At 42.3% G+C, this 288,358-nt stretch overlaps 2 protein-coding genes and 1 pseudogene across 2 annotated transcripts in view; all 3 read left to right on the top strand.

Annotated features, from left to right (window-relative positions):
• LOC145415399 (UDP-glucosyltransferase 2-like) overlaps positions 1-21,439 on the top strand; it is a 212,483-nt gene extending 191,044 nt beyond the window's left edge. The window contains exons 4-6 of the mRNA XM_080284683.1: positions 6,252-6,375; positions 7,028-7,247; positions 21,148-21,439. Of these exons, the coding sequence (XP_080140809.1) occupies positions 6,252-6,375; positions 7,028-7,247; positions 21,148-21,439 (636 nt within the window). The remainder of the gene's footprint in view (positions 1-6,251; positions 6,376-7,027; positions 7,248-21,147) is intronic.
• A 127,236-nt stretch (positions 21,440-148,675) lies between these two features.
• On the top strand, positions 148,676-285,696 carry LOC145415398 (UDP-glucosyltransferase 2-like). The gene is made up of 6 exons (XM_080284682.1): positions 148,676-148,695; positions 200,373-200,994; positions 204,073-204,171; positions 264,639-264,762; positions 265,421-265,640; positions 285,405-285,696. Exons 1-6 carry the CDS (start codon positions 148,691-148,693, stop codon positions 285,694-285,696), a joined length of 1,362 nt encoding a protein of 453 aa, XP_080140808.1. The 5' UTR covers positions 148,676-148,690.
• On the top strand, positions 185,996-186,114 carry LOC145415527 (5S ribosomal RNA; annotated as a pseudogene).
• Positions 285,697-288,358: the final 2,662 nt, after the last annotated feature.

Here is a 288,358-nt window from a genome sequence, read left to right as displayed (position 1 = left end):
TACTCCCCACACCTGTTTTATCTCCCCACACCTACATACACACCTGTTTTTATGGCTGGTATGACAAATCCCATTGAAATGGAGGGTTTCTACAAGAGAATTTGGTTGTTGCCAAAATTTTTCTCCTCAAATACCACCAAGGCCTTGTAGACCTACTCCCCACACTAATTATCCCCCCACACCTACATACACACCTGTTTTCATGGTAGATGTTACAGACCACAATCAAGTGCTTTCTTTTCATGCGAAAAGCTGGTTATTTCTAACCCCCGTATCTATAGGTCTACTCTCCACAGCCTACTCTATCTCCCCAAAGTCTAGTAATCTCCCATACCTACATACACCTGTTTTCATGGTTGGTGTGACAAAACACTTTAAATAGACCTGTTTCAATAAGAAAAATAGGTGGTTATCAAAATTTTCATGGTTTCGATTGTTTTCGAGGGGTAACTATCATAAACTTCTTTTGAACTTTGATGTGCGATTGTCCGGTAACCATTAGGCCTACGGGGGTACGGATTGCGTTGTCAGGTGTGTAAATTCTTTCTCGTTAGCCAGAACACAGTCAATTTGCCCTTGGTGTAAGTTGCCAAAACACCCCCAAATTCCAGTTGTGGGAGGTACCCTGCCTGAAACAATTGTGGTCTTAAGTAGTTATGATGCTTGCTTTTGAAGAATGTTTGATTTAGCTAGATTTATTACAGTTTTTGCATGATTTCTGGCAATTCTAAATTGAGAGAGTGATTCAGATGTTCTTGATTTTAACCTACCGCGTCCCGACGACGTATGGATACGTCACCACATTTTGTCACAGCGACACCTGACTACGTATCCATATCTTATGCAATTACGAAGACCGTCATTTGCACATTTTTCAAGTTTCAAGGGTGATTTTTGGTAGGCATATGTGGGAGACCTTCCTCTACCCATCGCCAGGTGGGGATAATGCCTGGCCCCACTTGACCCCCCCTCCCCCCAGCACGCTATTTTCTCGGCAACTCACCTGTTAGCAGTGACCTGGCCAGTGTAGACATGTCACACCAAGGTCTCTCCAATGCCGAAATTCAAGGCGAAAGTGATTCCTGAGGTAGAGTACAAAGGAAGAAATAAGCCAGAGGATGATGCAAGCAGAAGTGATGAGGTGGTATGTCATAAAAGAAGGTGCCATTTGTTGATGTTTTTGGTGACTGAACAATGCTAATATTGCCTATATTACTGTCTGAAAACCAATATACTCTTGTACTACATATAAATTCGTACCAAGTAAATAAATATCTAACCAATTATGAATGGTTTGAAATAGCTACCCCTCTCATAGAAAATATTTTCTCTTGAGCCTGGCATGTGAGAACACGGTAACAAGGTAAAGGTACTCTTACTTCTACTGTATTTCTAAACTCAACTGAGCACTTTCTCTCTGAATTTTCGATGTTTCTTACAAAAAGTGGAGGCTTTAGCCAAAAAAAAAAAAAAAATCCAAAATCTGCCAGGATTGAGGGGGTTCACTGGTGAAAAATTTGCTGGGATGCAGCGGGTTAAGTAAGAGTTGTAAGCTAATGACTTATGGTCTGTTGCTCTGGCACAATTGCCATCAAACTATTTTGGAGAGTTCTATCTTTTAGTGAACTGTTGACTTGGTATGAATAAATTCATACCAGCTAGTATAAATCGCAAATGTGGGACTGGGTAGCACTGGGATCACTAGAGAAGAATGACTGCCATGAAATGTCAGCAAAGATAATTTCTGAATCCATCCCAGTTTGCCCTAGCAAAGTGCCATCGGGTCACCCTGACAGGTTCAGAACGAGGAGGTGTAGGGGGGGTTAACTAATGAGGCTTTGATGAGATTGTGGTCAGAGGATCCAAGTGGTGACAGTACCTCTATCCTGTATTGATCTGGATTAATTGTCAAGAATAAATCCAAGAGATGGGTATTATGGTCAGGATTATCAGGTATTCTGGCTGGTTGCTTTACCAGCTGGGTGAGATTAAACGATTCTGCAAAAAGCTCACACTCTAGACCAGCATCATCAGTCCTGGCAGAATGTAATAACCATTCAACGTTATGAATATTAAAATCACTCAGAATGGTAATTTTGGTGCTAAGGGCAAGGTTAAGGTTACGCAACTGTGTGGATATAGAATCAAATACACTGGGTTCTGAAGAGGCACTGGGGGAGCGATAAACTAACAAATATATTTGGTAATATTTAGTTTATACAATAAGTAATCAAAACTGGATAAAGTAAAGTTTAAAATAGTGTCAACTGTCTATTGGGATTTTATATAACAACAGGTGCCACCCTTGTTACGGAAGTTTGTAAGGAGATGGTAACCACAAAAACAAAATGGGGATATATCAGTAGAGGGTGAGATTTGTGGTTTTGTGAGGAAAAGAGCCAAAGGGGATATGGATTGAAGGAAAAAATGAATTGAGTTTAAATTTGTGGTAAGGCTGTGGATGTTGGTGAAGAATAAGGCCGCACTTTCATTTCTTCACAGATGAGCATTACTGGAAATAGCAACAGTCGCTGCTGGCACAGTCGCTCAATGGTGACTGGGAGGACCCTGTGCCACCAGCCCTACCCCGTCGGTGGTGGCAATCTGAGGTACCACTTCATTTGACAGTACATTACAGCGGCCATTACTAAAGAGAGTGAATAGTAGGTGTGATATGTTATGCGCATGTACTGTGATGTAGACAGTTAAAGGTAGAGGTATTAACCTGAGGCGTCCCATCGATGTATGAGTATACATCACAACATTTTGTCACAGCTAGACCCATCGATGGACCAGTACGTCGCGCAATTGCAAGGTTCATAATTTGCACAATTTTCGATTTTTGCACGTGATTTTGGGTATGTAACACGGGACACCTTCCTCTACAAGATGCCAGGCAGGGACAATGCCTTACCCCGCATGACCCCCCCCCCACACGACAATGTCTCGGCAATTCACCTGTTACCAGTGACCTGGCCAATAAAGACATTCAAGACCAGAGTGATTCCCCAATCAATGACAATGTGGAGGACAAAGTGTACGTAGCATTAAAGGAAGAAACAGTCAGAATTGATGATCAGGTAATGTCGCCAAAAAAGTTCAGGTATGTTGATGAGTTAGTGAATGAAACAATGCTTATAATGCCTATATTACTGTTTGAAAACCAATATACTCAAGTACTACATATAAATTCGTACTAAATTAATAAATAAATACCGCTTATGAGTGGTTTGGAATAGTTACCCTCCCATAGAACTCGTTTTCTTTGGAGCCAGCCTGATAGAAAACCCAGTAAGGTAAGGAGTACTACTACCTGTATCGAGTATTTTAAACCTCAGGTGAGCGATTTCTCTGTGAATTTTCAATGTTTCTCACCAAATGCAGAGGCTTGAGCCAAAAAATGTTTTTTCCAAAATTGGTCTCGGATTGGGGGGAGTCAGTGGTGGAAAATCGGTCGGGATGTGGTGGGTTAAGGGAGCATGCTGGCCTACTCTCTGTGTATGTGAATGCACTGAAAATGTTCAGCAAAGGGGGATGGTCAGGATCAAGTCCTGAGGGTTGGTGAAACGGAAGCTCCAGCTCTCCCTATCTCCAGCTTGCCATCCACCTCGGGAGTAATGCCCTGTTCGACTGGTTCTACAGTCCACTCCTTAGTAGAAATGTAATAGAATCTTGCATAATTTCTGGCACATATGAAAGGAATGGAAACATGAGCTATGGTCATTTTAAGTTTGATGAATTGTTAACTGAATTAATTTTAAAGCAGTATCACCCAGACTAAGGGCCGTTTTCACAGTCATCCCCAATGCAGTCCCCAACAGCCTACTCACCTCCGAACACACGTTTTCGTTTTCACAGTTGCCCCCATCCAGCCTTCCGAGGCCTCCGTTGGGGACAGCATTCGGGTCGTCCCAAACAAATTATTGGAACATTACTGGGGGGCCTAGAGCCTCCCCAACAGATGGCCCCGAAAGTAATAAAGTAAAGGATAGTTATATGTAACGTATATTCATTATTATTTTAATATTAGATACCTAATGTAATAATAATGAGATAAATAACACACCCGGTATTGAGACGAAAAATATGTTTGTGTACTTTTAGGAGACTTTCTGCTGTGTATTTGAATATTAGCCTTTCGCAGACTGGTGGAGGCTCCACAACAGACGGACCCGAAAGAAATACTAGAATCGTTGTCTAATGCATATTTTCATAAAAATTCTAATATCTGATGCCCGATTTAGCTAACACCCCGTTTAGAAGAAAAAACATGTTCATGTACTAACTCTATACCTGTTAATAAACCACACCATCACTCATTATTATACATGTTACTTCTTCATGGTTATTTTTACTTAATGCTTTTTTACAATGCTCAGCATTCATCACGATTCAGCTTACTTCCGATTTTCTTAGTAGGAGTATGGTGAGGTTGCCGTTAGTTAGCTCTTCATTCCGATGACGTTTCCTATTCATTATTTTTGCTGCCTTCTTACGAATATCTTCACTCCTGAATATATTAGTAAGAACTGTGTGAAGTGGATTTTCCAGCTAAGTTATTCATCACATTAATTACATTCCAATTTCTAAATATTCTCAACATATGGAAAGTGCTGGGCTAGGTGTCTTTTTCATGCTTTCACCACCCAGAACTACCAACCCTACCTCATCAACACAGGCACACGTCCCCACGTTAGTAAGCTCCTGAAAGCCATTCGGAGTGACTGTGAAATCCATAGATGCATTTGGTTCGGGCCCGACACACGTTCGGGCCCGAAAGGTTAAGGAAGACTGTGAAAACGGTCCTAACAATTGACTGTTCATTGTCGTCTCCTGGTAGTGTAGTCACACCTGTGTGGGACACACCTAGCATTAATCCTCTAGGTCTTAAGTTAAGCTGCAGTATTTATCCCCTCCTCCTCCCTCCTCCCTTTCCCCTTCCCCCTTACCCCTCTCTCCCCCTCCCCCTTCCTCCCCTCCTCCTCTCCCTCCCTTTTGTCAGGTGCATCCCAAAGGAAGAAAAAAATAAGAAAGAAAGGTACCTATTTTTCTGTGCATTGCCCATTTTTACATTCAGGTCATCCTTTGTTCTGTGTGCCACTCCCTGCTGCGGGTGTGCATGAAAGATGTCTACCCTTTACGTTTCTGTCTTACTCTGTCTGAAGATGTAATATACGAAAGTACTCACTGTCGCTCCTTTCATTTCTCCTGTGGTTATTTTGTGTACATATGTTCACGGTGAAGTGAAGTTTCACGGTGAAGTGAAGTTTCTGCATATATATATATATATATATATATATATATATATATATATATATATATATATATATATATCACAGCAGGTATGTGCTCGTGCATTATAAGCTGGCAGCTCTACTGAAATCACGGAATAAGTAATATAATGCTGCATTTGGCGTTTACAAAACTTTAAAGTTCTTGTAAGTCTTTCTAAACCAGTGGATTTCTTAAACTGAATCACCAAAAGGCAGCATTAGTCATATATAAAATGACGCCATCGCAGGCAATGGTGAAATGTGCAAGAAACAAGCTGAGTGCAAAGCTCACATTGAGAATGAGGGATACTGTTAAGGGCAACATATGTTAGTTGTTTCGCAGTGGCTGTAACTAGTATCGTATCTAGCCTGCGCTCGGCAACAGCTTAAACTTCCTCTTCAAGACATTCTCTACGATGGGCTGTAAGATAACTTCGATCGGGCTATTAAGTCATAGAACTCATTCCGGAAATATTGAACCTTTTGCGGTTATATTGGAATGACATTCAGCCTGAAACCATACATTATATTATATCAGGTTTGAAGTATGGTGTTCAGGTGTGTGTGTGTGTGTGTGTGTGTGTGTGTGTGTGTGTGTGTGTGTGTGTGTGTGTGTGTGACTTGGCAGTTGGGGATAAAGTTATATTGCCGGCTGAATATCATGCCTAAAGAGAGTTGTGGTTTATTGTATTTGTCCTGTGTAATTATGAATAAAAAATGATCAGTTTAGACAACTAATAAAGAGGTACAGTTAATTTGTGTATGACAGACAGTATGCAACATGCAGCTACTGCCAGGCCGTTCTGTCATCCCATATGTTAGTTTCCTCCATAAAGAATAACTTGTTTACAGTGGCGAGCTTTTGTTAGGATGGCCATACGATGCTAATGTCAACATGCGTCTGTATTAATTGATGAAGTCTCTGGATCTGATCCATCTTATATCGGTGACGTGTTGTCGTTGCTGTTTCTGGTATAGGCGGCACTGGTGGAAGCGTTCAGACGGGTTCCGCAGCGAGTGGTGTGGAAGTATGAGGGTGACGACCTGGATCTCCCACCTAATGTCATCACTAGGAAATGGCTGCCACAACAGGACATTCTTGGTAACTATCAATCATTTTTTCTTTTCAAGTGTTTCAAATGTTTTCTTCATTGTGCCAGAATGGGAAGATTATTTTTAAATATGACCTTCTACATTAATTTTCTTACAAATTCACCTGCCATTTGGGTAGTCGAAATACTGGTTATACTTGATAAAACTAAAGATATCCGTTTGTTTGTGCCTTTTACGTACTAAAATAAAAGCGAATATTCCAAGTCATTCATATATTAATTTCCAACAAAGGTGAAAATTATGCGGATGACTTCTCTTCAGTTTAATAAAAATAAAGCTGATGCTTAATGCTGTTTTTTTTTCTTTTACGAAGTCACAGGGTCTTTCGACACTGAAACCAGGATTTTGGATCGAACACAAATGAATACACATTAATTCAGTTAGGTTATGCAGAAAGAAAAAATAATGAAAGAAATATCAGTTTTACTAGAAAGTACAGGACAAGTTGTTTCACGCTTAATTTTATTATGTTTGAGTGGGAGAAACAGCTTCTCCAGAACATGAATCATTGAACCGGGTTGTAGATCTTTCATTTATTATCTCAATCTGCATGATCAGACAATGTGTTAGATAATGTCTGATTAACTTGTCAATGTTCGGTGGCTCTGAGATAGGTAACGTAATATAAGCTGTTACTTCAGGTCACAACCAGACACGGGTGTTCATGTCACACTGCGGTAACCTGGGCATGCAGGAGGCACAGTACCACGGGGTTCCTGTGCTGGCGGTCCCCGTTGCCTTCGATCAGTTCCGTAACGCCGCACGTATGGCCCGGAAAGGTTTCGGTGTGGTCCTCAACTGGCGAGACCTCACCTCGGACTCCCTGGTGGCCGCCATCACCACTCTCACAACAGACCCAGGGTAGGTGTTCTTTTTCCCCTCGCCAAAGTACTCGGTTAGTAATTGACAAAACATGGTGAGCATGTGGTTTTTCTCTTTCCTTCGAGGTGGTAACTTTAATAGAAATTTACAAATGGAATATAAGCTGCAACTGTGTATGGAAGCACCCATATTGTTTTGAGACTTGCCACTACAACGGAAGAAGGGATTGCAGGCAAAGAGATGCATTAGACTGTATGAATTTCCCTTTCAAGAGGCATAAGTGTTGGTGTTTAACCCTAAATACATTGGTGTTAATTTTGTGCCTATAGTAAAATTACAAACATACCCAGTGTAATTGACATGGAAAATAAATATTACTCCAGAAAAATACACACTACTATCTACAAACCTGTCCTTACTTCATATGGATGTAAACTGAAAGACGTACAAAAATCTATATCAGCTCCATGACAGAGGGATTTCTCTTCTAATACTTGCTGACATCAATTTTGCTTGAGTTCTCGAACTTAAATGTTAGATGCCTCTCATAAAGATGTGTGCATTTACAGTTGCTTCTGTCCATCAGTCCGAATATAGCATTTTTTTTTCCTGTTTATGCTGTGCAGTGCTACATGGATGTATAACAATTGTTTACTCATATTCTTGATTACATTAGACTAGCCGCAGGCTGTGAGGACTGCAAGAGGTAAGATGTGACATAATGTTTTTTTTTTTTCTTAATGAAAGTGTTTTTCCTAGGTTCCACACCAGAGATATAAAATGAGACGCATCTCTCAGAGAATGCAACGCCCACGCCTTACACTCGGTCAAAAACTAAACCCGTGTCCGTGCCCTGTGACTATGACCTTTGATTCATTGCTCTTGAAATCGAATTGCTTCACCCATATCTTACCCAAAGCCTGTCCCCAAGTTTGGTCCAAATCCTATCAAAATTGTGTGATTTAACCTTACCCTGTGATCTTAACCTTTAATATAATGTTCTGAAAAAAAGAATTACTTCACCTGGGGGTAAATAAACCCTTCCACTAAGTTTGGTCTAAGTCGAATCTAAGTGAATTGAAAAACCGAGCCTTTGATTTTGACTGGTGATCCTACCTCAGACCATTTGTTCTTAATATGCCAATACCTTATCTGTTCTTGTCCCACAACCCTTCTGCCAAATTTGATCAAAATGGAATCACACCCGCATGAGCTGGCTTTGTCTTTCAGCTATGACATTTTAGCCCAAAATTTAATCAATAGTTCAGCAGGTTGTATTTATTCATTATACAATATTTGGTGAAGTTTTATCCAATATTTTCTCATAATCATGCGAGCGAAGAGACAAAACTATAAATAAACTTAGTAAAAGCATGACCAGGATGAGTTTTCGTGCCCAGGTGTAATTCATATAATAATTTGTATCATATTCCAGCTTTAGTTGTAGAGTAATACATTTCTCATTTCTTTTCACCCGCATAATCATGACATTCAACTCAACTTACTTGAAGCATAACTCTACCACGACAGTCAAATAGCTGTCTACTTCCATTGTCCCTCACCACCTTTGTACCGGTAATGCTTCTCCTCTTTCCTCTTTACTAACCACACAAACAATCACTTTCTTTCTTCCTCTTTGCTTCATCTACCTCTGGACACATGCAACTGCGTCATCTGCCTAGGGACAGTATTCTTTTCACACATAAATAGGAAGTACAGGGAGTCCTGCCAAATCTTACACATCACATCTAGAGATTATAATCTTTCCACTTTGTGTAAAATTGTCAGTTTCCAGTCTGAATACTGAGGTGTAGCTAACTTGGCCTAAGACTCATTTCCCTTTTCTAAATGCTGAGATGTACCACGAAATTGCAACAAATATATGATACCAGCCATGAAGTGCTGTGGAAAAGATCTAGAGTCGTTTTCATTAACAGAACGCCGAGAAATAAACTACAATTGGTCCAAAATCTCCGGCAGGTTAAAATGGACAAATCATAACATTCACCAAACCTATTGGTATATACGAGGGAGAACTTATTCAAAATGTAACAGTAATGAATTGATGGGGTCTTATGGGATTGCAGTAAAATTCGTTTTTTGAAACACTATATACGGTACATTTCCCAAGTCCGATGTTACAGGTAGGTGCCAGTTTCTACTAACACAAACACATTCGTCCGATTACACATACATTACTGTTTCTGTTGCATCAGGCAAAAACCTGAATCACTCTCAGATCGTCACGTTCGATAGAAATATTATCAACGTTGTCCTGTGTTCTTTTATAATTTTTGTAGTTCCTCAATACCAGTTAAACTAAGTACTAATTTCGCCATCACACACACACACACACACACACACACACACACCTGAACACCATACTTCAAACCTGATATAATATAATGTATGGTTGCTGGTGCAGTGGTAACGTTCCCGCTTGCCAACTGGTGGACGGGAGTTCGCGCCTCGCTCAGGTTGCGAAAAGTTTCACTGACGAAGTGGGTGGTTACTGTCCCCCTTGTGCAAGGGGACGGGTGTGTGCGTGTGTGAAGGTCACAGCCTTGCCCTTAGATCGGACTATATGAGCTCTCAGCTCCCTTCCGGGAGGGTAAAAGCTGACCATCACGACCATCAAGTGATCCTGACCAACCCGGTGAATTACATACAGGAAATTCACAAAACTCTACTGGATGGAGTTACTGCTATTCACAAAAAGCCAATCCATCTTAAAACAAGTGCATTCAGTATTGCCATGATATACAAAGACTCTCACCGGATGATATCCATACATATTTAATTGACCTAGAGAGAAGATGAACTGTTGATCTGCATGACACACCTTCATGGTATGGGGGACAATTGTGTGAAGGTAATCAAAATCTGTCCATGCATGTGGAAGTTAAAGTGCAGACACGAAATTACAGACGACCTTGTTTGAGCCCCAAGTGTGACCTTAACCTTGGGAATAGATGGCTGGTTGTTGCACGCGACACACAATGATGGCATGGGAAACAGTTGTCTGAAGTTATAACAAAATCCGTCAATGCATGTGGAAGTTACAGAGCAGACACGAATATGCAGATGCACTGAGGTACAAATGTACAGGCGTACTGAAGTGGTGATGGAACCGTGCAGATCTATAGTCCCCGACTGGTTTCACTGGTAGGGGACTAATAATAGATATATATCTTAAACAGCATCGGAAGCCAACGCCACCAGGTGTATGTCTTTCCCCACGCTGAGTTACCTCTGTACCTCAAATTTCAGCCTCCTGGGTGCTCTGGTATGGACGGCTATAAAATTTACACAACCTACAACGAACAAGAATTTTAGCAGGATATATATATATGGAGTCTCTATGGTACAGTGGTAAAGTGTGCGTTTTCATACACAGAAGAACGAGGGTTCGTGCCCTGCCAGGTTAATAAACTTTGGGAGCATTCTTCAGGCCAAGTACTACATTGGCAGACATAAGGGGTGCTGTGCTTGAACCAGTGTCGCATACTGTAAAGTATGCTTGCACCCAGTTGGCTTATGTGGGCCGATTACACTTGGTTCACAGACTACACACACATCGAAAGCCACTCCAACACTACAATTACACTTACAAGCACTTCTCACCCTAATACAATCTCTACTAGACAGCCTAAGCCACTTGGTAGAGATACATTGGCTGTATCGCCCCCACTTCAGTCAGGATAGGCCGGTCCTACACTGGACACTCAAACGGCTGATGAGATGAGTGATGATATATATATATATATATATGGAGCCTCTGTGGTACAGTGGTAGAGTATGCATTTTCGTACACGGGTGAGCCAGGGTTCATGCTCTGCCAGGGTTATAAACTTTGGGATTGTTCATCCAGCCACGAACTGCATTGGCAGACACAAGGGGTGCTGTGGTTGAACCAGTGCCTCTTACTATATAGTATGCTTGCACCCAGTCGGCTTGCGTGGGCCGATTACACTTGGTTCACAGACTACACACACATCCAGAGCCACTCCAAGACTACAATTACACTTACAAGCACTTACCCTACATACAATCTCTACTAGACAGCCAAAGCCACTTGGTAGAGATACATTGGCTGTATCATGCTGACTTCGGTCGGGATAGGCCGGTCCTGCGGTAGATACTCAAACGGCTGATGATGATGATGTAATCCTCGTACTATCCGGACGCCCACTTTCCAGACATCTCCACTTACCGGATATTTTGGTCCCGGGATCCAATATTCCCAAAATGGGCCAAAAATCACACACAAAAAAATCGAAACAAAATCCTACTTTTTTTCGTCCGTAATTTGAACTCGGCGTGCGCGGCACGGACCAGCTGTGTTTTGGTGCGTAGTTCCACCGCCGTCCGCTAGAGCGCCCCTGCATCCTCCCCACTTAGTGCCCGTCTCTTGTTGTGAGTGCACGCTTGTGATCATGGCCGCCCACATGCTCGCTTTTGTGGTGGTGCCTTACCTGCTGCAGGCTCTGCTGCTGCTCCCATGCCTCTTGTTAATGTGTGTGATGATGGCCCCACCGCCTGAGAAGAGGAAGAGAGTGGTTTTGACTCTGTAGAAGAAGAGGGAGATATTGGACTAGGTGGATGTGGGATGGTCAACCTCATGCATCCTTTGTGAATTCAGCCTGGTCCGATCTACCTTGTTTGATATCAAGAGATCCCGCGACAAACTCATACAGTACACGGCTGACTTCTTGTCGAAAAGCAAACGCAACATGGAGAGGAAGATGAAGTTTACTCCCCGGTATGCAGAAGTCGACCGCTCCACGTTGATTTGGTATCGACAGCAATGTGCTGCTGGTGTGCTGGTGCATGGCACGGAGCTGAAGGCTGCTGCTGAGAAGTTTGCAAGGCTTCACGATGCCCTAGACTTCAAGGCATCTGAGGGTTGGCTCTTCATGTTCAAGTTATGACATGGCCTTACTACAGTATCTGTAAGGTTCATGGCGAAGCTTTGGACGCCAACGAGGATGGATTAGAGGAGTTGCGGCACAAGGTGAAGCATTTGATCGACAGGGAGGGCCACACACTCGGTCAAGTCTACAATGCTGACGAAAACGGTTTATTCTATCTCTCTTTGCCAACGAATACTCTAGCCAAGGAGATGGAGAAGCGTGTACCTGGCCGCAAGCTCCCCAAGCAATGGATATCTGGTTTGTGTTGTGCCAATGATAACGGCATGCACCGGCTTAAGCCCGTTATTGTTGGCCATGCAAAGCTGCCTCGGTGTCTTCTTGGGGTGATGGATGTCCTTCCTGTTGTTTGGTACCATTCTTTGAAGGCATGGTTCACTGCCCAGATCTTCAGAGACTGATTCCACCGCCATATCATCAAGGAGGTCATCCTTTACCAGACGGAGAAACTGGGAATCCCACACGACCAGGTAAAGGCCCTCCTTCTCGACAATGCACCTGCTCACCCGTGCGACAAGGACTTGGTGGCTGAGAATGGGCACATTAGGTGCATGTTTCTGCCACCTAATACGACTGCTCTCATCCAACCAATGGACCAAGGAGTGATCGTGGCAATGCAGAGGCTGTACTGATGGAAGTTCCTGGATGAGGTGATGGTTGTTCTCGAGGACGAGGACGAGCACAGGGAGGGATGGGATATGCGAAGTGTCACAGGGTTTTTAAAATATCACGGTAATTTTGAAATAAATGGTTAAATATTATTTAATTTGATAATAATATTCAATAATATTGAAGAGCAAAGACAATGATTGTCTTGCTACATCAAGCAACGATTACTTTACGCTGACTTGCTAAGATTCTCAAGAACGAGAATTTATAAACTTTCTCAACAGTACACAGCAGAGACTAATTACTCACAATTGCTGAATTACTGTACTGTTAGCCTCTGGAGAAAGTTACATCACCCCTGACAATAAATAACTAATACTAACATCAGGTTCTTGCCGATGCTTAACTCCCAGATGGCACAACGGATATTAAGTTAAAACAACAAGACTGGTCTAAGTACCAGTTATGAAAGCAAACGTTTATGCAAGCTAGGAACTATATGGAAAATAAGCTTAATTATGGAAAAATGAAACAAGATTTTTACTTTACATTAAGCTCGAGAAAGGAACTGTTAAATTTATTAATTACAAAAAAATAAATTTAACGTTACATTTCAAATCAATGAGACGCACTCACTCACTCTCACACGAGCTAAATACTTACGTCTAAAAAAAAAACACCTTAATTAAACTCTTATAACTAGAAAATACACAAAAGAAATACTATAGTCGATGAATGCTGCGTATCACCAGATGGGTGGGAAGACTGGACTAACTGTGAAGTGGAGTTTGGGTACTAGCTGACCTCTCACACTGCGGCACAGGACCTTCCTCCGTCACAACAAACACAAGACTGCCTAAGTCGTGGGAATGCGGAGCACTCGGCCGCATTTTTTTTAACGGTCAGAGGCAAGCAGAGGCGAACAATAAAAAACAATAGTATCGCTCAGTACAGCACTTAGTGACGTGCATTAAAATCGGTCACTCTTTGAAAACGGTGACGAATGATTTGAAAAGTATACTCCGATAATGGAGGGAGAAACGGTTAGCTGAGCGATACACAGTGAGTTTTCCACTAATAGTTCGTGGTTTCTCACAAAAAGGAAATGTCGCGAATTGATTCGTGACATTACGCCCCTTGAAAATTAAATCTTTCTTCCTTCAGAAGAAAGATTTCAATATACATACATATACATCCTAACTCAGTCACACAAGATTCACACTGTGGTGTGTGTGCTATCCTGCTACAGGAGTATGTCGCAGTCGCCAGTGAGCGAAAAAACCTCGTATTTACGTTAATAGAAACAAGCTTGAGGGAAAAACTCCGTGACGACTGTGAAAATCCTGTACTCAGGTCAAACTGAGCGAAAGTTCGCTACATTTACATTAACAACTAATTGTTATGTGGCGTAGTGTGTGTAATACACGGTGTAGGTGTGACAGTTGTAGTGTAACTGTACCTACGTGTAAAATGACACAGTAATACAAATTTATAGTAAAATAATGATGACGAGGCAGAAGAGAAGGGGCGGCAGCATGCAACAGGAACGGCCAGCTGATCTGTACGGCAATGCTGCACCCACCAGCTACACCTGCGAAAGGAATTAAGGTGGAGCATCAAAACTGTTATTTCTGTCTCTCTCTCTCTCTCTCTCTCTGCCTAGCAATCAGTACTTGTCATTATTAACCAGGAAACGTAATTCTTGAATTCACAAATTGCTTAGAACCCTTATAGCTTACTGGTTAACGCTTTCATTATTAACCAGGAAACGTGCCAGTTCTTGAATTCACAAATTGCTTAGAACGGGCAGTTTACTGGTTAACCTAACATTATTAACCAGGAAACGTGCCAGTTCTTGAATTCACAAATTGCTTAGAACGGGCAGTTTACTGGTTAACCTAACTCTACACTTACGAGTAATACAGGAAGCTGAAAATCGCTACGCAATCTCGGGCAGGTCACGTTTTAACACCCACCGTGGGTGTGAACACTCATGTGGGTAATGTGCATTCTCCGGGAATCCTCAGAGAGGCCCACAGCTCGAGACATTCCACAAGGTAATTCATACACAGCCTCGGACTGTCTCTGCAAGGTTCTCAAACTTCCCCCTTAACTTATGGTATACATGCATGTACAAGCCCTGGATATACTGTGTCCTGTAGGGCCAACGAGTGAGACGTCTGGTCTACACTTTTAACTGGGAACCAGGCTGGTCCTTGGATTACTCAAATCGCTTAGGATGCCTATTACGGAACCCAACATACAACAGTTGCTAGTTAGTAAGCAGCTAGTAGGTGAGACATCAGGTCTACACCCACATTACCACTACCCTGTCTCTCAACTGACTCAGAGATTACAGGTGTGGTTTCAAATGGCACAGGAAGGACATGTCCCTGATTAGTGGTGTTACTTTGACACACACTGCAGGAACGGACAAAACTATCTATGTCTCGTCCCATCCCTGGCCAGAAAAAGTCAGCTCGGATACGGCCCTGGGTCTTCCTTTTGCCCATGTGACCTCCTGAGGCAGAACAATGACCCCATTGTAACACTGCTAGGCGGTACTTGGCGGGAACGACAAACTGCAATCGAACCTCGCCCTCGGGTGTTCGTGACTCACGGTAGAGCCGTCCTTGTTTGCGAAGGAACTTGGCTCGACCTCCCCGTGAATACTTAATCACTCGACCCTTTTGTTTGTTCCGCACGGTAGCAAGTGTCGGGTCAGAATGTTGTTCTTGCACAACAAGTTGACTACACATCAGATCTTGCGGCGATTCAATGATCACTGGGGTGACACAGTCTGGAGCCTCAGTCATGGCTCGTGTTACCGCAGCAGCCGAAGTCTGAGTAGCGTCATCGGAGCAACTATCCTTGACTCCATTAATATTGCCTACTATAAAGTCAAATAGAGGCTCTGGCATGACAACTGCAAGTGTCGTACCAGTATAAAATGGAGATGCCACCTGGATACATGCCTCAGGGAACAATCTCACTGATCCATCAATAAGGTTTGCATGGATCTGTCGACCTGTGTACTGCTCAGGACGAACTAAACTCTGCTTAACAGAGCAACCTGAGGAACCATTGTCTCTCAGGACCTTCACAGGAATGTCTCCCACAAACCCTGGCTGTACAAGGAAGGTACTGTCACCTGTGGGAGGGCCTGTGGAGGAAGCAGCTAGCCACTCATGAGGCTGCTGAATTGATGTGGCAAACATTGTGCCTTGTGAGTTATAAGATGGAACATTGGCCATCTGTGGAGGGGGGTTCACTGTCACTGTGGGACTAGTGAACTGTGGGGAAGTACCCACACTGGTAGGGACGTGACCACCAGGCTGCTGCTGAGGAATGAAGGCTGCATTCGCTTCCTGCCTCTTTTGAGCCGGTGGTGAAAAAGTTTGTCCCGAAGGTAGATTGCGTGGCTGATACTGCTGCTGGTTAGGGTACTTGTTGTACCGCTTCCAAGCAGGCTGCTGTGTATTCTGCCCCTGGTCCTTCTGTGGTTTGCTTGGACCTTGACCATTACTCTGAGAACGGCCTTGGTGCTGGGATTCAGTCTGAGACGGCTTCCCAGACTTGGAAGTATCTTTTCTGCTCCAGGTGTTTTGCTTACGAGCTTGATACCCGTATGCAGTAAAGAATGCGTCAGCCTTCTCTACCATTTGGCTGGCATCTTTCACCTGGCAGATCTTAAGCTGTGCTATGAGCTCAGCAGGCCACGACCTCTCTAGCTGTGTACGCAGCATAAGGTCAATTATCCCCTCACGCGTGGAAGGAGTTTCATCTTTTTCCATCCACTCACCTAGGTAAGCAGTGAGACGGTCGAGGAACTGAACAGCTGTCTCCTTGTCTTGGAGACGAGCTCGCATGAACTGAGCTTTGGCGTCGTCTACTGTGAGACCATACGCCTTAATGATTGCAGCTTTCATCACTTCATACGTGAGATTGTCTCCACGAATTCTGTGGAGAATATCGAGGGCAGAGCCCTCAAACAGGCTAAGAAACTGAAGCCGCTTAGCTGCATCATCGAGCTGGTAAAGCTGAGCCATGTCTTCAAATCGAGCTATATATGGCTCGATTCGCTCGCCATCTTTGTATGGGGGAAGCTTGATGTGTGGGGTCGCCATAACATGTGCAGGGAGAGCGCTCGTGGAGCTTGAACCAACTGCACCAGATGTGTCTGAAGCCAAGGAATCTCGCTTGAGCTTCAGCACTTCAAGTTCATGTTTTTCTCGTGCTTCTCGCTCGGCACGTTCGTGTTCTCGTTCTCTGTCTCGTTGTTCACGCTCGTATTCGCGCTCTTTCTCACGCTGCTCTTGTTCATATGCACGCTCTCTTTCACGCTGTTCGCGCTGTTCTCGCTCGTGTTCCAAGTCGAGTTCGCGCTGTTTTTGCTCGTGTTCACGCTGTTCTCGCTCGTATTCGCGCTGAATTCTACGCTCTTCACGAGCATCTTTCTCACGTTCTTGCTCGTAATTGAACCGTGAGAGTATGTATTCTTTGATTTCAGTTGGGTCCGTAAGGCCCATATCTTTGGCTTCCTGTAAAAATATGGTGGTAGCCATGTCGCTAACTCAATCTAAATAACTAGCGACTCAGTACTGATTGCTGCTTCGCAAACGAATGCTAATAAACAAATAAAGAATACAGACACAAGCTAGTGGTGACCAGTCTTATCTAGTTAACTGGCAAAAATTAAAGCAAAAATGCAAATGACTGGGAAGACTCAATAATATACACAATGGGTACACTGACTTCCCGGAAGCGAATAAAATCGTCTGGCGTTTCCAAGAATAAACTAGAGTTAAGTACTCTATTGATTAATAAAGCAAAACTCACTTGCTAAATTAACGGTAAACACCAGTAAACTTGTGTCTATAAACTTTAATGATAAATACCTATATATGAATGAGTGAGCACTATCTCGTGAATAGCTTTAGAGCTAGGAGTTAATATCCTGGAATGAGGTCGCCAATTGTCACGGGGTTTTTATAATATCACGGTAATTTTGAAATAAATGGTTAAATATTATTTAATTTGATAATAATATTCAATAATATTGAAGAGCAAAGACAATGATTGTCTTGCTACATCAAGCAACGATTACTTTACGCTGACTTGCTAAGATTCTCAAGAACGAGAATTTATAAACTTTCTCAACAGTACACAGCAGAGACTAATTACTCACAATTGCTGAATTACTGTACTGTCAGCCTCTGGAGAAAGTTACATCACCCCTGACAATAAATAACTAATACTAACATCAGGTTCTTGCCGATGCTTAACTCCCAGATGGCACAACGGATATTAAGTTAAAACAACAAGACTGGTCTAAGTACCAGTTATGAAAGCAAACGTTTATGCAAGCTAGGAACTATATGGAAAATAAGCTTAATTATGGAAAAAATGAAACAAGATTTTTACTTTACATTAAGCTCGAGAAAGGAACTGTTAAATTTATTAATTACAAAAAAATAAATTTAACGTTACATTTCAAATCAATGAGACGCACTCACTCACTCTCACACGAGCTAAATACTTACGTCTAAAAAAAAAACACCTTAATTAAACTCTTATAACTAGAAAATACACAAAAGAAATACTATAGTCGATGAATGCTGCGTATCACCAGATGGGTGGGAAGACTGGACTAACTGTGAAGTGGAGTTTGGGTACTAGCTGACCTCTCACACTGCGGCACAGGACCTTCCTCCGTCACAACAAACACAAGACTGCCTAAGTCGTGGGAATGCGGAGCACTCGGCCGCATTTTTTTAACGGTCAGAGGCAAGCAGAGGCGAACAATAAAAAACAATAGTATCGCTCAGTACAGCACTTAGTGACGTGCATTAAAATCGGTCACTCTTTGAAAACGGTGACGAATGATTTGAAAAGTATACTCCGATAATGGAGGGAGAAACGGTTAGCTGAGCGATACACAGTGAGTTTTCCACTAATAGTTCGTGGTTTCTCACAAAAAGGAAATGTCGCGAATTGATTCGTGACACGAAGCCAGCAGATTTTGGAAAACCTTCGCCACTACATCAAGTCTGCCATTTACAACTGGGCCAGTGCATGGAAGGAAGTCCCTGCCAAGACTCTAGAAAATGATTGGTCTCATCTGCTTCTCGGAATGGATGTGGAGCACGATTTCCTAGGTTTTGACATGGATGACTTCCATGCACGTCTACGTGCGCATGGGGACGATGTTGATGTGGACGAAGTGCGTGAGTGGTTGGATGATGATGAGGGTGATCCTGGGTATCAGACCATGTCTGATATTGAGATCGCATCTTCAGTTGCAGATGTCAGTACCCAGCTTGAAGATTCCGACGAGGACGGTGACAATGATGCGGATTCCTCTCAGTGTGACACTACTCCAGCTATCCCCAAGCTGAGTGCACTCTGGGAACACGTAGAGTTCGTTCTCGACTACCTGGAACACCCAGACTGCGACAGGGAAATGGGGCTCTTGGGACTTGTGGAGGAAGTGCGCGCTTTCTGGCAGCGCATCATTAATCGCCAAAATCTTCGTTCCTTGTGTCAATCAACCATTGACAGCTTTTTCAGACCCATGACCCCCGCTATGCCCAGCCCTGGCTCCACTCCATTACCTCCCCAAGACAGGCCCTCATCCTCCGAGCCACAGCCGGGCACATCAGGCACAGTGGAGTCACCACTTGACGTGAGTTTGTGCTCTGTCTTCAGAGTCATCCGCAGTGGGTACTCCATCACCACGACCCAGCGACGCACCCCTAGGCCACCTGCATCAGCTACTCTCAGACTCTGACAGTGATTAAACGGCAAGAACTTCTCCACTAGACCATACAGGAATTTACAGTGTTGTGCAGTGAAAAAAAAAAAAAAAACAGTGCATAGTGTTAAGAAATTAGAATTCTGAGTGCAATGACTAAAGTACAGAGTGCAACACTGATTTTATTGACTTTCAGTGGAGCACAAATTAACTACTGTAGAGTGTGTTAGGTTTAGAAAATGGATTTATGAGTGCAAAGACTTTAAGTGCAGATTAAGTGCAGAGGGCAACACTTATTTCATTAAAGTACAATGGAGCGCAAGTAAGACTAGAGTGCGCAGTGCTAAGAGAACGGAATTCTGAGTGCAAATGACTAAGTTCAGTGCAAGACTTCATGTACAGCGTGCTTCAGGTGCTTCAGGTACTCCTTTTTATTGTCAGAGTCTGAGAGGAGGCGGGTTATTCATCGAGATGGTCAGGGACTTATTGTAAGTACCCAGAATGTTTCATATTGTACTGTATTTTCCATACTTACCTCTCAAACCTCATTTCACTCTTTTATGTCCTTTATTGGTGTGAAAAGGGTCTAAGGTGCTATGCATGTGCAGTAGGGAGGTGTTTTTCTGAGTTAGGGTAGGTTAGGGTCCATGACGACAAGTCCAGGAGCCAGGGACTTATAAGTACCCAGAATGTTTATTATTGTATAAACTCACCTCTAAAACCACATTCTCTGGTTATTTTGCATTTATTTCGGTCTTTTATGTCCCTTCTTGGTGTGATTTGGGTCTTAAATAAGTGCTATGCATGTCCAGAGTGAGTTGTATAGGTGTTTTTCTGAGTTAGGGTCCATAAGTACAAGTCCAGGAGGCTGGGGAACACTTTCCGGACATGCCTTTGGCTCTATTACATCGGATAGTGGAGGGATTACTTATATATATATATATATATAGATATATATAGATATATATATATATATATATATATATATATATATATATATATATATATATATATATATATATATATATATATATATATATACAGTATATATATATATATATATATATATATATATATATATATAGACAGATATATAGATAGATATAGATTATAGATAGATAGATAGATAGATTGACAGAGACAGATAAAGATATATATATATATATATAGAGGAGAGGGGGGTACCTCATACGCCAAAAGGTTGCTCGCAACTACTGCTTCTAGAGTATTTTGTAAATATATCTCTCAGCGTTAATGATGCTGCACACAATATTCGCACTACAGGCATAATGACTAACTGACAAAGACGAATTATTCAGCAAAATATATGACTGACCTATTTGGACTGTATAATCCAAATAAAGTCTTGGAAACACTGATCTACAAAGGCAACAAAATTATTAATTATAAGTGGTAAGAAAGAAAATATAACCTAATCCCTTCTTCTTCCTTGGCAATAAACAGCAGAGAAATTCAAGTGCAAAATTGATCACAGTTAATGCATCACGTGGCAGGAAATGCCTGTTAGAGTAATTGCTGGGAGATGTTAGACGAACATTAATTATTCCACATTTTAAGGTCGAGTCTTGAAATGAAAGGACTAACAAGGGGTTTGACTGTTGCTAATGATTACTGTCACATACAGATATCAAGAGAGACTGAATCATGTGTCAGCGGCAGTGAAGGACCAGCCAGAGACTCCTGAACAGCGGGCGGTATGGTGGGTGGAATATACAGTTCGTCACCACAAGTCTCCTCACATCGTGTATGCTGGCAAGCGACTCCACCTCCTTCAGTACATCATGCTTGATGTTCTTCTTTTCTGGCTCTCCATCTTGGCTATCCCTATAATTCTTACTCTCTTCTGTCTCAGAAAGTGGCTCAATACACATTACTCAAAGAAACAGAAAACTGAGATTCGGGTAAAAAGAGACTGAGTTTGCATCATAGAACCAGATACGCACTGTTCAGAAGAGTGAAACATTAACTTAACCCGTTGGTTGTAGCATAGAAGAGTCGCGAAAATTATCCCAGTGCAGCAATTAAGCCAGAGGAGAAACTACTGAATAATAGCTTCACATGCACATTAATATCTTAAAAGAATATGATAAATCCACCCATGAAATATTTATGTAAAACTTACCAGCGTTATGGGCTTTTAGTGGTCAAAAGTTTCCCAGATGATGGAGTACTGGCAGCTGCCTGAGCCCAAAATAGCACTGAGTGAGGATGAGTGAAGTGACAGTTAGCACGTTGTACCATAATTTGTATGTTCTGTGCCAGTTTCAAGACTTTGATTTTCATACCTTGTGTTCCCTAAGCCCTTGTCGGCCTGAGAGTAGATTTACTGAGAGTCAATTTCAGCATCAAATGCCGTTTTTTTTTTTTTTTTTCCGTAACAGATTGATCCTTACTTAACTATTAACAATGTGGTAAGCGGATTAGGAAGTGCCAGAATTTATCTCGTGGTGACCACTGTTCCTTTAACTCTAGGCTTAACCTTGGTGGTGGGGATTAGAGAAGGTATTTAGCTTAATAAGCCATATTAACATGATGCTGATCATTTCAGAAACGTTGTGGTACTAGTTTGATCATTTCAGAAACGTTGTGGTACTAGTTTGATCATTTCAGAAACGTTGTGGTACTAGTTTGAAAATCTCAATCATAAAACGTATATTGCAGCCCTCTAGACCCAACTCTTGAGTGGGAAGTCGCAGCCCACGGGTTAAATATTTGTCTATCTATCTATCTATTGCCAGACGGCATAATCCCGTAAGGGGTGGCCATAGACTTTGAGTTATTTGTTTTACGGGGAGGGGCACTAACCCTCCACCAACCCACTTGTTGACACGTAGGGAACACGTATGGTTTGGTTATATGGTTATCACTCAGCGTTGTAAATGCTATAACACGATTCTTCATAATGTGCAAATATTCTTTTTTTTTTTTTTTTTACAATCAGTCAGGAGGCTCGATTTAATTTTAAATTGGTTCTACTGCAGATAAAACAGAACATTCGAAGTTTCTCGCTTGTTTCGGTGATCCTCAGATCATTATTTCAAACTAACTGTTCTTAAACACCTCAGATGCCAGTTCTCTTTACGTGCCAATATATTTAATGTTATATGTTTCCTAAATGTGATTTTTTCACTCTCAGAAATGTCTTCTGATTTCCGGAAATAATTGGGGGTGTTTCCTAATCAAATTTGGGTACATTTGTTGAAGTTGCATATTTCGCAATTTCGACCAAAAATACGTTTATACAGCAATCACTCCAGCAAAATAGTTTTGAACTACCCCTGAAGCGGATGTTATTAGCCGTAACTAGTTCACAATACCCTGCTAAACACGGCCTTCATCACCGAACATAAGTTGTTTCCATTATTCTCTCCGTAACATTTAAGGAAACATAGGGCCACCTTATTTTGGATTTTTCTTCTGTTTTTGTGTTCCTTTACCTTTGTTCTTGATGGAATTCTTTATGTATTTTGCGTGTGCATTATCATGTATCGATTTTTTTATAATTATTTTAAAGGTGGTGAAATGCTTTTAAAAAGGCATAATTGTTGAAAATCTCTATCGGATGTCATTTCGTGGTGGTGAAGGAAGACAGATGGGTGATTTCTCAGAAAACTATAAAAGAAAAAAAAAATCCCTTAACAGTGCCCTTTTATCCAAACCTAATGTAAATTTTCGCAGTTAAACACTACCTTATTTGTCCTAACCTACCCTAACCTGTTTTATGCTAACCAAACCAAACATTCTAACTTATTTTTTATGGAATCATATTTCCATGTGTATAAACGGATCCTCTTCATACTCGAAAATGCATATCTATACACATTTGCAAAATCACTAAATCAGTGCAAAGGATTATATATTTTTTAAAGGTGGTTCTGTCTCCTTAGATATTACATGTTTGTTTTTTTCTGTGTTTAAGGTGTGAGATATAAAAAAAAAAAATTGTTTTAATAGTTAGCAATGAGGTCTCAGGAGAGTACAAGAGACTAACTTTGCAAACCACTGGAACAAATATAATTTGTAAAAAAATCGAAATAGAAATAGAAAAGACGATGAACTTTGACGAATTTTCGTTACCAAAGGCAGAATTAAACTCACTCAAAATTCGCATTTATTGTCAAGTACTAATGTGTAAGAAAAATACAATTACAGTACAGCCATTAGAGTAGTTTATCATGCCAATTATATTGTAGTAGGAGACAATAGTTTACTTCAACTGAAGAAGCGCTTATGTAAATGCTTGTAATTCAAGATTAAGACCGTATGTTTGACAGATATCGATTGATAAAGCATTTTAAAAATGGATATCCATGAGTCCCTTCATATTAATTTGCTGATGTTAGCAAAGTGCTAGAATTTGGATTCATAAATGTGACATGATTAAGTTTTGTTTTTTTTCTGATAAGTAACACTCTCTCTCTCTCTCTCTCTCTCTCTCTCTCTCTCTCTCTCTCTCTCTCTCTCTCTCTCTCTCTCTCTCTCTCCTGCTGATTCTCCATCTTATTTCAAAATTATGAGCCGTCGGTTATTAAAAAAAGGATATACATTGGTACACAAGCTGTAAGACTGTATAAATCCGAATTTATAATTACATAGGTAAAATATTAAAAGATGACGAGAGTTTATTTCTGTTTAATCGTCAGTGTCTCTCTGCTAGTAGATTCCTTCTGTCCATCAGGTGATGGCGCCAATTACAATCCTAGACGTCACTCTTCTGGGAAAGTATAGTAATCCATTCTCAGATATGAAATGGATCAGACTTTAATTGATGATATATAGCTTATATAAAAATAACAATTAGTACAGGATGAAATACATAAATCAGTCGGTGGAATGGTACACTGTCATCTTGTTTTATTGGAAATATAAGTGCCAGTGTTATTTATGATAGTAGAAATAAACCCCATTGTAATTGTGCATGTAAATGATCATTTGGATGGACAGGGGTAGTTCAAAGTCGCAAATATCTGTACTTTCCTTTTATTTTATTTGTGCCACTGATAAAATCCTATTGGTTCATATTTTTTTCTTCAACAAACTGGCTGGGTCTCCAAAGATGCCACGTTTCACCACCTCTCCCGCAGTAATGCAGAAGCTGTTAAAAGGGGATAATGTGTGTATGGGGTTGTTGCAGTGTGGACAGTGAAGTATGAAATACATAAGAGATGAGTAATTCTGTAACTGTTTTAGGTTGGTTTGGAGGCAGAGTTATAGCATAAAAGTATGTACTGAATTGTAGTGAGGATAAGATTGATGATATACCTACATAATTCATGAAAGTATATTTGTTTCACTTCCACAACAGGCATTTGAAAATATTCAAAAAAAGAGATCTGTGGTGATTAGATGGGGAATGCACAGTTATTTTACACTCATATTTTATTAGATAACGTAATTACAGTGGTCTCCTCACAAACGAGTTTCAGTTATTATACAATTTTTGTGTTAAACCACCAGGCGCCTGGTGGTTTAGTGGGTAATTAAGGTGCTCCAGTCGGATTGAACCGGTGAAGGTTTATATCCAAAAGGTGGTTAGGGTTTATTGCTCACATAATGCCACTCAGAGATGAGTGAGGCTGGTCATTCTCATCTTAAATGTCAGGACCAACTGCCTAGCGCCGGGCTCCTACGCTCCTCATGGGGCAACGTAGGATTGGATGATGGATGGATGGATGAAGTGTTAAACGTGCCTTAAACATCAGAAAAGATTCTAACATCCTAACCTATCTCTTATGGAATAATATTTTCCATGTGTACTGATGGAGTGAAGTGCTTGAAAGGGTACAGCAGGGAAGAAAGGTTGCTGGTTCCTTGAAAGCAGTGATAAGAAACAGGGAAGTGAGCATGGAAGTAAAAAAGTTACTACATGACAGTATTGTGATACCAACTCTAACGTACGGAAGTGAAGCTTGGACGTTGTTGGAAGGACACAAGTCAAGAGTGAGAGCAGTGGAAATGAGTTATTTAAGAGGAGCCTGTGGAGTCACGTGGAGAGACAGGCTGACGAATGAGGATATAAAGGAGCGTTGTGGTGTGGATGTGGATGTGATAGGAAGCGTTGTGAGGAACACACTGAGGTGGTTTGGCCATGTGGAGAGGATGGAGGGTGAAAGACTGACGAAGAGAGTGTATATGAGTAAGGTGGAGGGTGGAAGAGGGAGGGGGAGACCGAGGATGAGATGGAGGGATGGGGTGGAGAGGTATATGAGAGAGGGGTGTGTGAGTTGGGAGCAGGGCAGTGAAATGGCGGGGGACAGGGCGACTTGGAGGCGATTTGTTTGTGGCCACCCCAAACGGGATTGAGGCGTCTGGCAATAGATAGATAGATAGACTGATGGATCCTCTTCATACTCGAAAATGCGTTTTTGTACACATTTACAAAACCACTGACTCAATGCAAAGGGCCTTTTTTTTTGGGGGGGGGGTGATTCTGTTTCCTTAAACATTACTTGTTTTGTTCTGTGTTTAGGTGTGAGATGTCAGTTAAAAAAAAAAAATAGTTTTAATATGTTAGCAATGTAGTCTCAGGAGAGTACAAGACCAACCTTGCAAACCACTGAAACAAATATAATTTGCAAAAAGCAGAAATCGAAAAGGGGATAAACTTCAATGAGTTTTCATTACCACAGGCATAATTAAACTCACTCAGAATCCAAATATATTATCAAGTACTGATGAGTAAGAAAAATACAATTACAGCACAACCATTAGAGTAGTTTATCAGGCCAATTATATTGTAGTACAAGACAATAGTTTACTTCAACTGAAAAAGCGCCTATGTTAATGCTTGTAATTCAAGATTAAGACCGTATGTTTGACAGATATCCATTTGTAAAACTGGATATCCATTTTTAAAAATGGATATCCATGAGTTCCTTCATATGCATTTGCTGATGTTCGCAAAGTGCTAGAATTCGGGTTCATAAAATTAATGAGACATGAGAGATTATAAGTTTGATGAAATTTTGTTTTTTTCTGAAAAGTAACATCTCTCTCTCTCTCTCTCTCTCTGGGGGCACGGTGGCTCAGTGGTAGAGCATCAAGCTCGTAATCGGGGGATTGCAAGTTCGAGCCTCGCCCGGGACTGCCGTGCCGGGAATGGTAGCGCGCTCCTGTACAGTAACCTAACAGGGTTACATGTTCCAATACAGGGTCTAGCTCTGGGAAACGCCATCTCTCTCTCTCTCTCCTGCTGATTCTTCACCTTATTTCAAAATTGTATGTACTCTTCGGTTAAATAAAAAACTAAGTTTATTCATTCGTACACAAACTGTAAGATTGTATAAATCCGAATTTATAATTACATAGAATATGAAAAGATGACGAGTGTTTATTTCTACTTAATCGGGGTCTCTCTACTAGGAGATTCCTTCTGTCCATCAGGTGATGACGCCAGTTAAAATTCCAGCCGTCACTCTTCTGGGAATGTACTGTATAGTAATTCATTCTCTGATATGAAACGGATCAGACTTTAATTGATGAGACATAGCTTATATAAGAACAGCAATTTGTACAGGATGAAATACATAAATCAGTCGGTGGAATGGTACACTGTCATCTCCTTTTATTGGAAATATAAGTACAGTATTATTTATGATAGTCGAAATAAACTCCACTGTAACTGTGCATGTAAGTGATCATTTGAATGGACAGGGGCAGTTTACAGGGCAAATATGTGTACTTTTATATTTGATTTGTGTCACTGATAAAATCCCTTTGGTTCATTTTTGTTTTCTACAAATTAGCTGGGTTTCCAAAGTTGCCACGTTTCGCCACCTTTCCCGCAGTGACGCTGAAGCTGTTACAAAGGGATAATATGTGTATAGGATTGTTGCAGTGTGCACAGTGAAGTATGAAATACATAAGGGATGAGTTAAGTGAAATTCTTAACTGAACTTGATGATTCTGTAAGTGTTTTAGGTTGGTTTGGAGGGAGATTTATAACAAAAATATGTACAGTACTGTAATGAGGATAAGTTTGACGATATACCTACACAATTCAAGAAAGTATATTTACAGGTTTCACTTCCAGTCCTAGCATTTGAAAATATTCAAAGAAGAGGTCTGTGGTGATTAATTGAGAAATACACAGTTATTTTACACTCGTATTTATTAGATAACGAAATTACTGGGGGGGGGGGTTCTTTACAAACCAGTTTCAGCTATTATACAATTAACTGTTAAACGTGCCATAAACATCAGTAAACACTGTTGCTTGATAAGTAAGTATATGTGTGTGTGTGTGTGTGATTTTTCTACTATTTGATAAGACTAAATGTGCAGTTTGGTAGAATGGAAAAAAAAATTCCTGTGAGGGGGGCACCCATTCACCAGAGTCCCCTTAGCCTAAGAGTTAATATTTCCTTTACATCTACATGCATTCTGCAAAAAGATGGAATGAGTGAGTCAAGCGAATGAGATGAAGGTGTGACATAAGGTCAGCTGAGAGTACTTGTGGACGGGGTAGAACGAGGACGGATTTATTGAAAAATGATGAATGGAGACAAATATTGTAATTATGCCAGCTTCCATAAGTGGGATACGAGTAAGCAACAACAGTATTCTGTACACAGTAAAACTGTGTTTGAAGAGGCATGAATGCAAACTGATTCAACCAGAAAAATATCACCAATTAGTCAGCGTAATGACACGACCACACATGTCGTATGCGCACAGATGAAGTTCAGTTTCTAAAATGTTGCAGTGAAAATTTATGCAGATTCTGCTCCTTTCTCGTCATAGCATTTCTGAGTGAGGGAGTCTGTGTATGTCACTGATGCAATATCATCAGAGTGTAAGTATGTGAGAGCCATTGTAATGACATTCTAAAACACCTTCTCTGATGTAGAACCGTAAGTAGTATCAAACCCAGATTTAGATATTAGCAGAAATACACGTTGTTAACCCAACCAATGGAGGTTTCAGAAAAGATGGGGTCCGTTGCAGGAAAAGACAGCCAGAATCATTACATCCTCATGCTAGCCAAGTACGCGAGAGAAAAGATGTTTGTAGTGAAAATAATGCATCTGAAAATAAACTACTTATAAAAACTAGTTTTATGTATGTCAGAATCAGTGTTTGTCAACGGTATAGGCCAACAAAATGAATCATTTTGACATATCCAGGAAATATCCTCAGTTACTCTGATAAATTCCCATCAAGCACTGGGGGCTTAATTACTAAACCTGGGACAGAGGAACAGTGGGAAGAAAACACTCTACCAGAACGCAACTGTGGCTTCACACATGTATTGCTGTGGTCACCAAAAAATATCATTTCTCCTCATCTCTCGACACCGGACACATACCTTTCTAACAACTTGCAGTGAGGTGGAAGGAAGTTGGGAGGGCTTAATGAATAATGGGGAAGAAGTGAATGGGTATCGTCTTGTGTTGGGGGTTGGGATTGGTGGTGGGAAAGAGTACAGATGTTTGGCTCGATATGCGATGTAAAGTGGAGAATGTGAAATAAGATTTGGATTTTGTTTAATGGATGAGACTCAGGAAACTACAATTGTGATGACTCAGAACCAGGTATGTGGCCCATGAAGGCATCTGGACTGAATTAAAATATTTTAATTGACTCATCGACGTTACCTATTAAAATACGCAGAACTTAGCAAGCTGCTTACAAGTCTTAACGGTGTGTGTGTGTGTGTGTGTGTGTGTGTGTGCGTGCGTGCGTGTGCGTGCGCGCGCGCGCGCGCGCGCGCTCTTGGTGAATGTTATTACTGTGTACGATTGTCTGTTTTTCTTCCTCGCTTCTCTTGGTATCCAGATAATTCGAGGAAGAATACACTGCCGCATTCGGGTTATTTAATTATGTTCTACATCGAATATGTACTCTCCTATTTGGTTATTCACACTGACTTTGGCTTTAGTTCTTTTATTTTTGTGCCAGACTCTGGACATACGTCTGGTGATAGTGCTTCCACTGAGGCTCAACAGTTTTACTCAACGTGCCACACATCTTCACATTCACCACTTCTGTAGCAGCAATTGTCGCTCACATGGAATACATTTTGTCTCATTCAGAAATTATGTACCGTAATGGTATTAACGACGGCGTTATTATGACATGTTGCTGGATCTTATGGAAGACCAGAAAAGATTCTTTAAACAAAATTAAAATAATCAAACTGTTTCTTCCTCAACCTGGATCAAACTACTGGACAATTACTTATGGAAAGTTGACGACCTGTCTTCTGTGACAGCACTGTATTGTTTCATTTGTGCATGATAATGTAATACGAGTATATACTTAGGTAGGATCCGGTCTGCCAGCATGTGCAGTTCTCTCGAACCACCACACACGTCGAATCGCAAATACCCTATATATACTCATCCTCGGTAGAATAGTGGTTAGTATCCCCGCCTGTCACGCGGGTGACCGGGGTTCGATTCCCCGCCGGAGAAAACAGTGATTTTTTTTTTTTTTCCCTGGGGGTAGGGTTTTTTTTCAAGAATACTCCCCCAGTATCCCTGTTTGTCGTAAAAGGCGACTAAAAGGGTTGGCGGAGGGTTAGTGCCCCTCCCCGGGAAACAACTAACTAAAAAAACAATAAGCCTCGGACAAGGACTGACCAAACGATGACGACCAAGGACCGGACAAAGGACATGGTTATCGGAACGTGGAATGTAAGGGGAGCGAATGATGAGGTGAAAGAGAAAGAGATTGTCCAGGTGCTTGAGGGTGCGAAAGTGGATGTATGTGGAATAACTGAAACAAAATGGAGAGGAGAAAGTGTGAGAGAATGGGAGTATGGATGGGGTATATGTGCAGGAGTAGGTGAGAATGAGAGGGCAAAGGAAGGAGTATGTATAGTTGTGAGTAAAAGATGGAAGAGGAGCATAACACAGTTTGGATCAGTTGGGTCAAGGATTGTGTGGGTAAAGTTGAAAGTTGGAATACAAATGTGGGCGATTGTGTGTGTGTATGCGCCAACGTAAGATCGTGCTAGAAGAGTGAGAGAAGAGTTCTGGACAAATGTAGAAGTGTGCATGGAAAAGTTTGGAAGGAATGAGAGAGTGTTTTTGATTGGTGATATGAATGGTAAAGTTGGGAATGTGAAGGTGGATGAAATAGTTGGTGAGTGGGGTGTGCGTGCTGAGATAGATGAGAATGGGAGTGCATTAGTGGACATTTGTGCTGGAAGGGGGTTGGTGACAGCCAATACCCTCTTCAGGCATAAAATGATCCACAGGTATACATGGCGAGTGATGAGAAGGGTGGGTGGTGAACTGAATGAAAGGAAGGCAATGATTGATTATGTGTGTGTGGATGAAAGGATGCGAAGATGTGTAATGAATGCAAGAGTTTATAGAGGATGGAAGAGTGGACTTTCTGACCACTACTTGGTGGTGGCCAGAATTAGAATTCAAGTAAGATGGAGGAATAGAAGAAGGGAAAGACGAGAGGAAGGAGTAGTTGCAAGGAGAGTGGACAGGTTACAAGAGGATGAGAAAAAGGCAGAGTATAAGAGAGAAGTGGAGGAACGATTGGGCAAATATGAATTGGAGCAGATGGGAGATGTGGAAGGTGTGTGTAGGATATTTACAGAAGAAATATGTGCAGCATGTGATGTGGTGTGTGGAAGGAAAAGAAGACGGAGGGGGGTGCAAGGAACAGCATGGTGGACTGAAGAGGTGAAACAGGCTGTGGCACAAAAGAAGAAAGCATATAATGAATGGATGAGAAATAGGGGCGTGGAAGAAGTTGAGAGGCAGAAGAGAGAGTTATATGTAGAAAGAAAGAGAGAGGTGAAAAGATTAGTAAGAGAGAGTAAGAAGAGAGTGGATGAGGAATTTGGAAGGAATTTGAGTGTAAAGTGGAGGGACTGTAAGAAAATGTTCTGGAAAGAGGTGAAAAGAGTAAGACAGGGTGGAAGTGAAGTTAGCAGGGGAGTGAAAGATAAAAATGGTAGATGACTAGTGGAGAAGGGAGAAAAAGTGAGCAGATGGAGAGAACACTTTAAGGAATTGTTGAACATAGAGGATGGAAGTAATGCGAGTATAAGTGGCTGGGGAATGGCTGGGAGAAGAAGGGAGGTGAGAAGACAGGAAGAAATCAGTAGGATAGAAGTTGTGGAAGCAATGAAGAAAGTTAAATCGGGGAAAGCCCCAGGAATTTATGGAGTGTGTGGTGAAATGCTGAAGCATGGGGGAGAAATAGTAGTAGAATGGATGTGGAAGACGTGCAGATTGGCCTGGGAGGAAGGTAGAGTCCCGGAGGATTGGAAGTCAGGTATAATTATTCCCTTGTACAAAGGAAAAGGGGAAAAAGAAGTGTGTGGTAATCATAGGGGTATTTGTCTTCTTAGTATAATAGGAAAAGTGTATGGTAGGATACTTATTGACAGAGTTAGAGAAAGAACAGAGAAATTAGTTGGAGCAGAACAGGGAGGCTTTAGGAAGGGAAGAGGTTGTGTAGATCAGATATTCATTCTTAGATCTTTAGTGGAAAAGTTTCTAGAGAAGGGAAAGAAGTTGTATGCGGCTTTCATGGATTTGGAGAAAGCATATGACAGGGTGGATAGACAAGGATTGTGGAAAGTGTTAAGAATATATGGAGTAGATGGGAAGTTGTTGAATGCTGTGAAGAGTACATACGATGGTGCGAAGGCTGCAGTGCATGTGGATGGTGAACTAAGTGAATTTTTCTCTTTGAAAGTTGGGTTGAAACAGGGATGTGTCATGTCTCCATGGTTGTTTAATCTGTACATGGATGGGGTAATACAAGAGGTACAAGGTAGGGTAGTGGATGTTGGAGTGGCCCTAGTGAGAGAGGATAGTGTTTGGAAACTCCCTGTACTGTTGTTTGCAGATGATACTGTGTTGTTGAGTGAAGACGAAGGGGAGCTGCAAGGCTTGGTGGATGAGTTTGGGAGTGTGTGTGAGAAACGGAATCTAAAGGTGAATGTAGGGAAGAGTAAAGTGATTGTTTTTGAGAGAGGTGAAGTCAGTGAATGTACAGCGAGGTTGGATGGTGAGGAATTGGAAAATGTAAGTACGTTTAAGTACTTGGGTAGTGTGATGAGTAAGGATGGAGGTTTGGAGGGTGAAGTGCTTGAAAGGGTACAGCAGGGAAGAAAGGTTGCTGGTTCTTTGAAAGCAGTGATAAGAAACAGGGAAGTGAGCATGGAAGTGAAAAAGTTACTACATGACAGTATTGTGATACCAACTCTAACGTACGGAAGTGAAGCTTGGACGTTGTTGGAAGGACACAAGTCAAGAGTGAGAGCAGTGGAAATGAGTTATTTAAGAGGAGCCTGTGGAGTCACATGGAGAGACAGGCTGACGAATGAGGATATAAAGGAGCGTTGTGGTGTTGATGTGGATGTGATAGGAAGCGTTATGAGGAACACACTGAGGTGGTTTAGCCATGTGGAGAGGATGGAGGGTGAAAGACTGACGAAGAGAGTGTATGTGAGTGAGGTGGAGGGGGGAAGAGGGAGGGGGAGGCCGAGGATGAGATGGAGGGATGGGGTGGAGAGGTATATGAGAGAGGGGGCTGTGAGTTGGGAGCAGGACAGTGAAATGGAGGGGGACAGGGCGACTTGGAGGCGATTTGTTTGTGGCCACCCCAAACGGGATTGAGGCGTCTGGCAATAGATAGATAGATAGATATTCAACTTGTTAAAAATGGATTTCGGTAGGTCTACAGAGTTGTATTAGATATCTATTTACAATCTTACAGACTGGCTTTGTTAGGTTACAGTCTATAGCATTATTGGATTTGTATGAACTGGAGTAACTTTTCAAGTTGAACAAAGATTAATTCATTGTCTTTTACAAAGAACCTAGTGGGCAACACTGGTGGACGGCAGATAAATAGTTGGATTAATTGCACGGGAAGCATTGCTATTTAGACATGGGTACGGAAGTTCCCCTCTCTCCCCTCAGTTCCACGAGGCTTACCTGTTTGTCCAAAAAAAAAAAAAAAAGGCTGCATAACCACAAATTTTTCGTCTCAAGTAAAAATTTAATAAAAAGTATTCAAAACCTTGGTTTGCGGCAGAAAATACAAAAATGCTCGCATGTATGTGATAAGCCAAAGATGGGTGTTTGTAGTGTTTCGAAAGGTAAAGCACTAACTAATTTTAATGTATCAACACTTTTGGCAATTTATATGCACATATTGGACATACATACATGCACTCATAGTATATATATATATATATATATATATATATATATATATATATATATATATATATATATATATATGCGAGAAAGAAGGAACCAAAGGCTGCGAGCTCGCAATTCTTGTTCATTCCAAGAGAAAAACAAAATAAAAGACAAAGCCAAATTCTAGATCCAATCATTTCGAGATGCTTGGACACAATGCGTTTGAAAGACTGGAGATCATAGGAAGCAGGAAATACAGACAGAGGGAGGCAGTTCCAGAATTGACCTGTTGCATAAATGAAGGACTGGGAGTAACGGTTAACTCTTGCCTTAGAGAGTTGGACAGAAAAGGGATGAGCGTTTGCTGCTAGACGGGTGCTACGCGCCCGTCGTAGAGGTGGAGGAATGCATGCAAACAGTTCAGAAGAGCAGTGACCATTGAAGTAGCGATAAAAAAGAGATAAAGATGCAACAGTGCGACGAAGAGACAGAGGTTGAAGGGAGTCAGTAAAAGGAGGAGAGTTAATGAGATGAAAAGCCTTTGACTCCACCCTATTGAGAAGAGCTGTACGTGGGGAGCCTCCCCACACATGAGAATTGTACTCCACACAGGGGCAGATAAAACCCCTGTATAGAGTCAACAATTGTGCAGGGGCAAAGAAGGAACGGAGTTGGCTTAGCACACCTAATCTCTTGGAAGCAGATTTTACAAGAGATGTGATATAATCTTTCCAAGATAAGTCGCGAGTAAATGAAACCCCAAGCAAGGTCAAGGATGATGCAGGATTAAGCTGAATATTATTAAACATAAGTGGGTATACCTGTGGAAGATTATGTCGGGTTGGTAGGTGTAAAAACTGAGTCTTTGATGCATTAACCCATTGACTGCGGCTGTATCATATATGATATCTGAGTCCAAATTGCTCTCACTGTGACTGTATCATATATGATTTCCTGCTTTCAAAAATTCCGCCGTCAAAAATGACACGAAATAAATCAACTAGCAACTCATGACACCCTATAGAATATTGCCATACATATATTATGCATTTTTATGAGGTGCAAAGCTCAGCTGAGTTACCTACAAAATGCCGAAGGAAAAGGTACGAAATCTTCTCTATGCCGCCGCTAGCAGTAGCCCAAGCAAGTATTGGATGAAATCTCTGGATGAGTGTAGTTATGATAGTGATTTGTTGTTAGATGATGATAAGGATGGTTCAGATGCTGTTTTACACCTTATCTGATAGCAAGATTGGCACAAGATTGACTCTGACAACACAGTGCAACCATAACACATCGTTTGCCTGATGCCACTGCACAGGGAATATTTATTACTTCACGAACCTGTCTCACAGGTTATTTTTTTGTTTGTTGTATTGTGTTATATACCATTGAACTCGGGATTTTTTTCTCTATCTTTTTATAATATCTTTTTTTCTAATATTTATTCTAAATATTTGAAAACTGTCGCACACGGGATGTACATGTAAACAAACATTGACGCAGTGAATGGGTTAAAAACAACCAGATAATTTTTACCTCAATCAGAGATACGACCCAAGTCATACATGAGGTGTGCCATAGCCTCATCCCTTTTTTGTTGAAGTAACTGTTGAGTTGGACGTTGCGGGAACCGAATGGAAAGGTGAAGGGTGGAATCATCAGCATAAGAGTGGATAGGGTTAGATGTACAGCTTAGAAGGTCATTGATGAATAAAAGGAAGAGAGTTGGTGATAGGACAGAGCCCTGAGGAACACCACGGTTGATAGACCTATGAGAAGAACGATGGCCGTCTACAACTGCGGCTATAGAACGACCAGAAAGGAAGCTAGAGATGAAGGCACAGATAGAAGGATAGAAACTGTAAGAGGGCAGTTTGGAAATTAAAGCTTTATGCCAGACTCGATAGAAAGCTTTAGAGATGTCAAGTGCAATGGCAAAGCTTTCGCCAAAGTCCTGAAAGAAGGATGACCAGGAGTCTGAAAGGTAGGTGAGAAGATCGCCAGTGGAGTGTCCCTGACAGAACCCATACTGACGATCAGAAAGAAGGTTGTGACAGGAATGATGCTTTAAATTTTTCTATTAAAAATTGACTCGAAAACTTTTGAGATACAGGATGTTAAAGCAATTGGACGATAGTTAGAGGATTGGGAATGGTAACCTTCTTTGAGACTGGCTGAATGAGAGCAAACCTCCAGCAAGAAGGAAAGATACAAGTTGATAGACAAAGGCGAAAGAGCTTGCCTAGGCAGGGTGTAAGCAGAGAAGCACAGTTCTTGAGAACAACAGGAGGGACTCCATCAGGCCCATATGTCTTATTAGTATTGAGACCAGCAATGGCAGAAAATACATCAGCTGAAGAAATTTTAATGTCAGCCATGAAGAAGTCAGACGGGGGAAGTGATGGAGGAACAGCACCAGAATCGTCTTAGGTGGAATTGGAAGAGAAAGTCTGAGCGAAGACATCTGCTTTATCAGTAGAAGAAATAGCTACAGAGCCATCAGAGTAGAAAGGAGGGATGGATGATGAGGTAAAGTTGTTAGAAAGGTCTTTCGCAAGGTGTCAGAAGGAGAGAGAAGAATTCGATCAGGAGAGTTTAGAGCATTTAGTATGGATGAAATCATATTTAGAAGAGTGAAGAACAGACTTAGCACGATTCCAGGCAGAAACATAAAAAAGATGTGATTCAGGGGGGGTAGGGGGGTTGGCTCCGGTACCTTTTATAGGCCCTCTCCTTGCTATGGACAGCATTAGAACAAGCGTGATTAAATGAAGGCTTTTTTGCATTAGTCACAGGATAAGAGAAAAGAATGTATGCTTCCATGCCTGACAGAAAAACCTCCATAATGTGCAAGGTACACTCAGATGGCTTCCGGCCATGGAAGTAATAATCACTCCAGGGAAAATCAAAGAACTGCTGCCTGAAAGCCTCTCAATCAACAGCTCCAAAGTGCCACAACCGACGTCTCTTTGGAGGGTCTACAGGTCTTTCTGGAGCAATAGGACAGATTAAGGTAATAAAGTTGTTGATTGGAGGAGCCCAACGGAAAGGAAAGATGAACAGCATAAGCAGAAGGATTAATTGTAAGGAAGCAATCAAGTATGTTGGAATTCTCTCCAAGACAGGCAGGGATATGGGTAGAGTGCTATACAAGCTGCACTAGGTCATTAAGGATAGGAAAGATGTAGGCTTGTTCACCAGGTGGATCAGTGAAAGCAGTGGAAAGCCAAAGGTAGTGGTGAATATTGAAATCTCCTAGAATGGACATTTCACAGAAAGAAGAATCGCATAGGATGTGTTCCATCATAAAATTAAGATAGTGAAAGAATTTTTCATAGCCATTAGAATTAGGGGATAAGTAAACAGCACAGATATATTTAGTCAGAGAATGACATGAAAGCCGAAACCAGAGAGTAGAGAATTCAGAAGAGTCAAGTTCAGGAACTTGAGAGCAAGATAAGTCATTGCATACATATACACAACAGCCACCTTTGGCGTTGAAATGAGTATTGAGAAAGTAAGAGGATACAGAGAAGGGTTTGCTATCAGTTTCCTCTGACAGCTGAGTCTCAGTTAAGAAGAGTAGGTGATGTTTAGTGGAGGAGAGGTGGTGTTCAACAGAGAGAACGCTAGAGGAAAGGCCACGAATGTTGCAGAAATGAAGAAGTGAGTCAGACAGCGGTTCCAGGCAACCTTTTTAGTCGTCACTGGGAAAGAGGTGGATGTTGGACGCTATATATATATAATGTATGTGTGTGTGTGTGTGTGTGTGTGTGTGTGTGTGTGTGTGTGTGTGTGTGTGTGTGTGTGTGTATTTATTTATTTATTATATATTTTATTTATAATACGTATATATGCAATATACATTAATTAACCTTGGTTAAGAAGACTCCGAATCTGATGAAAAAGCACTTCTTCTCTCACATGTGGACGTAGTAAGTGTCCAGTGGTGAGTGCAAGCAGTATTATGGATATCCAACAGATTACCAGAGCCCTAACCAGTGAGGCCCAAACTGATGGCGCCAGAACCAGCAGAAAACTCAATGGGTCAGTCTCGGAAGCTTCTTTACCTGCCACCAAGCACCGGGCATCATATCTCAGTTTGGGTGTGAAGTCCACTACTTCATCCCTTTTAATATTCTGATCGAAGTGACCTAGAGCAAAATCCGCTTCCTGGAAAATGAAAATAATGCTATTATAGATGGATATGTTTGTACAAAGCCACTCATGTACCTACCATCGAATATGGCTAAGTAATCAAATACTTATACTTAACAAACAAATCAAGTGTTAGGTAATGATTTCAATGTACTATTTGGAAAATTACAGTACAAATCATAGGAATCACTGAATTTTAAACTATAAGAACTATACATAGACAGCATCTATGCCATATGCTAGTCATACGCTTATGTGTGATTATCTTCATTACTGTCTATCCCTGCTAGCACCTGGGGCCACCCTACATTCAGTTTTATCTCTGAATCACTTAAATTGCTGTGTTCAACAAGAAATTATTACTATGTCCCACAGAGTGGCATCACCAATCCCCTCTATATCTTCTGGGATGCTAGCCATTGTTACTTGATCATATCTTTAAGGTTCGTCTGAGGACTTATTTAGGCCATTTTAGATCCTATTTATGTACAGTATCATGCACTAGCCAGCCACAGCCATTTAGTAAAAGCAAATGAACAATTGGGGTTTCCTTGTAAGCAAATGGTTGTTTGTTGCTTATGCCCCATGGGTCAGACAGAGCTATTCCTGAAGAAGTTAGCTGGCCTCTGCCGACTTATGAAGATCCTGTTTGTCTGACCCACGGTGCACGAGCAACAAACATCCGCCCCACAAAAACTTAAAAGTGGTACAAAGATTGGAGATTTCCTGGTTTACCTACTGGCTTATTTGTAAAGGTGTGCCAGGACACTACCATTCTCTGTAACTGCTAAGGATGATGATGATGATAATTTACCTGGTGTCCGTATACTGAAAACTCTACAGATTCTGCCACGACTCCTTCAGCTGATCTCATCTCTCAAGTTAATTCCGGGTAACTTCCCTCAGTATGAAGAACAATTAATTAATCTCTTGCAGACCTATATAGATGTTATGACCTCATCTGGTGAATCTATGGGGAAGAGAAATATGATTAATCCCTAAAGTGCTAACAGGATTAATCGATCTTTTTTCAGGATTACTCAAGATACCAAATGTGATCGATTGAGGGGCCCAGGGAAAAACTGGGGAAAACATGCTTCACTCTGATTGTGATGTATATCCCTTCCAACAAATCAGAACGAAGTGCTGAATAGGCAGGAAGGAGGGGAGGAATGAGGGAGGAATGTGGTGGGAGAGCATAGGAAGCAGGAGTTGCACCGCCTGGAAGGGTAATTTTTTTCGACTTTGATGGGCTATAGCTCATGAACCAGTTGATCTAAAATGCTCAGGTTTTGGCATAAGGTATGTAAAATGAAGCTCCAAAACTTGGGCATAACATTTTTTTACTTCTCCAAAAGTCGAAAAATCGGCTCCATATACTGTACTGTACAGATTTTCACGCTGGTTCAGTCAATCGAATTTCGTATCCTAGGGTTAATACGCCACTAATAGATTCCCGGTACCAAACCAGTTTCTGTCCTGGAGTATAGATAACCCGATGACTAACAAAAAGAAACTGATAAGACAGTAAAGGATATGCTAAATCAGGACAACGTTAGAGACTCTGTCAGTCAGTGGAACAGTCCGCTTTTCCTAGTCCCCAAGAAAGGCGGTGAATTTAGACCTATAATTGACTGTCGTAAATTGTCACTACAACTGATCGATTCCATTACCACTCTTAACATTTACGGAAACCACTTGGTGAGAATAACGCTGTGTTCACTTCCTTTGACTTACCTAGTTTCTACTGGCAAGAAGAAATGGAAGAGTCATCTTACCTCACAACTGTATTCAATACACCTTTTGGTTACAACCATATCAAAAGGTGTCCCTTTGGTCTTAGAATTGTTCCACCAGTTTTTACGAGACTTATCCAGTCTGTATTCAGTGGCATGATCAATCATTCTCTTTCTGCTTATCTAGATGACATCACTGTAGTGAGTAAATCATTCCCAGAACATTTTGTCAAGCTACAGCAAGTTTTTATTCCTCCAAATGGCAGGTCCAAAGGTTACACTCAGTAAATACAACTTTCTACACAAGAGAAATAACAATCTTGGACATGTGGTTGATGATGAAGGAATTCATACCTCAGATGAGAAAATTAAGACAGCTTCTAACTTCCCAGAACCTTCCAGTACCGATGACGTAAGAAGTTTCCTTGGCCTGAACAGCTACTATCGGTGATTTATTCAAAGTTATGCTCAGACCACTTCTCCTCTGACTAAATTACTTAAGAAAAATGAACCTTTTGTTTGGACTAATAACCGGCCTCATTCCTCTGAAACACTAAAAACAGCACTTATTAACCCCTAGATGCCGGGCTATTTATACCTCGGTCATCCTTTCAGTAAAGGCAATTTTCCCAAAATTGCTTGTTTTCAAACCTTAATATCTCGGAAAATATACCAGTTAGGAAAACAAATGAAAGACCTTATTACTCAGCAATTCTTCTTGCTAATAAAACCATCCTCAGGTCTGCGGTTGGTCACGTCGATGAGTAAGGACGTGAAGAAAATCAATGTTCGGCGATTGAAGTGGGATGTATTCGTGTGTGTGTGTGTGAGGCCCCTACTTTGGCTTCACTCTCAGCGAGATAACTTCTCCACTACTAGATAAACTAGACACAGTAGCATTCAAGGCATGCCCCATGGCACTATCAGTGAACCCTTTCCTAGTATCTTTTGGCAGAGGCTTGGCAGGGGTGGATGAGGCAAGGAGTGTGAATGATGTGTGAATGGAATCAGATGAGGAGGAACCTGAAGACATCGTTCTACACCTGGCAAAGTCACAGGACAGGCTGAAGCATGCTTGTTTGCACTGGTGGGAGTCTCTCCCTACCCTTTCATGGCGAGATCAAACATGAATCGGTTCAAACAATGGCAGGAATGCACTTGCGGCATATTCCATCACCAGGCAGCCTCTGTCCACCTAAATTGTGAATGCATGTCACGTTCCCCGGTAGTTGGAGGTTAATGCTCAAGTCCTGGTATTCTCTGATTATAAGAAACCTTTTATTCTTTGTACAGGCGCATCTGGGGTGGATCTAGGTGCAGTGTTGGTGCAAATTGATCATGCAAAGAGAAAATGTGTAATAACATATGCCAGCCATGCCCCTTAATGCAGCTGAAAGTAACTACAATGTTACTGATTTGGACACTATCAGTTGTTTGGTGTCTAAAACATTTGAGAGACATAATCTAAGACTATATTTAATGCATATCCAAACAGATCATCACTCACTTTGTGATGTATTCAGATGACGAAATCTTACCAGACGTTTAACACGATGGACGTCTTATTATCCAAGACTTCAACCCAACATTTGGGTACATGCCTTGTAAATCAAATGTAGTTGCAGATGCTCTTTCACCTCATATAATCGTGGCAGTCTCACCATATCAACCAATGAAGTTTCTTACACCACTCTAACCTCTTATGTTGTTTATAATTGTCAGCGCACAGACCCTTTGTGGTCCAGGGTTATTAATTTCCTGGAGGTGGGAGACGATTTGACCTTACTTACTTTGCCAGTGTCAGTAGATGATCTCATGTGAGACAATGATATTTTGTATTGGAATACATCCCTTTCAAGTAGGGGCATGCCTAATAGGGGGGTACATGATCTTGTTCCCACTGATTTAACATCTGCAGTACTCCACCTCATCCATAATGCGCCTCAAGCATCCCATCTGGGAAAAGATTGGTGTTTGAGACAAGCATGTCTTTCAGTTTATTGGCCTACTATGCATAACAGCATCAATAGTCACTGTGGTTCATGTATTCCCTGTAATCGTCATAAAGGGTCAACCACATTAACTGCTCCACTTTAGCAATATCCAATTCCATCACGTCCATGGGAAACAGTTTCCTTTGACCTCCTTAAATTGCCTTTTACGAAGGCTGGTGCAGAGTATTTGTTTTTGGCAGCTGATCATTTCTCATGTTACTGTGTTCTCGTCGCTCTCCAAGACTAGACTGCTGAGATTGTTGCACCTGCTTTCATTGATGACCTAATTTGTCCATTCACTACACCATTCACTGTTATTACCAATAATGACTCAAAGTTTAACAATAGTCTTCTTGTTGAGACTTGTAGGCAGTATAACATAAGAAAATGTACTGTCATACCCAACCATCCAGTATCCGAAGGCCTCGTCAAAAGTCAAAATCGAATGGTGCTGGAGTGCTTGAGGTACTTAAGTTCTCACAGCACCTGTTGGGATGAGTGGATACCCGAAGTTGCGGGCTCAATCAATAGTTTCATCAATAAATCGATTGGCGAAACTCCATCCTTTGTCTGATATGGATTCGATTAAAAAAAAAAATGCCCTATTCAATGATATTATCGAAACCTAGTCCACTAATCATTTGGAGGATTAGGTGAGGGTGAAAATGACGGACTTCCATGAAATTCACCAATATGTAAATGCTAGCCTAGTCCTATCTAAAGAGGATATGATACATCGCCAGCATAAGTCTGCATCGCCTATCATCACTGATGTTGGGGACTTGCTGTTTCTTCGTTTATATACATGTAGTAATTAGGTGATAAATTTACAAGACCACACCGCATGATATCTCGTAACAGTAACAAATTTGAGATTAAAGACTTGTTGTCATCTGAGAGCAAGAGGGCTCATGCAGACGATCTTTAGGGAACTCCCAGGTACTTAGAGTGGAAGGAAAATCAGGAAAATGACGCATCATTTCTCCTCCTCCTCCTCCTCCTTCTTCCATTGCTATCCCTCATCACCTTCTACTCTACCTGTTAATTAGTACAGGCAAAAGCTTTGCTCAGCAACTCGCCCCACTGTTGTGTGTGTCTTTTCCTCCACCTGTCATGACCGCTTAACTGATCAGAACAGTAATCAGGATTCCTTTTTATGAGTCAGATGTTGCGATGAGAGTAGACAACCTTGCTGACATTTGCTGTCCTTGGTTCTTCTCTGTGTGATATACGTATATTGTTACATCTCTGTTACTAGGTGGTTAGCTCTACTACTAGGTAGTCTTATTAAATATATTGTTACATCACTGTTACTAGGTAGTATTCTTACATATACAGTTACATCTTTGTTACTAGGTAGTATTATCACAAAGTGCGGTAGCCACTCACAGGGACGTCATTTCACTTTTCCTTGGGGGGGGGAGCATAGGCTATTTAGGAGGCCCCCCCTACTAAAACCTAGCCAAATGGGTGGGGTGGTGGGCAAGCATTTTGATGCCACATACAAAGCTATTTTGAGGGAATTAAATCTATCTATCTATCTATCTATCTATCTATATCCCGACGCCCTAATCCCGCAAAGGGTGGCCGCAGACAAAACGCCTCCAAGTCGCTCTGTCACCCACCATTTGACGACCCTCCCCCAACTCACTCCCCCCTCCCTCATATACCTCTCAACTCCATCCCTCCACCTCATCCTCGGTCTACCCCTCCCTCTCCCTCCCTCCACCTCACCTACATACACTCTCTTAGTCAGTCGTTCATTCTCCATTCTCTCCACATGCCCAAACCAACTCAGTGTATTTCTCCTAATCTTCTCAACCACATTAAAACAGTAAACAAATATATATACTGTATATAGTTATTTATTAAACCAATTACTTCCTGACACACACATTTGGATATTCCAGCAGTGGCAGTGTTTCTGTGTGAAGATGAATATGTATTTTAAGGTGAATGGTAAAGTACATATCATTGCATTGTATGCTAATGACCTTGGATAATAGACCAATCAGCAATTAAAATATCTGTATTGGTGAAAGCTTAAACTGACTTCATTCTTGTAGCCTCATGAAAAGATAATGAATGTAAAATTGAGGATGAAAAGTTGTAAACCTGTAAGTGAACTAAGAATGGAAAACTTTTAGTTTACTAGCCCCCAAAATACCATGAACCATATAAGTTAATGTGATAAAGTAAGCTCTACACTAAGAGGTGGGAGAAATAAAATAATGGTTTTTAAATTTGGAAGAGGCTCAGGTAAGAACAATATATTAATTTCAGAATTCATTAGGGGAAATTGAAAACTAAACTACGTATATTTATTGCACTGAAAAATGAATAAACTACTGCAACACTGGATATCTCCATGATCTCTGCTTTGCAAAATTATCAACCAGCAGAGGCCACAAGTAGTAAGTCACTTCAGTGATCATTTCTCATCGAGGTTCTTAGATATGTCTTGACTAAGCTAAGAACTGTAAAAAGTCGTTCACTGCCTGCAATAGTTACTGAAAAGGGTGGTAAGAATTTTGAAAATTTTCACTGTTTCTGAATAAGCACAGTCTAATGGTTTGAGTTCATCATATATTCAAACAGATGCTTTGGCTTGTCACTCTTACTTAGAAAATGTCTTTTTGCAACAGATATTGGGAAACTAGAAGAATTTTATCTATGTATATATCTTTGTAAGGCTGTACTATAATAGAAGGCTTCTCATATTTTAGAAAGTCTTCGGAATTGCAATCAAGCATTCATTGCTTCTAATAGGGGTATGTTTTGTGTGATGCGAGTATCAAGCTCCGAGAGAAATATGTCTAATATATCAAAATAGGTTCTATTGATTTCAGTCTTTGGAGCAATACAAATATTCACCGCACTTCTCCCTAGAGCTGAATCAATTAAGAAGCTCTTTAGTCTTGATGATATCTTCTGAATTCTCTTAGGCCTGCCCAACTGATCTGAATTTTCCAAGTTGGTATCAATCTCATATATTGAAGAAAAATCTTTAGCTTTGTCAAAAATATCAGAGAAAGCCTCGTCAGTTCTCAAGACCTGCAGTTCTTTGACAGTTGACTGTATGAGAGAGCAAGCTTCAGGTAGTAAGGCTTCCTTTGCTTGAAGCTGATCTGACAAACTATTGATAACTCTAAGGACTTGTTCAGTAATATGTAGATCCATTACACACCTGAAAGACTCTAACCTTATGTACGGTCCAATTGCTTCTGCTGCAGCTTCTGAATCAGAACCCTCTGAAACTGTATGAATCACTGATAGCAAACTTCCATAGCGAAGCCTAACCGTTGATATTGACTATAATAGTAAGACCATCTAATTATAGTAGGTCTTTCTAATGTCAATACCTGAAGATCTTCTGCTTTCCTGTGTTACTGTTAGTAATAAATGTGTGGAGTGCGTTAATAACTGAAAAAAATGAAGAGAGGCCACTGGTATTCTTTATGCAGTCGCCCAGTACTAAATTCAGCCAGTGTGCATGGCAATGTATGTATACTGCTTGGGGAATTTTATCCTGCAGTCTTGCTTGAACCCTGCTAAAGCATCCATTCATTACACTAGCATCATCATAACACTGAGCCACACAGTTAGACCAAATTAAACCAGATTGTTCTATCTCCTTATATATAAAATCAGCTAAACTTGCAGCATCAACCTTTTCCATATGACACGTTCCTTCAGAATACCCTCACTGAAGTTCCGCACAAGAATATCCATCTGTTCTTTTTTTGACAAGTCATTCGTTTCATCAACCATAATGAAAAGTACTTGGCTTCTTGTGCTTCAGCACAATTGTGTCCTTGATATGTCTTCCAACAACTGATATCAACTCATTCTGGTACTGAGGACTTGTGCAATGGCCATATCGTCGGTCTTAATTTTGTTTTAGAGAGGGATTTGATTCAGCAATTAGGTGAAGAATTTCTACAAAATTTCCTGAATTCAGTGTCTCACCACCCTCATTATGTCCACGAAAAGACAGGTACGTACTTCCTAAGATGAATAAAAGCTTTTATTGATAGCCGGAATACAATCAAAAGGCACCTCAACACTGAAGTTAGCTGAACAGCAGGCTAGGAACATATTTACATTGACATCCTTTAATATACCTAGTAAATTATTGTGATTATTACACACACACACACACACACACACACACACACACACACACACACACAAGATATATTTCACCCAAAAGGTACTGAGGAGAAATACAAATTATTTTTAATTTCACGGCATTAACCTTATATTCTTTTTTTTTACATTAATTGTAGTTGATTTGGAGGCCCCCTCAGAAAGCTTGGGGGGGGGCGAGCGCCCCTCGCTGCCCACCCCAAATGACGCCCCTGGCCACTCAGTAATTAAGAATGACGCAGGTTCAAAATGGCGTCCTGTACATAGGGAACGGTCGCAAAGCCCAATTCTAAGCTTCTGAACTAAACGTCCTTCGCTATTCAAGTGCAAAACTACTCGCACTGTCTTGCTTGCCTTCGTAGGAGTCACAAAATCGAACCGCAATAATACCGATTTTGTTCTTTCTTTCTTTTTCATTATCAGGCTTAATTCCAAAACAAAATGGCGTACCCGACCGTATTACACACCAAAATGCTTCTTGTCAAGTGTAGATGTTTCTTTTCATATTTAGAAAAGCACTCAACTACGGTTCGCGACTTACGGCCTGAAAACCGCATCGCAGTCACCCGTAAGTACGCCATTTTGCGCAACATTGGTTAGCTACAGCTCGACTACATTTCTTCTGTGGCAAGGGCAGTGGACCAGATTAATATTCCAACTTGTAAGCCGTACCTCCTGTTGTTCTCAAGAACTGTGCTTCTGTGCTTACACCCTGCCTAGGCAAACTCTTTCGCCTTTGTCTGTCAACTTGTACCTTTCCTTCTTGCTGGAAGTTTGCTCTCATTCAGCCAGTCCCAAAGAAGGGTGACCATTCCCAACCCTCTAACTATCGCCCAATTGCTTTAACATCCTGTATCTCGAAAGTTTTTGAGTCAATTCTTAATAGAAAAATTTTTAAGCATCTTTCCTATCACAACCTTCTTTCTGATCGTCAGTATGGGTTCCGTCAGGGACGCTCCACAGGCGATCTTCTCACCTACCTTTCAGACTCCTGGTCATCCTCCTTTCGGGACTTTGGCGAAAGCTTTGCCATTGCACTTGACATCTCAAAGGCTTTCGATCGAGTCTGGCATAAATCCTTAATTTCCAAACTGCCCTCTTACGGTTTCTATCCTTCTTTCTGTTCCTTCATCTCTAGCTTCCTTTCTGGTCGTTCTATAGCCGCTGTTGTAGACGGCTATCGTTCTTCTCCTAGATCTATTAACAGTGGTGTTCCTCAGGGCTCTGTCCTATCACCAACTCTCTTCCTTTTATTCATCAATGACCTTCTAAGCTGTACATCTAATCCTATCCACTCATACGCTGATGACTCCACCCTTCACCTTTCCATTCGATTCCCACAACGTCCATCTCAGCGGTTACTTCAGCAGGCAAGGGATGAGGCTATGGCACACCTAATGTCTGACTTGGCTCGTATCTCTGACTGGGGTAAAAATAATCTGGTTGTTTTTAATGCATCAAAGACTCAGTTTTTGCACCTATCAACCCGACAAAATCTTCCACAGGTATACCCACTTATGTTTAATAATACTCAACTTAATCCTGCATCATCCTTGAACATGCTTGGGGTTTCATTTGCTCGGGACTTGTCTTGGAAAAATCATATTACATCTCTTGTAAAATCTGCTTCCAAGCGATTGGGTGTGCTAAGCCGACTCCGTTCCTTCTTTACCCCTGCACAATTGTTGACTCTATACAGGGGTTTTATCCGCCCCTGTGTGGAGTACAACTCTCATGTGTGGGGAGGCTCCCCACATACAGCTCTTCTCAATAGGGTGTAGTCAAAGGCTTTTCATCTCATTAACTCTCCCCCTCTTACTGACTCCCTTCAACCTCTGTCTCTTCGCTGCAATGTTGCATCTTTATCTCTTTTCTATCGCTACTTCAATGGTCACTGTTCCTCTGAACTGTCTGCATGCATTCCTCCACTTCTAGGACGGGCGCGTAGCACCCGTCTAGCAGCAAACTCTCACCCTTTTTCTGTCCAACTCTCTAATGTAAGAGTTAACCGTTACTCCCAGTCCTTCATTTATGCAACAGGTCAACTCTGGAAATGTCTCCCTCTGTCTGTATTTCCTGCTTCCTATGATCTCCAGTCTTTCAAACGCAGTGTGTCCAGGCATCTCGAAATGAATGGATCTTGAATTTGGCTCTCTCTTGTATTTTGTTTTTCTCTTGGAAGGAACAGTTTTGCGGGCTCATGGCCTTTGGTTCCTTCTTCCTCACATAAAAAAAAAAAAAAAAAAAACTTGACTGGGACACAGCCAACTGTCCCAGTCGTCTTGAGGAAAAAGCGTTGGCGCGATTACGGCTTAATGCCACTAGATTAACGCACATGAAACCGTATATGGAAAGACGATTCCCACCGCACTGTGACATCTGTGATGCGGCGTTATCTATCAGTCATATCGTTCTGCGCTGTAGGCGATTTATTCATGAACGCGCTTCACTTATAAATTACTGGGGCGCAACAGACGTCCCCTTCACCCTCTCCACCATCCTGGGTGATGGGGACATTGTTATGACTGATAAATTGATGGCTTTCTTGAGAGAGACCGAACTGATCAGAGTGATGTGACTTTTTTACTGTGTGGTTATGGTTTTTATCAACTGTAAATATGTATATATTGTACTGTTAATTAGGGTTGACTGTTGAAGTATTTGAAATAGTTCCTCCTCCCACTGACCTATTTCTAATATTGATGTCCAACATTAAACCCCGTTCCTCGACTGACAGTCACCAGCTGATGAGTGCAAGTGTGCAATATAGAAAGGTATTGGGCACTTGCAGTCGATGGTGGTCTGCTGGGCGAGTTCTTCACTTTTTGTACAAATTACCGGTATGTAAATACATTATACCATCTTGCTTAAGTTATTCTAATTAGAGCCGACAGCTGACGTATATGGAAATGTTCCTGACTCGTCTGGTTCCCTTTCATATATTGATGTCCCCTATATTAGGTTGTACCTCGACTGACAGTCACCAGGTGATGAGTGCAGGTATGTAATGTAGAAAGGCATTTCATATCTGCAGTCGATGGTGTTCTCTTGGTCGAGGCTTTTATACCATTAGTTTAGGTCTAGTTATTTGTCTCTTAGGATTTAGTATAGGTTAGCGATTTGTCTGTTAGGTGATTAGTTTTAGGGTCTTTAGATTAGGCATTTTAGTTTATAAGTAATATAAGGTTAAAAATATAAAGAATTAAAAAAATAAATAAAAATAAAAATTAAAAAAAATAATAAAATAAAAATTATTATATATATATATATATATATATATATATATATATATATATATATATATATATATATATATATATATATATATATATGTACGTGTGCATGAAAGTGTGTATGTTCATATGCATGGATGTGTGTATGTATGTATGTATGTATATATATATATGTTCGTATATATATATGTATATATGTATCAATGTATATACATATATATATTTTTGCCTTAATGACCAGGGGCTCCGGCTCCAATGGTCGATAGGAAAAAAAAAAAAAGACTACATTTAACGAATGTACCAAAACACTTCTTTTCACGGGAGGGCACCCTTGTTTTAGGCTTTCAGTCCCAATCTAACACTTCCTTTATGCATAATTATATACTTCCACAAAAAGATCATAAACTAGAAAACAAATATATATATATATATATATATATATATATATATATATATATATATATATATATATATATATATATATATATATATATATATATATATATATATATATATATATATATATATATATATATATATATATATATATATATATATATATATATATATATATATATATAGCCTACATATTCTAAAATGATTGTTAAGAAGTACGAATGGCAAAAGTTCAGACACAAGAGATGAAAAAAAGGCACAGAAACAAGAGAACATTCAGGATGTGAGGAGACTTTGAGACCTATACCCATTATTACATTCCACCAGCTACAAGTCTGCGGCTAAAGTGTGGGATGTAATAATGGGTAGGCTATAGGTCCCCGGATGTCCTCCCGTCCTGAGTGCTTTCTTGTTTCTGTGCTTTTTTTTTCTCTTATCTGTGCACTTTTGACATTCTCACTTCTTAACAATCATTTTAGAAGAAAATTTTTGTTTTTCTAATTACATATATTTATCTTTGTCACTCGATTGTACATGTAATGTGTGAATGAAATAGGTATACAACTGTACAAAGTTTCGAATGCCTTAGTGAAATGATACTATTAATGTTATTACAGAAATACTGTATACCACCTTCCAATAATTTTTGCTGCAAGTAGAGACTGTCAATTGTCATGTTACCATAGACCTTCTGTTCTTAATTCTGATTTTTTCTTTCTCAAGTCTAGAACTGTACCATCCTGTACTAGAAGCTACCCTCTTTTCCATGACTATCATATTCCTGTTCGTTCTGCAGCCATCTTTGATCTCTTCCAACTACTTCCCTTCCCTCTGTCTTACAGCGAAGTGTGTACTCCGAATCCTTTCTCCTGTCTCAAGGCCATATGTCTCATTAAATATCTTACAATATTTTTCGTCCGCAGTTCAAACCCTTCGCCTTTGTCCCGTATTTTCCTCTATCTTCCTTATCGCAGCTGTTCCTTATGAGAATGCTACAGCCCAAATATCTCATTTCCTTCAACACTTTTTTTTTTAAACCCTCACTTTATATATATATATTCTCTTATTGCATTCACCATAGTAGGATTTTTGTTTGTACTCACAGTGATTTTTTGTCCATTGATGTGTTAAACAAAAGGGGGAAAAAAAAAAAAAGACTACATGAGATTAGGTTACAACATGGAACAAGGAAAACTGAAATTGATTAAATGTGAGCGTGACGAGAAGAATTTGCACCCTGACACTGAAGTGGGAGAAATTTTATTGGGACTATAATGAAATAGGTTAACCCGTTGCCCATTCCACCTCTTTTATACAATGCTGATTTGTATGAAGACGCGTAGACACCTAACTAATGATGTGAACAATATTTAGTTATTACGAGATCTTATTCTCTCGCAACACTATCGTCATTCCTCTATAACCAGCTGTTTTGTAATTTTACTATTCATCACTGTAACATAATGTCAATATTGCATCTTTCCTTTACGTATGCACACTAATTTAGGTATATTACCTGTTAACCAGTATACTCTTATTATTAGCATAATATGGTCATATAATCTTATCATTCAGTTATAATATTAGTGTTATTTTACATTTTTAATTGTCTTCTGTTAATCCCTGTATCAGAAAAAATGTCGGGAGATATCTTATATACCCCGGGGGGAGAGATGTGTAAGCCAGTAGATATTTGTTGCTTTTGCACCATGAGTAGGAGCGGGTCTTCATGAGTCGGCAGAAGCCAGCTGACTTCTTGCAAAGGCAGTATCACAACTACACTGTAAACAGTGTAGTCGTGACGCTGGACAACACTCACAAAGGAAAATCTACCTGTACCCTGAGAGATTGTATGAGAGTTAGAGATCAACTAGAAGCCATCTCATGATGGGATTTCACCACCCGCGTAGCCGGAAAGTTTTTCATCGGTACATAATTTGGACCTCCATTTCTGATTTGACGCAAATTCAGGATGTAAAACACAGACAAATAATGCCAGCCAGCTAACCCCACAACTGAAAACATCACCACTCTGCTCGCTTCGCAACGCGGGTAGTAAGCGTGCAGATTGCAGAAGGTGACAAAGTGTTTGTGCGTGACGAGGTGATGAAATTGGAGTGATGATATTGTGGTGGTGAGGCAATGGAATGGTTGTGAGATAACAAGGTGATGCTGTACGGGGTTATGGTTGGGTAATAGTGAGGCGACAGTATGGCAGTATGGTTTTGAAGAAGAGTACTGGAGGGCGGTGGGGTGACAGATCTTTAGTAAAGTGATAATATAGCTGTGGGGATGACATGGTGATGATTGGGATGACAGTGTTGGTAGACGGTAAGAAGAAAATGGTTGAATAAGATGGAAAATTCTAGATAACAAGGCGGAAAACACTGTACCGGTAAAGTGCCAGAATGATGATGTTTGATGACGGCGGGATAATGTGATGATGAGGTAATGATGTCCGACTGGATGATGGAGTGGTGACAGGGTAATCATATTGTGAAGATGATGATGAGATGACTTTGCGATGATGTCACATTTATATGAGAATGATGATAAGGTGCCAAGACGGTTGTGTTTTATCAAGATGATATTGATGGAACATAACTGTGATGGATTGAGAGGATGATGGCAGAGTGATGTGGTGTTAGAGTGCAAAGTAGTGACGAAGTGACAGAATATTGGTCGAATGACGTGGTGATGTTGGTGTAACAAAGTGGTGATGGAGTGAGAGGGTCTTTGAACAACGACACCATAAAGGTGTGATAACTTGCAATGGTGGAGTGCCAAGTTAATCCAGAAATCACACCTTTCCACCACCAGCCAGTCAAATCACCATTGAATCACCATACATTCTTGGGTATCTGTATCCGAGTTACTCGTATATCGCAGTTGCTCTGTAATTCTACAAATAATCTCTCGCCCCAAAATCAGTTTAGCATAACAGTGTCGACTTACCAGCACCTGGTAACCCCGCAAACGCCTTCTACATACGATCTCGTTGTAGGTCAACCATTGCCCTGTACAACCACCAACATCCCCTCATCACCACCATTACTCTGTAACCTCACTGTCACCTATCAAGCCAACAGCCCCTCCCCCCAGCATCAGTCTGCCATCCTATAACTACTTTGTAACTCAATTATCATCCCATCATTACCCTGCTATGCCACAATCACCAGTTAACCTCAGCATCGACTCATCATTCACTCACCCCAATATCACCCTCTCATCCCGATGATGGGAGACAAAATATCTTATTTTTTCACCCGTGGAAACAGATATTAGGTCTTCACCAGTGTGTGTGTGTGTGTGTGTGTGTGTGTGTGTGTGTGTGTGTGTGTGTGTGTGTGTGTGTGTGTGTGTGTGCCGCCCCTCACAGCACCATGACATTTACTCTCGCTATCACTCGACATCCTGCAAGGTACTAAGTCGGTAATCGTCATGTGATATATAAGTCAGATGGGCGTGAGAGGATGGTGACAAGCGTGCAAGTCACGATGAATGACAAATATGCTGACTGTCCTCTCTCTCTCTCTCTCTCTCTCTCTCTCTCTCTCTCCATGGTAGCATCACCCACTTTCCTTGGATCACACCCTAATTTATTCATGGCTGATTTGCGGTACGGTGAATACTCTTTCACACACAGCTACTGTTGCTTCCACTATAATGCTGTACCATATGCAGGAAAAACAAAGACGGGCATAAATGCAAAGAACCTTTTGTTTTAATGCACAACTGTGTGTCCTTCGCTTTACTAAAATTAATTTGATTCGCACTAATGGCTCTTAACTCTCCAATCCAAATTCTTCCCGCTCCTTTTGACATCTTGCCAACTACCTGTTAAATAACTTTGCTTCATTATCCTTCCCTCCTCGTTTCCGCCGCAATGACGCTGTGGATGTTTCATATACTGATAAAGCAGAACTCTTTGCTCAGACTTTCTCCTCCAGTTCCACTTTTGACGATTCCAGTGCTGTTCCTCCAAAAATTCTCCCCTCTGATTTCCTCATGGCTAATATTTAAAGTTCATCAGTTGATGTATTTTCTTCCATCACTGGCCTGAATACTACCAAGGTATATGGATCTGATGGGGTCCCTCCTGTTGTCCTCAGGAACCGTGCTTCTGTACCTACACCCTGCCAAGGCAAACTCTTTCGCCTTTGTCTGTCAACTTTTACCCCTCTTTCTTGCTAGAAGTTTGCTCTCATTCAGCCTGTCCCAAAGAAGGATTTTGATTCCCAGCCCTCTAACGTTGGTCAAATTGCTTTAACACCCTGTATTTCTAAAGTTTTAAATCAATGCATACAAAAATAATAAATAAAAATAAATAAATTACCTTCCTATCATAACCTTCATTCCGATCGCCAGTGTGGGTTCCGCCAGGGACGTTCCAGTGGCGATCTTCTCACCTTCCTTTTAAACTCTTGGTCATCCTCTTTTCGAGATTTAGGCGAAAGCTTTGTCATTGCACTTTATATCTCAAAGAATTCGATCGATTATGGAGTAAATCTTTAGTTTCTAAACTGCCCTTACTGTTTATAACCTTCTGTCTGTGCTTTCATCTCTAGCTTCTTTTCTGCTCGTTCAGTAGTTGTTGTTGTAGACGGCCACCGTTTTTCTCCTAGGGCTATCAATAGTTGTGTTCCTTAAAGTTTTGTTCTTTCACCAACTTTCTTCTTTCTATTCTGTTATGATCTCCAGAACTGTACATTATCCTGTTCAGTGTCCACTCATATGTTGATGAAAAAAACCTTTCAATTCTCCCTTCCTTTCCCGCAGCGTCCATCTCAGCAATTACTTCAACAAAAAAGAAAAGCATTCGGGAACCGAATGCTAATCGCCTGCCAGAATATACTGTTGTCTAAGTCCAAGATTTAGGTCATAGCTTGATGATCTGAAGGTTTGATGTTGATAGCTGCCGTTCATGGGATATTATAATGGTGCTAAAAGCGGGTGATAAAAGCTAGTTGATTTTTGGCAGCCATTCTGGTGACCTTGATCTTGACCGCGAGTGCCCATTTTCAAACTCGCCCAAGATTTTGGTCATATCTTGGTACCCTGAGGGCTTCATGTTGATAGCTCAAGCCTTACTTGAGATGTAATGTTGCTAAACGCGGGTGATAAAACTAGTTGACCTTTGGCAGCCACTTTGCCGACCTTTACCTTGACCACGAATGCCCAATTTCGAACTCGTCCAAGATTTTGGCCATATTCATGGGCGTCCGGAGGCGGGGGGGGGGGGCAAGGAGGGGCAGTTGACACCCCTTGGAATTCGACGGCTTCAGTTCTTGTTCAAGGATGATTGAGTGATTTGAGTCGATTCATGCATTCTGTCACTATGCATTTGATGTAAGTCATGTAACTCATGTAAGTATATGCCTATGCCTATTTGGAGTGTGTGTATTTTGATATAACCGCATAAATTATGTATAGGCCTATGTAGAATTTCTTTTATTTTGCCCCCCTTACAAAAAATCCTGCGGACGTCCCTGGCCATATTTTGATACCCTGAAGGTTTCATGTTGATATCTCAGGCCGTTCATGAGATATAATGGGGCTAAAGGCAGGTGATAAAAACTAGTTGACTTTTGACAGCCATTTTGGTGACCTTGGCCTTGATCCCGAGTGCCCATTTTCGAACTCGGCCAAGATTTTGGCCATATCTTGATACCCAAAAGGTCTTATGGTGATAGTTCTAGCCGTTCATGAGATACAGTATAATGGAAATACACACACATACACAGAGGCAGGCATAAACATTAACCTTCCACCTTCTAAAGGCGGGCTATAACAAGGGATGAGGCTATAGCACACCTAATGTAGTCTGGGCTAGAAAGTACGATTTTTTAGTGAACCTTGCGCTTGGTCATATATATATATATATATATATATATATATATATATATATATATATATATATATATATATACACTGGTTTTAGACAGTTCCGACCTGCTGATTTCAAATGTGATGAGTGCCAGATGATAAAAGTTGAGCGTTTCTGTAGACATCTCTTTAAAGCAGGTATATAAAATCATGGTAAAAGGCATTGGCATTCTCCTTTTAAACCTGTCTAGAGCAAGAACTCCGCCAAGATTGACAAATTTGTGTGGAGTTCTTCAAAATTAATATAATTTTACACTTCATTCTTACTTATTATTACAAAATAGGTCATTATTGTGTATTATTAAAAAACTAAAGACGCTATAATTTGTTGTTGCATTCAAAATTGAATTCTGATTACAAGGCTGTAAATATTTGTTTTTGTTTTTCTTGCAGTGATGGATTGCATAATGTGTGGTAGCAAGAAGCCGAAGCTTATCCAGTCTTCAAGAATCCAGAGTCTGCATGATGCGAGTCGTCAACGTGGTGATGGTTTGAGCGAAAGTCTTGCAGAAAGCACAATTCACCTGTCACAAGAATTGCATCAGTATTTACTGCTCGAGGCATCATAGAGAGCAATTTCTAAAAAAGCGTAAATTGCAGCATCATATAGGGCAATTTCTAAAAAAGCGTAAATTGCAGCCAGCTGATGGCACAAGTAGTAAAAGACTGAGAGGAAGTCATGCATTTAACACGCATCACGGCAGATGTAACTGATAGAATGAACATACATGATACTCTTTCAACATTCATTGACATATTTGATAATGATATGCATCCAGTCTCTGGTCTTGTTGATATATTTTCTGGGAGAGTTGATGATCCTACAGTTAATGTTCACTGTTGCCTCGAAATCGGAACTGCCCAGTGGTTAGGCTATGAGAGCCAATGGCCATCAGGCTTCCACAACAAGTTGAAGAGAAATGTCAAGACCACTGCAGCTGCAACGACACGTGCTACTAAGGTTGGCCAAAGTCACAATATTGTTGATACTGAATTTATGCATGCATCATTGCAATTATGGTATCATCAACAGAGACCAATTCCATAGAGAGACTATTCTCTCATGAACTGGCTCCACACCCAACTTCTCTCTTTAAGGAGAATACTGAAATGGGGACAAGCAGCAAGTCTGTACTCAAGAATAAACTTCAGATGGTATGTGGAATACGGCACTATCAACATCCAATGGTGGAAGATGGCTGTGCTTTGTTATGGACAATTCCTTGGCCGGAATTACCTGCAAAGCTTTCAACGTTCATCGGCACTGCAGTGTTCAGTATCATGTAATATATTGAGACAGCATCAGTCCTTCATGTGGTGTTTGACGGATACTATAAGCTGACTACAGTCATGCTGTCGAACCTCACAGCAGAAAGGACTGAGTCGCGGGTTGAAGCTGATCGAAGAATCGCCTTTACCCAAACAGGCCATCGTGTTAAATGTAGGTGCAAAAAATGTCATCCATATGACTGTAAAAAAAAATTGTACTCCATCCAGGTCCCACAAGGAAAATGCATCATCGTGACTGGCCCTGATCCACATCCAATAGAAGTTGGGGTTGGTCCACAGCAGACAGCAGTAACACATGAGGAGGCAGATGTCGTCATGGCATATCACATGATTCACGAAGCCTCTGCAGGCTTTTCACCATTTTGGCTTGTATCTGATGACACTGATGTGCTTCTTATCCTTGCACAGTACATGCATGCACGAACCAACAGCTTGCCAACTACAGTTGAAGTAACCATGGAGTCATGTTCCGGAAAGCACACTGTCATCAATATCAATGAGGTGGCCAATAAGCATGCTGCAGTCATCCGAAACCTTCTTGGGGCTCATGCCCTAACTGGATGTGATGCAGTCTCTGCATTTGCTGGTATTGGCAAGGCAAACTGTGTCCAAAACACTTGAAAAGTTCACTGGTTTGCTTCTTCTAGGTGATGTTGCAGCATTACCAGATGACAGCACTAGCTCTTATTTGAAATTTGTAGTCATGTTATATAGGCAGAAGCCAGAGATATTACTAGGCCACATGCGTGCTAATATTTTCAAGAGAAAACATGCTGGTAAACATCATGTACCACCAAAGTTGAGCAGCCTTCCACCTACTCAAGATGCATTTAAGTTACACTGTGAGCAAGCCCATATCCAAACAGCTTTGTGAAAGTCAGCAGGCATGGTTTCGCCGCCCGACTTGGACCTCCCCTAGCATGGCTGGAAAATGAATGGACAAGAATTGCGACCAAAATATGCTCTGCTGGACAGTTAGCTGCATCAGATGAAATGCCTAATCTCGTCAACTGTGGCTGCAAAAGTGGCCGCAAAACGACACACTGTCCATGCATAAAAGTTACACTTCCGTGCTCAGACTTCCGCAAATGCGGGGGCCAAGCAAGTTGTCAAAACCCTTTCAAACTGAACACGGACAGCAGTGCTGACAGAGGCCATGAGTCTGAATAAATATTGTGTGAATATATTATAAACATTATATTTTGTCAGGCTTAATTTGTATAATTGATTTCTAGAACTGAACACTCATAACCCGTCATATGATACCATTACGACATAAAGTCGTTGTGTACTTCTTTCATCCATGAATAAATCGTTATTCCCATATTTCTAGTAATATTGTCTAATTGTTTTGTCAACAAAATTATAAAATGTAACATAATTTACACCCTTAATAACCATTTAGATTCATTCCCAGCGATTCATAGGATTCCTGGCAGTAATTTCGGGTTTTTGCGTTTTTACAAAAACGCTCAAAGTTTTACGTCTTGCACTCATCATATTTGGATTCAGCACAAAAAAAAAAAAAGTCTAGAAACAGTCATGAAAACTAGTATATGACAAAAGACAAGGTCTAACGATTCCTAGCCTAGACTAATATCTGACTGGGCTCATGTCTCTGACTGGGGCAAAAGGTATTGTTACCAACAGCGATAGCAAGCTGGTATTGTTTTCAGTGTGTGTGTGTGTGTGTGTGTGTGTGTGTGTGTGTGTGTGTGTGTGTGTGTGTGTGTGTGTGTGTGTGTGTGTGTGTGTGTGTGTGTGTGTGTGTGTGTGTGTGTGTGTGTGTGTGTGTGTGTGCGATAACTTCGCAACCGGTTAAGATATCAGCACAAAATTTTACAGGCTTGTAGTAGGGAAAAAAACGATAACGAGTTCGAAATTGGTGAAAGTAGGTCAAGGTCTGTCTGTCTGCTAGCACGATAACATCGCAATCGCTCAAGTTATCATCACAAAATATTATGCGTGAGTAGTAGGAATGAAAATCTCCTACTACTATTATTTTCAGTTTGTCTGTCTGCCTGTGTGTCTGTTAGCAAGACAATTTTGTAACCACTCGAGATATTGTCACAGAATTTTACAGGTGTGTAGTAGGGATGAAAATTTCCTACGAGTTCGAAATTGGTGAAAGTAGGTCAAGCTGTGATTGTCTGTTACCACGATAACTTCGCAACCGCTCAAGGTATCATCACAAAAATTTAGAGGTGTGTAGTAGGGATAAAATTTTTCTTTTATCTCGAATTTGGTGAAAGTAGGTCAAGATCAAGGTTATAGTTCGAGCCGCACTAGATATATATCGGCTTGATGCTGGTGTGATTCTCCCATTGGAGGTCTCAAGTTTTTGTGCATCAGAAACTCAGTTTTTACAGCTTTCGACCCTTCAAATTCTACCTTACCAGAATACGCTAATTTTAAACAATATCCAACTCAATACTTCATCACCTTTGAACATATTTGGGGTTTAATTCTCTAGGGATATACCTTGGAAAAATCGTATCAGTTCTAGTAAAATCTGTTTCAAAGAGATTAGGTATGCCAAGCCGACTCAGTGCCTTCTTTATCCCTGGACATTTGTTGACTTCATACTGGGGTTATATTCGTCCCTGTGTAGAGCAGGATGGGGAAGCTCCCCCCATGCAGTTCTCAACAAGGTGGAGTCAAAGGCTTCAGTAACTTGCACTGCCTTTCCTCTTCTTACTGGCCCCCTTCAGCCTCTGTCGCTTCGCCGCACTGTTGTATCTTTATCTTTTTTTCTATCGCCACTTCAATGGTCACTGCTCCTGTGAACTGTGCGCTTGCATCCCTCTACCTTTACGGAGGGCACGTAGCATCCGTCTTGCAGCAAACTCTCAACGCTTTTCTGTTCAACTCTCTTATGCATGAGTTAACCGTTACTTCGTTCATTCATGTATGCAACAGGTCAACTCTGGAACTGTTTTCCTCTTTCTGTATGTCCAACATTCTATGACCTCCAAGCTTTCAAATGTAGTGTGTCCAGGCATCTCGAAGTGAACTGATCTTGATTCTGGGTCTTTATTATCTTGTTTTTATTTTTTTTTGGAAGGAACAATCCTGAGGGGTTCTAGCGTCTGGTTCATTCGTCCTTGCGTTAAAAATATAAATATAGCGCTATCATGACACCTGTCATTGCCTGCTTGGTCTCGTACCTCCTCCCAAGCCTCTCAATGATATGTGCCTTGTGATCGGGGATAGCAACAAAGCACTACTTAATTGCAAAGGAAAACATTGCTAATATTATTTACATACAATTCACGTTACTATTTCAACGTTTTGGCTCAGCAGTTATGATGCTTCATATAAAACTGAAACCACTATCTACCCAGGAACACCAACTGATCCAAAGTAGTTGCGCCAACGGGTGCATAATAATCCGCCAGCTTTCATATTACATTCGGAACAGAGAGAACAATACTTTTGTCCGTGTCTGTACCGGTGTGTATGCTTAATTTAGTCGCATATTGCACTGGAACAATGTGTGTGTATACATAACAACCATTTGTACTGCAGACTGGTGCTGCCGTGTTTATTATAATTTCGCAAATATCCATGTCCCGTACTCTCTCTCTCTCTCTCTCTCTCTCTCTCTCTCTCTCTCTCTCTCTCTCTTCGTCCTTCCCCTTCCACTTCTTTCACATTCTGAACACTTTCCTAGCCAGCCCATCATTCCTCATTCTCTCGACACTGCCATACCACCTCAATATATATTTCTCCTAATGTTATCCAGCATATTCATTTCAGTATCACAGTGCTTCATCACTGCCTTAGTCGTCTGTCTGTCTCCTCCTAATGCGATATGCTCTTCTCAGGTCAGTGCACTCTTCCATGATCTGTGTCCTTCCAACAAGACCCAAGCTTTTCATTCACATGTCATAGTCTGGATCACAATACTGTCAGGCAGCAACTTTTTACTTCTACGGTCACTTGTTTTTCGTATCACTTTTCTCAGTGAACCAACAATCTGTCTTCCCAACTGCAGGTTTTCATAGACTTCATCATCTAAACTTTCGCGCGTATTCATCACGCTACCTGGTAACACTTTCCAGTAACTAATATACTAAAGTCATGTTCTATTGCAATGTTTGTGAACCATAAAGTCATGTAAATTCTAAAGGAAACAGATAGTTACTGAGACCTATATTACGCCACGTTGTTGTGCCTGAACCAAAGATATATTGTCCGGCGAGAACAGCATAGTTTGCGACACAGTGGGTGTTATAGTAAGGTAAACATTCCTTAACTATTTCCCAGTAATAGTTCCTTAAGGACAAGTGTTATAACATCTTGCTAGTTATTACGTTTCCTTTTTCTTTCTCACAGGACAGCCACTTACAGTTCATCTTACTAAGGTGGAGTCAAAGGCTTTTCGCCTCATCAACATCCCTCCCTTACTGATTCCCTTCGTCCTTCGTCTCTTTACTATCGCCATTTCAGTGGCCACTGATCGTCTGAACTGTCTGCTTGCATCCTTCCTCCTTGTCAACACATCATCAATGTGTTGTTTCACCAACATTCACTCGCTCCCATGATTCCCTTGTCATTCCCATCATCATCCTTCCAGCTCTGTCACATCCCTCCTTACTCTGTCATCTCACAATCATCCTCTAAAACTACTACCCATTCCCTGTCAAGGCATTATTACCTTGCCACCTTACAAACACCCTGTTATTTCTTTTACACCCTTCCAGAGCCCTAATACGACACCATCACTATACCAACTCACTATAACCCTTGCAATACCATGTCATCTCTTTACCGTCGCGACGCATATTCTCAACTTGACATCCCAAAGTCAGTTTGCTTCCCACCGTAGACTTGTCACCCTGTCATCCTCCCAGCATCCCCCTCTCATATTAACATCACCCTTTCACGCTTTCCATTTCAGTCTACATCCATTCTGTTACCCTTTCATCACTCTGTCATCCAGAGATCACCCTGTCAACCCACACTCACCATGTTGCGATACAATCGACCTGTTGCTAAATTATCACCTATTTACCCCGCCATTTTGTTGTCAGCCTACCATTCCTGTATTACTCCACCATCGTACTGCCACTCCACAACATCCTTGCACTCCACGACTCACACATTACTATAACATCTCTGTAATTGTCATTATCACTTTGTTACCCCATCACACTCAGCCATCCCTCATCACCGTGTCACACCTCACAACATAACCACACTCACTCTAACTTCATCGTCATCGATGAAGTTATTCATCACCTCTGCTTTATTCCGGAATCGCCCTATCACCATCATATCACCAAGCCAAACAGCAATTACTAGTATGACCTATAATCACAATGTCTCCAACTTAATGCCACAATCGCCGTGCAACACCATAACCTTAGCATCCCAGCATCACCAACAACCTCACTAATACTCCAACATCCCCTTGCCGCCTCACCACCTTATTCTCACCTCATTATCTCCCTTTCATCTCACAATCACCCATATCTTGATACCTCCACAAACTCACGCACATCATCTCACACTGACATGTACTGTACGTACAGTTTTCGGCAAACGGCGAGTGACCGGCTCGAAGAGAAGGTTGGTTTATGTGGCACAGCCGCACCCCCAGTTTCACCCCCCTCTCCCTCGTTCCCATTCGTTCGTCTACCCTCCACCCTCTCCACATCCAAGGGCCTACTCGCATTGTTTCAACCACTCTCCATTATCCATTTGTCTTGGGAAATAATGGTTTTGTTATGATAACGAATAAAAACACATTACACAGTATTTTACTTCATAGTATAGTATACACCGCAATCTGAACGCAGGGTAATATAAAATAGTAATATATTCGGATGACAGTGAGGTCTGTAGTGATACAATTTATCATTTTGGCGGTTGTATCTAGTCAGCGCGTAACATTAAACTGTCGGAAGCTGTAAGCAGATGTTTGTAGTGGTCGGTGGTGGTGTATGTGGGGGGGGGGGGTAGCTGGCCGTCACACGTTGTGTGGGGGCATGGGGAGAGGGAAATGGAGGTCGACGGCTCTTCCCGGGGTGGATAGTGTGTGTGTGTGTGTGTGTGTGTGTGTGTGTGTGTGTGTGTGTGTGTGTGTGTGTTTTCCACCAGTGCTTATAAAATCTTTATCACTAGTAAGTGTGCATTACAATATTGTCCACTGCGCCATATAATAGTGATATTTATAGTGTAACGATATGGCAAAAAAGCATTTAATGATCAGTACACAGTAAGACCTTATTTTCGAAATGTTATTCAGTCAGATATGCAGTGCAATAGCAGATTATAATACATTACTTTGAACGTAGCCTTTAACTCTGCAGGGTAAGTCAGGCTAGAACACCAGATCTCTAGTAAAACATTCACTAATGTCGCCACACCACATGTTACTGCAGAGCAATTGGAACAGGGCGATAGCAAAGGTGATGGGCGGTCCTACTCGGTGTTGACAGGGTTACTTTATCACTCCCCCAGTTACCCACAACATTCCATTATCATATAAATCCAGCCTGACCCCATTGTTTCATATGGTTTTAAAATGTGTTCTTAAATATACCGGTAGTTAGTTAGTCTTCCTTATTAAATATTTGCGTAACCAAAAGCGTTTGTCCATTTTGACATCCTTCCCTCTCTGAGACAGCTGACGTTTCGGCTGACGATGGTTAATGGGAAAAACCATGGCCACACAGAGATAGAGGAAAGTAGTAACAGACATGGGACACAAGTTGAAGAGCAAATAATCATAAAGTTATCCTGACCGCTACGTTTATTACGTTGCTATGAGTAACACTGACCAGTGTGAACTGTAACTCGTCAAACCTTTTTTGAAAACGTTCTCGTTGAAAACGAATAAACTGAATTATCTGTTGTATGGCACGATACTGTTGATTAGCGTAAGCTGCAATCGATACAAGTTTGTTTGGGTACTATGCAGATAATCCATTCGACCAATTAATTTTTGGTTACCTTTTTCGAAATAAGTCGTGTTATAAACGTGTGAATCGCAGATTACACCCTATTGCCGTTATAACAATATAAGGCAAGGTTATATTCTTGATATTGTTATCAGGTGGTGGCGGGTCTCTTGCTGGAGTGAGTGGCGATAAGTGGCTGAGGCAAGGGGTGGAGGGGGTTGGTTGTATGCAGCGCCTGATTAACCCTGCTGTGGCCTGGTAGGCAATGCAGACTGTTATTTCCAGTGAAATGTTGGCATGACCTATAATGGCCTTTTTTGATGGCCTGATGGGTGATGGCCCTTATTTGGACTCCCAAAGCGTATATTTATTCCACTCTGGAAGTCTGGATGGCCTGTGAAAAGCCATGGCCTGGTAGGCAGTTGCCCATTTTGCCTATACCTGGTAATCCGGCCCTGGTTGTATGGTGTGCGCGGGGTCAACACACAAAGCGGCTCACTCTACTGTTGGTTGTCCTGTGTATGAAATTGACCTTGATACTTCTAATACTGTCAGCAGCAATGAATGGCATCTAAATATTGACTGACCTTTGGTACTGCCAGCAACCATGTCATGACCTCGGCTTGATCAGCTTGATTTGTTTAACCACCGGACAAGCTGTCACTCAGTCCCTGTTGCCCAACGTTATCCGATATCATGTATTAAGACATCAGTAACCAAGATAATACTGATCCTGTGTTTTACTTATCAGCAACACTTTGCTATTATCACACATGGGGTATTAGTAGTAACTAATGGTAATGACCTATACTAGAGTTTCTAAAGTAACAGTGATTACGTCGAGTAAGGGAAGGAGCACACCACTGACCACTACAAACATATAGCTTCCGACAGTTTAATGTTACGCGCTGACTGGATACAACCGTCAACATGATAAATTGTATCATTACAGACCTCATTGTCATCCGAATATATTACTATTTTATATTACCCTGCGTTCAGATAGTGGTGTATAAATAACTATACTATGGAGTAAAATACTGTGTAATGTGTTTTTATTCGGTATCATAACAAAACCATTATTTCCCATGACAAATGGATGATGGAAGAGTGGTTGAGTCTATGCGAGTAGGCCCTTGGATGTGGGGAGGGTGGAGGGTAGACGAATGAATGGAAACGAGAGAGGGGAGGGGGAAGGGGCTGAAACTGGGGGTGCGGCTGTGCAACATATACCAACCTTCTCGTCAAGCCGGTCGCTCGATTTTTGCTGGACACTGTACCTTTTTGGTAAGGTGCTCATGACTCTCTTTTTGTTAATACATTCCCTATTAGAGGTAGCTCCTAATTTGCATAATATTTTTCATCTGAAGACGCACAGTCTAATGCCACCTGTGTATTTTAGCAATTCCTAGTGTTTTATTTGTTATTTGCTCTTGCTTATCAAGAGAACTTTCATGATGTTAGCGCAAAGTGCAAGGAAGAAAGATCTAAAGCCTAGACGCCCGCAAGGTTGTTTCCCCAAGAAAAAATAATCATATAAATTATAGATAGACAGATAGATAGACAGAGATAGATAGATAGATATAATGAATAACACTCTTCTTCTAGGGAGACATATATTTTAAGCATGTATGCATACTGAAGTGTTCAACATAAGGACCAACAACATGCACACATAAAAAGAAGACACATCTACAAACTTCTGTATTGCACTTATAAAAATATTATCAACTGAAGAAAGTCCTTTAAAAGTAAGGTCATTTATAAAATAATTTATTCATTAAGTACAACTAAACTGCATCTATACAGTTTTCTGCATCTTCAGTTGAATAAAATGTTGATAACGTGGCTACGGGAATGTGTGTGCTTCCTGAAACCTCTCTCTCTCTCTCTCTCTCTCTCTCTCCCTCTCTCTCTCTCATATATATATATATATATATATATATATATATATATATATATATATATATATATATATATATATATATATATATATATATATATATATATATATATATACATACAGTACATAGATAGATAGATAGCAAAGACGAATTCAAGATTCGCTGATTTCGAGATGTCTGTACAAGTGTACATTTGCATTTAAAAAACTGGAGGTAACTGGAAGAAGTAATTACAGAGGAAGAGGGGAGTAAGAATGAAACAAAATAATTGTACTGAATGAGCTAGGTACTGTTAGTACACTCTTAAAAACGAGTAGTTAATAGACCTCAACACCGGATTTACTTTCATGGTTTTTCTCACTTTACAATTATATTACTGAGAAATAAGGCTAAGATGAGAATGATGAGGTTGAGGATGCTCTGTCTGGAGAGGGAGTAAATTTTTAATTTGTCTTCTCTGTTCCACTGTTCGGTGGTGTGGGAGAAAGATATAACGCGTTGAGAGTTCAAAGGCCGATATCCCCTCCCTCTCCCCCTGATCCCCTCCTACCTCCCACACTTCTGTCCTTGATGAGGTACATCCTTCATCTCCCGTCCCCACCTCTCGTTAGATGTAGGCTCTGCTCATACTCTCAGTTACACTTTCTTCTCTCTTGCCGCAGCACCGCTGTTCACACTTTCTAACCCGCAGGTCAGTGTTTCGTTCTGCTTGGATTGGAAGTTTATTTTTGCTTTAGAAGGACTGTGCTGAAAACACTGTCGATGTACGAGTCATACTACAGCAATACCATCAACACATACTCAAAATTTTAATGTGCGTCGTTGTGAGAATATATAGATAGTCTTGTTATTGTCTTTCATGTTACGATGAATTCCGTCTCCCATATTTAACAGACTAGTCTAGTTTTAGCTCTCACTGAGCTGTGCCTGATCGCGAGGGTTCAAATTCAGAAATAAATGTTCACTCGGTGAGTGCAATACCCGAGCCCACCAGTGCTTAACTTCACCTTGTGGTTTCGAACTTCGAATGATTGCCGATGAAATTTTATTTCGTCAATCCTGTCTGACCTTTAACATTTCCACCAAGTTTGGGCCAAATCAGTTTGAAACTGTTGACTTTATCCTTTTGACTCTTCGCAGTGACCTTGATCTTTGCCTGATTGCTCACAAAATCGAATCCCCATATGCTACCTTAACCACGCCCATTGCACAATGCAAATCAGATAAACACGTTAAGTTGACCTTGCCATGTGACAGTAGGTCAGGTCTTTACTTGATCTTAAGTCTTCTTCACCAAGGTTTGTTACATCAGATCAATAGTGGTTCAGTTATTTTGTTCATACACAGACATGCAAGACCTTGACCTAACCTTGATACCTTGACTTCTGATCCTTTGTACTAAAAAACAAAAGATCAAACCCGAGCTTATCGGCCTCCCATTCCACATAATTGTTAAAATCGGACTTTAGACAATAATTTCACACACACACACACACACACACACACACACACACACACACACACACACACACACACGTCGAGTAAGACATAACTACCGCGCTCGCGATGCAGGCGAGGGTGTAATAATAATTTTAGTACTAATAATAACTTCAACTCCGGCTTTAATCAGTTGTTATTGTTGTTGTTGGTAGTGGTGGTGGTGGTGGTGGTGGTGGTGATGCTAGTGGTGGTGGTGGAGGTGGTGCTAGTGGTGGTGGTGGTGGTGGTGCTAGTGGTGGTGGTGGTGGTGGTGCTAGTGGTGGTGGTGGAGGTGGCGTAGTGGCTCATTTGGACTTACCTCCAGTGGACTGCAGGAAATCGGCCATTTGAAGCCGGACTTTCGCAGACATTTTATTAAGGGTCTGTTGAAGGGACTTTCTGTATTTTGAATGTGGGGTGGAAGGAGTGGGTAAGTTTGTTGCGGTGTGTGGGGTTGCTTTGCAATGAGAGCGTAGTGGATTGTCTGTAAGTTGAATTCTATGTTGATACTGAAGCTGGCAAAGGTGAGGGATACACTGGTCGAGTGTACTGTGAGTCACAAAAGTATCGGTGCACAATATGGGTGAAACATTTGGGACCACGGAACGAAGATCACTGGAATATTAGTGTCCGACCTACCACACTGTAGCCCTGATGTCGGGAGGTGCCATATATCGCCAACTATCAATATCCTCTTGCAAACATATAGCAAATGTTATGTTTATACAAACAGACATTGTTAATACACAGTCGGACGTTGGTAATGTATAGCAGTTGTTCGAATGTTTTCGGTAGGCATCGGATCTCCTGTGCACCGATACGTTTGTGACCCATAGTACAGTAGTACAGTTTTGATGGGTCTGCTTGAGCAGGCAGATCGAGGTTACTCAAGAACAACAGTAATTCCGGAATGGCAGTTTTTTCAGGGATGAATGATACTGTTGGCTGTTGTGGCTATAGATTTTTGCCCGTCCCCTCCCGGAGCTCGGGGACGGGTAATGTTTTCACTCGGTTTCCCAGTTTGTTTGTCCGTCTGTCAGAACAACTTTAAGCGAAAACTACTGGTGCGATTTTGACTAAAGTTACAGGGATGATGGGCAATTACCTTTTAATACGGGTAATGTTTTCACTCGGTTTGCCTGTTTGTTTGTCGGTCTGTCTTAACAACTTTACGCGAAAACTACTGGTGCGATTTAAACTGAAGTTCCTGGGATGATGGGCAATTACATTCTAATCACCTGATTGAATTTGGGGCCAAATTGGGCCAAGGCCCAGGCCGTAGGCCCAAAAATGTAAAAAAAAAAAAAAAAAAGGGGGGGGGACGGGTAAAAATAGTTTTTTCGCCATAACTCCTTTTAGTTTCGTCATATAGACATGAAACTAAAACCTCAATGTGCATCCTTAAAGTCTGCATCCTATAACATGCCTCAATACATCAGGGGGTCAACCCCCAGTTATCGGTAGCGAGGTCAACATCGAGTGGGTCGAGTCAAAAATTTCAAATGGACATAAAATCATCAATTTTCACCCGATTTACTCCAAAATTTGATATGTGACATCTCTCACTAGATATCCTATTGTGTTTATACGTTAGCACTAAAATTACTTCCGGGGACGGGTTTGCTGTGCTTTGGCATCGCTTCCTGCTGTCTATGATTAAAAAGTGTAATCTGGAACGGAGAGAGCGGGATGTATTGAGGCAGTCAGTGTAGTGATGAGAGGTCCGTCTTATGTTTCTTTATGGTGGGAGTGGTGTAACATAAAGTTGCATGTATGAGATGAATCCTGTGTTGAAGTTATGTTTGAGTCTTAGTTTTCGAGATGCTCTTAATTAAAAGGACTTTTGTATCTTAGTGTTACTGATCCATATTTATGGTCTCTGTTCATCCTGGTATTTTTCGTGTTTTGTTTTGCGTTTCCTGTAAGTTTTAACCATTTTTTAAAATGCTAAAACGGGGTCCCAACTTGGCTAAAGTTGTTTGGTTTAATTGTTTTTGAATGGATTTCAGTTATCACTTATGCTTTTCCGATGATAGTGACTGTTTTCAAGGCATCGAATTTAAGATAAGCCCTTCCATTTATGCAGCTTGTGTACTGGAGAACTTCCAGGTCTCTCCATCTCTTTGCATCCCTTAAACTTTCTTCATTCCCCGATACCCTGACATTTACCTTCCTCATCACACGAATCGTGAGCAGGATGAAAGGCCACATCACACAGCTGCAACGCAAATATAGTTATACTGTACTATCCCAACATTGTATAATGCCTGAGATTTTTTAAAGCTAGGAATTTCTTGGAGACCAATGCTATAAATGAATTTTTACAAAGCATCTTTCTTTATGGTGTATATTTTTCAAGCTACTTGTTTCCCATATAAAAAGCCACAAATCATACGAACAGTTCATCAGCAATTCATGTGCCGCGATATTTAGTTTATTATCGAACTATAAATCATGTATGCTGACCCCGGTACAAATAAAACACTCCTAGATTATATAACTTAAAGACCAGGCCTAAATTAATAAGTTCAACCAAGTGTTTCGGTCCTGCTATCTGACGTATCTTATCACTGTAGTATTGTAGTCCTGACTAGTCTTTGAAGCTGCGATAAGCCTCGCAGCCAGTTATGAGATCGCTGTGTTGGGAAAGCTAAAGAAAAAAAGAATAAGTACAAACTTATGGTGACGGTGCACAAAACTACGACCTGTTGAATCATAAAGGATATTGGACAAGAAAAAGCAGAGATTCCTTAAATATAGCAAACCTTTCAGTCCAATGACACAATTTTCGTTTTATTATCATTTTTATGGAAGGAAGAAGGAACCAAAGGGCAGGAGATCGCTTCCCTAAAAAAAAAAAAAATCAATTAAAAAAAATAAGATAACAGAAAGCCAAATTCAAGATCCGTTCATTTCGAGATGCCTGGGCACATTGCGTTTGAAAGACTGGAGATCAGAGGCAGTAGGAAATACAGACAGAGGGAGACAGTTCCAGTGTTGATCTGTTGCATACAGGAAGGACTGAGAGTAAAGGTTAACTCTTGCATTAGAGAGTTAGACAGAAGAGGGATGAGAGTTTGTTGCTAGACGGGTACTGCGCGCCCACCGTACTGATGGAGGAATACAAGCAGACATTTCAGAGGAAGTGACCATTGAAAAAGCGAGAGAAAAGAGATAAAGATGCAACATTCCGGCAAAGAGACAGGGATTGAAGGGATTCTGTAATTATTAATGAGACAAAAAGACTTTAACTCAACATTGTTGAGAAGGGCTGTACCTGTATGTGTGGAGCTTCCCCACACATGAGAGTTGTACTGTACACAGGGGCAAACAAAACCAGTGTATAAAGTCAACAAAGAAAGAACAGAGTCGGCTTGGCACACCCAATCTCTTGGAGGCAGATTTTACAAGAGAGGTAATATGTTCTTTCCAAGATTAATCCCCAGAGAATGAAACCCCAAGTATGTTTCAAGATGATGCAAGATTGAGTTGAATAATGTTATAAATTAGAGGGCACTCCTGTGGAAGATTCTGTTAGGTTTATATGTATAAGAACTGAGTTTTTTTATGCATCAAAAACAACAAAATTATTTTCATTCCAATCAGAGATATAAGCCAAGTCAGACATTAGGTGTGCCATAGCCTCATCCCTTTTTTGTTGAAGTTACTGCTGAGAAGGATGCTGCGGGAAGCGAATGGAAAGTTGGAGGGTGGAGTCATCAGCGTATGAGTGGATAGGGTTAGATGTACAGCTTAGAAGGTTACTGACGAATAAAAGGAAGAGAGTTGGTGATAACCCAGAGCCGTGAGGAACAACACTATTGACAGCTCTAGGAGAAGAATGGTGGCCGTCTACAACAGCAGCTATAGAACAAAAGAAAGGAAGCTAGAGATGAAGGCACAAATAGAAGAACAGAAACCGTAATACCGCAATTCGGAAATTTATGATTTATGCCAGACTCGATCGAAAGATTTTGAGATATCATGTGCAATTGCAAAGCTTTCACCAAATCCCGAAATGAGGATGTCCAGGAGTCTGAAAGGTTGGTGAGAAGATTGTCAGTGGAGCCTCCCTAGCAGACCGAAAGATGGTTGTGACAGGAAAGATGCTTTAATTATTTATTTATTTTTTTTAAGAATAGACTCAAAATCTTTTGAAACACAGGATGTTAAAACAATTGGGCGATAGTTAGAGGGATAGGAATGGTCACCCTTCTCTGAGACAAGCTGAATGAGAGCAAACTTCCATCAAGAAGGAAAGGTGTAAATTTACAGAGGAAGGAAAAAGAGTTTACCTAGAAAGGGTGTAAGCACAGAAACACAGTTCTTGAGGACAAAAGGAGGGATCCCATCCGGACCATATGCCTAGTTAGTAAGGCAGGATATACGTCAAATGAAGAAATTTTAATATCAGCCATGAAGAAGTCAGAGGGGGGAAGTGATGGAAAAACAGCACAGGAATCGTCCAAGGTGGAATGGAGGAGAAAGTCTGAGCAAAAATTTCTGCTTTATCAGCAGTGGAAATAGCTACAGAGCCATCAAAGTGGAAAAGAAGAGGGAACGATGCTGAGGTAAAGTTGTTAGAAAGTTGGGCAAGGTTCCAGAAGGAGCGGGAAGAATTCAAGCCGGAGAACTCAGAGCATTTAATACGATAGAAATTATTTTTAGCAGAGTGAAGAACAGACAGCATGATTTTGGGCAGAAACATAAAAGAGATGAGATTCAGGAGTGGGTTGGCTCCATTACCTTTTGTAGGCCTTCTCCTTATTGTGGAGAACATTAGAACAAGCGTGATTAAACCAAGGGTATCTTTTGCATTAGTCACAGGACAAGAGAAAGGAATGTACAGTATGCTTCCCTCCCGGAGAGAATTACCTCACCACAAGGCACACACCGATAGCTCTCAGTCATGGAAGCAATAAACATTCCAGGGAAAATAAAAGAAGTATTGCCTGAGGGACTCCCAATCAGCAGCCTTAAAGTGACACAACCGATATTTCTTTGGAGGGTCCACAGGCCTTTCTAGAGATGTAGGACAGATTAAGGTGATAAGTCTGTGATCGAAGGAGTCCAATGGAAAGGAAAGAGTAACAGTGTAAGCAAAAGGATTAGTTGTAAGGAAAAGGTCAAGTATGTTGGAACTGTCTCTAAGGCAGTCAAGGTGATGTACAAGCTGCTCCAAGTTAATAAGGATAGAAAAAATTTAGGCTTGTTCACCAGGTGTATCAGTGGAAGGAGAGGAGAGCCAAAGGTGGTGGTGGACATTGAAATCCCCTAGAATGGAGATTTGTGAGAAAGGAGAAATGGAGATGATTTGTTCTATCTTGTCGAAGAATTGTTCATAGTTAGTAGAGTCAGGGGAAAAGTAAACAGGACAGATATATATTTAGTCAGAGAATGACACGAAGCCGAAGCCAGACGGTAGAGAATTCGGAAGATTCGAGTTCAGTAACACGAGAGCAAGATATGTCGTAGTGTACATATACACAACAGCCACTTTGGCTTTGTAATGAGTATAGAGAAAGTAAGAGGATACTGAGGCTGGTTTGCTGTCATTCGCCTAAGACATCTGAATCTCAGTTAGGAAGAGAAGGTGAGGCTTAGAGGAGAAGAGGAGGTGCTCAACAGACAGAAAGTTAGAGGAAAGACCGCAAATGTTGCAGAAATGAAGAGTAAGTCAGACAGTGGTTCCAGGCATCTCATTGGGTCGTCACCGACCCAGGATTACGTTTAGCCCTAAAGCAACTCCTTTTCTATTAGGTATCTTTCCTCGTTTGACTAAGATCGTCATCTGGTAGGAAGAAGAAAGTAAGGAAATACTCACTGGATGTAAAGTATTCATAACAGAAAATCCATCAGGGCCTAAAGGAATGGTAATTCAACATACAGGAGGTGACGGTACGGTACTTGTAGAATCTGTAGAAAGTATTAACCCTAAGTTTACGAATACCTTGTATCATCAGGAAGTAGGTAGGGGCCTGGAAGGACCATCGGGGGTAGAATATGTGATAGACTTTTCATTGTCATTGACAATACACTGACCATGCAATGTTAATAAACTGATCAAAGTTTATACATGGAAGAACAGTGATAAGTAATTGCAGATTTTAGTTGGGAGGAAAGACAGACGAGTTTAATGTGAATCTAAACGTAGGTAAAAATTATGACAAAGGAACAAACGGCCAAAGTATGAATTAGTGTTCAAAATCACAATAAATGCAATAGCTCTATCAGGAAAGATCAAACTCAGTCCTCCACTTAACTTCTAACTCGGGGATGTCACATGCATCTGTTCTTCCTACTTCCATCTAACACTTAATCTGAAACCTCAGATCGAAGTTGAAAATAATGGAGATAAACAGAATTAAAAGAAAGTCATCGCACTGAAGGTGCTGATCATTATAACAGTGTGAGAGTACTGGTCTAGTGCATTTTCAAACCCACCAGTGCTCCTCTACAGTTGTCGTATCTGTTTAGACCAGTCAGTTGATGATGTCTTTGTCATTTTAACCAGGCCACCATGTGACTTTTTTTTTACTTTGGAAGGATCTGTAGTCGTCAAGGGGTTAATCTTTTACAACCTTGTGTGTGTGTGTGTGTGTGTGTGTGTGTGTGTGTGTGTGTGTGTGTGTGAAGCCGAACCTGGAAAATGATTTTGATGAAACTTGGCAGGGTGGTTGCAGTCGCATCCCTGATAGGCCAGTTTCTATAAAATATCGATTGAAAATATCTGAAGGGATATTTTGGACCCTATTAATTGTTTCCGTTGGTGTTACAATAGACGCACGTGGAAGAGGCGGCGGGGCATTTTTCTCTTTGGAGAGAGAGAGAGAGAGAGAGAGAGAGAGAGAGAGACAGACAGACAGACAGACAGAGACAGAGAAAGTGGGTGGGAGGGGGGTGTACAGTGAGCAACAGTAGTCGTGTCGCGGTTTTGTCCGAAGATTAAATGTAACTCGTGAAACATTATGAACCGTCCATATGACAGACGGCGGAATGTACCAGACGCCTAGCCCGTTAGCTTATGTTTTCACCAAATTTCACGACGCGATTATTATTGCTTACTGTACACCCGTGGCCATAAAAAAAAATGTTCCATCCTCCTCGATACCCTGTGCGTTCCTGCTTCCTTTTTCCATGTGACAGGGTAAAAGTTGTAGATGAGTGACAGGAGGGGTGGAGAGGAGAGGAATGGAGAGAGGTGATCTATAAGTACGAGAGCAAACTAGTAAATATGTCAGACATCTCTAACTGACATATAATTATGAAAGAAACTATCGAAACAACCGAACTGTAAAATTATGGCAATTAGTCAAAAGAGTGGCATACACTGTAGGCTGCGGGGGGACCAACCATCCCGAGGCCTTGCTTCTAAATGAACATACTTCCTCAACCCTCTGATACACATAGGTAAAGAAAGGTTCAAATTTAAATGCATTCATAGTCAGGAAAAACGGTAATATATAGCATACATATATTTTATTCACTGTTGGTATAATGTAAACAGGCAAATAAAATGAATGCTTGACTTTACAAAACTCGTGCTCATAAATTTTTTTTCAGGTAAGGCAACGCAAGGGTTATTACCAATAAAAACCTAATGCCAAAATAATTGGCAAGTCTACGGAGAATAGTACTATACAGTATTTAATGCAGGGTTGTTGAAGCAGGACTATATAGGCTATGGGTTGCGAGTGTGTGTGTGTGTGTGTGTGTGTGTGTGTGTGTGAACCAAACCTCGATAAAACGACGAATAATGATTGTTCTTGCCAGTCATCACTTAACACTCATCAGTTATCTAAAACCTTATGTCGTTGACCTACTGTGGTATTACCTGCCAAATGGTAATCCATATACTAAGCTCTAAAATAATGGAATGTATGATAGCTAAATTAATGACCCCCTCTTTCAAGCACTTCCCTCCACTTCCCTCCCTCCACCATTCTCCGGTCGCCAGGTCTGCCACCCTTCCCCTATCCCCACTCACGCTGTCTCTCCTCTCCTCTCCCCACAGCCCATCAATCCCTTCCTACCTAACTTATCCAGCCTCACGGAACGGGGCAGCCGGGAACCATAGGGTATTGATGAAGGTGCAACATTTTTTATGGCAGCAGGTGTACGTCTACATTTCGATGTCTGCTACTTCACTGATGCTATGGACAGACGATTTTATTCAGCAGAAAATGGTGTTAGCTGTGGTGCTTGGTGTGTTGATAGCTGCGATGGTGGTGGTGTTGTTGGCAGTGATAACTAAGATGATGGTGGTAGATGTGATGGTGGTGATGGTTGCTCTCATGATGATGGTGGTGGTGGTGGCTGTAATGATGGTGATGGTAGCTGTATTAATTGTGGTGATGGTGGTGGTATCTGTGATGATCATGGTGATGGTTACTGTCATGATGATGGTGATGGTGGTGTTAGCTGTCGTAGTGGTGTGGATGGTAGGCTACCTGTCATGGTGGCAGGTGTGGTGTAGGTGGTGGTGGTAGTGGTGGTTGATGTGGTGGTAGTGGTGGTGGTGGTAGCCGTAGTGATAGCTGTTCAGAAACGGCCTTCATTTGGATAAATAGCCTACTATGCGACCCAACAGGGCCGAAAAGTATTTGCTCCAAACCAAAGCCGGCTTAACAGTTGCCTCTAATTTGGACTAGTGATCCGTGAGGTTCTTGTGAAAGTTACATCTAATACCCTGGGCTCGAACTTTCACTCCTAAGTGAAAAATTACTCGTTTTCTGATACTCACAAAATAATGATAGAGCTATGAGAGTTCATTTTTCAATGAGCAGAGTGTTGTTGTGTGAACAAGCTTGATAATGTTATATGTGCTCTCGAAAAAAGATAGTAGGTTCGCTATTGGTTTAATATTTTCAAAGAGAGCAAAATTTAGGTGTTCACTTTAGTGCCTTTTTTTTTCAAGATACTGGCAAATTTTGAAGAAAAACTCCCATGTAACACCTATATCGCTGTGTGTAGATCCATTGTTCCTTTAAAGGTTTAAGTTTTGGTGCTTAGTTTTATACTTTTTTCTCGGCAATATGATGGCTTGAATGGAAAAAATCACTTGGGTAATATTTTCACAAGGTTTCCAACAATGTGCGTCAGTCAACTGTAGCATTAAGAATGTACAGGATAACTAGAGGCCCTCCCAAGGGAGGAATCACACCACCCGTGAGCCGATACATATCTAGAGCAGCTTGGGATATGACCTTGACCTTGACCTACGTTCACCAATTTCGAACTCGTAGATTTTCATCCCTACTGCACACCTGTAAAATTTTGTGATACACTGAGCGGTTGCAAAGTAATCGTGGTAACAGACACACCGACCTTGACCTACTTTCACCAATTTCGACCTCATTGAAGATTTTCATCCCTACTACACACTTGTAATATTTTGTGATAATATCTTGATCGATTGCGAAGTTATCGTGCTAACAGACACTCAGACACACAGACGATGAAACTGAAAACAATACTCGTAGGAGATTTTCATTCCTAATACAAACCTGTAAAATTTTGTGATGGTATCTTGAGCAGTTGTAAAGTTATCGTGGTAACAGACAGACAGAACTTGACCTACTTTCACCCATTTCGAACTCGTGATCGCTTTTTTATCCCTACTACACACCTCAAAAATTTTGTGATAATATCTTGAGTGATTGCGAAGTTACCGTGCTAACACACACACACACACACACACACACACACACACACACACACACACACACACACACAAATTGTAAATAATACCAGCTTCGCTATTGCGGCTGGTAACAAGTTATGCTGTGCTCTGCCAAACTGCTACATTCCTCTCATGGTACTTGCTCCATTCACTCGCTCAGGTTGTTGGGGGTGACGACCCATATTTATCTCCAGGGTCTTGATGGTGTTGGAGTGTGATAAGAGGACACATTTCAAGTTCTTATGTGTGGTCTTGTTTCTTCCGGGGGTTGTGGTGTCTACTGTAAGCTAAGTATCTTGCTATGCACACTTTGGTTCTTTGTCTGAGAATTTAGTTATAAATACAGTACAGTGGATCAGTATAAAAGCTAACGTTGATTGTGACATAAATAACACTCTTTCATAATCATTCTTTCCAAACAAATTACTATGGATATCCTTGGGATTGAGAATGAAAGAATTCTTCCCTAGTACTTACTTTCTAGAATCTAAATATATAAATATCAGTGTAAATATAAATAAACATATAAATGCATACATACAGTATAAAGATACATGTACTGGGTATTTGCTAGTCTGAGTCCCAAGAGAAATATCATTTTGAACATTAATGGAATGATTTAAGCAAAACTTACTGCTTCAGATTTTTTATCCATTTCATTTCTTCCACAGTTACAACAAAATTTGAAAGCACTTTTCTTCAGTTTTAAGAATAGTTGGACCTGTTGTTCAGAATTAGCAACTTTTCTGTGCAATTGGTCCTGTGTGATGACTGTATTTTTCCTAACACTTTTTCCTTGAGCTAATAAGGTGGTCCATGCTTGATTTTAAACACTTTTCTCTTTAGGTTGCCCAATGTCTAAGAAAAAAATCTAAATTTAAATCAGCATTAACCCATGGCGTCCAACGTTTATTTCCGCCGATCCTTCCCCCAGCTGGGGATTTCTGGAAAATCACCATTTTCTTAAACCATAATGTCTCAGCTAATACTCAGACAAAAATTTAAAAAAAGTAAGTGTCACAAGACTCATCAATCCTTCGACTTCAGGCCGATGACATCAGATTGTCCGGGCAATGTGTAAAGTCAAAGAAAGAGCCTTTGGAAGTGGGGTAACCGCTCATGATATTTGTGCCAGTGTTCATATGCGCGGCACAAGAAATGCTTATACTAGCCCTCCACTTTAAAAAAAAAAAAAAAAAAATCAGGATTCCGCAGTCATCCACAAACACCATTTCAGTGTAGGCTTTGAGAAGTGTGGTGTGAGTGTGCGGTGGTGTCAGCTGGGGAGTACAGTTACTATGGCAACAACCTTGAGGCCAGCTGGCTGATGTCTCACCAGACGTAGGGAAAAGTTTTTGCATAGGTCTATCCATGACGGATTTACACAGGTAATTGAAGCATGACTTGGATCCTTGCAGTAGGGGTGCCAGTGTTTGCCTGTGGTGGAAATTACCCACGAAATATTCAAACAATGCCGCAAAACACTGGACATCTCCAGGTACTCATCTGTAAATGATACTCAGATGCCATGGGTTATAAATACGGGTCCAGTAATGGAGCTCGCCATGGTCATTGGATCAGTGCAGTTCACAAAATGTCTACTCAGAGCCACATTTCGGTAGACCAGCATCTCTCTTCATTTCTTTTTCTTTTTATGGAAGGGGGAAGTGGAAATGAAATACAGTATTTGGCCGATGTCGACTGAAGTTCGAGAATATGGAGGGTCATTGGTATCAGGTATAATCTGCACCATTCTATGGCCCCATTGTAGCAGATCATTCTGCATACGTATGTGCATATATATATATATATACCTAGGCTGCTTCCCCCAAAGAAAGGGAGGCAGCCAAGACAGGACGACACTCCCAGTTTACTCAGCCACACACGCACATTCGCATCTTAGTCCCAAGGAGAGAAGGGACAGATCCTCACTGCAGCACACCACACAAGGGTCAACTACACAGTGCAGTTAGCAACATCCGCAGCAGGGTCCAACAACAGAGCTGGTTTACCCCTGCCAGATCATAACGGACCCATCCCCTTACCCGCACCTGACCTGATCGGCTGATCAGAGTAAATGCGGGAGAATATCCCCTCGGGGCTGCGTCATCAATTATTCATTCACAATATCTTTCCAATAATTTCTCTCACGCTCAGCCACTCTTCCTTGCTCAACAGACATCCCTCTTACATCCAACGCTCTCTTCACTCTGTTAATCCATCTTATTCATGACTTTCCTCTCAGCATTACACCTCTCACATCCAATCCAGTTATCTTTTGCTCATTATCCATTCTCTCCATATGCCCAAACCATCGCAACACCCTCTGCTCAACTCGATCAGCCATCTGCACAAGTCCACTTTTTCACACTTCATCGTTTCTCACTCGATCCATACGCGTCACTCCACACATACTCCTCAGACACCTCATCTCCAGTACATTTATAATTTTCCTCTCTGCTACACCCATATTCCACGTTTCAGCCCCATATAACGCAGTCGGTACAACAACACCCTCATACAGCTTTCTCCTTACATCCATTCTTAGCAAATGACATCTAAACACTTTCTTCATTCCTTCCAGCACCGTTCCAACTTCATTCATTCTAAACTTCACTTTTGTATCTAAACTTCCATCCACAGCAACATGTGACCCTGAATACGTAAAACAATCCGCCTACTTAAGCAAGTCACCATTCAAAACTACATTCATTCTCCTACCAACTACCAACCTTGTACACTTCATCAATTTAAACTTATTCTCATTTACTCTCAATTTCCTCCTTTCACACACCCTTCCAAACTCCTCTACCAACTGTCTCAATCTCTCCTCTGATTCAGCCACCAGTGCAGCATTAACCGCAAACAGCAGCTGATTTATATTCCACTCTCTACCATCAACATTCACCAGACTCAAACCTCCACCTAACACTCTTGCATTCACCTCCCTTGCAACACCATCCATACAAATATTAAACAACCAAGGCGACATCACACGTTTCTGCCGCAGCCCAACACTCGCGGGAAACCAATCACTCACATTATTTTTCACTCTTACACATGCTGTACTATTTGCATAAAAACTTTTCACTCCTTTTAGCAACCTACCATCAAGTCCATACAATCTTAAAACTGTCCACAAAGCCTCCCTATCAATTCTGTCATACGCTTTCCCTAAATCCATGAACGCCAAAAACACATCCTTACTTTTCGCTAAATACTTTTCCCATACCTGACTCACAGCAAACACCTGATCCATTCATCCCCTCCACACTGCTCATCACAAAACTCTCCATCTGTACCCTCTCAAACTCTCTTAATCAACGCTTTGCCATACAACTTACCTACAACACTCAACAGACTTACACCCCTAAAGCTAGTACATACATTCTTATCACATTTACCTTTATGCAACGGAACTACACAAGCATTTGCCCAGTCAATTGGCACCATACCTCTCACAAAGCACGCATTCAACAATCGTACTAACCACTCAGCAGTAGTCGCTCCACCACCCTTCAGGCATTCCACAGCACACCCATCCATGCCTTCAGCTTTCCCTGTTTTCATCCTCCATCATGATCAAAGGATCACTCATCTCTCCCAACACATTTATTCTTTGCACCCTTCCATCTGCCACAATCTCAGCCTCCCTTTCCTCCGCTACATTTTGATAATCTTTCAAAATACTCCACCTATCTCTTCCTAACTGCATCCATCTCAATTAACATCCTTCCATCCTCTGCTTTTACTCGCGCTTCCATCCCAGACTCTTCCTTTGGCACCGTTTTCACCTCCTTCCGAAACATATTCTTATTCTGTTGAAAACTCTCAGTCAACCGCCTACCCCACCTCTCATCTGCTGCCACTTTAGCATCACACACAGCCCTTCACGCTCTATTCCTCTTTTCCTTGTACCTCTTGTATGACACCTCATCCTTCCTCTACAGCCACACTTCATATGCATGTCTCTTCTCAGCCACAGCCATACATACTTCCTTGCACCACCATTCACTTTCCTTTCTTACACCACCACCCACTCGTCTCACACCACACACCTCTTCTGCATGCCCCACCACAGCACTCTTAAACAACTGCCATTCCTCCTCCACACTGCCATTCTCCTGATGTTTCAGTGCGTTCCACTCGTCTTTCAATTTCTCCTGATACTCTATCATTTACTCTCTTTTATCCAATTCACTCATTTTCAAAACCTCCCTGCCACACCTAACTCTCCTAGCTCTCACCCATCACTTACCTACGCTCAACTTTACCTACACCAGGTAGTGGTCAGACATACCTCCACCCTCCCCTCTCAAAACTCTCACATCCAACAATCTTCCTATCACATTCCTGGACACAACCACATAGTCCATCAATGCTCTATACGCTCCTGTCTCACCCATGTATACTTATATCTTTCTTCTCAAACAAGTATTTCCAATCACCATCTCTTCCTCAACACATATCCCTATCATTTGGTCCCCATTTTCATTTCTTCCAGGCACACCATGCATACCAACTGCATCTTCAGCTGCAACATTTCCCACTTCAGCATTCAGATCTCCCATCATTACCACATTTACAATCGCTCCAAAGCTCTGCAGACACTCATCAACGTCATTCCAAAGAGACTCCCTCTCTTCTGCATGCCTTCACTACCAGGCCCATATGCACTGACAGATACCCACAACTCAGGTTCAAATTTCGCTTTCACCCACATCAGTCTCGATATATATATATATATATATATATATATATATATATATATATATATATATATATATATATATATATATATATATATATACCGGTATTCACTCATCTTAACTGTCAGGACCAACTGCCTAGCCCCGGGCTCCTACGCTCCTCATGGGGCAACGTAGGATTGGATATATATATATATATATATATATATATATATATATATGCAAATACATATATGGATGGATATTATATATATATATATATATATATATATATATATATATATATATATATATATATGCAAATACATATATGGATGGATATTATATATACTGCATATATATATATATATATATATATATATATATATATATATATATATATATATATATAGTATAATATAATATCCATCTATCTATCTCCATATATGTATTTGCATATATATATATATATATATATATATATATATATATATATAGAGAGAGAGAGAGAGAGAGAGAGAGAGAGAGAGAGAGAGAGAGAGATAGATAGATAGATAGATAGATAGATCATCATCATCTTCATCATCATCTCTTCCTGCGTTGCCCCATGAGGAGTGTAGAAGTCAGGGGCTAGGCAAGTTGGTCCTGACATTTAAAATGAGAATGACCAGCCTCGCTCCTCCTTGAGTGGCATTACGTGAGCAATAAACCCCAACCACCCCTTGGATATAAATCTACACAGGCTCAATTCGACTGCAGAGCCGTAATTACCCACTAATCCACCAGGCGCCATAATTTGATTATAGAGTTACCATCCAGGATAGTAAATGTTTTCCTGGTATACGGAGAACCATTTGGCTTGTCACCCAGTGTAGAGTTACCCATAGGCAGAAGACGAGGAAAGAATGATGCAAAGAAAGACAGAAGAAAGAGTGCAGAGTCACACTTAGGCAGAAGGGATAGGAAATAATAAAAGAAGTAAAGACAGAAGAGGAAAGAGAGGAATGGGCAGTTACCCGAGAGCAACACTAGATCAAATGAGTGGATGGTGAGCACCCCCACCTACCACATAATAATAATGATAATAATAATAATAATAATAATTACAATGCTGAATAGTCTTACTCAGGGCAGCCTAATACCCCAAGAAGGAGCCTATGGAGGGATGAACAGAGCGCCACTTGACTCTGGGTGACAGGGACATAAAGTCCGCCCGGGCCGCACACCCCTATAACCCGAACTCGCCCGCCGCCACCATAGCAGGAAAAAGAGACTACCTTCCGGGTGAGCCGACAGGATCGGTGCGGAGCTATTAGTCTAGCTCCAGTCAGCATCCCTGAGACGGCCGGTAGCTGCTCAACCCTCCTATAGGAGACGGCCTGCAGCCACTCTAGAGGTAATCAGGAGACGGCAGGTAGCCACTCCAGAGGTAATCAGGAGACGGCCGGTAGCCGCTCCCGCCTTTGTCAGGAGACGGCCGGTAGCCGGTCTGAAGGTGCCATAATAGAGACTGCCGGTAGCTGCCTAACCCTCCTACAGGAGACGGCCAGTAGCCGCTCCGGAGGTAATCAGGAGACGGCCGGTAGCCGCTCCGGAGGTAATCAGGAGACGGCCGGTAGCCGCTCCAGAGGTAATCAGGAGACGGCCGGTAGCCACTCCTGCCTACATCAGGAGACGGCCGGTAGCCACTCCGAAGGTGCCCTAGAGACAGCCGGCAGCCACTCGACCCTCCTACAGGAGACGGCCAGTAGCCACTTCAGAGGTAATCAGGAGATGGCCCTCGAGTCGGCCTGCAGCTCTTCCTCTACACAGGCCACAGCCAGTAGCCGGACCTTTGCTATGGCTGGTAGCCGTGCCCCTAGAAGACCACGGCCAGTAGCCGGGCCCTACGAGAGGAGACGGCCGGTAGCTGCTCCTCTGTCAGGTGCTGACTCCCCTCCACGAGACTACTACCCAGAGGGAGGCCCCAGCCTTGGGGACTACTGGAGTGGCCCCGTGACCACCACCGGGCTCTTCTCAGTTCAGCCAGTCCCCGACAGGCCTCGCCTGATGGATCCTGACGGAGGCCGACGCTGCAGTCCACTCCTGATGGCATCCCTGACCACCGGAAACTACAGCCCACAGGACCACCAGACTGCCCCCAGGACTCCCGGGCGGGACATCCCTACACCCCAACGCCAAAGACTCTCTCCTCCATCAGGCGCCTGAGTGAACGATTCAGGCAGCTGATCGGCCTCAGCCCAGAGGGCCAGACTCCATCCCCGAGCCCTGAGAGCCTGGGGTCCTTCGCCACCCACAGCCCCGGATGAGAGAGGACGCCCCTACGCGTGATCCTGTGGGCCCTGAATACGGAGGCCCCCAGAGGAGCTCAGCCCTGTCAGTAGACAGGCTGAGTTGTTCCCGCCGCCCCTGTACCTGACTGCCACCACACCCAGCCTCGATAAAGAGTGACAGTGAAAGCACAGTGGAAATGATACAGTGAAGCAAGGGCAGAACAGTGAATTATTAGAATACACGAAGTTAGAAATAAAAGTTGTCAGTGTTAGTGTAAAAGAAAGGTGGAATAGCTAAAGTGACTGTGAGACAGTGAACACGGCCGGGCAGTGAGTAAAGTGTCTGTCTGAGTGAACATAATATCATCATAGTGACACTGCCTCACGCTGAGATCAATCAGAGGCTCCCAGTCCCATAGTAATAATTAATAACGTGACAGACAAAAGAAATAGACTGCCAACAAAGATAACAGTGCCGTGGTTCCAGTGAACGGAACTCCACCTGATAGATAAAGCCTGGACTTCCCCCTAGTGACAGTATATGGTTTCACTGCCCTAGGACTCCTGATCTTAATGCTATTCACTTTACCTAATCTTGCCTCAAATAGTATCCTGCGTGATACTAATACCCACAATCTAGACCTAAGGTTTATTATTGCTCAGAATGTGACATCTACCTGTTCCATTTGTAGAATTTAGCAATACACCTGTAAGGTTGTTGCCTTGAGTTTTTGTGTCCTGCCTCTCTCTTATTAGTCTAAGCTTCGGTCTAGAAAGAGAACCAGCTACACACTAAGCGTTAGAGGGACGGGAAGCTGACCTTAATACACCTAGCATTACACTGTTGGACAGCGGTGATTCTTGACCTGGGCATACGAGAGAGGTAATCAGGAAAGACCAGCAAAATGGCAACCAAACCTCACATGCATTGCCCAAATTTGACCCCGAACAGTATGATGTTCATACATACCTGGCAATTGTTAAACCTTTGCTAGACATCGGGTTCGAAGATGACAAGCAAGAAATCGGGGTTACTCTCCCGTTACTAGGTAAGGCCGCAGCCAATATCGTACCGAAGATCATCTCGGGGCTCACCTGGCAGAATTTCACGAAGCTCGTGATTCAGGCCATCACCCCATCACTAGATAAAGTGGTGGCACTATCCTAGTTGGATAGCCTAACTTTTGATGGCAATATAGATGGCACTTTATTCCAGGCTAGATGCCTGGTCACTGCTGCCTACTCGGAGGCAGATGATGAAACCCTGGAGCAACACACTTTCAATACTCTCCTCAGAGTTCTCCCCATCATGGTCAATGAGCATTTTACAGGAGACATGGATAAGGATATACAATTGATACACTGCCTCCTGACCTCCCGCTCCACACCCCAGGAAATCAATGTGGTGAAAAAGTTCCCCATGAACATCCCGGGTCCTCCAGTCAAGCCACGTCCGCCTATGCCCCACACCAGCCCCACCCCAGCACGCAGCCTGCCTAGGGTGCACCCCACCCACCGGCACCCCAGTCACAAGGGGAACCCCAACTTCATTCTTGTGAATCCCTGGGAGTTCTCCACTTGCAGCTCCAGGTGCCCACTGCATGACACCAGGGACCAATTGAAAGCTGCCAGGCGCAAGACCACCACCCCAGGCCGACGTAAAGTCTCCTTCTTAGGGAACGAGGAGCTGGAGGATGAACCCGCACCAGCAGAAGATACTAAACCTGGGGAACCGGAGCCGGAGGAAGAAGAAGGCAGCCCCCAGCAGTTGGAATTTTAGGACCGCCCCCGCACCTTCCTACCATGGCAGGGGCCACTTCCCCCAAATACCGCCCCCCAGTTTACCACAAGATGAAGCTGAATGGAGTGAAAGCCAGACTTCTGGTCTACACGTGAGCGACCAGATCTTGCCTGTATAGTCACTACTTCTCCCATCATAAATCAACTTTCAGCCTGCTATTCCTGATGGCTACTCATCTCGTGGACGTGGGGGATGGCCCCCTGTCGATCCATGGGGAAACACAGGCCCTGCGTGTCGACACCCACCAACCGGCATCAACACACCACAAGTTCATTGTATTTGACTTTTCCTGCCACAACTACGACAGATATCTGGGACTGGACCTGCTACAGAAGCTAGGAGCCCCCATTGATTGCTGCAATATAGCTCCAGTTCCAGAAATCTCCCTCCCCCCAGACCGTTTGCACCTGCACGTCCCGGCCCTGGCTGGAAGAACCCATGTCCCTCTCCCCTCCCCCCGATTTCCCCTCCTCCCCCTCCCCTCCCCCTCTCTCCCTCATTCCCTGCCACCACCTCCTCTGCAGTAACCATCCCCCTCCACCACAAAGCCTGGGTGCCCCTCAACCGACCCTCGGGTACATGCATCCTGTTCTCCCCACACCTGCCACCCGGAACCCTCTCGTCCTGCCTCCTGGCCCTAACCTTCCTTCCCCCTCATCACGCGGCAGTTCAAATTGCCAACCTTCCCCCCTCCCCCTCACCCACCCTAAAAGGCTCATAATCAGAGAGAGGGAGGAAACCGAGCCCTGCGCCCCCTCCCCCTCCAGCTTCCCCGCCCCCCTGCCCCCCATTCCCGACCATCTCTCCACCTGCCAATCTCCCTCCGCCACCTCCTCCTGGATTTACAGGACTTTTTCATGGAGGGACCTGCCGATATTGGACATACCACCTAGCTGGTTCATGAGATCCACGTGACAGGCCCACCGATCTGACAGCCATCCTGGCAGAAAAATCCCAAGCAGCAAGAAGAGGAAGAGATGATCGAGGCCTGAGTCATCTCCCCCTCCACCAGCCCTTGGTCCTCCCCTGTCGTTATCGTGAAGAAGAAGGATGGCACAATGTGGTTCTGCTTAGATTACCGCCGGCTCAATGACGTAACCACCAAGGACGCTACTCCACTCCCGCAGATAGACAACTCCCTAGATTCCCTGTACGGTGCCTCCTGGTTCTCCACCCTCTACCTCCAGTCGGGGTATTGGCAGGTCCCGGTGCAAATGGAAGACAGAGGCAAAACTGCTTTCTTGACCAGCAACAGGAAACAATATGAATTTAATGTCTTACCCTTCGGCCTCCGTAACGCCCCCGCCACCTTCTCGAGACTAAAGGATTCTGTCCTCAGCAGCCTCACCTGGGAGATCTGTCTAGCCTACTTAGATGACGTCATTGTATTTAACAAGACCTGGGCCGACCACCTTTAGTGCCTTCGCACGGTCTTCACACAGATACGACAAGCAGACCTCAAACTCCAGCCCTCCAAGTGCGTCCTGGCCACCAGAACTGTCTCATTCCTGGAACATATCATCTCCCAGGCTGGCGTATCTCCTGACCCAGACAAGCTCCACGCCATCGTGGACATTCCCCTGCCACAAGACATTCAAGGTATTTGGGCCTTCCTTGGCGTGACGTCCTATTACCGACGTTTCGTGAAGGGGTTCGCACACATTGCTAAACCGCTCCCTGACCCAGAAGGGAGAACCGTTCACCTGGACGGATGAGAGATGAGCTGCCCGCCAACAACTTAAGGACAAACTCGTTTCCGCCCCAGTCGTGGCCTTCCTCAACTATTCCCTCCCATTCCGACTCTGCACTGACGTCTCCTTGATGCAATCGGCGCTGTGCTAGCCTAAGTCCAAGAGCGCCGCAAGCACATTATCGCCAGTGCCAGCTGCACCCTCATCCAGGTGGAAAAAAATTATGCCACCACAAAGAAGGAGTGCCTAGGCATCATCTGGGCACTAGAGCAATTCCAGGCATACCTGTCAGGGACCCAGGTCACCATCATTACCGATCATCAGTTCCTCCAATGGCTGCTGCAGTCTGACACCCACAACGCCCAGCTCATCAGATGGCGCGAGACACTGGAGGAGCTCAGCTATGAAATTTCCTACCTCCCCAGCAAACTCCATACCAATGCAGATGCTCTCTTCCGGCTCCCAATCAGTGCCGCACAACTGGAGCCAGATCTCCTTCAACAGTGGCATCGTAAGGAACGACCCCCCTGGATTCCCCAACACCTCTTCAAAAAGCTATATCACCAGGGCGACCACCTGCCCACTCTGTCTGGGCATATCATCCTAGCCCCCGACGCCGCCCTTGACGCCCTCCGGCACCTGCATACCCACAACAGAATCCACCTGGGCACGAAAAAACTCCTGCAGGTCTTTAACGACTGCAACTGTGCGCCTAATCCCTTCAACTTAGCCATGGAGATTATCCAATCCTGCCGGGCGTGCATCTTGGGTAAAGACATCACCCGTACTGCCAGTCCATCAGGGCACATTACCACCCACAAACCTTGGCAGTTATTGGCAATAGACGAAGTGGGACCTCTACCTCCGAAATCAGGCTATCGGTACGTTATCACGTTTGTTGATACATATTTGAAATTCGTTATAGCCTGCCCGGCAAAAGAACACCATGGTGTTGCAGTTGCTGATACCCTGATTCAGCACGTTTTTCCCTACATTGGCATCCTATAGGCAATCCACTCCGACAACGCACCAGAATTCACTAGCAAAATCTGGGAGGAGCTAGCCAACATCTTTGACTACCACATATCACACTCGTCCCCTTACAGGCCCCAAGGAAACGCTATCTGCGAACGAAGCCATCGTACACTAATGAACCAACTCCGCACCTGGATAGAAGCCACCAGAGACAATGACTGGCCCTCCCATGTCAAAATCGTACAACGGGACATAAACTCCTGCCCCCGAGAGGACAGCATTTCACCATACGAATGAGAGTTTGGGAAACACCTCTCCTCCTACCCCTGCGACAACACTTACAGTCCCCCTCCTCTTCTCCCACATCTGACCCCCTTCACCACCTCAAGCAACGACTATCCCACCTTTAGAATAACCTGGACCTTCACCCCGACACTGCCTCCAACCCCTACAGGCCGTGCAACACTGTAATGGTAGTGCAGCTTCCCACCCCCCACAAGCTCATGCAATGATTCATGGGACCCCCATACCATCATCCATGTCCCTAACCCCTACCAAGTGATGGTTGAATATCATGACATCCCTCCCACTCTCAGAAACCACCATGTACGCCCATTTCATGCCCCCATGTCCCTTGCCCCCGCCCCGTGCCCCGTCCCACCTGCTGCCCCCACTCCACTCTCCTCTACCTCTTATGACTGCAACATCTCCCCCTCTCTGGCTCTCTCCCCCTCCCCCTCACCCCCCGCCTCACACCTGACCTGAAGGTTCACCAGCACCACCAAGTCCGGACCTCTCCCCTACCTCCTCACCGCTGGCCACCCCATCCCCCACGCCCAGCACCATATGTCCCACCCACGCACCCGCACCCTCTTCAACTGCCACACCCCCACGCCAACCATCACCCACCCCCAGCCCCAACTCACCCCACCTGTCTCTCTCTCCTGCCCCCTCGGCCACGCCTGCCCCACCCCCGACACCCAACCCCACCTGAGCCGCCCACGCACCATGAGACCACCACCCATCAGGCCTATACCCTGCCTGGTGCCCCGTGCCGCCCCCAACCCTACTGCCACATATCCACCCCTGCACATCCAACCCACCTCCCACACATGCCGACACTGCACACCCACATCACCTCCCACACCCACCCTTAAAACAACCATCAAACGCTCCGGCCGCCTTTCACGCCCACCCGCCCGATACACCCACACTCCCACACCACCCACCTCACCACAAAATCACACTCCACCTCCCCTAAATCATCTGACACTCATGCTACACCAGGCCCAAATCCCAGCCACCTACACTGCCCAGGGACTTCGCGCTGCATCACTCCGGTATAAAACCCCACACTCATAGTCCATCTTCAGCATTCAGCACAGCTCTCTACAGGTGACAACACCTACCACCATGAGGATTCGCCGAGCCATATGGGCGCCGCCCTTCGTACGTAAACACCAAGTCCTGGGACCTCTCCACCTCCTGTGACTCCTCCACTCCTCTACCAACCCATCCACCCTCTTCATCACCTGCGACGCCCAGCTAGATGAAAATCCCACCACCACAGCCTGGCACACCCTCCTCCAATACCTGCAGCCACTCTACCACACCTACAACACTAAAGTTTACAACCTCCAGTCAAAGCGACGTGACTTCTTCCCCGAAGTCAAATGATGAATAGTCTTACTGAGGGCAGCCCAACGCCTCCAGAAGGAGCCTATGGAGGGGCGAATAGAGCACGACTTGACTCAGGGTGACAGGGACGTAAGTCCACTCGGGCCGCGCGCCCCTATGACTTGGAACTCGCCCGCCACCACCATAGCAGAAAAAAGTGACTACCTTCCGGGTAAGCCGACCTCTGACAGGATCGGGGTGGAGCTATTACTCTAGCTCCTGTCAGCACCTCTGAGATGGCCGGCAGCTGCTCAACCCTCCTACGGGAGACAGCCTGCAGCTGCTCTGGAGGTAATCAGGAGATGGCTGGTAGCTGCTCCCAACTTCATAAGGAGATGGCCAGAAGCCGCTCTGAAGGTGCCATAACAGAGACAGCCGGTAGCCACTCGACCCTCCTAAAGGAGATGGCCGGTAGCTGCTCTGGAGGTAATCAGGAGACAGCCGGTAGCCACTCCCGCCTTTGTCAGGAGACAGCTGGTAACCGCTCCTGCCTTCGTCAGGAGACGGCCAGTAGCCGCTCCAATGGTGCCCTAAAGATGGCCAGTAGCTGTTCAATCCTCTTACAGGAGACAGCCAGTAGCCACTCCAGAGGTAATCAGGAGATGGCTGGTAGCCGCTCCAAAGGTGCCCTCGCATCAGCCTGCAGCCACTCCCCTACACAGGCCACGGCCAGTAGCCGGGCCTTTGCGACGGCTGGTAGCTGTGCCCCGAGGAGGCCACAGCCAGTAGCCGGGCCCTACGAGAGGAGACAGACAGTAGCCGCTCCTCCATCTGGTGCTGACTCCCCTCCATGAGACTACTACCCAGAGGGAGGCCCCAGCCTGGGGGACTACTGGAGAGGCCCCGTGACCACCACTGTGAAATCCCACTACAGCTGGTCCCCAAAAGGCCTCGCCTGAGGGACCCCGACAGAGGCTGATGCCGCAGCCCACTCCTGACGGCGTCCCCGACCACAGGAGACTGCAGCCCAGAGGACCTTCAGACTGCCCCCAGGATTCCCGGGCAGGACATCCCTACACCCCGATGCCAGACCCTCGTCCTCTGTCAGGCGCCTGAGTAAACGATTCAGGCAGCTGTTCGGCCCAAGCCCAGAGGGCAAGACTCCAGCCCCGAGCCCTGAGAGCGCGGGGCCCTTCACCACCCACAGCCTCAGACAAGAGAGGACGCTCCTAAGCGTGATCCTGTGGCCCCTGAATACGGAGGCCCCCGGCGGAGCTCAGCCCTGTCAGTAGACAGGCTGAGTTGTTCCTGCTGCCCCTGTACCTGACTGCCACCACACCCAGTCCCAATAATGAGTGACAGTGAAAGCACAGAGAAAGTGATACAGTGAAGCAAGGGCACAACAGTGAATTAATAGAATACGGGAAGTCAGAAATAAAAGCTGTCAGTGTTAGTGTAAAAGAAAGGTGGAATAGCTAAAGTGACTGTGAGACAGTGAACACGGCCAGGCAGTGAGTAAAGTGGCTGTCTGAGCAAACGTAATACCATCATAGTGACATGGCCTCACGCTGAGATCAATCAGAGGCTCCCAGTCCCATAGTAATAATTAATAACGTGACAGACAAACGAAATAGACTGCCAACAGTGATAACAGTGCCGCAGCCCCAGTGAACGGAATTCCACCTGATAGATAAAGCCTGGACTTCCCCCGAGGACAGTATTTGGTTTCACTGCCCTAGGAGTCCTGATCTTAGTACTATTCACTTTACCTGATCTTGTCTCAAATAGTATCCTGCGTGATACTAATACCCACAATCTAGACCTAAGGCTTATAATTGCTAAGAATAATTACTCTTGCGACATCTACCCGTTTCACTTGTAGAATTTAGCAATACACGTGTAAGGTTGTTGCCTTGAGTTTTTGTGTCCTGCCTCTCTCTTATTTATCTAAGCTCCGGTTTAGAAAGAGAACCCAGCTGCACACTAGGCGTTGGAGGGACTGGAAGTCGACCCTAAAACACCTAGCATTACAATAATAATAATCATCATATCATCATCATCATCATAATAACAATAATAATAATTACTGTAATAATTGGAATAACAATAATAATAATTAATGATTATAATAATAAATACAGGCCTAATAGTACCTGCGTTCTCTGTACCACAGTTTCCTTCATCTATCAATCTGGACAAGAAGAAGAAGATGATAGAAAGAAAATGCTTGAAAACACCAAATTATTTAAGCAGCACAGATGGCAATGAAAAATAGAAAAATTATCCTGTGCCTCAAGGAACTGAAAAAACAGGAAGGATGTATGCAAAATATGATTATAGTAATATCTCAACATAAGATAATGCAAATTTAATTTGGAAGTAAAACTTGGAGTTTCACACATGCATGCAAACACATACACACACACACACACACACACACACACACACACACACATACACACAGGGAGTCATCCGAGGCAGACGTCTGACATCGGCGCTCCGTACCGAACCAACACGGCCAGTGGCACTACCTAAATTAGTATCTTTGTATGAGTCAAGCTCTGTACCAGGTTAGACTAAATGATTTTTCATTATTAAAAGGAAAAAAAATAATAAGTTTAAACAAGACTTGTTCAAACAAAAGAAAGAAGAACCAAGAGTTAAAAATGCGCTGAGTCAGCTGGGTTTGTTTAGACTACAGCAACACGGGGAAAGTGTACCTACTCTGTAAGTACATACTCTGTTATTTTAGTATTGCAAAATGCATACATACTTTAGTAAAACAAATTTGGAAAAGAAAAGGGATAAAAGTAAAAAGCAAAATGATGATTTCTACCAAGAAGTGGTTGAAGTGGAGACTCACAATAGACTGGTTGAACGTGTACGCAAACTAGAAATGGCTTTCAAAAATGAAATTGATGAAATAAAGAAGCAAATGCACTTGCAAAAGGAAGAAATAGAAAAACTTGGAAGGGAGGCCAATAAGAAAGACTAACAGTGGAATTGAGTACGCTTAGGAAGAAAGTGAGTGAAATGGCACGTACAGTAGTAAATCACAAGAGTGTTATGGACGAGTTCAAAAATGACACAGAGACAATTAGGCAAGCAAGCATTCTTATGGACCAGAGCAGTGATATTGAGGAGAAGATAACACAGGTGAATGAAGCTGTGCAAAGCTACAAAAATGATGTAGAAACCACGTATGCTGAAACGGTGAAAGTAAAGAAAGACTTAGAAACAAGGGTGGAGGAAAAAAGCATTAAAAAGGAAGTGAAAAGAATAATCCAAAACAATCCAAAGTTAGTCAGAGATTCAGTAGAGATAAACAAATCTATAGTAATCACTGGTATAGAAGAGGAAGAAATAAAAAACAAGATCACAAGAGACAAAAAGGAGATGGCAAATGTAATGAGCTTACTGAAAGAAGTATCAGAGGAAATCTGTAGTAAAGACATAAAGGAACACAAAAGGTTAGGGAAATACGAGAAAAGCAAGACAAGACCTCTAAAGGTGACTTTCCAGAGTGTAAACACTGTGGAAGAGATACTAAAAAATGCAAAGAATCTAATGGAAAAACAGGAGTTCAAAAATGTATGGATAAAAAGATGCCTAACACAAGAGGAACTGGAATTACTGAAAGAGAAAAGGGAGGAAGCAAAAACAAAAAATGAGGGAAGATCAGAAGAGGAGAAGAAGAAATTTTTTTACAAAGTAATAGGATTGCAAGTACGAAAGTGGTACACAAACAGGATGGAAGAAAAAGGAGGAAGGTAGTAGAACCATGTCATGACAAGTATATAAACAAGATGATAAAGTTGATGTACTCAAATGTGGATGGAATGGTATCTAAATTACTAGAGATGAATGATTATGTCAGAGAAAATGAACCACAAATAATATGCCTAACTGAAACAAAATTAACACCAAGGATATCCAATGACATCCTAAACTTAGAAGAATACAATATATGGAGAAGAGACAGAAATTTAAAAAAAGAAGGAGGAATTATAATATTAACTAAGAAAAATCTAAAAGTCAAGGAAATAAAACTAGACATACCATCACAAGTAGAACTGATTGCAATAGAGATCAACACATCTGAAGGTAAAGTAATTGTAGCCAATTTGTACATGCCACCCAGATCAAACACATGGGAAAGAGACGAATATGAGGACCTGGCAGAGAGTACAATTCAGAGTATAAGATCATTACTACATAAAATGGAAGAGAAATCGAAAGAATTATACTAACTGGGGATTTCAATACAAATATAAATTGGAATACTCTAGATATAATTAGCCAAGAAAGCTGTTGGGACCAAAAGCTCCTGGATCTCGTACAAGAGTTTTTCCTAACGCAACATGTGAGGGAAACCACCAGAAAAAGAGGACGATGTACCTTCAGTGCTAGATCTAATATTTACTAGGAGAGAAAATGATATTGACAGTTTAATATATCACCCTCCACTCGGCAAAAGCGATCATGCAGTACTAAATTATAACTTCAGGATAGCATATGACATAGTAAACAGCAAAGACAGTTACAAAAAGAGCCTAAACTATAAAAAGGGAAATTATCAAGACCTAAAGAAGTATTTCTTAGAAGTTGATTGGGAAAATGAGCTTAGAGGACAAGATTTAAATGCTGTATATAAAAAATTCTGTGAATTTTATGAAATAGGAGTCCAGAAGTATATCCCACAGCACAAAGAAGCAGATAAGAAAATACAGAAATGGTTCAATACAGAATGTAAAAATTCAAAAGAAAGAAGAGATTTGTTGTGGAATAGATACAGAAGACACAGTAGTGAAAGGGCGTATAATAATTACAAACAGGCAAGAAACAACTATACAAGAATAAGGAGGAAAGCCCAAAAACAGTTTGAGGAGGATATAATAAATAAAAGTAGTGATCAACCAAAGCTGTTTTACAGCTCTATCAGAAGCAAAACCAAAGTAAAAGATATAATACAATCCATTACGGACGAGGGAATCACATATACACAAGAGAAAGATATCTGTGATGCACTAAATAAGAATTTCCAATTACTTTTTACAGAAGAAAAAAATTTTGAGAGGGACTATGTGGAACACGCATGTCCACACATACTACCAGATATACAAATAGCAGAAAAAGTAATACAGGAGGAGTTAAGTGGATTAGACAAAGGAAAAACAAGTGGTCCTGATGAAATTTCATGTTGGGTATTACAAGAATGTGCAAAGGAGTTAAGTAAACCATTAATTTTAATTTTCAAGAAATCCTTGAGTCAAGGTAAACTACCTGATATTTGGAAAAAAGCAAATATTGTCCTCTTATTCAAGAAAGGACATAGACAAAATCCACTCAACTACCGACCAGTATCACTGACCAGTGTTGTAAGCAAGGTATTAGAAAGGCTTATAAGAAAAGCTTGGGTAAATCATCTAGAAGAACACAGTATGATAACAGAAAGACAGTTTGGTTTCAGAAAAGGAAAATCAAGTGTTACTAATCTGTTGAGCTACTATGACAGAGTAACAAACCTTATACAGGAAAGGGAAGGATGGGTGGACAGTATCTATTTAGATTTCAAGAAAGCTTTTGACACAGTACCACACCAAAGAGTTTTATGGAAACTGTACCATCAAGGAGGAATTCGAGGCAAACTGTTTTGTTGGATCCAAGACTTTCTCATAAAAAGAGAAATGAGGACAGTACTAAGAGGAAACTACTCATCATGGAAATAAGTGACTAGTGGAGTACTACAGGGTTCAGTGCTGGTACCAATCATGTTTTTAGTGTATATAAATGATATAAACAGTAACACTGGAAATGAGAGCTATCTGAATATATTTGCAGATGATGCAAAAATACAAAGGAGAATTACTAACACAGACTCTTGTAAAGAGCTACAAGAAGAATTAAATAAACTTCATGAATGGAGTAGTACATGGCAAATGGAATTCAATGTGGACAAGAGTCATGTAATCAAGTTTGGTAAAAGTGGAAAAAGACCTGATTGGGATTATAAGTTAGGAAATAAAACCCTATACACATCAGAAAGAGAAAGACCTAGGTGTGATTATCAATAACAGACTATCTCCGGCTGACCACATCAGCGAGAAGGTACGGAACATGTATACACTGCTTGCAAATATGAGAATAGCATTCACATACAAAAATGAAGACATGCTAAGAAGGATAATAACATCATTCATTAGACCAATCCTGGAATATGCATCAGTAGTCTGGAGTCCTCATCTCAAAAAGCATATAGACAAGACTGAAAAAGTTCAAAGGGCCGCTACAAGATGGATACCAAGCTTAAGGGACCTAAGCTACGAAGAAAGACTAAATAAACTGAATCTACCAACACTACAGGAGAGAAGGAAAAGAGGTGACATGATAATGCTATATAAGTGCATATCAGGGAAGGAGAAAATAGACATAAATGATTACTTAACATATGGAGAAGCATCAGCAAGAGGACACTGCAAAAAACTGCATAAGAAGAGAGGTGATAAAGACGTAAGGAAATTCAGTTTCCCAAACAGAGCAATTGGTCAATGGAATGCACTACCGAATGAAATAGTGTGTGCCAAAACAATTCACAAATTTAAGGATATGTACGATAAATATGGTTTAAGACACGGGACATTACGAGCTTGACTCATTCCTGTAAAGATACAATTAGGTAAGAACAATTAGGTAAGGTAAGAACACACACACACACACACACACACACAAGAAAAATGCAAAATATTATACAAGTAGTAATATACATGGAATATTTTCTTGTCAAAGTGATAAAATGAAGTGCTTAGAAAGGTGTTATGAGTCTGTTTGTTGATTACAAGCTGCTTAAGAAAAAAAAATCCAGGAAAAGTTAATGGTTCACTTTATACGAAAGACTTAAGGAACAGCCTTACAGAAACATACACTCACCACAAACTGTACGGGTAAATGGATTTTTTAAAACAAAATGGATGAGTAGGAAGGCCTTCCTAAATAAGTGTAGGGCATTAACATAATACTCAAAACTTGACTACACACAGAACTGAAACTTGAAATGTATACATTATATTGTACCATTTACCAATGTGGGACTGGCTGTTAGCTTTTGTTACTTTTTCTTCAGACACCATACTTGAAATCCAAGCATTTTCTTTCATCAAACCACCTTATAGCATGAAGGCTACTGATCAATAAAAAGTATATATGTATACTTCTTGTATATGTTCCTTGATAGTCAGCCATAATTATGCACCAAGACTGACATCCATGGAATCTCAGTTAGAAGTATGAACTCCGTCAACTACACTCAACAGTCTGGGAAAAGCAGCATGAAAAATTAATATCACTTAATGAAGAATTCTGAAGTACTGGTAAGATTTGTTTTAACGGTTTATTCAAGTGACATTAATGTTAAACTAGTGAGATCCCACAATATTTCTGCAGTGTTTGGTGCTGTTACTTTTAGGACTATACAAACACTAGGGCTAACATGGCTGTCAGCAGTGCACTGTGTCATCATAGCATATGTTCAAAGTATGGAGAAAGTGTAAAACTGCAGACAACATGCAGCAAGTTGAAATTGCACAGTATACAGAAGACTACCACAATATTAAAAAGAAAAAAAAAAAAACATTATGTATATTATACATTTAATACAAACATTACTGGGTAAATAAATTTTTACCAAGAAATGAGAAACATGAGGAACTTTCAACACAAAACAATGTGAAGGACATGAATCCAACTAAAAAATGACAATAATGTTACATACAGATATCTGTTCAACCAAAATGGCTTGGGTGATATACCTAGTTAAGAGGACTAGTAAATATAGAGCTTGCTTTACAAGCACTGCAATACTAATAAAAAAAAAAAAAAAAAGAGTGAGGAAAAATAATCTTCAGAAACAGAAAGTGAAAGTATAAGAATGGCTAGTAAAAGTATGGAAATTGTCTCTCTCTCTCTCTCTCTCTCTCTCTCTCTCTCTCTCTATATATATATATATATATATATATATATATATATATATATATAATGCGAGGAAGAAGAAACCAAAGGCCGGCCCAGCAAAACGTTCCCCCCCAAAAAAAAAATACAAAAGAGAGCCAAACTCAAGATCCATTCATTTCGAGATGCCTGGACACACTGCGTTTGAAAGACTGATCATAAGAAGTAGGAAATACAGACAGAGGGAGACAGTTCCAGAGTTGATCTGTTGCATAAATGAAGGACTGGGAGTAACTCCTAACTCTTGCATTAGTGAGTTGGGCAGAAAAGGGATGAAAGTTTTTTGCTAGACGGGTGCTACGCGCCTGTCGTAGAGGTGGAGGGATGCAAGCTGACATTTCAGAGGAGCAGTGACCACTGAAGTAGCGATAGAAAAGAGATAAAGAGGCAACAGTGCGGCGGAGAGACTGAGCTTGAAGGGAGCCAGTAAGAGGAGGAGAGTTCGTGAGACCAATAGCCTTTGACTCCACCCTATTAAGAAGAGCTGTATGTGGGGAGCCTCCCTACACATGAGGGTTATATTCTAAGCAGGGGCGAATAAAACCCGTGTATAAAGTCAACAACTGTGCAGGGGTAAAGAAGGCACGGAGTCAGCTTAGCATACCTAATCTCTTAGATGCAGATTTTACAACAGGTGCAATATGATCTTTCCAAGATATGTCCCGTGTGAATGAAACTCCAAGCATGTTCTAGGATGATGCAGAATTGAGCTGGATATTATTAACCCCTGCACCGCGGTGATGTTTTTGCGTTCCTTGAGCGTTCCGCGAGGATATTCGCGCTCAGACTGACTTTTTAAAAATATTTGCCAAAAATCAGTTATTAGTCCTAGAATATTATAATTACATGTACATATGGCACATACCTTCAGCTTTCTCCTGGGATGTTTGTTGAGCCTTAGTCGAGTACCGTAGGACTTGTGGGGACATCTGAAGATAGGTAACGAATTCTCTACTTTACACTTCCCGATACCCCGTAATATGATTATCACGGCCTGATATTATCACTAGAAACACTATTCTATGATTTTCAAGTAGTTTGGAATCCATACACCAAAAAAAAAAAACACTGTGAAAGCAACGAAAATTACGAGCGCGTATGATCTTCCCACTTGCATGTTCCCCGCTGGTATTCTGTCGTTTATTATTCATAAACACACTCACACTTTATATTCCTATTACTTTATTACACTTATATATGTATACAGTATTTATCCATAAGTTTCGTTCAGAAATAGTAGTTTATTTTCACTCCAGGCATTAACGTTCTCGTTCAGTAAACTAGCGTAGAGAGTATAGCTTTGACTGTCAATACTCCAAGTATTTGTACTCATATTCTTATATTAGCAGTTATTTACATTTCTATTTTATTTACACTATGTTATACACTGTCACTTCCAATCAATAAGGGCTCCTTTCCCTTGGAGCCAGGATGAACATGGAACACTGAAGCACTTGTAGTTTATAACCATTTCCTCCACTGGCTCATCACACGATTCACCAGAAAGATTGTAGTCACTGTCCATCATTATCATGGATAAATTAGCCAGTTCACACTCCACAGCAGAGTCATTTAGTCCTTAACCCCTTCCCACACGAGGTTTAGTAGGGGTAGAGGTCACAGGGCCCTCTAGAAGTGGCGGAAATGGAGGGGCACAAGTGCTACATGCTTTCATCTCAAGAAACAACACTGAACTAAATGACGAAGCAGATATGGGGCCGCCAAGGGTTGACAACGTCCGCGAGGTGACAGTTGCTAATTTATATGCTGTGAAATGATTGGCAGGAAATTAGGTAGTTCCATGTGAATGTAAATATCACTTAGGCTTCTCCCTTCCTTTCTTATATATATTTTTATTACAAGAAATGATTATACGGCATATTTCAAGGGGAAATTACCAGGGAAACTTAGCAAACAAGTGCACGTGGGGTGTTGCCAGGTGATAATTAGCCAACTCCAGTGTATGGCACTATCAATTACCTTATATTTTTTTTTTTTTGGTATATATTGTTTTGTATAAGAATAGGGCTTATTTCAATGGATGAAATCAGTGGAAAATTCCGGGGAAGATTTGCTTAGCGCAGCGAAGCCAGGCAGGGGAGAGGAGAGGGTAATGGAGGGGAGATAGGGAGGGGGGTCAAGAACAGGGATAAATGTCTAAATTGTCAACAATGGTTGGGAGTACTGATGACATTAGCAGTGCTGACTATTGCTGGACACTAGCAGTACTGATAGATGATACAAGCCACCACTTGAAAGCCTGGGAGAATTCAAAATAACACAGAATAGCAAAAGTGACGCCACGCGGTATGATCCATTGTGCCCAAGCGTCACAAAAGTGACGCCCTGCGGTTAAGGGGTTAAACGTTAGTGGGTACTCCTGTGGATGATTTTGACGAGTTCATAGGTGTAAAAACAGAGTCTTTGATGCATTAAAAACAACAAGATTATTTTTACCCCACTCGAAGATATGAGCAAAGTCAGACATTAGGTATGCCAAAGCCTCATCCTTTGTTTGTCGAAGTAACTGCTGAGATGGACGTTGCAGAAACCGAATGGAAAGGTGAAGGGTGAAATCATGAGCGTACTAGTGGACAGGATTAGATGTACAGCATAGAAGATCATTGATGAATAAAAGGAAGAGAGTTTGTGATAAGACAGAGCCCTGAGGAACACCACTGTTGATAGACCTAGGAGAAGAATGATGGCCATCTAGACCAGCAGCTATAGAACGACCAGAAAGGAAGCATTAGATGAAGGCACAGATAGAAGGATAGAAAAGGGCCGTTTCGAAATTAAAGATTTATGCCAGATTCGATCGAAAGCCATTGAGATGTCAAGTGCAATGGCAAAGCTTTCGCCAAAGTCCTGAATGCAGGACGACCAGGAGTCTGAAAGGTAGGTGAAAAGATCGCCAGTGGAACATCATCACGGAAACCATACTGACGATCAGAAAGAAAGTTGTGATAGGGAGGATGCTTTAAAATTTTTCTTCTAAAAACAGACTCAAAAAGTTTTTGACACAGATGCTTTTAAAGCAATTGGGCGATAGTTTGAGGGTTGGGAATGGTCACCCTTTTTTGGGCCTGGTTGAATGAGGGCAAACTTCCAGCAAGAGGGAAAGGTTCAAGTTGAAAGCCAAAGGCGGGAGTTTACCTAGGCAGGGTGTAAGCACAGAAGCACAGTTCTTGAGGACAACAGGAGGGACTCCATCAGGCCCATATGCCTTGTTAGTATTGAGGTGATTGCAGAAAATACATTAACTGAAAAAATTTATTGTCAGCCAGGAGAAAGTCTGATGGAGGAAATGATGGAGGAACAGCACCGGAATCGTCTAAGGTGGAACTGGAGGAGAAAGTCTGAGCAAAGAGATCTCCTTTATCAATAGAAGAAATAGCTACAGAGCCATCAGAGTAGAAAAGAGTAGGGAAGGATGATGAGGTAAAGTTGTTAGAAAGGTTTTTGGTCTCTTAAAGATATTCCCAACATTGACCTTTCCATTGCTCTCTGAGAACGGATTAATTTATTTTCCATCGATTTTGTCAGTTTCCAGGTCTCACAACCATACGTCATAGCTGGAATTATACATTCGTTATATACTTTTCGTTTCATACAAACTGGCAAGCTACTTTTCATAATGTCTTTATGTTTACCGAAAGTTTTCCATCCAATTGTAATGCATCTTTTTATTTCGCTATCATGATCTTTCGTTAATTTCAGTACTTGTCCCAAGTAGTTGTACTCCTTAACTTCTTCAAGAATTTCATCGCTTATTCTGATGACGCTCTTTGGTGTTTGTGGATTAAACATTACTTTAGTTTTACTTCGGTTCATCTTCAGTCCTACTTTCAGACTTACTCTGTTCAGTTCATTTAACATTTCATGCAATGCCTCCGCTGTTTCTGAGATTAGGACAATGTCATCTGCAAATCTTAAATGGTTTAGCTTTTCTCCATCAATGTTCACTCCGTTGTTTTCCCAGTCTAGCTTTCTGAAAATACTTTCTAGGCATGCTGTAAATAATTTTGGTGAAATTGTATCTCCCTGACGCACGCCCTTCTCAATTTTAATTTCTTCTGAGTCCTTATGTAATTTAACTGTAGCGGTTCCCTCTTTATATATGTTTTCGTGCAGGTTTACGATGTTCTCATTCACTCCTTGTTCTCACAGTGAATTTATAATTGCTATGTGCTGCATTGAGTCAAAAGCCTTTTCGTAATCAACAAAACCTAAGCACAATGGTTTATAATATTCTATAGTTTTCTCAATTAGCTGGTTCATTGTATGTAGATGATCAATGGTCGAATACCCGCTTCGGAATCCTGCCTGTTCACGAGGTTGGTTTTCCTCCAAAATTGTTGTTATTCTGTTCGTAAGGACTTTAGTGAAGGGTTTGTTAATGACTGATAATAAGCTAATGGGTTGATAGTTACTAAGATCTTTTGAGTCATCTTTTTTGTAGAGTAAAGTAAGTATTGCATTACACCATGTTTTGGGAATTTTCTTCTGTTTTATGCAGTGGGTAAATAAGTAAGCAAGCCTATTTTGTACTTCTACTCCGGCGTCCAAAAGTAAATCTGTTACTATTCCATCTTCTCCCGGAGCCTTCCCTCTTTTCATATTTTTAAGACAAATATTTACTTCGTCCGGTGTTACCTCAGGTATTTCACTTGGGTCAACTGAAAAGTTAGCTATTGGTACTACTGTCTTTGATGCATACAGTTCTTTGTAAAATTCCTCAACTCTCTTCACCATCTTATCTCTGCATTTAATGATTGCACCGTTTTTTTTTTCTTTCAGTGATGTCATTTGTTGCTTTCCTAGGGCCATTTTGCTTCGGACCTGTTTCAGACTTTTTCCATTTTTGATGGTTCCTTTGACCTGATCCATGTTTCTCTTTCTTTTTTCTTCTCTTTGTCTTTTGTTGATAAGCTTAATTAATTCCGCTCGTTCTATTTCGTCTTTCTTTGTCTTTACTTTCATTTCCTTTCGTTTTTTCATAAGCTCGAGATTCTTTTCTGAATACTTCTTGGTTTTGGTTGTTTTAGGTTTTCCTACTACCTCTGCTAATTCTTTTAGCACTTTTGTTAGTCTGTCATTCAGCTCATCAATGTCACATTCAGCATTACTTAGAGCCTGAAATCTGTTCCTTATTTCCAACTGAGAGGCTGCTTTGTTTTCGGTTACTATTATTGGGCATATCTTTTTATCTTTAATCATCTTCTTTCTTTCATTTCTCAAATTGGATCTGGCTGTGCAACCTACCATTCTATGATCACTACCCATATTTACTTTGTTGATAACTGTGACATTTGTGATCGTGTTATTCTTACCTGCTATAATGACATGATTTCATTCTTTGTTCCTGCATTTGGGCTTCTCCAGGTCCACTTTCTTCCTGTTCTTTTGTGGAAGAATGTGTTCATTTTTCTCATGTTAAACATTTCAGCAAAATTTTCCAGCATTTCTCCTCTTTCATTCCTTTCTCCTACTCCAAATTTTCCCATACATGCTTCTCCATTTATCGACTTCCCAACTTTTGCATTGAAGTCTCCCATGAGTATAGTATATGTTGTCATTTCTTCTTCCATAATCTGGGAGATGTCATCATAGAAAGTTTCTATTTCTTCATCTTGGCTTTGAGAAGTTGGTGCATATATATATATATATATATATATATATATATATATATATATATATATATATATATATATGAGACTCTGTGGAACAGCAGTAGGGTGTGAGTTTTCGTACATGGGAGAACGAGGGTTCACATCCCACCAGGGTAATAAACTCTGGAAGTGTTCACCCGACGAAGTACTGCATTGGCGGTCATAATAGGTGCTGTGGTTGAACCAGTGTCGCTTACTATAAAGTATGCTTTCACCCGGTCGGCTTCCACTGGCCGATTACACTTGGTTCACAGACTACACACACATCCAAAGCCACTCGAACATTACAATCACACTTACAAGCAAATCTCATGTTACATACACTCTCTACCAGACAGCCTAAGCCACTTGGTAGAGATACATAAGCTGTATCATCCCTACTTTTGTTGAGATAGACTGGTCCAGCAGTGGACCATCAATGTCTGATTTATATATATATATATATATATATATATATATATATATATATATATATATATGGATTGATAGATAGATAGGTATGTATATAGATAGATAGATAGATATAATATATGTGTGTGTGTGTGTGTGTGTGTGTGTGTGTGTGTGTGTGTGTGTATTTATATACGAGGTGCTACCCAAAAGTTCCAGTATTTTGAATATTGTAGGAAAATAAGTTACCTTACCTTCTAGTTCTCACTGTCGCCTTCGAAGTAGTCCCCTTGGGCGTGTATACACTGGTTCCAGCGTTTTTTTTTTTCCATGAGTTCATGCATCCCTGGGAGGCTTCAGATATGATGGTCTTGAGCACCTCCTGCGATTTTGTCTGGATCTCCTCAATCGAGTCAAATAGATGCCCTTTCATAATTCAGTTGTAATTTCAGCTTGAGAAACAGGAAAAAGTAGTAGGGAGCAAGGTCAGGCAAATAAGGTGGGTGGGAAATGACTACCGTGTTAGTGGAAGCCAGGAACTGCCAGACAACAATTGATGTGTGAGCAGGGGCGTTGTTGTGATGCAGGACCCAGTCCTTGTTCTTCCACTGTTCTGGACGTTTGCAGTGGATGTTCTCCCTCAGACGCTGCAAAACTTCACAGTAAAACTTTCCGCTGGCAGATTGACCAGGTGGGAAGAATTCCTTGTCAACAATCCCTTGGATATCAAAGAAAAAGATCAACATCGACTTGACATTGCTGCGTCATTAGTCCGCCATTGGAAAACCGCCAAACCACCTACACACCACGTTACAATAGTAAGCATAGCTCAACAACAAGTCAGCTCACAGACACGGCTGGGGCCACACTGATGCACAAGGGGTGCTGCTGACTTCTCCTAGTGGCAAAGGGCAAAACTGCAAAGGATTGGCTCCTTCCATTCTAATTACTGGAACTTTTGGGTACCATTTCGTATATATATATATATATATATATATATATATATATATATATATATATATATATATATATTTATATATATATATATATATATATATATATATATATATATATATATATATATATATATATATATATATATATATATATATATATATATATATATATTGTTAGATAGCCTATGATTTCATCATCCTTTGTGTAATTTTAACGCACAGTATGCTGCATGTTTGATCACGAGCGTGTTCTGCCTCAGTCCCCCCCTTCTACCATTATAGTAGAAAGAGTCGTCCTTTCTGTCGTTCGGAGCGGGATTGTCAGCTCTTTGTCCCCATGGCTTCGTTTGCGCGTCCTTCTTACAAGCTGTATCAAGCTCTGCTGGCCCCTATATAATGAGCTCAGTCTCTACATTAATGGCCACTTAGATCTGCTCCTCATTTTGTTCACATCTCTGTCCTCCCCTGTACAGTTATTATTGAGTGCTCAGGAAGTCTCCAACCATCTAGCAGCTGTGTAATTTGAGTATAAGTGTTGTTGCATTTTGTTCTTGTACTGTATAGCATAAGTTTAATTTGTAGGCCTAGTGAAGTTTTTGTGATTTATGTAAGGGTTCTTTATGTCAGTCATCATTAATAATAGTTTGTATCTGTAATAATTTATCTTGCATTAACTGAGCATTACCCAGTGTATTTTTCATTTCATCAGGGCTGACTTAGGTAAATTTACTCATGCTAATTTCCTGTTAATAGAGGCTATTGCAGTTAACCATATATTTAACCTGTTTTTTGCCATTACATTATCCTTATGAGTCCTGAATGTTTTGTTGTTAGTTTGAGCATTAAACTTTAACTTGTAATTTTACCTAACTCTTTTGTTTTGAACCTGGAACGTTATGGGACAGTAGTGATTATTAGTATTCTCACTTAAAGTGTACATTATCTTTCTCTGTTCCGTAACATAAATTTGGCGACCTCTCATCAGGATATTCAGGATATTATCATAAGGATATTGCTTGATATTTTGTGACTGTTACTTATTCATGATGTCTACTATTACTACACTTGATGAAGCCAAAGATTTTTTTGTCAAATGTGCAAACAGTGTGTGATGTAGAAAACAGAACAAAGAATGAACTTAAGCTTGTTGCTCAACAATTGGGAATTGCAGTTCACTCTCATCATTCTAAAGATCAAATTGTTGGCATGATTAATAAGAGCTTGTTTAATGTAACTCCTCCAAATGAGCAAACGCAGATTGAATTAGCTAAGTTACAGCTAGCCCTGCAGGAGGCTCGTGCTAAGGAGGCGGAGTCTCGTGTGAAGGAAGCTGAATTTCAAGCACGTGCTAAGGAGGCTGAGTCTCAGGCTAAGGAGGCTTGTGTTAAGGAGGCTGAATTTCAGGCAAATGCTCGTATTCAAGAGGCACAGGTACAGGCTCAGGCACAAATTGAACTTGCCAGGATTCAGGCAGACCATGAGTATCGCATGAAACAAGGTGGAACTGGATCATCTTGCTCTGATGATTTTGATGTGGCTAAAAATGTTAAACTTGTCCCTCCTTTTAATGAATCTGATTTCACAAAGTATTTTCAGTTGTTTGAGAGGGTAGCTACAGGTTTTAATTGGCCAAAAAGGTATTGGCCAGTACTCCTTCAAACTATTCTCACCGGTAAAGCTCAAGTAACTTATGCATCTTTGCCTCAGGATCAATGTGATAATTATGATGTAGTTAAAAGCTTGATTCTTAAGGCCTATGAGCTTGTTGCTGAAGCTTATAGAGTAAAATTTAGGACAACTTACAAGCAAGATAAGCAATCCCATGTTGAGTATGCAAAAATCAAAGAAGATCTGTTAGAGCAGTGGTTAAATTCTAAGAATGTGGATTCTGATTTTGGTAAATTTAAGCAGATGATTTTGCTGGAGGACTTCAAGAGGTGTATTAGTAAAGATGTAAGCCTATATCTTGATGAGAGAAGAATAGATAATTTGTCTGATGCTGCAGTTTAAACTGATGAATATGTTCTCACTCACAAGAGATATTCTAGAGAAAGAAGGAAAGCTGAGAGTAAGTACGTTGCCTCTAGTCAGAGTACAGGTAACAGGAAGGAGAATAAGGATGATGTTTCTCAGGAAGTAAATACCAGCTTCACCTCTAGATTTCAGAAAAGTAAATGTACTTATTGTAGTAAGCTTGGTCATACTACGGAGAAATGTTTCAGGAGACAGCGTGATGTGAACAAAAAGGAGTCTTTAAATATTCAGTCAATTGGTCTAGTGTCCACTCTTGAGAGTTCCCAGAATTCTTTAACTGAGTTAACTGAACCTGCTTTGAGGGGTAACTTAAATTCTCATGATGGAGCTCCTCTTTTGAGCAGTAACGTGGGTGACACTCTCAAGAGTTCATGTGCTAATTTCCTGTCTGATGGTTTTGTCAGTCCTATGGACAGTAATGACAGGAAATCAGTTAAAATATATCGTGATACAGGTGGTTGCCAATCCCTTATGCTGACCAGTGTTCTAGGCTCTAATGTTAATTCCTCTGATGAAACTGTAATCTTACAAGGTGTAGGGAATAATTACTTCTCTGTCCCTCTGTGCAGAGTGAATTTAGAGTCTGGTTTTGTTAATGGTTCCGTTATGGTTGGGTTGGTTGAGACACTCCCAATGTCAGGTGTAACTTTCTTACTTGGAAATGATATTGGTGGAAGTCAAGTGTGTCCAGCTCCTCAGTTGTCTAGTGAGCCAGTGGCTGCGACCCGGGATTGTGATGTCCCTGATGTGTTCCCTGCATGTGCTGTCACTAGGGCTAAGTCTAAAGTTACTGGTGATTTAGAGGATAATGATGATGATGATGTTATCCTAGCTGACACTTTTCTTGCTAATTTGGACCACTCACCAGATGAGGCAGTACCCCGTAGTGTTGATAATTTGTCTCGTCAAGAGTTGGTTGAGTTGCAGGTTGCTGACCCTGAGTTGAAAGGTCTAGCTAACTCTGCTTACAGTGAAGAAGAGTCAGCCGGTGCTTCAACTTGTTATTATGTAAAGTCAGGAGTACTTATGAGGAAGTGGAGACCCCCAACAGCATCAGCCGACTGTGAATGGGAGGTTGTACATCAAGTTGTCATCCCTCGTGTTTGTAGGCAGGATATCATTAGAGTGGCTCATGATTCCAGTTTGGCAGGACACCTTGGAGTGAGGAAGACTGTGGCACGCATTTTGAAACACTTCTACTGGCCAGGTATCTTCAGGGATGTTTCCTGGTATTGTAAGTCTTGTCACACCTGTCAAGTTGTGGGGAAGTGTAATCAGACCGAAAAGGTTGCACCTCTAGTTCCCATTCCTCCTTTTGAGGCGCCTTTCACCCGTGTGTTGGTGGATATTGTGGGCCCTCTTCCTAAGACTTCTTCAGGATTTTCTTATGTGTTGACCCTGATTGATATGGCTACTCGTTATCCTGAAGCCATTCCACTTAGAAATATCTCAGCAAAGAACGTGGTTAAGGAAATGCTAGGGTTCTTCACAAAGTTTGGTCTGCCCAAGGAGGTACAGTCCGACCGGGGAAGTAATTTCATGTCAAATGTTTTCAAGCAGTCTCTGAAAGAGTTGGGCATCACCCAGATCACGTCTTCAGCTTACCATCCTCAGACCCAAGGAGTGTTGGAGAGATATCATCAAACACTCAAATCGATGCTCAAGAAATACTGTTCGGAACATCAGAAAGACTGGGATAAAGGTCTTCCATTCGTTGTGTTTGCCACAAGAGAATCTCCAAATGAATCACTGGGCTTCTCACCTTTTGAACTACTGTTTGGCCATGAAGAGGACCCCTTAAGCTACTCAAGGAATGCTGGCTGTCAGAGGAAGATGACGTCAACCTGCTGGAGTATGTGATGAAGTTCAAAGAACGGCTGTCCACTGCTTTACAACTGGCGCGAGAGAATTTAGGAGCTGCTCAGGAGAAGATGAAGACTTGGTATGATAAGAAGTCCAGGTTACGCCACTTTCAGCCAGGAGATCAGGTTTTGATTCTGCTACCGGTTCATGGGCAACCTCTTCAAGCCAAGTTTAGTGGTCCTTATTTCGTGGAGAAGAAACTCAGTGATGTCAACTATGTCATCGCCACACCAGATCGTAGAAAGAACAAGCAACTTTGTCACATCAACATGCTAAAGTTATATCACAGGCGGGACGAAAATAATCCAGTCTGCACTGTAGCTGTTCCACCCGAGTCTGCAAGTGAAGCTCTCCCATGCAGTATGAGCCTGAGTGATAGTTTGGGGAAGAATCCTGATATCATGAATGATCTCCAGACTAAGCTTTCTCATCTACCTCCCGAGGAAAGGCAGGAGTTTTTGGCATTACTGCAGGAGTACCCGCAAGTGTTCCGTGCCACTCCAGGAAGAACCACTGTGTTGATGCATGATGTCGATGTTGGAGATGCAAAGCCAATTAAATTGCCTCCTTACCGTGTGAACCCGGTGAAAGTTCCTCTCATCCAGAAGGAGCTTGGCTACCTGTTGGACCACAAGATGATTGAGCCCTGTCAGAGCGAGTAGAGTTCTCCTGTCACTCTAGTCCCTAAGCCAGGTGGGTCACAGCGGCTTTGCATTGACTACAGACGTGTTAATCAGATAACCAAAACAGACACTTACCCTCTCCCTCGCGTGGAAGATTGTATAGACAAGATCGGAAAGGCTAGGTACATAAGTAAGTTTGATTTGTTAAAGGGATACTGGCAAGTACCTATGACTGAACGTGCTAGGGAGATCTCATGTTTTGTAACACTAGGAAAGAAAAGTTGCAGATTGCTTATCTAGGCTTTAGACAGATTGTTTTAGAGTAATAAGAAATTTCCTTTGTAAATTTCTTTTTCTTTGTGGGGAGGTGTTACATAGCCTATGATTTCATCATCCTTTGTGTAATTTTAACGCACAGTATGCTGCATGTTTGATCACGAGCGTGTTCTGCCTCAGTCCCCCCCTTCTACCGTTATAGTAGAGTGAGTCGTCCTTTCTGTCGTTCGGAGCGGGATTGTCAGCTCTTTGTCCCCATGGCTTCGTTTGCGCGTCCTTCTTACAAGTTGTATCAAGCTCTGCTGGCCCCTATATAATGAGCTCAGTCTCTACATTAATGGCCACTTAGATCTGCTCCTCATTTTGTTCACATCTCTGTCCTCCCCCGCACAGTTATTATTGAGTGCTCAGGAAGTCTCCAACCATCTAGCAGCTGTGTAAATTGGGTATAAGTGTTGTTGCATTTTGTTCTTGTACTGTATAGCATAAGTTTAATTTGTAGGCCTAGTGAAGTTTTTGTGATTTATGTAAGGGTTCTTTACGTCAGTCATCATTAATAATAGTTTGTATCTGTAATAATTTATCTTGCATTAACTGAGCATTACCCAGTGTATTTTTCATTTCTTCAGGGCTGACTTAGGTAAATTTACTCTTGCTAATTTCGTGTTAATAGAGGCTATTGCAGTTAACCATATATTTAACCTGTTTTTTGCCATTACATTATCCTTATGAGTCCTGAATGTTTTGTTGTTAGTTTGAGCATTAAACTTTAACTTGTAATTTTACCTAACTCTTTTGTTTTGAACCTGGAACGTTACGGGACAGTAGTGATTATTAGTATTCTCACTTAAAGTGTACATTATCTTTCTCTGTTCCGTAACAATATATATATATATATATATATATATATATATATATATATATATATATGGTAAGTGGGGGTGCCCATCATCCACCCACTAAGTGCAGTGGTACCTTGTTTTTGGGTAGCTCTACATCGACTGGCAAGCCAAATGATTTTTCCTCTAAACCAGGAAATCATTTACAAGGCTGGGTGGTAACCTTACAACCAACCAACACGTGTTCCCTATGTGACAGCAGGTGGGTTGCCGGAGGCTTAGTGTCCTTTTCTGGAAAGCAACTAACTAAAAATGTGAACATGAAGCCTCGGACCAGGACTGACCAAAAGATGATGACTAACAAAGGACACGATACGGATGGCGATGTGGAATGTAAGGGGTGCAAATGATGAGATGGAAGACAGAGAGATTCTCCAGGTGCTTGAGGGTGCGAAAGTGGATGTATGTGGATTACTTGAAACTAAATGGAGAGGTGAGAGCTGAGAGAATGGGAGTATGGATGGGGTATGTTATGTGCAGGAGTAGGTGAGAATGAGAGGGCAAAAGAAAGAGTGTGTATTGTTGTGAGTAACAGATGGAAGGAGAATATGAAAGAGTAAGGATCAGTTGGCTCAAGGATTGTGTGGGTAAGACTGAAAGTTGGACTACAAATGTGGACAATTGTGTGTGTGTGTATGCGCCAATGCATGATCGTCCAAGAAGAGTGAGAGAAGAGTTTTGAATAAATGTGGAAGTGTGCATGGAAAATTTTGAAAGGAATGAGAGAGCGTTATTGATTAGTGATATGAATGGTAAAGTAGGGATTGTGAAGGTGAATGGAGTACTTGGTGAGTGCGGTGTGCCTGCTGAGATACATGAGAATGGCAGTGCTTTAGTGGACATTTGTGCCGGGAGGCACACACACACACACACACACACACACACACACACACAGAAAGATACCCCTCCCAGGACCCTTTTTTCCACCCGTCTTTTTTTCTCCCTCCCTCCCCTCTCTACACAAAGCCCCAGGAAGTAATTGTTATCCCACCAAAGGAGAGAAAAACCCATTGGATTTTGTAGTTAGTTTATTATTTAATGTATCATTAATTCGTGTGATTTAACATAATTGTTACAGAAAAAAATATTTAAGAGAAAAAAATATACCTAGATAGAAAGCAAAAAAAAAAAAAAAAAAAAAAAATCTGCATCTTACTGTCTAACATAAATGTTTACTTACAGGCTGTGTTGCAGCATTATTATCTTAAAAAACTATGGCTCTCTAGGAAAAAGTTATTAATTACAAATCTGCATCATTCGTTAATAAAAACTTATCTAACGTATTGCTTATGGTACAACAGTATTAGCTTTAAAAATTATACCCAAGTAAAAAGAAATGTTGTGGGTTACAAAGAAACTGTAAACTGTAGACTTAATTAAAAAATAGCTATCCCAATTATCCATAACTGCGAGGGGGGGGGGAGTTCCATCTAAACTTACAAATCCAGCACACAAGAGAAAAATTACACATACTGGTATAACTTCACATCGTCCTATAGTCCATTCATTTTAACTAGGCCATGATTTTCATCATTTTGCAGCATTGTTTTGTAGCTCAATGTTAACCCTACATCCCAGACATCAAGACTGTGATTCGGGGCCTAGTGAAAGTGAACAGAGTATAAACATACAAGAAATTACTTTCTAGACCTTAAAAAGTAACTTATTACCAATTCTCTGCACTTAACATATATAAAAAAACTACTTTCTAGACCTTAGAAACAACTTATTACCAACTCTCTCCACTTAACATATAAAAAATTACTTTCTAGACTTTAAAACGCAACTCATTACCAACTCTCTGCACTTATTATATAAAAAAAATTACTTTCTAGACTTTAAAAAGCAACTTATTACCAACACTCTGCACTTAACGTATGAAAAATTACCTTCTAGACCTTAAAAAGCAACTTATCAACTCTCTGCACTTATATAAAAAAAATTACTTTCTAGACTTTAAAAACTACTTACCACCCACCCAGCTCACTGCACTTAATAAACCAATCGCACTCCTTTTTTTTCCCATGGCACAAAAAAGTCAAGAAATACATTTCATCCTAAAAATATTATCCCCCCCCCCTCGATATATGTAAGACACAATTCAGTCCAAGCTTTGCATGGACTCGAAAATGTTGGTGTCTATTTTCGACAGCAGCTTTTGGGTTGTGTTTTGGGAACCGTCCATCAGGTCGTCCACATTACCATCCCAGGATTCTGCAAAGAGGCTCATGGCGTCTGTTTCGCTGAGATGGTCATCTGAACGCTGGGAGGAACCCGAGGGAGTACTTTGTGTCTGTGTAAGGTTAGTGAGGTCTATGACCTCAGTGTCCTGTGTTTTGGACGATGGTTCAGGGTGTGTGTGTGTGTGTTGTTGTTGTTGATATTGTTTTTGTTGTTTTTGTGTGAATATGAGCCGTCACTGAACGGTGGGACCTGGGGTTGAACCAGCCGGGGCAATATGTCCCCGAACTGACCTGAGCCTCCGTACGCCCTTACCTCGCCCACCACGCGCAGGTGGGGCTGTTCCCCGGTGGTTGGGAGGAGTCTTGAAGTCGGAGCTGGGTGACCCCATCATATTTTCTGCTGCTGCTGCTCTTGCTGCTGCTGCTGCTGCCCCACCTCGTACTCGTAGTTTCCTGACCCGCCCTCTCAGTACTTCCCTGAGGGGGGCAGCCCCACTCCTTGCCACTCCTTGTCCCGCTGAAGCGGGTGTTGTTTGAGGATGGGAAGTTGGTGGCGGGGATGTCTGCATCGCGGTGGAAGTGTTTGTGGGGGGGGGGGACCTGAATTCCCTTGTCCGCGACCAGTGCCCAATCGTCATTGGCGAATTTGGCAGCCAGGTCCAACAGACTCGCTAGTACTTTCGTGAAGGCTGAGTTCGCACATGACCACCTTCTGCCAGCACCATTACCCCCGCGAGTGTTGTTGGGCATTTCTGGAGGGGGGGGGGGTAGGATGACAGTCTCCACGTATATGGTGGGGGGACCTGTGTAGGACAAAAGGGAAAAAACCTACATGTAATGACCTTGTTAAAAAATCAGAATGAAAAACAAGTTTCTTGAAAGAAAACCAGGATTCGGAGGAGTTAGAATTGGGGAGGAGTCTGGGTGTTGCTACACCTTACCCCCACCGCGCCTGCCCTGCTCTGCCCCTATCCTAGTCTAGGAAAGGAGGTTCGGGTGATGGAAACTCACTGCACCAGTCACCCACGGTTTTTTAAGTACAAATCATACCCAGAGCAGTAAAACTCACCTGGCTGGAAAACTGGAGCTGATGATGATGCCCTCGTCTGTTGGGATGCTCCAGGTGCAGGGTGGTCTGAAAATATGATAGGTGGGAATAAAGCTATTTTCCCCTCAAGCGAGGAAGCAGTTAGATAACTATTGTATTTTATTCTCTCTCATTTATAAGAGTATTTCACAGGATATATTACTGTTTTTAGGGCTAACTCTCTTTTATGTGTAGATAATAACAGTATTACCTGCGCACATGGTGGGTGTTGTTTCAGTGGGCATGAGGAAGACCTCCTGCACACTCGCAGGAAACTGTTTACTGACGATTTTTGTTTTGTTTTGTTTGGTTGGTGATTTATGGCTATCGGCCATATTGTGGCCATTAAGCCAAAGAATCCATAAAAAAAGATAAATGAATATAAATCATGTCCCTATATTACGAGACAGGAAACAGATGGCAGACACAAACAGTGGCAGAAGAACCAATGGTCGAAGGCTGGCTCAAACGGTGGTGGAACTGGAGGCAGAGTCCGAGTCATGATCAGTAGAGAGATATGACTGTACAACCTCAAGGGTCTATGAAAGTATCTTGTATACATCAGGGTCGGTGATGGCCTGGAGGGACCCCCGGCGCAGCTCGGTGAAGGAGAGCATAGCCGTCCGGAAGTCCCCCTTGCTGAACTCTTTCTTGCTGGGTCCCAGAGGTGCAGAGTCCATATAATGCTGTAACTGTGTCTGGAACTGGGCGAGGCCAGCCTGGGGTAACGATACAAAGTCACCCCAGGTGAGTTGCCGGGCTGAGCCAGATGGCTTGGGACCCTCCAATGCCTGCCCCACAGAAGGAATAGGAGCCACGGCAGCAGGCACCACAGGAGCATCAGATGCAGCCGTAGGTGGTGATGAGGGCGCAGCATCCCCAACCTCCATAGGAACCTCAGGAAGAGGTCGGGAGGCAGACCGGCGGGAAATAGCCCGGCCCAACAGCTGGATCGTAGTTGGAGGGGTTGAAGGCTCCAACTGCAGCACCCTCGGGTCCAAGGTGGTGAGGGTCGCGGGGGGCCCGGGACGACGAGAACGGGCCTTTCTCCCATGCCTCTTCCGCACCATGGGTGAGGAGGCAAACGACTCTGGGATTAATATGGCAGGGAGCCCATTGGCCTGGAAGATGGCAGGCAGGCACCAGGCAAGGACTGCCATATCCCCCCACGAGAAAGCCTTAGCGACCTCCACACACATGGTGACAACGGTGGAGACAGAGGAGGCAGGGAAGGAGGCAGCAGAGGCAGACTGAGGGCGAGGATGGCGCCGGTGACGTGGGAGGGCATGGGGAGAGCCCCACACTGCCTGGCCTGCAGGGCCAGTGACGGAGGTAGCTGCAGGGCCCCTGGCATCCTCTCCCACAACAAACTGCACCTCCTCGCCAGCAGCAACAGAGGGCACAGGGTGGGCAGGGTTTGGGGCCACGATGGAGGAGCGATGAAGGAACACATCCTCCCCCGTATCCCGGCGAGTTACGAAGCCATAGCCCCTCCGGACGTGGAACCACTTAATCCGCCCTACTACCTTGGTTGCCATAGTTAGTTGGTTTATGTCTTCGGTGTTTTCGTGAGAGCTCAAACACGATGGAGGTGGCGATGTCAAGGTGTGGTGGTGGTCTCCTCCCTCCCTTACTGACGAGGCGGGTTGTGTGCTTATATAGCCAGCCGGTGGTGTTGGTGGTGGTGGTGCAGGGAGGGAGGGAGGGAGGGAGGGAATGTTAACGAGCGACTTAGCTCATCTTCACGCGGGGTAGGGTGTGTGTGTGTGTGTGTGTGTGCGGTGGTGTGGTGGTGTGGCGGGGGAGAGATGAATGTCACGGTAGATTGGGTTCACACGGGGTAGGGCAATGCTGAGTGTGTCATTAACAATAAAGTTTTTGACACTCACGGAATGTAATGTGCGGGCAGAATGTTTGATAACAGTAACTAGGTATCGTGTGGATATTGGTCACTCTATTTTTCTGTCATTGGAGCGATAATCTTTAGATGACCAGTTACGAATGATGTCACTGATAAAGCAATGGAGGGCTTTATTCGTGATCAGTGTTGATGCGTGTACGGCGTATAACCCACACACATACGAATTCTCAACCTTTTCTTGTTGTAGTGCAGTGTATACCCAGGATGTTTATCAATAAATTTATTAAAATACTGTGTATACACTCGAGGGTTCAAGCCATATGAATCGAACACATAGAATTGCCTGATTTTTGTATCCACATGAAACACAACCCAGTGCCCCAAACTATAGGTATTACTGGGTAAAGTATTAGCCATGAATAAATATGGCCTGTCACTGGCGTATTTACGAAAGTCCATTTTACCCACCTCATCAGCACTAAATACACCCAAAACCTTAACCTCACGCCCCAGATTATCTTTCAAAACCCGCATAATGTCGTGGGAATTCATACTTTGTTAGGGGGAATTAAGCTCTCACATCCACCTGTACCGACCTATTGTACTTAACTCTGGTAATGCCGTGTGTTTCACCAAAAAGTAAAATCATTTTATTGCTTGAATCCGATTCCCCCAAACTCACTTCAGTTCTCAGGTTTGCATCTCTCTGCACAGGGACAGTGCCGTGTAATTGTTCGGGTACGAAGGAAAACACACTCACTGTCCTCCCCTCTGTAAAATCCTCGTACTTTATTAAGCCAGTGTGGCGCCAGTGTGGCGTAGTATAACTGCGCATATTTATGCGGGAATTCAGTCTTGACAGAATACACCGCTGTTCCGTTGACGTGAATACTGATGTCGGAGACATCAAGGTGCTGGAAATATAGTGGGTTTTTCTTCTATTCGCCCTGAAATGACTGAAGGTCTATCATCACCATATAGATCTTTTCTGGTAGTACTTCCCCCCATACATTTTCCATCACAATGTACGATTTATACAGAATTTTTGAGAAGAGGATGTCCAAAAAGCCTTTGGCCAGAAATGTTTTTTTCTAAGGCAAGGAAAGCCGAGGTGTGGGGTTTAACTCTCGTGTCCCATAATTTGGCGTAGTTTATTTGATACTGAAATTTAGCGTCTGTCTTGGGCGACTGCAGCACAAATTTTTTTGTCGGCCAGTTCTATTCTGAGCGTCATGTCCAGGTTACTGGGTAAATAACTTTCACATGAGGAAACATCAACCAATAATGGGAACATCACGTGCAGACCCCTCTGTCTGATCTGAGCCAAAATAGCTTTTTCTCGTGCACTCGCCTCCGTGAAATGATTCTCTTGGCACAGCCTCTTTTTGCAAGAAAGCAGATCATCTGCGTGGAAACCCCCGACCCTGGCCAAACGCTCGGCTTTTCCGGGGGTCATTGTTGTAAGAAGTTTAATGTAGCTTTTGATAACATGATACGGTTGGTTTTCGACTGTTGTTCCCCCTAAGAAAATCTGCACTGCTCAAAATACTGTATTAGCAATCCTGTCTAGAGGCGTGTTTCCGTCTTCTTTAGTTATCGAGAGAGAAAGCTCAATGAGTAAGCTTGAAATACCAGTAAAATCAGGACTGGGTGGTATCCTGTACACCAAATAAGGATCAGTCAGTTTTTCCACCGGATGGTGGAAGGTTGGGTGGTAATACATTGGTAATATATTTATTAGAAATACTGGATTCGACCTAACGATGTCGGTCGACATGAGGAAAGCTATCAACCACAGTGGCTACGTACTGTGAGTCGGGGAAATGCTCCCCCAGTCATGGATAACTTGCCATGATGCAACCGGCGTGTACACTGAGACACTTTTTTGCACGGAGAAGCTTTTATAACATCGAATACGTGAGGGTGTAGCCTCTTCACAGTTTTTCTCTGCTTTGCATTTCTTCCCTGAGATTGTTTCGTTTTCCTTCGTGTAGCCTTTCACCCTCTTTCGGTTAGCTGGTTTCCATGTCACCCCCTTTTTTTTCTTTTTACCTGCCCCCGACATGATTTTATCTCTCACCTCCTGTACTGCTTTGATCCCACGTTGCTTTAACGATGACTTGAAATTTTTGCCGGCTAAAACATCATCCGCTACATTCTGAATGAGATTTAACCCAGAGGGGAGAGCTTTTTTAACGAGAAAAGGGGCAGCTTTTTTAACCAGCCCCGCCAGCAATCCGAATATCCCTGTTCCTCGTGGAGAGGGTTTAAAATATTTAATATCGGCCAGTGAGCCCCCGGGAGGGGACTCAGCAAATAATTTGAGGAAATATTCCTCGTTGGGTGGGTGAAATGGCACCTTCATTCTGAGGGCGGTGGGGCGGCACTGATGAAATATGTCACAAGTAATGGTATTTGTTTGGATCTAAAATGCAAGATGCATGTGACGCTCTGGTCTCTTTGGAAGTAAACGGGCTCCCCATTTTCATCTGTTAATTTTATGGTTATGGATTCAATGTGATGTGAGGAGACTTTCTTGTAAACGAGTGCAGTATCATTTTTCGCTGCGGAGGATGGTAGGGTAAAGATATCGAAAATATTTACAAACTGATTACCAAAATTACTTCTTTAAATAATATCTGTATACACATACACTGCAGTAGCAAAATTGCGTCTTAGTGGTGGGTCGGGTGCATATTGAGACTTACGCCCGGAATCCCCCTCCGAGGGAATGCTTCTTCAGGGGCGTTGCACCTCCGTCGCCGCCACCACAGGTGCCTCCGCCGCCGCCGCCGCCACCTCCCCCTCTCCCGATCCTCTCCATACTGTTGTTGTAGGTACTGCTGTTGAGGCCTCGGGTGTATGTACTCTTACATCAGAGGGCTTGTATACTGTTAATGTTTCACCTTGTTCAAAGCCTAGGAACTTTGCCAATCTGTACCCCAACTTCAGTTTAACCCGCCCCGTCCCGGCCACTTTTCGACCACTGGTACCCCCCAATCCCGGGCATTTTTCGACCCTTTTTTTTTTTGCTTAAACTTTCGCTTTTGGTCAGAAACAATGGCCGGTGGCAAAGAAAGTGGTCCCCGGGGTCCCTAATTAGCTTAACCAGGTATGCCTTGGTCCCACCTGGCCCCGTGTTCTCCCTAGGCGGTGTGAACCTCAAACGTTTTCTATGGTATTATAAGTTTGGGAAACCAATGAAAGTAAGTAGAAATGAATTTATTACAAACATAAAAACATGTGATAAAAGAGTGTATTGGATTTTATACAAAAATAGAGCAGAAATAAGCATTGTACCATCGTGAGAAACGAGCAAAATCGGCCAACTTGGTCACGATGAATCGCTAACATTCTAAAATCATGATACATATAATTTTTTTTTACATAATACTTCTACAATAACATTATACCATTTTACATTTTATTGAACTGTTTTTACGTATTCACAGGCCTTTTGATAACATTTAGCGTAATGTTAGCGCTTATTTACGTAGTGAGTGAACTCGCTGTGACTGTTGTTTCAACTCGTATTGTGCTTTTTCTACTTACATAATACTTTTCTAATATTATTATACACTTTTCAACTTTATAGAACTGTTTTGAGATTATTTCAGGCCTTACGTAAATATATAGCGTAATAATAGCGCATAATAACACACACGGTGAAGTCGCTATGACAACTAATTCAACTTACAACCTATTTTTGTACTTATATAATAATTCTACACTAACATTGCACATGTAAACACTTGATACAATTGATATCACATCATTTCTGAATGTACGATGGAACTTAGCGTCATATTTGCGTGTACTTACACAGGGAGTGTTATCGCGATATCATTTGTTTCATCTTACACTAGTAATCAACTTATAAAATACCTTACTACTAACATTACAACATCTTCCACTGTATATAATTCCTATCACATACTGACCAGAATGTGGTTGTACTCGTGACATCAATTATGACAACTTACAGTAATGTTCAACTTATACGTTTTATTCATGCTAACATTACACCCGTTTCCACTTTATTTCCTTGCTATCACATATTTACTGACCAGATTTATACAGTGGGTGTAGTTTTGATAACAATTCTTTCCACTTACACTAATTCTCATCTTATACATTACTTTTCTGAAAAAATAACACCCGTTTCAACTTTATATTTGACTTAGAACCTACTGACTGGCCTTACCATTATCATGAGCGTCATTTCGCCTTCCCACACAGTTTCAGAAGTGTAGGAAATTATGATATTCCTTGAAACAAGGCTGAAGGCACAACGCAACATTGCACTCGACACACTCATATCTTGTGTCTTTTCTCTGCGTGGATGGTCTGACTGTCGAGTGCTTACATACATGGCAGCGACGCTGGGGTTTACGACGGTTTGGTTCGGAAGGGATTGCGCTGGGGTAGTGGCGGCCTGCAAGACGTAGGGGAGTCTGAGCAGCACGGGGGGCGCGGGGGCGGTGTGGGGGTCTGTCCTGGGCATGCTTGGCGATTATTTCACGTGCCAGCTCCCTCACAAACCCCTCAAAGGTCTTGGATACTCCGGTGGTCATTGCGTGCAGGTAGTGGGCGTTCAGGACCGTGATGTCGAGCAAGTGGAAAAAGAGTTTCTTGTACCACTTCATCGTGGTCCTGGCACAGTCAACACTTGAAATCATCGAGTCTGACTGATCAACTTGCCTCATGTTCAGATTATAGGCAAGTACAGACTCTGGTTTCCATACGTTGCGCCTCCTCTCGCTACGGTGATCCATGGAGTCTGTGTGGTGCATCAGGGGGCTGTGAACAGTTGATAGGAGGCAAACTTCCCTGTTGTGGTTCCACAGGGTTGCAAGAATGTTATTGGCCTGGAAGAAAACCACCTCATTCTTGTCAAGTTTCCTCCCTATCTTGACCATATGGCGACGGTTCCTCTTGACTGTACCACAGACTCCGGTGTCGTGTTGGTGGAGGAACCTAGCGAGAAGAGGGCTAGTGTACCAGTTGTCCAGGTACAACACATGACCACGATGAAGGTACTCTTCTATCATTGTCTTCACCACGGCCCCAGAGAGTCCTATACTTCGATCTTCTATTATATCTGTCTGTGTGCCCGTGTACAAGACTATGTCTTGCACATAACCAGTCTTACAGTCACACATAACAAAGATCTTGAACCCGAAACGGTGTCTCTTGCTGGGTATGTACTGCCTAAAGGAAATATTGCCTCTCCACAACACAAGACTCTCGTCTATGACGAGGTCTCTGTAGGGATAAAATGAGGAGCAGAACATTTCCCGTAAATGATCAAATACCAGCCTAATTCTCCTCATTTTATCAGTGTTATTTGCATTGGCTGGATCATCTGCATCAAAAAAGTGGAGGCGGCCGAGAATAAACTGAAATCTGTTACGACCCATCACCTTTCCAAAGAAAGGTGTGAGGATGATTGGGTCCGTTGTCCAGTAGGCAGGAATTTGATTTTTCCTCACCACACCCATCAAGATTACCAGGGCAAAAAATAGGAACATCTCTGAAATAGTCACGGGATAGTCATACTGTTCTGCATGCTTGCTTGTGGTTCCTAAGCATTCACTTTCAAGGCGCTGGGATTGTGAAAAATATTTGTCTGTTCTACTATGCGCCCAACAAACGCCTCACCAAAAAACAAGTTGAAAAAATCTAACCGTGATGACCCAGCATTTACACCTGGAGCCGTGCAACCTGACCACCACTCCTCAGTGAAAGGGTGAATGATGGGAGTAAAATTACTCCCATCCTCCCAGTTCCACGTGACACCACCATCTCCAGCCACGTCACCATCGTCCCCTTTGTCAGGGTGGGGAGGTGAGGGTGGTGGGGGAGGTTGGGGAGGTGGAGAGCGGCGCCTCTCATCACTCGCACTTCTCTTCCCTCTCCCTTTTCCTTTACCCTTTCCCTTCCCTTTCTTTCCTTTCCCCACATCCTGGGGCTGTGGGGAGGAAGTTTGTGAATATTCAGGGGCGAAAGAAGTGCTGGGGAGTGACTCAACCTCCTCTCCCCTAGGCCTACGAGCACCACGTGCTCGTGCTGCCTCCCTCACACCACTGGCCCCTTCACCCCGCACTATCCCCACACCACTCTCACCTTCACTCCGCGCTGCCGCCACAACACTTTCCCTTTCTCCCAGCAATCCCACCACGCCACTTGCCACTTCCCCAGACAAAGTACTTTGACCATACCTTAGGTGTCGTCTCACCCCACCTTCTGATCCACGTGGTGATATTTTCTCCTTTCCCAACCACGCGGCGATATCACGTCCTAGGCCTCCGTCATCCTCATCGTCCTCATCCTCGTCCTGATCAGAATCGTGATGGAGAGATAGCTGTGCACGTGGTTGGGGAGCAGGCTGGCCTTCCCTTGCCTTACGGTATGTCACATACCGCGTTTTTTGGGGCGAAGGGACCTCCTCATCACTGCTACTTATTTCTTCCTCTGGCTGGACGTAATCGCGATCCACCACATCATCATCGAGTGGAGAATCACTGTCTCCAGTGAAGGCTTCCAGGACGGATGCGATTTCCTCGTCTGAGAGACCTTTCCACGCCATGTCTAACCTGGGTCACTGCTGGCAGGTGAGTGACCGAGACAAGGGCGAGCGCGGGTCACGCGGGGTCTAGGACACTGCCCGCCTGGCGGCAGGTAGGGGAGGCTTGGGTACCTGGGCGAAACGAAAATCTCCCGCGAATTTTGAAAATTGTGGAAATTATGAACCTTGCAATTGCAGGACGTTGAAGTACGTCCTCGGGATTAGCTGTGACAAAACGTGAGGACGTGGAAGTACGTCCTCGGGACGGCGCGGGTTAATGATGCAATATATGTCATGTGGGTTACATGTTCCCTCTTTCTGATACACAATAACTCTGTCAAAATGCCGGGAATATTCAAAGAGCCCCTTCTCATCGAAGTATTTTTGGTAAAGATTCTTCATCCCCATCTTTAAGTCAATGGATATCTCTCTGTTCAAGACCCTGATAACGAATTTCACATCGTCGTGATATACGTCCGACCTAGGTATGTAAACAAAGAACTCGTGTTCAGTGTTATCATTCGGTTTGATACCATAAAATGTGATCCCGCTGTCGGGGTTATCTTTAATTAAGGCATATTGTTTTGATGGGTACACAATGTTTATTAACCCAACTTCGTGTTCTCTAGTCGGATCGAGATGAAGAGAGGGGAATAGTTTATTTTCAAAGGAGTGGTTTTGGTTATGAAGGAATACGTCCCAGTTACCATAGCTGCTCAGAAACACGTAAGTATCAGACCTCTCCATTGTGCTTCACACCTTAGAATAACTCCAGACCTAAACATAGAGGGGTATAAATATATATAGACAATCTCCATTTTTTTTTTTTTTATTGGGATGGGTACAGTGAGTTAATGACCACTACCTGTGTTCTTCTTCTTCGTCTTCTTCTTCCGTTCCTGGGGAAGGGGATCATCATCATCATCACTGCAGGCCGACTTCTTTTCTTACTGTCCTCCTCCTCCTTCATTTCGTTTTCACCTTCAATATCCACCACGTCGTCCGTTCTCTGGCTGGCCTCAGCATATTCCCATCTCCTCTTCTTCTTCCTCTTCCTCTTCCATTTCCACTTTCTCTTCCTCTTCACCTGCGGCATCGGTAGTGGTGGCTGTACGCATTTCATGTTCATCACTTTCTGTTTCCATAACAGTGGCCTCCTTCATGATTTTGAGATTTTGCGCATACAGACGCACATCCTGGAGGAAGTTTTCCGAGGGGGAAGTTAACACCACTTCTGTACCATCTTGGTGCACATCCTCTGCAACCTTGGGAATCAGCGGAAGATAGTGTTCGGCAAACTCTTGTTTCCTGCTGAGTTTCTTCACACAACTACCGCTATTCACGGAGAACACCACTATTCGCAGATCGTTCTTCCTGGACTTGAGAAAACCAGTCAGTCGTCCCAGGGCCTCGGCAAAATACCGTTGGCGGTTCTCTCGAGTATTGATCCTCAGTCCCTCGACATAATTTGCGTCAGACAAGTGGCGGATGTAATACTTGGATATTTCATTGTCTTCTGTGGGGTATCAAATGCCATACTGCACCACAATTCCAGCAAACCAGGGATCCTCACCAATGTTTTCGACAAGGCAAAGACTCCCCAGCTTGATATGGCTTTCTCTTGTACAACGGTTTAAGTTGTACAGACGTTGGCGGTTTTTGAAGAAGTTGAGCTGGGGGTATTTCTTCTCCATGTCCTTCACATAGCCGAAGGCATTGCAGGCAGTAGAATCTAACCCCACCACGAGACAGCATTTCTTCTTCCTGAAATCTTTGTCCACCAGGTGGGACGGTGCCCTAAGTTTGAGTGGGTGAGTGTCCATGGTAAGGCGAAGTGTGATGCAACCTGGGGGTTCAGTGGGGGCTTTTATCCACAGCGCATTCGGTGGGGCGGGGTTGGGGACGGGGCAGGGTATCCTGTGGGAGGGGCTTGGGGCTTGGGGTGGTTAACAGTAAGGGACCCAACTGCTGCCTAATGACATTCAACTCCCGCCCTTACTCAGCCTTGCCTTTAAGCTTGCGTTTTTCAAAAACTTCGGGGGAATGTCGGCAGTATCTAGTAATATCTTAAGGCGCGGGATATCCAAACTGAGGGTGCGATGGGAGGCTTTGGGCACACCAAGCACAGATATTATTTTAAGGATATTTTCCCCTGACACTGGCGAGATTAAATTTCCAGAGGTGTCCCATTCCACCCCCGGTGCATTTTCAAACATGGAGAGAAAGAAATCAGTGTAATCCCGATGACTCGGGGGAGTGTACAGGTGGAATAAGTGCTGCAAGGGGGGTTTCCCGATCTCTACTTTTTTTTTTAGGGAGGGAAGAAACGGGGTTGTGGGGTGGAGAGTTTTTTTTCGCGGGGGTGGGCTGATGTCGGATTTTTTTTTTATTCGTGGATAAGAAACTTTTGGCCTGGGGCCTTGGTATCAAAAGATATTCTTTTATCTCCGCGTTACTAACCCACTGATGAGGGAAGCGGCCAGGGGCAATAGCACACTCAAAATTGCCCCTCCCTTTGGTTTCGAAAGGATGCGTTTCTTGGATTTAACCCCCGTTCTTTTACACGCTACTGCCTTGAGCTCCTTTCCGAATTTCTTGAATTTTTTCACAATCCTTGGATCTCAGGTGAGATTTCCTCTCAGAAAGTTGCTGAACAACTCGGAAATGGTATCGATATGCGGTTTGGAGAGAGAGGCTATGAATTTCGCTCTTAGCCGGGGTTTCAGGCGCTGAGGGAACAGTATACTCTCACCGTGTCTCTTAAGGAGGGGGGAGAAGAGCACGTTACATAATTTGAAGATCTTTGGTTGCAATGCACGAATTTTCGGATTCGGGATAACTGACCCACCTGACCAAATATAATTTTTTCCTTCTCAAAGTACGCTAACAGATGACCCTCACCAGGAATGTCTCCGGTATGGATACGGGTACTAATTCTTCCCTATAAAATACCCCGTCTATAGGTTTGTTCTTTAAATCTTTCAACCAGTACATGTGTAAATCCTGGTGACGCACAACTTTATCTATAATGAAGACCTCTTCAGTGTTTTGCACGTGATATCCCCAGTTGATTTTGGACGAGCAGTCAGCTCCCACAATACTCACCGCACGCCCCGGGGTTAGCGGTAAAGTGGTGGGGGGAACACCAGACCCCAGAGATTTAAACATTTTCCTGACTTGATGCCTGAATGAACGAGCACCTTTCATAGAATGCACTTGTTTAGGTGTCTGACCTGATGTTAGTCCTTTATGCTGGGTATTATTATACCCTTCCATCAACTCATGTAGGGCAGTGATATACGTTCGCGTGTTACTCGCCATTAAATATTGATATATTTTACCTTTCAGAGTTCATATGAAGCACTCGGCTGGTGAGCTCTTTATCTCTTGGGATGATGTGCTATAGACCCGAATGCCCCGAGGTGCTAGGTACTTCTGCAGGTGCACATTGGTGAATTCGGTGCCTCTGTCGCAGAAAAGGCAGCTTACTCCTTTAAAATCCTTGCTCTCCAGAACCTGTTTACAAGCTCCGGTGACCGAATGACTAGATTTATTCTTTAAGGGCACAACTTTTGCAAACCGGCTAAATATGTCGATGCAGACTAACAGGTAACGAATGCCTTTATTAAACTTTGCTAACGAACTCATATCACACAAATCGCACGCTAGGAAAACTTTAGGTTTAGGAGCCAGTACTCTGAGATGAGGAAACTTTTTCTTGGTTAGGTAATGGAGGGTATAAGCTCTATTTCCCTCAAAGAAATTTTTTACCATTTTCATTCTGATGCTTGGGTTCAAGCGTTTAGAAACTTGGTATAATTTCTGCACGCTCCCACACGCTGAAGGCTCATCGGTGTCTTCGTACAGTCTTTTCAGCATCGCATTTATGGTTTCCATTGGTAAACAATTTCGAGGTCTGGTCCAACAACTCGGGATCTGAAGGTTAAATAATCGGGTGTGCTGGGGGCAACGTCTATGAGCAAATACCCATAGCTCTCCTTAGTTGCTTTCTTATAAATGTCCACCATCTGCCTGGAGCCCGCCTTCCCAAACAGCTGTCTCCCTAAAGTTTCAATCTGGTTCAAATCACGCATCTTGTGAAGAACAAAGTGACTCGCATTTAAACTTATATCCCTGGAGTACTTCCCCCGCGCAAAAAGATTCTGGGTTATGAGGATAACACTGATATTGTCATGTATTCCCCTGGTGTAAGATTACATGACAGTCTTATCTTCCAAATCATCAAAGAATAAATAATTGAGGACGTATAGAATCCCCCTCTCATCTTCCAATCCATCAACCTCCTCAAAAATATTAATTATACCTTCGTGCAGTTCGGGTTTAGGGGATATTTCGGGATTAGACTGCAAAGGGTGGTTATCAACTCCTGAAATAATGATTTTATAAAATTTACTCTGGTATTTGGTAATCAGTTTTGAGACAAATTCAGATTTACCACTGTTGCTGTACCCCGCCACGAGTAACCTCGCAGGTGTTCTGAAAATATCAAGATGTTCTGTGGATACACAACGCGTGTGCTCCATGCTCATCACCCGCCCGCCTACCCACCTGCCCTAACTTTGATCAACCAACTGATTCGATTTGGAGGGGGGAAGATTATTATGTACTACCTCCTCCCCCCTCCCAACTGCGGCGGAGGTGGTGGTAACCATCTGTATCGTTGCACTCTCTCATTCCACAGGGTTTCCCCTATGGGGGGAAGTGCTGGGATCTGTGGTGCTGGTGCTGGTGGGATGGGGGTACTGGGGGGTATATTGGGGTGACCATACGCCAGTGGGTGCAAAGGATTAACATAATACAGCTTGTCATCAAGCGAAGACAGGCTCCGCTTTCGTATGGCCATTGTGCAAACCGGCCCGTTAATGTTTCTGATGCTGTAAACATTACAGTACTCTGTATCTGCACCTCCTTGCAGAGATTCTCAATATTTCTCATGCATTAGTCTTCTGATGTGATGTTAAGGGAGGCCTTTGCTGCGTTTAAAGGTAGACTCATTGCACAACAGGCTGTAACTCTTAGATTTGAGAAAAATCCCCTCCTTTATGATGCTGTTCCCCACCTCGCTCTTGAGGTACCCCAAGTGTCCCTTCCACGATGGATCGAAAAGAGGGTGAGTTGGGTCGAAGTTTGAAAAATCCATCCAGTCACATAGCGGTGGTTTTTTCATTTCTTCTAAATTGTCATCTACCCCTTTCAGCAGAAAGATGTAGCTGTCTGTGTCGTGGTAGGCGAGTTCTATCCTATCACCGTAATTTTTCTTCAGTACATTGTAGTAGAACTCGTAAACCTTCTGCTTGGCTAGATGGAGGATTTGGAACCCTACGGCTGTGGGATGGGATATTTTGACACTCTTGTCTCTGTGAGTGCATATCACCCTCTTGTCTCTCAAACGGATGATCCTCTTTAAAAGGGGGTCCCGAATCAGCTTTTTGAATCTCGCCTCTTTTGTCACGACCTCGATTCTTTCAGAGTATTTCCCCGGATTCTCCAACGTTTTCCCAAATATGGCATTTGATGCTGTCTTCAGTGCCTTTTGCCTGATTTTGCTGGTGGCTCGGTGTCTGGCGCGGACATTCCTGTGAATGAAATCCCTCAAGAACGGCTGTTGCTTGAAGGTGTAAATCTCTTGAACACTCTCAATTTCCAACCCCAGTTGCAACTGTGTTTGTAACGTTGGGAGGGGGTACAATGCATCGCACTTTCCTTCTTGACAGGCCACGAGTTTACGATTGTGGCTGGGGAGCTTTCGCCCCCTTCTCTGCAGAATACCGTACTGTAGTCAGACAAGACAGAGGGCCCTATGTCTTTGTGTGATAGTACCAGGGGCAGTTCATCGGTTTCTCTTGCTACTTCCGGGCAAACAGGTTTCGTGATAAGCCTGATCCAGTAACCTCTTTTTCCGTTGGTGTCGTGATTCGAAAGCCCAACATCGAGGAAATCTTTCATTTCCTCGGGTGTTAGTTTGCGAACATCTCCCACTGGCAGTGGTTGTTGCATGACATCTGGATAGAGGGCATTATGATCCAGGTAGAGAATCCAGGTCCCTTCCTCAACCGCGGGGTTAAACCCCACAGGATCGGTAAACTTATTCCTGGCTGTGATTTTCTGTCTAACAACTGTTGTCAGTCCCCCGAAAATGTTATTTCCCATCAATCGGTACAATTCTGGGTCGTAGGGAAGGTCTAGTTCAACTCCTGAGGACATGAGGAAGGCATCAAAAGCATAGGCTGGCAGGGAGACAGTAGACTGGGTCTAGGGTATACATACCCTTTAAAATGCCCCGCCAGTGCATGAAAATATCCGCTAGGAATCCAATATCGCACCTGACGTAATTAAGCATGTAACCCCGGAGATCTCTGCACCTGCACTTATGCCAAATACGCTGAGCTAAGGCATAATCCTCATCTGAAATGCCTTCCTGCCTTAGATGACTGTAGAATCTCTCTTTGGCTGGGAGCTCCATCTCTCTCAAAACTTTCATAGGACGTCACTGCTTCTTAAGGGAATATTCCCTTGCTTGTCATTAAGAGCTCCTGACCCTCGAGGGGTAGGTGCTCTATCATGTGACGGGTATATGTGAGAGGGAGTCCCTCGGCCACGTGCAACTCAGCTAGTTTACCCAAACCGGCTTGTAAAAATGCCAGGGAATCCATTATGCGAATATTGCCGATGTCAACCCTTAAAAATGTCATCCCGCCTTTACACCACACATTGATGTCGCCTGCATCTTGCTCCATTTCCTTAAGGAGCAGGGAGCAATTATAAGTCATGTTGTGAATGTAAGTTATCAGTCGTTTGCGCGAGTTGTGACAGGCCAGGTTACACCGCCGGCAGTATGCCCCGATGTAATTATTAGACGGCAGTTGGTGGTTGTGATGGGCGTGTTTATCAGGACCCCCAGTAAACTCGTTGTTACACAATTCACATCTGTCCTGTCTCGCAAATTTACCTTTGGCTTCCTAGCCCCAGTGGATTTTATACTGAGGGATACTCGCGGGAATACGATCCCGGGAATCTGATATCGTGTTGATGAAATGGAATGCGGCGTCCTCCCCGGCATATGCGTGTGAGTCTATGACTCCCCCCCTGTCATCGATAATCAGATAGACATACCCGACTGGTTTGTGAAGAGACTTTACCATGGGAGAAAGACCTAATGTTTCATACTCGGCGTCAGTATGCTCGTGCATTCTCGACTCGAAATCAAAGAATGCCAGGTGAGATGGGGGGTAGGTGAAAGCATAGTTCTTGTACCTCTTTTTTTCCCCCTTGTTCTGGGAAAATCAGCGTCTGTTCAGCCGTGCACCCCTGCTCATGGGAGTTAAGGTTTTCCTGACTGTTACATCCGTACATGCAACTGCGACAGTAGAAGGGGAATTTTTGGCGTGTGTAGCACCTGACCCACTGGTGGAAATCTTTGATGAGCATGACATGCCGTCCGCCAACCAAAAGCAGATATACTACATTCTCATACTTCTTGCTCCCTTTTCACACCAGGAAAGCTGTGTGTCACGTGTCGCTTGGTTCCAACCCGTACATGTATATGGAGAAATTGTTTAATCTCTCTAAAATGTGGTTCTTTTCAAATGCTACTGGAAAGCTCAAATCACCGAGCGACACTATCATTCTGCAATGCCACAACTCGGCTACCATTCTCTTCGTGTTGGACCATTCTTCCCGGGGGTTGGTTAAGTGACGTTGGTATGCTGCGAGACATCGAACCATGCAACAATTGTCATCGCCAGGAGGGTTGAATACCCACTCTTTCCTACGGACTTCCTTCGGGTAAGGCATGAAGGTACCGACACTGTTCTTCCTTTCTAGAATACAAATCGATACTTTGAAGTAACGAATGCCATCTAAAACCCACCCGCTGCCCTCCAGATACTGCAAATCGGTTTCAAGTCTTTCGTGGAGATAATCATGGAAGTGCTCTACAACAACCTCTGGCTCATCTACCAATGCACTGATGCTTGGTATTATTAAATAAAATATAGCTTGCTGATAATGTCGGTCGTCAGTCTGTTTGACAAGAATCAGTGGCATCATCCCCCAAATTCTTAATGATCTCCTCTCAGGTATACGTCTCTGATAAACTAAACTTAGCATGTCAGTGAAATACTGAAAATACTGGCGAATATACAGAATTGCGTCAGTGTTTTCATGTTTTGGAATGGAAAAGATAATGGAAATATAACGCCCACCAAACGCCTCTTCTATTTCAAGAATGTGCGGAGTTTCATCATCACTATCATCATCATCATCATCATCATTGATATTTAAACCCTCCCCCTTCCCAAACAGAACTTTTTTTCTGATCGCAGGTGGTGGGGGCGGTGGTGGTATGGGTGGTGGTGGTATGGCTGGTGGTGGGGAGGGAGGGGTTACATAATCACCCGGCGTGTCTGATTTCCCTGCCACACGTGCACATTCATTTCCCCCATACCCGCTTGTACTGGGATGTGGAGAAGTCGGTCTGTTAGATTCGGGTGAGGGGTTAATGTCACCATCACGGGGATTCGTCTGATGTATGAGAGATAGTGTGTGTGTGTTCTGTGAGTGGGTGGGTTGGCGCCCTGTAAAAGATCTCTATCTATCTATCTATATACCTAGGCTGCTTCCTCCAAGGAAAGGGAGGTAGCCGAGACAGGACGACACACTCGCCATTTACTCATCCATTTAAACAAATTCATTCGCATCTTAGCCCCAAAGGGGAGAACGGACAGATCCTCACCGCACCACACCACACCAGGGTCAACTGCGCAATGCAATCAGTGACATCCGCAGCAGGGCCCGACAGCAGAACTGGTTTACCCCTGCCACATCATAACAGACCCATCCCCTTACCCGCACCTGACCTGACTAGCTGATCAGACCAAATGCGGGAGAATATCCCCTCAGGGCTGCGTCATCACTTATTCATTCACAATTTCTCTCCATTTATTTCTGTCACGCACAGCCACTCTTCCTTGCTCAACAGACATCCCTCTCGCATCCAGCGCTCTCTTCACACTGTCCATCCATCCTATTCGTGGTCTTCCTCTCAGCCTTACACCTCTCACATCAGATCTAGTTATCTTTTTCACCAATCGCTCATTATCCATTCTCTCCATATGCCCAAACCATCGCAACACCCTCTGCTCAACTCTACCAGCCATCTCCCGATCAACTCCAGTTCTCCTTCGCACTTCATCATTTCGCACTCGATCCATACGCGTCACTCCACACATACTCCTCAGACATCTCATCTCCATTACATTCAAGCTTTTCCTCTCTGTTACACCCATATTCCATGTTTCAGCCCCATATAATGCAGTCGGTACCACAACACCCTCATACAGCCTTCTCTTTACATCCATTCTAAGCGGACGACATCTAAACACTTTTTTCGTTCCTCCCAGCACCTTTCCTACTTCATTTATTCTAAACTTCACTTCTGCATCTATTCTTCCATCCACAGCAACATGTGACCCGAGATATTTAAAACACTACCTCCTCAAGCAAGTCGCCATTCAAAACTATATTCATCCCCCTACCATCTACCAACCTCGTACACTTCATCACTTTACTCTTATTCTAATTTACTTTCAATTTCCTCCTTTCACACACCCTTCCAAACTCCTCTACCAACTGTCTCAATCTCTCCTCTGAATCAGCCACCAGTGCGGTATCATCTGCAAACAGCAGCTGCTTCAGATTCCACTCTCCACCATCAACATTCACCAGACTCAGACCTCCACCTAAAACTCTTGCATTCACTTCCCTTACAACACCATCCATGTAAATATTAAACAACCAAGGCGACATCACACATCCCTGTCGCAACCCCACTCTCACGGGAAACCAATCACTCACAGCATTTCCCACTCTTACACATGCTCTACTATTTACATAAAAACTTTTCACCCCTTTTAGTAACCTACCATCAAGTCCATACAAACTTAAAACAGTCCACAAAGCCTCCCTATCAATTCTATCATATGCTTTCTCTAAATCCATAAATGCCCAAAACACATCCTTACCTTTCGCTAAATACTTTTCACATACTTGTCTCACAGCAAACACCTGATCCACCCATCCCCTCCCTCTACTAAAGCCACACTGCTCCTCACCAATCACTCCCTCTGTACCCTCTCTAACTCTCATATTTAACACTCTACCATACACCTTACCTACAACACTCAACAGACTTATTCCCCTAAAGCTAGTACATTCATACTTATCACCCTTGCCTTTATACAACGGGACCACACAAGCACTTGCCCAGTCAACTGGCACCATTCCTTTCACAAAGCACACATTCAACAATCTTACTAACCAGTCAACAACAGTCACTCCACCGCCCTTCAGGCATTCCACAGCACACCCATCCATACCTGCAGCTTTCCCTGTTTTCATCTCCTTTACTGCCTTCTCCACTTCCTCCTTCGTGATCAAAGAATCATTCAACTCTCCCAACACATTTATTGCTTGCACCCTTCCATCCGCCACAATCTCAGCCACCCTCTCCTCCTCTACACATAACAATCTTTCAAAATACTCTGCCCATCTCTTCCTTACTGCATTCATCTCAATTAACATCCTTCCATCCTCTGCTTTTACTCGCTCTTCCTTCCCAGACTCTCCCTTTCGCACCCTTTTCACCTCCTTCCAAAACATTTTCTTATTCTGTTGAAAATTCTCTGTCAGCCGCCTACCCCACCTCTCATCTGCTGCCACTTTAGCATCACGCACAGCCCTTCTCACCCTATTCCTCTTTTCCTTATACCTTTCATATGACATCTCATCCTTCCTCTGCAGCCACACTTCATATGCATGTCTCTTCTCAGCCACAGCCATACTTACTTCCTCACACCACCATTCACTTCCTTTTCTTACACCACCACCCACACGTCTCGCACCACACACCTCTTCTGCATGCACCACCACAGCACTCTTAAACAACTGCCATTCCTCCTCCACACTGCCATTTTCCCTATCTTTCACTGCGTTCCACTCATCTTTCAATTTCTCCTGATACGCTATCTTTCTCTCTCTTTTATCCAACTCACTCACTTTCAAAACCTCCCTGCCACACCTAACCCTCCTAGCTCTCACCCATCTCTTGCCTACTCTTAACTTTCCCTCCACCAGGTAGTGGTCAGACATACCTCCACCCTCCCCTCTCGGAACTCTCACATCCAGCAATCTTCCTATTACATTCCTAGACACAACCACATAGTCCATCAAAGCTCTATCAACAACCCTTCCACCCTCCTGTCTCACCCATGTATACTTATAAATATCTTTCTTCTCAAACAGCGTATTTCCAATCACCATCTCTCGCTCAACACACATCCCTATCATTCGTTCCCCATTTTCATTTCTTCCAGGCACACCATGCATACCAATTACACCTTCAACTGCTACATTTCCCACTCTAGCATTCAGATCTCCCATCATTACCACATTCACATTCGCTCCAAAACTCTGCAGACATTCATCAACATCATTCCAGAAAGACTCCCTCTCTTCTTCATCCCTTTCACTACCAGGCCCATATGCACTCACAAACACCACAACTCTCGTTCAAATTTCGCTTTCACCCACATCAGTCTCGATGACACCTCCTTCCATTCAATCACACACTGCTGTACTTCCGGACTCACTAACAAGGCCACACCTTCTCTTGCCCTTCCTCTATCAACACCTGACAATCTTCCATTCACACTTCCAAACATAGACTCACCCTTCCCTTTCATCTTCGTTTCACTCAAAGCTAACACATCCAACTTTCTTCTCACAAACATTCTCCCAATCTCCTCCCTTTTAGCCTCAATCGTACTACATCCACGCACATTCATAGACCCAATCTTCAGGGTACAGGGATAACTCCATCCCCGATCCCTTTCTCTGGCCTGTCTCTTTTTAGGAACTAAAAAACAGAGGAGGGGGTCCCTAGTCCCCTCACCCCGCCCCTTTTAGTCGCCTTTTACGACACGCAGGGAATACGGTGGCAGTATTCTTCCTAACACAACCTGGCCGCAGAGTAGTAGTACCACCCCATAGTGCGGCCAGTATTGGAGATAGGAATGAGTTAGTTACTTTTTTACTGTATTTATTTATATGGGGTGTTAGTTTTACGTAGGTGATACAAAATAAGCTTTGGGTTAGGAATGGGGAATTAGTTTAATATATTACTATCTTCGTTTCTGGGCGGGGGGGGGGGGGATTTGAGGATTAAAATGGTGTTAACTTACTGACTAACCACGACACTTGTGTTTGGCATAAGGCTTGTACCTTCGCCTCCGGCAATCTGGGCAGACCTCGGCTCCTCTCATATTTTGCACATGCTCACCCTCCTGCCCCCAACCCACTTCACTTACCACAAAGCCAACTGAAGGAGGGGATATACCCCTCCTGCTTTTTGGGTGTACGTTTGTGTGTGTGTGTGTGTGTGTGTGTGTGTGTGTGTGTGTGTGTGTGAGGGGGTAGCAGGATCTCTCTTGCATCGAAGGTTATATAACTTGCTTTTTTTGTGTGTGTGAGGGTGGCGGGACTAATGTTACATAACCCTTCTGAGTGCTCTCGCCCTTTCTCTCTCTCTCGCTCTCTCTCTCTCTCTCTCTCTCTCTCTCTCCACAATTAAGGTGTCTGTCACCCACGACTGTGGTAGGTTGGGTGGCGAGGGGCGGACGGGGCCGGCCGGCGCGGGGCAACCAGAGTAAGGAAACCGTTACAGGGTGGGGAGTGGGGGTCTCTCTCTCTCTCTCTCTCTCTCTCTCTCTCTCTCTCTCTCCACAGTTAAGGTGACAGGCTGGCTGGTTGGTTGGAGTGTCTTGAAAACTCCACACATAACCCGTTAAATAAAACCATACATGACATTCTGAAATGGAACAAATATGTTACGAGGACCACATGTGTTTTTTTTTTACCACTAGGGATAAACATGCTCTGAGTTCAAACACCTGGGGGGCTTAACACCATCTCTCTCTCTCTCTCTCTCTCTACAAATCGACCCTCTGTTTTGCCAAGTGGGCAATGAAACATGTTTCAAGCTGTATTGACCAAACATGATGCAGTAACTGGGGTGGGGGGAAGCAACAGTACCATGGGGAGGGGGAGGGGGCTGATGATGCAACAACACCTGGGGGGGGGGGGTTCACGTGTACAAACAGGATTAAACATGTTCTTGGTGGTGGGGAGGAGGGGGGTGATGCAACAATACCTGAGGGGGGAGGGGGGTCACGTGTACAAACATGTCGTGTACAAACATGTTCTTGGTGGTGGGGGAGGAGGGGGGTGATGCAACAATACCTGAGGGGGGGGTCACGTGTACAAACATGTTCTTGGTGGTGGTGGGGGTCACGTGTACAAACATGTTCTTGGTGGTGGTGGTGGGAGGAGCTATGTGTATAAACACGAAGTAACATGATCTTTCAACCTGGATTACCAAACAAGATGCAATAACTGGGGAAGGGGGGGAGGGGGAGGGGGGATACGTTCCGGATGTGGGTTCAGGGTCATGCCAAGGTCATTGGGTACAAAAAGGTCAATGACCTCTACGGTCCCTAACACCTCCTGGCTCTTCACCTGCCATGCACCTGTGTACCCAACGTACCCTAAAGGTCAAAGGTCAAGGTCATCAGGTCTGAGGCACAGGTGTACCCAATGTACCCCCAAGGTCATCAGGTATGAGGCACAGGTGTACCCAACGTATCCAACATACCCTAAAGGTCAAAGGTCGAGGTCATCACGTGTGAGTCAAAAAACACCCTACTCAAGGAGTAAGAAAAATGTAAAGGTCAGCCCCAGTCCTCAGTTCATGTCAGAAAGGGAACATGTGTATGAAAACAAGGCAGTAGTATCAATGCTGAACGAGTCCTTTGGCGGTGTTTTCATGAGAGAGAACTACATGGAAATACCAACCCCACAGTCAGTATGCTTCACACCAGAAAATGATATATCATCTATCAACGAAGAAATAAAAAGTACTAAAATATCTTGAGAAAATCGACCTAATCTACTGAACCATTGCAACTGTCTCGGAGTGGTCCTAGAATTACACAGACACTGAACATTCCCTGTAGTAAATTTGTCAATAAATCAGAGGCTTAGTATAGAGCAGTGTTTCTTAAAGTGTGGTCCGTGGACCCCCACGGGTCTGTGGAACGTTCCAAGGAGTCCGCAGGCTAATTTGAGTATCAGATAAAACATATAATAGTAGGCTATCTGGAAACAATTTAACTACTTTGTAAGATGCAGTGATATTTGAGATTTGGCGACTCTGTACTGGCTGCTGCCTGGCCACGGGCCCACCACATGCCATAATTATAGTCACCAAACACCTATTAACTCAAGAGGTAGGATAGGAGGGAAATCTACTCATAATTAAGGGTCCGCCACATGATTAGTTTTTATAAAAGGGGTCCGCTGCACGAGAAAGTTTAAGAACCACTGGTATAGAGCACTCAGTCAGTGGCAGCTCGCTAATATATAACATACCCTTTGAAGGAGTGATTAGACATGCACCACAAATTACAGCACCAATAATTTAGTTTCAAAATTAAGCAAAACTTTGAGAAAAAATTTAGAGATTGTATTACCTTACTTCTTGGTAGGCACATCATTGCAACATGCAAAAACACGGACTCTGTAACTATACACTGTGCTCTGAGAAAGTACCAATACGCCGAGAATCGAACCCGGGACTCTCAGGTGAGAGCCAGGCAGCGTACCACTGCACCACGACCAGGTAAAAGTTAACTCACATTGTCAAAATCTTGTAACCAACGTCCCTCCGTCCCCACTGTGGGCCTGAAGAGAGTGAGTTAACCCCCTGGCACTTGGGCAAGTAGATGCTTTTAATCTATCTCAAGTGCTTCCGGCAAGTCAGAATGAAGAGAGAAATCTGTATTTTACACAGGAAAAATCATCTGAGAAAGTACCAATATGCCGGGAATCGAACCCGGGACTCTCAGGTGAGAGCCAGGCAGTCCCGGGTTCAATTCCTGGCATATTGGTACTTTCTCAGATGATTTTTCTTGTGTAAAATACAGGTTTCTCTCTTCTATACACTGTGCGTTACAAGTATGTTGGAATAAATGGAAACAGATGATGATTAGGGTGGAAAAATTCCGTCGGACGTCATCTATCTTGATTCTCAGAATGCATGTGATGAAGTGTCCCCTTGAAGTATAACATATAAAGTCATGGCTTCTCAAACACACTAAGTACACGCTGTTGAGAGGCAGGCTGCAAGGGTACGATAATAACCTCAGAGTAGTGAGCTGCAACTACAGATCTTTTCCACGTGACGTCATGGGTCATGTGACTTTTGTTTATGATGCCATACTGGACGGCAAATTGTCGGACGTCTAAAGAGAGAGAATCGCAGATTCCACAATGGTATTCCACTGTTGTGCCTTTGATTGTAAGACATGGCAGAAAAGTGGACGTGGGGTAAACGTCTTCCGGTTTCCAGACAATGGGGAAAGGCAATAGAAGTGGATAGCTGCTGTGAAGAGGGAGAACTGGCAGCCGACGGCCTACAGCCATCTCATTTCAGGTGAGCCATCCCCCACCCCCACCAACCCCACCTCCATCCCCCCACCGTCACCCAACCACCTCACACACACACACACCCCACCTACGACGTGCATTCCAGAAGTTTTGGGACTCTTTTGGGAGAGGCACTTCTAACTGTCCTAGATTATTGTCACTTTAATGTATCATTTTTATATATCTAATAAGCTAACAAGCCAAATTTTGTTTTTCCAGGTTAAAGGAGATGGCTGTTACAGCACTTTAAACACACCCTACTATACACCGCTGGTCACAGCTGACTAGTTTGCAGAATGCAGTCAGGACATGAAGACAATTTGGAAGCTCGCTACTAAACTGGGCAAAAACGCTACAGGAACTTATTAAATGATCCAGACTGCTTATGGATTAACTTGTATGAGCAGAGCATCTGTTTTCCGCTGGCACAAGACATTCCAGGACAGCAGAGAGGAGGTGAGAGATGATGAGTTGGTGCGGGAGGTAGAGGGACATCAGAACACCAGAGCTGGTTGAGAAAATTGCAATTTTCTGGACGAGGACCGTCGTGTATCTATTCAGACAATAAGTACACAGTTTGGAGTCGGTGTGGCAACTGTACACAGAATTCTTCATGAAGATCTGAACATGCTCAAAATTTGTGCAAAGTTTGTTCCCAGGGTGCTCAGTGACGAACAGGAAAGACGTGTTGGTGACAGCAGGGAGATGGTTGAGCTCATTACCTTGAATCCGAGTGCTCTTGGGTCTCTGGTGACCTGTGACAAAAGCTGGATCTACTGTTATGATCCAGAGACCAAGAGACAGAGTTCCCAATGGAAGCATTTTGACTCCCCCAGACCTAAGAAGGCCAGGCAGAGCAAGTCCACTGGGAAGATGATCCCCTTCTTCGAAGCAAGGGCGTCATCTACATCCACTGGGTTCTCTCCGGCCAGAGAGTCAACAAAATATACCATGTGGAGGTTTTGATGGAGTTCAGGAAGAGATTTCGTCACAACAGGCCAGAGCTCTTCAAATCGGGTCATTGGCACCTGCACCAGGACAATGCACCAGTCCACAATTCCATCTTGGTAACCAACTACTTGACAAAGATGGGCATCAAGACTGTCCCTCACCCTCCCTACAGTCCAGATCTTGCCCCCTGTGACTTCTGGTTATTCCCCAAGCTGAAGGAAAACTTCAGGGGCAGTCGTTTTGAAGACGTTGAGGAGAAGAAGGAGGCTGTGACAAGGGTCCTAGACACCTTCACTTTGGAGGACTATGAGGGGACCTTCAAAAAGTGGCTGGAGCACTACAACATGTGCATTGAAGTTGGAGGGTCCTATTTTGAAGGGGATTAGAGTTTTGTACTTTTTGAAATAAATAAATGTCTCTCCTAAAAAAGTCTGAAAACTTCTGGAATGCACCTCGTACACATCCCCACCACCCTCTCACTGCCACCCTAATCCCCCATCACCATCCCAACCCCCCCCACCACCTCCCCCACCCCACCACCAACCCCCACAACTCCACACCACCATTCGGCAAGACTGGGCTGACAGCGGTGGTGGTGGACTCATCACCCTGGTACACAAATCCATCAAGTTTCCAGATACTAATGCACACACAAAGTCACTTCCCCCCCCACATGACTCCGCAACAGAAATACAATCAATCAAAATATGCACTGGTAACAAATCACACATAACAATCACTAACACATACCTTCCCTTCCCAATCGTCCCCCACAGTACCACACAATTTCTCTCCACAGGTACACCACATCTCTAACATATCCAACATCATACTGGGTGGTGATTTCAACGCCAAGTCGTCTGCCTGGCATGTCAATAACCCTGACACAGACAGAGAGCTGATACTACAGTCTCAGATAGATCATCTTTTCATACTGAACAATGTAGAGGCGGTGGCTCAATCGGTAGAGAGTTGGCCTGCAGTCCTGACGGACCCGGGTTCAAATCCCGCTGAGGCAGGCAACAGTTTAAGGATTTGAATTTCAGAAAAATCAGACTTTACTGATCTACCACAAGGCCCGCCGACATGTCGTAAAAATACCCCCGCTAATACCAATACACCAGTCCTGTATGAGACAGCCCTAGCATGTATTCAATATGGACGGTGGGTGTTAGCGCCGAAGTGGTGACATGTAGAGGTGTGCGGTACGTTGAAGGACTACTGGGCCTTGAAAGCAGGCTGTGAAGCCTATGCCCAGAGTCGGTCACATAAAAAAAAAAAAAAAAAATACCCATATCCCACACCAAGCCCTCTTCCTCCCATCATCCCTAGACATCACCTTCTACTCCCTAAACCTCGCCCCCACTACATCCTGGAGAGTGGTCAAAACCCTAGGTTCTGATCACCTCCCAATCATCACCACTACCAACACCAGAAACACCCCAGTTGGCCACAGACACACATACACTAATTATAAGACAGCCAACTGGGAGGCCTTTGCAATTGAAACAGAATAACATTTCGAAACACTAAACAGTACACCCATCACAAACATCAACACTGCTGTGCACACTTTTAATACAATTCTACAAAACGCAGACAAAAGACACATCCCTAGACTCCTAGAGGCAACAGAAAAAGACAACCCCAACTTCACACCAGAAATTCAAGGCCTCATCAGTCAACAAAACACACTGCGACACTCCCCAACACCCCATACACAAGTCACCGTACAACAAATACAAGAACTCAATGCTCAAATAAACAATAAAATATCAGAACAGCAAACACTAAACTGCAATAATTATCTCCAAACACTTGACCACAAAACAAACACCAGTAAACTCTACAAAACACTAAACAGCATCACACTCTCCAACAGCAACACTACACACTCACATGCCGCCATCACAACAACAGACACCATAACCTCAAATAAACAACAAAGAAACACTCTCATCAATCACTTTTCACAAGTCAGCCATCTAAACCCCCATTCCGAAGACCGACGTATCATCCGACGTAAGAGACAGTTCCCCACAGACCCAGACTATGCACCTTTCACTTACAACCAGACGAAGCACATCATTAGCACCCTTCAGCACTCATCTGCCTGTGGACCAGACAACATAAGCAACATTCGCTTTAACCCCTTAACCGCGGGGCGTCACTTTCGTGACGCTTGGGAGCAAGGGATCATACCGCGGGGCGTCGCTTTTGTGATTCTGTGTTATTTTGAATTCACCCGGGCTTCCAAGTGGGGGCTTGTATCATCTATCAGTACTGCCAATGTCCAACACTAGTCAGCACTCCTAATCTCATCTGTACTCCCATCCATTGTTGACAATTTAGCCATTTCTCCCTGTTCTTGACTCCCCTCCCTACCCCCCTTCCATTACCCTATCCTCTCGCCTGCCCGGCCGTGCTACGCTAAGTAAATCTTCCCTGGAATTTTTCACTGATTTCATCCATTGAAATAAGCCCTATGTCGTATTCTTATACCAAATAATATATACAAGAAAGAAATAAGGTAAGTGAGAGTGCCATACACCTGGAATTGGCTAATTATCACCTGACAACACCTCACATGCACTCGTTCGCTAATTTTCGCTGTTTTTTTCCCCTTGAAATATGCCGTATAAACTATTTTCGTAATAAATATACATGTAAGGAGGGAAGGGAGAAGCCTAAGTGATATTTACATTCACCTGGAACTACCTAATTTATAATGTATTGTCTAGATTTCCTGTCAATCATATCAGTGCTAGACAAAGTTGTTTCAAGATTTAACATTGGTAGCTCTGAATATATATCTCCTAAGTAAGCCTCTAATCTATTTTCGTAATAAATATACATGTAAGGAGGGAAGGGAGAAGCCTAAGTGATATTTACATTCACCTGGAACTACCAAATTTATAATGTATTGTCTAGATTTCCTGCCAATCATATCAGTGCTAGACTTAGCTGTTTCAAGAACCAATATTGGTAACTCTGAATAACCCCTAAACAGGCCTCCACGCTGGCCCTCCGTTATCAGTTTACTCTCATCTTCCGAAGCGAGAGTACGTATGTTTCTTCTTGCTGACTTCAAGGCCTTTTTTCACCCCCATGCAAATGGCCCTGTGACCTTTACCCCCTACTAAACCTCGTGTGGAAAGAGGTAAAGGGCTGACAATTGATAAAAGAGTGACTATGATCTTTCTATTGAGTAAAACAGTGCAAGTGGAATTGTAAATAATGTGTAAATAATGTGTAAACAGCAAGTGAAAGTAATGAATGTAAATATACGTGAACAATGGAAAATAGTTTTATAAGTTACTTCAAATGACAGTGCACAACACAGTGTAAATAAAATAGAAATGTAAATAACGTAAATAAAATAGAGAACGTAAATAGAAATGTAAATGAGTAGTATTATAAGAATACGAGTATATACCCTAGGAGTAATGAAAGTGAAAGTTTCACTCTAGCATGTCTGAATGCTATGAGTTATGAGAGTGAAGATGAAAGTGACATTCACTCTCAATGCCAGTATACAGGACGAGAAAGTGAATGCTACGTATTTTACTGAAAGAAATTGAATCCCTACAGTGACAATAAACTAATACTACTGAAGGAAACTTATGGATAAAGACTGTAGATATATATAAGTGTTATATAGTAATAGAAATATAAAGTGTGAGGGGTTTTATGAATAATAAATGACAGTAACAAAAGCAAACTAGTGCCAGTGCGACGATCAGACGCGCTCGTAATTTCCATTGCTTTCACAGTGTTTTTTTTTTTTAGTATGGATCCCAAACTACTTGAAAATTGTAGAATAGTGTTTATAGTGTTTGTATCTGGCTGTGGTAATCATATTACGGGTTGTCGGGAAGTGTAAAGTGGAGACTTCGTTACCCTACTTCAGAGGTCTCCACAAGTCCTACGGTAACCGATTAAGGCTCAACAATCATTCCAGGAGAAAGCTGAAGGTATGTGCCATAAGCATATGTAATTTTATTTTTCTAGGACTAATAACTGATTTTTGGCAAATATTTTTTGAGAGTCTGTCGGAGCCCAAATAACCCCGCGGCACACGCAAGTAATTGGTAAACAAGCCCGCGGTGTAGGGGTTAAACACCTTGGACCACAAGGCATACAAGCACTGACCAACATATGAAACTACAGCAACTCACACAACATAATACCCAACATCTGGAAGCATGGCATTATCATCATTATCCCCCAACCCAACAAAGACCTCACGTTACTTTCCTCACACCGCCCCATCACACTCATTTGCACCCCTTCTAAAGTCACTGAACGACTGGTACTACAACTAGTCACACCTCACATTCCCCTAGCCCAATCACAACATGATTCTAGGCCACTACGCTCCACAAACACCCTTCTTACAGACCTTACACAGAGAGTTTTCAATGGCATGATATCAGTTAGGCCACCACACAGAACACTCCTAGTCACACTAGACATCAGCAAAGCTTTTGATGCCATCCCTCACCACAACCTCACAAACAAAATACTCAACACAAACATGCACAATAACACAAAAAGATGGTTCGGAAACTACTTAGCAGGCAGATGTGCACACGTAACATTTGCTGGTCAGTCCTCTAACATCAGAAACTTCTCAAATGGCGTCCCCAAAGGATCTGTTTTGTCCCCTACACTCTTTAACCTATACATGCACGACACACCCCACACACCACAGATACACATAGCTTCCTAGGCAGATGATAACACTTATATGCATGCACCAAAACGCAACCACAGCTACACACATCCTCCAACCTTATCTCAACACACTACACGAATGGTTCACCACAAACAGGCTCAAAATAGCCCCAGCCAAATCTACAATAACCCTTCTCACAAACTGGACAGCAGAACACAGTCACATCCCACACCTCACCATAAACAACACTCCCCTACCACACACACACACACACACACACACACACACACACACACACAAAATCCTTGGTGTAACATACAATACATCAATGTCATTTAAACAACACATCACAAACATTTAAAAATAACACCAAGACTCAATGGCTTGAGATCACTTGCCCATACAACATTCGAACACAACAAAGAAACCACCACCACATTATACAGTACAAACAATACAAATGTTCAGTGATAAATTATGCAAGCCCTGCCTGGGCTCCTAACCTCACCAAAACACACTACAACACTCTACAGACCATACAGAACAAGGCTTTAAAAATAATCACAGGCTGCACAGCTACTACATCCACAGACCACCTACATCAAGAAACCAAACTCCTCAAAGTCAAAGATCACCTAGACATGAGAGGCATCCAGATTCTTGCTGCAGCCTCCACAAACCCACAACATGCACTACATTACGAGTACATGGCAGCACATCCACCCACACCAAGGAACATCAAAACAACACGCAGCACACGATATCATACACAAATACTGTCATCTCTCCCTCCTCGCCCACCTCAGACCAGCTTCGAGAAGCATATCCACACTCAGATCACTCACCATTCCATTCAGTCACTTAAAGACAGCACACAGCTGCATGCACGGCCTCCTGACATCCACCCTTTGAATCCTATCTCCCTCGTGAGGACAGGGTCCACCTGGCCAGGCTGACATGTGGGCACCATCCAGCCGTCTTAAGCTATCAGATGAGGCTGGATGACTGTCGCTGATGCCTGTCCAGGATGTAACACAGCACTCCATACTGTTAAGCACATTATGGAAGACTGCACTGCACACAATCGCCTACGTCAACAACACAACATGCACTCTTTGAGAGCTCTGTGGGAAAGCCCGGTCTCAGCCGTGGCCTTCCTAAGGGACTCAGGGCTGTTCGGCCAGACTGCCTAGGGAACACCTACTACTACTACTACTACTACCCCTCACTCCCACCCCCCAACAACCCCCTACCTCCGACTTTCCAACCCCCACCCCCCCACACCCCATGCCCCCAACTCCCCTCAACAAGCCCCCAGCCCCCCACTATACCCCCCACCACCCAACCCCCTTCCCCTCCACTCCCTACCCATCACACCCCTTCCCACCCATCCCCAACCCTCCCCCACAGTGTCATCCCCCACACCCCTACCCCCCAAACCAGCCCTAATCCCACCCCCCATCCTCCACCGCCATTCAAACCCCCCACCCTCCCACCACCTCCTTCCCCCATCTCCACACCCCCACCCTCCACTCATTCATCAACTACTCGATTCCCAGTTAGTGTATACAATCCCTTCCCCCTTGGCCCCACATCAATAATTTATTGATTACCAAGACAATTTACATGTTCTGTACGTCAATTCCAGCTAGATATATTACACATATTTACCTTGAGGGATGCCCCCGTAAACTTTCACGGGGTGTTCACCAAATACTGATAGAGATTGCCATATCTGAGATCTGGTTTCGGTCTCCCGTACTTGAAACGGGTGAATTTCTCCCTACATGTGGTGTAAGCGTCCAGCCCCAAATACTTTATCTTGTTCCTGTACAGATCTTGGTGGTGTTGATTCAGATTTCTGCATAGATCAGACAGTTCAATCTCTGACAGCCCTATCTAGGCATCCATTACTGGAAGGAGTTTGCCGTCCAATATGGAGTCGTAAACAAAACCATGTGATTTCTGTGGCATCACTGGAAAAGGTCTACAGTAGGAGCTAAGAGAATTTCGCAAGGATCAGGTCTTGGACTGATTCTTTGTACTGTTCGTTATCTAGAAAACTGACTCATTTCTGAGTGGGCGAAATTTGCTGACAACACGAAAATCGGTGGATGAGTAAATACTACAAGGTACTGTGAATCGATATGAAATGACTCGGATTAATTGATAAAATCGAATTAAAAAAGGGAGATGACATGAAAGAGTAAATTAATCTGCTATGGTGATAAAAACATTAACTATAAGTACCCAGTCTTCGGTATCTTGTTGGCGAAACAACAGGACGAAAAGGATGCAGCAGTTATCAGTAACGCTCTAAAAGACTGCACTGTGTATAGCAGTGAGAAACACAACAAGTAAGACGCCCAACTTCTCTGCAGGGAACCTCAGCCACAAAACATCCGAAACAATATAAAAATTTCTTCGTCACTACATTATACCTAGCATATTGTGTACAGCACTGTGCCCCAAACCCTCTTAAGGAAAAAGACAAACCCTATATAATGCAGCAAAGAGCCATTAAAGAACTGTATCACATCTCTGCGATAATGTCCTATGAAGAATAACTGAAAATTTCTCTCTCTCTCTCTCTCTCTCTCTCTCTCTCTCTCTCTCTCTCTCTCTCTCTCTCTCTCTCAACAAAGTAGAGGCCATAAAATATAACTCATTGAGATGCTGCAAAGTCTCACAATAGATATGGTTTTAAGGCTTCAATGATACTTGAACCACTGAGGATAAGATTCTCTAAGAACGTTATCATATCTAATGTCCTCCACCTTGCTTGACCTCTTCTATCTACACTCGAAGAGACCGCAACCCCGGCCCGCATGTCATTAGCTGACACTCCCCTGCGCACTGGGCTGCAAGAAATCGTGTTACACCAGCCTGTCCAATCAGGACGACCACAGAGCAAAACACTCTTTGTAGCCAAGGGCAATCACTGTAACATATGCAGTGATGTAATCCATTTACAGTCCACTCTCCAATGGATATATCAGAACCACCGTACTGGCTGGCTTTGTGGTGGGGAGAAACCTGTAGCACAGGCTGTAAATTCACCACAAAAATTCCACACAAAGCTTTCCCTTCTAAATGCCGATTGACACAGGCATATCGAGCTCCTATCTGCTAGCACCTTCTATGCTACAAATCCCCAACAACTCGACTCTTTTCAATTAACCCTGCCAAAATAGACGTCCCCATCATTCTATAGGTTGGCACCACAAAGATTATCCCTCTCACTAGAAGGTATAGCAACGACACCGTATGACATGTATTACTATGTTCTTAGAAGCATCATTCCAAATACAGACAAATACATCACTTCCATTATGAAGCCGTTGCAATAATCACAGAGTAGAACATACACTGACGACTTGGTAGAAGCACTCTCCGGTTAGCAGACACTTTCCACTCTGGTCTTTCAAATATAATTGGAGCATTTCTCTAGCCCACGAATACAGAGAGTTATCGATCTTACACCATGAATCATTAATTGTATCAGTTCATGGTACTCTCCTTTGGTCTCTACAACTGCCCAATCACCTTTCACAATAAGGAGGCCTTACTCCACAGCCCAACCTGGAAAATTTGTCCCATCTACCCAAACAATATTATCTTCACCCGTACCTGGCAACAGCCAGCATCGTACACATGCCTTTCACCATAGTCCCTAGTCAGGACTAAAATTCAGGCCAAGAAAGTACTCACTGGTGAAGGAATTCTTCCTATATTTGGGCTTTGTTATCTTGCCCCACAGCATCAACCACACTCCATCAAAATGGCCACCATCAGGACTATACAACCACCCACAGATCTTACTAAAGATCATATCCTCCCCAGCCTGGCATTGTGATACAGATGATATATGCAAGGATTTGCCGCCTTCTCCTTCACTGTATTATCGAAATCGGAGTGTCCTGTAACTGTAACAACACTTACCAAATGCTTTTCTCTACACCCGGAATTTGCCAACCCGGATTATAACTTCCCATTCAATCATTATGTGGATGCATCAGACACTGGCTTGGGGTCTGTAATCGCCCAGCCTAACGTAACTATGAACACATCCTGCCGTATGCCAGCCGTGCACTCAAAAAGTCTCTGGTCAGTTGCAGCATTAAAAATGAAATTGCTTAGCCATGGTCACAGCCGAACACTACTTATGCTCACAATTAACTCAATGACATCATTCTCCATGTTATAGCTGGCCAACAGCCTCTGCATTGGTTTTGTCACTCGGATGTAACTGCCTCTCTCCCCATAAGATGGCACACAACTTTACAGTTCTTTCATGATTATTATACAGTTTTGCTAAATAATACTCAAATGCTAATGCCTTATCTAATATCTCAATAATCCATTTAAATGCTATGAACACTATTTATGAACCTGGGCAAACAAGAGTGTTCTTAAATTGCTTGTGCCATTTTAGATCCTTGCAACTAAGAGGCGATGGCATCAATAGCCGTAGTGGCTATATCATCCAGGGTCCACTGACAGGCTCTGAGGTATCATTCAGCTTCGGCTGAGCAATGACGTGCATCTAAGTAAAAAAGAAAAAAGAAAACAAAAAAGTTTATGCCTTTTGAGGGTCATAAAAGATGCCCAAATTTTCATCATTGTCACGTTATATTTCATAAGGAATGCACTTTGGATATGAACAGTATCAGCATCACAAGTCCTTCATGCCATATCACGATGCATCCCTGGAACAACGAGCAGTTGTGGACCTTCCATAGACATCTAAAAGGAACTAAAACCTTGCTACATTGTTCTTTTCATGATAAATTCGGTCCCCATAATTTTTCAGTCAAAGTGACAGTAACAGAGAGATGCAGATAAGCCACAGGTACGACATCAATCCCTTCATTCCCAGCTCTACCTCACCTCATCCTTCCTCTTCCAACCACATTTCGTCAGTCATAAATGACTACCCTGTACTCTTCCCACTCACAAAACTCTGTCCTCTTGCCCAGGCATCACCACTTCATATATTAGGCAGATAACCCTGTAACACCTATCGCTACATTACCACACGCACTCACTTGTAATACAATTCCAGTTACCTCCACTCATCTACTGTATGACATCTACGCCCACCACACAGACTTCCCACATACTGTACTGGATTGGCTTGGAGGGACATCTAACCACCAGACCACATTCATCTGACTTCTCTGTTCCTCAATCACTGTTTCCTGCACTTCATTTCTAGTGCCACTGAACCTCAGGAACAGCATCAATTCCATTCTTTCCTCTTGTTCCAGGTGAAGATGATCCTGGATTTGTGAGTAAGGAGTGCGAGTGAAGCGACAGCTAATTTTACCCTTGTGGAGTTATCTCTGGCTTCAAGATGTACAAGATTCTGTATGTACTGGGGGCAGTGCTGCTGGTATACCTGGGGACCTCGGCACCTTCAATAGTGTCTGAGAGCCCGGCATCCCCTTACCGAGTGCTGGTGTTAGTGCCAGTGGGCAGTCGCAGCCTGTACCACCTGTGCCGGTCACTGTCTGCAGCACTGGGCGATGCAGGACACTCTGTCACCCTTGTGTCATCCTTCCCGGCCTCCATGAAGTAAGTCGATCACTCCTTACTTCATTACTGTTGTCAGCATTCTTTATCAGTCTTTAAATTTTGATAATGGTTCAGTTGTTAACAAGTGCTTTTAAGAATTTAAAATATTTTTTCACCGAGTATTAACTACTTTTAAGAATGACTGCTCCTTCTCCAACAATGCTCTGTTTGTAGAGTTTTAATTTAGAAACTGGTAATTGGATCTGTTTCGTTTAGACAGGATATGAAAATAATTGTTTTATGAGTGACTCCTCTAACAATCTCATGCAGAATTTAAGACCTTCATGAGAAAAACCATTGGCTGTGTTCATTTCGCTCAGTGTACTGTGCTTTTGTAATTCGGCTGTATTAACTGCAACAGCATATCCCCCATTAAAAAAAAAACGAAAAAAAAAAAATCCATTTCCCTCTGTCTTGTGAGATTTTAGTGTTACCTGACAACTCATCATGCTGTGATTCGTTCCTGCTTATAATGAACACCAGATTTTATTTTAATCTTTGGCAGCATGTTATCAGTGAATAATGAATGAAACGGATTCTTTATTGTATCAGATCGTTTTATCTAAAGGAATTTCGTTATTTTCTTCACCAGACAGAGGGTACGTATACTGTTCCTTTGTGCAGAGTATGATGTCCTATCACCTCATACATTCCTTTTGTTCTTCGTCAGAAATTAACACACAGTAGAATTCAATGAATGTAAAAAAGGCGCTACATGAGAGTATTGTGATACTAACCCTAACATATGGAAGTGAAGCTTGGACCTTGTTGGAAGGACACAAGTCAAGAGTGAGAGCAGTGGAACTGAGTTATCAGAGAGGAGTACGTGGAGTTACATGGAGAGACAGACTGAATAATAAAGAAGTGAAGAAGCGTTGTAGTATGAATGTGGATGTGATAGAAAGCGTTAGGAGAAATACACTGAAGTGGTTTGGCCATGTGGAGAGGATGGAGAACGAGAGACTAACGAGGAGAGTGAATGTGAGTGAGGTGTAGGAGGGAGAGAGGGAGAGGGAGGCCGAGGATGAGATGGAGAGATGGAGTGGAGAGGTGTATGAGAGAAACAGGGTGTGAACTAAGGGGGAGGGCAGCGAAATGGCGAAGGACAGGGCGACATAGAGGCGATTTCTCTGTGGCCACCCCTTACGGGATTAAGGCGTCTGGCAATAGATAGTAGATAGATAAAATTCACCGGTGCTACAGTGGTTCAGTGGTAGCGTTTTCATCTGATGTGTGTGTGCCCTGAATCGTAATTAAAGCCCAGGCCTTGGTGGACATTTTAGTGAGTGCTGGTAGCATGCCATTTCATGTGCCTGCATATTTTTATCATAACTTTTGTTCCCTGTCGTTTCAAACCGATGACATACAGGGTGCTCCACAAATAGCGCTCCACTGAAAACTCGCTTGATTGATTGTATCTCTTATGTCTTGCGAGGACGACTCAGTCTGCTGGGTTAGGTGCGGGTGTGGCAGTGGAATTTAAGGTATAAATAAATAATGTACAGTAGACGTTGATAACGCAGGCTTTGCCGTCCTCCCAACAAACGAGAAATCACACGCTGGAGTTTTTTTGTTTTTTCCCTACCGACCATTGGGGCCGAAGCCCCTGGTCATTAAGGCAAAATATATATATATATATATATATATATATATATATATATATATATATATATATATATATATCCCATTATACATACACACCTTCATACATGCTTGCATATATACGTACAGTCAGAGAAAGTTCCGCATTACCCACTGTTCGGAGCATTGTTGGTCGACGAATAGTCACGAAGCAGCAGTCACACCCCACATGTCTGGTAACTGTGAGTGGGAGGGAGGATGGCCGGGGGTGGGAGGGTTTGGAGAGTTGCGGACGTCATAGTATCAGTACCCAATGATAATGCGTCCGACGTATTCTCAAAGTGCAAAAATACATATGTTGCTTGTATGGTATCACACTGAGTCTGTCTAAATTACTACATACCGGTATACTGTATAATACAAGTTTACTGTCAAAGGTATGTTTCTTTGCCTCCGTTTTGCAATATTCGATAGGGATAATACTTACAGAGACGGAACTTATATTTAGGACTTTCCATGTCATTCTGTTTAAAGGAAAACGAGAAGTCTGTTAGTCGCTCATATAGATTTTTTCTTTCATCATTACACGCTGCTCTAAGTTCCAAATGAATAATTTCAGAATAACACTGGAAATGTTTGCAGGTGGATGTTTATAGTGGAATGACAGAGGGTATATAATCATATATATATATATATATATATATATATATATATATATATATATATATATATATATGTATGTATATATATATATATATATATATATATATATATATATATATATATATATATATATATATATGTATGTATATATATATATATATATATATATATATATATATATATATATATATATATATATATGTTCTTAACCTGTCAGGGTGACCCGATGGCACTTTGATAGGGCAAACTGGGATGGATTTAGAAATTATCTTGCTGACATTCCATTGCAGTCCTTCTTCTCTAGTGATTCCAGTTCTACCCAGTCCCACATTTGCAAAATAATACTAGCTGGTATGGATTTCTCCATACCAAGTCAACAGTTCACTAAATGATCGAACTCTCCAAAATGGTTTGATGGCAACTGTGCCAGAGCAACAGCCCAAAAGTCATTAGCATATAACTTTTACTTAAAATCAAAAACATCTTCATCACTCTCTCAATTTAAAATTGCTAGATATCATGCAAAAGCTGTAATAAGTCTAGCTAAATCAAACTTTCCTCAAAAGAAAGCATCAAAACTACTTTACAACCCTAATGACAATAAAATAATCTGGTCAACTCTTAATTCTTTCAATAATAACTTTAACAAGTCATCATCCATTCATCGCTAAAATCTTCAGATGGCAACATTACAAATGACCCGTGTGGGAAAGCAGATATTTTTGCCAGAACATTTGCCAGAAATTCTACCATACAGGATGCCAGCCAGAACGTCCCAGTACCAGAACTTGACTCTCCCGAAATTGTTCCACTTAAAATACAGACAAGATACGTAAAATCCATCCTAGACATTTTACCTACCAACAAATCTCCAGTCCCAGATGGAATTCCACAAATTGTTTTGAAAAAATGTTCCCTTGAACTTGCCTCTGTTCTAGCTAAATTATTCAGATTATGCATAAGTACTTCTTCATTCCCAAATTCATGGAAAGAAGCCAATATCCACCCAATTCCGAAGAAAGGAAGTTCCTCTGACACCTCTGATTACAGACCAATAGATGTCACATCATCTCTTGGTAAGGTATTTGAAACTTTAATTAATAAGCACATTGTTAAACATCTTGAATCGAATAACTTAATTAGTGATAAACAATATGGTTTTTGCCACGAGAGATCCACCATTGACATAATCTCCTAACTCATACCATTCATCAATCAATAGACCTACATGGAGAAACTCATGCAGTAGCCCTTGATATTTCTAAAGCTTTCGACAGAGTATGGCACCATTCCCTGCTGTCCAAACTCCCTTGCTATGGACTAACGTCTTCTGTTCCTTTGATTTCCTCATATCTCAGTGACAGGAAAATAAGAGTAAAAGTAGATAATGTATGTTCCAATTTCCATTCAATTAACGCCGGCGTGCCGCAGGGATCAGTTCTGGTGCCGACTCTGTTCCTGATTCATATTAATGATCTATTATCTGTCACCCACAATCCTATCCATTCATATGCAGATGACTCAACACTACATAGTTTATTCACATTCAGACACCCATTTACAAAGTCTAGTATCTCTACCTCTCAACTCAGTACAGCCATCTCCATAAATCAAGATCTATCTACGATCAGTGAATGGGGACAAAACAACCTTGTCTCATTTAATGCTAGTAAAACTAAACATATACAATTTACTAATAGACAGATATTGCCAAATTCATATATTACCTTCAGTGCTAGTAATATTTCCATCCCCAAAAATATTGAAATTCTTGGCATCTCACTTAACAATGCCCTCAGCTGGACCTCTCATATTAGATTACTTGCTAAAACCGTCTTAAAGAAACTTGGATTATTGTACAGAGTCCGTAACTTCTTCACTGACGAGCAGTTAGCTATAATTTATAAGGGTCATGTCCGCTCTCAGCTTGAATATTGTTCACCCTTGAGGAATGAATGTGGAGAGGTTGCATTAAAACAACTGGACAAAATTCAGAACAAAGCTATAAGAAATATTAATAACCCTGCCATTACAAATCAACTACCTCCCCTACAAGTAAGAAGGAATGTTGCCTCTCTTGCATTATTTTATAGATATTTTTATGGCAAATGCTCAGACGAAGTTGCGTCCATGGTGCCACCTCTCCATGCCTTCCCTCGTGCTACACGGGCATCTTGTAGCGCTCATGACTGGATTGTCACTCAGCCACATTGCAGAACATCTGCCTACTTGATTTCTTTCATTCCCCGAACTGCATCTCTCCGGAACTCGCTTCTCCAGGGTTGTTTCCCTCCAAACTTCAACCCAAAGCTGTTCAAGTTTAACTATTACAGATATTTTATGAACAGAGGACACCAATAATCTGGTGTATGGATTTTTTTTTTCCTTCCTCTGTTCTGTTATTTAATACATATACATATATATATATAAATATATATATAAATATATATATAAATATATATATATATATATATATATATATATATATATAGAGAGAGAGAGATATATATAGAGAGAGAGAGAGAGAGAGAGAGAGAGAGAGAGAGAGAGAGGCTTTGCTTTCGAGTCCACAAAATATAAATATGTTGTATCGTTACGAATATCTCCTGGGGAAACGTCTCATGTTAAAGTAGAAAGGGAATGAGGGCATTCAAACCTCTCTCTGAACTCAGCAAACTTCCACAGCTTTCCTGACAACATTGTCTCTACAGACATCTCAGTAATTATTAAAATAAAATGTTAGCATCATATTATCATCTATCCTTACTAAATTAACTTAACCCCTTAACCGCGGGGCATTACTTTTGTGATGCTCGGGAGCAAGGGATCATACCGGGGCATCACTTTTGTGATTCTGTGTTATTTTGAATTCACCCGGGCTTTCAAATGGTGGCTTGTATCATCTATCAGTACCACCAGTGTCCAGCTATACTCAGTTCTGCTAATGTCATCTGTACTCCCATCCACTTGTTGACAATTTAGTCATTTTTCCCCTGTCCTTAACTCCCCTCCTTATCTCCCCTCCATTACCCTCTCCTCCCACCTGCCCAGCTGCGCTGCACTACACAAATTCTGGAAGGATTTTTCCACTCATTTTATCCATTGAAATGTGCCCTATGTCCTATTCTTATACATAATAATATACAAAAGAAAGAGAAAAGGTAATTGATACTGCCATACATCTGGAATGGACTAAATATCACCTGGTAACACGCCACGTGCACTCGTTGGCTAATTTTCCCTGTTTGTTTACCCTTGAAATATGCCGTATGACCTGTTCTCATAACAAAAATATATATAAGAAAGGAAGGGAGAAGCCTAAGTGATATTTACATTTACCTGGAACTACCTAATTTATTATGTATTGTCTAGATTTCCTGCCAATCATTTCATAGCATATAACTTGGCAGTTGTCACCATGCTGACATTGTCAACCCTTCCCTGCCCCTATGCCACATCATTCAGTTTACTGTTGTCTTTCAATGTGAAACCACGTCCGATTCGCACCTGTCCTTAGCCCTCTGCAAAGGGCCCTATGACCTCTACCCCTACTAAACCTCATGTGGGAAGGGGTAAAAGGCTAAGCGACTCTGCTGTGGAAAGTGAACTGGCTAATATCAATGATAATGATGGACAGTGACTACGATCTTTCTGGTGACTCTAAAACAGTGCAAGTGGAAATGTTAATAATATGTAAATAATATGTAAATAGCAAGTGAAAGCAATGGATGTAAATATGACTGAACAGTGGAAAATAGTTTTGTAAGTCACTGCAAGTGACAGTGCATAACATAGTGTAAATAAAATAGAAATGTAAATATTGAAAATACATTACGTACCTTACTGAACGAGAAAGTGAATGCATGGAGTGAAAATAAGCTACTATTACTGAAGGAAATTTATGGATAAATACTGTAGATATATATAAGTGTAATAAAGTAAAAGGAATATAAAGTGTGAGTGTGTTTATGAATAATAAATGACAATACCAGCGGGGAATGAGCACGGGTGGGAAGCTTGTATGCGCTCGTAATTTACATTGCTTTCACAGTGTTTTTTTTTTTTGGAGTATGGATTCCAAATTACTTGATAATCATAGAACAGTGTTTCTAATGATAATATCAGGCTGTGGTAATCATATTACGGGGTGTCGGGAAGTGTAAAGTGGAGACTTCGTTACCCAACTTTAGAAGTCTCCATAAGTCCTACGGTTGTCGACGAAGGCTCAACAAACATCCCAGGAGAAAGCTGAATGTATGTGCCATAATCATATCTAATTATAATACTCTAGGTTTAATTATTGATTTTTGGCAAATATTTTTAAAAAGTCAGTCGAAGCACGAATATCCCTGTGGGACACGCAAGGAGCGGCTCCAACATCCCCACGGTATAGGGGTTAAACACATCATCCAAGTCATACATTGCAGACTTACACGTAATTGCCAACCTATCACCAAACCCTCCTCTGACCCCAATCCCCCGCCTCCCACTCCTTCACATTCACAGTTACCAGGCACATGAGGTCCGGCTGCCGCTTCACATTCTCCCGTGCTTCGAGAGGTGGGTAATACGGAACTTTCCCTGACTGTATATATATATATATATATATATATATATATATATATAAACCCCGACCAAGAGAACATCATCAACTGCAGATATGTAATGTCTTTCTACATTACATACCTGCACTCATCACCTGCTGACTGTCGGTCGAGGCACAAACTAATATAGGGAACATCAATATATGAGAGAGAACCAGAGGGGTCAATTATTTCATATATGTCAGCTGTCGACCTTAACTGACTTATACAAGATGATGGAATTCCTTTATCTATGTACAGGAAGTGAAGTTCCTCAGCCAACACAATACCATCAACTGAAAATGCCATATATATATATATATATATATATATATATACCATTTTATATTGCGCACTTGCATTCGCCATCTGGCAACTGTCAGTTGAGGAACGTTGTTTAATGTAGGGGACATCAATATTAGTAATAGATCAGTCAGATGCAGGAACTATTTCAAATACTTCAACTGTCAACCCTAATTAATGATACTGTACAATATATACATATTTACAGTCGATTTAAACCATAACCACACATTAAGAAAGTCACATCACTCTGATCAATCCTTTCTCAAGAAAGCCATCAATTTATCAGTCATAACAATATCCCAATCACCAACGATGGTGGAAAGGGTCAAGGAGACTTCTGCTGCGCTGTAGTATTATATAAGTCAAGCACTTTCACGAATAAATCTCCAACAGTGCAGAATGATAATGGTAGATAACACCGTACCACGGCTGTCACAGTGCAATGGAAATCGTCTTTCAATATATGGTTTCAGATGAGTCAAAAGCGTGCAATTTAGTTTTAATACGTGCCAACATTCTTCTAGGAACTGGGACGGTTGGCAGTATCCCAGTCGCCCAGAAATGACTTACACGTTGCAATATTAAGTTTGGCCCACTGACTCTGCGTCAGAAAATTTACTGACTTCTTTCCGAGAGAAAGACCCAACCGTAGATCACGAGGAACGTCCCAAGTCTCCTCAAGCTCTAAAGCCGACTTTGCAAGTAAGTCAGCCTGCTCATTGCTGTAGATACCACGCTGACTGGGCACCCAGATCAGTGTGGACTTGCTGCACGCATGCAGATTATTAACAATGCTGCCCTGGATCCAATGAAAATCCGTGGTGCATGAAACAAGTGTCTGATGGGCTGATTTTTAATATGAGAAGATTACAAACGAATCATGTCGAGAATGTAAAGCATAGGCTATGGCTCTGTCAATCACAAAAAGTTCGAAGGAAAACACAGATGTATGAATCGGCAACCGATACCTGATGGCACATTCAGTCGACCATACACTAGCACGCACACATTCACTCGACTTGAAGCCAACGGTGTACAATTGCTGGGACTTAAAATAATGCATGATGATGTTATGAAACAAGGGGCGGACCTCTGCCTCCGGCGAATTGGCCTTCGATACTAGAAGCATGAGACATCAACAGTGAAGTTGGGTGGCTCCAAGGCACTATAGTTTTATTCACCAACTTATCACAGTCACTGAGATCCATACCAAGCTCCTGAGCCAGTAAGTGGAGGTGAGCGGCAAGTGGCCGACGAACCCCCCCACATGGGATGGTGGTTTTGACGTAGAGGAGAACAAGCCACAATGCTGATATTAATTTGTTCAGAATGTCCTGACACTCTGGGACAGCAGTAGGTGATCACTGCATATACACGGAGGGGAGGTACATTCGTCTCCACTCCTATACAAGCTACACAAGTACACCTCCAGGCTCCAAGACACATTTGCAAACATTTATTCTGTAACACATCCAGCCTTCTCAGTGTGGCATCAGATGTCGAACCATATGCTTGTGTACCATAGTCTAGCTTAGATCTATTAAGGGACTTATACAACATTAATAAAGATTTTCTGTCGGCACCCCAAGTAGTACCTGCTAGGTACTTGACTTTTAATTGTTTGTCACAGCGAGCAAGCAAATAATTAATGTGAAGTTTAAAATTCAATCTGCAATCAGAATTTTGAAAAGGTACTGCCTGATTATCCAAAGTTAAATGGAAATTAGGAACGTTACGATTAGTGAAAACGACAGTGGCACGCTTAGGGATGGAAAACTTAAATTCGCAGCAAGGCACATTGGTGGACAGAATCAAGGCCTGCTTGAATCCGCCCAGCTGAAAATTGTGCATTAAGAGAAGGTGCTATATTGCACAATCGTCAGCACAGAGTGATTATTTGAGATTCCTCGGGATGGGAGCTGACAACAGAATATCATTGATCATAATACTAAACAAAGTGGGACTAAGCACTCTTCCCTGAGGCACTCCGCTTTCTTGGATGAATATATCTGATGTTACGTTATGGGGCATTTTAAGAGAAAGTTTAGTTCATTAAGAAATTTGAAATGAAAATAGGCAGATTACCTCTTAAGCCATAAGCACAGAGCTTCATTAGTATACCACGTTGCCACGTCATGTCGTAGGCTTTATGAATGTCCAAGAACACCCCTATCATGAATTCTTTATTGGCAAATGCCTCCGAAATGCAGTGCTTCGAATTCATTAAATGATCTAGTGAACTCCTGTATTTACAGAAGCCACACTGTTGATCATTTAACAAATTCTTCTACTCTAAAACAAAAGAAGCCTATTATAAACCATTCGTTCCATGATCTTACTTAGACAAGAAGTCAACACAATAGGACGAAATGATGTGAGATTCATAAGATGACCAATCTCTTTGGGTATCAGTACGATATGCTCAAAGTGTCATGAGTTTGGGAACATTCGGTACACCCAAAGCTCATTGTACAGTGCTAACAGCTTAATCAGCTTGCTGTGATTAAGATGCTGAATCATACTGTATGTGATTATGTCTGGTCCAAGACTAGTGTCTTTACAGGATTTAAGGGCAAGGTGCAGTTCATCTAGTGTAAACTCTTGGTTGTATGGGGAGTCTATGTGTTCTGTGGCAAAGTCAAATATTTGTAGCTCAGCCGTGCATTTATGATGTTGGAAACGCTGGTCGTAATTGGCTGAATCACTTATTTGAGAAAAATTCCTGGCGAGGATGTTAGCTACGTCCACGAGATCGTCACAGATGGTGTTGTTCACCTGCAAGGTGATATTTTAACAGTGGGCCAGACTTTACTGATTGGAGTAGAACGATTTACCATGGACACAAAAGACCGCCAGGAGTCAAGTTTGGCCCTTCTGATTTTCTCCTTGTCTCAGCCCATGCCTGTTTGTAAGCAATAAAGTTTTCCTCAGTAGACTGACTATCAAAAATCCTGTATCTCATACTGCATTCCCTTAATGCTTGTTGGCAGTCCGGCATCCACCAATGAGCTCTATGCTTTGCACAAACTGTAGAAATCTTGGGAATAGCAGCTTCAGCAGTGTGTAATAAGGAAGTGGTTAGATTTTTTACTTTTACATTTATGGTCTCCCCAGATATATCTAAATTGGCGATCCTTGAGAAGGATCCCCAGTCTACTTTCTTATAGTTAAATTTTGGAGATGGAGGATCCGAAACAATGTCGCATGTATAAGAAAGACAGATGGTTAAATGATCACTTCCCAAGAAGTCATCATAAGGGTCCCACAAAAAATCTTGACGTATACTTGGGGAGGTCAGAGACAAGTCAATAGCCGAAAAGTTACCAATGTGATCATCTACATGGGTCGCTCTACCATCTTTCAGAAGACAGAGATTGGACTGCAGTATTAGGTCGACTAGCCTACTTACTGCCTATGACCATCAATCCCCAAGCTACCCGAGTGATAGTGATGGGCGTTGAAGTCCCCCAACACTAACTTATTCCCCGGAAGTTGTTCAAATAGTTAATTCAAAGCATCGGTATCAATGGGGCCATGTGGTGGACAGCAGAGAGAGCAAACAGACAGATACATGTTATTAAATTTTACTCTGCATGCAACAGCTTCCAGCGTAGAATTTAGAACCATTTCTGTTTGAGGGTGTGAACTGTGTATGTACATGGCAACTCCCTGACCATCGTATCTTCTATACGAGAGGCAGTGTTTGAACTGTGGAGGATCAAGGTTATCCACCAAGCGCATCTCCTGTGAACAACGTCTGGCCTGTGATAGACAGCAAAATTACTATATTGTGTAATTCCCAAGAGCCCAACAATTCAACTATAACACAATGAATGCAATGGTTTAAGATTTATGAGGTAGCCAGTGTGCTTAGTTTTTATATGCGCCTCCACGGCCAGGCGAGTGTCTACCGTGGGACCTTTCCCGGTGCTCACTAACAGAAACCTCCATTAAATCATCAATTACTAGGCTAACAGACTCTCCCGAAGAAGAGGTAACTCTTCTCTCACTCGCTGGATGAGGAGCAGGAAGTAAATGAGGACGAGGCTCGGTAAGGGTGGTGAAGTTATTCTCATCAGACTTGTGAGACTTAGGTTTAGGCTTCACTAACTGAGAGGCAGCAGCAGCCTGCGAGTATGTAGAAGCTTTAGGGATGTCAGTTAGAGAGCTGGAGCGTACAGGAGGCCGAGATGCAGAGGTAGGGTTAGTGGCACAAGGAACAGGGGCAGGATCAATCTGTGTCTCGACAGAGCACTTCACAGGATGGGACATCTCCGCTGACACATAGGACCTATTCTGTTTGGGAGCTGCATGCAACTCCTTTACCTTTTTCCTAGCTTCATAGTAAGAGATGCTCTCAGTTACCTTCACCGCACAGACCTCTTTCTCCTCCTTCTACTTGGGACAATCTCTTGAGGATGTGGTCAGAGCACTCTTGCAGTGAAGCAGCTGACAGTCACTGATGTGCAGTGTTCAGCATCATTACCCTGCATTACACACTTGCCACAGACTGATTGGGAAGCCTGACAAGTCTTCTCATTATGTCCATATAACTGACGTCAAAAACAACGAAGTAGGTTAGGGATGTATGCCCTTACATTAACAATTTCTTACCCCACTTTGACATGAGCTGGGAGAGCTACTTTACCAAAAGTCAAAATAATGGTGACCATTTTTGTCATCTTGCCCCTCGAAAATCTCGTAATAAAACGGGTGTCAATTACGTCCTCCTGAGCAAGTTCACATATGATCTCGACCTCCTTCATAACCATGAGGTCCCTGCAAGTGATGACACCCTTGCAGGAATTTATGGCTTGCAACATCATAACAGTGAAACTTACAGTTTCATCAAGTCTTGAACCTGGGAAGAGTTGACAGTTTTTACTAGGAGATCTCTGTTTACAATTTTTTTTTTAACTTGATCCACCTCCCCAGCCCAGCCATTATTTGCTTTCTTGATAATAAAAGGACTGAGACTGCCCAAGGGAGTGGAACCGACAGCATGAATGGTAACAAATTGGCCATTATTGACACTGATGTCAAGATGGGTATGAGTCTGGGGCCGTTCAGGCTAGGGGCAGTCAGTCCATCTGTCTCTCAGGGGTTCATCAGGACCACTTTCCACCCTGAAAGAGGGGGGGAAATGGTAGGGGCGTCTGCCATAATAACCACTTCCCCCTAACAGAGGAAGTGGGAAAGAGAAAAAACGAGGGACAAAACAACCCAGGGCAACATACCTAGAGCCTAAGATTGCCTTCTCAAACCACTCTCAGGAGGCCACGTCCATGTTAATTCACATCCCAAAGCGATCAGTGGGGGGACCCTCCAGAAAAGAGTAAGCAAAGGCAAGCTCAGTATAAAGGAACAGACACATACTGTTCCAAACTAACAGGGAAGGGAGGTAACCGAGTACTACCTAAGCCAAGACGTCACCAGAAGGGAAAAAAAAAAAAAAAAAAATATTGCCGGTGGGGTAGCCTACAAGCTAGAGGAGAACTCAGAACATGTGTCTGCTCTCTCTACAACCATGCATAAAAGTCAACATGCCGGATTTTTTGGGGGAGGGCTTTACGGCCATCGCCCTCTGTGTGAGGCATTAGGCCAAACTAGATGGAGGAAATCAACTTGTCATCACCGCACCACCACTGCACATAATGGCCATTCTAAGTGGGCCAGACGTGGAGGTAACACATGATAAAAGGGTCGAAGATCGGCTAGATGCACCTCCATCCCCGCTGACAAATAACGCTGGTTGGATCACTTCACCCTGGTCAGCAGCTCGGAGCAGGTTGTAGAGTTGGAGTAGATCGTAGCTCCAAGCTGGTATGATTAAGTGTGGGCACTGAGGATCAGGAAGTGTCGGTAGGAGGATACGTCTAGCCGATCCTTGTGGTTTGTGATGGGAGGGAGAAACAAATTGCCCTCCACTACTGGAGGAGGGGAGGACTCATTGACCTCTTCGGCCAAGGAGCCGGTTGACGCATCCTCAGCCATAGAGGCAGTGTCAGAAGAGTCCTGCCCCTCCTCAGTCTCTGATGGTGGATGGTGAACTTCTGCCATGGTCTGTACCGTGTTCATTTCCAAAACCGGGTCGGTGATTGCAGTCGCAGTCTTCCTGTTGAGTGGGGTCTCCAGCTGCAGCCTCTTCCACGGTGTTGTGTGGGAGGTGGTAGGCTGCAGAGGCTGGGCCCGATGTCTCCCTTGGTGAGGAGCAGCATATACATTGTGGGCAAAGCACCCGGGGATTTTAAGGTGAGGCAGCCCATTCTCCTCAAAGATTTTTGGGAGGAGAACACCCAAAACTCCCTTATTACCTTCACAAAAAGCCTTCACCATCACAACACACATTCCAGCAATGGTGCTTACCTCACCAGAACTCGTAGGATCCCTGGCCTGGCATCCCCGGGCCGTGAGTCGTTGCTGTGCATGGGCGGAATCCTGCATGGCCACACCTACAGGCCCGATAATATCCCAGGCCAAGGTGTATAAGGAGAGGTGTGTGCATGTGGGGCTCAACGAAATTGACTAATTGGCAATTTTTGCACACGCCCGCCCTGGCCACGCCCCCTTACCACAGCCTTTCCGTACACACACAGAGATATAAAATGCTGGCAGCTTCCTGGGGGGAATAACTGGCATAAAACTGATACTGCACTGATAATAGGAAAGATAATACCTAGTTTAGGGACCTGTATTAATCTGGTAAGCTTAAAAACAAAACTAACTGAAACTATGGGGGAGAAAAACGTCCTAACTAATCCTCACTCCGTCATGCTCAGTGGTCATGCCTAATGTAATAAATGCGAAGCGTAACCTGAATGAATATATCTTGTCAAACTTTGCAATAAGGAAGGTGCTATGCTAGGTGTTTAAGGAGCGGCTTCCCGTCCCAGAATGCCTAGAGTGCAGCTGGGTTCCCTTTCTAGACTGGAGCTTAGACAAATAAGAGAGGGCCAGGGCATAAAAACACGAGGCAACAACCTTACATGTATACTGACAAATCCAACTGCTGTGGAACAGGTAGGCAATCTTACACAATCTCGTAGGCAAAAATCAATACATAGGCCAGTATTAGTGGGTAGAGTATCACAGAGGATACTAGATACTTAGTCTGGTTCAGGAAGGCAAAGGCACTATTGCACTGTCTGTGGTGAAAAGACATTGTCATGAGGCGTTCACTGTTCTGACACAAAGTTTGTAGACTAAGCACGGGGGGAGGAGGGGGTGTTACTGACTCTGGACAAGGGAGGGGAGTAATTGAAAGCACTATTTTACAGGTGTCATTACAGGGGGCGAGCAGGGGTCACTGTTTGTAATCTTCACTGCATGTACATTGTACTTAAGATCTATTCATACTTGGCCTTACTGTACACTTATAGCTTGATTTCACTCAGGTGCCTGTTCTTTAGCACTCACTGGTCTCGGTCATTTCTGGGCCTCACTGTACACTGGTATCATGGTAAACTCACTCTCGTGCCTTAAGTGCCGGCCTAACTGTTCACTGTAAATTCACTGTCTTTAGGTCCACTTTGTTTCGCTGGGGGAAGAGGAGGTCCAGGGCTTACAACTCTCGGCTTAGGGTAGGCGGAGGCCCTTGGGGAGTCCCTTCGTCCCATAGCCACGGGACCACTCTCAGGGGCGTTGTCTCTCGGCTGGGGCTCGGGCTGTGTGTGGCAAAGGGCCCCTCACTGTCGAGGCTGGGGACTGGGGTTTGGCCCTCAGGACTAGGGCCAAACAGGCGTTGGAGGCGCTCACTCAGGAGCCTGATGGACGATGGGCGTCAACTTCATCGGGGTGGGGAGTGGGCACGCCAGGGGGTCCGAGGAACGTCCTTGGAGGGGTGCCAGCTGCAATCTTCTGCTGGAGGCACTGCCGTCAGGGCTGTGCTGCGGCATTGTTCCCTGCCAGAGTCCGTCAGATGGGCGCCATCTTTATCCGGACGGAGGGAGAACAACCCCAGGGACACTATGGGACCTCTCCACCAATCCTCAGGGCATTGATCCTCCTCCTGGAGGTTGCCTCAGTCTGGGTGGACAGGAGTGCATCTGTGCTCCTGCCAAAGGGCAGGACTGAGCACAGCTTACCATCTCGTTGTGGAGTCACAGGGGGCAAGAGATTTTGACGCGGCTACCGGCCATCGCTGGGTTCTCTTGGGCAACAGATGGAGGGCAGCTACAGGCCATCCCTTCACTGTCAATGCGGCTACAGGCCGTCACCGAGGCCCGACTCCCTGACAGGCAAAGTGTGGCTACTGGCCATCACCTGCCTGTTGGTGCGGCTACCAGCCGTCAAAGAAGTCCCACAAGGAGGGCGACATGCAGGAGAGGAGTGGCTACAGGCCAACTCCTCCCTACGGGCGCGGCTACAGGCTGTCACCGGTGTCATGCCCTCTGAGGCAACTACGGAAGGAGAGGGGACATACCGGTCTCTCCCCAATGCAGCTACAGGCCGTCACTAGTCTCTGTAGGGGGTGTGAGCAGCATTGGGTGGAGCAGCTACAGGACGTCTCCTAATTAGTGGCCCAGCTACAGGCCGCAGCCTTTTCTGTGAGCAGCTACAGGCCGTCTCTGGTGCCCGGCTACAGGCTGTGGCCCTGTTTGGTGAGCAGCTACAGGCAGTTTCTGGTTCCCGGCTACAGGCCATGGCCCTTTTTGGTAAGCGGCTACAGGCTGTCCCTTTAATCACTGAGTGGCTACAGGCCATCTCAGGTGCTCGGCTACAGGCTGTGGCTGGGGTGTTCCTCTGAACTGTTAGGCCAGTTCCACCCCGATCCTGTTGGTGGTCAACTTGCCCGGAAGGTAGTGTACTTTGACTAAGGTGGTGGCGGCAGGCGAGTTCTGCGGAATAGGGGTGCACGGCCCGGGTGAACTTACGACCATACTGCCTGGGCACATTCCACGTGCCGTCTAGCCCTCCATGTCCTCCTCCTGGGGGTGTGGTGGTGGTCTGCGCTGCCACAGCCGGCATTTTAGAAGGCATAGGCTAAGGCATTACTGACAAGAACCTTGATTATATATAAATTTAAACGACAGAAGCAAATGCTGCTAATTACACAGTAGCAAATCCGTGTTCATATACAGAGTGTCCAGCGAGTTTGTCATTAGCAACCGGTGATGTGTATACAAGACTTTCTAAGAAAAAAAAAAAAAAAGCTCTATTAACATATGTTTTCTGTAATAGTCATACACAGTTGTTCGGTATTGTTATTCATAGAAAATTGTCTATCGTGTAAACAAAGAAAACTTAAATATATTGGAAAACTAATGCAATATTCCATATATATATTATTTCATACATAACATTAATGACAAAACTTGCTAGACAACCTGTATATTCAGTAGTTCATTCTGTGCAATGAAAGCAATAGTCTAGTCTGATGAAAATACTGCACTTCCACAGCAATGACAACAAAATCTAGAGAACTATCAAGTAATGCTGGAACTGACAGAAGTATTATCATAGCGTCACTTAATGGATAACTGAAAAGGTAGCCTACCGAAAGCTTAAATCTTTTATTTCCAATAAAAATCTGATGTTTTGAAAGCAAAAAGTCGGCATTGGTAAAATACTCTATGTGATCCTCATACGAAACAGGATTGCAAATGTTGTTTCCTAGTCTTGGCAGATTTAAAGTCAGGCACGAGCTGTGCTTTTAAGAGGGCTTGACATTGTCACATGACAAGTGAAGATAAAACACTTGGGGGGGGGGGGAAATGCATAGAGCAAATGATGTGCCATGGTTTTACTTGGTTGACGTGCAATAGATCTTTTCTTTTGCAGGCGTCTATAGCCACTTTCGTGTTGGTTTAGCAGGAATACATGAATAGATACAAACTTCCTTCTCATTCTCGAATTAACTTTGCATACATGCACAACACAAAATTGCTACAAATATAGATCATGAACACTAACCAACCGCTTTCCCACTAAGAGACGTGTGGTAAGGGACCGAAGCTAGTGACGTCATAATAGCTAGCCAATCAGGACAGAGATGGGATTGCCACATACTGCTATATAGAGAATTATTGTTATTATTCATTAGGTGTTAATAAAAGTATCAGGAATAAAACAAAAAATCCCCTTCTTTCTTAATTTTAACGAAGTGTTTAATCTACCATTAAACCTTATAAAGTCCCAAGGAGAAAAGTCATTTTCAAAATGTGTTACTACAGAGATCAGTGGGAGTGAAGACACCTCGTCTTATGCACACCTTGTTTCAAGCCTCAGGACCCTTAGGAGTTCCAAAGAGATTAAACTCCACCGTCTCTCCGTCCCCAAGGGAGCGTTGGAGGTGCCGTGGGTTTGGTTTAATGATGGCTTGGCGGTGCACAAAAACATCAACACCAGTACCCTGGCGCTTGATGAATCTGTACCCCGCCCTACCATTAAACCAATCCACTGTCCCTTTGATCTTCTGGGCCGCTGGAGACTGGTGTTAGATGTCCCTCTCAAAACGGGTCTCAGGCAATAGCAGGAGATGCGTCGTCCATGGCTGTTGATTGTCCTCTCGTCCTCTCACACACCCCAGAGTGGAAGTGGAGCATTATATATGGACAATCCTCTAAATAAAGACTCTGTTGAAATTAAGAACTGACACTACATAACTTCGTTCTACACATGTACTGTTCTCACCACAAACACTTCTTAACCCTTTAACCGCGGGTATTGTTTTGGTCTGACTGTCCTCTCCCGCGGGGGTTTCAGGCAAATGTAAACAAACCTTTAAACCTTGATAACTCTGCACAGAATAAAGCTAGAGAAAAAAATAAGGCACCATTAGAAAGTACTAACCTTCAGCTTTCCATTGATGTAGGTTTCATGACTTTATTGACTTTCACAGGACGGGCAGCGCCGTTAGAAGTAAGGGGTGTAAAATCACTATTTTTCGCTCACACACCATTACCTTCGCTCATACACCATTACCAAATGCCAACCTCATTCTGATAATAATACTATAAACATATATGAACACTGCACATACGATAAACACCCACTCTGTGTTCACTGAGGCAGGTATAAGGCACTGTAATTACCCACACTTCACTGCCACATCAGCGGTGTTGTAATCACTATTTTTCGCTCACACACCATTACCAAATGCCAACCTCATTCTGATAATAATACTATAAACATATATGAACACTGCACATACGATAAACACCAACTCTGTGTTCACTGAGGCAGGTAAAAGGCACTGTAATTGCCCGCACTTCACTGCCACATCAGCGGTGTTGTAATCACTATTTTTCGCTCACACACCATTACCAAATGCCAATCACATTCTGATAATAATACTGTAAACATATATGAACACTGCACATACGATAAACACCCACTCTGTGTTCACTGAGACAGGTAAAAGGCACTGTAATTGCCTGCACTTCACTGCCACATCAGCATGTGTTGTCACTCACACAGCTGGACAGATACTGATGCGTGCTTGGTCAGGGGTGGGGTGGGGGGCCCAGGGGGTGGGAGGTGGGGCCCCTGGGGGGGGAAGAGGGAGGTGGGGGTCGGCTGGAGTGAAAGAACTTAATAGCTACTCTCCCTTGAAACAATTGGCGCACGGAAAAAACGCGGGGTATTCAAAATATTCACAAACATTCGAGAATGACACCCGCGGTTTGGTCCAGTTTTTGCAACGTCATTCTGGAATGACACCCGCGGTTAAAGGGTTAATGAATCATATGTAACCATAATGAGGATGGGTAATTCTGGGTATATGTTTTCTTCCGAAGAAAAAGTCCTGTCTTCTGAGGACCTAGAACGGAATAGTAGAGGCAACGATTGGAATATCGCTTACCCTTGCCTTACTTCCCTGAGCTACGTTTGCTATTATTACTGCACACTCGCGGAAAAAATTTCTGTGTAGCTCCCAGCCCCGTTGTGGCCCGCAAACACCTGAGGTTCGAAAATACAAAGCACCAAACGACAATACCATTCTGAACCAAGAGATGACGCTCGTGAAGTGTGTAGGAGAGGGGTAGGAAAGGATGGGAGAGTGGGGTCAAACCAGGTGTCGCTTGTGTAAATAGGAATATGTGAGATGAGCAGCATAATTTGACAACGAGTGATGGCTGCCATCAATTTATCTAATGACATGCACAAATTTCTGTATGGCCTGGCACTAAGATGATTATAGCAATATTTAACACCTAAGATAAATTTGGCTAGGTGTTTCGCTACACACTGCTATAGCCACCAATGATGTGTGCCTTTTATTAATGAACTGTTACTGTTTGGAATATTAGCTGTTTTAAACAATAGCTTTATTAGTGAATTGTTGTTGTTTTGACTGTATTCGAAACACTTATCCCAGCGTGATTAAGGCTTTCGTACATAACGATCCAAATGACAAGCACAGTATATATGTAAACAGAATGTTATCACTAGTCGTCGTATCAAAAGTATTGGTGGCCTTCGATTGCTGCCGACGCTGTAGATCAGGATGCATTCTAGTATATACGAAGCAAGGCTACCAGTGATAGTGAGCTTTAGAGTTGTAAAATAGTTGGAGTGTTTGACTTACTCATGGACCGTTACTGCTTATTGGCGGAGATCGACGCAAACACGGGGGGGGAGGGGCAAGATGATGATGGTGGGAGGCATGCTGTATGGTGGCAGACAGGTTCCTGACACAGCACCAGTAAGTAACAGCGATTATTCATTGTAATCGTGTATTGCATAATCGCTTTTTACCACACCACGTGACATTGCTATTCTTTTCGTTTCCCATAGTCTTGATCTGTTAATATTTATTTGTTTCCAATAATGTTAAGTTAACTTGATGTTTAGTAATACCTACCTATGATTTTGTCGACTAAGTTATGTTAACCAATCTGTGTCAAATTTGTCTAGGGAAACGTTCATGTGGACTAAATATCTTAATCCCTGTGTGCCCCGCGTCTCCAGTATGGGACGGAATTGGGCATTTTCAAAATGTAATAAAGAAGGGAACCCCGGGGTAGGGACCTGTAAGCTTCTCGACTATGAGCCGAGAGGTGGAGGGCGGTACGCCTAGCACCCTTCCAGTAAAATCCCTCGTGCAGGGACTCCGGGAACTAAGGGTTTAATACCGTGCAGATGTTTTCAAGAAGATACAATGAATATATATCGCAGTCTGAATACCTTAACAGCCATACTGATATCAACAGTCTGGCACACAACTCCGTTGGTATTAATAATGTAAGTATGGCGACAAGACAGAACTTTTTTTTTTTTTTTACTCAACAGTTTGCACGAGTATTAATCTAAGCAGTTAGTTGATAAAATTAAATGAATCTAGTAATTTTGCCAAAATTTCGATTTAGTTAAGTGAAACTGCTGTTACAAAGGTTAAATAGTTTAGTATACTTAATCGTTTACTTTTAGATGTTGACGATTACGTTATTTAATTGCTCCCTGCCTGATATATACATGTGAAGCATGTGTTTTAACAAACAGTGTCATGATTCACGACTGCACATAATTATGATACACAGTGTGCTACATTTAGGTAATGATCCAAACATGTAAGTTCCAAATCATTCTAGGCCATTTTCGGGTGTGAAGCTTTAGTGGTCACTATGAGTGGCAGGGGAGCAGTGGAAGGAGGGTGTGCAAGTGGAGAGGACGGCGACAGGGTATGGTGGTGGTGCTTGTGTTTGTGTCTACATGTTTGAATATCCAGCATGGCTGTTGATCGATGTGACTGTTGAAAGGCATCGGTGTGATTTAGTTAGAGAATAATTGCTATTGGTGGTGAAGCAGTGAATGTAGTAACGAATGGGTCCGACTTGACTGTATGTGGTTAAGTAAACGGCAGCCCTTCACGTTATGACAGTGCCCGAAATACACATACCAGTAGTCGACATTTTCTAAAACGGGAAAAGAATACAAAGCGTAGATTACAAAGGGAGAAGAATACAAAGTTTAGGTTAGGTTAGAGTAGTATAGGTTGGGATTAGCTTTTTATAGGGGAAAGTTTATGTTGACTTCATTTAGCCGGTTTGAATACCTTGTCCCAGTCGATGCTCCTTTCCAGACCGTTTTTCATTTATTTATCTTTTATTTGTGCAATATTTAATTTATTTTTATTTTTATTCTATTTTATATCTTTATTTATTTATTTATTTATTTATTTTTTCTGCAGCCATAAGGTGGGGGGGTTTACCTAGTTAAACGACTCATATGAATGACGAAGCAGCACAGCATAGGTGTAATATGGTAAGAATGGTCACGTGATATGAGACTGTGCATCATAGGACGTCTGTGTGACGGTGGTGGTGGTCGTGGGAAGGGGGTGGAGTGAGAGGGTATGACAGGTTCACGTGAGGATAATTCCGATCGATGTGTGAATTAGTGTTATGGCTGTAACATCGTATATGCGTATTAGAATCTACGCCATTCATTATTACTATGAACCCATTATAATTGTTATCTAGTTGTTGATTGAAGTAAGATATTCAATCCATTCATGACTGGCAGAGACGTGAAATCGCTATAGACTTAATTACAGACCAGGGAAGAATCATCAAAATGTGGGAGTTTGGAAAAACTTCTAGAGAATTTGCTCACATAACAGTTGTATCCGTCAGTACCGTCAACAGATGGATCAGACGATGGTGGGAGGAGGGTTCACTTAGAACTAAGTCATGTACTGGGAGACCCAGCATTACCACGCATGAAGATGTCAACCTAGGACACCATGATGGAGCGACCAAAGATTGATGTAGTGAAGCTCACTCATGACCTGAAGCTACTGTACCTTGTCACCCAATCACCACAGGACGACGCCTGCATAAAAAGGAGATCAAGTGTTATGTGACCGCAAAAAAAGAGATTCTGTCCTTTGCAAACAGGGAATCCAGACTTGCTCTCGTTCTCCAGTATCATCCTGCAAATCACACTTTCTGGGAAAAAAGTTCTATTAACGGACGAGAAATAGTTCATATCCGTTGCAGCAGAGCAGGACATTGCTGGAGGCTGATCAGCACCAGTTATGCTTTTTATCTTTTTAATGCGAGGAAGAAGGAACCAAAGGCTAGGAGCCAGCAAAACTGTTCTCTCCAAGAAAAAAAAAAAACATACAAAAGAGAGCCAAATTCAAGATCCGTTCATTTCAAGATGCCTGGACACACTGCGTTTGAAAGACTGGAGATCATAGGAAGTAGGAAATACAGACAGAGAGAGACAGTTCCAGAGCTGACCTGTTGCATAAATGATGAACTGGGAGTAAAGGTTAACTCTTGCATTAGAGAGTTGGACAGAAAAGGGATGTGAGTTTGTTGCTAGACAGGTGCTATGCACACATCATAGGGGTGGAGGGATGCAAGCAGACAGTTCAGAGGCGCAGTGACCATGGAAGTAGCGATAAAAAGGATATAAAGAGGCAACAGTGCGGCGAACAGACAGAGGTTGAAGGGAACCAGTAAGAGGAGGAGAGTTAATGAGAAGAAAAGCTTTTGACTCCACCCTACTGAGAAGAGCTGTATGTGGGGAACCTCCCCACACATGAGAGTTGTACTATACACAGGGGTGAATAAAACCCGTGTGTAATGTCAACAACTGTGCAGGGGTAAAGACGGTACAGAGTCGGCTTAGCACACCCAATCCCTTGGAAGCATATTTTACAAAAGATGTAATATGATCTTTCCAAGATTAATCCCGAGTGAATGAAATCTCAAGCATGTTCAAGGATGATGGAGGATTGAGCTGCATATTATTATACATTAGTAGGTACTCCTGTGGAAGATGTTTTTAAGTGTAAAAACTGAGTCTCTGATGCATTAAAAACAACAAGATTATTTTTACCCCAGTCAGAGATACGAACCAAGTCAGACATTAGGTGTGTCATAGCCTCATCCCTTGTTTGTTGAAGTATCTGCTGAGATGGACGTTGCAGGAACCGAATGGAAAGGTGAAGAGTGGAATCATCAGCATACGAGTGGATAAGGTTAGATATACAGCTCAGAGCATCGATGAATAAAAGGAAGAGTGTTCGTAATAGGACAGATCCCTGAGGAACACCACTGTTGATTGATCTAGAAGAAAGATGGCCGTCTACAACAGCGACTATAGAACGACCAGAAAGGATGCTATAGATGAAGGCACAGATAGAAGGATAGAAACCATAAGAGGACAGTTTCGAAATTAAAGAATAATGCCAGACTCGATCGAAAGCCTTTGAGATGTCAAGTGCGATGGCAAAGCTTTTGCCAAAGTCCCGAAAGGAGGATGACCAGGAGTCTGAAGGGTAAGTGAGAAGATTCCCAGTGGAGCGTCCCTGACAGAACCCTTACTGACGATCAGAAAGAAGGTTGTGATAGGAAAGATGCTTTAAAAATTTTCTGTTAAGAATTGACTCAAAAACTTTTGAGACACAGGATGTTAAAGCAATTGGACGATAGTTAGAGGATTGGGATGGGTCACCTTTCTTTGGAACTGGCTGAATGAGAGCAAATTTCCAGCAAGAAGGAAAGATACAAGGTAACAGACAAAGGAGAAAGAGTTTACCCAGGGAGGGTGTAAGCACAGAAGCACAGTTCTTGAGGACAACAGGAGGGACTCCATCAGGCCCATATGCCTTGTTAGTATTAAGCCCAGTGATAGCAGAAAATACACCAGCTGAAGAAATTTTAATGTCAGCCATGAGAAAGTCAGAGGGAGGAAGTGATGGAGGAACAGCACCGGAATCATCTAAGGTGGAATTGGAGGAGAAAGTCTGAGTGAAGAGATCTGCTTTTTCAGTAGAAGAAATAGCTACAGAGCCATTAGAACAGAAAAGAGGAGGGAAGGATGATGAGGTAAAGTTGTTAGAAAGATTTTTGGCAAGATGCCAGAAGGAGTGGGAAGAATTTGAGTTGGAGATTTAAGAGCACTTAGTACAGATGAAATTATTTTTAGCAGTGCAAAGAACAAACTTAGGACAATTCCAGGCAGAAATATAAAAAAGATGTGATTCAGGGGTGGGTTGGCTCTGGTACCTATTATAGGCCCTCTCCTTGTTGTGGACAGTATTAGAACAAGTGTGATTAAACCAAGACTTTCTTGCATTCATCAAAGAATATGAGAAAGGAATGTATACTTACTTGCCGAGAGAATAACCTCCGTAATGTGCAAGACACAGTCAGATGGATCCTGGCCATGGAAGCAATAATCATTCCAGGGAAAATCAAAGAAGTACTGCCTGAGGGCATCCCAATTCGCAGCTCCAAAGTGCCACAGTTGACGTTTCTTTCGAGGGTCCACAGCCCGTACCAGAGCGATAGGTCAGGTTAAGGTAATAAGGTTGTGATCAGAGGAGCCCAACGGAGAGAAAAGATTAACAGTGTAAGCAGATGGATTAGTTGTAAGGAAGACGTCAAGTATGTTGGAGCTCTCTTCAAGGTGGTCAGGGTTATGGGTAAGTTGCTCTACAAGCTGATCTAGGTAATCAAGGATAGAAAAGATGTAGGTTTGTTCACCAGGGGGATCAGTGAATGAAGCGGAGAGCTAAAGGTGGTGGTGAACATTGAAATCTCCTAGAATGGAGATTTCAGAGAAAGGAGAAGTGGATAGAATGTGTTCCATCGTAGAAGTAAGATAGTCGAAGAATTTTTGATAGTCAGTAGAATTAGGGGATAAGTAAACAGTGCAGATATATTTAGTCAGAGAATGACAGGAGAGCCGAAGCCAGAGAGTAGAGAATTCAGAAGAATCAAGTTCAGGAACACGAGAGCAAGACAAGTCGTTGCGTATATATACACAACAGCCACCTTTGGCTTTGAAATGAGTATAGAGAAAGTAGGAGGATACAGAGAAGGGTTTGCTGTCAGTTGCCTCAGACAGCTGAGTCTTGGTTAAAAAGAGATGGTGAGGTTTAGAGGAGAAGAGGTGGTGTTCAACAGAAAGTTAGAGGAGAGGAAACGAATGTTGCAGAAATGATGAGAGTCAGACAGAGGTTCCAGGCAGCTCATTGAGTCGTCACTGGGAGAGGGGCATATAAATTCTAGTAATGGTAGTGTAGGTGTAAATTTATGGGGGTTGATGTAGGTCTTTGGACCTGGAAAACCACTGTGAATAGATGGACACATCACATGTCAAGATTACGTCAGTATATTAGAGGCTGTATTATTGCCATCCATGCGAGCAGTGTTACCACATCCACATTCTTTTACTCTTGTGCATGATAGGAGTGAGTCCTGTCCACACTTGCAGTGTGGTGAGGGAATGGCTCACTAATCACCAGGAAGTGGAACCACCCGGAAGTGGAACCTCTAGACTGGCCCACTCAATGATGTGATATTAATTCTATAGAAAATCTGTGGGCCATTATATGTCGTGAGTGGGATGTGGGTGACATCAGTTGTGCAGACAGTTGACAAAAGGCCCGGGAAGCATGGGAATCTGTTCACCACCATCCTGACATCTACCACAACTTAGAGGTATCCATCTACCACAACTTAGTGGTATCTATGCCAAGGAAATTAGGTGATGTATTAGATGTTCGAAGACGTTGGACCATGTACTGAATGTTAAATACATAATGACATAGTTATCATTTAATTACTCTTTACTGAGCATATACTGTTTCCATATGACTCAATATAAAAAAAAAAATCAGTAATAAAGTGTTCTGACAGAGTCCAGCAATTAACTGTTCTGTAATAAAGACAGTGTTTCAATGCGTTAATATCGATTCGAACATATTTAAAAATGCTACAGTTCATTTGTAAGGAGAAGAAACTATTGTTCCTTATAACACGGTGTAATATTATGGCTGATTACAGTAATGTGATATATATCAGAATCAATAACACTAATAAATGACAGGTGGATAAAATTTTATATCTGCTGGTAATCATTGTACTTTGCAACTGTTGCTAGTCCAGCCACTTAATACCTCTAGACAGTGGACACACACAGGCCCCAACCCCTAACTACACCCCCCTCCATTTCCCCAGCTCTCCCAACCTAGTTTCCCCACAACCCATGATCACCACACACACGTCCACTTAGTACTCGCTGGTCCCAGGCAGACAGAAACACTGTCATATTGACAGTACATTTTATACCACTTCGTATACTGCATGCATATTATGACACACACACATAACGTGGCTAAAGGATAAACCTAATTACTGTTTGGCAGAGCAGGATTACATAGATGACTGTCCAAACACTGCTATGTGTTAGTAAAAGGAACTATCTCCATACTGTCATAACTGTCGCATCTGGATGGTAGCCTATCCAATAGCCTGCCATCACGTCCTCCTTCTTCTTAGTTGGCGTTTTGTGGCCATCACCCACTATGGGGGCATTAGGCTAAATAAGACAAGTTGCATGTTGTTTGGAAGCAAAAATCTGGCAGGAGACAAGGTGGCCGGTCTAGGGGGCCAAACATTTCGGAAACATAGCATTGAAGGCACGAAAATCGGCAAGATGTACAGTTTCCCCACTGACAGTCATGCTTCATCCAAGTCGTCTGCTCGGAGAATATCATATAGCGTTGGGAAGGTGGAATTCCCGAACTGATACGACCAAGTGTGGGTGCCGTGAGTTAAGAGGTGTTGGCATACATGCACATCGAGTTGATTCCTGCAATCCTTGAGCACAGGGCGAGACTGGCCACCCTCCGCAGCTTGAGAAGGAGTGGACCCAACAACGTCCATCTCAGCCAAGGAGTCTGTCAATGCCTTCTTGGCCATAAAGATGGAGTCAGAAGGGTTCTTCCCCTCCTAAAATACTGACGACTGGTGGTGACTGTCAGGCTTGAGAGTCGGGGCTGTGGTTGTTTCTGGAGCCAGGTTGGTTTCCTGTTGACAGTTGCACTGATTCATTGAGGTTTCCAGTTGCAGCCACTTCCATGGTGTCTGGCAGGGGGGCAGTAGGCTGCAGCTGTCAGGCCTGATGCTCTCGATGGCAGGAGGCAAAGCACTGAGGGATGACAAGGCAAGGCAGCCCATTCTGCTCAAAGACCTTGAAGAGAAGAACGTGCAAGGTCCCCTTGTCACCCTCACAAAAAGCCTTCATCATGGAGCTAACCTCTCCAGGAGTACCAGAGACCTTGGTTTAGTGTAGCTGGGCAAGGCGACACTGTCATGCATGGTCAGAATCCCACATGGCCGCGCCCCCCGGCCCAATAACATCCTGTGCTTCAGGTCCCTTAACCTGTCACGTCCCGAGCACTTTCGCACCTCTGAAACCCCCCAATCTCGAGCATTTTTGGATTTTTTTTTTTTGGCTAAACCGTCTGCTTTTGGTGAGAAACATCGAAAATTCATAGAGAAATCGCTCACCTGAGATTTAAAATACTCAATACAGGTATGAGTACCTCCTTATCTTACAGGGTTTTCTATCAAGCTGGCTGCAAAGAAAACGAGTTCTATGGGAGGATATCTATTCCACACCACTCATAAATGGTATTTATTTATTTATTTGGTACGAATTTATATGTAGTACGAGAGTATATTGGTTTTCAAACAGTAATATAGGCATTATAAGCATTGTTTCACTCACTAACTCATCACCACTCCTGACCTTCTTTTGCCACATTACCTGATCATCATTTCTGACTGTTTCTTCCTCTAATACTAAGTAAACTTTGTCCTCCACATTGTCATCGATTAGGGAATCACTCTGGCCCTGAATGTCTTTATTGGCCAGGTCACTGGTAACAGGTGAATTGCTGACACAATGAGGGGGGGGGGAGGTTATGCGGTGTAAGGCATTGTCCCTGCTTGCCATCTTGTAGAGGAATAGAGGAAGGTGTCTCGTGTATACGTACGAAAAATCACGCGCGAAAATTGAAAATTGTGCAAATTAGGGACCTTGCAATTGCACAACGTACCAGTACGTTGTTGGGACTGGCAAATGCAAAATATTGCAAACGTACCCATACGTTGACGGGACGTCTCGGGTTAAGAGTCCCAAAGATAGAGAACTCCACCATTTCACCATCCCCAAGAGATCATTGGAGATGCTGTGGACTGAGTGTAACTATAGCCTGGTGGTATGCAAAATGTTGCAAACGTACCCATACGTTGACGGGACGTCTCGGGTTAAGAGTCCCAAAGATAGAGAACTCCACCATTTCACCATCCCCGAGAGATCATTGGAGATGCTGTGGACTGAGTGCAACTATAGCCTGGTGGTGTACAACAAGATCAGCGCCAATGTCCCAAAGCTGGATGAATCTGCACCCCACCCTACAGTTAGACCAAACCACGGCTCCTCAAATCGGCGATGTTATGTCGATTGGGAAAGCCCCCCTCGCACCTGTTCTCTGGGACAGAAGGTCACGCACTCCCTTCTGATGTGGCACACACTCATCATGTTCAGCTAACCCCGGGTGTTATGGGACATTATACTTCAACAGTATGAATGTCTACCTCTCTTGTTGTTACAACTTACCCCACATACATTATTTATTACACATTGACATTAAATGTCATTATATTATTAGTTGTCAATCATCGCTATGGTAACATTATCAGATCATGGTGCTCATCAATATACAAACGACACCTGGTTTCGCCCCACTCTCCCACCCTTCCCTGCCCCCCGCCTACACACTTCACGAGAGCCATCTCTTGGTTCAAAAAGGTAATGTCGTTTGGTCAACTCTATGGTGTTTCAGAGTCACACTGGGGCTAGGAGTGACGCAGAACTTTTGTCTGTGAGTATACGCGGTATTGCCTTTTGTGCATCTCACTCGTTCATGCATGCATATCTTTTCATGGTCATTACTGAACCATGGAACTCATTTCCTTTTCGTTATAATGATTAAATCTGCATGGTTCCCTTCTACTGAAGAATTTTTCTATATTAACATGTATGATATTTGTGATAATTTTTTCCCCTTGTTTCCTTCTTTGACTGTCTTAATTAGTATCTGGCTTCTGGACAGTTCTGTAAAAGTTTACTCTCCAAGTTTTCCCATCTCTGAAAGACCTACAATATCCCACTTGGAATTTAAACACCCTAGAGCATCACCTAAGTTTTTTTTTTGTTTTTTTTTGCTACATCCATCAAGAAACATCTTCAATGATTTACATAAATTTCCAAAGACGGTCTGCTCTTACTCAGTTTTTACAGTCTGCATTGGTTTGAGTAGGCCTAGCCACCACTGTATGTATTTCATTCACTGTTGCTAGAAATCATACTCCTGTTTGCTTCATCTTGTCCTGATATTAACTTATCTGAATAGTGAATGTCGCGTTGCGATAGATTTACGTTAGAATTGGTTCGTACTTGCGGAAAAATGTTACCGGTATGAAAGGGATGTAGTTATAGTACTGTATCGTTGGGCCACTTAGGTACTGTGCAGGAATAAAAGTACACAAATGACAGGTATATCCGACGAGTCATGATGAACGAACTATGGTATTTACAGTATTTTCTTAGAAGTTAGGCAGTAGCACGCACATGCAGGTTCATACAGTACCTGATATTAGCACCTGGTATCAGCACCTGGTATCAGCAGTTGATTCAGAGGGGTGCGATGAGGTCAGAACATCGTAATCCTCCCTTTTCTTCATTTTCATTTTCATTTGCGGTAGTTATATTCCCTCAACAGCTATACAGAATTACTGAATGGAATAAAAATGTTGATACTATATTTTATGTAAATCAGTGGCTAGCATGATTGGGACCACAGGGGCGGTTGCCCCGGGCGCAAAATTCTTAGGGGAGCAAAAAAAAAAAAAAAATGATAATAAAAAATAAAGTGCCCTCCCCCTCATACAGAAAATCCCCCAGTATTGGAACATTCTACACAGTTTTTCAACATGACGGGGAAAATAAACATCCCACATATTTTACAATATTCTTCTTGTAATTACAGCCATACTGTCCTCATGTAATCCTTATTGGTGAATTACATGATGCCTATTAATAGCGTTATTTCCCGTTTGAAAATACCAGTACTGTAATGTTCCATTACTTTAATAAAAAATCATAATTTCACCGAGTTGCAAGGGCGCCTAGATAGCATCGCTCCTCCTCCCCTTCCCTAAGTCTACTAAAACCAAGTCGGTTCACTTTCTGTCAGTGCGCAGGGAGGCGTGGCTTGTGTGACGTCAGCTGGCTTAAGTAACAGAAAATATATAAAAGGGCAGACTCAAATTAAACATTTATGATAAGGGAAAATGAAGAAGGGGAAGACGTGCAGACTCGTTTAACCCTATAATATAGCAGTAGGTTCCCTCACACCCCTACTCCTTCCCTCACAGATTTCAGTTCCTTCCCTCACTTCTCTGGACTGAAAAAGTGTCATGGTCTGATGAGTGGAGCAAGCATACACTCACCGTCATGGTCAGAAGTCAACTGAACACTGGGGTTTCATGCCTGAGCCAGTCAACGTCACTCCGATGCTCCGCCCCCTGCGAGTGCTTGGAGCTGTTTTAGAAGGATGTGTGTTTCACTGCCCCCTTGCTCCCCACTCAGGATAATTTCAAAGGTCTGAGGTGATGAATAACGGAGGTTTATTTAAGAGGAACTACTATAGATGTGTTCTGTATAATGGCTAACCCCCGACTGCCCCTCAGCGAGCAGCAGGCGTCGGATCCTTAGCTTAACTCAGCAGTTTAAAGGAATTTGCTGATAAATGACAACTGTACTGGTTACAAACACATATATAGGTTTAGGTGTTATGAAGTATTGTTATATGAGTATAATAACATAGTACGGGTACAAGTGATCCGACTTGGTATTAGTAGACTTAGCCCCATCCCGCCTCGTCTCCGTGATGCGTGACATTGATACGTTGCGTAATTTTTTATATCCACCTCACGCCTAAAGTAACCCTGAAAATGCATATGTGTATAAAAAGATTTTCTGCTCAGAATGATATTCTTTCACCTCTACAAATATATACAGAAACTCGTGTTACACGTAATATTTATGAAACATGCCGTGTCCTCCGTTATTTGTGCATGTGGCAACAATCCGATCGCTAAATTAAGATCTGTCGAAATCTCGAAATACCGTCGCCAAGTGATGTTCCCGCCAATTTAGTGCCGCAACACCAACACAGAGTAAAACATTTTTTTTTTAATACAAGATCTTGGGTTTTTTACCCCTACCTTGGGTTCTTGGAGATTAATTAGAAAAGTCACCTGGATCTTGTGTTTTCTTTTCCATGAAATACAAATAAATATACACATTAAACCAGGAAAATACATTTTAATTTTAATGATTAATACGAAATGTTCGTCTTTAATAACGTGTACACACTCTGTGAACTGTGTACAGATGCAAAAGCACTTTCCTTTTGATGAGGAAAATGTGCTGCCATTACTCAATATTTTTGATCCAAAAGTAGCTCAATCGCCCAGAACAAAAGCAATTGCAAATTTGGTGATACACCCCTACTCTCGTAAAGGAGAGAGAACATGATTCTCTACAGAAACGTGGCAAGATCTGTTGCATTCTTCAGCATCTCAATCAATCAGCAACATATTTCTGATATGAAATACTTGGAATTACTGATGGGAATAATCTAAATTTGAATTTCTTTCCAGATTTGTGTGATCTTTTAGGTCTACCACATTCTTCTGCGTTAGTTGAGAGATTGTTCTCACAAATGACTATGCTAAAAACCATGACCACAAACAGATTGTTGACCCACACAACTGTCAATCAGCTGTTTGCAAAACAAGCCATCGCTTGACAAGACGTACTGTGCTTTGAATGGAAACCATCAAAAGAACTCGTCACTGACGTGAAAAGTGACAATATTGGCCAGCGTTATGGAAAGCAGCACACAGCAGGCAACAAGTATCCTGCCGACGAGACCAAAGTTGCCAGTAGCAGAGAGGAAAACACACAGGTTTATGTACAATAATTCTGCAGTATATAAGCCTAAAAGATGAATTGAAGGATCTATACCTGTATTTATATGTACAGTTGCGAACATATCAAACAGAGACACCCCGTCCACCAGCAAGGTGGTGTAATGCTCTCCGTATCTGGTAACACTGATGGGCATGGAACTTCACTGGGTTTCGTTCGGTCGCTAGGACGAACCGAACTCGGTGATCATTGCAGCTGGCGCAGTTATTGGTGGTAATATAATATAAAAGTAATGTTCCGCCAGAAAATATACTGATAATAGAATCTCATGATTATCATTTTTCTTTTTTTATGACACGGATTTCATGAGCGGCTTAGTTTCGAGTCAGGAACCATGCAACAGTTAACAATTCATCATTTAAGTCATAGTTATCAGCTTCCCTACAACTATCAATGAACCTAGAAGTATCATGACACCTATCCTCCGTACCGTGAACCTGACATTGGTAAACAGCTGAAGTCGATTCAAGTTCACTGCATACAGGAGGTGGTGCCACAGGAGTCGGCAGTGTGGTGGTGGGGGACCTGGGAGACAGGAGGAGGGAGGTGGGTGAGGAAGGGGGCAATAGTGGTCGAACTGAGAGCTAGAGGAGAGAGATGATGGGGTAGGGGACGGTGGACTTTGATACATTGCAGGAGCTGCAGTGAGTGAGATAAATTACAAGGTGATGACTGTGGCAAATCATTGTTTTATGGAGAATATGGAATATAACAGTCAGACCATGAAATGTTATGTTGACTTTTCCACGTGTTGTAATTGACCGTCATGTTTTGTAACAGTTCACGACACACTTTCCACTGCGTGGCTCAATACCCCTGTATTATGAGTATGGTGACTATGTGCAATTATTTGACACGTCCGTACAGTTTGTCAGATGTTACAACTGTTGTCATAGTGACTGGGAATTACTCTTGTAGACAATTATGTGGTATCACCTTGGATGACGACTGATAATGCAGACAGAATAGGGATAGACCTATGTAGATTTTTCCTTTATCACCAATAAATACGACCAGCCTGATAGTAATGAAGGTCCCTATGGTTCTCATTAATATCTGTATTTCACCACTGTAAAACAAAGGTGGATTTACGTTACCCAAGTTTATGTTACCGTTTTCTTCATGCCGAGTTTGTTTGTTGATTCTTCACATTACCAGTGGTTATTTTATATTTTGGTTATTTTTGAGCAACTGTCGTATGCCTCAGGCATTCCCTACAAATCGTCGAACCAGTAATGATGGAACAAGCTTGTACTGTCTGCAGTTATCCAGCCTGAGCACGTGCATAATACATGAATTATGCCATTAGTTACCGAAATCGCTTGTATTAAAATGCAGACACACACTTTATCTGCAGTGTGTTGTTATGGTTAACAACCGAGTTGCGTTCACACTGTATGAAACTGACAGGATAAAGATAAATATGAGGACCATTGCCCTGTTCACGGGGAGCAAATCGGTAGAGAGGTGGCCTGCAGTCCTACCTGGCCCAGGTTCAAATCCCCGTTGGGTCAGGGAACAGTTTAAGGATTTGAATTTCATAAGATCAGACTTTACTGATACCCGTCGACATGTCGTAAAATACCCCCGCTAATACCAATACACCAGTCCTGTATGAGACAGGCCTAGCATGTATTCAATATGGACGGTGGGTGTTAGCGCCGAAGTGGTGACATGTAGAGGTGTATGGTATGTAGGAGGACTACTGGGCCTTGCGAGCAGGCTGTGAAGCCCATGCCCAGAGTCGGACACACACACACACACACACACACACACACACACACACACACACACACACACAAAAACTACTTGGCCACACATCTGAGCAGTGTCCGAACATGAAGCTGTTGCCCTGGCTGAATAATAGTTTATATTGCAATCCATTAAAGAAGATGTATTAACATGTGATCCGTTGTTCATGATGCAGCAATCATTACAGCCATCTCCCCTCCCCGTCAGTACCAATGTTTGAGTGCACGCAGTTGTCGCGAAGAGGGAGGGGCGGACAGTGGTGAAGTGGTTACCGAGGTTTTGAGTCTGCTTAACAGTTACTCGTCCTTCATATCACGATTTACTCAATTAGTATAGGGTTAACAGTAATCCGACATAAAGATAATGCAATATAACAATAAGGCGTCTCTCTACTCACCTATTAGTCCACCCCAGTATCACCACCTATATTTTGGGACCCAGGCCATCCCCCCTAGTAAATCACGTTTTCGTTTATATAGGTGCCATACAAATATTAACGAGAACCATAGGCACGAATCTTTTGATATATCTATTGCCAGTCTCCTTGATCCTTTAGGAGTGGCCACAAGCAAACCGCCTCCATGTCGCCTTGTTCCCCGCCATTTCATTGTCCTGCTCGCAGCCCACACACCCCTCTCTCATATACCTCTCCACTCCATTCCTTCATGTCATCCTTGGCTCCTTCTCCTTCTACCCCCCTCCACCTCACTCGACATATACTTTCCTCCTCATATGGAGGAGGAAAGTGTATGCTGAATATCCCCTTAATTCGTCCCCACTTCTTCACTGTATCCATCTATTCCCTCCCCAGTACAGGAAAAATTAAACTGACACAAATTAGTTATGGCTTTGAGCAATAAAGAATGCGACGCAGACAAGCCGTACAGAAAATGTATGTACTGTATTGAGGGGAAACTGAGAAACCGTATATTTTTATACACATTATCTTACTATAACATGTGCTGCTTAAAAAGTGTGTCTGAAGGTTCACTGTGCATGTAGCCTACAGTAGCTCCCAAAAGTATCTTTTAAAAAAAGTACTATACATTCTGACACAATGGACAATGTATCTGACACGTGTTGCGTGAAGCGGCAACAAAATTGGTAGACCTGCATGCTGGGGAGTGGTTGCCATACACCTGCATATGCCCTGGGATTGTATATACCGTTTTCTAACTGACGTAATGCTAATCACTTTGTCATATGTAGATGTATTTGATGTTATTATGGTGACAACTAGTTCGTTTTAACATAGGCACGGTTACTCTTTCTTTGGTTCATCTGTAATGCTTTCACGAGTGCCAGCACAAGGCTATCAGCACTCTAGATAAATAGTATACAAGCTTTTCCAGAACTGATATATTTTGAGAAAGTGTTTATATCTGTGATTATGACTGGGAGACATATGACACCCAGTGTAATGTGAACGGCACAAAAATATTAGAGAGACAAGGAGAGGTAAACGAAATGTAAAGACAGTAAATTAACTTATCTGAAACTAATCCCCAGACCAGCGTATAAACCCATTTGTCACTGATACACCCGCCGTATTGTGGAGGTGACATGCGAGATTCATTCTTATATTGAACATTATATGTAAAATAAATACAAGTTAAGGTTAAACACATTTTGGGGGGCTCCTTTTATTCATTTAATAACCACTGTATCCACCGCCTGCATCCAGACCTCTGTTCAATCGACGCGACACCTACTATGAAGCTGTGCCATTCACGTAACGAAACACCACAGCTCAATACCTTCCGACACCGAGATATTGCCACATTCGGGTAGTACGTAAAAATAATGATGTGGTTAAAATTGTCCGACATGCAGACCCTATAGGCTATTATTAACCTCTGCATTGTTAATCTATTTGTAGTTGTGATAACGAAAGAATTGTGATGGGTATTTTTCTCATGCTGATTAAAAATCAGAGTTTCACTTATATTCAAGGGGGGCTGGGTGTCTCAATGGTGGCGTGCGTAGCTCAAGACCGTGAGGTAGTGAGTTCGTGCTCCACCCGAGTAGCTACTCAGCTGAAAGTTAGCGCTCTCATCACCCTATCAGGGCTATATGGTCTAATATAGGCCTAGCTCGGAGAATTCATTCCTTCACTTATATTCGAACATGACAGCTCAGTCCATTGCAGTCAGTTTTCGAACATGGCAACTCTGCCCGTCGCAGTTACTGTTTCCCAAGATACATTTATCACAGTATAATGTGTGTAATGGGTTATATTCTTTAACACAGAGGTATAAATATCGCTGACCTGTTACCATTTACAAATCGATGGATGTTTGCAGTCACATAGTGGCGTTGATGTGTTTATTAGCAGTACCACCCACGATACCTAACCATGCCTACCAACCGCACCGAGACAACAAGTGGCCGGGAACAATGTTTCATTCTGTTCATTCTGCCATTCTTCGCACAGCACTTTAAAGGTACTTTTGGGAGCTACTGTACACAACCTAAGTGTCATATGATGCTGAAGTTCCCGGTAGATTCGTACTGCAAGTCTTCACACGGTGTTAAGTTTTTCCGCCAACCACACAACGATCCACCTCACATGCTGGTCCTAGGGGGACTGCCCGTGCCAGTCTTGTGAGTTGCAAGGCACCACACAGCGTACAGCCACACACCACCCTACCGCACTCCGGCTTCCAGAGTCGCTAGATGTGTCTAGACGATTCAACCCTTCACCGCAATGGCCTCGGTACGAGAGCGAGATAATTGCCAATTCGCGCTTGAAGGTAGAGATATCTTGTCAGGCAGAGATGGAGAGAGAACGAGATTTACTCTGATATCTGCTCTACTTACTGCACAATTAGTCCCTTTGCAATAGGAGAGTAAGATTTTTCTGTTTCACCTGCAGGATCACAAGCGGTTGCACCTAGTCGTATCCCGGCACGGAACACAAAGTGTCGTTGCACCACCGGCACCAAAAATAGGTTTCGTCGCACCGCTGGCACCAAAAATGTGTAACAGCAGACAGGAATCCCGCCACTGCAACCACCAAAATGTTTCGGCTATGGATTCCTCAACTAGTCACTAATATATCAGCTTGGAACCCCACAGCTGATCACCAATAGAAGCAAACATAAAAATGCCACCTAGTGTGGGAAAAATCAGGCTTGTAAGGGGAAATGCAGCTTGACTGGAGGTAGGGTAGGATAGGGTAGGGCAGGGCAGGGCAGGGCAGGGTAGGGTAGGATAGGGTAGGGCAGGGCAGGGTAGGGTAGGGTAGGGTAGGGTAGGACAGGGCAGGGTAGAGTAGGGTAGGACAGGGCAGGGTAGAGTAGGGTAGGACAGGGCAGGGTAGAGTAGAGTAGGTTAGGGCAGGGCAGGGCAGGGCAGGGTAGGGTAGGGTAGGTTAGATTAGTTGGGTTAGGTCCTGACCATCGGCTGTGCAACCATTGATCAATGATCACGCGAACGATAGATCCATTGGCTGGCCATCTCAATCTATCGATTGTGCTAGATCAAAATATATATATATATATATATATATATATATATATATATATATAAATATATATATATATAATGGTGGTTACACCGCTTCCCGTCCGATCAGCGAAGTTAAGCATATATATATATATATATATATATATATAATGGTGGTTACACCGCTTCCCGTCCGATCAGCGAAGTTAAGCAACGTTGGGTCTGGTTAGTACTTGGATGGGTGACCGCCTGGGAACACCAGATGCTGTTGGCATCCCTACGTGTCAAGTGGGGTTGGTGGAGGATTAGTGCCCCTCCCTGTAAAACAATTAACTCTAAGCCCTTGACCACCTCGTTTGGGATACATGGCGTCTGGCAATGAATGAATGAAAAGTTCTACTCTTAAAAATAATAATATTAATCATCATCATCTAGTCCTACTTTGCCCCATGAAGAGCGTAAGAGCCCGGGGCTAGGCAGTTGGTCCCGACATTTGAGTGACCAGCCTCACTCATCCCTGAGTGGCATTACATGAGCAATCAACCCCAACCACCCCTTGGATATAAACCGTCACCGGCTCAATCCGATGGGAGCGCAATAATTACCCACTAAACCACCAGGCCCCAAAAATTTGGTTATATGGTTACCACCCAGCACAGTAAATGGTTTCCTGGTGTACAGGAAACCATTTGGCTTGTCACTCAGTGTAGAGTCACCCACAAGTAGAAGGAAGAGGAAAGAATGAAGGAAGGAAAGACAGAGGAGGGATATTATAATAATAATAATTCAGAACTGAATAAATACTGTTATTCAAGCATTTCAATATCCCATTCTTCAAGCACAATCCACAGAATCATTAAAAGCCTGTCTGATTTGCCACCCTTGACTATAATAAATTTCAAATAACATACTGGTGTATATATATATATATATATATATATATATATATATATATATATATATATATATATATATATATATATATATCATATAGGACAATGGACCCGCATTATACGAGTACAACTGGTTCCTAGGAGACTGCTCGTATATCAATTTGTATACGGTACTGGAATCTTATTTCCCACAGGAATACATGTTAAAAGTAGTTAATGCATTCCTACGTCCCCATGATATTCAATTACTTCTCATAAATACTCAGTGAACACCAAAGCTGTCATTTTAGCATGCAGAATTACTATGGACACCATGTTTTTTGTTTTTCCCAAAAAACTATTTCAAAAATCACCCTGTGTCATTTACCCCGATGGTTGCGAGAGAGTAGGCCTTTAGGGCATAAGTTACCAGTACGTATCATATTTACCAGCTGTAGCATTTTGTTCTTTACTGCTATGTATGGGTGAATCATCAGCTCAATATTAAAAACAAACACCCACCTATAATCTGTAGGGTTATTATGGCTGGATAGCAGATTTGTGGTTTAAAAGAAAAATAAAATAAAAAAATGTCATGTGCAGTAATTTGCGTAACAAACTCATTTAGCAGGGGCCCAGTGTATACCATGCTGTGGAATACTGGTGTGCTTCATTCAGTTACATATATCTTACCTGCACTGGAGGTACCAGAAGAACTTTGCTCATGCGTGGAGCTGTCACTTTTTGACTCCCAAAAGGCATTGCACCGTTTTAATTTTGGCACGCATTGTAGAGGGGAAGGATGTCGTGAACTGGGGATAGGAATGGTGTCATCTGAAGATGAACTAGCACTATCCCAGACAAGCCTCTTCCTGTTCCTAAAATAAGATAAATATATCTACAAGTGAAATGTATCATATACACATTACACAGATTGTATTTGGCAAAAGTAACCAAAATGGCAGTCGAAAGCTGATACCGTATGTGGCAATAAATTCATTGCAGTAAACAGAAATGAAGTTTAGGTAATTTTAAGAATAAATCATGGGTGGTAATGTTTCTTTACCAATTATGTGTTTCCAAGTAATTTATTAAGAACAAATCAAACATAGGAATCTTCTTATGAAAAAATTATAAAGAACGAGAGAGCCAAGAAGTTTTCAGGAAACTGGTTTCTTTGGTTTACAGTACTTTCTCTGTTAAGAAATACAGAAAAAAAGTTGATATTTTTTAACCTATATAGTGCAGGCACTGCCCTTTATCAGGCATTATTTCTTTAAGGAGAGTACTGAACAAGACAATGGAGGAATATGTATTACAAGCTTAACATAAAGATACAGATGAGATCCTAGGCTTCCCTATACCCTCGACCATGCTCTTCATCCTCACTCAACTGTACGTCGGAGGTTTCTTCTGCTTGCTTTGAGATGGCAATGGCATCCCCATAAGTGTCTGAAAAAGAGACACAGAATGAAAAAAATGCTTATTATAGTTAGTCTTTATCTATATATTGTTATGCAAAGTCAGTGACAAAAATGTGATGGCAATGGCATCCCCATAAATGTCTGAAAAAGAGAGAGACAGAGAGAAAAATATGCCTATTAATAGTTACTGTCTTTATATATTGCTATGCAAAGTTAGTGACAAAAACGTTCATATATCTTTTCTCAAATCTAACACATTTTTACCACTGCTCTACACAGGAGCCTCAAAATATAATAGCACATGATAATATAGTCCAGACATACTTAGATGAGTCTGGCTATATGGAGAGGATGGAGAATGAGAGACTAACAAGAAGAGTGTATGTGAGTGAGATGGAGTGGGAGGCCAAGGATGAGATGGAGGGATGGAGCGGAGAGGTATATTAGAGAGGGGGATGTGAACTGAGAGCTGGGCAGTGAAATGGCAGGGGACAGGGCGACATGAAGGCGATTTGTTTGTGACCACCCCTTACGGGATGAAGGCGTCTGGCAATAGGTAGATATAAAGAATAACGCATGGAGAGTATAAAACAGATGGAATTTGTAAAGTGGAAGAGATTTTGTTAGCATTGGTAGTACAACTGACTATTTTCCTAAGTAATAATATCTTACCAACGGATTTAAGTAGCCGTGTTGAATGCTTTGTCCAGTTGTCCCTTGGTGCATGCTGATTGCGTATGGCCTTTCTTATTTTTCCAGCATCAGTATAGGGAGGCCATACACACTCCCTTCTCTTCTGAGCCAAGTACTCGGAACTGCCTCAACTTCCCGAGTTTCATCAAAAATTACCACACAAAACTCTTTGATTTCTTTCAAACCCATGATATTATGCTTTACTGGTAAGTATTGCTATAGAGAATAATAACTGAATTTATCTGGAGAATGGGATGAGTAACTTAAAATTTGCAATAGTGAATAGCCTACAGGTGACTTTACACTCCCTCTTCTTTCTTTCTTTCATTCCTTCCTCTGTAATCTGTAATACAGTACTGCAGCTACAGAACATTATATTTTTAACTGTTGACAACCCTTCAATTTGTATTTACTGAGACCAGCTGCTTTGAAGAAGGTGAAAAGCTATAGTTTTTGCAGAGAGAGGTACGAGCAAATATTTTGCGGTGACCGATTCAATTGGGCACATTTTTAAACTGTCTTTTATTCTGCTAACTTTGTAAATGCCAAGGCTTCCTGAAGGTAATGGATAGTCAAAGAAATGCTCTCTGACAGTGTATACTTGATATATTACATTACATTGATATGATGCTTAGATGTAACTATATTTCTTATGCATCCAATCTCATTGTCAATCAGAACTCCATGATCAGCTTCAGTGACTTTAAAACAGTACTTTTCAAGGTATATTTCTTTATACTGCTGGCATACTGATACGTCAGTGTTTATTAGCAGACCATCTGTATGACTTTTCTTAAAAATTGGGTAAGAGGGCTTTTCAGGTACAGTGATGATGTTTCTTTCAGCCATTCTATTTACTATTTGCATAAGAGGTTGATCAGGTTTTCTTAAGAGATTCTTAATGTGCCCTAAGAAGTTTTCAAAACAGAATGCAGAAAAATTGTCAAGTGTGCCATATTTTTCAACATCATCTGGTAAATGACATAAACTATGGACATTGTAAACCACATATCTCCTCCCATATAGTTTAATGAAATGTTCAACAAAGGCATGTAAATATCCTCTAGCACATTCAACTGAGCCATCAATATCTGTTCTAGAAAGCAGGTTCACAGATCATAGTAACATGAAATTTTTGTATATATTTACATCAATGCTGTCAAATAAAGCAATGGGACCAGTGTAAAGTAAAAAACTTCTGTATTCAGTGGCTTTGAATCTATGAAGATCGTCTAAAGAACGAGGTTTTCTATTAAATTCAGACAGAATATACTTTGCTATCTTGAGGAGTTTCTCTGATATTGCTTGTTTTTTCTGTGTTCCAATTCTTACATGTACAGTAGAGGGCCTTTCAACCACAAATTAAGTAACTTTCTAACAACACCAAGAAAAACTAAGTGCATAGGATCTAGTGTAAACTGAGATACTAGTCCAATGTTTGTTACTCTAACTAATGGTGAAGTACCTTTATGATGGTCCTCATCACTCTGATTTAAAAAGTTCATATCTGTGCAAGGAGGTTTGTTCAGCTCTGGAAGAACGACTATACCTGATTCATTTATCCCACTTTGTTGGCACCTTTCACAACCATGATACCCACTGTGTGATGTAATTACCTTTAAAAACTGTCTAGTAGGTGCATCACAGATAAAGCAAGACAACTTCACAGGTATAAGACGATTCTTGTATCGGTAGCCATCAGAGAACAGTCTCCAATTCAATGATAAAACTGCTTAAGTACTCTTCGACACTGGTAGGTTTTGAGGTACCATAAAAGAGACCAACAATTTGAGGAGAATTCTGATTTGGAAGTCCTTCACATGAAAACTGAACAAGAATAGGCCAAAACTGATTCTTTGAGCTTTTATGTAAGGGAATTCCATCGCAGATAACCTTCATGGACACTCCAAAATCCACAAATAAGTTTAATGAGTCTGCATTTTCATATTTGGATAGATAACAGTCTAAAGATCTGAGTAATCCAAAGTGGAAGTATTGACCACCAGAGATTTCTTTAAATGATGAAGAAAGGTCAGTCGGTGTTTTCAGTAACGTCCGAGCATCTGCTGGAAGTGATGTATCATATTTTTCTCTTAGTATTTTTAGGAGAGCATTTAGACTGGTGTGAGGAACTTTAAAATTTACAGCCCATTGTTGCAACAATTCCTGAGTACTTGGCTCATTTAGCTTTTCATAGTCTTCCGCACTGGTCTCAGTGGTCTGAAAGAGAAAAAATAAATAAAGAAAGAAAGAAAGACAAATCTAAAGAAATATGCCCACTATGTGTTTTAATAGGGTAAAACTTTTGAAGTAACCAAAATTGGCAGAACTGAAATTATTCACTACTAAATGTAACGCAGCTACCCTATATTTATTGCGTACAGTATAAGACAAAACTCGGTTCCTGAAATTTGGTGAAAACATGTGGTGAAGGACGAACATCATGGTACTCGCTGACTGACAATGATTCCCATATGCGCAAGTGTTGAGGGTTTGGCCCTTTAACATCGCATACATCGCATAGTGGTTTTCGAGCCTAGTTCTGAACCAGCCCGACAGATGGAGCTGCACTGCTGTCAGGCATGCCACCAGGGACAATGTGGGCGTAGCAAGCCTTCCATTATGCTTTGTCAGTTGCACTTATACATCGGACAAAAGCGGAAACAGAGTTCTGTCTTATACTGTACATCTCAGATCTGGCTTCACTCTACTGTAGGAAATGGTGAAGTTGTATTGACAATTATTCCATAGTTAGGAACGACCGTAACAGGCATGGGGGAGGTGTGTGTATCTTAGTAACAAACTATCTTATAAGATCCGTGAAGATTTAAAGCAAGGTAACCTAGAAAGTAAATGGATAGAGATACACCTACCAAGAACTATCAGGAACTACATAATCTAAACACAATTACTTGAGCACCGGACTAGATAGAATACCAGCTAGATATCTGAAGGATGGAGTATGGAATCGCAGGACCCTTAACACATCTGATTAACCTGTCGGTAGACACTAGCACAGTACCAGATGAACTCAAAGAAGTACTAGTAACACCTCTTCAAAAAAAAGAGTGACAAGACTTAATTACAGACCAGTTAGTACCGTACAGCTATTGTACATAGTGTCGAAGATCCTGGAAAGGGCTGTTTATAAACAAATTACAACCTACCTAAATGAAAAAGGCATTTTGTATAAATTTCAGTCAGGCTTCAGGGGGTATACTCTACAGAAACATGCCTCATTCACCTTACAGACTATAGAAGTTCAAACATGTCTAGAGGTCAGTCCACAGGTATGGTTCTGTTAGATCTTCAGAAAGCATTAGATACAGTTGATCATAGCATTCTCTGTGATGGGCATAGGATCTGTTGATTGGTTCAGATCATACCTCAGCAACTGAAAACAAAGAATAAATGCTGATGAAGCAGACTCAGAATTGATGAATATAACTTGTGGGGTGCCTCAGGGAAGTATTCTAGGTCCACTGCTATTTTTATGCTATGTCAATCACATGATTCTGAGTGTCACCTGCAAACTTATGATATACGTGGATGACAGTGTACTTCTTGTATCTGGAAAGGATCCTAAAGTAATATCAGACACCGTCCAAAAAGCTTGAATCCTGTCAAAAATGGCTCATAGACAATACACTATCACTACATATGAGGAAGACAGAATCCATATTATTTGGTTCAAAATGAAAACTACAGGCAGAGGAGAATTTCCAAATAAAGTGTGATTCAACTGATATTTCGGCTGTACCTGTTGTGAAGTATTTAGGACTTAGACTGGATGTTACTATGTTGAGGGATGAAATAATGGAGTCAGTAATAAACAAATCTACCAGCAGATAAAAATTCCTATACAGACAGACAGGAAGCTTGCCAACAGCAACAAAGAGGACTCTGTGTCAGGCAATCGTACAATGCCACACAGATTAGGCCTATGTGATATCAGCATGGTACTCTGCCCTCAGCAAAAAATCAGAACAGAGGCTCCAAGTCCTTCAAAATAAAGTAATAAGGTATATTATGAATCTAGAACCTATGTCACATGTAAGCTGCCAAGAACCAAATGAACTTGGAATGTTATGGGTAGCAGATACAGCTATGCCGCTAAGACTGTACAATGCGAATAAAATCTATTTCAATGTTGCCACTGGATATCTAAGGGAAAATTTTGTATGATCTGAGGCTTGTGCTCACCATAATACAAGAGGCAGTATATTAAATTTTACTACACCAAGCATTAGGGGACAAGAATATACAGTACATTCTTCTACGCTGCAGCAAAGGACTGAAATAGTTTGCCTCACAGTATATAAGCAAACAGAAGCCTTTGGTCTTTCAAGAAAATAGAGATAGCTACCTTCAACAGACAGCCTCGGACAGAGATGCTGATGAATTTTTGTATTACTAGGCAGTGCAAAGTCAGCGCTGATTTAAAATTTAATACAGTATATTCTGGTAAACGAATATAATCTTTACTTTTTCACTGTATTCAAATATGTGTACTGAAATTAAAACAGAAGTTGGTTTAAGTAATACATTAATAGAAGTTAGTTTGAAGTAATACACTAACAAACTAACATTTTATACTTTTAATTATAGTAATAAGCTATAGTAATTAGCTATTTGGAGATAGCATATGACAGGGTAGATAGACAAGGATTGTGGAAAGTGTTAAGAATATATGGAGTAGATGGGAAGTTGTTGAATGCTGTGAAGAGTATGTACGATGGTGCGAAGGCTGCAGTGCGTGTGGATGGTGAACTAAGTGAATTTTTCTCTTTGAAAGTTGGTCTGAAACAGGAATGTGTCATGTCTCCATGGTTGTTCAATCTGTACATGGATGGGGTAATAAAAGAGGTACAAGGTAGGGTAGTGGATGTTGGAGTGGCCCTGGTGAGAGAGGATAGTGTTTGGAAACTCCCTGTACTGTTGTTTGCAGATGATACTGTGTTGTTGAGTGAAGACGAAGGGGAGCTGCAAGGCTTGGTGGATGAGTTTGAGAGTGTGTGTAAGGAACGGAATCTAAAGGTGAATGTAGGGAAGAGTAAAGTGATGGTCTTTGAGAGAGGTGAAGGCAGTGAATGTACAGCGAGGTTGGATGGTGAGGAATTGGAAAATGTAAGTACGTTTAAGTACTTGAGTAGTGTGATGAGTAAGGATGGAGGTTTGGAGGGTGGGGTGCTTGAAAGGGTACAGCAGGGAAGAAAGGTTGCTGGTTCTTTGAAAAGCAGTGATAAGAAACAGGGAAGCGAGCATGGAAGTGAAAAAGTTACTACATGACAGTATTGTGATACCAACTCTAACGTACGGAAGTGAAGCTTGGACGTTGTTGGAAGGACACAAGTCAAGAGTGAGAGCAGTGGAAATGAGTTATTTAAGAGGAGCCTGTGGAGTCACATGGAGAGACAGGCTGACGAATGAGGATATAAAGGAGCGTTGTGGTGTTGATGTGGATGTGATAGGAAGCGTTATGAGGAACACACTGAGGTGGTTTGGCCATGTGGAGAGGATGGAGGGTGAAAGACTGACGAAGAGAGTGTATGTGAGTGAGGTGGAGGGGGGAAGAGGAAGGGGGAGGCCGAGGATGAGATGAAGGGATGGGGTGGAGAGATATTTGAGAGAGGGGGGTGTGAGCTGGGAGCAGGGCAGTGAAATGGCGGGGGACAGGGCGACGTGGAGACGTTTTGTTTGTGGCCACCCCAAACGGGACTGAGGCGTCTGGCAATAGATAGATAGATAGATAGCTATTATATTTCATATATATATATATATATATATATATATATATATATATATATATATATATATAGACGGTATATACAAATTGAATGACTTGTTTTATGAATAAGCCTAACTAAAAAATGTATGCATTCATACGTGTGCTTCTTCTGTCAAATGAACATGCGTCTGCTAGGTCTGCTTCACCCACTCAGGCACAGGCTACTTTTGGTCACGCGATGGTATTCTACCAATCAATTTGAAGTGCGGTCTTTGATTCCTTCTGGGTGGAAAATTCAAATCCTTCTCACTATTGCTTCTGAGGGAGTCAGACGTGGTCTGTGCCCCGGGTGTGATATTGATTACTTAAGGGTTATTAAGCGTTTCCACTCGGAACATGAGGAGGTTGTTGACTTTTTAAAGAAAACACGGTGTATTACCTTCCGAAGTGTTTTGCCCAGATTGTCAGGTACCGTGCAAAATTTAGAAAAGACAAACACCAGTGGTACTGTGCTCAGTACAAAAAGTACACAAAAAACAAGAAACGCATCCAGTGTGGCCCATCATATCTCTAGAATAAGCATTCCCTAGGTTAGGTCTGTTTGGTTAGGTTTGGTCTGGTTAGGGTAAGTTAGGTCCATTTGGTTAGGTTGGGTTAGTTTTGGTCTTGTTGGTTACGTTAACCAGTTGCGCAGTATATTTTTCTGGCGGTTTTGAGTGCGATCTGACTTATTTTTTACCTTTTTTTTTTTTTCTTGGAAAAGGCTGGGTTTCACCTCCTTATCCAGTCAATGTCCATGATCGGAAAAAAGGGGAAATAAGGCATTTCTGACAAAAATGAAGGTCAAAATCACTCAGATCACATAAAAAACTACCAGAAATGCATATTGTACAACCTAAGGGGTATACTGGCAACTTGTAAAAATTTACCGATTAAGCAAGACTTGATTAAGTTTTTTAGGTTGGGTTAGGTTAGTATAATGCAAAATAGTGTGTTTTTAAGTGATTTTGATCTTACTTTTCAGGAGAGAAAACACTTTTGGAAATCTTACTCAAAATTCCAAAACGGGGCTTTCCCCACAAAATGAAGGTGAAAATCAGTTAAAATACACAATTTTCCATTGGAAAAAAAAAAAAAAGTTGGTTAGTTCCAAAGCAATGACAAGAGGTTATACAAGCCTAGGCTTAACTTACGCAGCATCAAGTACACAAGTTTTCTTATAGGATAAGGTATCAATTTTGAGATGCAGAAATAACCTACAGGTTTTGATAAGACTAAAAAATAAGGACTGGTGCAAAGTAAAAAATTATCAACTAATTTTTACCTTTTCTTAACCTTACCCATTAAAAAAAAAAAAAATCCAATATGTCTTAGCTAGCATCTTACCTCTAAATAATGCCTCAATTCATGAAGTTCGTTCTGATCCACACCAGATGATGGTCCGCCTGCGGTGGTCTGGGCTGGGCTGATATAGCTTGAGTCAATACGGTAGAGGATGCCACAGCATTATCTGGCACTCGGTTCTGATAGTCACGAATTTGTTCAACAGCTGCATGGCTCCTATACGGATAATATCTTATTTTCTGAATGGCCTTCTTCCTGATAGACCACCATGACAACATACCGCGACACAATTAATTTACCCCTCAAACCCTGACACCTTGAGGGAGACTGGGAGAGTCTGAAACAGAAGTCCGCCAAAACCCAAACACCAAAACAAACCTGACCGATGGTTCTTTCTCAGTGAGGATAATTCAATAATATCCAAAATGCTTTAATAATAATAATAATAATAAAAACCAATTGTTATTCAGGAGCTGTAATACAATGCCTAATTTCCTAATTTTCAAGTAAAAATGGGATATTTAAGATCATCGATTGACTGACCATTTTTAGTTTCAGTGTTCTATATCTAAAATTAGGTTAACTTAAAAACTGTAAAATTTATGTATAGACAAACATTTAACAAACAGCTGGAAATGGCGTGATAAGGGTATGACTATGCAGACCCAATTCAGGTATATGCCAGCATTGGCAACAATATTCTGTTTCAATTCTGGTTTGCCAGAATTGGAATGGAACAGAATTTTCTGTATCAAGCCAATGCAGGTCACATGCGATTTGCCGCAAGCCGGCGGTACCGATACTAATCCAAAAGGAGCCGATATTGGCCCAATAACCCCATGTTATCTGGGAAGCTGTTAAAATACTGTAAATGCCAGCATGGGTTGGGTACTATGGAAGACTCTTGGTAAAACTGTATGCTAGAGTGTTATTCTTTCTAAAAGGTAATGCAATAATAATGATAGCACTGACTAAAGCATTCATCATACTACTAGTCCAACACTTAATCCAACCTAACCAAACTAAATCAGCATAGGTGATTAATCTAGATTAACACTGGGGCTAACCTAACGAAATCAAATTCTGACCTGACTAACACCTAACACAAACGGCCACTAGATTCAAAACTGACCGCCACTAGACCTAACTAACACAAACTGCCACTAAACAAAAAACACTGTCACTAGACCTAACTAACACAGTGTGCAACTAGACCTAACTAAATCATACTCTGACCTGACCTTACTTACTGCAGCTTTACCTGCGAACAAAACCTTACAAAACTTACAGAACCTGAAGTAAAAGTAAGTGAAGCATTAACTGTCTACTGGGCACACAGTGCATATACAGCTGTGTGACCCAGTGAACATATTGTAGTGGCAAAAAATAATATCAGATTAAGCAGCTGAAAAATGGTACTGCAGTATCTTCTAGACTGATAAGCATTATTGCTTAGGTCAGAGTTTACTTTCACATTTACAGTATATTGTACCGTGTGTTGTCTATGTGTCACAGGAACAAAATACGGCATTTATCAGAGATGGGCACCGCAAACGAAAATTCAGTTCGGCAATGCAAATCCCGCAGACTGAAAAAACTGCCTTCCGCAACTGCAAATCCGCAAAATTCTTGAAATTTGTAGTTCCGCAAATGCAAAAACGCAAACGCAAACAATTTTTATATAAGATTATAGGTATAGTAAAACTAAAATATATCAGTTATTATTAGTAGCATATTAAACTTTTTTTTACTACAAAATAAGGGTAAATCCTTCACTGTTGTATATTAATGAATAAAATTATTACACTTCACAGCTCACACTTGACAAGTTGACACACCAGTCCACCTGTACTCCTCGACACTAACCTCCTCCGTCCTCACTCCTTTGTCACAGTCAGACTCCAACAACGGAGACAACTCCAACATAGAGTATATCTATCTTTCTATCAATATTGATACTGCATGGGGAAAGATGGTTGTCTGGTAAGGAAAATGGTAAAATTGTGTTCATTTTCATTTCGTACGTTTCTTGTTTAATTTGTTATTTATCTGGCTAATTATTTTTGTTGAGACTGAAATACTGGCACTGGCAATACTAAATGTCTGATAATTTGAAAATTAGACTAAAGGTCATACTCTAGGTGGACTGGGAGGCTCCATAGCACATCTTTGCACTTTTCATCTTGTTATTGGCTTGTATGCTAAACAAGTCTTCTTGGTGTCCATGTAGTTTATATCAGTAGCATACATATAACGTCTAAGAATCTGGAAAACGATCCTGAGTAAGATTTAATATTTTTCTTTATTTATCAGGGGGGAAAAAATCTTTGCTGGCTTTCATCCTCAGATTCTTATTTCTTACCCTCCCACCAGAAAGCACATACTGTATATATATATATATATATATATCATTAAGAGAATGTAGTGAGGAACGCTGCAATGTAGATTAGAATAATACTTGCTACGACGATGTTATGCTTTATTTTTTAGTCGCGAGTACAGACGATGCATCCTCTTGTCTTATACCCATTTTCATTCCTTTCCTGAGAGCTTGGTATGAAGCCAGTGATTATCAAAAATAGATGAATTTGATCTCCAGCCATTCTCTCTCTCTCCCTCTCTCTCTCTCTCCAATATATATATATATATATATATATATATATATATATATATATATATATATATAAAATCCTTTTGAAAGAATTGTAAAATTATCATACAAAATGTATGTTAATGAAAAATGCTCTTGCACATCGTACGAAGTGAATTTATCGTTTATTACAATATTTATCATACATATGGCAACAACACTGGAGTGGCGGGCGGCGCAGGCGAGCCGGCAACTCATCCAGACGCTGCTTGCCGGGCTAGGCCACGTACAGTAGATGTTCGCGGGCAGATTTGCGTTTGCGGAAGTGCTTTCGCAAGCGCAATATCACGACTTTGCGTGGAATTTATTATGCGCAAACGAAATCATACTTCCGCAATTCCGGAATTTGTGGTTCGCGGAAGTGATTGTGGAAGTGCCCAGCTCTGTTACTTATCATACCGTATGTTAATGCAGTGTACTCATCGAGTTAAGCTTTGCAAGTCACAGAAAATGATGGTTACAAAAAGAAACTATATCTCCTAGTAATAACAAATTATATATTATCATAAAATAAAGATTGGGTATAAATAAAGAAAAAGTGTGCAGTCAGACCTGACATGTTTCACTTTCCTTGATACTAGCTTTAATTTTATTTAATATTACACCACTAGGGAAAGAGAAGGTTGATATGTGAATACATTTGTAGTGGTTTTCCCACTTAAATATTGAATGCCTTCCTCCCAAAAGAAACAAAAGACGACACCGTATGTTGAACCAGCACGGCGGTTGTCACGGTACTATCTACGTCATTACTTCGGCTCTGTTGTTAAGTAGCCAGAGGCAGGGAAGACGGCCTCTTATTGGATGGTGCATTTAATGTTGCCAGACGTTCATACCTCCATTGAGTACTAACATCAAGACCTGGAAAAATATTACTTTCGTAATAAATCATTTCGTAGATAAATTATGCACCCAGAGAAACCAGGATATTCACAGGCAGGTGGCTACAGGTAACAGACAGGGCGCAGAATACTGCTCACGGTTCCTCAGATGTTGAAAGAGACCGGAGATGAAGCGGAAGGTGCATGAATTTGAGCAAAAGTCATACTGTAGGTTTCTAGGGTTGTTGGTATCCCTCTGCTGCCATCAATTTTTATCTATACTTCCAGCCGATGATAAGTACGGTGTTATTAAAAATGCAGGAGTCTCGTTGCTCTCCCATATTAGTAGTGGGTTCAGGAATGCGATAGTGTGTTCCCTTCATTGTGATGCTCTGCTGGGCACTGAGCGGGAGACAGAGGTAGCATCGTGGCACTGAAAATAATGTGATGTCAGCACAAATCAGCATCCCTGTCGCTTGTCTATCAGCTCCTCGGCACACAATCAGTGAAATACCTAGATCAAGCAGCACACCACCTTCACACTGGACATATGTAGACATGGCAGCATATATGCAGCATCTGTTGCACATTCAATTAAAATTATTGTAACAATAAGCTTACCTGGGACTTTAGCAGATGTGCTGCAGGTTTAATAATCTCTAACAAACATCGTTTTGGTGCTGTATTAAGCTCAAGGCAATACGTCTTGGCATTTTCTTGCAATATGGTATGGAATTAAGAAAAGTTAGTTAGGTAACGTCTGTTACTTTTTATATGCCCTCCACTGATGTGCTGTTGCTTTAACAGTTCCCAAAATAACTGTTTTGGTGCTCTGTTTGGAATAGGCATCCACACTTTACTGCCAGCCTAACGGTGTTCTCACTTGTTTTGCTTACTTGACCAGTTATGACTTGTGCAATTTGCAGCAAGTATGATAAATGCATTCTGTTAGTACTGTTACATATGAACTTGATATTATAGCCGTGATTTTCTCCCACAGGCACGAGAGGGTGAGGGAAGTGGTCACGGGAAATGACAACAGTGCACTTGAAGATGCCAACATTTTTGATGTTTCAGAGAGCATAGTGCGCACTTATTCTCTGGTCATGAATGCTGAAGTGGCCATAGGGAGAAAAATGTGGTCCTCTGAGGCTATCAAAAAACTCTGGCAGGACCGAAATACTTATCACGCCATAATTATTATTGGTTATGCTAATGAAATTGCTGTCCCCTTTCTTTGGGGTTATGATGGTGCTTTCATCAATATCTGCACTCCAGGTGTGGAATATAGTCATCTAACGATGCAAGGGAACTGGCTTCCTCTGTCCGTTATTCCCTCCATTCTTCAGCCTTTCACCAACCACATGACTTTCTTAGAGAGAGCTGTCAACCTTCCGAGTGAGATACTTAACTTTGCCATTTACAAGTATATTTACATTCCCCGCATGCAAAGTCTTCTTGAGGAATTTTTCCCTGATATGCCTCCACTGGAGGACCTATACTTTAACAGCTCCCTCACCCTGATCAACGGTCACTTCAGCTTAGACGGGCCGGTGCCACTGCTACCTACCCAGGTCGAGGTTGGCACTATTAATGCCAAACAACCTCAGCCACTGCCGAAGGTAAGATCTGATGATATAAATATAAACAGAGAGAGAGAGAGAGAGAGAGAGAGATGGGTATTGGTATATCAGTGGATATAATTTATGACTTTAGCATCAATATGAGTTTTTTTTTTTTCCCCGAAAAGAAGGCAGGCAGTTACTGCTGCATGTTTCTGCAGTGAATCTCAGGTCTATTATCCTGTTTATCAAGGGATGGCTGATGAAACTTCAGTCTCGTATAAACTTAAGTATGATACTTCTGATCTGTAGTATTAGTGTGTCACTTAGAGTAAAGGATGATAATGACATGCAGTGTCCATTGGCTTGGGATTCTCCAAAGCACGTCTTCCTTCTCGGTCCATTTCCATATGAGGTACGTCAATAGCCTCGTGTCTACTTTTCACATTCATTCTCAGACGAAAAGTAGTTGAGAGTAGAGCATTCATAGCTTTTAGTCGCTCATGTTCTTTACTTCCTTTTCTTCCTGTTCTTGATCCTGGAGAAAGTTCTGAACTATACCTCTGCCATGCCCAAAATAACTAGTTTACAAGGTCTATCTGCACGGGACATCTTACTTGGCTCCAACCCATCTCACAGCACCCCTGACCCATGTCCCCCATTCTGTTCCACTCAACACACGCTGTTTCTCTCCATCCTCCCCCCCCCCCCGCTCCTCCCCTTTATAGGCCTTTTTGAGATGAATCGGTTCCTAACATATAACTTCATTGTATTCATCGCGCATCAGTGCCGAATGTAATCTTCATGCCATGCCATACGACCAATTACCATATTTGTCCATCCCAGACACCCAAATTGCTCTTTCCTACCCACTACAGCCATTACTTTAAGCATGACTCTTAGCCTAACAGTATCCATTTCCACAACCTAAACTCCTTCCGGGTTATCGTAACACTGACCATCCAAGTCCAATCCATTTCCTCCTCTCTATTTCTCTAATGCAGTGAGTGTCCTAGGAATGGTTACCTCCATTACTAGGTCATCTTAAATGCCCATGTTCGTCACCTCACCCCACTTGTGCACTGTGATCTAAGAACTGCCCCGTGTCACCCAGCCATTTCCACACATCCAACCGACGACTTGCAATATCATATCCCATGAACCATTTCACCTATTTCTTTCACTCACTGGGCTGATGTTTTGTCACACATTTACATTAGCATGTTTTGAATCCCTTCTTTTTGACCTAAGTGAACTTTACAGAACTTTTTTACCTAAGTGAACTTTACAGAACTTCTTTTTGACCTAAGTGAACTTCACAGAACTGAAGTGCCCTGACGGACGCAGTTACCTAAAAGCATCAATAACTGATCACCTCGAGTCTGAACATGGCTGAAATGATGGGGAGCAGCTAAAATGGATCGAATCTGACTTCAATGGATACGCCTGAACCCGTACTGGTCTGATAGGGCCATACTGGATGTAAAGGATATGTAAAGCCCAGATAGGATCTGAATGGCCCTGAAAGGCCACATAATTGCCTGATTTTGTTGTTATTGTTGTTGTTGTTTCCACTGGATCATGTGGACGCGAACAGAATGAATTGCAGGAAACCCCTCAAATCAACCAGGCCATGGAGAGGTTTGACTTCTCTTGGTAGATTCAAAGTGCCTGGACGAAGAACTTACCAGGATGAACAACCAGCCTGGACCCAGGCAGAAGACCAAACTAAAAACATAAACGATTCGCAACTGCCAGCACCTTCCAGGAAGAGAATTATGGGTAGAACGACAGTGCAAAGTCACACAACCAAAGAACTGGCCTTAGGAAGCTGAATGATAGTGAATATCCTGAATGGATTTAACTAAATGCACCACCGAGGACCTCATTTGACATACCTGACGTGAAAAGATCCTGAACTGACATGAAATGGCATGACTAAGAGTGGATGAGTGTGAAATATCAGATTCGACATAAACCGAAATTGCAAAGCTAGAAATGAATGATCCAGAGCAGACCTAAATAATTTGATTGAGCATAATTGTATCTGCCTGACCTAAATGATCGTGAACAACGTGGATGGTCGTACATTTGAACAGGTCCAGCTGGGCCTGATTGAACCTCATCGGACAATCAGGGTCCGTGAAGTGACCTCTCTATGTCTGAATTGATATGAGCGACTTGAATGAGTCAAGGTTAGTCTCAATATCCCTGAACCAATATGAAGTAGCCAAAATGTCATTTCAGCTGTTATTCTCCAGACAGGCGTATTAGTTGAAGGTTAGGCTAACGGGCATTTACACCGGGATGAAGCATGCTAGGGGTACACGCATAACTTTTTTATCCAGATGGTATAGATAATTAAGATTATGTTGACATACTGGGCGGTAAAAGCCATGGGTACAAAATCTGTTGCAGATAGAGACGTTACGAGAAAACATAATTAACCGAAACATATTCCTTTGATTTATGGAAAATGTGAGTGTGTTTAAGTACTTGGGTAGTGTGATGAGTAAGGATGGAAGTTTAGAGGATGAAGTGCTTGAAAGGGTACAACAAGGAAGAAAGGTTGCTGGTTCCTTGAAAGCACTGATAAGAAACAGGAAAGTGAGCTTGAAAGTGAAAAAGTTACTACATGACAGTATTGTGATACCAACACTAACGTATGGAAGTGAAGCTTGGACCTTGTTGGAGGGACAGAAGTCAAAAGTGAGAGCAGTGGAAATGATTTTGGGAGGAGCCTGTGGAGTCACATGGAGAGAGAGACTGACAAATGAGGAAGTGAAGGAGTGTTGTGGTGTGGATGTGGATGTGGATGTGATAGGAAGCGTTAAGAGAAACACATTGAGGTGGTTTAGCCATGTGGAGAGGAAAGAGTGTGAGAGACTGACGAGGAGAGTGTGTGTGAGTAAGGTCGAGGGGAGGAGAGGGAAGGGAAGGCCAAGGATGAGATGGAAGAATGGAGTGGAGAGGTATATGAGAGAAGGGGGTGTGAGGTGGAAGCAGGCAGTGAAATGGCAGGGGACAGGGCGACATGGAGGCTGCTTGTTTGTGGCCACCCGTTACTGGATTAAGGCGTCTGGCAATAGATAGACTGACAGATCTATGCTATGCTGTAGCTCTTGTGTCGTGTTGCAGGACCTGGAGGTGTTTGTGACTGGTGCTGGGGAGGCTGGTGTCATACTATTCAGCCTGGGCAGCATCGTCAAGGCCACAGACATCCCTCAAGAACGCAAGGTAACACTGATTCACCCCTTCATCAGGCGAACCATTAATTAATAGGGTGGCATTGCTTGATAAAAACAAAGGTTGAAGTGGCTGAGAGCTTGCAAATCTCTCACATTCAATGAAACTTGATCAAAGGAAGTACAAAATCATGATCCATTCATTTACAAAATTAATATCTAGATAGATTACGCTTTGTAATATCTAGATACGGTACACCTTAAAATTTAGAGGCCATAGTCAGCAAGAAAGAAATCTAAGAAAGACAGGTCAAGGATTGTGTTGCTTTGTACATGAAAAACTAAGTATCCGTTACCTAATCCACTGTAGAGCCCGTGTAGTACCATCAGGAGAGAGAGAGAGAGAGAGAGAGAGAGAGTTCACGTACTAACTTCAGGTGATTCCTGGGGTCATTCTCACATAAATGTTTTATGAACGTATGTCGAATTCGGAATGGTTATGGAGTTGTTGCTGTGTTGAGTAACCCCAGTTTGTGAAGCCAAGGAGACCTATCAACTGTAGGTACGCAATCGTTGCTGCAGGACCGTCCCGTGCTGGGACCCGATGTTGCCTTGTGGCAGACAGCGCCTTGCCACCGCGAGGTGTGGGGGAGAGTGTGGAGGTTTGGTTCCTGGGTGGAGACCGTGGTTGCGTCTCTCCACCCAGCTAACAATACATTCCACATCACCACATTCTTTGAATATATAATTACCACCCAGGGTTGTAAATGATTTCTTGCATTATAGAAAACCATTCGGCTTGTCACTCAATGTAGATCCACCTAAAGTGAAATGGAAATGGAAAGAATAGTAATAAAATGTGACAAGATAGATGGGAGAAATGGGAAGAAAGGAGGACAGGCACGTGTATGAGTGACAGAGGTGGCGGAAAAGTAGGCTGCACTGCATCAAGTGGGTGATTGTTGGTCGCCACTGCCTGCCAGCGTTGTTATGAAGTAAACGACATTTTAATTTGAATGGCGGTAATGGGGAACATTATCTATTTCTGGCCTATGTTATCATTGTCTATTCTCTTCATTACAGTATTTTTGCTAAGAGTATGCAAGCAATAATAATACGATGCACTACACAATGAACAATTAAACAAAAAAGTTAAGCAATGAAGAATGCAGAGGATGGTAAGACAGGTTGGAAATAAATAATTCTTCTTCTTTTGGTGATGAAGGGCAAGAACTGCGATGCGGCCATCTTCACCTTGCCAATGAATAAGAGTTGTGTACAGCAGTGTACCAAAAGCGTCCACAGTTCCTTAGGAAGAGACCAAAATATCTTAAGGGAATCAGGCATCTGGGGGGTTGAAGTCCTTGTCCAAACAGTGAAGATGGGGGAGAGAAAGAGGTGATCCATACAGTCAGAAGTCTAGTATGGAGTGTCATTCTGTGCGAGTGGAAACGAGGGCAGTACAATAATCTCATCTGCAGTCCGGCACCAAGGGCAGTAGGGGTCAGGGGACAATCTTAAGCGATGTAAGTAAGAGTGTAGAGGTATGTGTCCTATATGAAGTCTAGTCAGTAGAACGTTACTAGCTCTGTTCGTTGACTGGGCCCATGATGGAGGGGAGGAATCTGTCTAATAGTGACGGTGAGTAGTTGCCGGGAGTAGGAGGCTGAGAAAGGCATCCCACCGACTGTGGCAAGTTTGGCAGATTATGTCCCATTATGTGTTCAGCCAGTGGGTGAGGGTCTAGAACTATTGAGGTGTGTGCCACCTTCGCAGCAGCAGCAGCAGCAGCTATTTTATTGCCTTTGACTCCAGAGTCTCCCACTGGAGATAAATGGTCCAGTCACCACTGAGGAGGGACACGAGGAGGGATTGGATGATGAACACTTCCAATGTGTCAAGGGCTGGTGCGCAGGACAGAATGAGGAAGAGAAAAGACTGTCCTTGAAAAGGACAACATTCTGTGGTTGAAGATGGGACCACACGAAAGAAAGGGATTGGTATATGGCATATACTTCACAGGAGGTATCTGAGTGAAGAGGGTTCACCTGCCATGTTTGGCATACTGTCAGATCTTCATGGTACACAGCTGCAGAGGTGAAGGATGGGGAGTCAATATGTGATCTGTCTGTGAAGAACCAGAAGTAGCCTAGATAGGGTGTGGATGCCATCTCACTGTAAATGTGCAATGCTAAATGAGGGTGTTGAGGCCTGGTGTACAGTGAAGGAAGAGTGGAGATGTAAGATCAATCGACCCAGGTTGGGACTGGGATGACCGGGGGTGGGTGGGTCAGGGAACAGGTAGGAGGAAGGAGAGGTCCTTGATATGATACAAGGATCGGACATAGGATGAAGCATGGGTCTCGAGATGCCAGTGAGGCCAGGTGGAGGAGATCCCCAGGGAAAGGTAAAGGTTGAGATTAGGGTCTGGAACATAACCCAGCATACTATGAGGCAGTCCTGTTGATGGTAATGGTCTTGGAGGGACAGCAAGCCCCCCTTCAGTGAAGAGGGAGGTTATTGGCAAGGAACACATTGCTCCAGTAGTGATAGAGACAGCCATGTTCTGGATCAAATCCAGCTTGCGAATAGCTGTGGGTGATGCTGTTCCCATACAGTACACTCTGGTAAGTAATGAGGCTGAGTATGCCTGTCCTATAGTTGTGAAGGAGGAAATCACAGTTGGCCTCCCATGTCATGCCAGCTGAGCAGCACATGATGTCCGGGCATATGGAACATGAAAGACGTCAGTGGTCAATGTGTGGCTTCCATGTAAGGCCAGGACCATCAGTTTGCATGCCAAGGTAGATATGGTGCCTTCAGAAGGGAACAGCAACGGACCCAAGACAAATCACTGAGAGGATGGGGGTTTTCTTGAGTGTGGACCATGAAGCACTCTTATCAGTCGCACATTGAAGGAAGTGTTGGTCATGCTGCATGGAATTAGCCCTGGAATTTACAGAGATGTCATATGCATAGATCTACACGTGATGTCCCCAGTTGATGGGGAGCCCTGATAAGGTGATATTAAAGAGGCAAGTGCTGGGCACTGCCCCCTGAGGGACTCCCCACTCAATGGTCCAGGGAAGGGAAGTGACACTGCCTGCCTGAAAGTCAAAGGAACGGCCAGTGAGGAAATTGCAAACCCATGACATAGAGCTCCCAACAATGCTGCACAATCTCAGCTGTTGGAGGATGCACTGATGGGAAACATCATCAAATGCTCCCTTGATATCCAGGAAGAGAGTCACCATCATTTGCTTCTCGCAGTATGTGCCATGGATATGATGGCCTAGCTGCAATAGAAGGTCCAACTTACCCCTCCAGGGATGAAAACCACACTGGTAAGGATTTTATTTTTTTATTTTTTTTTTTTTTACGAAGGTGAACACAGGAAGGAAAAACAATTTAAATAAAAAAATAATCTATACACCTGATTACAGATGTCCTCCATTCATAAAAATCCTTAACAGTTAGACTTGAACTGCTGTAGGTGGAAGTTTGGGTGGAAACTATTCTTGGGAAGTGAGTTCCAAGGAGATGCAGTGCAAGGAATAAAAGCATTTTGATAGGTAGAGACTCTGCAATATGACAATGTGATAGCCCAGTCGTGAACGCTAACAGATGCCTGTGTAGCATGGGGGAAGGCGTGGGGAGATATCACAATGGATGTAACTTCGTCTGAGCACTTGCCATTAAAGTATGTGTAAATTAATGCAGGGGATGCAACATTCCTTCTTACCTGTAGGGAAGGTAATTCATTTGTCAGTGCAGGGTTATTAATCATTCTTACAGCTTTGTTCTGAATGTCGTCCAGTTGCTCCATTGCAGCCTCTCCACATCCACTCCACAAGGGTGAGTAATATTCCAGCTGAGTGTGCACATAATGGACCTTCTCCTCTCATTCCAGCCACTGTGCGAGTCTAGATGCCATGAGCTTGTCTATAAGTTTGCATTCACTGGAGACGAGGCTGATAGACCTGTACGAAGAGAGGTTGAAGGGGTCCTTTGTGGATTTTGGGAGGGGCACAAGGATGGCGACCTTTCAATATATAGGCATTATCATTCGTGCCAGAGGGGAGATATTCCAAGTGTGGACCGGGAAGATGGTGAAGGATCCCATTAGGTATCAGATCAGTGCCAACCCTACCCCTGAGGGTATTTTGGAGATGGCACTCGACAACTCATGCATAGTGAAATGACACCTGAGAGAGGTGGAAGCAAGTGTTTCCACCCCCCCAGCTGAGTGTCATGGGCATATCAGGGAGAGGAAGGGTTGGAAAGGGAGGGTCGAGTATGGAAAGGAAATGACAAGCTAAGACATCCTCTTTATTCACATCTTGCAGATGATCAAAGCCATCTCTACACAAGGGGTAGGAAAATGAGGAGGAATGCCCCTGCATTCTTCTGAGAAAACGTCAGGTAAGGGCCAAAGAAGAAAAGGTAAGCCCAGAGTAGAAGGCAGACCAGGCTAAATGTGTAGCATTGTTGAGGACTCTAGTGCAGGTGGCATTTAGGCAACAGTATTCTAGATTCTGTTCATCTCTTTCAAGAATACCATACTTGGCAGCGGTTCCATACAGCCTTCTGGCATTCTGCAATCCACCATGGGACCATAGATCTTTAACAGCAGGAGGGTGATGTAAGACGGAAGGCCTCTCTGCCAGCAGCCAGCAACTCAACCGAAAAGTCCTTAGTTGCTTCTTGTAAGGGATGGGCTGAAGAGAGGGGTGATTGTTGAGCCTCTTGGGAAAATTTCCAGTCCCCAGAACAGAGGCACCAGGGATGTAGTAGGGATGGAGAGGAGAGGATGACAAACAGTTGACCACTGCCAATATAAGGACCATGAAAGACGTCACAATTGATCAAGGCAGAGTCCTCTAAAATGAGGTCCAGTGTAAATGACCCATCAATGTGGGGCCCAAAGCATGTGGGGTGGCCAGGAGGATTGTGTAGGCACAGGGAAGGGGACTGAAGGAGGGAAAGAGGACAAAGCCTGTGTTGTTGAAGGAGCATGAAGGTGCATCAGGATCCCACTGGTGGTGTCTGCCATAGAAATCTCCCATGGCCCTACCGGGCTAACAGAGGGCCCGGCTTCCTCTATAGGAGGGAGATATCTTTAAACAACAACAATCCCATGGCCAGAGCTGGGGAAGGACACCAAGAGAAATATTGCTGGAATTTGATATAGAAAATTAATAAGCAGGGACTGTAGCAGAGAAGCACTGGGCACCACCCCTACTGGAGGGCGATCCTTACAGTAAGAGTTTCTAAGCCATCACCCCTGTAAGGTACCAGTTATAGAGGGAAACATTACACATCTTCATACACAAATAATGCCAAGCCACCTCCCTTACCAAGAGGGCGGTCCCATCTTTGGAATCAGTAACCATGGAGATGCAACGGAAGATCAAAGTGAAGCCAGGTCTCGCAACCGCCTACGACAGAGGAACTATGAGGGAAAAATAGCCTTAAAGTCCTGAGTATTGCAAACAATTAAGTGTGCATTCCAAAGGATGGTAGTTAGATGGTGGACGTTGATAACCATTTTTTAACACAAATAATCTTTGAGCTGGGGCCATAACAGGGCAAAAATATCTGCGATGGAGTGTCCTGAGAGATATCATTTCAGGGCTTTCAGCAAGAAAGCAACCAATGGATTTGAAGAACTTGCTTCACTGACCAGGTCGGGTTCAGTCACACAACTCTGTGGGAGGGAACGTTGCATAGGTCCTGGTTATGGAATGGAGGCTGGATGCGCATGCAAAGTAGTAGTTTGTGTACTGTCATCATGGAGGTCACTGTCCTTAGTACTCTGAGGATGAAGTTGCTGCCACATTTGAATGGATGCATCAGTCAAGTTAGTAGATGGGTGAGTCAGAGCAGTCACCACCAAAGCATTGGACTCTGTAGCCTCATCCAAGTGTTCGTCATATGAGACAGTCTGGGGAGGGTGGGGTCATTGCTTTGAGGGCAATCTTGGGTGAGGGTGAAACACTATTGTTGAGTCACAGGTTGGAGGGGGTCGTAACCATCACAGTCTGCACTTCATCTGTAGTTCAGATGAGCCAGCGTTTTCTTCCCAAATGTGTGGGATGTAACGGCTGTTGATGGCAGCATAAGTTAATGACATGGTTAGTTGGCTGGTGGTGTGGGACTTGCAGGGCCAGCAGACAAGCAGGTGGTATGGGCTTGGAGACTTTCTTGAGGTCAAGTAATTGGGCACTGACATTCTGCAGTTTAGAAGACTATTCCTGGCTTGGGTGTGGATGGTGTTCTCCCTCCCGTAGACAGGAAACGGTTTGGATAGCACCCTATGTCCGTCTTCACACAGGTACCAACTGAGAGTATTACTGCATGCTTGACCCTCTGTGGAATGGAAGGGATGATGCCCATTACACATAGAGCATCCAACCTTACTGCAGCAGGTGATGCAGCTGTGGCCAAAGAGATGGCAGCTGTGGCAACGGAGGAGAGGAAAGTGGTAGGGACTGCCTAGGAAGCCTTCATGGTCTAATGAAACTCGATGAGAGTAGCCTAGTGAAGATGTCGATATTAAGGAGAAGTTGTTTTCCATTTTCATTTGGAACTTTAAGATGGAGACGGTGGACGTCGAGAACCTCAGCGTGACGACCACCAAAAAGGCAGAGCCTGACCTGCAGTTCCTGATCAGACATGCTCACATGTCATGATGGAACCAGTCGTGACATTGGTGATTCCTGGGCCTGACCTTGTAACAGTCTTGTCGCAGGTTACTGTTCAGGTACCGAGTTGTGTCACTGACTCCATGGACCACGACATATCCTTCACCACACTTACCAATACTTTTATGAGTAGTGCTGAACCACACAGCCCAGTACCCATAGGTCACCTTCCCGGCTCGACCAGTTGACAGCGATCGAGAGGATCCTGGGGTTATCGAAAAAGAGGCACCATCTATAGACCAGATGATATATATATATATATATATATATATATAAAACCAAATGGTCGTCTTGGTCGCCCGGCATAAGAGCGGTAGTAATGTGGAGTTGTTTGCCGGCCAGATCGATGTTGGTAGTCTGAATCGTTATCTGTCAATATTCTCTAATGACCCAGTTTGGGCAGTAGCTGGGGACATGGGTCCGCATCCATTGCATCCCCACCAGAGTCAAAACTTATCATTCACACACACACAGCTGGAAAATATGAACAGCAAGATCTGCGAATGAGAAACGTCCGCACACAATGGGTCCTCTGCCGTATTTCGAAATAGATGCTTTCTCCCATTTCCTTCATTCATATTTAAACGTCGTTTACTCCTTAATAGTTACGAACCCAACATACTGTACAGTATACTTACAGAAAATTTCTTTCATAAATAAACTTAAGGAATCACCTCCCGAAGTTTTTTAGACCAAACACACACACACACACACACACACACACACACACACACATATATATATATATATATATATATATATATATATATATTGTTTGTGTATAAAGTTTTCACACAGGGAAGGAAAAGCTTTGTTATTGAGTGGGATCATAGAAGGCACCTTCAATTATTTCCTACTTGACAAGGGAAAGGAAAAATTAAATAATTAAAAAACTTCCATAGACCACATTACAGGTGTCCTTCATTAAATAAAATTCTGTAAGAGTTGGGCTTCCACTGCTGTAGGTTGAAGTTGGAACACTAATCTGGGGAAACGAGTTCCAAAAAGAAACAACTCGGGAAATAAATGAATTCTGATGAGCAACAGTGATACAAAATGGCAGTGTGACAGTGAAGCCACGGGAGCTACCACATTCCCGGGTAGCACGGGGAAAGACATGGACGGGGTTAAGGCAGCAGTGTGAGAGATTTATGTTTCTGTGAGCAATAGGACTGGAGGGGATATGGATTCAAGAAAGGTGTGAACAGAATTTAGACTGGCATTACGACCATGTATGTTGGTAAAATATAAGGCCCATCCCGCACATCGCCGCTGACGAGCATATGTAGTTAATATTTAGTTGCAGCAACTGCTGCTGGCTCATTATGAACCCTGAGGCGCATATCTCATTCCACCGACAGATTTTGAAAAAAAAAATAGGTACCAAAGACTTTGGTATATGGTGAAGAAATGAGATGTGTGATTTTGAAATAAAGAAAATAGTCTTATGGAACAGTATGTCTGAAATATGAATTGATTGTTACAAGTATTAAAAACATCCAAGTTTTTTCTTCTTTCAGAAAGAAATTACAGAACAGTCTAAAATGTGCCAAATCCTTTCATTGTGAATGCATGTTGACTCTTGTGGTGAATGCTGTGTAAAATGTTGAGTAACTGAAAAGAAGAATCAGCAGCATAATCAGTTAACAGAAATAGAAGTGGAGCTCAGAAAGCCACCTATGAACAGGAGCACGAGAGTTTGTGAAAAGATAGTGCCTGATAGAAATCCATTATTGATAGCTAAGGACAAATGGTGACCACATACATCAGCACCTATAGTTTGACCTGAGAGGAAGCTTAAACGAAATGCCAAAGACATCATAGGATGGTAGTCTGGAATTTAAAATCAGAGATCAGAGTCGTCCTCTATCAGAGTCCTTTGAGAAGTGGATTACAATAAAACAGTGGGCTTTTCTTAAGTCTGCATGAGTTATTGACCCGGAATTTGACAGGATTACTAATGGGGCTTCCTTGGCGGAAACCACGTTGGCAGTCAGAAGTTTATAAGGAGAAATATGATTCGAGAATCTTACCTTTGAAAACAGACTGTTTAAAATGCAAGACATTGAAGAAATGGCGTGGTCATCAGACAGTAGTGTGTTCTTACCTAATTGTTCTTACCTAATTGTATCTTAACAGGAATGAGTCAAGCTCGTACCGTTCCGTGTATTAAATCACTTTTATCACACATATCCATAAATTTATTAATTGTTTTGGCACACACAATTTCATTTGGTTGTGCAATCCACTGATCAATTGCCCTATTAGGGTTATTGAATTTCCTTACGTCTTCACCTTTCTTTTTATGCAGTGTCCTCTTGCTGATGCTTCTTTATAGGATATGTAATCATTTATGTTTATTTTCTCTTTCCCTATGACACATTTATATAGCATAATCATGTCTCCTCGTCTCCTTCCCTTCTGTAGTGTTGGTAGATTCAGTTTTTCTAGTCTTTCTTCGTGGCTTAGATCCCTTAAGCTTGGTACCCACCTTGTAGCGGCCTTTCGAGCTTTTTTAGTCATATCTGTCTTCTTGAGGTGAGGATTCCAGACTACTGATGCATACTCCAGGATTGGTCAGATGAATGGTGTTATCTTTCTCAACATGTCTTCATTTATGTATGTGAATGCTATTATATTAGGAAGCAGTGTATACATGTTCCGTACTTTCTCACTGATGTGGTCGTCTGGAGATAGTCTGTTACTGATAATCACTCCCAGGTCCTTCTCTCTTTCTGTTATGTGTAGGGTTTTACTCCCTAAATTATAATCCCAATCTGGTCTTTTTCCACTTTTACCAAACTTAATGACATGACACATGTCCACATTGAATTCCATTTGCCATTTATTGCTCCATTCATGAAGTTTATTTAATTCTTCTTGTAGCTTTCTACATGAGTCTGTGTTGTAATTCTCCTTTGTATTTTTGCATCATCAGCAAACATATTATTTAGATAGCTTTCACTTCCAGTATTAATATCTACGTCATTTACATACACTAAAAACATGATTCGAGCCAGCACTGAGTCCTAGGGAACTCCGCTAGTCACTTCCCTCCATGATGAGTAATTTCCCCTAAGTATTGTTCTCATTTCCCATTCTCTGAGAAAATCGTGCATCCAACGGTACAGGTTGCCTTGGATTCCTCACTGATGGTATAGTTTCCATAAAGGTCTTTGGTGCGGTACTCTGTCAAATGCTTTCTTGAAATCTAGATAGATACTGTCCACCCATCCATCTCTTTTCTGTAATGTTTTTGCATCTCTATCATAGTAGCTTAATAGGTTAGTAACACATGATTTTCCCTTTCTGAAACCAAACTGCCTTTCTGTTATCATATTGTGTTCTTCTAGATGGTTTACCCAAACTTTTCTTATCAGTTTTTCTAATATCTTACAACACTGGTTAATGATACTAGTCGATTGTTGAGTGGATTTTGTCTATTATCATTCTTGAATAGGGGAACAATGTTTGCTTTCTTCCAAAAATCAGGTAGTTCACTTTGACTCAAAGATTCCCTGAATATTAATCCTCCCCATCCCGACCACTTTTCCACCACTGACTCCCCCCAATCCCGACCATTTTAGGAATTTTTTTTTTTTTTTGGCTCAAACCTTCGCTTTTGGTGAGAAACATCGAAAATTCAGAGAGAAATCGCTCACCTGAGGTTTAAAATACTCATTACAGGTAGGAGTACCTCCTTACCTTACTGGGTTTTCTATCAGGCTGGCACCAAAGAAAACGATTTCTATGGGAGGATAACTATTTCACACCACTCATAAACGGTATTTATTTATTTACTTGGTACGAATTTATATGTAGTACAAGAGTATATTGGTTTTAAAGCAGTAATATAGGCATTATAAGCATTGTTTCACTCACTAATACCTGACCTTTTTTTGCCACATTACCTGGTCATCATTTCTAGTTTCTTCCTCTAATGGTATGTAAAGTTTGTCCTCCACATTGTCATTGACTGGGGAATCACTCTGGCCCTGAATTTCGTACTGTGGCATGACATGGCTATACTGGCCAGGTCACCGATAACAGGTGAATTGCTGAGACAATGGCATGCAGGGGGGGGGAGGTCATGCTGGGTAAGGCATTGTCCCTGCCTGGCATCTTGTTGAGGAAGGTGTCACGTGTATACGTACCAAAAATGACTTGCGAAAATTGAAAATTGTGCAAATTAGGAACTTGCAATTTTTTTGCGTTTATGTACGTCGACGGGATTAGCAGTGACAAAACGTGTGGACGTTAAAGAACGTCGACTGGACACCGCGGGTTAAATATATTGGTCTACTTATCTCTTTTTTGCACATTCATATAGCACCCAACATGAAATTTCGTCAGGACCAGTTGCTTTTCGTTTGTCTAATATACTTAACTCCTCCTGTATTTCTTTTTTTGATATTTGTATATCTGGTAATATCTGTGGACATGCTTGTCCCATATCATCTCTCTCAAAATTATTTTCTTCTGTAAAAACTGATTGGAAATTCTTATTTAGTCTATCTTTCAATCTATCTATTGCCAGACGCCTCAATCCCGTTCGGGGTGGCCACAAACAAATCGCCTCCACGTCGCCCTGTCCCCCGCCATTTCACTGCTCCGCTCCCAACTCACACCCCCCTCTCTCATATACCTCTCCACCCCATCCCTCCATCTCATCTTCGGCCTCCCCCTCCTTCTTCCCCCCTCCACCTCACTCACATACACTCTCTTCGTCAGTCTTTCACCCTCCATCCTTTCCACATGGCCAAACCACCTCAGAGTATTCCTCCTAACGCTTCCTATCACATCCACATCCACACCACAACGCTCCTTTATATCCTCATTCGTCGGCCTGTCTCTCCATGTGACTCCACAGGCTCCTCTTAAAAAACTCATTTCCACTGCTCTCACTCTTGACTTATGTCCTTCCAGCAACGTCCAAGTTTCACTTCCATACTTTAGAGTTGGTATCACAATACTGTCATGTAGTAACTTTTTCACTTCCATGCTCACTTCCCTGCTTATTATCACTGCTTTCAAGGAACCAGCAACCTTTCTTCCATGCTGTACCCTTTCAAGCACATCACCCTCCAAACCTCCATCCTTACTCATCACACTACCCAAGTACTTAAACGCACTCACATTTTCCAATTCCTCACCACCTCGCTGTACATTCACTGACTTCACCTCTCTCAAAGACCATCACTTTACTCTTCCCTACATTCACCTTTAGATTCCGTTTCTTACACACTCTTCCAAACTCATCCACCAAGCCTTGCAGCTCTCCTTCGTCTTCACTCAACAACACAGTATCATCTGCAAACAACAGCACAGGGAGTTTCCAAACACTCTCCTCTCTCACCAGGGCCACTCCAACATCCACTACCCTACCTTGTACAGTCACGCGTACTAATTTCTGCTCAGGGGTTACCCCTTCCTTCCCCCCTCTACCCTGGACAGAGGGAAGGGGGGAATCACGAACAAGTCTACCCCGCCTTCTGCCCCAACTCCCCCACCCTCCACCTCCAGCTGCCAGTTACTGATTAGACGCAAATTTTCTCATGTCCTGTAAACATGACTAAACTGTCGTCGCACACGCTTTCAACGGCCAAGATTTGGACTATATTTTTAGAATAAATTATTACCGTATTGAACTGCATTCTCAAATTGAAAATATTCACCATCATTGTAATCCAGTGTCGTCTGCTGCACAATTCTGGGTTCCAGTGCTTACCTTTTCACTTCCCCCAGCTCTCTCTCTCTCTCTCTCTCTCTCTCTGAATTTACTTTTCCCACTCACTCTTTCTTTTTAAATTTATATAACTTTCTCTTTGCTTCTCTCCCCCTCTCCCCCTTCTCTCTCGTTTTTTGTCTTAAGTCTTCCCCGCCTCTCACCCCTCCCCTCCCCCCACCTTAGGCCTGATCAGCAGTCAGTTATACCGTCACCGCTCCTTCGTATATCGTGTGCAGGCAACATTTATCACACACACTTAGGTCAGATGTATGGAAAGCTAATTTATATATTTATATATATATATATATATATATATATATATATATAATTGTATTTCTCGTAATGTGCCAAGTTCAAATAAAGAACACCAGACCAATATTCGTAATTTTATTAGAGTGACCGTTCCACTTCACATAGCTGGGTAGCTGGGCTTATAAACTGCGCGCGCACACACACACACACACACGACTTAAATTTTGAACTGACAGCGTGGCAACTACAAATATAGTCATTCTAACAACTGGATCTGCTGGCTCCAAACCTTCCCTGCAACTCCTCATTCAATACGGTAATAATTTATTCTAAAAATATAGTCCAAATCTTGGTCGTTGAAAGCGTGTGCGACGACAGTTTAGTCATGTTTACAGGACATGAGAAAATTTGCGTCTAATCAGTAACTGGCAGCTGGAGCTGGAGGGTGGGGGAGTTGGGGGCAGAAGGCGGGGTAGACTTGTACGCGATTCCCACCTTACATCTGTCCAGGGTAGAGGGGGGAAGGAAGGAGTAACCCCTGAGCAGAAATTAGTACGCGTGACTGTACCTCTTTTATTACCCCATCCATGTACAGATTGAACAACCATGGAGACATGACTCATCCCTGTTTCAACCCAACTTTCAAAGCGAAAAATTCACTCAGTTCACCATCCACACGCACTGCAGCCTTAGCACCATCATACATACTCTTCACAGCTTTCAACAACTTCCCATCTACTCCATATATTCTTAATACTTTCCACAATCCTTGTCTATCCACCCTGTCATATGCTTTCTCCAAATCTATGAAAGCTTATTTAGTGCTTCACAAACATCCTTCTCTTGTGTAAAGATGGTCCCCTGGTCCATAATGGACTATTTTATCTTTATTTTTCGTTTTGCTTCGGATATAGCTGTAAAGTAGCTTCGGTTGATCACCACTTTTATTTATAAAATCTTCCTCAAACTGTCTTTGTGCTTCTCTCCTTATCCTTGAAAAATCGTTTCTTGCCTGTTAATAGTTGTTATATGCCCTCTCACTATTGTGTCTTCTGTATCTATTCCACAAGTCTCTTTTTTCTTTTGATTTTTTTACATTCTGTATTAAACCATTTCTTTATTTTATTTTCTGTTACTTTGTGCTGTGGAATGTAATTTTGGACTCCTATTTCATAAAGTTTACAGAATTTTTTATATATAACATTTAAATCTTGTCCTCTAAGCTCATTTTCCGACTATGTTTCTAAGAAGTACTTCTTTAGGTCACGGTAGTTTCCCTCTTTTGTAGTTTAGGCTCTTTTTGTAACTCCCATTATTGTTATCTATGTCATATGCAATCCTGAAGTTGCAATTTAATACAGCATGGTTGCTTTTACCATATGGAGGGTGAGACATTATACTGTCAATATCATTTTTTTTTTCCCCTAGCAAACATAAGATCTAGTACTGATGGATCATCAAGTACTCTTTTTCTGGCGTTTTCTTTTACATGTTGTTTTAGGAAAAACTCCTGCTCAAGGTCCAGGAGCTTTTGGTCCCAACAGCTTTCATGGCTTCTTACATCTAGAGTATTCCAATTTATATTTGTATTCAAATCTCCTGTTAATATAATTCTCTCAGATTTCTCTAGTCATGCTCTTAAACTCTGAATTGTACTCTCTGCCAAGTCTTCATATTCGCCTCTTTCCCAAGTATTTGTTCTGGGAGGCATGTATCAATTTGCCACAATTAATTTCCCTTCGGATTTAGTCATGTCTACTGCAATCAGTTTCACTTTTGAGGGTATATCTAGTTCTTTTCTTTGACTTGTAGATTTTTCTTTCTTAGTATTATTATTCCTCCTTTTTTTTTTTTTTATTCCTATCTCTTCATATATTGTATTCTTCTAAGTTCAGGGTATCGTTTGATGTCCCTGGACGTAATTTTGTTTCAGTTAGGCAAATAATGTGTGGTTCCTTTTCTTTCTCATAAAAATTCTTTCATCTCTAATAATTTAGAAATAATGCCATCTACATTTGAGTACATGAACTTAATCAAATTGTTTACATATTTGCCATAGTTTGAGTCTATTATCGTCCTTTTTTTTTATTATTATTCCCATCTGGTTATGTACCACTTTCGTCCCTGCGATCCAATTACTTTGTAAAAAAAATTTGCTCTTCTTATCTTTCCTCTTTTTTTGTTTTTGCTTCCTCCCACTTCTCCTTTAGTGTACCCGATTCCTCTTGAGTTAGGCATCTTTTTATCCATACTTTTTTTAATTCCTCTTTTTCCATGACTTTGTCGGCGTTTTTTAATATTTCCTCTACAGTGTTTGCACTCTGGAATGTTACTTTCAGGAGCCTGGACTCTTATATTCCCCTAGCCTTCTTGTTCCTGTATATCTTTCTCACAGATATCCTCTGATACTTGCTGCGGTATGTTCATTATATATTCTAACTCCATTTTGTCCCTAGAGATTCTGTTTTTATTTATTCTTCACATATGCCACTGATTACTATGGATTTGTTAATATCTATAGTTTCCCTGACTAATTTTGGGTTATTCTGTATTATTTCTTTCACTTCCTTTCTTACGTCTTTTTCTTTACTTTCACCATTTCATCATACGTAGTTTGTAACTCATCTTGGTAATTCTCACCGTTTCATTTACCTGTGTTAATTTCTCTTCAGTGTTACTACTTTGGTCTATCAGACTGCTTTCTTGCCTGATTTTCTCCGTATCATTTCTGAAATAATCCATAATTCTCTCATAGTTAACAACTGTGTGTGTGTGTGTGTGTGTGTGTGTGTTCCTTACCTAATCGCTCTTACCTATTTGTATCTTTACAGGAATGAATCAAGCTCGTACTGTCCCATGTCTTAAACCATTTTCATCATGCATCATAAATTTATGAATTGTTTTGGCACACAATATTTCATTCGACAGTGCATTCCATTGATCAATTGCTCTACTTGGAAAAAAAAAAAAAAAAAAAAATTCCTTACGTTTTTATCGCGTCTTTTTTTTTTTTGCAGTGTTTTGCAGTGTCCTCTTGCAGATGCTTCCCCATAGGTTATATACTCATTTATGTCTATTTTCTCTTTCCCTGATATGCATTTATATAGCATAATCATGTCTCCTCTTTTCTTTCTATCCTTTAGTGTTGGCAGGTTTAGTTTTTCTAGTCTTTCTTCATAGCTTAGATCACTTAGGCTTGGTACTCATCTTCTAGCTGCCCTTTGAACTTCTTCAGTCTTATCTTTGTGTTTCTTGAGATGAGAATTCCAGACTGCTGATGCATTCTCCAGGGTTGGTCTGATGAAAGATGTTATTATATTTCTCAGCATGTCTTCATTTATGTATGTGAATCCTATTCTCATATTTGCAAGAAGGGAGTACATATTCCATACCTTCTCACTTATGTGGTCAGCCAGAGATAGTCTGTTACTGATAATCACACCTAAGTCCTGCTCTCTTTCTGATATGTGGAGGGTTTTACTTCCTAACTTATAATCCCAATCTGGTCTTTTACCACTTTTACCAAACTTGATTACATGACACTTGTCCACATTGAATTCCATTTGCCATGTATTACTCCACTGATGAAGTTTTTTAAATTTGTCTTGTAGCTCTTTACAAGAGTCTGTGTGAATAATTCTCCTTTCTATTTTTGCATCATCAGCAAACATACTTAAATAGCGTTCATTTCCAATATTACTATCCGTGTCATTTTTATTGACTAAAAACATAATTGGTGCCAGCACTGAGCCCTGTGTAACTCAGCTAGTCACTTCCCTCCATGATGAGTAATTTCCCCTTAGTACTGTTTTCATTTCCCTTTTTCTGAGAATAACTTGCATCCAACAGTACAGTTTGCCTTGGATTCCTGCTTGATGGTACAGTTTCCATAAAAGTCTTTGGTGCGGTACTATGTCAAATGATTTCTTGAAATCTAGATAGATACTGTCCACCCACCCTTCCCTTTTCTGTAATGTTTCTGCAACTCTGTCATAATAGCTTAATAGATTAGTAACACATGATTTTCCCTTTCTGAAACCAAATTGCCTCTCTGTTATCATATTGTGTTCCCCTAGATGCTTTACCCAAACTTCTTACCAGCTTTTCCAGTATCTTACTTCCAACACTGGTTAGTGATACTAGTCGATGGTTGAGTGGATTTTGTCTGTTACCTTTCTTGAATAGCGGAACAATGTTTGCATTCTTCCAAATATCAGGTAGTTTAACTTGACCCAAGGATTCCTTGAATATTAAAGATAATGGTCTACTTAACTCCTTTGCACATTCATATAGCACCTTTCGTCTGGACCATTTGCTTTTCCTTTGTCTAATTTACTTAACTACTCCTGTATTTCTTGTTCTGATATTTGTATATCTGGTAATATGTTTAGGTATGCATATTCAATATCATCCCTCTAAAAATTATTAGCCTCTGTAAAAACTGATTGGAAATTCTTATCTAGTGCTTAACAAATATCTTTCTCTTGTGTATAGAGGATACCTTCATCCGTAATGGATTGTACTTTATCTTTTACTTTGGTTTTGCTTCGGATGTAGCAGTAAAATAGCTTCGGTTGATCACTACTATTGTTTATGATATCCTCCTCAAACTGTTTTTGGGCTTCTCTCCTTATTCTTATAGATTCGTTTCTTGCCTGTGTATAGTTGTTATATGCTCTCTCACTATTGTGTCTTCTGTTTCTAACCCACAAGTCTCATTTCTCTTTTGATTTTTTACATTCTGTATTAAACCATTTCTTTATTTTCATTTCTGATTCTTTCTGCCGACGGATGTATTTTTGGACTCCTATTTCGTAAAGTTCAAAGAATTTTCTTTATATAATATTTAAATCATGTCCTCTAAGTTTTTCTTCCCAATCAGTTTCAGAGAATTATTTCTTTAGCTCATGGTAGTTGCCCTTTTTGTAGTTAAGGCTCTTTTTGTAACTTTCATTACTATCAACTATGTCATGTGCAATCCTGAAGTTGCAGTTTAATACTGCATGGTCGCTTTGGCGAATGGAGGGTGATACATAATATTCTCAGTATTATTTTCTTGCCCAATAAATATAAGGTCTAGTAATGGTGGTACATCAAGTCCTGTTTTTCTGGTGCTTTCTTTCACATGTTGCGTTAGGAAAAACTCCTGCACACGGTCCAGGAGCTTTTGATCCCAACAGCTTTCCTGGCATTTTATATCTAGAATATTCCAATTTATATTTGTATTGAAGTCTCCAGATAGTATAATTCTTTCAGATTTCTCCTCCATTCTATGTAGTAATGCTCTTAAACTTTGAATTGTTTTCTCTGGCAGGTCTTCATACTGGCCTTCTTCCCAAATGTTTGATCTGGGTGGCATGTATAAAATTTGCCACTATTACTTTCCCTTCACACGTACTAATATCTACTGCGATCAGTTCTACCTGTGAGGGTACATCTAGATCTATTTCTTTGACTTTCAGATATTTCTTTGTTAATATTATAATTCCTCCTCCTTTCTTTAAGCTCCTATCTCTTCTCAATATATTGTATTCCTCAAGGTTTGGGGTATCGTTTGATATCTTGAAGTTAATTTTGTTTCAGTTAGGCAAACAATATATTGTTCCTTTAATATAATCATTCCTCTCTGATGTGTGTGTGTGTGTGTGTGTGTGTGTGTGTGTTCTTACCTAATTATTCTTACCTAATTGTATCTTTACAGGAATGAGTCAAGCTCGTATTGTCCAGTGTCTTACACCATATTTATCGTACATATCCTTAAATTTGTGAATTGTTTTGGCACACACTATTTCATTCGGTAGTGCATTCCATTGATCACTTGCTATGTTTGGGAAACTGAATTTCCTTACGTTCTTTATCGCCTCTCTTCTTATGCAGTTTTTTGCAGTGTTCTCTTGCTGATGCTTCTCCATATGTTAAGTAATCATTTATGTCTATTTTCTCCTTCCCTGATATGCACTTATAGAGCATTATCATGTCACCTCTTTTCCTCCTTTCCTGTAGTGTTGGTAGATTCAGTTTATTTAGTTTTTCTTCGTAGCTTAGGTCCCTTAAGCTTGGTATCCATCTTGTAGCGGCCCTTTGAACTTTTTCAATCTTGTCTATGTGTTTTTTGAGATGAGGACTTGAGACTACTGATGCATATTCCAGGGTTGGTCTAATGAATGATGTTATTATCCTTCTTAGCATGTCTTCATTTATGTATGTGAATGCTATTCTCATTTTTGCAGGCAGTGTATACATGTTCCGTACCTTCTCGCTGATGTGGTCAGCCAGAGATAGTCTGTTATTGATAATCACACCTAGGTCCTTCTCTCTTTCTGATGTGTATAGGGTTTTATTTCCTAAATTATGATCCCAATCAGGTCTTTTTCCACTTTTACCAAACTTGATTACATGACACTTGTCCACATTGAATTCCATTTCCCATGTATTACTCCATTCATGAAGTTTATTTAATTCTTCTTGTAGCTCTTTACAAGAGTCTGTGTTAGTAATTCTCCTTTGTATTTTTGCATCATCTGCAAACATATTCAGATAGCTCTCATTTCCAGTGTTACTGTTTATATCATTTATATACACTAAAAACATGATTGGTGCCAGCACTGAACCCTGTGGTACTCCACTAGTCACTTCTTTCCATGATGAGTAGTTTCCTCTTAGTACTGTTCTCATTTCTCTTTTTATGAGAAAATCTTGCATCCAACAAAACAGTTTGCCTCGAATTCCTCCTTGATGGTACAGTTTCCATAAAAGTCTTTGGTGTGGTACTGTGTCAAAAGCTTTCTTGAAATCTAAATAGATACTGTCCACCCATCCTTCCCTTTCCTGTATTGTGTTTGTTACTCTGTCATAGTAGCTCAACAGATTAGTAACACATAATTTTCCTTTTCTGAAACCAAACTGTCTTTCTGTTATCATACTGTGTTCTTATAGATGATTTACCCAAGCTTTTCTTGTAAGCTTTTCTACTACCTTGCTTAAAACACTGGTCAGTGATACTGGTCAGTAGTTGAGTGGATTTTGTCTATTTCCTTTCTTGAATAAGGGGACAATATTTGCTTTCTTCCAAATATCAGGTAGTCTACCTTGACTCAAGGATTTCTTGAAAATTAAAAATAATGGTTTACTTAACTCCTTTGCACATTCTCGTAGTACCCAACATGAAATTTCATCAGGACCACTTGCTTTTCCTCTGTCTAATTTACTTAACTCCTCCTGTATTACTTTTTCTGCTATTTATATATCTGGTAGTATGTGTGGACATGCATGTTCCACATAGTCAATCTCAAAATTTTTTTTTTCTGTAAAAAGTAATTGGAAATTCTTATTTAGTGCTTCACAAATATCTTTCTCTTGCGTATAAGTGATTCCCTCGTCCATAATGGATTGTATTATATTTTTTACTTTGGTTTTGCTTCTTATGTAGCTGTAAAACAGCTTTGGTTGATCACTACTTTTATTTATTATATCCTCCTCAAACTGTTTTTGGACTTCCCTCCTTTTTCTTGTATAATCGTTTCTTGCCTGTTTGTAATTATTATATGCCCTTTCACTATTGTGTCTTCTGTATCTATTCCACAACAAATCTCTTCTTTCTTTTGAATTTTTACATTTTGTATTGAACTATTTCTGTATTTTCTTATCTGCTTCATTGTGCTGTGGGATGTACTTCTGGACTCCTATTTCATAAAATTCACAAGTTTTTTATATACAGCATTTAAATCTTGTCCTCTAAGCTCATTTTCCCAATCAACTTCAAGAAATACTTCTTTAGGTCTTGATAATTTCCCTTTTTATAGTTTAGGCTCTTTTTGTAACTTTCATTGCTGTTAACTATGTCATATGCTATCCTGAAGTTGTAATTTAGTACTGGATGATCGCTTTTGCCGAGTGGAGGGTGATATATTAAACTGTTAATATCATTTTCTTGCCTAGTAAATATTAAATCTAGCACTGAAAGTACATCGAGTCCTCTTTTTCTGGTGGTTTCCCTCACATGTTGCGTTAGGAAAAACTCTTGCACGAGATCCAGGAGCTTTTGGTCCCAACAGCTTTCTTGGCTAATTATATCTAGAGTATTCCAATTTATATTTGTATTAAAATCTCCAATTAGTAAAATTCTTTCCGATTTCTCTTCCATTTTATGTAGTAATGATCTTAAACTCTGAACTGTACTCTCTGCCAGGTCCTCATATTCGTCTCTTTCCAATGTGTTTGATCTGGGTGGCATGTACAAATTGGCTACAATTACTTTCCCTTCAGATGTGTTGATCTCTACTGCAATCAGTTCTACTTGTGATGGTATATCTAGTTTTATTTCATTGACTTTTAGATTTTTCTTAGTTAAAATTATAATTCCTTCTCCTTTTTTTAAATTTATGTCTCTTCTCCACATATTGTATTCCTCTAAGTTTAGTATGTCATTGGATATCCTTGGTGTTAATTTTGTTTCAGTTAGGCATATTATTGTGATTCATTTTCTCTGACATAATCATTCATCTCTAGTAATTTAGATACCATTCCATCCACATTTGAGTACATCAACTTTATCATCTTGTTTATATACTTGTCATGACATGGTTCTACTACCTTCCTCCTTTTTATTCCCTCCTGTTTGTGTACCACTTTCGTACCTGCAATCCTATTACTTTGTAAAAAAAAATGTATTCTTCTCCTCTTCTGATCTTCCCTCATTTTTTGTTTTTGCTTCCTCCCTCTTCTCTTTCAGTAATTTCAGCTCCTCTTGTGTTAGGCATTTTTTATCCATACAGTTTTGAACTCCTCTTTTTCCTTAAGATTCTTTGCATTTTTTAGTATCTCTTCCACAGTGTTTACACTCTGGAAAGTCACCTTTAGAGGTCTTGTCTTGCTTTTCTCGTATTTCCCTAACCTTTTGTGTTCCTCTATGTCTACTACAGATTTCCTCTGATACTTCTTTCAGTAAGCTCATTACATTTGCCATCTCCTTTTTGTCTCTTGTGATCTTGTTTTTTTACTTCTTCCTCTTCTATACCAGTGATTACTATAGATTTGTTTATATCTACTGAATCTCTGACTAACTTTGGATTGTTTTGGATTATTCTTTTCACTTCCTGTTTAATGCTTTTTTCCTCCACCCTTGTTTCTAAGTCTTTCTTTACTTTCACCATTTCAGCATACGTGGTTTCCACATCATCTTTGTAGCTTTGCACAGCTTCATTCACCCGTGTTATCTTCTCAATATCACTGCTCTGGTCTATCAGACTGTTTACTTGCCTAATTGTCTCTATCATTTTTGAACTCTTCCATAACACTCTCGTGACTGACTACTGTACTTGCCATTTCACTCATTCTCTTCCTAGGTGTACTCAATTCCACTGTTAGTTCACTGATGGTTGTGTCTTTCTTGTTGGCCTCCCTTCCTAGTTTTTCTATTTCTTCCTTTTGCAAGTGCATCTGCTTCTTTATTTCATCAATTTCATTTTTGAAAGCCATTTCTAGTTTGTATACACGTTCAACCAGTCTATTGTGAGTCTCCACTTCAACCAGTTCTTGGTAGAAATCATCATCTTGCTTTCTACCTTTATCCCTTTTCTTTTCCAAATTTGCTTTACTAAAGTATGTGTCCATTTTGCAATAGTACAGAGTACATGTACTTACATTCCCCATGCAGCTGTAGTCTAAACAAACCTCAGCTGACTGAGCGAATTCTTTCGCCTCTTGGTTCCCTTTTCTGTTTGAACAAATCTTGTTTAAACTTCTTATTATTTTTTTCTTTTAATAATGAAAAAATCATTTAGTCTAACCTGGTACAGAGCTTGACTCATATAAAGATACTAATTTAGGTAATGCCACTGGCCGTGCTGGCTCGGTACGGAGCGCCGACGTCGCACGTCTGCTATCTCTGACTCCCACTGTGTGTGTGTGTGTGTATGTGTGTGTTTTAAGATACCTCAGATTTCACCTGACTATAACCAATTTGGTGGAAGGATTAAGGGATGGTTCTTGACGAAACCTGTTGTTTTAGAGAACAATAAGTCAGTGATAAAGGTGACAGGGCTAGCTCAAGTACTCATCTAGCAGAGTCAAGTTTTATCTTTTTTCCCATTTTCAGCCAAACGTTGAGACATTATTTGTAGTAAAATACGTGTGAAGTGAAGATTTTTTTTGCAACAACCAGCCAAAGGGCAAGATCACAATGCATGGTCAAAGTTCGACTCTTGTTAGTGTTCATTAACTAACCAGTTCAGTTTCATCCGATTTTAACCAAACTTGGTTGAAGAACTGAACGCCGTCCAATAGGTACTTTTTTTTTTTTTTTTACAACAGGTCAAAAGTTAAGGTAACCTTAGAGGTTTGAACCAATATGTCACCAAACTTTGGAACATGATCCATTGTAAAACAAGCAAGAAGTGATTAATGTGCAAGGGCAAAGGTTGACGCCTGTGAGCACTGACAAAGTAACTCAAAGGGTTTTCATGCAATATTAGCCAAACTTGATGGAGGCATTAAGGTATCAGCCAAGGAGCAGAACTACTGTTATTGAGATACAGTGGTAACAGTCAAAGGTCAAAGTTAGGTCGAAAATTTTTAAGTGATTTACATGAATTTTGAAACTGAAGATATGGTGAAACATAGAGTGAAACCGCACTGGAAATAACAAGAAGAAAATTAGAGGCACAAAATGTTTTGATTAATCATACATGAAAATATTGTAGTTACAAAGCAGTAAAATGGAAATGGAGATGGCAAATGAGTGAAGTTATTGGAGAGGTCATAGTATGGTGTCACTTGTAAAAAGAGTTGACACTGGATAGGTCACTGGACTTACTTAATAGAGAATGAAGTAATTATTTGCAAGAAGAAAACCAGATTTACCTTGATTCCAAACAAAAGCATCGATTGCACATGATCCAAGAGTAAATTATTGCCTGAAAACAACCTCCATTTTGTGGACAGTATAAAATTTGTAGTTAAACTGAGGCTATGAGGATTCAGTTAGAAAATATATACGATGCAAGACAGCATCGCAGTCCAAGAGGGTAATCATCGGTATAACAAACTCATATAGTTTTGAAGATGCAGAATCTAGGAGGTTTCCACTCTGAAGTGAAAGTGTGATACAGGCATCGCCTTCTTTGGTCCATATACCTTACTGAGGTGATATTCAGGTTACTGAGATAGGGTTGTAATCTCATGAGCCCAATAGTGAAAAACTGAAAAAATACCTACTGATATAAGGTTGTAATCTCATGAGCCGAATAGTGAAGACAAGCTGAAGAAGTTTATAGAATGATGAATTAAAAGAAATGGGTCAAGTATGCCTGAACCATCTCCAGCAAGGTCAATGATGTGGATAAGGAGCAGTTTCATCTACTCTTTAATATCATCTGTTGAGATGAGTCTTTCAGAAATCTTTTCCGATTTCCTACAGTGTGCTCGAAACCACTGCACATAATTTTTGACCTGTATTTGTTTCCTTATGGGCTGAAGCACGTATTTGTGTTTCACGGGTGACTATACGTGGAATGACGGAATCATTGTCTAGAGCAGTGATCAGTGGTGAACACTTTCCGTTTAACCTGCGCAGCCCCGGAGATGTGAATATATGGCCTGCAATTGCAAACTCTGTCACGGCCACATTTTTCAAAATTCGCAAGTGATTTTTGGCAGGCAGGCAGGGCAGACCGTCCTCTATCTGCCCCCAGGTGGCGACCCATGCTAACCCCACGTGACCCGCGCGGCCCGCACGCTTGTCCACTTTATTACCTGCACTGACCAGAGACGGACATGGCACACTGAGGTCTTTCTAACGAGGCTATACAAACTCTAATGGACACCTTTACAGGTTGTAGTGATTCACGTCCAAGACAAAGATTACGTGCTACCTGAGGAAGTATCCAGTAGTAGTGATGAGAAGGTGCCTTCCCCAAGGAAGATGAAATATGTGGGGTACCACGTGGCAAGGGTAGGACCTCCCGCACCCCATGCACATTCAGCAGCCTATCTCCTGCCTCAAGATGAAGGTGTGAGCGACGACGGGAATGAGGAGGAAGCATTCCTGGTTGTGGAAAAAAACGAATTCCCCACAGGGAGGTGGCGAACGAGTCCTGAAAAGTGTAAGGTCAGTCCTTATTTCTATATTTGGGGAAAGTGAAATTGTTGGGGGAATGGCGGGTAGTGAAAGTGAGAGTTTTGGGGGCAGGCAGGTGGGAGAAAGTGAGAGTGGTTGGGGAAGGCAGGCCGCACCTTGGCGACCACGTGGGGAGGAACCACAGCCCAGCACCTCATACTCTGAGACCAGCACCTCCCGCACTCAGCCACGGCCATTCTTCTCCCCAGTTTCTTTCCGTGCTTCTTCTCCACAGCCCTGAGTGGTGGAGAAGGGAAGCAAAGCAAGGGAAAGGGGAAGGGGAAGGGAAATGGGAGAGAGAAGAGGAGTACGAGCGGGGTAGTATGCCACTCTCCACCTCCCCAACTTGCACCACCATCTTCTCCTTCCCAACCTTCTCCCCATCACGACGAGGCAGGCGAAGGAGATGACGATGAAGAAGACGTGTCCTGGGTCTGGGAAGATGGGAGTGATTTTATTCCCAACAATCATCCCTTCACGGAGGCTTGGCGGTCAGGCTGCACTGCACCTAGCATGAATGCTGGCTCCTCTAGGTTGGATTTCTTCCATCTATTTTTCAACCCAGTCTGTGGAGGAGATTTGTGTACAAATAAACATCTATGCACAAAGCCAGGTGCAAGCCAGCGAGCGTGAAGGGACCCAGAATGAGCACAGCAAGCAATATGATTATCCAGCCAGTGCAGGTGAGATGTACCTGTTTTTGGCCCTGGTGCTTTTGATGGGTATTGTGAAAAAAAAAAATCAAGTCAAGGCATACTGGACTACAGACCCATTAGTCAGCACACCATTATTTGGTAAGGTAGTGGGTCGTAACAGGTTTCAGCAAATATTGAACCATCTCCACTTTTACAATGCTGATCACCCAAGCAACGTAAATAACACAGATAAAATGAGGAGGATACCTATGGTTTTTCATCATCTTAGGGGAAAAGTTAAGCTCCTCATTTGAGGCTCTTATTAACAGAGTTGGTCAAGTGCCGAAAATAAAAATAAAAAAATGGAGAAAAACGCAATCAAAGTTTCACGACATTCAAAATGTCATATCTCGGGAACCAGCAAAGATATCTCAGTGATTTTTTTTTTTTTTTTTTGGAGCTTTATGTATGTACTTTAATGTCATTATAATCATACAATGGCATATCGAAAGCTAAAACAGTGATTGCATTTTTTGTCGACCCCTGTCTCAAACAACAACATCATACTGTACTAAAATGGATATTAACACCTACAGTGTTAGTGATATCGCTATTATTTTCATGTATGTTTAAGTTAAAGACATACATAAGTGTCAGTACATCATAACTTTGTAAAGAAAACCATATTTCACTGTGGGCAAGGTAAAACCATGGTCATGATACCAGTATTCGTGTACTCCAGGCCGCGATTCCTCCTCATCTTGGCAACATTCTACTTCCACTTCTCAGGATGGCGGCCTCTCTTCCTCCCTCTGGATGGTCCTGCATCATCACTGGCACTACTGGTATCCGCCATAATAACGGGGAATGCCGATTCCCCACGAAATTATCACTCAAAATCACGGACGCGAAGCTGTGAGTACATTCAGGGCCTGGTGTAAACATGGAACTGAAGAGCGCGCCATCTCGCGCAATCTGTGATTGGCTGAGAGCAGCCTACACAGAACACAACTCAGCTTGCCATTAGCTCGCTCACCCAGTCACGGCGGCCGCTGACGTTTAGGCGCTTAGCCAAATTTGTGACCAACAATTGGAACTCTGGGGAGTGATGAGGCAGTAATGACACTAGAAAATGTGCCTGTATTGGATTTTCGACCGTATGACCGTAGGCATAGTTAGTCCAGCCTTCTGTCTCGATGATGGAGACTGCCTGCTGAATCATGTCCCACTAGCTTAGCAACCATGCCATTTATTGGGCAATGGTAGCCCAGTGTGCAGAAAAAAAAGGGGGTGAGGTTACGATATGGACCACCACTACCTTTATAGAAATGCTATTTTCGACCTTCTGCTGGCTGCATAACCAGTCAAACTGTGTTGCATAGGACACTAGGATGGTGTCACTTGGTGATGATGTATTTAACTCAATTTTGAGAAAAGTGGCACTTGACCAACTCTGTGAATAGGGGCCTCATTTTATCCAATAAGAGACCTTGTCACAGAAGAGAGTCTTATATTGTGGAGAGGGAACATTTCCTTCAAACAATTTATATATATATATATATATATATATATATATCCAGCAAAAGATACCGTTTTGGGTTCAAGATGTTTGTGATGTGTGACTGTAAGACTGGTTATGGGCAAGACATAGTTTTGTACACAGGCGCACAGACAGACATCATACAAGATCGAAGTACTGGACTCTTCGGGGCCTTCACCGTGGTCACGTCTTGTACCCTGTACCTGCACCTTCAGGAGACTGGAATGTAAGGAACCGTCAAGAGAAACCGTTGCCTGATGCCAAGGATGGAGATGAAGCTCGAGAAGAAGGAGATGGTCTTCTTCAAGGCAAATAATATCCTCACCACTGGCTGGAACCACAATTGAGAAGTCTTCCTCTTGTCCACGGTACACCGCCCTTTGGTTCACTGCACTGAGTCCATTGATTACAGTACCGAGAAGAGACACCAAGTTTGGAAATCAGAGTCAGTCGTGGCATATAACATCAACATGAGGTAGGTTGATCAATCTGACCCCATGATTTCAAGCGGGGATTGTGCCAGGACCACGATGAAGTGGTACAAAAAACTATTCTTTCACCTGCTCAACATAACCATCCTCAATGCGCACTGTCCCCACGCGAAGACCATAAACATCTCGGAGACCTTCGTCGAGCATGAGAGGGAACTGGCAAGGGAGATAATTGCAAAGTATGCTGAGGACAGGCTCCACCATCGCCACCGCACACCCACTGTCACACAAACTCCCATGCGACTCTCTGGACGTCACTTCCAAGAACCCATTCCACCAACACCGACTCGTGCTTATCCCCACTGTATATATGCTAGGTGTTTTTAGGTCGGCTTCCCGTCCTAATAACACCTATGGTATAGCTGGGTTCCCTTTCTAGACCGGAGCTTAGACACAGTGTGAGAGGAACAGGGCATAAAAATACAGGGAAACAACATTACATGAATATTACCAAATTCTGGATACAGGACGCTAGACAATTCACAAGACTCTGTCCAAAGGCAAGAACTGGAATTGACAGGTGTATATAAGTTACAGGTATCTAGCAGGATAATGACAGTCTCAGAAACAGACAAACAATGCACTTAAGGGAAGATGGGACTACACTCTGTTCCAGGGCTGCTTGTTCTTTATAGTAATTCTATATCTGTCTCATGTTATACACTGGTTATGCCTCTTATCACTTTCACTAGAGTTCGGCTGCTCAGAGACTGTCACTGTACCCTACACTCATGTAATCACTTTCGCTTTCTTCTCATGGGCAGAGAAATCACAGTCACTATAGGGATGTGGGACAGGGGAGAGGGTCAACCAAGGAGAGGGGCCGGTGGATCACAGGTGGCGGCCCAGTGTTGGCTGTGTCCCCTTCGTTGTCCTCTCATCGAGGGGCCACAGGACTATTCGTGGGGGTCTCATCCTCGGGGATGGGCTGTAGTCAGGCGTGGAGAAGGGCCCCACACTGGAGGGGCTTGGTACAGGGGTCTGGCCCTTGGGACTGGGGCCAAAGATTCTCTGAAGGCGCTCCTGCAGGCACACGGTGCAGGAAGGGCATCGCTCCTCCTCCGGACTGGAGAGGTCACGCCTCAGGGTGCTAGGGGCGGCATGGAGGGCCTGTCTACTGTGGTCTTGGTCCCTCTGCTTCGCTGTCAGGGTAGGGCTGCGGCGTTGCAGGTGGCAGAAGTCCGACAGGTGTTGGTCTCCCTCAGATGCCCACTGGATGGAGTGTTGCCCCAAGGTCCTCTAAACCAGTCCTTGGTGGAAAGGTTCTCCTCCTGGAGGCTGCCTTGGATGGGGGGGCCGAGAGCGGGACTTGCTCTGCCACCAGGGAGGCGGCTCAAACAGGGGTCTTCTTCATGTAGTGAAGTCTAAGGGGATGAGGGGCTTTTAAGACGTCCCTCCCTGGCACTGGCCATCACCAGGGTCCCTTGGGCAACAGGAGGAGGGCGGCTACAGGCTGTCCCTTTCCCGTCGGTGCGGCAACTGGCCATCACTGGGGCCCAACTTCCAGGGTCTCCATCTGGTTGCAGAGTCACAGGGGGCAATGGACTTTCAAGGCCTGGAGTGGCTACTGGCCATCAACAAGGTCCCTTGGGCAATGGGAGGAGGGCGGCTACAGGCCATCCCTTTCCCATTGGTGTGGCAACTGGCCGTCACTGGGGTATGAATCCCTGACGGGACTGCAGACAAAGTGTGGCTGCCGGCCGTCTCCTGCCTGTGGGTGCGGCTACCAGCCGTTGCCGAAGTCCCGTATTAGGGGCGACGTGTAGGCGAAGGGTGGTTACAGGCCGTCCCTTGTCTATTGGTCCGCCTGCCGGCCGTCACCAGTGTTGTGTCCCTCAAGGCAACCGCAGAAGGGGAGATGTGCAGAAAGGGAGAGGACATACCGTTCTCTCCCCGCGTGGGGCATCCGGCCATCTCGGATTCTGCAGGGAGGATGGGCAGCTGGCTGCTGGCCGTCTCTTAAGGTCGCGGCTACTGGCTATCGCTGTTGCATGGCTGCAGGCCATTGCTTTTGATGTGCAGCTACTGGCCATCATTGAGGTGCTGCCTGAAGCTATGTTTCTAGCTCCTGATGAAGGCTGGGTCAGTGAAAGGGTACTGCACCCGGACTGAGGTGTTCACACAGGGTGCATTCCAGGGAATAGGGGTACACAGCTATATGGGACTTACGTCCATATCTCAAGGATGTCATGCGCGCCCTGCTTACCTCTCCATTGTCGCCTCCTGGGGGTGTCATGATGACATCCATTGTCATCATTTCACCACTGTCATGGTGGGAAAACTCACGTCCCCGTACTTGGAGGTAGTACAGTAGGTCTTGATGGTGCTGGTGTCATGATCTGGGGTCAGGTGATGGAGGAGGGTGATCCATTGGGTGGTTGCTCTATTCTCGCCAAGGTGTGGGGTGCAGGTTAAGCAGAGGATGGAGGGCTGGGAAGAGGTGCAGAGGATCTGGAGGAGGTGGTGTGGTCCACGGATGCGGCGCTTCCTGCCACAGGCTGGTGCCCAGGTGGCGCGTCTGACTCTCATGGCAGTAGGTGGTTGCTCCTCTGGTGGTCTCAGCTGAATGCTGGTGATGGAGGCGGGGGTGATGATTTCATGCTGGGGAGAGATGCAAGTGTTTTCTCCAGAGATAGGGATGGATGGATATTTTAGCTGGGCTTGGTGTAGTCTGAGGGTGACTGGGGTGGTGTTGGGGGTTATTAAGTCTGGTGGGGGAGGTGAGACAGAGGGGGTGGGGGATGGGGTTGTGGTATATCTGGCAGGAGGGTGCAAGAGGCAGCCGGATTGGGTGATGGTGGTTTTTAGGGTAGGTGTGGGTGGCGAGGTAGGAGTGCTGCCGCATGGTGCTCTGGTTGTGCATGGTGAGAGCATCTGGGGTGGGGATTTGGGGGCGAAGGGGGAAGGTGAGGTGATGTTGGGGAGTGGTGATGTAGAGGTAGGGGTGGTGGAGGAGGGTGTACAGGCGGGTAGTAGTGTGGGTGTTGTGGGCTGTCTTGGCATGCTGAGGGAGCGTGGTGGTGGCAGGGTGGAAGGCGAGGTGGTGTAGGGTGCAGGGGTCAAGTGGGCACTGCCTCATGGTGTTTTGGCTGTCAGTGGTTGGGTGCTGTAGTGGGCAGCATTAGGTGGTGGCATTTGGGGCGGGGGTTTGGGGATGGAGCAGGGAGATGAGGTGATGCCAGGGGGTGGTGATGTAGTGGTACGGGTGACGGAGGATGATGGGTGGGCCTGTGGGTGCTCGTGGGTTGTCGGTGGTCTTGGTGTGTTCAGGTGGTGCAAGAGTGGCAAGGTGGCAGGTGAGGCGGTGTGAGGTGCTGGGGTCGAGGGAGGCAGTGACGAGGGGGTGGGAGGTTCGCTGGGGGGAGGGATTTGTGGCGATGGTGAGGCGGGAGGAGAGGTGGCGTGAGGAGCAGTAGGTGAGAGAGTAGGCGAGGATTGGATGGAGGAGGAAGGGGTGATGCAGCAATTGTAGCAGTCGGGGGGAGGATCTGAGGTGGCGAGTGACAGGAAGGTGGTGCGAGGGGCTGGTGAGGTGGATTGGGGGAAGGCGGTGGTGTGGAATGGGCGCTCATGGCAATTTCTGTATGTTCATGGATTATTATGATAATCTATGGTCACTTTGTAAGGGTTAGGGATGTGAGTGATGGTGTAGGGGCCCATGAAGCGGGGGGATAGTTCGTGGGGAACTGGGAGCTTGGCAACCATCATGGAATCACCTGGTTTGTAGGGGTTCGAGGGGGTGGCGTTGGGTTGGAGGTCCAGGCTGTTTAGCAGGTGGTGAAGGTGCCTCTTGAGATGGTGGAGGGGGTCGGACATGGGGGGCGTGTTGGGGTCTGTACATGTCGGCGTAGTGGCAGGAGAGGGGCCTCCCCGAAAATCCGCTCGCGAGGGGATATGCTGTCTTCTCGGGGGCAGGAGTTGATTCCCCACTGAACAATTTTAACATGTGCAGGCCAATCGTCATTCTTCGTCTCCTCGATTCTAGTCTGCACCTGGTTCATGAGAGTGTGGTTGCACCTCTCACAAATTCCATTCCCCTGTGGCCAGTATGGAGAGGAGTGGGAGATGCAGTAGCCAAATAGGTCGGCTAGCTCTCACCAGATATTGCTGGTAAATTCGGGGGCATTTTCAAAGTGCAGGGCCTGTGGAATTCCAAAATAGAGGAATACATGGCAGACAAGGGCGTCGGCCTTGGCAACTGCATGATGTTCTTTGGTTGGCCATGCAATAAGGAACTTGGAATATGTATCTACAAAGGTGATGATGTAATGATACCTGGACTTGAGAAGTAGGGACCCCATCACATCTACTGATAGTAACTGCCAAGGCTTTTGGGCAGTTATGCTGCCTGATGGGCAGGCAGTGTGGGTGACATCCTTGCCTAACACTCAGGCTTGGCAGGATTGGGAGACTTGCTTGGCTAGGTTGCTGGGGTTGGGGGTCCAATAGGAGTCGCTGAACACCTAGAGCAGCTTCTTGATACCTAAATGGATTCCATTATCAGCGTGGAGATGCTTCATGGTGTCTAAAGCGGTGTCAAGGTCAAGGAGGATGTGGCCCAATGGGGTGAATAAATTGTCATCCTGTCGGTGGAGTCTGGTGACTAAACAGGGTGGAATCCATGGGGGGGCGGTCCTTGTCATGCCACTGTTGGAGGAGCTCCGGCTCGCATCGGATGGCACGGAGGGGCAGGCGCGAGAGTGCATCGGCAGTAGTGTGGAGTTTGCCAGGGCTGTAGGCGATATCATAGTTAAATTCCTCCGTTGTCTCTCTCCATCTGATGAGCCAGGCATTGTGGGTGCCGGACTGCCACACCTATTGGAGCGACTGGTGATCTGTGATGATGGTGACATTTGTTCCAGAAAGATAGGCCAGGAAATGCTCCAAAGCCCATATGATGCCCCGGCACTCTCGCTTGGTCGCGGCTTAATTCTTTTCGGCCTGGTTAAGGGTGCGACTGGCTCAGGCAATTATATGTTCTCATCCCTCCTGGACTTGGGCGAGGTCAGCGCCGATCACGATCAGGGAGACGTCTGTGTATAGTCAGAAGGGCAGGGAGTAATCGGGAAAGCCTACAACAGGGGTGGTTATGAGCTTCTCTTTCAGTTCCTAAACAAAAAGGCAGCCCATCGCTCACCGGTCCAGGTAAAAGGTTCTCCCTTCCGGGTCAGATCATGTAGGGGCTTGGCGATATTGGCGAATCCCCTCACGAACCGATGGTAGTATGAGGTGAGGCCCAGGAAGGCTCAGACCTCATGGACGTTTCACAGTAGGGGGTCCGCAATAGCACGCAGCTTGTCGGGGTCAGGTAGAATGCCGTCTTTTGGGATATATGCTTCAGGAAAGCGACAGTTCTGGTGGCCAGGACACACTTGGAAGGTCAGAGTTTAAGGCCGGCCTGGCAATTGCGTTGAAAGACTTTCTTGAGGCGCTGGAGGTGATCAGTCCATATCTTGCTAAAGATGTTTACGTCGTCTAAGTATGCCAGACATATTTCTCAGGTGAGGCCACTTAGGATGGACTCCATCAATCGGAGAAAGTGGCAGGTGCGTTGCAGAGTCCGAAGGGCAAGACGTTGAATTCATAATGTTTTCCATTGCTAGTGGAAAACGCTGTTTTCCCCCTATCCTCGGGATGTATGGGGACCTGCCAATACCCAGATTGGAGGTCTAGGGTAGAGAACCAGGAAGCGCCATGCAGTGAGTCAAGGGAATTGTCAATCCTGGGCAGTGGCGTGGCATCTTTGATGGTAATTTCGTTAAGGTGACAGTAGTCCACACAGAACTGCATGGTGCCGTCTTCCTTCTTAATGAGGACAGCAGGAGAGGACCAGGGGCTGGTGGAGGGTGAAACAATGCCAGCATCGAGCATTTCCTGGACCTGCCAGTCTTCCTCTGCTCGTTGTTTTGGATTCTTCCATCGGGATGTTTGGCAGATATGTGGTCCTGTGGTGTGTACTTCGTGCACCAGGTAGGTGGTGTGGCTGATATTGAGAGGTCCTGATGTAAAAAGATCCTGAAAGTCCAGGAATATGGTGGCGGAGAGTTTCGGCTCAGTGAGGTGAGAGATGCTTGGGTATGGGGAGTAGCAGGGTGGGGGCGCATGGCTCTGCTTCTTCCATTTCTCCTACCACAAGCCGCTTAGGTAGTGTGACGGAGGGTTGTGGTGATGTTAGCAATTCGGACCACCGCGATGTGGGGGGGAAGGAAGGTGAGGGATAGGAGGCAGGCTGAGAGAGTACCAGGCAGCAGGTCTGGGGAGAGTAGGACAGATGTTCCAGTGGGCCTGTTCAATGGTAGCCATGCTTTGTGGTAAGGGGGAATTGTGATGGTGGAGGTGGTGGTAGCGGGGAAGGTGGGGTGAAAATCAGGGGAGGGGGGGCAGGCGGGTGGGGTGCGGTGCTGGGGAGGGGTGGGAGAGGGTTTACAGGTGCACAGTGGGGTTGTGGGGGATTGGGGGAGGGGACTGGTGGCTCCTGAAACTGAAGTCGCCGCTTGTCACAATTGATGGTTGTCAGTAGCTTCCGTAGGAGGTCCAGTCCCAGATATCCATCACAGGAGCGACAAGCTGAGTCGAACACGATGATTTTGTGCTGGGTAGAGACTTTTAGGTGGCTGTTGGTGCATAAGGCCCAGGTTTCCCCACGGATGGGTAGGAAGCCATCCCCTGCATCCACGAGATGAGTCGATGTAGGGAAAAGCGGGCCAAAAGCCAATTTGCGACGGGAGTAGAAGTGACTATAGTGGCACGATCTGGCTGCTCCCGTATCAACAAGAAGCCTCGCTTTAACCCCATTGAGTTTCATCTTATCGTAGACCAGGGGGTGATATTTTTGAGAGATGGCCTCCGCCACCATGGGGAGGTTTGAGGGAGGGCCTAAAAATCCAGCTGCTGTGGGATCTCCTCTTCCTTCGGCTCTGTTTCCCAGGGATCGGTGTCTCTTTGTGGTGTGGTGTCATTCTCTGGGCCCTCGTTCTCTAAAGAGGATACCTTGTGTTGGCCTGGTGTGTTAGATTTGCGTCAGGCTGCTTTCAGCTGCTTCCGGATGTCGTGGAAAGGACACCTGTGGCTACAAGCGGAGAACTCCCAGGGATTGATTGAATTTAAATGCTGGTTCTCTTTGTACGTCGGGGGCTTGTTGGTGCGCTGTGCCCTTGGTGGGGTTGGCGTAGGGTTGGTGTTGATTGGTAGTGGCCGAGGCTTCCTGGGTGGGGCTGGTTAATCGCTGGGAATTTTTCACTATGTTGATTTGTTCAGGGATGGAGCGGGAGGTTAGGAGTTGCTGTATGAGCTGGACGTCCCTGTCCAGATATCCTGTAGGGTTGTGTATGGTGAAGCGACGTGTGCTGCTCCTGGGTTTCTGTGTCAGCCTCCAGGTAAGCGGCAGTGATGAGCCGCCTGCCCTGGATGAGAGTGTCATCCAGGCTTCCATCGTATGTTAGGCTGTCCAGTTGGGACAATGCCACGACTCTTCCTAGAGATGGTGTGATCGCTTGTATTACTATCTTGGTAAAATTCACCCATGTTAGTTCGGGGACGACTTTGGGTGCAACACTGGCTACTGCCTTGCCCAGAAGTGGTAAGGTGACTGTGATCTGTCTGTCATCTTCAAAGCCAATATCTAACAGTGGCTTGACTATGGACAGGTACATATGAATATCGTACTGTTCCTGATCAAATTTGGGCAATTGTACATGCGGTTTGGTTGCCATTTTGCCGATTTCCCTGTTTGCTCCTCTCTGTGTTTGCCCTGATCAAGAACCACCACTGTCCACCAGTGTTATGCTAGATGTTTTTAGGTCAGCTTCCTGTCCTAATAATACCTAAGGTATAGCTGGGTTCCCTTTCTAGACCGGAGCTTAGACACAGTGTGAGAGGAACAGGGCATAAAAACACAGGGCAACAACTTTACATGTATAATACCAAATTCTAGATACAGGAAGATATTAAATTCACGAGACTCTGTCCAAAGGCAAGAACTGGAATTGACAGGTGTATATAAGTTACAGGCATCTCGGAGGATACCGACAGTCTCGGTAACAGACAGACAGACACTGCACTTAAGGGAAATGGGACTACACTTTGTTCTAGGGCTGTTTGTTCTTTACAGTAAGTCTATATCTGTCCCGCGTTATACACTGGTTATGCCTCTTATCACTTGCACTAGAGTTCGGCTGCTCAGACACTGTCACAGTACTCTACACTCATGCAGTCACTTTCACTTTCTTCTTGCGGGCAGAGAAATCACAGTCACTATGGGGATGTGGGGCAGGGGAGTGGGCCAACCATGGAGGGGGGCGGGCGGCTCACAGGTGGTGTCCCAATGTTGGCTGTTCCCCTCCAGTGTCCTCTCATCAAGGGGCCATCCTATTCGTGGGGGCGTTGTCCTCCGGGATAGGCTGTGGTCAGGCATGGAGAAGGGCCCTGCACTGGACGGGCTTGGTATGGGGGTCTGGCCCTCGGGACTGGGGCCGAAGATTCACTGAAGGCTCTCCTGCAGGTGGCCAGTGCGGGAAGGGCGTCACTCCTCGTGCGGACTAGAGAGGTCATGCCCCAAGGTGCTAGAGGTGGCGTGGAGGGCCTGTCTATTGTGGTCTCACTCCTGCTGCTTCGCCATCAGGGTAGGGCTGCAGCCTTGCGGGCGGTATGAGTCCGACAGGCATTGGTCTCCCTCTGGTGCCGGCTGGATGGAATGTAGCCCTGGGGTCAAGACGGGTCCTGTCCACCAGTCCTTGTTGGAAAGGTTCTCCTGGAGGCTGCCTCGGTCACAGGGGGCCGAGGGCGGGATTTGCTATGCCACCAGGGGGGCGGCTCGAACAGGGGTCTCTCTCAGGTAGTGAAGTCAAAGGGGGTGAGGGGCTTTTAAGATGCCCCTCCATGGCGCAGCTACTGGCTGTCGCCAAGATCCCTTGGGCAATGGGAGGAGGGCGGCTACAGGCTGTCCCTTTCCCTTCGGTGTGGCCACTGGCAGTCACCAGGGCCTGAATCCCTGACGGGACTGCAGACGAAGTGTGGCTGCCAGCAGTCTCCTGCCTGTGGGCGCGGCTACCGGCCATCGCCAAAGTCCCGTATGAGGGGTGACGTGTAGGCGAAGGGCAGCTACAGGCCATCCCTCTTCTACTGGTGCGGCTGCTGGGTGTCACCGGAGTCGTGCCCCTCAAGGCAACTGCAGAAGGAGAGAGGGTGTACCGTTCTATCCCCACATGTGGCAACCGGCCATCACAGGTTCTGCAGGGGGGGGAGCACTATGAGAGGCTGCTGGCTGTCTCTTTAGGGCGTGGCTACCAGCCATCACTGTTCCACTGCTGCAAGCTGTTGCTTTTGATGTGTGGCTACTGGCCGTCACTATTGTATGGCTACTGGCCGTTGAAGGGGCACGGCTGCAGGACACTGCTTTTGATGTGCAGCTGCCGGCCATCACCGGGGTGCTGCCTGGAGCTGTTTCTAGCTCCACCCTGATCCTGATGAAGGCTGGGTGGGTGAAAGGGTAATGCACCCGGACTAAGGTGTTCATGCTGGATGCATTCCGGGGAATAGGGGCACGTGGCTATGTCCCATTAAAGCCCAGTGTCCCCAGTATTGGACAGAACTGGGAATTTTCAAATCTTAATAAAGTAGGGAACCCCCGGGTAGGGACCTATGAGCTTCGCGACTATGAGCTGATAGGCAGAGGGCAGTACGCTTAGGACCCTCCTGGAACAGTGCCTCGCCCAGCACCTCTGGGACCCAATGGGTTAATGGCTGGCAAATCTATCAGTTTCTTTAACCCAGTGGAGCCCAGTGTCCTCAGTATTGGACAGAATCTTAACCCTTTGAGATTCAAATGATTATTTCGACCGTCATTTAAAATCCAACCTCAGAGATTCGGATGACGCTTTTACTCGTCATTTTAAGGAACTTTTGTAAAATATTCACCATAAATCGCATTTACTTATCATAAGAAAGAGGCCCGAGCATGTTGTCACGGAATGGTTGCTCTATGTGTGGCGGTACTGCACAGCTGGTCTGACTCATGGCTTTGTTTCTTTATAATTTTATCCTTGGTTAATATTTTTCTACAACCAGATATAAAATTTTTGGTTTTTGCCTAATTTCAATTCGTCACTTGGACTTTTTAATTTCTTTGTTTTCCTTTTATGAACATACTACGATAAAGTACAACTATTCGGCTTCAAAATAACACCACAACCAGCATCCTATCATAAAAAGTGTATTTACACTGACTGATCAAAGAAAAACATCGCAGGCGAATATGCGTCCGAGATTAAAATAAAATTGTGCATCTCTTTCATTTCACTTTACTGCGCATTGAAATGCAAAAATTACCATAATCTATATATCATTGTAAAGGTAATTTATGGTATTTTTGCATGGTTTAAACCAAATTTACATATCTTTACTCATTATTTATTGTCTAATATTTTTCTATGGCAAGGTATAAAATTTTTGCTTTTCGCCTAACTTCAACTCATCATTTTGACATTTTATTTTCTTTGTTCTTTTTTTAACATACTGCGATAAAGTACAAGTATTCAGCTTTAAAATGAAAAGTGTATTTACACAAAGCGATCAAAGTAAAATATTGGGCCGCGAAGATGTGGGTCTGCGTGAGTGGCTGACTCTGGCACAGACATAATCTGCCCAGCCCAAAAACCTGATAGGGTTAATAAAGTAGGGAACCTCCGGGTAGAGACCTATGAGCTTCAAGACTATGAGCCGATAGGCGGAGGGCAGTACGCTTAGGACTCTCCCAGAACAGTGCCTCGCCCACCACCTCTGGGATCCAATGGGTTAATGGCTGCCAAATCTATCACTTTCTTTAACCCATTGGAACCCAGTGTCCCTAGTATTGGACAGAACTGGGAATTTTCATATCTTAATAAAGTAGGGAACCCCCGGGTAGGGACCTATGAGGTTTGCGACTATGAGCCAATAGGTGGAGGGCGGTACGCTTAGGACCCTCCTGGAACTGTGCCTCGCCCAGCACCTCTGCAACCCAATGGGTTATTGGCTGGCAAATCTATCAGTTTCTTTAACCCATTAGACCAGTATCCCCAGTATTGGACAGAACTGGGAATTTTCAAATCTTAATAAAGTAGGGAACCCCCGCATAGGGACCTATGAGCTTCACGACTATGAGCCGATAGGCAGAGGGCGGTACGCTTAGGACCCTCCTGAAACAGTGCCTCGCCCAGCAACTCTGGGATCCAACGGTATATGGGACTTATGTTCATATCGCAGACATCACGCACGCCTTGCTTACTCCTCCGTTGTCGCCTCATGTGGGTGTTGTAAAGCCCTCCTCTTCATCATTTCAATATGTATATATATATATATATACATATATATATATATATATATATATACATATATATATATATATATATACTGTACCATATATTCAACTCCGGGCCAGTGGCGAATCCAGGATTTTTGCCAGGAGGGGCAAACACTTGGAATATTTCCCCCAAATATCTGTCACCCCAGATTTTCCTAGATTTGATGCTTTATGTCATCAGAAATATATTTACATCATAACCGTCGCATCTGTTGCAATGTCTTAAAGAAAAACTATTTTTCCCCACATATTCACAGCTTTCTTGGAGTAACTTTAAGTAATTAGCTAATAATCCTTTCAGAGGAGATAATGTAAAAACACTCAGTACATAATGTTACCAGAGGTCTCCTCTTTCATTAGAGAGCAAAAGGAAACACCAGCAATTGTTTAGAAGGCACTGGAGTTTTCGCAGCAAATACATCTCCTTGTCACTAGTATCATTGGTCATCACGGTCTGTCTCGTAGATGTTATTATGATCGATATATGCATGCTAACTTCCGTCCATTTTACCTCAAATTTTTTTTTTCTCAGTACCACAAATTTCTTGTACACTTTTAGTACTGACAAAAGCACTGTCACACTATACTCTTAGTGCATCATTTACCTGCTGTCTTTATCTCTCTCTACGTGTAAGGAAGTACAGCTATTTTGCGTAATAACCCACGAAACTATGATGAAATATGCCACACATCAGCATAGCACCTACCATGCGAGAGGCAATGGCGTCCATACTATCTGTTTATATTCGGAAATAAACCTTGTATTTTGATTGGCTGCTGGAAGAAAACTGGCGGAATGGATAGGGCAATGAAAACTCGAGATCTGGCGTGAGTGCCCCGAACACACACTTTCCCACATTCGTGATAACATTGCTATTTTTCTATTTTCCTTTGCAGTTCTCTCTCTCTCTCTCTTTCTCTCTCTCTCTCTCTCTCTCTCTCTCTCTCTCTCTCTCTCTCTCTTATCACATATGTGTAAATTAACCTTTGCTGCCGCATCCACCCCCAGTCTGGTATTCTGTTTTGTACTACAGCTGTGGTGGTAGCCAAGAGAAATTCTGTTCTCCACTACTTATTCTTTTAGTTTGATTCTCTTTGGCTCAAGCATCAGGGGTGATGAATACATCAAGACTCACCTAAGTAAATACATCTGGTGGGATTAACCTCTCTTAATCCTTGACTCCTCTCTTAATCCTTAACTCAGTGACCTCTTGACCTTCCCCGCTCAGCAGAGAATGGTTTTCACATCACCTTTACTGTACTGTATAGAAAGGATTTTTCCATTAAGGAAAAAAAAAACGGCATAAAGCTATTCATCCTGAAAATTCTCACCTAGAAAAGTGGGGGGGACAAAAGATACTCTGTCCCCCAAGCTCCAAAAAGTGGGGTGGGACACGTCCCCCTGTCCCCCACTCAAACGAGGCCCCTGGCACCCATATTTATATCTGCTTACCTTCTAATCTGTAGTCTGAGGTGATCAAAATGACTTCATGCAGTCTTCAAAAATTCTGCTTGTTTCAGCTGTTTGTAACAATAATTGTGCAGCGTTTGTTTGCAACTGGCTACAGGGTGAAAGGATATGGCTGCAGGGTGAGAGGATGTGGCCGAGGGAACAGGAAGGCCAGTTTTACACCTCATCAGGATTCAAGTGCAAACCATCATTAGAGCTCTAATATTAACCACATAATCTAAGGTAACAGGGGATATTGTTAAGTTATAACTGGTCATTTTTTCTCAAGGGTTTTATATAAAAAATTTAATCTAGTTTTCAATTTCAGAGGAAATTATTGTTCCCACTTAAATATTTTTGGAAACAGACAATGTTGTTTAATATACTAGTGGTAAAATTAGGAAAACTGTATTGTCATACGAGAACTATGCCAAAAATCACACTCAGCATATCCCCCAAATTTTCCCAGGGGGGGCAAACTGCCCCCCCAGTGGCTACGTGTATGCCTATAATACTGAATGTAACCTACTGTATTCTTGTAAGACTTACCAATTTCAATGTAATAAACCTCTTTGTACAGTATGTTCACTGAGTGTTTTAGCCATATCTGGTAGTTTTTTTTTTTTTTTTTTTTTTTTTTTGTCCGACTCTGGGCAAAGGCTTCAGGGCCTATATCTCGGGGGCAGTAGCCTATCCCAAGGTCCAGTAGTCCTCCTACACCTCCACATGTCACCACTTCGGCGCTAACACCCACCGTCCATATTGAATACATGCTAGAGCTGTTTCATACAGGACTGGTGTATTGGTATTAGCGGGGGTACTTTTATGACATGTCGGCGGGTCATCTGGTAGATCAGGAGAGTCTGCTTCTATGAAATTCAAATCCTTAAACTGTTCCCTGCCCCAGCCGGGATTCGAACCTGGGTCCATCAGGACTGCAGGCCGCCTCTCTACCGATTCAGCCACCTCCTTCCCCTCTACCCACAGCATAGGCTGGGAAAATGAGGGAGCACGGAGGGCCTACAAAGAGAACCCCGTCACCAAGGAGGTACTAAGAAATCGCATTTATTGGCCCCGGTCAGGACTTTAAAGGATATTTTCCACTGTTTCTCATCAAAAGCGGAGGTTTTAGGTAAAAAAAACAGAGGTCGAAAATTTGCCGGGTCAGGGGGTTTTCTAAGGTCCAAAAGTTGCCGGGGATGCGTGGGCTGAATATAAACCGATGGGCAAGATAAGGTGTTTTCATTTCATAGTTCCCGTGCACAGCAGCATCCAGTCTTCCCTTTTGTCTGCTTTAATTTATTTGCATTTCTTTTTGGCGAGGGGGGGGGGATGACTGTGAATTAAAAATTAATGTATGTTAGGAATTTCTATGAAAACTTTTGTAGTGAAAGAGGTCTAATGATGAAAATCTGTTGCACCACACATGTATTTTACAGGCATGGCACAGCATACGTGTTAGGGACAGGAAAGATGTTCATCAGATGAATCACTCCATATAGGACAGATGTAGGTGTCGTCAGTATAATAATATTTCATCTGAAGATTTTTTATGGGAACACAATCATATCGAATGAAAGTCTATCATTTATGTGATATAGTCCAACACCTTTTTAAAAGAAAGGTATACAGTAAGAAAACATCACATATATAATTACTCAGAAATTAGCAGGATCGCCTTAGCCACAGAGTAAATTAATTTTCAAAGATAAAGTAAGTAGATATGAAAAAGGGGCTGGTATCACTAACATGAAGTAGTTGAATTGTCGTGGACAAAAAAGTGGAAAATCTCATAATGAAATTGCAACAATAATCTGCTAAACTGTACACACACACACACACACACACACACACATTTACGCGCCTACATGAGAAGCGTGCCTTGATAAAAAAAAGCTTGCAAGCACTTTCAACGGCACTGCTGCTGTAGCTGTTGTTGCTAACACCACAGTCATCCTACAGGAACAGTATAAAACGCAACAATGTTTAGAGTGCGCCTCACCAGGGGCGGACTAGAGTCCTTCCCACAGCAAGGTGCAAATAAATGTATGTTTGGCTCCCAATTGGACGTTGCAGCTGCTTTGCGCAAAGCACAGTATATATTACTTAAGTAGGCTCCTCATCAGAACCTCTGTTTCTGTGTTTACCCTCTCTCTCTCTCTCTCTCTCTCTCTCTCTCTCTCTCTCTCTCTCTCTCTCTCTCTCTCTCTCTATATATATATATATATATATATATATATATATATATATATATATATATTAGCAGCCTGTATGTGATCCTGAATATAAGCTGGCCTCTTTTACTGAATTTTTTGAATCGCTAATGCGATTGTATGTGCATATGCGCCAACAGAGGACCGAGTGGCAAGAATGAAAGATGAGTTTTGGGCAAGTGTAGAAGCATGTAGGGACAAGTTTGAAAGAAGCGAGAGAGTGTTTTTGATTGGAATTTACGAGTGGATGGAGTGGTTGGTCAGTGGGGTGTGCCGACTGAAGTAGACGGGAATGATAATGTTTTGGTGGACATCTGCTCTTGTAAGGGGTTGGCAATAGCCAACACTTTCTTTCGGCATAAGATGAGCCACAGGTATACATGGAGAGTAATGAGGAGGATGGATGGTGAACTTGTTGAACGAAAGGCAATGATAGACTACGTGTGTGTGGATGAGCGAATGAGAGGACAAGTGTTGGATGCAAAAGTGTGGAGAGGGTGGGGTAATGGAATCTCGGACCATCACTTAGTGATGGCCAAGGTAAAGCCGCAAAGAAAATGGGTAAAGAGACGAAGGGGAAGACAGGAGGAAACAGATCCTGTGAGAAGAATGGAGAAGTTGCAAGGTAGTGAGAAAATGACAGAGTATAAGAGCATAGTGGAAGAAAGGTTGGGAAGATATGAATTAGGGCAGATGGAAGGGGTGGAAGATGTATGTAAGATATTCACGGAAGAGATAGGCTCAGCGTGTGAGGTGGTTCGTGGAGTGAGGAGGAGATGCTGGGGTGTGCAAGGGACAGCATGGTGGAATGATGAGGTGACACGAGCTGTGGAACAAAAGAAGAAGGCATATACTGAATGGCTAGCGAGCAGAGGTAGGGGAGAAGATGAGAGTGAGAAGAGAGAGGTATATGTGAGCAGGAGAAGGGAGGTGCAGTGATTGGTGAAGGAGAATAAGAAGAAAGTGGATGAAGAGTTTGGGAGAAATCTGAGTATAAAATGGAGGGAGAGTAAGAAATTGTTTTGGAAGGAGGTAAAGAAAGACAGTGTGAAAGAGGAAATAGTAGGGGAGTGAAAGATGGGAATAATAGATTGTTGGTGGAGAAGAGAGAGAAATTGAGGAGATGGAAGAAGCACTTTGGGGATTTGTTGAATGTAGAGAATGGGAGCAGTGCGAGTATAAGTGGTTGGGGAATGGCTGAGAGAAGAAGAGATGAGAGTAGGGAGGAAGAGATCAGTAGGGCGGAAGTAGTGGCAGCAATGAAGATCAAGATGGGAAAGGCCCCAGGAATTGATGGAGTGTGTGGTGAAATACTGAAGTATGGGGGTGAGATTGTTGTGGAGTGGATATGGAAGTTGTGTAGATTGGCTTAGGAAGAGGGAAGGGTTCCAGAGGACTGGAAATCAGGGATATTTGTCCCTTTATACAAAGGAAAAGAGGAGAGAGAAGTATGTGGTAACCACAGGGGTATTTGCCTTCTTAGTGTGACTGGAAAAATATATGGTAGAATACTCGTGATAGGATTAGGCATATAACAGAGAAGCTAGTTGGAGAAGAACAAGGGGGATTTAGGAGGGGAAAAGGGTGTGTAGATCAGATATTTGTTCTATGATGTTCGAGAAGGGAAAGAAAGTGTATGCTGGCTTCATGGACTTGGAGAAAGCTTCTGACAGAATAGATAGGCAAGGTATGTGGAAGGTATTAAGAATATATGAAGTGGGGGGGAAATTGTTGAGAGCTGTGAAGAGTAGGTACGAAAGAGCTAGGGCTACGGTGCGAGTGGATAGTCAGCTGAGTGAGTTCTTTGATTTAAATGTGGGACTGAAACAGGGATGTGTGATGCCTCCATGGCTGTTTAATATATACATGGATGGGGTTGTAAAGGAGGTGCAAGGTAGGGCAGTCGATGTGGGGGTGCCTCTAATGAATGAGGGTGAGATGTGGAAGATTCTGGTGTTGCTGTTTGCTGATGATGCTGTTGAGTGAAGATGAATGGGAGTTGCAAGGTTCTGTGAATGAATTTGGGACAGTGTGTAGGAAGAGGAATCTGAAAGTTATTGTAAACAAGAGTAAAGTTATGGTGTTTGAGAGGAATGAACTCACAGAATGCACAGTGAGGTTGGATGGTGAGGATATGGAGAATGTGAGTGCATTCAAGTACTTGGGTAGTGTTATGAGTAAGGATGGAACTTTTGGGGAAGAAGTGCTTGAAAGGGTACAGCAGGGAAGGAAGGTTGTTGGTTCACTGAAAGCAGTGATGAGAAATAGGGAGGTAAGTATGGACGTTAAGAAGTCACTGCATGATAATATTGTGATCCCTACCCTGACGTATGGAAGCTAGGCATGGACCTTGCTAGAGGGGAACAAGTCAAGAGTGAGAGCAGTGGAAATGAGTTATTTGAGAGGAGCATGTGGAATGACATGGAGGGACAGGTTGACGAATGAAGAAGTGAAGGAACGTTGTGGGGTGGATGTGGATGTGATTGAGAAAATTAGGAGAAACACACTGAGGTGGTTTGGACATGTGGAGAGAATGGAGAATGAAAGACTGCCTAAGAGGGTGTATGTACAGTATAGAAGGTGAAGTGGAGGGAGGGAGAGGGAGGGGAAGACCGAGGATGAGGTGGAGGGAGGGAGAGGGAGGGGAAGACCGAGGATGAGGTGGAGGGATGGAATTGAGAGGTATATGAAGGAGGAGGGAGTGAGTTGGGGGGAGGGTAGTCAATTGGTGGGTGACAGAGACTCTTGGAGCCGTTTTGTCTGCGGCCACCCTTTGCAGGATTAGGGTGTCGGGCTATAGTCAGATAGATAGCTAATGCAATGCTGCACTTGGCTTTCACAGAATTTTGAAGTTCTAATAAGTCTTTCCAAACAAGTGGCTTTTCTTAAGGTAACTGAATCGCCTAAACTAAAGGCTACAATAATATTATAAAAAAGTCGTCATGGTAGACAATAGTGAAATGTGCCAAAAGCAAGCTGTGTGCCAAGCTCACATTAAGAATGTGAGGTACTGTTAAAATTAACTAATATGAATTGTTTCGAAGTGACAGTATCTAGTATCGTAACTAGCTTGTGCTCGATAACAGCTAAAACTTCCTCTTCAAGACATTCTTTACGAAGGTTTGTTAGATAATTTCGACCAGCGTTATAAGTCACAGAACTCAGTCCGAAAATATTGAACTTCTTGTGGTTATATTGCAATGACACTTTTGCAGTCAGAAACCCTATATTCTATTACGTAAGGTTAGAAAAATGGTCTTCAATTGTGTGTGTTCTTACCTAATTGTTCTTACCTAATTGTATCTTTACAGGAATGAGTCAAGCTCGTACTGTCCCGTGTCTTAAACCATATTTATCGTACATATCCTTAAAGTTGTGAATTGTTTTGGCACACATTATTTCATTCGGTAATGCATTCCACTGATCAATTGCTCTGTTTGGGAAACTGAATTTCCTTACGTCCTTATCACCTCTCTTCTTACGCAGTTTTTTGCAGTGTCCTCTTGCTGATGCTTCTCCATATGTCAAGTAATCATTTATGTCTATTTTCTCCATCCCTGATATGCACTTATATAGCATTATCATGTCACCTCTTTTCCTTCTCTCCTGTAGTGTTGGTAGATTCAGTTTATTTAGTCTTTCTTCGTAGCTTAGGTCCCTTAAGCTTGGTATCCATCTTGTAGCGGCCCTATGAACTTTTTCAATCTTGTCTATGTGCTTTTTGAGATGAGGACTCCAGACTACTGATGCATATTCCAGGGTTGGTCTAATGAATGATGTTATTATCCTTCTTAGCATGTCTTCATTTATGTATGTGAATGCTATTCTCATATTTGCAAGCAGTGTATACATGTTCCGTACCTTCTCGCTGATGTGGTCAGCCGGAGATAGTCTGTTATTGATAATCACACCTAGGTCTTTCTCTCTTTCTGATGTGTATAGGGTTTTATTTCCTGACTTATAATCCCAATCAGGTCTTTTTCCACTTTTACCAAACTTGATTACATGACACTTGTCTACATTGAATTCCATTTCCCATGTACTACTCCATTCATGAAGTTTATTTAATTCTTCTTGTAGCTCTTTACAAGATTCTGTGTTAGTAATTCTCCTTTGTATTTTTGCATCATCTGCAAACATATTCAGATAGCTCTCATTTCCAGTGTTACTGTTTATATCATTTATATACACTAAAAACATGATTGGTGCCAGCACTGAACCCTGTGGTACTCCACTAGTCACTTCTTTCCATGATGAGTAGTTTCCTCTTAGTACTGTTCTCATTTCTCTTTTTATGAGAAAGTCTTGGATCCAACAAAACAGTTTGTCTCGAATTCCTCCTTGATGGTACAGTTTCCATAAAAGTCTTTGGTGTGGTACTGTGTCAAAAGCTTTCTTGAAATCTAAATAGATACTGTCCACCCATCCTTCCCTTTCCTGTATTGTGTTTGTTACTCTGTCACAGTAGCTCAACAGATTAGTAACACATGATTTTCCTTTTCTGAAACCAAACTGTCTTTCTGTTATCATACTGTGTTCTTCTAGATGATTTACCCAAGCTTTTCTTATAAGCTTTTCTAATACCTTGCTTACAACACTGATCAGTGATACTGGTCGGTAGCTGAGTGGATTTTGTCTATTTCCTTTCTTGAATAAGGGGACAATATTTGTTTTTTTTCCAAATATCAGGTAGTTTACCTTGACTCAAGGATTTCTTGAAAATTAAAAATAATGGTTTACTTAACTCCTTCGCACATTCTCGTAGTACCCAACATGAAATTTCATCAGGACCACTTGCTTTTCCTCTGTCTAATCTACTTAACTCCTCCTGTATTTCTTTTTCTGCTATTTGTATATCTGGTAGTATGTGTGGACATGCATGTTCCACATAGTCCCTCTCAAAATTTTTTTTTTCTGTAAAAACTAATTGGAAATTCTTATTTAGTGCTTCACAAATATCTTTCTCTTGTGTATAAGGGATTCCCTCGTCCTTAATTGATTGTATTATATCTTTTACTTTGGTTTTGCTTCTGATATAGCTGTAAAACAGCTTTGGTTGATCACTACTTTTATTTATTATATCCTCCTCAAACTTCTCTCCTTATTCTTGTATAATCGTTTCTTGCCTGTTTGTAATTATTATACGCCCTTTCACTATTGTGTCTTCTGTATCTATTCCACAACAAATCTCTTCTTTCTTTTGATTTTTTACATTCTGTATTGAACCATTTCCGTATTTTCTTATCTGCTTCTTTGTGCTGTGGGATGTACTTCTGGACTCCTATTTCATAAAATTCACAGAATTTTTTATATACAGCATTTAAATCTTGTCCTCTAAGCTCATTTTCCCAATCAACTTATAAGAAATACTTCTTTAGGTCTTGATAATTTCCCTTTTTATAGTTTAGGCTCTTTTTGTAACTGTCATTGCTGTTTACTATGTCAAATGCTATCCTGAAGTTATAATTTAATACTGCATGATCGCTTTTGCCGAGTGGAGGGTGATATATTAAACTGTCAATATCATTTTCTTGCCTAGTAAATATTAGATCTAGCACTGAAGGCACATCAAGTCCTCTTTTTCTGGTGGTTTCCCTCACATGTTGCGTTAGGAAAAACTCTTGCACGAGATCCAGGAGCTTTTGGTCCCAACAGCTTTCTTGGCTATTTATATCTAGAGTATTCCAATTTATATTTGTATTAAAATCCTCAGTTAGTATAATTCTTTCCGATTTCTCTTCCATTTTATGTAGTCATGATCTTAAACTCTGAATTGTACTCTCTGCCAGGTCCTCATATTCATCTCTTTCCCATGTATTTGATCTGAGTGGCATGTACATATTGGCTACATTACTTTCCCTTCAGATGTGTTGATCTCTACTGCAATCAGTTCTACTTGTGATGGTATATCTAGTTTTATTTCATTGACTTTTAGATTTTTCTTAGTTAATATTATAATTCCTCCTCCTTTTTTTAAATTTCTGTCTCTTCTCCATATATTGTATTCCTCTAAGTTTAGTATGGCATTGGATATCCTTGGTGTTAATTTTGTTTCAATTAGGCATATTATTTGTGGTTCATTTTCTCTGACATAATCATTCATCTCCAGTAACTGAGATACCATTCCATCCACATCTGAGTACATCAACTTTATCATCTTGTTTATATACTTGTCATGACATGGTTCTACTACCTTCCTCCATTTTATTCCCTCCTGTTTGTGTACCACTTTCGTACCTGCAATCCTATTACTTTGTAAAAAAAAATTCTTCTCCTTTTCTGATCTTCCCTCATTTTTTGTTTTTGCTTCTTCCCTTTTCTCTTTCAGTAATTCCAGTTCCTCTTGTGTTAGGCATCTTTTTATCCATACATTTTTGAACTCCTGTTTTTCCATTAGATTCTTTGCATTTTTTAGTATCTCTTCCACAGTGTTTACACTCTGGAAAGTCACCTTTAGAGGTCTTGTCTTGCTTTTCTCATATTTCCCTAACCTTTTGTGTTCCTCTATGTCTTTACTACAGATTTCCTCTGATACTTCTTTCAGTAAGCTCATTACATTTGCCATCTCCTTTTTGTCTCTTGTGATCTTGTTTTTTACTTCTTCCTCTTCTTTACCAGTGATTACTATAGATTTGTTTATATCTACTGAATCTCTGACTAACTTTGGATTGTTTTGGATCATTCTTTTCACTTCCTTTTTAATGCTTTTTTCCTCCACCCTTGTTTCTAAGTCTTTCTTTACTTTCACCATTTCAGCATACGTGGTTTCCACATCATTTTTGTAGCTTTGCACAGCTTCATTCACCTGTGTTATCTTCTCCTCAATATCACTGCTCTGGTCTATAAGACTTCTTACTTGCCTAATTGTCTCTGTGTCATTTTTGAGCTCTTCTATAACACTCTCGTGATTGACTACTGTATTTGCCATTTCACTCATTTTCTTCCTAAGTGTACTCAATTCCACTGTTAGTTCACTGATGGTTGTGTCTCTCTTGTTGGCCTCCCTTCCTAGTTTTTCTATTTCTTCCTTTTGCAAGTGCATCTGCTTCTTTATTTCATCAATTTCATTTTTGAAAGCCATTTCTAGTTTGTGTACACGTTCAACCAGTCTATTGTGAGTCTCTACTTCAACCAGTTCTTGGTAGAAATCGTCATTTTGCTTTTTACCTTTATCCCTTTTCTTTTCCAAATTTGCTTTACTAAAGTATGTATCCATTTTGCACTACTAAAAGTACAGAGTATGTACTTACAATCCTCGTGTTGATGTAGTCTAAACAAAGCTCAGATGACTCAGTGCATTCTTTCGTCTTGGTTCTCTTTCTTGTTTGAACAAGTCTTGTTTAAATTTATTATTTTTTTCCTTTTAATAATGAAAAATCATTTAGTCTAACCTGGTACAGAGCTTGACTCATACAAAGATACTAATTTAGGTACAGTAGTGCAGCAACTTTCGCTACAGCAGGATTCGCGGAATCCACTTTTGCGGCATGCACCAAATATTCCCTAACTTCCACTTTCGCTTGAAAAAAATCGATCTTCGCGCACAAATTTTGGGTTTGGGACAATATTTTGAACTTTGAATTTCCTGCACCGCCCGCCCGCAACCCACCGCCATCTTGAATGACGTCATGTCAACACTCTGTCCACCCATTCCCGCCATTGTGTACAAGCGTGCTACTCCATTGTGTTGGATTCTCATGGTTCAGTGGCCTCTACTATACCTGGCAGTGTGGGGAAAGGGCCTGGTGGTGTGGGGGGAGAGCCTGGTGGTGTGGGGGGAGGGCCGGGAGGCAGTGGTGGTGATAAAAAGTGGCCGGGACATTCAAAGTCGGGAGGAAAGGCCAAGGCTAAAAGAGTATCGTGTTGGAGTGAAGAAACGGCAGTATAATAATGAAATGAAAAGGAAGATAGTTGAGCACATGGACAAGGGCGCAAAAAACAGTGAAATCTGCCGTATATTTAACATCCCAGAATCGACAGTGCGTAGTATGAGGAAACAGCATGGTGGTAGCGAGGCAGCAAGAGGTGGCGCCAATACGTCTGGCGTGGCTAAATAAGCCCGCCACGCGCCTCGGATACTTACCCCCAACATCCATTAAACACCTCAACCTGGTCTCTGTGGTATGTTTCTCCTCATATAATGTGTACTGTATAGTTTTTATTGTTTGTATCTCACAATGCAATGTACAATAGTGATTTGATGTACTGTATTGCAAGTGAAAATGAAAATCTGATGTTACTTTAGGATACCCGGGAACCAATTAGCCTTTTTGCCATAAAGACAATGCCCCAACTTTCGCTAATTTCACTTTCGCGCATTATTTTTGGACCCAATTAGGCGCGAAAATTGGTGCCCCACTGTAATGCCACTGGTCGTGTTGGTTCGGTACGGAGCACCGATGTCGCACGTCTGCCTCGATTGACTCCCTCTGCGTGTGTGTGTGTGTGTGTGTGTGTGTGTTTGTGTTCTTACCTAATTGTATCTTTACAGGAATGAATCAAGCTCGTACTGTCCCGTGTCTTAAACCATTTTTATCGTACATATCCTTGAATTTATGAATTGTTTTGGCACACCCTATTTCATTCGGTAGTGCATTCCATTGATCAATTGCCCTATTTGGGAAACTAGCCTACATTTCCAGACATCTTTATCGCCTATCTTTTTATGCAGTTTTTTTGCAGTGTCCTCCTGCTAATGCATCCCCATAGGTTATGTAATCATTTATGTCTACTTTCTCCTTCCCTGATATGCATTTGTATAGCTTAATCATGTCTCCTCTTTTCCTTCTCTCCTGTAGTGTAGGTAGATTCAGTTTTTCTAGGATTTCTTCGTAGCTTAGATCCCTTAAGCTTTGTACCCATCTCGTAGCGGCCCTTTGAACTTTTTCAATCTTATCTATGTGTTTTTTTGATAAGGACTCCAGACTAATGACGCATACTCCAGGGTTGGTCTGATGAATGATGTTATTATCTTTCTTAGCATATCATCGTTTATGTATGTGAATGCTATTCTCATATTTGCAAGCAGTGTATACACGTTCCGTACCTTCTCACTGATATGGTCACCCAGAGATATTCTGTTACTGATAATCACACCTAGGTCCTTCTCTTTTTCTGATGTGTGTTGAGTTTTGCTGCCTAACTTCTAATCCCAATCAGGTCTTTTTCCACTTTTACCAAACTTGTTTACATGACATTTGTCCACACTGAATTCCATTTGCCATGTATTGCTCCATTCATGAAGTTTATTTAATTCTTCTTGTAGCTCTTTACATGAGTCTGTGTTAGTAATTCCCCTTTGTATTTTTGCATCGTCAGCAAACATATTTAGATAGGTTTCATTTCCAGTGTTACTGTCTATATCATTTATATACACAAAAAAACATAATTGGTGCCAGCACTGAGCCCTGTGGAACTATTCTAGGCACGTCTCTCCATGATGAGTAATTTCCCCTTAGTACTGTTCTCATTTCCCTTTTTTTTGAGTAAATCTTGCATCCAACAATACAGTTTGACATGGATTCCTCCTTGATGGTACAGTTTCCATAAAAGTCTTTGGAACAGTACTCTTTCAAATGCTTTCTTGAAATCTAAATAGATACTGTCCACCCATCCTTCTCTGTTCCGTAATGTATCTGTTACTCTATCATAGTAGCTCAACAAATTAGTAACACATGATTTTCCCTTTCTGAAACCAAACTGTCTTTCTGTTATCATATTGTGTTCTTGATGATTTACCCAAACTTTTCTTATCAGCTTTTCTAATACCTTGCTTACAACACTGGGTATTGATACTGGTCGGTAGTTGAGTGGATTTTGTCTAGTCCCTTTCTTGAATAAGGGAACAATGTTTGCTTTCTTCCAAATATCAGGTAGTTTACCTTGTCCCAAGGATTCCTTGAAAATAAAAAATAATGGTTTACTTAACACCTTTGCACATTCATGTAGCACCCAAAATGAAATTTCATCAGGACCATTTGCTTTTCCTTTGTCTAATTTACTTAGCTCCTCCTGTACTTCTTTTTCTGATATTTGTATATCTAGTAGTATGTGTGGGCATGCATGTTCTATATAATCCCTCTCATAATTATTTTCTGTAAAAACTAATTGAAAATTCTTATTTAGTGCTTCACAAATATCCTTCTCTTGTGTGTAGGTGATCCCCTCATCTGTAATGGATTGTATTTTATCTTTTACTTTGGTTTTGCTTCGGATGTAGCTGTAAAATAGCTTCGATTGATCACTACTTTTATTTCCGATGTCCTCCTCAAACTGTTTTCGGGCTTCCCTCCTGATTCTTGTATAATCGTTTCTTGCCTGTTTATCCAGTAGTTGTTATATGCCCTTTCACTACTGTGTCTTCTGTATCTATTCCACAACAAATCCCTTTTTTCTTTTGATTTTTTACATTCTGTATTAAACCATTTCTTTATTTTCTCTTCTGCTTCTTTGTGCAGTGGGATGTACTTCTGGACTCCAATTTCATAAAGTTCAGAATTTTCTATGAATAACATTTAAATCTTTTCTTTTAAGCTCTTTTTCCTCATTCTATTTCTAAGAAGTATTTCTTTAGGTCATGATAGTTGCCCTTTTTATAGTTGAGGCTCTTTTTGTAACTTTCATTACTATTAACTATGTCATATGAAATCCTGAAGTTGTAACTTAATACTGCATGATCATTTTACTAATCTTCCTTCTAAGTGTACCCACCTCAACTGATAATTCATCTATTGTTGTGTGTTTCTTATTAATCTCCTTTACTAACTTTTCATTTTCTTCCTTCTGCATGTGCAACTGTTTTTTAATTTCATCTGTTTCACTCTGAAAAGCCTTCCCTAGTCTGTGCACTCGTTCTACCAGTTTATTACGCATCTCCATTTCCACAAGTTCCTGGTAGAAATCATTATCCTGCTTCCTACCTTTGTTCGTTTTCTTAACTCCTTCCAAAGGTGATTTGCTAAAGATTGTGGACATCTTCTGGTACTAACAGAAAGCTTCTACTTACAGTCTTGCATTCCTCTCCGTCAGAGACAAAACAGTCAACACTGAATCAATTGATTTGCTCGTTCGGCACTGCTGCCTAATTTGTTGTATTGTGTTGTTGTAACAACACTACTTAAACTTCCTTTTTTTTTAATTAGAACACTATTTAGTTGGACCTAGTACTGAGCTTGACTCATATAAAGATACTTTTTATGTATGGACATTTGCGGGCCGAGTTTGACCCGGTGCAGTGTGGAGTGATCCCCGGCATGTCTTCTCACTCGTGAGTGTGTGTGTGTGTGTGTGTGTTAAAATACCTCAGTTTTCACATGACTTTAACCAATCTTGGTGGAAGGATTAAGGGACGATTCATGACGAAACCTGTTGTTTTAGGGAACAATATGTCGGTGATCAAAGTGACAGGGCTAACTCAGGCACTCATGTAGCAGAATCAACTTTTACATTTTTTCCCAATTTCAACCAAACGTTGAGACATTATTTGTAGTAAAATACGTTTGAAAGTGAGTATTTTTTGCAACAACCAACCAAAAGGCAAGATCACAATGCGTGGTCAAGGTTCGACTCATGTGAGTGTTCATTAACTAACTAGTTCAGTTTCATCCGATTTTAACCAAACTTGGTTGAAGAACTGAATGCCGTTTTTTTTTTTTTCAATAGGTCAAAAGTTAAGGTAACCTTGGAGGTCTGAACCAGTTTGTCACTAAACTTTGGAACATGATCGATGGTACAACAAGCAAGAAGTGATTCATGTTATAATTCAATCATCAAAGGTCAAGGTCACAGGGCAAGGGCAAAGTTTGACCCCTGTGAGCGCTGACAAAGTAACTCCCAGGGTTTTCATCCAGTATTAGCCGAACTTGATGGAAGCATTAAGGGATCACCCAAGGAGCAGAATTACTCTTATTGAGAATAGTTGGGAGGTGGTCGTGGTCAAAAGTCAAAGTTAGGTCAAAAAATTTTAAGCGATTTACATGAAAATTTGGGAAATATGATTCAGAACTATACGAGGAATGCATGATAGATATATAGGCGAATAGCATCAAAGGTCAAGGTCTGGAATAGTACATTAAAATCACCAATAAACTCACACTGCATTAGTGATGAAACACAGGATGAAGACCATAAAGTTGTTATAGGAAACCCTTTCTTATCTTAAGTATGAAGTTAACTTTGCCAAGTCGTCAAGGACAAAACTGGCACAGATTGACCTTGAAATCTAAAGAAACCTTGATGAAGGTAACTGTACTTTGGATGCTTTTTTAAAGTAATGAAGCAGCATATGGTGAAACATAATGTGAAACCACAGCAGAAATAACAAGAGGAAAATTAGCAGCACAAATCTTACATGATAATACTGTAGTTACAATGCAGTACAAATGGGAATGGAGATGGCAAATGAGTAAAGTTATTGGAGAGGTCATAGTAAGGTGTCACAAGTAAAAAGAGTTGATACTGGGTAGGTCACTGCACTTACTTAACCCCTTCCTGTGCAGATAAGTTAATAAGTTTTTTGCGCCATGACGCACCGGCTTTTCTCCCCTCTCCCCCGGTCGCTGTGCGCTCCAAAAATGTGCATTCTTGGCTTATTTTCACCACTGAAACATATTTATTTTGCCACAAAACCCACATATGCCTATTCATCGGTTTGTTCTACATAATAAGCAAACACACACACACACACACACACACACACACACACACACACACTATACATACATTAGGGCCCCCTGAATAAACATTCAGGATCATAGATTTCACTTCCCAACATCATAAGTCAAATGTGTAAGAATCAATCTCCACATGTTATACCATCATTCGAAGAGAATTTAATTAACTTTCAAATGCCGAGGTCCCAGTTTAATATGAGTTATGGTGTTCGAATAATAAGTGAAAAAGTAAAACCCATTTCCGATAGACAACAGATTTTTTATTTGGGGAGCTCTAATGAAAAGATTTTGTTGCCACTGTTATGTTATTGTCACCCTGTGCAGAATTTCATTGGCTTTCATTTGAGCCAAGAACGGTGATCCTAGGCCTCATAGTTCTTGAGAAAAATGCATAAAACTACGGTGTACCAACACTGTGTCATGCCTGTAGGGCAGTTTCCTGCCTTCCTCTAAGCTACTGCACATATTTCACCAACTCTTTGTACACTAAATATGCACAGTATAGTCACATGATTCACTGTCACTATTTTTCATAGTTGAATACTCACATTTGGTACAGGGTAGTTGAGACAGTGTAGTTGATTAGATACAGTAGCGCAATCTTCGTTGTTCCAATGGCTGATAACGACCAGGAATGCCTCACAAACACCAAATTTCCTATTGCAAACACCAAATCTAATCACGACAGTGCCCAAACACAATACACAAGCGCTACTAGGTAGTGAAATATGTTGCACAGCCAGGACGGGGGTAAGAGTGGAAATTTAAAGGGACAGAACCACTAGGTACCTTCCCCACTCACAGCTCATTTGGTACTAAATAACCTGTCTGCTCTCTTGCTGGTATTGTGACCCACAGTTGCCAGCTCATTACTTTTGATGAGCAGGGAAGCTATGACGCCTCCAAAAATGACGTCGATCAGCCAAAAACTTTTTCTCTGACGAAAGTTTTTATGCTTTAATGACAACAAAAGCGTCAATGTGTATGAGCGCAGCCACACCCTAGTGACGACAAATGCGTCATTGTGTGTGGAAGGGTTAATAGAGAATGAAGTAATTATTGGGAAGAAGAAAACCAGATTTAACCTGATTCCAAACAAAAGTATAAATTGCACATGATCCAAGGGTAAATTATTGCCTGAAAGCAACCTCCATGTTGTAGACAGTATAAAAATTTGTAGTTAAACTGAGGCTATGAGGATTCAGTTAGATAACATATAAGATGCAAGACAGCATCGCAGTCCAAGAAGGTACTGTAAAACACCCTAACTTTGGACATTTTTTTATGTGTTTTAATGAATAGCTCTGTGTAAAATGGTGCAATTTTATCCCTGTTGGTGTCATGTGGTAGCCAGGGACAGTACCTACTAAATCCGTATAATAAAAAAATAAAAATAAAAAAAAAGCCACTCTAAACTCGTTTTTTTTTTTTTCTTTCTTTTTTTTTTCAAGTGCCTGAAGTTTGAAACAAATTTCCTAACTTCAGACAGCTCTTCCAAACTTAGGACATCTATGTATTTGCCCTTTAAACATGAGAATGGTTAACAGCACCTATCTCTGGACACACTGTCCAAACATTGGACTCTTTAGAAGTTTTTAAAAAATGTAAAAAGACATAATGGGCATTCGTGGCCCAAGTTATACATATATAAAGAGAAATATCCAAAAATATCTTCTTTTTTGAGCTCATAAATTGAGATCACATTAAGATGCATCATATCACATTGTGGAGAGGTATTCTGGTTATAAATATAACTAAGAACTATTCAGAAACTTTTTCAGATGAAAAATTTTTGTAATAATGCATTGCATATATTCCAAACTGTAAGGGGAACTGACCTCTTATTCCTAAACAAAACTTCACCTAATCATCAAGTAGCTACCTCACTGACTCAACAAATGCATACTGAAATAATATAATGTTAAACACTTCTTACTGGTTCTAATGGCACCCACACACCCACTAACACTCACACAAATCAACAGACACACTCACACACAGGCATGTTATGAAAGCACCATAGAACGTATTAACGAGCTACACACTTTGATCTTATACACACACACACACACACACACACACACACACACACACACCGCTCGCTGGCACAGTGGTAACGTTCTCGCTTGCCAACTGGTGAACGGGAGTTCGCGCCTCGCTTAGGTTGCGAAAAGTTTCATTGATGAAGTGGGTGGTTACTGTCCCCCTTGAGCAAGGGGATGGGTGTGTGTGTGTGTGTGTGTGTGTGTGTGTGTGTGTGTGTGTGTGTGTGTGGAGGTCACAGCCTTGCCCTTAGATGGGACTATATGAGCTCTCAGCTCCCTTCCGGGAGGGTAAAAAGCTGGCGATCACAACCATCAAGTGATCATGACCGACCTGGTGAATTACACACACACACACACTTTCCTAATAGGCCTGTGCTTGTAAAACACACACACACACACACACACACACACACACACACACACACACACAAAACACCTATAGTCTGTATTTTTCCAGTAATTTGTCTGTCCGAATTTAGGAATTTATTGTGTAAAATAAAGAAATATTCATTAAAACAGTCATAGCAAGATTATTCTTGTATATATTTTAAAATAGTTTACTGCTAAGTACTTACAACACTTTTCCATATATAATCGCACTAATCACGTTCTTACAATTGAAACTGTTTGTTCTGTGTGAACAAAGTTTTGCGGGGTTAAAAAATGCCGATTATTTTTCCATTTGATTCATATATTTTTTTTTCACTCACATATATTCAAGCTAGTTTAATAGAACTTATACATAATAATCTTTGAAGATTACCCTACCTACCCATATCATTATTTTTTGCAAATATCACACTCTCTTCTAATAAACTTGAATTATTACATTTTTTTCGCAAAATGTCCGAAGTTTGGGCGCTGTCCGAAGTTATGGTGTTTAACGGTACTCTTCGGTATGAAAAACTCATGTAGTTATGAACATGCAATATCTGGGAGGATTCCACTCTGAAGTGAAAGTGTGACACAGGTGTCGCTTCTTTGGCCCACAAACCTTACTGAGGTGATATTCAGGTTATTAAGATAAGGTTGTAATCTCATGAGCCCAACAGTGAAGATAAACTGAAGAAGTACGTAGAATGATAAAAGAAATGGGTCAAGTGTGCCTGGACCATATCCAGCAAGGTCACTCATATGGATAAGGAGCCATCTCATCTACTCTTTTGATACCCTCTGTTGAGATGTGTTTTTTCAGAATTCTTTTCCGATTCCCTACACCGTGCTTTAAACAACTGCACATAATTTTTTGACCTGTATTCGTTTCCTTACGGACTAAAGCACGTATATACGTTTCACGGGTGACTGTACATGGAGTGACGGAATCGTCTAGAGCAGTGGTCAGTGGTGAACACTTTCTGTTTAAAAATATAAACCGATGGGCAAGATAAGATGTTTCATTTCATAGTTCCCGTGCACAGCAGCATCCAGTCTTCCCTCTTGTCTGCTTTAATTTATTTGCATTTCTTTTTGGCAGGGGGGGGGAACTGTTAATGGACTTTTAAAAATTAATGCATGTTAGGTATTTCTGTGAAACCTTTTGTAGTGAAAGAGGTCTATTGATGAAAATCCGTTGCATCACACACGTCGCATTCGACAGGCAAGCACAGCATACGTGTTAGGGACAGGAAAGATGTTCACCAGATGAATCACTCCATATAGGACAGATATAGTTGTGGTCAGTACAAAAATATTGCATCTGGAGATTTTTTGCGGGAACACATATCGAATGAAAGTCTATCATTTATGTGATATAGTCCAACACCTTTTTAAAAGAAAGGTATACAGTAAGAAAACATCACATATATAATTACTCAGAAATTAGCAGGATCGCCTTAGCCACAGAGTAAATTAATTTTCAAAGATAAAGTAAGTAGATATGAAAAAGGGGCTGGTATCACTAACATGAAGTAGTTGAATTGTCGTGGACAAAAAAGTGGAAAATCTCATAATGAAATTGCAACAATAATCTGCTAAACTGTACACACACACACACACACACACACACACACATTTACGCGCCTACATGAGAAGCGTGCCTTGATAAAAAAAAAGCTTGCAAGCACTTTCAACGGCACTGCTGCTGTAGCTGTTGTTGCTAACACCACAGTCATCCTACAGGAACAGTATAAAACGCAACAATGTTTAGAGTGCGCCTCACCAGGGGCGGACTAGAGTCCTTCCCACAGCAAGGTGCAAATAAATGTATGTTTGGCTCCCAATTGGACGTTGCAGCTGCTTTGCGCAACGCACAGTATATATTACTTAAGTAGGCTCCTCATCAGAACCGCTCTGTTTCTGTGTGTTTACCTTCTCTCTCTCTTTCTCATATACAGTATATATATATATATATATATATATATATATATATATATATATATATATATATATATATATATATATATATATATTAGCAGAGTAGCCGGTTTATGATCCTTGATTATGAATTGGCCTCTCTAATGAATTTTTTGAATGGCCAATGCATTGCTGCACTTGGCTTTCACAGCATTTTCAGGTTCTAGTAAGTCATTCCCAACAAGTGGCGTTTCTTAAGGTAACTCAATCGCCTAAAGGCTGCAATAATGTTATAAAAAAGACGTCATCGTAGACAATAGTGAAATGTGCCAAAAGCAAGCTGAGTGCCAAGCTCACATTAAGAGTGTGAGGTACCGTTAAGATTAACTAATATGAATTGTTTCGAAGTGACAGTATCTAGTATCGTAACTAGCTTGTGTTCGATAACAGCTAAAACTTCCTCTTCAAGACATTCTTTACGAAGGTTTGTTAGATAATTTCGACCAGCGTTATAAGTCACAGAACTCAGTCCGAAAATATTGAACTTCTTGTGGTTATATTGCAATGACACTTTTGCAGTCAGAAACCCTATATTCTATTATGTAAGGTTAGAAGAATGGTGTTCAAGTGTGTGTGTGTGTGTGTGTGTGTGTGTGTGTGTGTGTGTGTGTGTGTGTGTGTGTGTGTTGGCAAATGGAGATAAAAGTTATATTGATGGATGAAATCATGCCCAACGAGAGTTGTGGTTTACTGTATTTGTCCTCTGTAATTATAAATCGAAACTGATTGAGTTAGGCAACCATAAATGGTGGGTACAATTAATGTGTGTATGACAGTATGCAACAGGCAATTCTTTCTAGGCCGCTCATTCATCCCATATTTCAGTTTCCTCCATACAGAATAACTTGTTTACTGTGCGGTCTTTGTTAGGATGGTCATCCCTTGCTACGAGCTCTAATGTGAACACAAGTTTATATTAACTGTTGAAGAGTCTAGATCCGTGCGATCTGAAATCGGTGACGTGTTGTCGTTGTTCCTGGTGTAGGCAGCTCTGGTAGAAGCGTTCAGGCGGGTGCCGCAGCGAGTGGTGTGGAAGTATGAGGGTGATGACCTGGATCTCCCACCTAACGTCATCACTAGGAAATGGCTGCCACAACAGGACATTCTTGGTAACTATCAATCTTTTTTTCTTCTCAGGTGTTTCAAGTGCTTTCTTCAGTGCACCAGAATGGGAGGATTATTTTTTATAAAGGACCTTTTATATTAGTTTTTTTTTTTTGTTTTTTTATTCACCTGCATTTGGACAGTCGGTATACTGATTAAACTTGATAAAACTGGAGAAATACGTTTATATGTGCCTTTTACAAACCAAACTCTTAATGAATATTCCAGGTCATTCATATATTAATTGCCTACCAAAGTGAAGATTCTGGGGATAATTGCACTTCATTTCGTATGAAATAGGGCTGAGGCTTAATATTGCTTTTTCTTTTTGTTTCTCAGAAGTCACAGGGTCATTGACACTAAAACCCTGATTTTGTTTCGAACAGAACCGAATACACACTGGGTCAGTTGAGTTCATCTGAAGGAAAGAAAAATAATGAAAGAGAATTCAGTTTTGCTAGAACATACAGGGCAAGCTGTTTCTTATATTATGTCTGAGTGTGAGAAACAGCCTGTCCAGAACATGACTCAGTTGACCGGATGTTGTTCCTTCATTTATTATCTCAATCCACATGTCCAAGCAATGTTTTAGATAATGTCTGATTAAGCTGTCCTTGTTCAGTGGCTCTGAGATAGGTTAGGTAATGTAAACTGTTATTTCAGGCCACAAGCAGACTCGGGTGTTCATGTCACACTGCGGTAACCTGGGCATGCAGGAGGCACAGTACCACGGGGTTCCTGTGCTGGCGGTCCCCGTTGCCTTCGATCAGTTCCGTAACGCTGCACGTATGGCCCGGAAAGGTTATGGTGTGGTCCTCAACTGGCGAGACCTCACCTCAGACTCCCTGGTGGACACCATCACCACCCTCACAACAGACCCAGCGTAGGTGTTCTTTTTCCCCTTACCAAAGTAGTCGGGTTTGTAGCTGATAAAAACATGTGATAAAGAGGCTTTTCTCTTTTCTTCGAGGTGCTAATTTTATTAGAAATTTACTATCTACATACCTAGGCTGCTTCCCCCAAGGAAAGGGAGGTGGCCGAGACAGGACAGTACACTACCAATTAACTTATCCACTCAAACACATTCATTCCCATCTTAGCCCCAAGGGGAGAAGGAACAGATCCTCACCACACCACACCGCACGAGGGTCAACTGTGCAGTGCAATCAGTGACATCCGCAGCAGGGCCTGACAGCAGAGCTGGTTTACCCCTGCCACATCATAATAGGCCCATCCCCTTACCCATACCTGACCTGATCAACTGATCAGACCAAATGCGGGAGAATATCCCCTCAGGGCTGCGTCATCATCTATTCATTCACAGTTTTTCTCCAGTCATTTATGTCACGCACAGCCACTCTTCCTTGCTCAACAGACATCCCTCTCGCATCCAATGCTCTCTTCACACTGTCCTTCCATCCAGTTCGTGGGCTTCCTCTCAGCCTTACACCTTTCACATCAGATGTAGTTATCTTTTTCACCAATTGCTCATTATCCATTCTCTCCATATGCCCAAACCATCTCGCAACACCTGCTCAGCTCGATCAGCCATCACCCGAACAACTCCAGTTCTCCACACTTCATCATTTCTCACTCAATCCATACACGTCACTCCACACATACTCCTCAGACACCTAATCTCCATTACATTCAAACTTTTCCTCTCTGCTACGCCCATATTCCATGTTTCAGCCCCATATAATGTAGTCGGTACCACGACACCCTCATATAGCCGTCTCATTACATCCGTTCTAAGCAAATGACATCTAAACACTTTTTTCATCCCTCCCAGCACCTTTCCTACTTCATTCATTCTAAACTACACCTCAGCATCTGTTCTTCCATCCACAGCAACACGTAACCCAAAATACTTAAAACACTACCTCCTCAACCATTTAAAACTATATTCATCCTTCTACCATATATCAACCTCGTACACTTCATCACTTTAACTTATTCTCATTTACTTTCAATTTCCTCCTTTCACACACCCTACCAAACTCCTCTACCAACTGTCTCAGTCTCTCCTCTGAATCAGCCACCAGTGCAGTATCATCCGCAAACAGCAGCTGCTTCAGATTCCACTCTCTACCATCAACATTCACCAGATTCAGATCTCCATCTAACACTCTTGCATTCACCTCCCTTACAACACCATCCATATAAATATTAAGCAACGAAGGCGACATCACACGTCAGTGCTGCTGCCCCACTCTCATGGGAAACCAATCACTCACAGTATTTCCCATTCTTACACACGCTCTACTATTTACCTAAAAACTCTTCACCCCTTTTAGTAACCTACCATCAAGTCCATACAATCTTAAAACAGTCCACAAAGCCTTCCTGTCAGTTCTATCATAGGCTTTCACTAAATCCATGAACGCCCAAAACACATCCTTACCTTTCACTAAATACTTTTCACATACCTGTCTCACGGCAAACACCTGATCCACGCATCCCCTCCCTCTCCTAAATCCTCACTGCTCATCACCAGTCACTCCCTCTGTACTCTCTCTAACGAGGGTACAGAGGAGATTTATTTCAAGTATTCAAGATATTCAAAGGACATGATAACATGGCTGTCGACAAATACTTCACAGTTGATACTCGAACTACACTAGAGACAATGGGCATAAAATAATTGGCAAACGATTCCAGTCGCATGAAGCTAAGCATTTCTTCTTCACTGGAGCTGTAAATATATGGAATAAACTGCCCTCCAACGTAATAGATTGTAATACAGTACAAACCTTTAAAGGTCGCCTGGATAAGTATTTGGCATCCAACCCCCAGCTTAATATGTTTACTCCTGAATAAAGCACTTGTGTACGTATGATTTTCTGTTTTATTTTATTTTAGTTTTTTTAGAGCCTGGATCAATTTATTAAATGCAAATATAGTATATGCACAGACTAGGATATGCACAGATAGCCCTGAGTTAACGGTCACTACTCATACTTTCGACCTGTGATGGGCTGTGGATCACTGAGGGTCCCTGATAGTTACGTGGCCACCATCGGGATTTTTTTTAATATACCAGGGGTCACTGCTTCAGGAGGTGACTTGTTTGCTTGTCCTGCATGGGAAAGTTCCTAGTCTCAGTGGAATGAATGGAGCTGGGGCCTGATTGACTGCTGCCTACATTAATAGCGCCAGGCAAGGCTGCCACACCACCCCTGAATATCCACACTGTGCACTGTGCAATTTCCACACTGTGTCCACAGACGCCCCGTCAACTCAACGTACCCGTACAGCAACATGCATTAATTATTTATTTATTCGATTACTCATTGTACTTTACTATTTTCTCTTTCAGGTTATTCATACTGGTAGCTTATAGATAATGTATTATATAATGTAGTTTTCTTTTTCAGTCTTTTCTATGCAATTTCCATGTCAGTTTTTCCATGCTGCGTGGTGGTTTTTCTCACTTTTTCTTGCCAGTTTTGGCTGGAGGGTTTGGAGGCGGGGGGAGCCTTCTTGCTTTACTATCCTTTTCCTTTAGCATGTAGAGTTAGATCTTGTAGTCATAGTCTACTCTGTACCAAACAGCTTCGAAAGGACCATAAGGTCTGTTGCTGTTTGCTTTCCTTTGTACTCTTAATTAACACTCTACCATACACCTTACCTACAACACTCAACAGACTTACACCCCTAAAGCTAGTACATTCATACTTATCACCCTTACCTTTATACAACAGGACCACACAAGCACTTGCCCAGTCAACTGGCACCATACCTTTCACAAAGCACACATTCAACAATCTTACTAACCAGTCAACAATAGTCGCTCCACCACCTTTTGGGCATTCCACAGCACACCCATCCATACCTGCAGCTTTCCCTGTTTTCATCTCCTTTATTGCCACCTGCACTTCCTCCATCATGATCAAAGAATCATTCAACTCTCCTAACACATTTATTCCTTGCACCCTTCCATCTGCCACAATCTCAGCCTCCCTTTCCTCCTCCACATTTAGCAGTCTTTCAAAATACACTGCCCATCTCTTCTTTATTGCATCCATCTCAATTAACATCCTTCCATCCTCTGCTTTTACTCGCTCTTCCTACAAGACTCTCTCTTTTGCACCCTTTTCACCTTCTTCCAAAACATTTTCTTAGTCTGTTGAAAATTCTCAGTCAACTGCCTACCCCACCTCTCGTTTGCTGCCACTTTAGCATCACGCACAGCCCTTCTCGCCCTATTCCTCTTTTCCTTATGCCTCTCATATGACACCTCATCCTTCCTCTGCAGCCATGCTTCATATGTATGTCTCTTCCCAGCCACAGCCATACTTACTTCCTCACACCACCATTCACTTCCCTTTCTTACACCACCACCCACTCGTCTCACACCACACACCTCTTCTGCATGCCCCATCGCAGCCCTCTTAAACAACTGCCATTCCTCCTCCACACTGCCATTCTCCTGATCTTTCAGTGCATTCCATTCATCTTTCAATTTCTCCTGATACTCTATCATTTTCACTCTTTTATCCAACTCATTCACTTTCAAAACCTCCCTGCCACACTAACTCTCTTAGCTTTCACCCATCTCTTGCCTACTCTCAATTTTCCCTCCTCCAGATAGTGGTCAGACATACCTCCACCCTCCCCTCTCAAAACTCTCACATCCAACAATCTTCATATTACATTCCTGAACACAACTACATATTCCATTAATGCTCCATCAACAACCCTTGCACCCTCCTGGGTCACCCATGAATACTTATAAATATCTTTCTTCTCAAACATGGTATTTCCAATCACCATCTCTCGCTCAACACACATCCCTATCATTCGTTCCCCATTTTCATTTCTTCCAGGCACACCATGCATACCAACTACACCTTCAACTGATACATTTCCCACTCTAGCATTCAGATCTCCCATCATTTCACATTCGCTCTAAAACTCTGCAAACACTCATCAACATCATTCCAGAAAGACTCCCTCTCTTCATCCTTTTCACTACCAGGCCCATATGCGCTCACAAATACCCACAACTCACGTTCAAATTTCGCTTTCACCCACCTTAGTCTCGATGACACCTCCTTGCATTCAATTACACACTGCTGTACTTCCGGGCTCACTAACAAGGCCACACCTTCTCTTGTCCTTCCTCTATCAACACCTGACAATCTTCCATTCACACTTCCAAACTTAGACTCACCTTTCCCTTTCATCTTTGTTTCACTCAGAGCCAATACATCCAACTTTCGTCTCACAAACATTCTCCCAATCTCCTCCCTTTTAACCTTAATCGTACTACATCCATGCACATTCATATACCCAATCTTCAGGGTATGGGGGTAACTCAGTCCCCCATCCCTTTCTATGGCCTGTCTCTTTTTAGGAACCAAAAAACAGAGGAGGGAGTCCCTACTCCCCTCACCTCACCTCTTTTAGTCGCCTTTTACAACACGCAGGGAATACGGTGGCAGAATAGACCAATTTCTTCAGACCAAAAATCGTCTATCTATCTATCTATCTGTAGCCCGACGCCCTAATCCCGCAAAGGGTGGCCGCAGACAAAACGCCTCCAAGTCACTCTGTCACCCACCAATTGACTACCCTCCCCCCAACTCACTCCCCCCTCCCTCATATACCTCTCAACTCCATCCCTCCACCTCATCCTCGGTCTACCCCTCCCTCTCCCTCCCTCCACCTCACCTACATACACCCTCTTAGTCTTTCATTCTCCATTCTCTCCACATGTCCAAAAATCGTACGTATTATATATATTTTTTAATGGAAAATATGTTTAATTTCAATATACTTATGGTCTTTTAGCATAAATATGCATCATATAATAAATAAATACAGTGTTTTTAATGCCAAAATATCACTTGACTACGGAACGCGCTGTGATTGGTCATGACGTCAGAATAGTGGCTTACCAGAGCCACGGCCCAGTTGATCGACAGCTTATTGTGTTTACGTCTGTACTGTATCCCTATAAACATGTCCCAGGCAAGCAGACGTTATTACTATTGCTTTGCGCCAATGTGCAAAAGCACCACGAAGGCAACACCAAGTAAACGTTTTATAAGTGTCCCAAAAGATAAGAAAATAAGGAGGTAGTGGTGGGTGTCTGCTCGTCGTGACTTCCCCATGCTGGAATACGACTGTTACTGCTGTGAAGACCATTTTAATGTAAGTACTTAATGTATTATATTATTATATACTTCCCCAAAATTACCATGATATGGTGTTGTGATACGACTGTGATTGCTTGTGGGCGTGTTGTGCTGTAACAGGTTAGTGTTAGCTCAGAGTAGCTTGGTTAGTGTCTTATTTTCTTTTTATAGTTTCAAGTACTGAAGTATATAAAGCCTGTGAATTAACAGTCTCACACCTGAAACACTGAGTTTACATAAGAATGAGATTTTTTTTTTTATCAAAGTATCTAAGTATCTTAATAAAGTGCACTGTCGTTCTCAGTGTTCAGTAAATCCTTAAAGTGTTCCCTCCATCTATTCACTACCTCTCCTTTCTCTACGAACATTCTGCCATTCTTATCTTTCACTCCCCTACTGCTTCCTTTATCATCCTGTCATACTTTCCTTACTTCCTTCAAGAACAGTTTCTTGCATTCCCTCCAGTTCTTACTCAGATTTCTGCCAAACTCTTCATCCGCTCTCCTCTTGCTCTCTCTTACTAACCTTTTCACTTCTCTCTTCTCTTCTGCATATAACTCTCTCTTCTGCTTCTCAACGTCTCCCATTCCCCTGTTTCCCATCCAGTCTCTATAAGCTACCTTCTTTTGTTCCACAGCTTGCTTCACTTCATCATTCCACCATGATGTCCTTTGCACTCCCTTGCGTCTTCTCCTCACCCCACACACTGCTTCACATGCCGCACATAGTTCTTCCTTAAATATCTTGCACACTCCTTCCACCTCTTCCATCCGTTCTAACTCATACCTGCCCAATCGTTCTTCCACTATTCTCTTGTACTCTACTTATTTCTCTTCCTCTCGCAACCTCTCTACACTCCTCACAGGAACTGTTTCCTTCTGTCTTCCCCTAAACCTATTCATCCATCTCCTTTGCAACCTTTTTTTGGCCACTACCATGTAGTGGTTAGACAGGCCAAACATGATAAAGTTGCTGTACCAAATTAAAGAGACTGATAAAGTCGTCAAAATTTTACATCTGGAGCCTGAAAATCTGTTGATTTCCCATATTATACAGTTCCTACAGCTACCAACTTGAGTAACACACCTTTTCAACTTAACATGTTTCATAGCTGGATGACGGAGTCCTTGATAACACTGAATTATCATCAGTATGTCTACTTTTGGTAGACTGCCACCACATAACCAGGAAGGAGGCATACCTTCTGACATGGCTGACTCTGAAAAAATGAGAGAACATTATCTGCTACTGTTACTACTAGTAGTGATCTAATCAACTCTGAAATGTATGGCACAAATAATATATCCAAACAAGGCCTCAGCCTACTGTTATATATGTTTTGGTAAGTTTTGGGAAGTAACCACCCATTTTTGTGTAGAAATTATTTTTCTCATATTTTGTAGGTTGTGCTTAATCTTACGTATAAAACTAATCTACTCAACCTAACCTCACCTAACCTATTCTTAACCAATCTGTACAAGAAAATAAGTTACTTAACGGTAACCCGCCACATCCCGACCACTTTTCCACCACTGACTTCCCCCAGTCCCGACCATTTTTGGAATTTTTTTTTTTTTGGCTCAAACGTCCGCTTTTGGAGAGAAACATCGAAAAATCATAAAGAATCGCTAACTCGAAACAGGTAGCAGTACCTCCTCACCTTACTGTGTTTTCTATCAGGCTGGCTCCAAAGAAACGAGTTCTATGGGAGTGTAACCATTCCACACCACTCATAAACGGTATTTATTTATTTGGTACGAATTTATGTGTAGTATGAGAGAATATTGGTTTTCACACAGTAATATAGGCAATATAAGCATTGTTTCACTCATGAAACACATCAACATACCTGACCTTTTTTGACGACATTACCTGATCATCATTTCTGACTGTTTCTTCCTCTAATGGTATGTAAAGTTTGTCCTCCACATTGTCATTGATTGGGGAATCACTGGCCCTGAATTTCGTACCGTGGCATGCCATGGCCAGGTCGCTGGTAACAGGTGAATTGCTGAGACAATGGCGTGCTGGGGGGGGGGAGGTCATGCTGGGTAAGGCATTGTCCCTGCCTGGCATCTTGTAGAGGAAGGTGTCCCATGTATACGTACCAAAAATCACTCGCGAAAATATAAAATTGTGCAAATTAGGGACCTTGCAATTGATTCGCGTTTATGAACGTCAATGGGATTGGCAGTGACAAAACGTGTGGACGTTAATTCACGTCGACGGGATGCCGCGGGTTAATATTGGTGGCTTCTACCCAAAAATACCTATGTTTTCCTTTCATTATAATACACAATGTAAAACAGATGAAGGACTGCATAGATGTGGCAGTGTGGTGGGTAGGGACATACTGGTGGGAGGCAGGTGTGAGGGCGGGCAGTGAGTGATTTGTGTTCCTCTGGTGAAAGGAAACCGTATCTATTCAGCTATTTCCACGTTAAAGTCTCAGTTTGCCTTTATCTATTTATCTATTAGAATTAATGCACGTTGCTATTAGCTTGCCAAATAGGCATGAAGATACAATAAACACTTACTACATCTTTTGAGGAAGGATCGGTGGCCATCATATGGTAAAGTAGTGTTGACACGGATCGGCTGTGTCGTCTGCAGTACCAGCCACCTTGGTAGTGACGTCATAACATGGCGCCAGCTTTTTTTGTGTGCTAATTTTTTCCGATTTTAAATTGTCTATCATAAAAAACACCATTCACATTGAAAAATTACCCTCACTGCTTTGTTATATGAGGCTTTAAGATTGTATTTTATTCATTTCCTCAAGTAGAGGAAACTGGTCTATTCTTCCTAACACAACCTGGACGCTAAGTAGTAGTACCACCCCATAGTGTGGCCAGATTGTGTCCCTCCCATCACAGGGGGAATCTGGCTGCAATTTACGCATGGAATATAATCTGTAACTCAGGTTGGAAGCACCCATATCGTTGTGAGACTTGCCACAACAACAGAAGGAGGGATTGCAGGCAAAGAGACGCATAGACGGTATAAATTTTCTTTTCAAGAGGTGAAAGTGTTAGTGTTTAACCCTAAATGTGTTGGTATTAATTTTACGCCTAGAGTAAAATCACAAATAATCATAATGTAACTGACATGGAAAGTAAATATTTCCCCCAAACACATACACTCAACTATCAACAAATCACTCCTGACTTCATATGGATAAAAACTGGAAGAGGTAAATAATTTATATCAGCTCCATGACAGAGGAGTTTCACTTCTAATACGAGTACTTGCTACTAGCAACTTTACTTGAGTTTTCAAACTTAAGTGTTAGATGCCTCTCATAAAGATGTGTGCATATACAGTCAGGGAAAGGTCTGCATTACCCACTGTTAGGAGCATTGGTGGTCGATGAATAACCACGAAGCAGCAGCCAGACCCCACATGTCTGGTAACTGTGAATGGGAGGGAGGGTGGCAGGGGGTGGGAGGGTTTGGAGAGTTGCTCACGTCACAGTTCAATAGCCAATGATAACGCATCTGACATATTCTCAAAGTGCAAACGCGGTATTTTGTTTGTATGGTATCACATTGTTCTCGGAGTCTGTCTTCATTACTGCATATAACTCGTATAATACATGTTTACTGTCAGAGGTATGCTTCTTTGCCTACGTTTTGTAATGTTCGATAGCAATGATAGTTACAGAGACTGATCTTATAACTAGGACTACCCATGTCATTCTGTCTGAAGGAAAATGAAGAGTCTGTTAATTGCTCATATATATTATTATTTTATTACACACTACCCTAGACTCTGAGTTTATGATGAATAATTACCAGAATAACACTGGAAATGTATGCAGGCAGATGTTTCTAGTGGGATGACAGAGGATAAATTATTAAAGAAATTTATAAGAATTTACACACACACACACACACACACACACACACAATTATATACACACACATATATATATATATATATATATATATATATATATATATGTGGCCTTGTTTTTGAGTCAACACAAAATATATGTTGTATCGTTATGAATATCTCTTGGGGAAACGTATCACGTTAACCCGCCATGTCCCGTTGATGTAAATATACATCCGAATGTTTTGTCACTGCGAGTCCCGTTGACATATATAAACACGCCACAATTGCAACGTCTGTCATTTGCAGACTTTTAAAATTTTGCGCGTGATTATTGGTACTTATACATGGGACACCTTCCTCTACAAGATGCCAGACAGGGACAATGCCTTACCCCACATGACCTCCCCTCCCTCGTATGCCATTGTCTCAGCAATTCACCTGTTACCAGAGACCTTGCCAGTAAAGACATGTCATGCCATGGTACGAAATTCAAGGCAAGAGTGATTCCCCAATCGATGACAATGTGGAGGACAAAGTTCATGTAGCATCAGAGGAAGAAACAGTCAGAAATGATGATCAGGTAATGTTGCCAAAAAGGGTCAGGTATGTTGATGTGTTTGGTGAGTGAAACTATGCTTATATTGCCTGTATTACTGTGTGAAAACTAATATACTCTCGTACTACATATAAATTTGTACCAAATAAATAAATAAATACCATTTATGAGTGGTGTGGAGTAGTTACCCTCCCACAGAACTCATTTTCTTTGGAGCCAGCCTGATAGAAAACCCAGTAATGTATGGGGTACCTGTAATCAGTATTTTAAACCTCAGGTGAGTGATTTCTCTGAATTTTTTATGTTTCTCACCAAAAGCGGAGGTTTGAACCAAAGAATATTTTTTTCCAAAATTGGTTGAGATTGGGGGGAGTCAGTGGTGGAAAAATTGGACGGGATGGGGCGGGTTAAAGTTGAGAAGGAATGAAAGTATTCAAACCTCTGTCCGAACCCAGCAAGCTTACATAACTTTCCTGATAACACTAACTCTACAGGTATCTACGTATTTTTTTTCTTAAATAAAATGTTAGCGTCATATTGTCATCTATCCGTACAAAATTAACTCAAACACACCATCCAAGTCATACACTGCAGACTTACATGTAATTCCCAACCTATCACCAAACCCTCCTGTGCCCCCAGTCCCCCACGTCCCCGTCCTTTACACACAGTTACCAGACACATGAGATCTGGCTGCCGCTTCACACTCAGCCGTCTCACTCCAGTGCTTCAAGAGGTGGGTAATGCAGAACTTTCTCCGACTGTACAGTTACTTCCGTGTATCAGTTTGAATATAGCACATTCTGTTTTCTTTTTATGCTTTCCAGTGCTGTGTGGATGTATATCAAGGGTTTATTCATATTCTTGATTACATTAGCCTAGTCACAAGCTGTGCAGGCCACAAGCGGTAAGATGTGATATAATTTTTTTTTTTTTTAAGTATTTTTTCTAGGTTCCAAACGAGAGAGATAAAACGAGAAGCATCTTTCAGAGCGTGCAACGCCCACGTTTTACACTCGGTCAAAGGCCAAACCCGTGACCATGTCCTGTGATCATGACCTTTGATGCATTGCTCTTAAACTCAAATTGCTTCATCCATCCCAGACCATAAGTCCACCCTAAGTTTGGTCCACATTCTATGAAAAGTGTCCGAATTAACCTTATCCTGTGACCATAACTTTTAATTTAATGTTTGAAAACAGAACTACTTCATCTGGGGATAGCCAAACGTTCCACCAAGTTTGGTCTAAGTCGCATCTAAGTGATTTGATAAACCGAACCTTTGATATTGCCTGATGATCCTACCTCAGACCAATTGTTCTCAATACGGCAACACTTTATCCGTTACTGTTCCACAACCCTTCTACCAAATTTGATCAAAATATAATCAACGCCGCATGAGCTGAATTTGTCTTTCACCTATGACCTCTTTTGCCCAAAATTTAATCAGTCGTTCTTCAGTTGGCAGTCATTCATTATACAAATTTTGGACCGATATTTTCCCGTAATCATGCGAGAGGACAGACAAATATAAATGAATTTATTAAATGCATAGCCACGATGGGTTTTCATTTCGTGTTAAGGTGTAATTCGTATAATAATTAGTATCATAGGCCAGCTCATGTTGTGGAGTAATAAATCGCTCATTTCTTTTCACCTGCATAATCACGACATTCAACTCAACTTACTTCAAGCATAACTCTACCAGGAGAGTCAAGTAGCTGACTACTGCCATTACCCCTCATAACCCTTGCACTGGTAATAATTCTCCTCTTTCCTCATTATTAACCGCTCAAGTGATCTCTTTCTTCCTCTTTGCTTCATCTACCTCTGGACATATGCTTTTGCGTCATTTGCCTAGGGCCAGTATTCTTTTCACACATAAATAGGAAATAGAGGGAGTCCTGCCAAATCTTACAATCTGGAGATTGTAATCTTTCCTCTTGGTATATGTCATTTTTCCAATCTGAATACTGAGGTGAGGCTAACTTGGCCAAAGACTCATTTCTCTTATAAATGCTGAGATGATGCAAGAAATTAAAACAAATATATTATACCAGCCACGAAGAAGGGCTGTGGAAAGGATCTGTAGTCGTTTTCTGTAACAAAACGCCAAGAAATAAACCACAATAGGCCACAAACATCCGGCCAGTTAAAATAGATGAATGATAACTCACCATGTCGCTTGATATACAGGAGGGATAACTTAGGTATTCCAAATGTTGCAGTAATGAACTGATGGGGGCTTATGGGATTGCAAGAAAATTCCTCTTTTGAATATGTAGCCTACATGCCGTTTTCCAAACCTGATGTTATAGATAATTGCCAGTTTTTATTGGGCTGATAAGCAGATCATACTATTTTAATACCCCAGACACATTCGTACAGTTAAAATTCTTTTACCTTTACAACTGTTTCTGTTGGATCTAGCGAAAACCTGAATCACTCAAATCGTTAGTTTCAATAGAAATATTATTAACATGGCCCTGTGTGTGTGTGTGTGTATGTATGTATGTATGTATATATATATATATATATATATATATATATATATATATATATATATATATATATATGTTAAACGGCCTTTGAGGCCAACGCCACCATGCCTGTATCCTTCCTCATGCTGAGTTATCCTTGTACCCCAACTTTCAGCCTCTTGGGTGCTCCGGTATGGCCGGCTATAAAATTTATGGAACATACAATATACAAAGACCAAGAATTTCAGTAGTACGTACTAGCAGGGGTACCTGGCATTGCTAGGGCAAAAAAAGGCGAACACACTAATCCTATTTGTTCTAGTTCAATCTTTCCTGCTGCTCCAGAAAGACCATGGACAGTCACGGAAAGTTCCGCATTACCCACCTCCCAAGCACTGGTGTGAAACGGGTGAATGTGACGCGACAGCCAGACCTCATGTGTCTGGTAACTGTGAGTGTGAAGGAGGGGGAGGCGGGGGATTGGAGTCAGAGGAAGGCTTAGTGATAGACTGGGTATCACGTGTAGGTGTGCAATGTATGACTTGGTCGGTGTGTTTGAGTTACTTTGGTAAGGACAGATGACAAAATGATGCTAGTATTTTATGAAAAAAAAAAAAAAAAAAAAATGCGTAGATATCTGTAGAGTTAGTGTTGTCACGAAACTTATGGATGTTTGCTGGATTCGGACAAGTTCGAATGCTTTCATTCCCCCTAGACTTTAACATGAGACGTTTCCCCAGGAGATATGCATAACGATATGACATATATTTATGTACTGTGTGGACTCGAAAACAAAACTATATTATCTACCACCTACCTATCCATCTATCTATCTATCTATCTATATATGTAAATTCTTATAATTTTTTTTATTTATCCACTGTCATCCCACTGTAAATATCCGCCTGCAAACATTTCCAGTGTTATTCTGGTATTTTTTCATCTCGAACTTAGAGTGTAGGGTAGTGTGTAATAATAGAAAAAAAAAAAAAAAACAATAGGCCCTATGTGCGATTAACAGGATTCTCGTTTTCCATAATCAGAATGACATGGGAAGTCCTAGTTATAAGATCGGTCTCTGTAACTATCATTCCTATCGAACATTAGAAAACGAAGGCAAAGAAACATACCATTGACAGTAAACATATATTGATACTGTTACGTGATCAACTCTCCAAACCCTCCACCCTCGGCCACCCTCCCTACCACTCACAGTTACCAGATATGTGGTGTCAAGCTGCTGCTTCGTGACTATTCGTCGACCACCAATGCTCCGTACAGTGGGTAATGCGGAACTTTCCCTGACTGTCCCTGTTATGCTTTTGAAGAGGGGTTATAAGAGGTCTAGGAACTTTCTGCTTCGGCTTTCGCAGACTAATGCATAGTATTTGTGCGCACTTACTATTACCGGTGACCTCAAATAACCTTCAAAGTGACCTCAAATGACCTCCGAGGTCAACCTCACATAACCATGTCCGAACTGGGGGTCATGTGAGCCTCCATGCCAAAAATTGGGCTGCAGGGGTACCTGGTGTTGTCCGGGCCAAAAAGGCGAAAGCTCTACCAGTGACCTTAAATGACCCAGATCTGTATTTTGACTCCCCTAGAACCATCCTTGGGTCACCCTGATTCCAAATATTATGGGTCTGAGGGTCTCTGGCCCTTGGTTTGGGCATGACTGAAGGACAAACAAACAACATGGCTCTTTTATGTAGCCTATTCAGATTATACACACACACACACACACACACACACACATATATATATATATATATATATATATATATATATATATATATATATATATATATATATATATATATATATATATATATATATATATATATATATATATAGTCATTACTCGTTTTACGATGTTTCGGGTTACGATAATTTGTTACAGCGATAATAGAAAAGTTTCACCCCAAAATCCGATTTCGATAAATATCCCGCTATAACGATTTTGCCATCAGGAAGCACCAGGCACACGCAAGGTGACTGTCGCTTGTCTAAGGCAAGATGGTGGCCCCAGCGTGAAGGCATTGTTATTGTTCAGATCCCACCAGCCCTTCAAAGCCCTGTCTTTTCAACTTGTTCATGTGTGCCCCCTTGTTATCGTCACCTCTCAGCCAAACATCATACTACAGTACGGTAATCCCTTACACTTACTGAAAACTGACAAGCACAGGCGTAGGTAGAGACACTTTAGCATAGTCTGGTGCACTAGCCCTCACTGCCTCCCGTATGCTATGTTCTGTCTTCTTTATTTTATGAACGGTTGACTCATTCACCCCAAACATACGGTTCCGAGACAATTCCCCGTCAAGTCAATTCACCGTCAAGACATGGACGATTCCCCGTCAGGACAGTTTGCACCCTGGGCGATTCCCCGTCATTCTATAAATATACTTATCATTGATTAATTACTACTTTAAAAACTAATTTTCAGGGGGATTTTATAACTCATATGGGTAAAAAAAATAGTGTACTGTACTTGCTAAGTAACTTGGTATGTAAATAAAAGATGGGGAATAGTCCTGATGGCGAATTGTCGCCGACATTCCTTCCCTAAGTTTGTCCAACACTTTAACTTTCTCTGTCAGCAACATCAATATACGAGTCCGTTTTGGTGTGTTACCACATGCATCACTAGCACCACACTTAGGCCTCATGTTGACAAACAAGGCAAGCAATCACTGGAAAGCGAAAAATAAGCCACAAATAACGATTCGCCAGTCAGGCATGGTTTGACTGTTGGATTCAAACTGACTATGTGGTGCATGGTAGACCTCCCCCCCCCACACACACACACGTGTATGCGCACTGGCAGCGGGTAGGCATTTTTATATTTTATTTATTTCTCTCGTATATTAATATTATTTATTTAAATACAATAATTTTGTTTTAATTATTGTACGAAAAATTTGTATAACCGAAATCACGTGAAAAAAGTTTGCATGAATTAAGGGATTACTTCTGTGGATTTGTGTGCCCAGTTGTAAGGTCAGTGCCTGTGTAAGCCCCAGTGCTATGGTTGGTGCAGGTATGGGTCCCAGTGCTAAGGTTGATGCAGGTATGGGCCGGATTCCCCTCCCCCTAACCTGTTCATGTCTGAATCAGAGGTTGACCACTAGTGCCTGTAAGCACAGGCTGTCCCCCAGCCTTGGGAGGGACGACTTGGAGACGACTTGGACCAACACAGGAAGGAATGAAAGTGGGTTATCATTTATGGTTCAGTCTTGGTTAGGTGACTTTGGGAAGTTGAGTTGACATAACCCCCCTTTTATAATGGGTTTCAACGTACCGATTTACAATAAAATCGGTATACGATAAGGTATGACCTGACGTAACCCCATCGTAAAGCGAGTAATGACTGTATATATACTGTATATATATATATATGTGTGTGTGTGTGTGTAATGGAGTGCTTTTGTCTCTCTACCGTCGCCAAACTACAGGACTCAGCTTTTCATCGGCTTCTCCATGGATTTGCGCCACTTTTTCTTCACAGTAGCTAAAATGCAAACTAGGATAGTTTCCAGAAATTTTGGCTTGTGCAGACTCTAAAAATTTCTTAATAGCTTCTACGTTTGGAGTCTGATGATATCTTTTACCTTTTCTATGTGGTCCTCCGTACGACGGATATTCTGGTACAACGCAACGAGGCGATATGACTCCTTTGGATATTTTTATGGCCTCGGGCACACCCCAAAAGGCCCTTAACGTCTTTTGCTCTTGTCAGTATCTCTTTTGTAAGTGTTCACACTATGGCTTTTCTGGCACGACGCAACATGCGGTCTTTTTTTTTGGGGGGGGGGAGGGAGATGAGGGTGGGGAAGGGGACTTCATCATATGCCAAAGGGTCACTCAAAATTTTTGCTTTTGGATTTTTTTTTTTTTTTAAATATATCTCTTACCGTTAATAATAATGATGCTGCTCACAATATTCACACTACAGGCAAAACGGCTAACTGACAAACACGAATTATTCAGCAAATTCATCACTGGCCTAACTGTGTTAAAGAATCCAAAGTAAAGTCTGGGAAACACTGATGTAATCAGGCAACAAATTTATTACTTATAAATTGTAAGAAAGAAAATGTAACCAAATCCCTACTTGTTTCTTGGTAATAAAAAGCAGAGAAATTTAAGTGCAAAATAGATCTCAGTAAATTCATCATGTGGTAGGAAACACTTGTCAGAGTAATTTTTTTTTTTTATGCGAGGAAGAAGGAACCAAAGGCCATGAGCCCGCAGTAACAGTTCCCTCCAAGAGAAAAACAAAATACAATAGAGACTCAAATTCAAGATCCGATCATTTTGAGATGCCTGGACACACTGCGTTTGAAAGACTGGAGATCATAGGCAGCAGGAAATACAGACAGAGGGAGACAGTTCCAGAGCTGACCTGTTGCATAAATGAAAGACTGGGAGTAACGGTTAACTCTTGCATTAGAGAGCTGGACAGAAAAAGGATGAGAGTTTGCTGCCAGACGGGTGCTACACGCCCGTCGTAGAGGTGGAGGAATGCAAGCAGACAGTTCAGAGGAGCAGTGACCATTAAAGTAGCGATAGAAAAGAGATAAAGATGCAACAGTGCGGCGAAGAGACAGAGGTTGAAGGGAGTCAGTAAGAGGAGGAGAGTTAATGAGACGAAAAGCCTTTGACTCCACCCTATTGAGAAGAGCTGTATGAGGGGAGCCTCCCCACGCATGAGAGTTGTACTCCACACAGGGGCGGATAAAACCCCTGTATAGAGTCAACAATTGTGCAGGGGTAAAGAAAGAGCGGAGTCGGCTTAGCACACCCAATCTCTTGGAAGCAGATTTTACAAGAGATGTAATATGATCTTTCCAAGATAAGTCCCGAGTAAATGAAACCCCAAGCATGTTCAAGGATGATGCAGGATTAAGCTGAATATTATTAAACATTAGTGGGTATACCTGTGGAAGATTTTGTCAGGTTGAAAGGTGTAAGAACTGAGTCTTTGATGCATTAAAAACAACAAGATTATTTTTACCCCAGTCAGAGATACGAGCCAAGTCAGACATTAGGTGTGCCATAGCCTCACCTCTTGTTTGTTGAAGTAACTGTTGAGATGGGCGTTGCGGGAACCGAATGGAAAGGTGAAGGGTGGAGTCATCAGCGTATGAGTGGATAGGGTTAGATGTACAGCTTAGATGATCATTGATGAATAAAAGGAAGAGAGTTGGTGATAGGACAGAGCCCTGAGGAACACCACTGTTGATAGATCTAGAAGAACGATGGCCGTCTACAACAGCAGCTATAGAACGACCAGAAAGGAAGCTAGCGATGAAGGCACAGATAGAAGGATAGAAACCGTAGGAGGGCAGTTTGGAAATTAAAGATTTATGCCAGACTCGATCGAAAGCCTTTGAGATGTCAAGTGCAATGGCAAAGCTTTCGCCAAAGTCCCGAAAAGAGGATGACCAGGAGTCTGAAAGGTAGGTGAGAAGATCGGCAGTGGAGCGTCCCTGACGGAACCCATACTGACGATCGGAAAGAAGGTTGTGATAGGAAAGATGCCTTAAAATTTTTCTATTAAGAATTGACTCGAAAACTTTTGAAATACAGGACGTTAAAGCAATTGGACGATAGTTGGAGGGTTGGGAGTGGTCACCCTTATTTGGGACTGGCTGAATGAGAGCAAACTTCCAGCAAGAAGGAAAGGTACAAGTTGACAGACAAAGACGAAAGAGTTTGCCTAGGCAGGGTGTAAGCACAGAAGCACAGTTCTTGAGAACAACAGGAGGGACCCCATCAGGCCCATATGCCTTGTTAGTACTGAGGCCAGTGATGGCAGAAAATACATCAACTGAAGAAATTTTAATGTCAGCCATGAGGAAGTCAGAGGGGGAAGTGATGGAGGAACAGCACCGGAATCGTCTAAGGTAGAATTGGAGGAGAAAGTTCTGTGCGAAGAGATCTGCTTTATCAGTAGAAGAAATAGCTACAGAACCATCAGAGTAGAAAAGAGGAGGGAAGGATGATGAGGTAAAGTTGTTAGAAAGATTTTTGGCAAGATGCCAGAAGGAGCGGGAAGAATTCGAGTTGGAGAGTTGAGAGCATTTAGTATGGATGAAATTATTTTTAGTAGAGCGAAGAACAGACTTAGCACGATTCCGGGCAGAAACGTAAAGATGATGTGATTCAGGGGTGGGTTGGCTCCGGTACCTTTTGTAGGCCCTCTCCTTGTTGCGGACAGCATTAGAACAAGCGTGATTAAACCAAGGCTTTCTTGCGTTAGTCAAAGGATATGAGAAAGGAATGTATGCTTCCATGCCCGAGAGAATAACCTCCGTAATGCGCAAGGCACACTCAGATGGCTCACGGCCATGGAAGCAATAATCATTCCAGGGAAAATCAAAGAAGTACTGCCTGAGGGTCTCCCAGTCTGCGGCTCCAAAATGCCACAGACGACGTTTCCCTGGAGGGTCCACAGGCCGTACCGGAGTGATAGGACAGGTTAAGGTAATAAGGTTGTGATAAGAGGAGCCCAACGGAGAGAAAAGATTAACAGAGTAAGCAGAAGGATTAGTTGTGAGGAAGAGGTCAAGTATGTTGGAGCTCTCTCCAAGGCGGTCAGGGATACGGGTAGGGTGCTGTACAAGCTGCTCTAGGTCATTAAGGATAGAAAAGATGTAGGCTTGTTCACCAGGTGGATCCGTGAAAGGAGAGGAGAGCCAAAGGTGGTGGTGAACATTGAAATCTCCAAGAATGGAGATTTCAGAGAAGGGAGAAATGGATAGAATGTGTTCCATCGTAGAAGTAAGATAGCAGAAGAATTTTTGATAGTCAGTAGAATTAGGGGATAAGTAAACAGCACAGATATATTTAGTCAGAGAGTGACAGGAAAGCCGAAGCCAGAGTGTGGAGAATTCAGAAGAATCAAGTTCAGGAACACGAGAGCAAGATAAGTCGTTGCGTATATATACACAACAGCCACCTTTGGCTTTGAAATGAGTATAGAGAAAGTAGGAGGATACAGAAAAGGGTTTGCTGTCAGTTGCCTCAGACAGCTGAGTCTCCGTTAGAAAAAGAAGGTGAGGTTTAGAGGAGGAGAGGTGGTGCTCAACAGAGCGAAAGTTAGAGGAAAGGCCGCGAATGTTGCAGAAATGAAGAAGAAGAGAGTCAGACAGTGGTTCCAGGCACCTTGAGTCGTCACCGGGAGAGGGGCAGATGGTGGGGGCATTTATGGTCCCCCCCCCCTGGGGACTCCGAGGCTTGATAAAACGACGCCATTTTGGGTAAATTTTGAATAGGAAGTGTAGTGTGTACTGTGCATGTAGTTTGGTGAAGATAGTTAGAGAAATTTGTACTGGAGAGCATGCTGGCCTACTCTCTGTGTAACTGAGACACTGAAAAAGTTCAGCAAAGGGGGATGGTCAGGAACTAGTCCTGAGGGCTAATGAAACGGGAGCTCCAGCACTCCCTGTCATCAGCTTTCCATCCACCTCGGGAGTACTGCCCTGCTCGACTGGTGCTACAGTCTACTTAATTACTGGCTGATGTTACACAAACATAATTTTTTCCACATTTTAAGATCAAGCCTCGAGATGAAGGGGCTAAAAAGGGGTTTGACCGTTGCTAATGATTACTATCACATACAGATATCAAGAGAGACTGGCTCATGTGTCGGCCGCAGTGAAGGACCAGCCAGAGACTCCTGCACAGCGGGCGGTATGGTGGGTGGAATATACAGTTCGTCACCACAAGTCTCCTCACATTGTGTATGCTGGCAAGCAACTCCACCTCCTTCAGTATATCATGCTTGATGTTCTTCTTTTCTGGCTCTTCATCTTGGCTACCCCTGTAATTCTTATTCTCTTCTATCTCAGAAACTGGCTCAATACATATTACTCAAAGAAAGAGAAAACTGAGATTCGAGAAAAGCAAGATTGAGTTTGCATCACAGATCAGCCAAATATGCATTGTTCAAGAAAAGTGAAACATGTAATTTAACCCTTTGGCTGTGGCACAGAGGAGTCACGAAAATTATTACAGTGCAGCAACCAAGCCAGATGAGTAACCACTGAATAATGGTTTCACATGCACATTAACTTCTTGAAAAGAGTGCGATAAATCCACTCATGAAATATTTATGTAACACTTGCCAGGGTTTTGAAGTTATAGTGGTCAAAAATTTCCCAGAAGATGAAAAACTGGCAGCTGCCTGAGCACGAAATAGCCCTGTGTGAGGATGAGTGAAGTAACAGTTGGCACATTGTACCATAATTTGTGTGTTATATGCCAGTTTCAAGACATTTTCATACCTGGTCCTCCCTACGCTGTTGTCGGCCTTAGAGTCCATTGCAGCGTCAAATATATATTTTTTTAATCAGATTGATCCTTACATGGGTGTTAACAATGTGGTAAGTGATTAGGAAGCGTTTGAATATATCTCCTGGTAACCACCTTACATTTCTTTCTAGGCTCAACCTTGGCGGTGGGGATTAGAAATGGTGGTTGGCTTAATAAGCCATATTTACATGATGTTGATCATTTCAGAAACGCTGTGGTGCTAGGTTGAAAATCTCAGTCATATGACGTATATTCCAGCCCTCTAGACCCAACTCATGAGTGGTAAGTCACAACCCACAGGTTAAATATTAATAACCCTGCTAAACACGGCATTTATCACCGAATATATGTTGTTTGCATTATTGTTTCGGTAACATTTAGGCGACATAGGACCACATTGTTTTGAATTTTGTTTTGTTTTGTTTTTCTTTACCTTAATTATTCTTCATGGAATTCTTTGGGTATATTCTGAGTGTATTTTCAGATTCTGATGTTCTTATTATTTAAAAGTGGTTAAAACAATTTTAAAGGGAGCATTGTGTATAATACCTAATGGTGCCAAAGAGTAACGAATGCCATCTTGTGATGGTGAGGGAAAACAGATGGATACATTCTCAGAATTCCATTAAAATATATATATATATATATATATATATATATATATATATATATATATATATATATATATATATATATATATATATATATCAGTGCTTATTTATCCAATCCTAAATAAAATTTTCGCAGTTTAACTCTACCCTTTTTATCCTAACCTAACTTAACCTATTTTATGCCAACCTAACCAAGCATGCTAACCTAACCTATCCCTTATGTAAGCATATTTTCCATGTGTATAGATGGATCCATTTCATAATCGAAAATGCACTTCTTTACACATTTACTAATTCACTGAATCAGTGCAAAAGATTTTTATTGTTTTGAGAAGTGGTTCTATGTCTCTTTTAAAAATTACGTTATTTTATATTTAGATATGAGATGCTTAAAAGCAGACTTGCCTGATCTACCAGATGACCCGCCGAAATGTAAAATAACCCTGCTAATACCAATACACCAATCCTGTATGAGACAGCCCTAGCATGTATTCAATATGGATGGTGGGTGTTAGCGCCGAAGTGGTGACATGAGGAGGTGTAGGAGGACTGCTGGGCCTTGGGATAGGTCACTGCCTCCGAGAAATAGGCCATGAAGCCTTTGCCCAGAGTCGGACACATAAAAAAAAAAAAAAAGTAAAAAAAATATATATATTGTTTTAATACGTTAGCAGTCTAGTCTCAGGAGAGTAAAAGAGACTAATCTCACAAACCACTGGGACAAATACAATTTGTAAAAAGTAGAAATCAAAATAAAAAAAGGGAGGAGCTTTGATTAATCGCAAAATATCGCCCAAAACTTCAACATTGTCAAGCTGAATTTTCGTTACCAGAGGCAGAATTAAACTCATTCAGAATCCAAACTTAGTATAATGTGCTGATGAGCAAGAAAAATGAAATAACAGCCCAGCCGTTACCGTAGTGTATCAGGTCAATTATATTGTAGTACGAGATAATCGTTTACTTCAACTCAGGAAGCGCTTATGTGAATGCTTGTAATTCAAGATTAAGGCCATATACAGATATCGATTGATATCACATTTTTTCTTACTGTAGATATACATGAGTGCCTTCATATTCCTTTGCTGATGTTTGTAAAGTGCTAGAATCTGGGTTCGTAAATGAGACATGGAAGATTATATGTTTGATGATTTTTTTTTTTCCAGATAAGTAACATCTCTCTCTCTCTCTCTCTGGTTTCTTCATCCTGTTTCGAAATTATGTGTAATGCTTTGAGTTAAATAAATAAATAAATATATATATATATATATATATATATATATGACTTTTTTACAAACTGTAAGACTGTATAATTCTGACTTTATCATTAGAATGAAAATGTGTGAAAAGATGGTGAGTGTTTATTTCTGTTTAATCGTCAGTGTCTGTCTACTACGAGATTCATTCTGTTCATCAGGTGATGATGCCAATAACAATTCTAGCCGTCACTCTTCTGGGAAAGTATAGTAATCCACTCTCAGATATGAAACTGATTAGACTTTAATTACTGATATATAGCCTGTATAAAAATAACAATCAGTACAGAATAACATACATAAACAAGCCAGTGGAATGGTACACTGTCATCTTTTACTGGAAATGTAAGTATCAGTGTTATGATATCTATAATAAACTCCACGGTAACTGTGCAT

Source organism: Coenobita brevimanus, chromosome 102, assembly GCF_032717465.1.
Source record: "Coenobita brevimanus isolate Jiangsu-jjx chromosome 102, ASM3271746v2, whole genome shotgun sequence".
In the NCBI taxonomy this organism is placed as follows: Eukaryota; Metazoa; Arthropoda; class Malacostraca; order Decapoda; family Coenobitidae; genus Coenobita; species Coenobita brevimanus.
Note: the sequence above shows the minus strand (reverse complement) of the source record. Positions and strands in the feature narration are given on the sequence as shown.

What these genes read in the sequence shown, in the direction of transcription:
- LOC145415398 (XM_080284682.1), top strand. An exon ending in AACCTCAGCCACTGCCGAAG is followed by an intron (nt 200,995 to 204,072) that starts GTAAGATCTGAT and finishes GTCGTGTTGCAG; the next exon opens with GACCTGGAGGTGTTTGTGAC. An exon ending in ACCCTCACAACAGACCCAGC is followed by an intron (nt 265,641 to 285,404) that starts GTAGGTGTTCTT and finishes TATCACATACAG; the next exon opens with ATATCAAGAGAGACTGGCTC.